The following is a 209,500-nucleotide window of genomic DNA, read 5'->3' on the forward strand; positions in this document are numbered from 1 at the left end:
GGGCTTTTCGTTACTACTAAAGACCTCACATTCTGTGAACAAACAAACCTGTTAACCCTTTACCTCGACGTTTATACATGGAAAAATAATAGAGCGATTCACTGCCGTTACTCCAGGACCCCGTTCTCACACAGTATTTTCAGGAGCAGTACTACCTGCGTGATGCCACGACCAACAGCTGCCTTTCAGGTTGCAGGAAGATGAGAATGCCCCCGTCTAGTTTACACTAACCCAAATGCACGTACCTTTATACATGCGAAAAAACGTGGCAAAGACTGCTAAAACCAGACTGATGTTGTAGGGTTTAATTTCTTCCATCTACAATTATAAAAATCTCAGCTTCAAACTTTACAGTACATTTACATCAGCAAAACCCCACAGCCTTTCTCACTCCTCAGCTTCTGTACAAGCCGTATACAGTCACAAGGTTCGGTTTAGTCGTACAACCATCATTTTACACTTTGTTACAGAGGAAAATATTGTTCTCCGGCACCTCGTTTCCTCCACAGTGCCCGTGTGTTACAGGACAGAGCGCTTCTGATTCGTGCTTCTGGAATCTTCAGCTCAAGTAACGCGGACTGATCAACAGGACACAGCTTCTGCCACTCCAAGGTTTTAAATAATGAGAAAATCTACCACTTGTTTGTATAACAATCAACAGTTTATTAATGGATATGGTGAAATTTTAGCTATCCACCAAAGATGTGTAAAAAATTGTCATGAAAGTAAAAATAAATAAAGCTGTTTTTAAAATCAGTCTCGTTTTACATCTTGGTTCAGAATGCAACATTTAACACAAAACTGTCATTAAAGTTTTAAAGAAGTCTACTGATCTTCAAATTACAGCTTTTATGACAAGTCTAATGAGAACTGAAACTGATTTGGTTTAGGTTTAAAGACTTTCACATTCAAATACAGTGTCTCGTTTAGCACAATACTTCCTTTGACAGTGATGGGCAACAGTGATGACATATTGCTGTATTTTGACATAAGGCACTATGATATGAATATGCCATACACTTGCCTTATGTCACATATATCCATTGCTGACCAGTGACTTCTGTCAAATACAAAATGAAAAAGTTTCAGAATACAGTGCATTTTAATGAAGGACATCATGTGAAGTCTTCCAGCAAATGTTCTGAAGACGTTTTGAAATACAAGCCTACATTTTAACATAAGCTTTTGTCATGCTGCTTTGTTTTTTTGCGACATCACTGGGGGGGAAGAGACTCATCATCCATCACTAAGTCCCAATACACATCCGCAACCATCCTGCTCTGTTCTATTGCAGTCACTGTTCTTGAGACAAACTTGACCCAGAAACTTTGTTCAAGTTCTCCTACAAACGTTTGTACATTCACAGCAGTCATTCACTTTCGTTCTCCTTTTGTTTGGCACCTGTTAACAGAAGAGGAAAGCATGTGTGACTCATTGTGGATGCTGCAAAATTTGTCTGACCACGTTATCGGAATCCTCGTGCTGGACACCATCTGTGAAGAACACACCTCAGGGCTGCCAACGTGATCAGAGCAAGGAAGGCCTTGAGCCCACTGCTGCTTCTAGCTTCATTGCAAAGATGGAAGTTACTAAAACTGCTTTCAAGTATCTTTACCTTTCCTCCCCCCCATTATTTAAAAGAAGCCCAACCAAAAAGTCACGCCACAAACCCGTCCACCTGTTAGAAGCCAAGCTTAAGCATCAACATGGCCTGAAAAAGTGAGGTCCTACTTGAGAAATAAAAACCCTGTCGGAATTCAGTTTAACTATGCTGTGTTGACAGATTTTTCCTGGCTCAGGGGCAGGTTTTGATGCCAGGATGGATCCCAAGGATCTGTTCAGCAGAACCACGTAGCATCTTGCCTCTTCTCCAGGCTCTCAGACTGGCCACATGCTGGGCAGTGGCTGAACCCTGCGTTCAGCTGGCTTCAGCATCCAGCTCTGGAGAGCAGGAATCTCTTGCCAGCAACCTGGAGTTCCTATTTGTAATATATAATCACCAACACTGAAAAATCCATTAAATACATCCAGCCTTCACATCACAGATGATTTTTTTCCCCCTCTGGTGTACACTGGTCTTAATTCCTGAGGATATATTTTCCTTTCCAGTCAGGGAAGAGAAATGGACACGTTTAGGACGTGATTTATCTGGTCATTCTTACACATCCACCTCAAGAGCTGAATCACACTGAATTCCACAGACTAGATATATGCTGCAGACATCCTCACTTCATCAGAGAAACCCCAGTGCCTCCTAAAAAAAATCCCTTTCTTCACCCCATATCTTCCAGCAGCACAATCCTGCCCTTTGTTGCTCTAGCAGTAGAAACTCTTCTGTGTGCTGGCTTGGGGTGAGAAAACTCCACGGCTCCTTTGCTGGCTCAGTTTCCTGTTAGATCACTGAGTTAAAGCTCACAGAGGCATCTGATGAGAGCGGGTGCTGTCACACGCTGAGCAACAGAAGCACCTGACCCAGAGTATGGGAGCGGGGGAAGTCCCCCTTTTAATTACAGAGCACCATTAAATCAGCTCGCAGAACTGTATCTTCAGTGTCTGTGCAACTCCCATACAAAAAGCTCTTGGTTGCTCAAAATCCAGATAAATCTCCTCTGTCTAAAGTTTATTTCATTAACAGGAACAAAGTTTGATCATCTTTGTAGATTAGGTGACCTTTCCCTCCAGTCATGAGGGAAATGACCTGGCACTTTCACCCCAACCTTCTCTACACGTCTACCCCAGGAGGGACAGCGACCCCTCTCACTCTCCCTCTCCACTCTCCTTCTAGGAGAGCCTCTTTGACCCATTAAGCTCATTTAGATTTCTTTTTTTTTTTTTTTTTTTTTTGAAGGACACATTCAGGTCTTTCTGCTTAGCTTGGTATTTTTGAAAGCAAAGTTGTAATCCTTAAAACCTTTTCTGTCTTTGTCACAAAGCTGAAAGCGGGCTTAGCTTTAGTTGTTGTGACACTGAAGCCATCTCATTTACATGATCAAAGTGAAGTTACAATTAAGAACATAAAGCAGATCTCGGGCAAAACTAAACAAATAAAAATAAAACCCAAAACAGCCAGCATAAAGTCACAGAATTAATTACATCTATTGCTGGATGCTCTTGTTAAAAGGGACCTGATCGTGTTAGTAACACACTAGGGATTTCTACTGGAATAATTCCGGTACTCCGGGGCAATGTCCCTGATATCTGTGCCAACAGAACCCACAGCAGAGCTACCAGCTGCAGTGCTCCGAGGGGGTGGTTTTGCAGAGCTCGTGGAAAGCACGCTAGGAACAGCTGCCAGGGCACAGAAATTCCGGGAGATGGGGAAGGTGCCCTGCTGCAGATTTCTACACATGCAACGTTCATCCTGCCTTTCCTGTTAGTAACTAAGACCTCTTTTCTAAAAAAGAAAAAAAAAAAGACTGAAAATTAAGTGTTTTGCCAGCTTTTTCCTCATGAGAAGTGAAATGTATTGAAAATTATGACCAAACAGTTACAAAACTTTAAAAGCAAAATGTGTTATTGTCATTAAACCAGTTAAGAGCTGCAAGCTGTGCACCACCGATTGATGACAAACGTTACAACACCCGTACTGTACCTGCTGGCGTGAGTACCAAAGCCTGTAGAATGTCAGAAAGGGAGATGATACCCACAATGCTATCTGCTTCATTCACTACCACCAAACGATGAACCTGCAAGGCAGGGAAAATATTTTAAGATTCTTCTGCTTTTAATTAATAATGAAAGCAAAGAAATGCAAAAAAAATCATAAACAAGTAGAAACTGAATTTTTGAATCTCACACAGTGCTATGAACACGCTGACCCTGCATAAATGAAAATTAGCACACATTTAAAAAGCACACAGCTGTCTGACACAACAACAAAATTGTATTTGAAATGACAGGCGAGCCAAGATCTAGGTCTTAAAAACACTGCTGCTCTCAGATAACACCAACGCTTTTCCCCAATTTACAGGTTCTGCTTAACTTAGCCTCCAATCTCAATGAAATTGAAATCGATTAAGGCTTCCTTCTGAGACACACTTTCTCAACAGAGAGAGTCACAGCACTGAAGCTTGTTATATCCTGACATGCCAGAGCTGTTTCTGGCCTAACCGTCCTCACAGGGCTACAAAACTGCAGCTGAGTGGCAGATTGCTTACAAAGTCTGGATTTTGCATGAGGACAGCAGAAAGGTTCCATTTCCCTACAGGAACTCACTATCAAGGACAACTTGGAACAAATTTAGATTTAAACTGCATTATTGAATATTGTGCTTCTCCTTACAGCTCCGTCCTATGGGCTACTTTATACTACATGACTTTTGTTCTAACTGCAGGGCAAGTAGCAGGGTGCTGCTATATCCTGAGGCTCAGCACCAGGTGCAGCCAACAGCAGAAAAACCACTGCAGAACTGGGAGAGTGCCCGAATCTCAGCCTTGACACCAGGGCCCAGCACAACTGGGCACAAGGCTGGGTAACTGAAGACATCACGGCTGAGCCAGCTCATAAAGAAGTGAACCTAGGAAGGGTGTTTGTGAAAAAGGTGAGAGCCTACTCCTGGTTTTCTCCTTGTGTAAGCAAATTCTCTCTCTTCTACTTAAAGTCATCAAAAATCATCAAAAATGTAATGGCAAAACGTAAGAAGAATTTCTCATCTTTTCGCAGAGCTAATAGCAAGAGAGATGCAGTAGTCTTGATTTAATGGATATGTTAATTTATGGCTGAGGTCAACCACTTCATTGCCAGGCTGATACAAAAAGAGAAGCTCTGATGCATTTGAACAGTCATACCCTCCTGACACAGAGGGGAAACAAAAGGAGTGGCAAAGTGAGAGAATATTTTGCATTTTCTTTTTGATGAAACCACGCTGGCGGTATTTTAGGTGGGTACATGCACATTCTTAGTTTTTCTTCTCAGTGTAACGAATTCAAGAAAAACGGACAATACAGTTGTTAATACAGTTCTTTCATTCCCAGTAAGATCAAGCATTTGTCTGACAGCTAAAAATAGCATCAATTACTGCCTTACTTGTAGCTTGGACTGACTCATTTTTACATATAATCTCACTATGTTCAGACTGAACCAAGGGGTAGGAGTTGTTCTGAAAACCCAAATGTCTAAAGTTTCTTAGAATATTAATAAGATTAGCCACGTCTGGAACCTGTACCTCAGCAATGCTAAAATTACTCATCTTCAGGATGAAACTAAGCTGATGCAGGAAGTTGGAAGTAAAAATTGTCTTATGTAGGTTCTAAGGGGTTACTCACAAAGTGGAAATTTTACTCATATTAAGTACATGCACAGTTACGGCCCTGAAGCTGAAAAAAGAAACTTGTAAAATTGAAGAAGTTAAATCTCCTAGATGGAGTTGATCACACCTCAGAGAGGACTGGTAATACGGATTTTCTTCTGCAGAGAGGCATAACAGGAACACCTGCATACTCCTGCACCTCCACGTATAAGAATGGAATGTGTAAGAATGTAAAGAATTGAAAAAAAAAAAACCAACACACAGAAATCATTTACAAGAGCAGTTGGTGAATTCTTTGTCACAAGAATTTATTTTCTGGCCTTGTTTCACAGTATTTGCATGAGAGCAGTGTGGGATTCCATATGCATCCATTACATTTCCTGAACAATGGGCCAAGCAACCCAGCTATGAGCTGGCATTCAAAGAATTATTTCCCTGCAAAACTTGCGGCAGGCTTGGAAAAAAATTGATCGTTCCCAAGAAAAACAAACAAACACACACACACAAAACCAACCAAACATTAACAACTAAAAAATAACCCTCCAAACAAACAAAAAACCCCACAAACCCCAAACTCCAAAGCTTTGAGCATTCACATTGAACTAATATAAGCCAGCAGTGCAAATAACTAGACATTATTACAGATTGTGTTTTACACGTTCCTTGAAGCATCTGTAAGTTTATATATCAAATTGATACCTACACATGTAGATACAGAAAAAATATTTCCTTGAAGTAACAAAAATAACCTCAAAAGGATAAATTTGCAGTATTTGGTCATACAACTTTTAACTTACCGTGAAAGAAAAAAAAAATTATAAGCCAACTCACCTCAGCCTTCACTATTCTATCAACAATGGTCTCCAGTGTTTCCAGCATACTACACTTTACAACACCTTCAAAATACTGAGAACGGTGCTGTAGGGCTTGCGTCACCGTGATATCTAGGTTATTATACGTTTTTTCAGCAGCAAGATTCTGAAAAACAAGGCAAAGACCTCACTACTTAGTAATAAAGTACTCAGTAAAGTAAATATTTTGGCATTGAGTAGACACATTTCTGGGGTAAATTGAGCCTCTTCCAAGTCCCATATTAAACAAACCAGATGCTCTTCAGTTTCAGTTTTTGGGAACAGTCAAGCATGCAATTATGTTAAACACCATATGACAAGCTGGATTAATTGAGAATACTGTTTTGTGATTATGCAGTAGGCTAATGAAAATCTCCTTACTTTGTTATCTGATATTTGGCTTGACGGCACTCATCCTGCTTTTGCCTCAAGCAGTAGGAAAAGGTAAAGATGGAGTTCTACAGATTTCAGAATACACAGAATACACTTTAAGAATATACCGGGTTTGGATTGTTTTTTTTCACAGGACAGGTGAGGACACCAACTACTCTGAGCCATACCGTAGATCCAACTAGAGAACAAATTTGGTTTCTTTGCCTTTCGTATTTGTGGGCTCAAACTCCCTCTCCTGGACTGTGCTGGCACTGCCATTTGACATAAATTGTTGTATATAATTTAATAAGTACTACGGAATAATAAAAAAAAGAAAGTCCATCACCAGTAAAAGCAACAAAGTTAAAAGATTAAATTAAACATTTCCAACTTGCATTCTAAGAATAGTAGCCTGCTTGCAGCAAAAGGACTTTGTCCAGACTAGCAAAAGTCTTCCTTGCAGGAAGGATGCAAAGGAAATACATTTTGTCTTACCTGAGTAGGAAATGAAATTTACTGATGAGACAACACTAATGGAATCATTGAAACAGATACACATCGAGTGTACATAGAGGTCTACAGTAAGTAGATGACCCTGACAACTGGAATAGCATTAACGGGGTGCACTTGAAGAATATTGAGGATATGCTCACACAACTAAGATCTTACAGAATGTTTTGCTATAGTGTAAGATGTCAGCCTGATCTAGATCAACAGAAAAATCTAGATGTCCTAGTCCTTCAATCAGAGGATAACTATTAACAGACATTTGCATCTAGTGAGAGGCAAAAATCATCCCCTATTACCAGAAGATAGACATGAAGCAACGAAAATGCCAGCACAAAAAAACAAGTAAACCTTCCATGAAAAACCATATACCAGTGTGGTCGCCTGTGTTCAAGAATTAGGCAAAGAACAGATGAAGAAATAGGAGTGTCCTGTTCAGGAGACTCCTTGTCAAAACGTCATGCAAGAAGTGCACACTGTGTAGGGTGAATTGAATCTGTCTTATTCAGTTGGCTAACTAGAGCCTAAGGAACAAAATAGCCACAATCGATATATATTAACAAATTCATTTCTAAATGCTTACTACATATAAAATATGTAATAGAATATAAAAGAAATACTTACTATTACATCAAATTTGGAATAAATATCTACAACTTTTCCTAGAAAGAAAAATATACGTTAACAAAGTGTTTCAAATATGAAGTTCATTTTCTTACATCCTGTTTGCATGTTATCTTATCATTACACAGAAAGCAAAGAGACGAGTCAAGAAGGAAAATGGAAAAAAAAACAAACAAGACAAAAAACCCCCAACTCATGATGAGCTCTTTTAGTCCCATCAACCTACATCTTGCATAAGTACTTTTTCAATATGTTATAATATTTATTTAATGTTATATATACTGTATATAAAATGCATATATGTTTGAGTTTTATATATGTATATATAATATATATATATATATATTTATATATATATATATATATGTGGGGAGGGCAGGGAATAAATCATTCATTTATCTTAACCACGCTCTCATTACAGAAGAACGAACACACACCTGACTCATCCACAACGGGTAATGCCGATATCCTTCTCTCTACAAATATATTCAAGGCTTTAATGATAGGAGTGTCTGGATGTATGAAGGCAATGTTGTGATAAGTTCCTATTCCAAGTTCATCCAGATTCTTCTTCATAAAGGCAGGCTTTGGCATCTCTGACATCTAGGAAAATCAGAATGAATGTATTTACAGTGCAGTTTTCTGCAAGATGTGCAACAAGTATCAGGTTTCCCTAGCGACTGGTACATACATCAGGAAATCTGTATTCACTCATCCATCTACAGGCTCCACATGATTGTTACAGATCATTACAGTAATCTGCTTTTAAATTTACATAAAGCCAAAACAAGCTTAGATCTAGAAGCGTTACTGCTGTTTAAAGCTCTACATTAAGACTATGTAACTAGGTGTTGGGGTTTCTTTTTTTTTTTTTTTTGCTTGTCAGTTTATTTTTGTATCACTAAAAGCTTTTGATCCTGAGCTATGTCATTGCCACTGAAACTGAAGATTCTGCATGCTTTGTGCTTATTTTGAACTCCTGGTGCTTTGTTTGGCCTCCTGTCTATTCCTGTGACCAACGTATGGTACAATGAATTACGACAGTCTTGTCTCTGGGAGATTATTCATTATTCTATCCACGTAATCAAGGAAGCTTATGAAGCTTCATAGACCATCCAGAAAAGGACACCAAAATACTCAAAAAGTCAAGACAAGACCCTTGTGTTTAGTTGGTTTTGTTTTTGTTTTAAATGACTAAAAATAAAGAAGTGTATGGGTACTCCATCAAGCCAACTTCTTATAAAAAAAGAAGACATGCAAAGACAAAATGCAGTGCTCAAATATCAAATATTATAAAGAAGTTTCTGAACTAATGCTTACGTTAATGTTTCAGATGTCTACCTGGGTGTGAGGAGGCAGTTAAAGCAAAACATAACTAAGTACTTACAAAAAGCTGGAGGAACTTCAGGATTCTTTTATGGGTAAGTATATAAAGTGCATTTCCACTGACAGGATCTATAACTGGCAATCTGTGGATTTTGTTTTTGATCAATGAATATACAGCATCAAAAAGGCTGAAGAGAAAAAAAAAAAAAAAAAAAAAAAAAAGAATTTTAGCCACCAACAAGTAACGTTAAGTGATATATATACAGATTTACAAGCTAAGGGATTTCAAACTATCTATAGTGATCTGCTTACAAACATCCTAAACCAGTAATAATGTAGTGACAAAAAAGTGATTTTCTGTGGTAAATAAGTATTTCTACTTTCCTTTCTACAAGTGTAGATTGTTTTTCAAATGTCTGCTGTCCTCACTGCTGTCTCTTCTGTTCAGAGACAAACAGTGAAAATAATTGTTCCTGCAATTAACACATCTCAATCCCAACCTTCTGTAACATTTTCTAGGAAGAACATTTTTATGGATAACTGTATGCATGCAATTAAGCCAAAACAATTATCTAATCATTTCACTGAATTACCACCAGGTATTAGCAAGTAGTTATTCTCAGGAGATCTGAAACACTGCTCCAGACTCCATTGCTCTGTATTACAGCCTATGATTTAGCAATATTCCAACCTATGCACGTCTATTCTCCTGTAAGTATCACTGATTTTGGTCCTAATAAGACTGCAATAAAAACAGTTTACTGCCAATTATAATAAATTAGCAAGGAATACATTCAGCAAGAACTTTGCATGTTCTGAGTCCCTTACAGGGATGAACTATCTCCATTACATACACACAAAGCCAAAATTCCCCATATTGCAGTTCAGATTCCACTCTTGAAGTCAGCATTTAACTAGTCCTAAGTGTTGCAGTCCAACTGTCACAAGACCCTTTCTGGATCGGGACTTAAGCTGACTTTCTGTAGCCTTTTAAACATATCCTACTGCATTATCTTCATTTTTATACATCTCTTTTTGCACCTTTGAAAGCAATCACTATTTTCTTCTCATAAGATATTTTTTGCAAGCAGTTATCATTCAAACACATTCGCCACGACTAAATTGAATAACTTATTCATGAATTAATTGTAGCTAAGGATCTAGCATACCATTACGTCGAGGTAATCACTAATTCCCTTCATTAGTTTCCTTTGATTGGGTATAAGCAATCCTATTCCAGCAACTGAAAGCAAGAATCAGAACTGCACTCTCCTATTGCAAGATTAAAAAGGATGGAAGTTTTACAGTGATCAGCTAAAGCTGTTGCTCAAATTACCTTTGGTAAATAAGGTACAATGGCAATTTAAAAACCATTCCTTTAAAATTCCATTGAGACAAAAAGATATCTACTGAACTAAGGTAATTTAGATTTTAATGAACACAACCTAGTAGGAAAGCAGAACAAAAAGTCAGTGTTGAGACGGAGTTCGTTTATTTCAAGTTAAGCAAAATGAAAGGAAAATCTTACCTTGCATCTGGGGAGATGTTCACTAAAGGTTTAAATGTCTCTTGTAAATAAAGCTCTGCGTATAGGAAAAGACACCATTATCATTTACATGAAAACATCAACATTTTAAAGAAAGCATTTTATGAATTCCTTAGTACAAAATTAAGTGGACAGAAGAGACAAAGTATATACAGTCTATTTAGATGTTCTACCTCTTACACATGTTTACCTGTACTGACATTAAAAAGAATCCAAAGTTTTAAAAGGAGTAACTGATTACCACCAGGGGTCACTGCAACAACAGCCAACAATTTTACTTTACCACTTTCCTCTTTTCTGAAGGGGTTTATCTCCTCCATAGAGGATTTCTGTATGTTATTATATGGCACAGAGTCATTTTTTTCCATTAAAGTTTCTCCCTGCATTCAGCACTTCTGGTCACACCCAACCATGTTCTATTAATTTCTAGTCACAGCATACAATTTGCTCAGGTGTGACGTGTTGCTCATCTCAGTTCAGTCAGCACCCATTCATCTGATACTCATTTTGCATCCTGGTTCAGATACATTCCCAAGCCAGATACTCCCATCACCTCTACAGCCATGTAAAGCCTCTTCCTCTACTTAATTTTCTTCTCTTAAGAAAGAGTGAGAAGGTACTAATCAGGAAGATCAGTGAAGCAGTACATACAAAGCACGATCACTCTGGTTCACATTATTTCAGGTAGAAAAAATAAGCAGCAGGAACATGCAGACAAGCTTTTGCTACTCCTGCTTTCATTAAAAGTATGCAGAGATAAACTAGTTATGTCTATGATTAACTAAGAATGCTGAATTCTATGCTGAACAATATTAGAACACGTAATTAGGAATCAAGCAGTAAACAATCTTACCCCTCCAGGTTTCTATCTTGTGCTCCTCCAATTCATAGATCTGAACCTGCAATAGGTACATGGAAAATTTCACTTGAAAGCAATAATTTTAAGCCCAAAATAATTGCCTATATATTAATAATCTTGTTAATTTCCTTGTATTTCATTGGAGGCAATTTAACATTTAGAGTAAGAATCCCAGCTAATTAACTGCCCAGTCCACAACAACATTTCTTGGCAACACAAGAGAAAAGGGTGCAATCCTGCTCGATGCGCAGGGCCATACTGCACCTACCAGCTCAGGGGACAGGAGAGATTTTTCCCCCTGCCCAGGTTGCGGTCTGGATCTCTGCTAGGCTCAAAGGCACCTCCTCAGTAATTTACCTCACCTTAAAACAATTACGCTGGGTAAACCCTCTGAGGATACCTCACCCACCTAACCAAGTAAAGAGCTTATCCCGATCACTACTTAATGCTAAAAAGAGATTAATTTCACTCTTGCTGGACTACAAACAAGCAGCAGCACTTGATTTAGTGCTCAGCTCAACCAGAAGAATCACCGTTATATTTATTTTTTTCTCCCCAAGTTTCATCTTTTACTGATGTCACATTCTTCAAACGTTTTTGGGAGCTGCATCTACGCCACGCTGGTGCAGCAGAAATGCTGAGAGCATGCAATGCTGATCACCTAACCTGTGCTCAGCTGGTACGGGGCACCAAACAGGCAAAAAATAAATAGTGAAAGTTACTTATTTTCTGCTGGTTTAGGTTCCTCTAGGTTCAGAAAAACCTATAAACCCTGCTGAAGCTGGAAAGTTTATAGGTGAAGTGTAGGAGCGTCTACAAAGCCTGCTACATTTGTCTTTGGACCAAAAGAGACTACTTCTGGACTGCTGTTCAACATTTTTATCAGTATCTGGATGCAGGGTGTTCTCAGTTTGCTGCTGACACTAAACCTGGGGGTGCTTTTGACTGCCTGGATGGCAGCCCTGGGTAATAAGGAGCAGCAGGAAGTTCAGCAAAAGGGAAATGCTGGGTGCTGCACCTGGGATGCAGCAATGATGAGTGGCTGGAGAGCAGCTGGGCAGAAAGGGAGCTGGAGGGGCTGGTGGCAGCAGGCTCAACGCTCTCTACAACTCTCTCATCGCTCTCTACAACTTCCCAAGCAGGAGAAGTGCAAGAGGAAGGTGCTGGTCACTGCTCCCAGCTGACTGGTGACAGGACGCAGGGTAACGGCACACAGCTGCACCAGGGGAGGCTCAGACTGGACATTAGAAAATATTTCTTTACCATGAGGGTGGTCCAACACTGGAAGAGGCTTCCAAGCAAGGTCGTTATGCCCCCTGCCTGGCAGTGCTCAAGAGATTTTGTGGCAATGCCCTCACTCGTGTGCTTGAACTTTTGGTTAGCCAGTTGGTCAGGCTTTATGGTCAGGCAGTTGGACCAGATGATCTTTGAAAGCTCCTTCCAAATGAACTATTCTACTCTTTTATCACCTTTCAAAAAGTGTAAGGGAACGTTAAATGGTCATACTGTAATTAGGCTGTTTTAGGTACAACCGATGGAATAGCGTGTTAGGTGACACGAATAAGTGGCAACAGTTAGACCTTAGGTAAAATTTTATGGAAAAAGTGGTATTATTGGAGGTTGAGGGCCATTAGAATATGGAAATTATCAGCGTGCAATCAATTTCCATTCACCTTTTTTCCACTCCACCTTGTAAATCCCCAGAAGACAAAAAAAAAAACAAACAAAAAACTCTGAAACTTTAAAAACAAACATGACCAACTAGCTTTGAGAAGCCGAATGTATCAGCTGTCTGCTTCATCCAACTGTTCTTGATATTTTAGCTGGTTGAACAGTAGGTATATTTTAATTAGAAAAGGGGGAATTGGGATTTGACAGGAACAAGAAAGGGATGTAAATGTCTGTATGAACATGTAAGCAAGAGGATCTCATCAACTGACTGCCAATGGGAATGGTAAATTACAGTTAATTGAAGTCAAGAGATCTCCAAGTGATTGTGCAACTCAGCCATGCAACTAAAGAATTTCCCTGTGTTTAACTAGTTTAACTCGTCTGTTCTCCAGCATCATTTCAAAACCTGAGTAACCTTTTAAAGCATCCAAGCCTGCACAAGCTAGCTTGCTGCTTAGCTCCACGTATCCCTTTCAGGATAACTCTATGATAGTTATTAGACAAAGATGATTTATTTATAAATAAATTCACAAATGTTTATAAATATTTATAAATTTGTATATAATTTATATATAATGTAAATCTATAAATATTTATAAATAAATTTATAAATAAATGTATAAATTAATAAAATGACAATGTATACATTACTAAAATGACACTGTGTAGCTACGTGTTTGATTTTTAAATACAACTAACTTTTTCATATAATTTTAAACACTCCCCCCAGCCCCAACCACGTTTTTGGTTGATGTTCCACACTCATACAGAGCCCTGATTACTGTGCTTTGAACCAACCTGGACACAAGCACGCAGTGTGATCAATAATCGAGTATTTCACCCTCACACATTTTATATTAGGTCTAATATTGAATTAGTAAGTTAGGATAGGTCCTTCACCCCAAATGCAGTAGACAACAGCTGCAATTCCAAGTGGAGCCTGGTATCCGAACCCCAGGCTGTCATTATGGTGAAGCAGCAGGCAACATGTAACAAACGGTAGTAGTTGTTAAGGAAATTCCTCGTGTTTATACATGTATAACTGAAGCAAACAAATTCTGTTACCTGCCCAAGCTCGTGGGACTTTCATGGGTAGAGCTGGGAATTGAACCCAGGTATCTTGATACCATCCTACTACCTTGACCACAAAACTATCCTCTCTTTCAAAAGAACTCAGCAAGTATCCTCCTGACATAGCTAAGCTTCCAGAAGCTTAAAAATAACAGCAATCCAGCCTTCAAGCAGTTTGCTCTTTCAGTTTGTGTACAGTCTAACAACCGATAGCAGCTCATCGTCATACTTACCATTGGAGATTTATAGTATCTATGCAGTATGTTAATGAAATCTGTAATTGTTAACATTCCTGCAAAAAGCGATGAGAAAAAAGTTCTTCAGATATATACTTAAGATACAGAAATACAGTTACATTCTCCATTTAAAGTCACACTAGATCATTTAACAAACATTACATCTGTGTAACATGCTATTTGTATTGGACTAATCAACTGCTTAATTCCAAAACTATGTATATAACATTTTCATATTGATACAATCATCCAGAATAAAAATACTGAAGCCTGAAGTCATATTCAAAACTATGATCCATGTGCTGCTCCTCTTTCAATCTTGCCCAAAGAAAACCTATTTCTCCCTGGATGGGACATAATACCTGCGGTATTCAGAGTTAGTTCTGGTATTTAGTCACTTCAGAGAGCACCTTATTGAGAACATGCTGAGAAAGAGATGATTGTATTCCATGCATATCAGAATACTGGAGCACTATGTTTTCTTTTTATAGTTCCAATTTATTTTATTTTTTGGTGACTGTTGCATTTATTTTTAAATGCACAGAGAAACAGACATATTAGACAACAAATTACAGAAGCTGATGACCTGGAAGAATCATCACAATTCTCAAAGAACTACAAAACTGTGCAAGCCAGCAAAAATTCTTTGCTCACAAGGAGCAAACAAAGAAGCCCAACATGTCTCGGGGTGTTAGACCATGACTAGCCCCAAACCACGTTCAGCAACAGTGCAGCACCCTGAAAATTCAAGTAATCCTTAACAGCAATCCTTAGAAGCACCTACCTACAAAACTCTGTTTTTTACTCTCCCACAGTGGAGCTGCTCTCACACCATTTGCCACCAAGGCAAAAAAGGCCTTCTTTACCTGCAAAAGGAATGAACAGCTAAATAAATCTTTGCTCTTCATTTAACATATCAGAGACTGACAGAAGGTTTCCTCAGCTGCTAGGAAAAACACAGTATAGAAAGATAGCTGGGATTCAAAACAGAACAAAAGCCACACACACACCACAAAAAACTTAAATTGTTTACTTCTGAGATGTTTAAAAAACTTAGCAAGACCTGGTTTTGTTCCATTATGGGAACATGCTGTGTGAAAACCCCTGATGAAGAAATAAGCTGACAGAGCTGAGAAGATATGCTCATTAGCTGCGAATTTATTCCTTTTGATATTAACTGTGATAATTATTAAAAAGGTCGTGCTTATGGAGGGAGGGAGGTGGGGAATAATCATCTATAATTAACATAATCGTCAGAACTATGCAGTTTATAAGCATAGCTTGAGATTTGAAAATTTTACTATGTTCTAGGTACCATTCACTATAGCAGCAGTTGCATGGAAAAAAAAAAAAAGAGAAATTTCATTTCATCTCCAGCTTCTAGACTCTGTGGGCTTCAAGAGGGCTAAGCAGTCAGCGGAATCCCGTGCCATACAACATTTGACATTAGACTGAGCGTTGTAATTTATCACTTTAAAATTCTACAAATTTCATAAGCCCTCTGGGCTGCCCCAGAGCCCATCACCTCTCCTGCACTTCAGAAATCTGCACGCAGCGTTTCACACGCCTGGTGTTAATCCTCTTGTAGGTGAGCCACCTTTAAGACGAGGCTTCCGAAAGCAATCTGTATTTCTCGCAGCCTCTCTGCAGCCAGCCTGCTTCCTCTGCGATCCCCAGGAGCCCCTCTGCTCTCCTGACCTCAGAGGACTGCTCCCCAAACCCCTTTCTGACTTTACCAGTGCTTCTGCTGCACCATCAATGACTAGAAATGATGATCCCTGTAACCACCATCCCTAAAATGCACTGAAACTAAATTAAATACATGGGAAAAAATACCCAGCACCACACATAAGACCACAATGCACACACCGGGGAGTATTTCTCTAGCAAATGGCTAAATAGAAAGGTCCCCGAGGTATTAAGGAACCTCACTGACACAGGGAGGAGTCAGGTGAAACAAACATTTCCAAATCCACCACAGGAGCCTACTGACTCCTAAGGAAGGCTGAAACCACAAAGAAAGCCTCCGGGCAGCCACACAAAGCGTTCCCACATACCAACATCACACTTGGTCTTAACGCAGCGAAAGTGAAGAGCAGCGAGCTATTTGGGGAGCAGATAAGAGGCAGAGGTGAGTTCACACAGCCTAACTCCACCTTGGGGCAAAGCAAGTGGGTTCTAATTATTCTTCATTAAAAAAAAATAAGTACACTCAGACTGTCTGAAACTGAGAGCCTTCAGCTTTGGTATCTTTTGGAAGAATGGCTGTTTCAGGATTTATTGGTCACTGTCAACTTACATCCTAGGTCTTCCATGAGAGTTACACATTCAAGCTCCATCGCAGCACTGAGGTAACAGCTAAACTGGTAAAACCAGAGAAGTAAAGGGTTTCTTTCCAAATAGGAATCATGCAGCAGAACTCCTCAAGAGAGCTCATAAACTCTGCTAACCTGAGAAGAAATGCCCACAGGAGACAAGATGTGAAATGCCAAGCGTGAGACTTCAGGCAGCCTCCAAATTCGTGCCACTCATCTAGCAAGATGGGAAAATTGAGGATTATTTTACAGTCAGAAACGATACTTGAAGAGAGAATACCAAAAATGCACTAGGCTATACACTGAGACAATCCAGGAAGGAAGGAAAGTTTCCTGAAAGGATCAGTTCTTCCTCTGACCCGTTGATATATTTGCAAGTATTTGTCTCAAAGCACCTCACAAGTCTTCTGTTAGATGCCCTCGTCTAGCTTTAGAAGACAGATTTTGGAAAAACTGTGGCCTGCTGGACAGATAGATATGCTAAGGTAGCTCAGAGTTCAAGCCTGCATAAAAGCCACAGAGTTCAGCTTGGGAACGAGGATAGTAAATGTCTGAAGTAAGAAAAAACAAACATTTAAGAAAAGAAAATTATATTCATTTTCCTAGGTTGTCCTTCCCAACCACAGCTTAAATGATAGTCCCACTGTTTCCCTCAGGGAAAGCGTTAGGCAGTCACCTTCTAAACCAAACAGCAGTGCCAACAGGCCTTTATGTAAATACTTATTTCAGCAAGGTCATTACAAACCAAAAAACAACCTCATGCCTACTTGCTAGTGCTGCTCGCAAGCACAAACACCCCTCATCCACTCACACTTCCCTTCAGGTCCTGTGGTTTCCCAGTTTCAGTTGCCCAAAGCATGGCTTGGTGGCCCGCCAAGGCGCTGGGGTGTGGAGCTGGGCTTCTGTTCAGCACATTTAGATGTCTCGGTGATGTTCGTGCAGAAAATCCCCACGAGGACCTTCCTTGCAGATGATGGGCAGTCTGGAGGCTTTGAAGGTCGCTGCTGTGTCCCATCCTCAGGCCTCCAGCAGCGCTGTTAATCCTCGATCCCAGCAGCAGCGCTCGTGGGAGGCCAGCTCTCTGATCTGAGTGTTGGCCTGACCTCCCCAAAGCCATTGTTCCTCAGCCAAATCCCAGAGATTGCTCAGCCCCACGTACAAACGCTCTCCAAACACAGCCCTTTTGTTCCTGTTAACCCTGTAGTGGCCCTAACAAAGGAAAGGCTTTGCAAAAACTACTTGCACTCAGATGAGGAATCTCACCCGCCGTGACCACGTACCTTCTCCAAAATCCTGCCCCTTAGGTGAGGGTCACATCACCGCAAAGAGCAGCGACTGGAGTCCTGCAGCGCGTTGTGTGTCACCTTTCACTGCTCTACAGTGAATTGAAGAAGCTTTTCGTACTACAGGAGCTCTTTCTACCAGTTTTGAGCATGCTGAGTAAAGGCACAGAATAATTTAGGTGAGATAGGACTTCCAGAGGTCGTTGCTTCTGTACACCGTCCAAATGTTTTCCCTTTAAGTCTTAGGGAGGGCACAGCCTCCCTCCCGTGTGAGGGTCACTACCAAGAAAGATGCAGTTGGACCTGTACACGAGAAGCCCTGTGTTCCCACAGAGTCAAATACTTGGAAAACCTCACCCCTTAAGGGTTACAAGCTCCAAAACAGCCCGACTGCCAGGCAGGGGCACCTGAAACACTCACAGCAGACTAAAGATCTCACCAAGCTACGCAAAAAGCTTCTTCCTCACTGATAGGAAGCACTGAAGGGTCTCTCATCGCTGTGATACTCCTCACCAGCTGTCTCACTACTTTAGGTAAGGGGTCATTTTTGCAAGGGCATGGAGAAAGCCTCTGAAAAGAAAACAGAAGATGAACTGGTGTGCAAAAATGCCACGTCCACGCACGTACTTCCACATTGTTTTACCTAAATGTGCTATGCACGTGGCTACAGCTTTCAGAAGCGACCAGTGGCTTTCAAACTTGTCTGCCAGGACTACCCCGTAAAGTAAAGAGGGTGGCTGCTAACACCACCACCACTTGTTCCCTTTGTTTAGCTAAAAGGTTCTTGTCCTGGGAAAAATGGTAGGGAAAAGCTATCACAGGATCCTGGGGGGAAAGGAGCAGTGCAGAGTGGGGTAGAGAGAACCCCACTGTGCTGACAGACATCTCCCCGCCACCACGGCCTCAGTGCCAGCATTAATTTGAAAAAAATGGCAAGTGAGAGAAGTGAGGAGCACAGAGGCTTCAGATGTGCCAGTATGAAGCATAGGAAGATCAGGAAAGACTGATAATGTGGAGGGTGTTAAAAAAATTCCCAAACTCCTGTGGTCCAGGTGCTATCCAAGGTGATAACGTGCACTTCTCTTGCCTTATCTTTCACTCCATAAACCAAACCAGGGCACCGGCCTTACAAACCTGAAAAGGCCCTAGTGCAGCCCCAAGAGATCTCTATTTATGAGGTCAAGAAAGAAAGTGGGGTCCTCGATACTTTCACCACATCCAATTCCTGATGGATGGATGATCAGAAGTGGGCTGGGACACTTATTGCTGCTTTCACTGGGTAAGTTGAAAACTTAAAACCTGAGGCCGTTCTCACGATGGTGTTTAAGAGCTACAACTGAGGAGCTTGGAAACACACACCCCATAAAATTCACACGTGGGTGAAAGCATCAAGCTCAGATCTTTCAGGAACTCGCTGAGAAACAATTAGCCTGGGAAAGTTTACAAGCAACAAAGCATTCTTGAACTTTTACTTCAGTTAAAAGCAGAAAGCAGCCAGTTTTCACCCACTGGATAAGAACAGCTGAAGTAGAAGATGACAGCCATATACCTATAAGAATGCCACATGAGAATGCCTTCTCACTGCGTCCCTGTATTGGGTTTCCATGGCAAGGGTTTGGTAGCAGGGGTGGTTGCTGTGAGCAGAGCCCAGCAACTGCCCCATGACAGATTAGAGTCAGCTCCAGACAGCTCCAGAAGGGATCCTCCACTAGCCAGAGCCAAGCCAAGAAGTGGCTTTTCCATCTCTGGGAAAGCAGATTTAAGAAAGGGGAGAAAAAAAATGATGCACAACAGCGGCTGGGAGAGAAAGGTAAGAGTTGTGAGAGAGCCAGCCCTGCAGCCCCAAGGTGAGTGCAGCAGGAGGGCAGGAGGTGCTCCAGGCACACAGCACAAGTTCCCCTGCAGCCTGTGAAAGGAGAGGCCCCTGGTGGAGCAGGCTGTCCCCCTGCAGCCCATGGGTCCCACATGGAGCAGATCTCCACGCTGCAGCCCCCCCATGGGTGGAAGAGCCCCCGGTGGAGCAGGTGGATTTGGCCTGGAGGAGGCTGCGGCCCATGGAGAGCCCCTGCAGGAGCAGGCCCCAGGCCGGAGCTGCAGCCCGTGGAGGAGCCCACACAGGAGCAGGGGTCTGGGGGGAGCTGCTGCCTGTGGGGGACCCGTGCTGGAGCAGTTTGGTCCTGGGGGATGGACCCTGTGGGATGGAGCCGTGTGGGAGCTGCCCACTGGTGTTACACCTCCACCACCCCTTGAAAAAGGGAAAAAAGTTTTCCCTTTTCAAGTGCTAGGAGCACCCAACTTCACAGTACCCGAGTACTCCTGCCTGACGGCCGTGTTTCCTCAGATTGTCCTCACTGGAGAACGAGAAGGTACAACAGCAGCTCACCCTGAGACTTCTTGCTCAGAGCCCAGGCACGCTGCAACAGCTCTCACTTGGTCAGACACCCGAGAACAGCACAAACCCTCTTTGCTCTAGCAGGGAAAGCAGCAGGGCTCTGCTCTGACCCTTGTACTGCAAAATAAAACCGACACCCCCGCAACCAGCCTTTCGTTCCTTTGCTCTGTGCATGTCTACGAGCTGCCTGGCTTGCAACTTCTTTTGATGTAAAAACCCAAAGAATGGGGCAAGGGCTTCCAGCCCTACCGCTGCCCTGCTCTTGGCAGAGCTGGGAAAGGGAAACAAACACCCCCCCCCCAAAAAAACACTTACAGCCAATTCAGGAGATGCAAGCCTAAATCTAACTGCAATGATGTCTCCTTGGCACGTTCTCCCCTGCTGCTCGCTCCCATCACCAGGAGTGCAGGTGACTCTTGGTTCTAGGAAGCCGTCATCTCTTATCTGAAAGCCATCATCTCTTATCTCTGCAGCAAGGTCTGGAAGGACTCACACTGGCTTTTTCCCCCTTACTTCATTCTCAACTTCATTCTCCAGAGGCTGGAGCAGCTCTGCTGTGGAGCCAGGCTGAGGGAGTTGGGGTTGTTCAGCCTGGAAAGGAGAAGGCTCTGGGGAGACCTCACAGCGGCCTGCCAGGGCCTAAAGGGGGCTGCAGGAGAGCTGGGGAGGGACTCTTGGGATACGACAAGGAGAAGTGGCTTTAAACTGAAAGATGGGAGATTTAGATTAGATATTGGGAGGAAATTCTTCACTGTGAGTGCGGTGAGGCCCTGTCCCAGGCTGCCCAGAGGAGCTGTGGCTGCCCCATCCCTGGCAGTGCCCAAGGCCAGGCTGGATGGGGCTGGGGGCAGCCTGGGCTGCTGGGAGGGGGCCCTGCCCATGGCAGGGGGTGGCACTGGGTGGGCTTTGAGGTCCCTTCTACCTCATACCACTCTGACTCTCCGAAAAAAAACAGGTCTGCCTTCTAAGAAAGCAGAAGTTCTGGCTTGAAGGGACTGCTGTTCGATGCCATGCTCATGTGGGCTAAGAGTAAGAAGAGAGGTCTCGGGGGCAGAGCCACTGGGCATTGGACAGGGGACAGAAATTCCTTCCCAGATTAAGATCTTGCCAAAAAAAGTGGCAGGGGTGGGGCAGGGAAGGCAAGAACAATGCATGACTTTCACTGAGCCAAGCACAAATACTTTATCTACACCCTGTGTCAATGAAGATACCACTTAATTGGTACAGGGGAACTCATTATCTTCCCCCCAGATTCAGGGCTGAGCGCTTCGTGTTGGTTTGGAGAGCTGCAGGAACGGAGCTCCAGTGCTTGTTATCTGCAAGAGACGGGAGCAGCTCTGAAGGAAAACAAAGCCTTCCAGTGCTGTCCTGCTGATTTTGGCCTGAGCTGAACGAAGGGAACTCTCCTGGGGTCTGTCTCAGCCCACAAGGCAGCTAGAAGCTGACTTACATTGTTCTTCTGCAGCTCTGTGGGACGGGGAAGCAAGGAGGGGTGTTGATGCTCCTCAGGAACGCAGACAGAGTTGGTTTAAATTTAGCAGCTTCGGAGAGGAAAAACCTCAAAGCCAGTTAAGGAACAGCCAGCCCCTTTGTACGGCTGCACAAACTGGTACCACAGCAGCCCCAGAGACTGCTGCGCAGTTCTGGGAGCCAAAGGTTTTAGAGGGTTCCTCCTGGAAGCCTGGTCTATCTCATCACCCAGGCAAGAATGACCTGGAGGGAACAAGAAGAAAGCCATTTACTTCGACTCAGCACGAGGAAGAGAAACACAAATCCTCTTCCACTCTTCTGATGTGGAATCCACTGCTTGCTCCACAGATGTGATCTACTTCCAGCTTGTTAGACCACAAATGAAGCTCCCAGGAGATTATCCCAAATATTTTTTCTCGTTATGCAGTAGAAAAATAAGCAGTTGAGCTTCTACTAGGGTGCGATAGTTACTGAAAGAAGTCTCTTAGTAGTAATATCTGGTTCATTACCAACTTAAACTTAATTGAACAGAAAGGTTAAGTAATGCAATCTTGAAATCACGCAATCATCCAGGATTTCTTCAGGATAGAAGACAAAGAGCTCTGAAAGCTTGTTCTGATGAGTGCTTCCATAGAAAAAAATTATTAGTTTATGAAATACTTGACCTCAAAAAGAACTTCGGTATCATACTGAGCAAAAAGCCATGTGTGCTTCTGTACTAAAACAAACTTAAGAGATAAGGATATCATGTAGCCAAAGGTTAGAGCTTTTTACCCCCCCTGAGAGCTTATACAGACTTCACAAGACACAGCCACTAAATAAGTGTGCTATTATCCTGCTCATGGGACTGCAGATTACTGCTGCTATGTAGCAGGGAAGTCCCTGTCCTATCCTTACCTTTTACTTTTCTTTTAGAGGGTAGATGGAGAAGCACTAGCTTGTTTTGTAGCCAGCGACAAAATATATTTAAGTAATAAATTTGTTTGAAGGCCAGACAAAGGTCTAGCCTTAAATAACCTTATAGAGATAAGCTTCAGGAAACTGCTATAAGCTATGTTGTTAAGAGCCACTTCCTTTAAATATTCAAATAAAATTCATGATGGGGTGGAAAAGAACAGTGTGATGTTTTGTGTGCAACAGACCTAAGTCAAACTGGGGCAGTAACACAAAAAAGTGAAATTTCCCCTGCATATTGCCATGTTAAATGCCTTAATACTTGTACTCAGCCACCTCACCAAACACACACGCAGGTAAAAAGTAAAGCTGCACCCTGCTCAGTGCTTTCCTGGAGTCTGATTTCCAAACTTTCCACTGAGTCAGATCTCCAAACTTCACAGGATAGTTCCTAACATCTACCTGGCTCTCAACTCTTCATGCTCAGATCAGACTTTAAAATTTCTTCAGTGTGTGTTGAAGAAAGATAAAAGCCTTCCTCAGCTGAAGCCCAGCACATTTCTCCCTTCCCGTTGGATCAGAGGCCACAAAGCCCCCAGAGCTGATGAAGAAACAAGCGGCCTGTCAGTCTGTTCAGTCCTATTCCTGGTCTTCATTAGCTGCTCCTCCTGCTGCTATTTCAGGTGCAAAGCTGAGGGGAAGCCTTATCTCCTCATTCAAAGATAAAAAAAGATTTTACAATTTTTTTTTAAACACTAAATCTCTCCGAGATACCGGGACTACACCTTTTTAATGAAAAGATGTCACTTTAGTGGTACGGCCTGTGTTGTGTGATATCAGTGACCACCTCCAGTTTTCCTACAGTTACCAGTTTTGATGTACTTCTCATATCCCATGGCCAATTTTCCAGGGCAGAAGCGATGCGTGCTGCGACTTCTGTCCAGCAGAGGGAGACCCGATACCACAGTCAAACACAAACCCAGCAGCAATCTTCCGAGGAAAGGATGAAATGGAGCTGCACTGCTTTCTTTTGCCTTCTTCCATTGATTCAACAAGCTTACACTAAGGCAAAAAAAGTGAGCCTTGTTTTAAGCTCTAGCACTATTCAAAACCTAAACTCGATTTTGAGACATTTGAGAACTTCAAGCTTTTTTCTTGTTCTTAAATTAGGAGAAACTCATTTGGGTAGAAGAGAAACAGATCCAGGGAAGACAAATATATACGAGAGCCTCTCACTCTGAGGACACTGGATGTTCCAGAAGCCTCTGTCATCAAAAGATGAATCAATTTTCTAGTACAGGACTTTGTATTAGTTATTTATATATAAGAACCAGAACAAATCTGGCTACCCTTACAAGGTACCTTCTCCTCCTTTTAATTTAGCCATTTAGGAGCTGTTCTAATGCATATTCCAGACACCTGTACGTGCACCAGCCACGCTGACAAGACACTGAAGATTGAAGATACTGGAGGTGGAACATCAACACAATGCACTAGGCAAAGAAGGGAGATACTGAAGGGAAGGTTTTTGAAAATCTTGCAGCCTAGCCCAACGTGAATGTTGGGAACAGGCCGCTTAATGTTTTCTTAAATAACCCTGCAATTTACTCTTTTTGCAAAATGTGGGAAGTTGGAAGACAGCACCAGTGTTGGAAGACAAGCATAGCTTAATATTATGTTATAAATGAGAGAGCAAAGCAATTGGGATTAAATTTAATGGCACGAAGTCTAAAATATCAAAGTTCAAGCATGATGCTAAAGATACTGCTCATGTTTGTCACATACCAGAGGCTGAATGAACAACTGCAGGCTCCCTTCTACCGCTCCTTCCTGCCACCACTGCTTCCGAACACCTGGAGAAGGCTCAGAACATGCCCCACGATCACAGACCGAGGTACACCCTTCGTTCTTCTCCAGCTTCACCCACAGCCATTATTAAGGATCAGAACTAAGACAGGGATTTGGTGGAAGTCAAGTGAAACGTTTTCTGTTACCATTAAGTTACCCATTTGTCTTTACAACAAATATTCACAAGGTTCTTTCACTAAAACCCTGCTTTTCTGATCATTACCTCACCAACTGGAGATGACAGCCCAAGCTCTTGATGTTAATAGCGTTATTTCAACACAGCTCCGGTGAGGAAGGCTGGTATCGGGGATCATTCTCTGTAATTCATCTACAGATTTGGGGAATCTGCCCTAACGGCTCCAAGATTCACTAGCTCATGTAATAAAGAGGAAGAATTCATCTTTCTGACTGCAGTAATGACCAAGCTCAAGATTTTGACCACTTTTTAACCACTGCCAGCTGAGAAGTCAGCAAGTTGTGAGCCGTGCCACAAGCAGCAGATAGCAACTCCCAGCAGATTACCTCAGTATGAGAACAAAACCTCTGGAACAAAAGAGCTACATCGTTTAGAAGAGCTGAAAGAGCACCAGTTAGCACCAAAATCACCATCGTATCAAATCACATTTGGCCTTTCAGGATCTGAAATCAATTCTTAGTTCAGAATTGACAGCCGTTCTCTTCCTGGCAAAAGGAAAGGAACCACAGAGATGTAGCACTGTTTTCTTCTGAGGTGGTGAAAACATCAGCACAATCTGACTCCCGTGGAAGCAAGCTTCTGTGGGACAAAGAAAACTGAACAAGAATGAGCCAGAAGAGCCTAGGGTGAAGTATTCATGATGTCTGAATGTCAAATCTTCACTAGAGCTTTCAGGACTTGCACAATCAGAGCCTACGTGACTGCTAACTGCAAGAGCAGATGCAGTTGAAAGACTCCGAACAGTCAAGACATGGCAGATAGAAGGGAAGTCAGCTACACGAACCTTTGAACTCTGTGGGATTGATGTCTGCGTGCTTGAAAGCTCTTCCTCTACAACCAGTGGTTACAACCATCTAATTGCAGGCCGGATGTCTTTTCACCACAAAATCCAGCATCCAGTCAAGGACATGGAAGCACCCTTGGGGAAGAAGCAACTGTTCCTTCATACCAAGGTGCTTAAACACAAGAAGCTCCTGGGAGAAGTCTGGCTGCCTGGGTGGAGGAGAAAACAATCACCTCTGCCTCCTGCCAGGTTAATCGTTGCGTTCAGCACTGCCTTCTCTGCCACCAGATCAGTTAAGCTGCAGGAAGTCCTACAGCACGTGGGCAGAAACGTCACCACAGCCCTGCTCAAGTTTTAATTGAATTCCAACAACGGTTGGATACTTACCTGGGAGAACTCAGCCAAGATAGCAGTATCAGAGACAATATATTGAATCCTCAGCGTGCTCTGTGTCTAAAGAGATTAATAAACTCCTTCATGAGTGAGATGCCTGGATAATCAACAAGCCCATTGTGGAAGCTACAAGCTGCTTTTTCTTGAGCAGTAACTAAAGCCGTGGTGCTTTTAGTCATGCTGCAGAACTGACCACCAGTGCTATGCCCTGGTCACAACGCTCTTTAGTGAAAAGGACCTCAGCCTGCACAAATCAGTCTCCACATTCCACGCATCAGGATCACAATCACACAAAGCACGAAGGGACAGAGTGCTCTAATTATCTCCCCAGCCTTCCTTACACCATCTGTTTCTGCCTGTGCGTCTGGCAATCAACTCAAGAAGGATGCTCTTGGTCCTTATACAGACTACTTTGTGTGCAGTACTCATGACCTGCCATAATACTTTGCCCTGTCGTGTAAGGAGGGTTTCTACCTTTTAGATCGTGGTACTAATTAATAATCCTCCACTATTCACTAGTATCCAACATGCAAGATAATTCTGTGAATATTTTGGGACCAAGTATCTGTTATGTGGTTCTCTCTGACTGTGGAAGGCTGGAGTCTAAGCACATTCCATGACAAAGTACTTAACATGCACAGTGAAGCCAGAGCAGAGCACCTTTGAAAGGAAACAGACCAAAAACAAAACAAAAAAGAAATCCACTCCCCAAAAAACATCAATTGCAAAATCCAGGAAACAAAAAGCCACAGAGCTCTACCACAGTGCAGAACAGATTACTCCATTTCTGTAGCAGGCAGCTATTGCCATCTTTTGGCAACTAAACGCTTCCCACAGAGCCAAGAGCCTAGCAGATGATGATTTACTGATTAAAAGCAAAATGAGAAACTGAAAACAAAAATTTTCTGGAGACTGTAGTAATTTGTGTCATTAAGCCATCCATTCCAGCCCTAAATCATCGTAGCAACATAGCAGGAACAGGCTCAGAACACCTAGATGCTCTAACTGCTGCACAGGGGTCTTTATATGTGAGATGGCTTTACATAAATTCTCACAGCCACAAAGAAGCCAATATAAATTTGGATTTTTCTGAACCTTTTCCCAGTGAGTGACTCCGGCTCCAACAAGTCGCCTTCTCATTCTGTTCAACCAGGAAGCCTCCCCACAGCTCCTCCTCTAGCAGAGCACGAAGGATACAGTTGAAACAATATGGGGGCTTGTATTCAAAGCACAGCATTACGGGAGAGCTGCTCAGATTTCATTGAACACTCAGGAAACACACGCCCATTTAAAAAAAAAAAAAAAAAGAGAGAACTGCAAGCAAAGGCAGACTGAAAGGAGAATACTCACTTGTAGCGTAGTGTCGAAAACAACAAGCTTAGAGCTTGTTGGAACAATGTCATAACACTTGTGTGACCTCATGAATCGCACATAAATGTCACTTTCCGATTCTTCAAGTGCTGTAAGTAAAAACATTATGTTGTTTTATTTAAATAACCTTAAAAAAAAAAAAGAGTAAAAAGCATGCCAAATCAACTGAACACCATTGCAGGACACCCCTAAAGCAAGACTCAAATCCGTGCTTTCAGATCTAGACGGACAGTTCGTCGTCCTGCACTTTGCATTTCACTTCTTTCCTTTCCAATTTAATAGCACACAGGCAAATGCATTGCTTCTCCTTGACAAGAAAGGACTTCAGTACTAAAGGGTTATGTTTCGGTTTTGTTTCCCTAACAGCAAGCTATTGACTGTGCACACTTGGTACCTGAACTCCAATTACGTACAAAGCAAGTTGGAAATTTAAGTAGCATCAGGCTTAACTAAGCCTTAAGTTAATATTGCTCCGATAACAAGTTCCCCAATCGGCACCGCTCCATTCAAACTATGTTACACAAAACCTCACAAATCCCACAGTTCATTTATGAAAACAGGATCCACTGGGGCTGGACTCTTTTTTTTGTAATTTTTTGTTGTTGTTGTTGTTAAACGTGATTTGTCTGTAACAAGGACACACGATCCAATCTATATTAAATTAATTTTGCATTTATCAAGCTTAGATGCACACACGTAGTCTTTAGATCTGCTTGGGTATGTTACTTTTTTTTAAAAGCCCTTTGGCCCTCCGTTCTTTACAGCAGGTACCTGCAGCTCAGTCAAGGTTAACCTCCCTATCAGACGTGCACCCTTGCAATCCTGTAACACCGTGCAGGAACTCAGTCATGCTGTGCTTTTGCAGAGCAAGGAAAAAAAACAAAAACCAAACCTGAACTACCTATGAACCATTGAAGAACTTGGTGTTAGAAAGCTATAAACCTCGAAATCCTCATTTGCTGCATGTGCTCAAAATTAATCCTCTAGTGCCAGAGAAAATGTCACTTCCACAGGGTGGCTCAGCACAGTTTTAGTCCAATCCTACAGAAGCCAAGATGGAACTCCCCTGTAGCAGCTCCTGTAGCATACAGGCAGTCTCTCTGCATGTCAAGTTAAGTCCTTCATTTCCAGCTCCCCCTACTTTAAAGAAGCCCTTTCCCCACCAAAACCCAAGCAGCAGTTCCAGAGGAATACAGAAGAAAGTTCAACTGGAAAGAAGCAGAAAAAAAAATTAAATCATTTGTTGGATTTATGTTCCTATAAAGGTCAGGACCAGGAGTGAAAACAGCAGGAGCTAGGAGAAATTGATAAGAGATTAGGAAACAATGCGAGCAAACCGATAGGGGAAGAATGAGGCAGGTTGACTCGGACAAGGCTGGTGCGAAGCAGCCTTTATAAGATGATACCAAAGGGGAACTGGTACTGACTCGGCAAGGGCAGGCATAAGGGAGGTCAAAAAAGGCAGTCGGGAACAGAGGACGCTTTATGTAACTCCGTAATATAGCAACAGCTTATCACCCCCCAGCTTCCTCAACAGCTTCCACGGCTACTGGCTGCACAAAGCGAATTCCCTGACCCTGCAGCAGGGCGAGCTATGGCTGGCTTTCTTTTTGAAGAGCAAACTAGAAGGAGGAGGTGGAGGAGACAATGTTACTTTGCATACAATCAGCTTTTTTTTTTTTTTTTTTTTAAATATATATCAAATAGCTGATGAACAGCAAAGCCAGCAACTGTTTTTAGTTGAAAAAACGTCATCCTTCGCAGAGCACAGCATCGCTGGGTACCGTTCTGTCGGCCTACCACCAGTTATGCAAATGCAGCGAGGGCAGTAATTGCTGAGTGAGCTTGTTGCCAGCTTTAATCAGGCAAGGTCGGGAACGGCAGGCACAGCTCTGACCTCTGCATGGACCAGCGTGGTAAAGATGCGCCTAGAAACCCTCCTCTTGCTCAGCACACGCTCTGAACACAAACTTTTAACCAGACCTGAACAATCTTCACCCATTCGGGATGCGTGGGGTTGGCTCGGTGCTGCTACCTCACCTGAGTTTGTCTCCCAGCTCAGAAATCAGCGTCGGGCACATCCCCCAGGCACCACAAAGCAGCCGGTTCCTTCCCCAAGGATGGAAAGTTCAGATTGGAAACGCTCAGAAGCGCAAGACGGTGATCTGTGAGCCCTGTGTTTAACAGCTACGAAAACAGCGAGGGAACTCCAGCAGGATCTAAACAAGGATGCAATTGTCCAGCTGGAACTGAGGTTTGTTTCTGCAGATCCTGACACAACAGGCCAGCATAATGCCCTGCTGTAGCAGCCACAAACTACACATGCAAAACATACGCCCCGCTGCGCTACCTCGTATGCTCGACGTGGTGTCGTCAAGTGGCAACTGGAAAGGATATTCAGGACCTTCCAAGCCCTTCAGCTACCCACAAGTACTGAGGAGCTGCCTCCAGCTCACTCTTTGTACAAGAACTGTGTGAGAGTTATCGGCTGCTGAAAGGAGAAGAGGTCTCCAGCAGGCTCAGGACTCCTCAATTTACCCCACGGGCAGGAGGTACGTACATATCCTGGCTATTCTTTCACCCCAAATCAGCAACGTGATCAGGTGTTGATAGCAGAAGGGTGCACGACACGGACAAGAAGTAACGCAGACCCTCTGCTCCTGCTGGAAGAAGGGATTGAGGTGTCCAGGAGTAGATTTGCATCTGGATCTCATTTGCAGAAGCTCAGTTACAGTAAGGGATGTCCCGAGCTGTAGCAGGGCCTCCTAGGGGAGCTCCTAGGGGAGCACAAGCTGCAGTGGCACGGCAGCAGTGCCAAGCACAGCCCATCCCTGCCACTCCTGGCAATTGTATTCCCTCTCCCCGAGGCAGAAGCCTGACGTACACCTTTCACAAACTGCTCCTGTAACTCCTGTAACGTGTGTGAGGCTGGAATGGCACCAGACAGCTCCAGGAGTCCTGACTCAGCAAGGGCAGCTGCAAAGAAGCCCTGGGGAATACATTTGCTGGACCTACACCACGATTTAGGATGCTGCCTCCAGCCAGACCTCAGCTTCCTACAGCTGATGAACCGAATGCTGCCTGGCTCACCGACAGAACAGATTCCCAGCAGGAGGCATCTTAATCTGCAGCAGGGATCAGGAGAGAAGAGTCCACTACGACTGAGTTTGTTTCTGTGGGGTGTTCCCTAGTGAGAGCCCGTTTCTTGAAGATGGATCAGAAAGTTGTGCTGCAGGAGGACGTTCTCCACGTGCACTCCCTCCCCACAAGTCAGAGGTGAAGGCAAAATGCTCCAACCCCCAGGGCTTCCTTCTGTAATTTTTTATAGACAGAGCACACGCAGAAGTTACCTGAAAGGTTACAAGGCTTTTGGACTATTTAAGCACCTGATTACAGCCTGTCTTAAGGCCTTTTATAGGGGAAAGTCATCACACCCTCACCTTATTCCTAACAGGCAGGGATCCTTTAAAGAGAAGATCAAGCTATTTCCCCTCCCAATCCACCCCACCACCTTTCGTACTTAACACCAAGCCATTTTTACTCCTTTCTCTCCCACCCTCCCCTATGACAGAGATGCTTTAACTTTATTTCAGACAGCAAATATTTTGAAAAACATTGTGGCTTTTCTCCCCAAATAAAAAAAGCCAAGGATGAACTACTCAGCAGTGCTGACTCAGATCACGGTGGGACCTGGCACTAGGTGTAATTATCTATTTAGAGAGCTCTTTGGTGGAGTTCGTGTCTGAATACTCCTCCTAAGTGAAAAGGAAACTTCCACAGTGAAACCATTTCTCAGAGATCCCCTGCAGAGACACCTTCAGTTCCACTCATCCCTTTGCTGCCACTCGGGGTGCTTTTCTACTGTGGCTTCCCCCTCAGAATTTCAAGGCCTTCAAGAAAAAAAGAGAAAGAAGAATTGCCTGCAGATGGACAACAGGAACCTGCAGTGACACACATGGGCAGCACACACTGAAAAGCCTTCGAACAGCCCTACATAAAAGCCGATAGGAAGTTTCCAGCTGTGTTTCCTGCAAGCCGCAGGCTGCCTTTCTGTGCTGTACCCCAGCAGGCAGGCCCAGCAAGAAGATCCTGAACCGTGCACGTTTCCCAGTTTCAACAACACAAAGCCACGAGCTTTTTTATCTTATTACCCTCCTTGTGTTTCTGCGCTGGTAGCCGATCACTCCTAAAGTTTGTTCCTGGAACCACAGGCACTGCGTTCCACAAAAGGTGTTTTCTTTCAGCTAAGAGTTAGTTCCACCACAGCCCACAATCGTGCCGCTGCAGCAGCCCTGCTCCTCACGATTAGATGGAGAGCTGCTGGCGTTACCAGCTCTCAGATGGCTGCAAACACAAAGATTCCTCGGGAACCGAAACAATTGTTTGGGTAACTGCCGCTTCCAAGTTCACTATGAAATTAACTGCTTCATTGCAAAGATCCTTTAAAAAGCAGGAAGACAGCTTGGAACGGTACACCAAAAATATGCTCAAACTGCCTGGGTAGACAAACAGAGGATGGCAAACCACATAAAGACACACGAGTCCTTCTCTAGAGCTTCCTCACAGCAGCAGGAGCTACCAAGTCCCACTGCCCAGCGCCAGACACTCCAGCCTGGACCACTGTTAGGAAAAGCAGCTCCTCCTGGCTGATGGCAAATAAAGGGAAATGGGGAAGAGTAGAAGCGTACTTATATCAGTCTCACGTATACTGAAGAACCCAGTTACTGGAAAGAAAACACACGTTCTTTCCCATTACTGGGCACAAACATATGCATCTGTAGTTTAAGTTGCTCCAAGCCACTCACAAAAGATAAAAATCAAAGCTTGCAAGATATTGAAGATCACATTTCAGATGCCAGCAAGTTACGATTTTTACTGTTGGAGACATTTTTCACCCCAAGTTTTAATCAGAGCTGATCCAAGAGCAATGCATTAGGTGAGGTTCACTGGTATAACCCTGCTGAGCAGCTTTCCTTTTCTTGGTGTAACACTAAAAGAAGTGATCTTATGTTCCTTACACAGGTAAAATAACTTGTTAAAAGTATTTAGTTAACAGTAATTTGTAGCAAACAAATACGCATGGCAGTGAAAACAGCAATTTGAGAATGGCTTAAGCAGCAATTTAAAAGATTTTTTTTTTTTATTTTTTTACATTCCTAGCCAACACTCCTTTGCCCCCAAACACAGAATAACTCCACCTTTCAGAGGCTAAGTCCAAAAACTGTGGCTCCACAGCAGCATAAGCAGCAGCAGCTGCTGTTCCCCTCGTGCTAGCTGTGTGGCTCCCCTCCCTCACTCGGTGCTTTTAGATTTCCACAGAACTGTTCCACAGATGGGCTGGAAACGCTGGATCACTCAGAAATTTGGCCTTCTGGTATGACCAGTTTTAGGTCTGTTTAGCTCCTGTATCTAGCAGATGAGTGCTGCCCTCCCCGTGCCCTAGGAGGGGTAGAACACCACCTCCTTGTCATGGCAGGCAGCCATCAGGTTGGCTCAGCTACACCCAACGGTGCCAGAAGACACCGGGGTGAGTAACCAGCTAAATAAGGCACTACGAGTTACAGGTAGCTCTTGGCACAGCACGCAGTAGGTGGAAGGCACGGCACTAACCCTGCTCGTTGTTCTCCTGTCTACATTTTAACCTGAGAACTGCCACCAAACCTTCTCAAGTTTCTGTCCGCCCTCGGTCTGAGGTTATTGGATGCGTTGGGGTGCATCAGGCACGGCAGTGCTGGGGGGTGGAGGGAGGGGATTGTGCTGCTCGGCTCTGCTGCGGCCTCACCTCAAATACCGGGTGTGGATTTGGGTGCTGCAATATAATATAAACTATTAGAGTGTGTCCAAAGGAGGGCTAAAAGATGGTGAAGGGTTTAGAGGGGGCGATGTGTAAGGAGCAGTTGAGGTCCCTTGGTCCCACCTCTTCCTCAGGTGTCTCTACAAGCCGACCAAGAGTCCCTGGAAAATTATTTTCGAGGGAAATGAAGGCATTTGAATGAGAAAGATGTTTTGAGGTCAATGCTCCAGGAATCAAGCGTTCGGGTGGGCTTTTATCAGCACCCCCCAGCCAGGAAGCAGCACTGAAAACAAACCCAGAGCTGTGCTGCGGGCAGTACATCGCTGCAGCGATGAGTAACAGCTGTCTTAACCTACCCCCCAGAACAGAAACATGACTAATTGGTCAGGATAACATTCTTTTTAAAGAGATTTGAAGGATACACTGACAAATTAAACATACAAGGTATCCGACGGAAAGCATGGGAACCCAGGGGCTGGAAGGAAAGAACAAGCAGCTCATTTTGTAACAGAACAATGCGGGAAGAAGGCAGGACTTCTCGGTCTGCTGAGCTGTCTGCTCCGGGGCCAGGAGCACTGCAGACAAGAAACAAGGCACCAGGAGAAGAATCAGCGTCGGACTCCGTAGAAGAATACTGACTTAGCTTAGGAAGAGCAAGCAGAGGGGAAAAAAAAAAAAAAGTGTTGTTGTACTGTACCATTTGATTTCTGCTCGTTCATGAGGAAACTTCTCAGGAAGAAAGCAACCAAGTGCCAAGAAACACCCACAGAATTAGAGGATAAGACCTAGTGGCAACAAAAGATGGAGAAGGTGGAAATAGACGGTTACAAAGACGCCTGCTGTAAACAGCAGGAGATAAATCATTTTATTTTCAGAACGTGCCTGGAACAGCTTTGTTGCTAATGCAGCAACCAAGGCTAGCAAAGGACTAGTTCTGATTTTAGGAAGAATGAATTTAGTCTTATGCATAGAAAGCAAGATGATGGCAGTGATGGGGTTGGCTATTCCGTGACGAGCTGGAAGGATTTCAAGTGCTAGGAAGCGTAAGATAGGATGCAAAGACAGAGACAAGAAATCATTTCTTTCCGAAAGCTGCAAATAAACTTAAAATACGCTGGCAGACCACACATTAAACTTACAAGGCAGCATTATTCACGCAGCCACAGGCTACGTGATGCAGGAGTCCCAGATGGATGTTTCCCAGCCCTGATCTAAAGGAATGCACGAGCTGGCAGCTAAAGCAAGATCAGATGGAGTTTACAGATCGGAGATACACTGATACAAAGGAGTGATAGGAAGTTTATCTATCAACAGCTTCTGCAGCGATCCAAGACGAATTCAATTCAGTATTACAATGAGAACACGGAACTTCGGGTAGGAAGGGGGCTTGACAAAGCACCAGCAGGGACACTGTTAGAAAGAATAAGCTAAGCCCTGTGAACTGTAACACATCCTACAAATAGGAAGCGGTGCCAGAGGTATAAGAAATGAGGAAGAATAGGTACACAAATAGGTTAGGGACAAATGTCTCATTTGGTGTTCAGAAGAAGGTTTATTTTTTCTTAACAATTTGAAGTTAAAAGAAGCCATAACACGTCTTAAAACATTTCAGCTCAGAATTTCCTTAAGATCAAAAGTTCCTTAGGTCGCTTTAGGTCACTAAGTGATTCAGATGCCATCTCCCCTTGTCACAAGGAGGTGCCTGATGCAGAGAGAGCAGGTTGTTACACATGTGGACAGGAGACACTAGCTACAAACAACTATCCCCAGATTTAATAAGTCCTTGAAGGGGAAGTTACAATTCTACTCTAAAGGAGAGCCAAACACACGTAGGAACAATCTAAACTTAAGCATGTACTGAAACATTTTAATAAATGTATGTATTTGTAAGCATCTAGAGAGGAAGCTTATTGAAAGCAAAGATAACCAGCATGATTGTCACGAACAGTTCAGTCTAACTGGATGAAAAAAGGAAGGGTAAAAAGAATAAACACAGCACACATGCTATATAGATATTAAAGCAAACTCTGATGCTACTACATCTGAAAAATGTGCATTAGAATCACCACAAGGTGATTCCACAGATACATGAAGCAGCCCCAGTTGCAGCAAAGCTACTAAGACTTCTTTTTCAGTGAATTTGCAGGCCTGAACAACGAGGGCTGTGCATTTTTTAAGAGATGAGCTCCAAAACAAGCTCTTTTTAAAGAGTTTTGGTCCAGCTTATATGTCATTCTTCTCTAGGCAACTTGTACAGCTCCTCTGTACAAGCGCTGTTTCAAGAGGGACACACTCTCCACTTCCATAAAGCTTCACAGAACTGGGGTTTTGAAGCCTTTGTTTCTGAGAAATTAAGCTGAAACTGATTATCATGTCCAAAAACTACTGAAGGAACACGGAAAAGAAAAATGGTTTCAGTGATAAAGTACATCGTGACCACATCACCTTAGTTTTCTACAAGCTAGTCTCAGAGAACTTTTCTCAGCACCTTAATATTTCACAGGTACAACACTGCAAAAAGTCTCAGAGAATTAGGGCTTCCTTTTATTCAAAACATTTAATTACTGATCTTCAACTGAAGATGTTTCCAAGAGTTTGCAGCAAGGTTGCAGGAATTTATGCTCATATTCACAAATGGTTTGGAGTTTCAGTCTTTCAAAGAACACCAGAACTGGAAAAAAGCACTCAGTCCAACGAGCACAAACTAGGGGAGTGCCTAAAAAGCACTGCTAAGAACTACCCGACTGTTATTCATTTAATTTAATAAAGCACAAGTGGGGAAGAGGCAGTTTGCTTAAACAAAACAAAAGCAAACAAACAAAAACCCACCCCAGCTGTTACAGGGCTATTAACTCACTCCAGAAGCTGGCTAAACAGAACAAAGCAACCTTGGGATGGATATTGTATGGTCTCCTCCCTCAAAGGTCCTAAACGTGGAATGAGACAAACATCAGACACTGCCTAGGCACATCTAGTGAAGAAAAAAAACAGACTATGAGTTCCTGAGATCAGAAGATCCACTTCTCTGGGTTTGAGGCTTAAATATCTCCGCTTCTCCCAAGCCAGTAATAGCCAAGAGTTGTAAGAGAAAATTAATGCAAACAGCTGCCCGAAACAATGCAAGACTCAGTTTGTTTTCAGCCCTCCTAGTGTGTCACAGCACACTTCAAAACCCTGCGCTGAATTTTGTCTCTCATTTTTGGAGTTAAGTCCTAGCAAACAGGCTGAGAAGTTAACGCTTTCTTTATCCTGTCACCCTCTGCTAGCAGGCTGCCTGAGCAAATAAATTATGTGAGATTTGAGGCAGACAAAAAAGCGACGAGCAGCTTAAGAAATCTCACATTCCAGAGCTAATCATAGGAACTCTGCAGTTTCTTGTCCAGGCAGGCACAGAAACTTATTTGTTTACGGGTGAGAGCCGTGGTGTTTGGGGACTACCTGGGGAACTGGTAAACAACAGCGCAAGGCCAAGTGAGCCCTTCTGCAGCAGCCCACTATCAGCGGGATCAGCTCCTGGTCAAAGTTAAAGATTTGTACTTTGCCAAAAGCTGCTTCACTGTGGTTTGGTGAGTAAGGCAGCAGCTTCACCCCTCAACCTAACAGCGCTTCTAAGGTTTTCACCACAATAAAGAAGAAATGGACCTGAAACGTTTTCTAACAACATGTTCAAGTTCTTCCCTCGACAATGAGCACTGCAATTTTTTTCCCCTAACCATCCCCAACAAAGATCTAATTTAAGATGTCGCCTGTCTGGAATGCAGACATGCTCTTCAAGATTGCGAGATGCAGGCCACAACCCAAGAAACCAAAAATGGTATTAAGGCTCTGGATATTACTATCGGGATCCATCCGCTGGGGAGCTGCATTCAGGGAAGGTTCGAGGTCTGTGAGGGATGCGAGAAGAAAGCAGGATGTACGCTGGGGAGTATTACCTATTAAGGAAGATTGGAAAAAAACTGGAGCAAGCATAAATCCTACTACATACTCACAACCTACATATTTTAGAAGAGAGATATCCCTTTTAAGTCTGTTAAGGGTTACTTTAAGATCACAGAGTAACAAGCAGCTTACCCAGAGCACTGTCCGCAAGACCAGCAGCTCCCAAGGGAGTGCACATCTTCACCAGGCACAGCTACATCCTTATTGAACAGGGTAAGGATCTAATCTTCATTAGGAGGTCTTTCACAGAAGAAGAATCTAATCTCAAGGCATAAAATGCTTTAAAGGAAGAAATAATTTTTTCGGCTGAAGCCTAAGGACTTTGGACTATGCTTGCTGGAGAAACAGTTTGGTCGGGTCTAATAAAACGTGCTGTAAGCGTGCATTGCAGGCATTTCTCCACTCAATTTTTAAACTGTTGGTCCCAAGTCCTGAATGACTGCCTACTGACAACATCTTCAAGCTTTTAATCACTCAGTACGCCACCGAAGAGACGTACCTAATGGCAGGTACTGCTTGGAGCTGCACAGAAATAGACCAGGCAGGTGCTAGCTGAAGCAGGTGAGGTTCAACGCCCCTCAGTACAGTACATGCAGCACTTAGCTGTGTTCTCTGGAACTTAGTTTGGAGGTTGTATTGATCCATTCTCTGCCTCCCATTAACTGCAACTTCACCCAAAGCTGATCGTTCTCCAAATTTATATGACATCCGTACAGTACAAAGATGTATTTTATTTTTAAAAGGGAAAAGGAGTGGAGGAGTTCAAGGAAGGCTATGGCAGGAGACAAACCTGCAACTACAAGTGTAAAGCAAAGCAGGACAAAGCATTCACCTTCTGTTATGGCATTCAGAGCCTTCAGTCAGGGGCTGAGTGGGCACCTTTTTCACTGAAAGATCGATTCCACTCTGCTTGAAGCAACTCAAATCACCTATAATGCATCCTACAAACCTCACTGCTATGCCAATATGCTGAAATCAGAATACTGCTCAAAGGTTTCTGCAGGAAGTGTTTGTATCTATTTGTTCTTGTGCCAGCGTTATTCTTCATTCAGCTAATTTTCCTCCTTGCTGTTTACCCCTTCCCACACTCCTCAGACGATATTTTCATACACACAGGGTTATCAAGTCCCCTCTTGGCTCTCCTTTCACGATAGTAAAGGAGCAAAAGCCTTTCCAGTTGCTTCCTGTAACACAAGTTCTATATTTTCTGGTGGCATAAACGGCCCTTTTCTATGCCTTCTCCTTCCTCTGTGGCAGTAAGGATTCAAACTAAGTAGCCAAAGAACACCATGGTACACTGAATGGTGAAAATCTGATTCTGCTTCTGGAAATACCCAGCATCTGAACTGAATAATCAGAGAAAAGCAAAAGAGGCTGGAAAAAAAAAAAAAAAAAAAAGACAACTTGAAAAAAAAGCTTTGAAACTTCCCTGTCAGAAGCAAAACTGTAAGTCTGCAGCATAATAATGCTGCTTTTAAACAAACTTTAGGAGTGCCATCTAATTTCTGCCACAGTTAAACGTGATAACGTTGACTCTCAATAGAATTCTTCATCAAGCTGGTTTATGTAAACCAGCAAAGTCCATACGATGTTCAGCACAGGAGGAAGGCATCTAAAGAACAAGCTAGATTTACTCAAGCAGTCTTCAAAGCTCCTGTGAAAATATCCACATGTTCAGAAGCATGTTAGACACTGGTGACTAAGAAGGATGAGGTTATTTCAGCTTTGCAAAGTTCTGTCTTGGTACCTAAACAACAAATTCAGCTCTGCATAGTTATGTTTGTATCTGTACTGAATATTGATACCTCAATACTAGACACTGTAACTAACACTCCATGGAAGGATTTGAAGGATTTTCCCCCAACTTCCTTGGCTTTGCCTCTGTCAGTCCCCTCTGCTCGCAGAGCCACAGTAAATCTCACTGCAGCACGCACCCAAAGGCGAACAGTCCCGGTACGGACAGGAGTGTTTTGTTTCAAGGGCAAGAAATGTTAAGAAAAAACAGTACCAAAAACTGTGCTTCCATGGGAAATGCTGCATTCCCTAAAATGTTTGGGACTTACCCACTCGCCTCCCCCTTGCAATGTTAGTCCAGTTTTAAATGCTGGAAGCCAAAACATTCAAATAAAGGCACCGTAGGCAGCTTAAGTGCTACCCACAGAGCAAGGTCCTCACAAAAGCAGTGCTGCTGTAGGTGACCTCACAGGAAGGCCCCACAGACAAAGCCTTCTGCTCATCCAGCCTGGAGTTATCCAGAAGACAACCTGCTTTACGAGGAGCCCTATCGGAAAGGACAGTCACAGCTGCTGCAAGCGATTCGAAGGGGAAGCATCTCTCCTGATTATCTAGCAGCAACCGGATCGAGGCAACTTGGGCAAGTAGTCTGCCATCCCCCTTATCACTGCCACCACCACCGCGTAATTTCACCTCTGCTTCATCCCTGGAGAGGTGTAACAGGGTGTACCAGGCAGAATCCTTCAGAACTGCATCACGGTGTGGCTCAGTGAAGAGGCCAGGCTGCTCAAACACGGGGCGTGCTCACCGGAGTGGCCTCAGGCATCGTGTGGCCAGCTGGGAGGCAGCACTGACACCGTCACACCGACCACACAGCTCCACAAGCATCTTCTGATCAACACGCGAAGGGGTTCTCGGGACATTTGGAAGTTGGGGTGATGTTACCCAGAGCCTCTGACCTTACATCAAGCAGTTGCTAACCTGTAATGGCTTTTGCTAGGATTATAAAGCCACAGAATTGTCTAAATAGGAAAAGACCTCCAAGATCATCAAGTCCAACCCTCACCTCGCTGTGCCAAGCCTACCGCTAACCCATGGCCCAGAGCACCACATCTGCGTGTTTTTTAAATACCTCCAGGGATGGTGACTCAACCACTTCCCCAGGCATCCCAGTGACTCACAGCCTTTCCAGTCAAGAATTTTTTTCCAAATATCCAACCTAAACCTCCCCAGCACAGCTTGAGGCTATTTCCTTTTGTCCTGTTGTTTGGGAGAAGCCAGCAACTCCCACCTCAGTACAACCTCCTTCCAGGTAGCTGCAGAGAGCAATGAGGTCTCCCCTGAGCCTCCTCTTCCCCAGACCAAACACCCCCACAGTGACCTCAGCTGCTCCTCCCAGGACTTGTGCTCCAGGCCCTTCCCCAGCTTTGTAGCCCTGCTCTGGACACGCTCCAGGGCCTCGATGTGCTTCTTGTAGTGAGGGGCCCAAAACTGAACACCGCACTTTCATTCATAAAGACCCTCATAAAGATGTTAAAGGAAAGCAGCCCCAGTGCTGAGCCCTGGAGAATACCCCTAGCGACTGAGCTCCAGCGGGATTTAACTCCATTCACAGCTCTCTGGCCCCAGCCAGTTTCAGTTTCTCCAGGAGAACGCTGTGGGAAAGTGCCAAGAGCTTTACTGAAGTCTGAGTAGACGCGATGTTTGCAGATCGTGCAGGTGCAACACCACCAGGACACAAATCAGTTCCAGCACTTCCTCGTTCTGCTTTCAGTCACTTGCTTCTGATAGTGATGGCCTGGACTCACCTCTGCCATGAGGGACATTTTTCCTATAGTTTTTTTTTTTTCCTAGGACATCTCAGCCAGAACAGTTCCTCTCTTTCCAAGAATGGGTTTGGGGAAGCATTTCGCCAATATTAAATTTTATGGAAGTTTTTCCATCTGGAAGCTCCTCCAACCCAAAGACCTAACGCAGCCATTTTTAGAGCACATCCCATGTAACAGGGCTGCAGCTTTTACTTTGGCAAATGATCTTCAGTCCAGTAATAACACTTGAAAAGTTTGTTTCCTGAAAGACTAGTTCCTCCGGGTGCCTCAGCTGCTGTCAACTGAGTATTTCCTAGTCAAGATCAAGTCGGGCTTTCCTCACTTAAGGAGTGAACACCACACTAAGAGCACGAGCTGCACCTTTTGTAGGAGCAGGAAGAGTTAGGACTGGTTGGAGACAGCACTGGGCTTCCAGAAAGAACCCAGTGCAGTACGACGTAAGAGACCAGCATGCAGACTGCACAAACAATCTTCATTTAAGACAAAACTACCAAAAGTATATTTTATGCTGTTCAGGGAAGGCTTTGTACTTGCACTGACCTGTAACTTCATACATAACGTCCATCCTTCTGCTTTGGAGAGAGAAATCTCCATGAGAACACTTGTATAGTGTTCCTAAATAGCAAAGTGGCAGGCAAGGGACACGAGGTTGCCCAGGACAGCAGGGCACTGGATCATAACTTTTTGCATGAAGAATATAATTCAAACAAATTTGAATACCCCAGAGCAGTTACTCTGTAACTCTTCTGGAAAGTTCATGGTGCCCCTGGTATTCTTAGCTGCAAAGTGACAGAAAAATAACAGTGGAGTAAATTCGGTGGGAGCAGTTGTTGACTGCAGTTTCGGCTGCAAGGATTCAGTCTGACTCTGAAATGGGATGTCCAGGGGGGAAAAAGGCACCATGTCACAGGATGTTTTTTTCCTAATGTCCTATTGTGCCTCAAATATTACACCACAAATGAACTGTAAGGCAGAGAGAGAAACGAATCCTAATCTATGACTATATAAAGTCCATTAATGCCAATTATCTCCATGTAACAGCTCTTGCTACCTACACTTCAGGTTCCAATTGGCTGAGGAAAGGCCACGCGAAGCACCCCGTCATTATCACCGCGTACCCTGATATGGCAGAGCACACCTCCTGGTCAAAATACCATTTTTCAGCTCAAGAACAGCTTGAACAACCACCTAATTAACATCAGAAACAACCTGCAGCTGTAAAAGAATGCCTTATCTTAGTATTGCTACAGAAATACTAAACACAATAGGGTTAGGAAATACTAAAGGATTCTTTCATAACCTGAACGCTCGATCCTTCAGCCTTATGCCCTGAAACAAAACCCGGCACGCACACAAATGGGCATTTTCTTACTTCTTGCAACTGCTTTTGGCCTCCAAGTGCCATTTGTTCTCGTGCCTTGATTCGGATATGCGTGTGGCAGCGGGAGGCTGGCAGAAGGGAGGAGCTCGGTAAGGAACCACTTTCCAGAGAAGCCACAGAGCAGGGAAGGAATGACTCCAGACACAACAGTTAGTCAGAAGGGGATGCAATTACTGCGCAAAGTCCATTTCAAGAGACAGCCAGAAACAAGAAGGAGAGAGCGAGATGCAGGCCAGAGCATTACCATGAGAGATTCCACTCCAATGCAAACTGTTTATCAAATAACTGCCTAAGTGCTACTTTGTGCAACAATCCATGGCAGGAGGGTGTTCAAGAGCGGGCGCATCAGTCCCGTGACACCAGCGCCTGCAGAACTTTCCCCAGCCCAGGCACTGAGCACAGATACACAAGAACCATGCAATTATCTTCTGTCCGCAGAAACAGCCTCGCGAAGACTCCCGGATGCCAGAACAGTTAGCAGATGCCAGAAAAGAAGTAGTTAAGCTTTGTCTCATCAGTAGCCAGCAGGAGAACATGGAAAAGGGCAAAGCCTGGGGAGCAGCTTGGCAGGAAAGGGGCTGGTGTCCTGCCGGGCACCAAGTGGGGAACAACCAGCAGATGCCTTTTCCCAGCAGGAAGGCTAACAGCGCCCTGGGCTGCACTGGGGAAGTGTAGCAGGTCAGGGGAGGTGATCTTCCCCTCTGCTCAGCCACAACGTGAATATTGTCCAGTTCTGGGCCCCCCAGTGCAAGAGAGACCTGACATGCTGGAGAGAGTTGAATGAAGGGCCACGAAGATGATAGAGGGACTGGAGCACCACTTCAGTTAGGTCGTCAGCCCAGAAGGCTCGGGGGAATCCTACTGATGTATACAAAGATCTAGAAGGAGTGGCCAGAAAGGAAAGAGCCAGGCTCTTTGCAGCAGTGCCCAGTGCCAGGACAGGAGGCTGCGGGCACGAACTGGCACACAGGAGGTTCCTTCTGAACACCAAGAAACTAATTTTAGTGACAGCCCTGCCCCAGGCAGCCCAGAGGCTGTGGGGTCTCCTCCTTGGAGAGCTCCAAAAGCCGCCTGGCCATGGGCCTGGGCACCCTGCTCTGGGTAGCCCTGCTGGGACCCCGAGGTGCTGCCAGCCTCACTGGGCTGTGGAACAACTTCATTGCCCAAGCTGAGTGAATAGAACGGGATGACGTGGATATGAGCCAACACTGTAACAAAGCTAGCTTCCAAAAATCACACTAAAACTACACCAATGGAATCAACACAACTGACAGGTACCTGTTCGCTTCTCTAATCCTGCTTCCACTCTCACAGCTTCTCTCTCTGCTGTAACACAAGTTTCTGAAATTTCAGCTTAACCATTTACATTTCACTTTCATTTGTTAACTAAAGCCCTTTTTCTTTTCCTATTAGACCCTCACAATAATCTCTCCTTGCTCTTTTCCACATTCATCTTATTCCCCGTAAAACACAACCCTTAAGTACTCCTGACATTGATCAGAAGTGAAAACAACCCTAATATAAAACGTGACTGCATAAACACTAGTACAGAACAAGCAAAACCACAATACATATAAAGAAAAAAAAATTGATAGTATATCTACAGACTGACGAGAGGTCTCAGCATTAATTTCAGGCTGCAATGAGGAATTCCACACCCACCAACAGATAACCTTCCTTCTTTTTGAAAAGACACAGGTAGGTCAGCCCCATCCAAGGGAGACTGAGCAAGATGAGTTTAGAGTCTTCTTGCAATAACGTTTTAACTGGAGGATTTTCTGTTTAAACAGAAAAGATACTCTGAACTTTTTACAATAGCATTTTTCCTTTTCTGCTCCAACTACTGTTGGGGAAAAAGTCCTTTAGGGAGTCCTAAATAAAACCAGTACCCATTGGCCTACCCAGTCTCTCCTATGTGCACACACTAGCAGCCCACAGCCTGTCCTACCTCAGCTGTAGAGCACCTGATGCTGTTAAACACCATCTCACTGCGATCTGCTCCTCTACATCACTTCAGAGCAGTATTACTCAGCCAATCCTAGAGAGAGCAAGTGATCAACCACTAAGAAGTTTCACTGACCCCAGAGAATCTGGCCAGATCTATTAAGTAGACAGGCTTTCAACCAAGAAGACCAGCATTCCTTTCTGGTACAGACCCATCATATGTAGCACTGCCCACATTCATTACGTGCAAAGTGTTCAGAGGGGAAAAAATCCCCCTTGAGTTGACAGTACCATTTTATCGAGAAGTAATCTCATCAGGCCAGACTCTGCATACTTCCTTACGTTACTACTTAGACTATAAATCTTTCTCGTACTGCCTTTTCCAATGTAACTCTCTTAATTAGAATCCAAATTAAATGAATGCCTTCTGTGCTTTCGCATTCTCATTTGTGTAACCTTTGAGGAGAATGACAAGCAGAAATCCATTTCAGCATGCTGGATGGCGTTCAGGGAACACGTTGAGCCTCATTTTCCAGCCTTTTTTATTAACCCGTTTCAAGAGAACTGCAGCATAATTTGACAAACAAGGAAATTATCAACTGTTGATGGATATAGGAACTCAAAAGCTAGCACGAAACACTCAAAATTGGAGGCAGTCAGAGAAGTAGTTCCAAAACAAGTTTCAAATTTCTTATTTACCTTCCAATTTTGGTATTGCTGGAGTGAGCTCACTTGGAGCTTGACAACAGATCATCAGTTGAATTATGGCTGCATCCACCGAATTAAATCTTACTAAAATGTTAAAGAAGCTTCTCAACTTCCACGTACTAACAACTTGCCATCCAACAACAATATCATCACCATCAGATGTCATTTTGCTCCCCCACCCCCAATATTAGCACAAACTCCAGCAACTAGTGCAAAAATTTAGGTCATAAAACACGTACCGCAACTAAGCTGCCGCATTTCCGTCTGCCTCTCAATTTTCTATCAATTTCCTTCTACAGGCATCCCCGACAGTAAGTTCTGCTCCGATAATCACACTCCATTTCACTTGTACATTACCCTCTGAATATAGCACCCCACACCCTTCCCACTTTGCTATAAAATTAGGCGTAAAACTGGGTATTCATTAAATGTGGAAAGCGAGCCAGACGACAGCTTCCTTTCAAAGTTTACACACCAATTTAAAGTGGTCACACGTTTGCTATTAGGCAATGTCTTTTGACAGATGCCTGAGCAGCTCTCACTCACCCAGCTCAAGCACCTACCCACAAAGCCTTAGCTTGGGAGTTAAACCAGCTGAGAAACAAAGCAAATCTGAAGTTTGAAAACCTGAGTTCTGTAAAAAGCTGCTGGTTATCTTAACGTGATGTTTTAAGAGCCATACAGGCATTCAGCCCACTCAGGTGTCTCTTACACCAACATAAAGTAGTAAGAGTGCTATAAAACTGAGTTTATTTATTTTTTAAACCTGATATCCTTTTCAGATATCTAAGCTTTAATGTTTATAGCAGCTCTTATAATCATTTAACTGTTAGTGAGTCAGCAGCTTTTAGGATCTATCTAGCAGTAGCTAGATTTCTGTAAGAAAAACAAACAGCAAAACAGAAACCAGTAAATTTAATTCTTAATAAGCATAAAATGATGGCCCGACTAAAACTAGCTAATCAGTGCGAGAAGAAATCTAGAAGTTCGTAACAAATCCCTTGCATCAAATATTTCTATTTCATTATGTTTACAACTCAAAGGCACAAGTGGTTCATGAGAAATCAGGCTCTGTACGGACTCCTACAAGAGCTCGAAGAATCCAATTGTCAAGAGCTTCCTTTTCTCACACACAGGAAGCTTAAAATAAAAGGTGTTACTTTTCCAGTCCAGCCCCACAGCTGCAAAAAAAGCACGCTGCTCACCAAGAAGGTGCCTTATTAGCATACCAGCTTCGATATTTATTTTCACGGAATGACTCAGCCTACTATTTCCGATTTTTCCTTAAATATTCGTCCTACATTTTACGAGAGCGGCCACCAAGTAGGGAGAAAAAAAAAAATAATAATAATAAAAAAAAAAATATCTCGTGAAGTTTGAGGCACTTCACAACGCCGAGCACACGGACCAGCGGAGAAGCCCAGGACATTCAACACGGATCTTTGGGGGTCAAGTTGAAAATATTTAGTGATTCTCCACGATAATTTAGTGCCTGCAAGACAGAGGAGCTCGTGGCGAGTTTCTCTGCCAGGCACAGCACTCTGTTAACCCACAGCTGCTGATAAAAACCAGGCGATGAGGCAGGGGAGCTGCCCCACGAGGCGAACCCCGTTCACAGGCGCAAGGCAGAGCCCTGAGGAGCAGCAGCAGCCTCCCAGCCCGGCTCGCACCTAGCTCTCCGCCTATATTTGGTTATCACAGGCGCTTCAGAGGAAGAAAAAGGGCTCGGAAAGGGGCCGGGGCCGCCTCCCCTCAGCCTTGCAGCCCCTCAGGGGCGGCCCTGAGGCTGCCAAGCGCGCCCGGGGCCTCTGAGGGAGCCCCTCAGGAGGCAGCGGCCGGGACAAAAGGCGCGGGGCTGCCCCTTTCCCTCCCCTTCCCCCATTTTTTAATTTTTTTTTTTTTATTATTATTATTTTATTTTTTTACCTTCATCTTCGAGCTCCAGTTTCTCCAGCATCCCTTCGGAGGCGGCCGGGAGCTGAGAGGGAGCCGGAGCCGCCTGCGGGAGGGAAGAGAGGAGAAGGAGATGAGCATCCAGCCGCCGCCTCACCGGCCCCGGGGCGGCATCGGAGAAGCCGGGAGACGAAAGGGGAGGACGAGGAGGAGGAGAACGAGGAGGAGGAGGAGGCGGCGGCGCTGAGGGGAGCACGGGCGGCTCCAGGGCAGCCCCCTCGGCTCCCTCCCCCGCCGCCTCTTACACACAGCGAGAGGGGAGGAACCGCGGCTCAGCCCTTCCTCCCCCCGCTTTCTCCTCGGCCCATTAACCCTACGCCCCCCGCCGCTCCCCGCACCCGCTCCTCACGGAGCCGCCGCCGCCGCCCGGCCCCGGAGCTCAGCGAGCGGCCGGGGGCGGCCCCGGCGGAGCCCTCAGAGCCCGGGCGCCCTCTCGCTGGGCGCCGCCGCCGCACCTCGCTCCCTCCTCTACTCCCCCCCCACCCCCCGGTGGAGGGATTGGTACGTTCCGGTTTGCTGCAGTTGGGCAGCGGCGGGAGGGGGAGGAAGGTACCACTTCCACGGAAAAAGGGGAGGAGGGGAGAGAGGGGGTTGTTGTTTGAGGGCGCTGCCACAAAAGCTCTCCTTGGCCGATCGGCTTCCTCTCTATATACCCCAAATCGGGTTCTCGCCTGGCTTCGTTGGGCGAGGGCGGTATAGAAGGGGGCAGAGGGGAGGAAAGCCCTGCGATTCCCCCCCGCCAGACGGAGCTGGTACAGTCCCGCGCGTCCACCTGCAAGGCAGCGGCAGGGAAGCCGCCGGTTCCACCGCTCGGCCTGGGGGGGGGGGGGGGAGATCCGGAGGGTTTCCCCGGGGCGCTCCCGCTGCGCGAGCGGAGGCGCTCGTTCTCACTGAAAAGTTCCATTTTTTAGAAGTTACAATTCCAGATTCGCCCGAATTTCAGCGTCCTCCACGTTAAAAGCGCGCTCGGGGAAAGCCGGTCGCTAACCCCCGGAGCCAGGCGCTGCGCGCTCCCCTCACAGCCCTCTGAGGGGGGCGGGCTGGGAGCCTGCTGCGGGTCAGCCCAGCGCGGTCGTACTTCAAAATCCCTCTTATAACCAAATATTTTAACTAGATTAATCAGATGTAATTTAAATTGATTTAGGCAGGTGTGGTGAGCTAAACCTGGGCTGTCCTGCCTGCACTGAAGGGATCCCCAGTGGCTGTTGGGAGGCTGGGGCACGGGTGCTGCTGAGGGAGGTGAGGAGATCCCTTGGAAAGAAAATCCTAAAATACTTCACACCTCGTTGCGTTTTTTAAAAAAGTTTTTTTTTTAAAGTTTTTTTAAAAGGCTTTCAATAAGTATTCCAACTGACCAGCCACAAGACGTCAAGACAATTCATATTAACTTAATGTATTTTTAGTCTACTAATTAAAATGCTTTAGAAGCTTCTAATTGTCTCTGGGAGCTATTTTTAAAAGCTCTGAACACTGTATCTTCTATGTCACGTGCCTTGGTATTGATCAGTTTTTGCCTACTTTGCTAAACAAAAGAGAAGAAGGCGACATGTCTGGTGATATCTGCCATGATTTTGTTTCTTTTTTTTTTAAAAGCAATAGGTATTTACTCCACATCAGAATCTCCTAAGCACCAGACATGAGGAAATACAACTCCAAGGTTGTTTGTAGGTGGAAGTAACACTGAATCTTCAAAGGTGTGCATTGCATTTCACCTGCTATGAAACACGGATATGTTTATAGTAAGCCAGGTAAGCCTATTTAATGCCGTGAGCTGCACTGCTTTGTGAACCTCAGAGCTTAATGCAAGATCTGAGTTTTACAGTGGCAGAAACTACGCCCAGATGACAAGTATTATGAGAACGTCAAGATAATACAGATTGTAATGTAATATAGAATGGAGAGTTGTATTGTAAACTTTATAGCTATGCTGTAACATCCATACTGTTCAAAAAAAAAAAAATAAAAACAACAAAGGAAATTGACAAGTAAAGGCTGAGCTCCATCCCCCATCCTGCCTGCAGTCTCACAATTTGTTTAAGCCAATCTTAGAACACGCTACTGATCGCAGCGTTCATTTTGCTCCTCACTTTGCATTCTAGCTGTTTTTGTGCTCATAGGCAGCCCGGTGAGTCAGAACAGGAAACAGATGCAGCTGAAAATCAAACGGACCAAAAGAAAAGATTGGTTTTTTTCATCCAGATCGGTTCCTGATCCAACTCACTGTGCGGTTGTACAGCCAGCACTGCATGAGAAATGCCAAGGGCAGGAGTGACAGCGGGACCGTACCTTCTGGAAATAGCCCACACTTAAGTTCACTTAAATTAAAGGTGAAAACATTCGTGTTCATTGTGAACTGCTATAGCGGTATACAGATTAGCAGATATTTTCAGCAGTCTTAGGTATTACCTCTCTCTACAAACTCTGCCTGCTGTTTTACAGAAAGATTACTGGTTAAAGATAGGAAAAATCTGTCCTTCAAAGGAGCTATAATTCATACCAAGGCAGTATTATATACTGTAACATTCCAATATCTGTTTATTGCGACTCTTTGTTCTACTGCCATGAGAGGTTTCTATTAACTATATCCTAGAGATTTGTCTAGCTTAGGATTTAAATGTTTGGGCAGACATCAGAATGTATCAGGTAATTCATTTCAACTGCTTGAGATGGGACAAGACAGCATATACTTCATATACTAAATATTAATGAGCAAAATAAATGTTATATATAAAAACTTAGGAGGAAAATATATATAAAATCAAACCTGCCTGAATACATTTTTTCTTTGCCAGGTTTCAGTTCAGTTTTACAGGGGCATTACTTAAGTCAAAAACCCAAGGACCTACGACATAGCGCTGATAGGGGAGCTTAATACAGCAGTGCCAGCAATCTTTGTAGAAGCAAAGTAAAACAAATAACTCAAGGTTGATACAACACCAAAAGTCATAAAAAGGTGGATGTAAACAAAAGAGGTTTAAGGACTCCTGGGAAGGCTAGGATGTAGATTTTCATAGATAACTGCTTACTTTGTCTTGGATTGTTTTCTTTAGTTTTCTAGGGTAAAGAGAGTTAATAATACTCTGTAGAAGTAAAATCAGTCATGTAAATTAAATATGCACTTATAATGAATGTAGTAAAACACATCTGATTATCTAGATGTCCTTTTAGTCCTGTGTCCTGATGAAGGAATTCCTTTATTTTCCTAAGACCATTCTAAATATTTAAATTACATCATTAGTATCAACAGAAAACTATTTTTGATGTAGTTCCCTGCCAGTTTGCCTCCCTGAGTTGGTAGGAATGCACCTCCTGGGATAGGAAGCTATCAGTGGCAGTCATCAGATCAGACCAGCTATATCAAAATGAAGGAGATTCACCTCACCTGAGCTTGGACACCTACCATGTAGCTTTTTGTAGTGAATGAGTTAACCTAGGCTGCTGCTTCTGCCACCAGTGGAGGAACAGACATTTCTAGAACGTCATTCACATGACCTCTTTTAGACGAGTACTTGTGATAAAATGATTTGGGTGCTGGACTCAAGTCGCTGTACTGCTTAGACCTCTAGATTGATTAGGCTCATTCTACTTAGAATATCTGTCTGCAAGGGAAGGTGGGCGGAGAAAAAATAAACTAGAGGAGAAACTCTAAACTAGGCAATGTAACTTTGATTCCAAGACGGGTAAGAGGTAAAAGTACCCCCATTTTAAGTAGCTAGAGGAAAGGAAGATCACCAGCAACAGCCAACACAACCAATCTCAGTCACTTTAATAACAGGTTAGAAGTCTTGTGGTAGGCAGATGCTGCATGACTTAACAGGACTTTTGACATTATCTTGCACTCCACTTTCCTAAGCAAGCCAGACAGTCTAGAAGAAAATACTGCTAAAGGTCAGAACCGTACTCACAAGGAAGGTAGTAACATCTTTATAACATCTTTTTAACTGGAAGGGTTTAAGAGAGGATTCCACAGAGGTCTATGTTCTGTCTAATATCATTCACTGTTTTCACTGGGGACCTGAGGAAGGACTAATGGATATATGCTTTCAGCAGTCATGCAAGGAAATGACCAGAGAATGAAACTAAATGTGAGACAGCACAAATTCTTGGAAGAAAACATCACGCCGTCTGCAAAAGTGTTACAGATAAGACATGGAAAGACTGTTCTACGTATTTGCTGGTTAGTTGCCAGCTGGGATATTAGATTTTGTTTGGAGCATTGGACTCAAGAATCCAAAGAACTCAAGAGTCTGAAGAAAAGCAACGACGATCATCTAGGAGTAGAGAAGACATGACCTGTAAAGAAACACTAAACCTCCTCAAAAAAAGAGGACTGAAGGAAAATAAAACCACAGGTTCCAAATGTAACAAGTTTTTGCAAGAAGGAAAGTGATAAACCATCTTCTGGGTCTCTGGGTAATGAAATAAGTTACATAGCCTTTAGCAAGAAAGTCTTTGGTTGGAATTTAGGAGAACTTCCCTGGCTGTATCAGGAATAGTGTGGCCAGCAGGAGCAGGGAGGTGATCGTCCCCCTGTACTCTGCTCTGGTGAGGCCACACCTCGAGTGCTGTGTTCAGCTTTGGGCCCCTCCATACCAGAAGGACATCGAGGCCCTGGAGCGTGTCCAGAGCAGGGCTACGAAGCTGGTGAAGGGCCTGGAGCACAAGTCCTGTGAGGAGCAGCTGAGGGAGCTGGGGTGTTTAGTCTGGAGAAGAGGAGGCTCAGGGGAGAGCTTACTGCTCTCTACAACTGCCTGAAAGGAGGTTGTATTGAGGTGGGAGTTGTTGTCTTCTCCCAAGCAACAGGACAAGAAGAAGTGGCATCAAGCTGTGTTGGGGAGGTTCAGGTTGGAAATGAGGAGACATTTCTGCTCAGCAAGAGCAGTCAGGCATTGGGACGGGTTGCCCAGGGAGGTGGTGGAATCACCGTCCATGGGGTTGTTCAAGGAAAGGGTGGATGTGGTGCTTGGGGACATGGCTTAGTGGTGACGTTGGTGGTAGGGGGGTGGTTGGACCAGATGATCTTGCAAGTCTTTTCTCTAATAATTCTATGATTCTATGACAATGACAGTGAAACACCAGCACACTTTGCCGAAATCAAAAGAAAACAAAAAACTGTAAAATGCCCATAACTGGAGTTTATTAGCAACAGGTTAGAAAGACATTTGTTGGGAATTGTTTACACACAGTTGATTGTGCTCTTGGGGAAAAGTAATTAATTTCATTTAATCAATTCTTTCTAGACTTACTTTCTTTTGTTTCTACGTCTTTGCAGTCTTTTGAAAGACATACTTAGTCTTTGTATGAGAATTCAGTGAGAAATCTTTATGTTTTGTATGAAAGCCAAAGTTTACTAAAAATCTAATAGAAATACAACTCTGCTTTGCTTCTCCCCCCAAAACAAGTGGCCTTAATGCTAAAGTAGAAAAAATACTAAAATACTGAGTAAAAACAAAGTCTTTGATGACTGGGTACTAATAGAAAAAAAAAAATAAAAAATGAAATGCTGCTGGAAATCACAAGCGTGTGTGGAACACTTATTCAAGCATTTCAACAAAGACGATACCTGTTCTTCAGTAAGAAATACACATTTTCAGATAAATTCAAGGCTGTCTCCAAGCTTTTCCTTTTTCCTTCTCTTTTCATTCCGATCCCTGGAGGTGGTAACGTTATCGATACAGGTATGCTGGGGGTGCCACCCGTGCAGCTCACAGTTCAGCAGTAAAGCTGAATGCCCTTCGAAGTACTTCAGAAAGGGAAAAAAAAAAACTCCTTACCTTATAAAACCTAATGGATTGAAGAGCAACAAGAAGGAATTCCCATCTAAATGCAAATCAAGGCAAACCCATTTTGAATGCAAGAGTAAGCTACAAATGGTAATTTTCCCACCATTTGTTACTGCTACTTACAATTACAGTTCTACACCAGTCAAGTAGTTAACAGCTCTTCTCTTGATGAGCTGTCAATGAGCAATTCAGATTTTTTCCAAATGTATGTCATAGATATGCTTATTCTGTAGCAATCTGTTTGTGCAAAGTTAATTTAAAAAACTGTTTATTTTTTGGTTTAATTTAGTCTGGTTTATGAAGTGGAGAGAGACAAAAAATATCAGATAAAAAGTTTTCATCTGCTGGTTAATCTGTGAATTAAACTCCTACTTGTTTTCTTCTAGAGTGTCATAACTGATACCAGTGGCTTGCAACAGCTGGGAAGGCTGAAATCAGCGAGTCTGGGATCAGGATCCCATCCTGAATCCCTTCCATATTTAAAAATGTTAACTGTGTGGTGAAAAGGATCGCTGTAGGATGACAGCCTGAGAGTCTGTTACGTGCATGGAGAACACGGTCAGTCCCAGTGCAGAGCTCTGGGCCTGATTCTGATGCAATGTCCTCCTTGCCTCAAAAAACTTGGAGTGAAAGGAGCAGCTGTGCAGGAATTGTAGTTTCTACCATTTATTCTAAGGAATCTCTGTTCCGGCACCCAACAAACAACTAGTAAGGAAGGGGATGTCTCATACAAAATACTGGATTCAAGTGTTTTCTTCCTGTACCTGGAAGGATTGCAATAAACTTTGCTCTAGTCTTAAAAAGGTTTTGAAATACTAGATGCTGTAATCATTTCAGCACGTAGTAAGTACAAATGAAGATTGTGACAACTCAGAGATTACAATTTGTTTAGAACACAGTAACCAAATCCCAATAACAACGTGTGGCATCGAAAATGAACTTAGTGTCAGCGTTGCATGTTCTCTTACCATGCTCTGTCCCTAATCTGCATGGCCCTTAACAAGTTAGAGGCACAACTAGCCTGCAGCAGGTGTGAAAGTGATGGAACAAGTTGTACCTACTCTGCATGTGTTTCTAATATTGTACGGTGAGATTAAAGATGGCTGCCGTTGCTTCTTTTTAAAACAGCTCGAACCATTTGCCATTGGATAAGAACTCTGCCCGGAAAGGACTTTTTTCTTCATCCTAATATCATCAGAATGTGAGTCCAACAGTTGTCCTAATGGGGAATCTGCTGACATGACACAGTAACTATGCATTGCTTTTACCTTTCAGAAGTAGTAACTAGCCTCCCACTGAATTATATTTGTATCCTCACACACACCAAGAGCTATAATATTAATTACTTCACAGAGTTAATTATTAGTGATCAGGAGTTACAGTTGGGGACCTTTAGTAGGTTTTAATGGATAACGTACTTGGAACAGCAATAACACGTAGCCTAAGAGTGGTTATAGGAGTGCACCAGGAAAGATATTGAAATGAATGATGTGCATTTATACTAAATCTGCACTGCAATTACAGCACACAGTGTTGAAATCTCTTTACCCTGAAGATACACGAACTGAATGTGGAGAGTGATTTCATGTTTTTAGTGGAGAGCCCTTCCTAAATATTTCTGTATGGAAATGAACTTGCAGTTTAATCCCAGGGAGTTCTGTCACTGGCTTAATTGAGAAAAAGGAAGGATTTACAAAACTTCTTTTGATCTAACATCAGAAACAAAGAACCTGTCTTAGACAAGAACAGTGGCCTATATCGCTTTCCTGCTTTGTCTGAGAAAAAATGTTGGTAGCAGTGCCAGAAGAGTTAAGCACTTCTAAAAAAATAAACCTCAAGGAAGTAAACAACCAAGGTATAGCCTAGATCCCCAGCTAAATTCTTACAGAGAAGTCAAAACAGAAGTGGTGAAGAGACAGGATTTGTTTACATAACCTCTAATCTCTAGCTGTATGTCTGATCCTGCTTCACTCTGCAACTCAGATAAGAGTTTTGAGTCAAGAATATCAAAGAGGCATTCTCTAAAGAAGCCTGTGTGGCCAATATTCATTCCCCACATTATGCATGTAGAATATAGGAGGAGACTGAATCGGTATTATCACAGAATCACAGAATTATCAGCATGGCATGTTATTAGTCAAGCCACGATTTAAATTCTGTCCTTTTGAACACAAAGTTCAAAAAAGTTTACTTGTGAGGAACTGTCTAGAGGTTGCTTGTTAAGAACAGTGATGTGATGATAGTGCTATCGCTGCAAACATAAGGATCTCACTCAGTACTGTAATGTGTTCCTGTTTTTTTAAGTGTTCTTGTCTTAAATGTTTATATCATATATGCTTGAAAAGATAGGCTTTAGCTTTTTTCACACGTGATTGAGTGCTCCCGAGTCTCTTTGAAATAGGACCTCTCTCTTATCACACTGAGATGGCAAGAGGGAAAGGAGAAATGATTGCTGGAGAAAGCTGTAGTAATCAGCTCACAAGCATTACAGTCGATATTTCTGAGTGTGACAAACATACCGTGGTTTCATCTGTTTGTTTTTAATAATCATAATAAAACAGATTAAGCTAAATCATTGATTAAAAAACAGGTAAGCATTAACTAATTTAAACAGGATGGACAAGAATAAGTGTGAGCCCACATTTACCTGGGGCTTCATCCACAGGCATTGAACACGGAAGGATTATTTGTGTTACTTAAGCATTTACTTAAGTACTTTTGCTGGATTGAGGCCACAGTACTGCAGAGTACTCTATGGAACAGAGGCCACTGAGAATAACAGATTAAAAAAATACCTGGAGCCAAATCTGATATGAATAAACATTTACTATGCACCATTTTGCTTTCTTCATCCTAGTGTTGTATTTCAAAGCCTCAACCATGGATAGTGACTTCAGTGTGCAAACACTTATTACACCAGCTTTCAGTGGTGGGGTTTTTAAAATCTAAAATGAAACACCTTTTCCCTTACAGAGCCTGAGGGTAATTGATATCACACTTCAGGTTTGAGTAAACTCTGCAGAATTCCAGTAACCTATTAGTAGCCTACTGTTAAAATGGAATTTTCATGACTATCAGCAGCTCTGAAAGCCTGGAAGCAGAGACCTAGAGCCTAAACATTAGCAGGACAATGCAGGTGAGCGTTGGAAGAGTGGTTTGCTGAAAAATAGGGACAGTCTTCAGCTCACAGCTGAATCACCCATGATCTCAACAAAGCTGTAAGAAGTTTATGTACATCTGGACTGAACAAATAATTGACTCGGTGGCACGAGCTTCACAAAGGAGCAGATAACTGCTGCCTGAACGTGTAGCAAGTGAGCTATGCAATAAGTAGCCGCCTTCTACAGAGCTTATCATGATGAGGATCTCCATAGTCAATAGGACAACAGAAGTATTCAAAAGCTATCTCAAAGAGGCAGGCCACCGTCCTTCAACACAGAGCCCATGGCTAACTTGTAATCTCCAAATAAATCAGCTTTTGACATAAAATTATTTTTCAGATGGCACCAAATCTGCATAGCTTGAGGAACCTGACCTTCCTCTGAATTACTTCCAGACCTACTGCTGATCACTGCGGGCATAATTGTGTGCTGCTTCTCCTTTATTCTGCATGAAAGAAGTCTGTGATGATAGCATCGTGCAACAGCTATCTTCCTTCTGTCATGCATACTTTCCCTATGACAACCTCTTAACCAAATTGTTCCATCACGCCAGTTGTTCCATCACTGCCACTGAAACCAGCTCCTCCAAGGTACTGGTTCTGTGGTTTGGCAGCACCCAGAAGGGACTGAAGCGAGGACTTTGCCAAGCAAGAAGCACATCAAGTGCTTCAGCTAAAAGTTTTATGACTCCGAACATGAAGAGATGTGGAAATACCGATAAGGCTTTTCCCTGTATTCCCTGAACCAGAATCGAAAAGAATTCAAATTAGTTCCACACTAAGGACCTGGGCTATACCTCCAGCAAGCCAGCCACTGTGCTTGCATTACTGCAGTTTGTGCATTAAAAAAAAAAAAAAAAAAAAGTATTTTTAAAGTATTTTTATAAAAGGATACAAAAGTATTCGTGGTCAGTGGATGTGCACAGTGTGCATCTGGTGAACACTGGGTTCGTAAGCACATGCTTAGATACAGTTGGTAGTTAGATGTCTGCTGGGAGCTGGAATTATTCCTTGACATGCTCCCCAAGTTTTTTATATTATTTGTTTTTACTTTATTTTTTTATTTTTTTTTGGTTTATCCCAGGCCCTCAAAATAGGGAAATAAAGGATTGTGTTCACAATTCATCGGTCTGTCTGAGGAGACCTCTGTATTAACGTGGCGTGGTATCTCCCAGTTACCAGCAATATGAAAGTGGGCTGCTTAAATTGTCCTTACAGGTAAAGTAACAGCTGAGCTGTGAATGAATGTAGCCCTTCTGAAGCCAACAGAAAAAAACGCACACATTTCAGTACAGTCAGGATTAAAATCTGTTTAGAGAATGTAACATATATCAATGATATGTATTGCCTACACACAGATTGCATTGTATATAAGCTCTTTGGAGATGTCTCTGAGTTTCTGAAGTGCATTTAAACAGCTGACTAGAAATTCAGTGTCTGTTTCACCTAAACAAAAACAAAAATGCAGTTGAACACTAAACTAAATAATGCTCTCATGGGTTTGAGATTAAAGCAATTGTTTCTGCCTAGATGGTTGTATTTGCAAGTTTTTTGAAACCAAGAGCATCCCCTTTTAAGGTGAGACGTTCTGCAAGCCTTGGACCTTCGTATCAGGACCACGACCTCTGTGCTGTGCTGTCTGCCACAGAGGGAGCCAGAGAAAGGGCTCACGGAGGAGCGATGGCAGCGCAGAAGGGAAACTGCTGCTGGCTGGGCAATCCCAAGAGCCTGCTCTAACCTTGGCTGTTGGAGTTAAGCTCAGGAGTTTTCAGCTGGGCTCTTCTCAGAGGATGCCCAAGTAAGGCCTTGCAAGCGAGAGACACGATGGGGCATTCTTGAAGGAAGGGGAGCTGGTTTGGCTTTGACATTTCAATGGTTGTTATATTCATTTTTAGTTTGTTTTGATGATATTTTAAGCTCTTGGGAAAGGCACACCACGTTCAGAACAGATGCCTGGCTATAGATCTCCAGAAAAAAATAAAATAAAATCTGTATTTATTTCAGGTTGTTAATTGACTTAGGTAGACATTATATCGATTCCCATTTTTAAAGTAATTTCATGGTTAGTAGTGGTAAAAACAAGTGAAAATGAAAGTTTGCCTTCCAGCACACAACATTAAATCCGGGGCATGTGTGTGTATTTACTAATCTGCATACAATCAGCAGGACAGAATGTCCTATGGTAATTCTTCGAAAATGATCAGTTCTCGAGAAGGTCTCAATTATTTTAAAGCAAGCTCTGAAATACATAGCTTAGAAAAGCAGCCTACTTTACAACGATCTGTTGTGTAAATCTGGATGAGCTCTGGAAATGAGAGGTTTCTATACGTGCTCATAGTCTGTAGTGTTAAAGCTTGTTGCTAAAGCTTTTCAATACACCATGCTATCTGTAGTCAACTTATCTTAAGCCACTCACATCTCCTGCTCTGCGAATATCTGACTTCTGTAGAACGTGTTCATTCTAGCTTCTTCTAGCTTCTGGCATTGTATTTTTTTTTCTTTTTTAAACTCCTTGTTTTCCTTTAAAACTCTGTAACTGAAAAGAGAGGAGGAAATCTTGAATTCAGAGAACTAGAACAGCAACAGCCATGTTTGGGGCCATGAGGAAGGACTGAGGAAATCATCCTTTCCTTTAAAATGCAACCCCTGTATCTGTAAAATCTTGGATGATGGAAGAAACTACCTGATGACCAGCTTGTATTATGTCCTTTTGTACCGGAGTGGTGCCCAGTGACCTCTTGCTGTCTCTTTCTGAAGACATATTCCAGGAAAGAAAGCTGTGTGCTCTTTGTAAAAGCAATTCCTCGCAGTGCTTCCTAAGGAATCGGCTTGGGCAGCATCCTGCCCTGTGTGCAGCGTGTCTGTGGGGATGTACTCTTGAGGGTTGTCATCAGTATGCTTAAGGGAAAGGGGCAGGAGAGGAATCTGATGTCTTTCATAAGCTATTTCTTCATCAGTAGCTGTTTTCCCCACCTCTTTTTCCATCCTCTGCCTGCCCATTAGCTTCCTTTCTCATCTCCAGTACTTGTGCTGGTCATTTGTAAGTGTTTTCACAGACAATAAAACTTGTACAATGACCCTGACAGAGCAAAGTGGCTTAGCATGCACACAGCCCTGAGTGTTGTGGTACTGCTGACTCCAACCGGACCACCGACACGCTGAAAATTAACCCCACGTTGAAGTGCTTTCCTGGATCGAGGCCATCACGGCATTGACACAAACCAAACCAAAACAGCACCTGAGATTCGGCAACACAAACACAGCAACCTCAGCGAGGCTCAGCGCTGTAACCTTCAGATTACCTTTCCTCAGTGCCCTGACATTGCTGGCTGTGTTATGGCTACACTTAAAATCTGGTCTGCGAGTGCGTACGGGAAGTAGTGCTTAGGAACAATCCTCTTCAAGCCAATGCTTACAGTTTCAGAATTTGCCTGGCCTGTTTTGCTAGATCGGGCTCCTGGACAGTAAGGTCCTCGGGCAAGAATCGTGTTTCTTTTCCTGCTGAAATCTTATGTGCTCACACACCACAAACTAACAATTTGTAACTTTTTGTTCCGAGGTGGGAGGAAGGCTTTCTACACGCTGCAGATGCCCTGGCTTGTGCAGGTGTAAGTGAAAAAATGTGAGAGTTAACATTTTCAAAAATCTAAGGCATTAACCTTATAATTGACAATTAACTGTACCCCTAAATATGCAAAAAGACTACATTGAAACCCCCTCTCTTGGATTCTGCCCCCTCCCCTTCCTTTGCTGACCCTTCTGCCTCTGCTACCTTTGCTCTTTTATCTGTTCAGGAGTCAGACTCGATGATCCTTGTGGGTCCCTCCAGCTCGGGATATTCTGTGATGCTGTGCTCTAGTGATTACTTCACCGTTCTACACTTCAGCTTACAAGCTGCATACAGTAGGAGCTTTGTTCTTTAATTAATCAGAAAATAAGCTTACGCATACCTTGGGCATTGTACAAATCATTATTGTCTTCCTAAAAACGTCTTCCACATGGCCTCGCCCTTAATTCCAGCTAAGAATGCTGTTGTGAACAAGCTCACAGAATAAATATTTTGCATTCATTTCACAAGCACAATGGAAACATTTTTCCAAGCTGCTGCCAAGATGGTATCTAGTCCTCTTCTGAGTCAGCAGCCCATGCAGCTGACTTTCAAATGGCCAAACTTGGTTGATTGTTATCTTAAAAGAAAAAGAACACAGACACAAGCTGTATTTCTAAAGAGCTGGATTGCTTTCCTCATGCATAAGCAGACAGTGACACTGAAATATGAACGCTGCAGGAAAGGAGCTGTACAGAAGGGAGAGCTGCTTGCAACGTCCCCCTTATTTCTCCCAACCTGAACGGTTTCCTCCAGTCACAGAGGAAGGGACGAGGCAACGCTGTGAGGAAGAGAGAGAGGAATATTGCTGCTTTATGTCGTCCGTGCCCTTTTGGTATCGACCAGCTGTTTACATTCTTTATAGCTCTGTTGGCTCTTGAAGACAGTGTATCTAAAAATACAATGCAGACAAAACCAGGCTAAAAAAGATGGGGATTGATGAGGAACTCGTAGAGTTCCCACCCAACGATCCCAGCCTGTAGCATATTTTTGCTTATTCTTAGCTGGATTTTCCATCCAGTGAAATACATAAGCGGGCATGGTGCAACAGAGAAGGTTGAAAACATAATTTTTGTCTTCCTACGTTGCCAGATGGAGTTGGTAAGAAACTGGCAGCGATCCTCTATTAAGCTGCACCTATATATTAAGTCACAAGGTGTGTATCAGGCTTGTGATCACGGACAGAGCTCGCTCCTGTAAGAAGTTCCAATCTCCTAGCAGAATAACAGGATGCTTATTAAATTAACGAGTCTAAAATGGAGAGGCAAACTGTGACTGAAATCAGTTCAATGGTAAAAGCAGGCTGTAAATCCTAAACCACCCTCTCACACCATATTACTTATCAAGAAGCTACCTGTTCATATATGCACACGAAGCCAGGTGCTTAATTTTAGCCTTTTTATACCATGCACAATGCAGGACACCAGTGATAAAAGTAACTTTGCTTTACTCCACTAACTTTCTCTTCAGGATGACGGGGTCATGAGTTTGGTACTGATGTAGATAGAAGAAACTCACAGATGCTCTGGTTTTAATTGCCTTAGCTACTTACAGCCTTACGAGAGCTGCCCAAGCAGCTGGGATTTGATTGAACTCAGCATTTTGGCTACTCATCCCTTCTACCTAGCCTCTCTCCTTTTGATCTAGCGCTAAGAGGAACAGGAATTATAGGACTTCATGCCGTTCAAATAAATTCTCCGCAGAGTAAACTCATAGCTGGTTGATTAAATTAGCTCTATAGAAAAAGCCACAAGCTGACACAGACACGCATTTCCTCGGGGCAGAAAAGTTTATGCAATATCATTTCTCTACATCCTAAGATTGATTGCCATGAATCCGAACGCTGCAACCTGAATACAAATACATGAGGAATCCAGGGTTACAGGAGGTCGTGACTGCACATTTTTTCTTCTAAACCAAATAAGTAGTTTTAAAAAATGCGAATTAACCAATAGAAAATTACCAGTAAGATGCTTTTTGCATCTTTTAAAAGGGGAGAAAATACCAGATATGGTACAAAAGGCAAGACTGATAGGGGTAAAGGGACAGAATAGAGTATTATTAAACTGGGAGTTGTAATTAAGTAGGAGTGTGGTAGAGCTGAAGCTCTCTGCTTTTGTGAAATTCAATTCTGAGTGAGTTCACTGGTTCGTCTATTCCTAGCATCCCGCTGAAGCTCACTATGAACACTGTGGGCCTCTCTTCAGCTCAGCGGAGCCACCCTGATGCTCTGTCAGAGCAGACTGAAACCAAATCCGGTAGGCTCAGGACATTTTTCCATTAATATCGCATGTAATTGTTAGGCAGTTAAATTACACGGTATCAAAAAGCTGTTCATTTCCTAGGTTTGCAACTAATTACTTGCATGCCAACTGTTGGACGAGTATATACCACTCCTAAATTAAATGCACTTTCACATGGACAGCAACAGTTGAGGAGGGAGAAATGTTGAAACACAGATGGCTCGTCACAGCCCAGAGGATCCATTAGAGAACAGAATCATCTCCCAGGAGGAGCGCTGGTATTAAAGCACTTAAAACTAGTCTGGACACAACACTGCCAGAGCCTTCTTACTGGTAAATGACAGCCTTGCTGGCTCTAATTTTTATGATCAGTTTACTGTGGTGTAAATCAAAGCTGAATCATAGCAATGCCTTGGCACTCGTATATATCCTTAAACCACATGAATGCTGAAATAGGGAGTTCTTGTATATTTGCAGACTGGATTCCATTTTTTTTTTCCCAGCCTATACTTTTTTTTTTTTTTTTTTTTTTTTAAACTCAGCATCAGAATCAAAGAACGTTTTCTGTTCTCTTCATCAGATTTAAATCTCTTTAATCAGCCAGCTTGATTACGGGAGCTCTGATAGGTGGCATGGCTTTTTTGGAGAGAGCCAAACTGGAGGACCTGCTGCACATCTCCTGGTTCCCAGGCTGCCTGCCAGCAGCAGGGTGTGATGTAATAGCCTTTCACGCCGAACAAGTTACGAGCCCTGTTTTTGACTTTACTACATTTTGGCTAAGAAACAGCATGAATAGCCTCACAGAGAAATGCTCCTGTTTAACAAACAGGCAGCTGCTGAAACAATCTTCCCTTTCCCTCTGTGTATCTGTGATTGGAAGGGACAGTCCCACTCACAGCTTATACCTCTCCTCTCCCATATACTGGAGCAGCAATGACTGTAAAATGGATTCTTCCAGTCTCTCCTGTGTCCTACATGTGCAGTTTTAAGAGGACTTACACAAGCTTAGCTTAAGTCTCAGACAGCCTTCTGGCTGAGATGCCTTCTTTTTAAGAAACTTCTGGGAAATTACCAGGCTTTCGAGAGCAGTAGTTAAGTCTGTGACCGTAAGGAAGGGACCATTTGTAAGTGTGTTCTGCCTCCGTTACTTCTTCAAAGCAAAGGAAGCCCCAGTCCTGTTTTTCACCAAAAGAGAGCTCAGTTTGGAGCTGGCATCTTCTCTCTGGCCTGGATGCTCCTCATGCAGGGAAAGAGGAAACTCATAAAGGCCAGGAAATGCTGGGCCACAAAAATGCTTGTGTTTGCAGGAGACAGGGAATACTGTTATTTTCACGGTGTCCTATGTGTCAGTGGAAGAAGGAAGGCCAAAATGAAAAGGATCCAAGCCCACTGAGCCCAACCTACTACATTCCACGTGGAAACAGGGGCAAAGCGGAAACAGGGAAAACACGTTTGCTATTGAATTTGCAACCTCTCTACATTCCTTTCATGGTTAGTAATGTCACATTAGAGAAGAGTTATCATTCACCACTTAACTGCCTGAAGGTTACACAGGCCAAACAACACAAGGCCAAAGTACAGAGTCATGAACTGCGTGGCGAAAAATCAAGTTGCTCCTTCCCCATTTAATGTGGTGCCCGCTAATCTTTTGGGATGGCTTTGATCTCTTATCAGCTGAATTTCTCATTCTAACCTTCCAACTCAACCACCAGGAACACCTACACGCCCAGGGGAAAGCCTGGAAGAGCTGCCACGATGGTCACAGGCTCATCACATCTAGCTTTGGGCACCTAACAGGAACGCTCCAGCTAGAAATGCATCACCTGGACACACCCCCTGTACACTCGGTGCAAAGGGCTGTTCAACCCACTTAAGATCTGATTTATCCTCTGCAAACGCCTCTCTGACATACAGAGACAGCCAGAGCTACTCTACTCCCCGCTTAAGCAGCTCACATAGGTTTCTAAAGTTAGGTGGGATAAATCCAGGCCTTAGTGATTATCACAGATATCCATTTAGCATGGGGTTAATTGCTTAGATTTGTATTCTGTGTTGAGGTGATACTCGTAGAAGCAGCATCTCCCTCTGCTCAGGCTTAAAAATCTTGGTGAAACGCAATCTAAGTGCTATTGAAACAAGAAAGTCCTGATTATGTCTGCCGGGAAATAAATATTTTGATTCTTTCTTTCACGTCTTCTCTATTATTCAACAGATTTAACTATTCACTGCCACAGTCTCAGACATAAAAAACGCATACACAATCAGCTTCAAATGCACGCTGTTATAAAAATGGGTTTAGTTCCAAGTCCTGATATGCAAATTCCTGTCCTCATCCACTGTTCTGTTTGGTTTGTTTCTGGTGTTTGATAATACTTCCACCTCTGGCCCCACGGATTCCTCTTTGCTATTGCAATATGTACGGCAATCATGAATAATTTATAATAGTTCTAGGATCTCACACATTATCATCACTAATTAAACAATGTAATGAGATTTAAGTTGACAGAGCCCTGCAGATAAGAGTTCCTTGTTTCAGCTGTCAACATGAAAGCTTCCCTGTCATTACACTGAACATCTAACAGCATGTCCACTCCGAAGCCATTTATCAGATAATTTATAGTGTTCTTAAGATATTTGGAATCGTTAGGCCAAGAAACAGTGATCTAAGTCAACAAGAACTTGAGCTTGCTGTTTTTACAGATCTGTTTATGGCATTTGCACTGTGAAAACAAGCACTTGTTAGCGCACAACTAAGAATAAATGAAATGTCTGAAATGCAGTATTCAAATCGGGGTTGTTGGCCTACTGCTGTCATATTTGTGAAGGAATGCCAGCGCAATAACTTACAGGGACTGAAAGACACGACAGTCCCGAGCGAACACCCATCAGCTTCAGCTTTGTGCCCTTCTGCAGAAACTTAGCTTTTCCCTCTGAGCAGTTTCTCCCATTAGGAGAGCGTGACAAATCTTTCTATGGCCCCTGTTGAAAATTAAACGTCAGCGGCTTTGTTTGGTTCCTCACTGATCTGTAGCTGCTGACATTTGTTCCCAAGTAAAACAAAAACCTAACGAGTCACTGGCAGCCCTGCACGCTCACTCTCCTCAGATATAAATGGGAGCAGAGGATACAAAACCAAGATAATCAGGTGTTGTACATCCTATGTATGTTATATGAATTTGTCTGTGTCTTTTGAAAAGGAGATAATTGAGTCCAATATATTGAGTTTTCATCCAGATTCTCTTGTGTACAGATACACAACCACAGCAGCTGATAAATACTTGCCAAGAAGTCTGTTTCTTCTTTCTGGTATCTTCATTTAACTTCATTTAACTTCACATTGTCCCAGTCAGCAAATAAAAACACAATAGACTTTTCAGTCTTTCAGCTGCTGCAATGTCCTAAGATTACGTTGTTTCCCCGTTTCTGTTCTGACAGGTACAAAGACTCCCCTGTAGCTGCCTAACAGAGAAAACCACATTCACATGCAAATAATATGACTGATAGACTGAAGCCTACCAGACATATATTTGTGTCCTGCAAGCCCTTAAGTTTCACAGTTTGTGTATCCCAAGGCTACTTCTTACATGAAAAGGCAGCGAGTAGTCTGGAGAAGGGTTACTGCTGGAGTTCCTGACTATAAGCATAGGATTTATTTTATTCAATACTTTTAATTATTTATTTTTTTGCATAGCAGCAGAACAGAAGGTCTGTGTTTTGCAAGGAGAGTTTGGCTTACTTAGTCAAGAAAAACAAAGGTTGGCTACAGGTACAACAGGACGTAACGAGCAGTGAATGAAAACATCTATTATTTATAGGAGCAAATGGTCATAAGCTGCCAATGAAAAAATGCAAGTCAAAAGCCAGAAACTTCCTAGCCAGCAGAGAAGGGCTCCCCAAATGAGGGATTGTGCTTTACTGGATGGCTGTGAACCACTTGCAAGTGGTATTTGAACCATTAAGAACCACACAGCTCAACAGCTGCAGCTGCTACTGGGGAGCTACTGACACAAAAGCAAAGAGGTTGGGGACTGCTGTGTTAGCATGTCTGCAGAATTCCTGCTTTAAAAGCAGTCAGTAGGAGCTGGAATGAAACAGAACTTGTAGCACTTCAAGCGGGAAACAGAGCTCAGGAACCTTTTTGTTCTCTACGGTTCTAGATTTCTAGATACAGAAAACATCAAAGATTTTACTTTCTGAGAAAGAAAAAGAAGAAAAGCCGGGGAAAGAGAAACACAGGGTAGTTAATTCTGGAGAGAGGGGAACTTTGAACAGATGTTAATGCAAAGAATGAACGGGAAAAAAGAAAGAGCAAAAAGGCAGAGGAGTGCAGAAGAAGAGAAGAACAGTGATGCCCCTGAGGCTCAGGCTCGCCAAAGGAGGGAGGGAGGAGGCACGACAAAGGCGTGCAGTGCTGCTGTTGCAACAGAGAACATCAGAGGGTGGAATTTACAGTTCCCAGGAACTGCTGCGTTCATGCATTCCCAGGAACCGAAGACACTGCTCCTGTGAAGACACCACCGCTACCTGGAATCTGCTTAAATACCCTGCTGGTTCTGCCCTTCTTCCTCGGCTCTCAGGTGGGACAGACGGCATGGTAGCAGTTAGTGCCATCAGACAGCAGCTGCCCCAGTCATCTCAGACTCCAGGGACAGCAAGAACTCAAAACCCTGTAGCTCCTACTGTGAATTTCTGTTTGATATGCTCTCCTTGGCTGCTAGACCTCTCATCAGCTCTTTTTAAGAGAGATGGAAGACCAACCTAAATAAAATTTTACCCTTCTCTGAAGTCAGATCTCAGCAATGTGTTTTGGGCAAAAATTAGTTGCTATTTGGTTAAATTACAAGAGGATCTACCACCTTAGGATTCCTCATGCCTTGTCAGCCAGACACTGAGATGCCAAGACAAGTCTGGAGTAAAAGGCGCATGAAATCGTTCTCGCCCTTCCACAGTATGGGCACACAAGCTTGAGCTTGTAGTACAAGAAACAATTACACACGACACTGTACATTTTCCAACGGAAAACTGGACACAAGTTTTACTCACAGTTTTTGAGGTAGCACAGGGAGATGGTGTCATTATAGGAGGCTTGGCTGCGCTTTGGGAGGGAGGCAAAGAAAATCTCTGCCCTGTGTCCGGAGGTGAAGAACAGTGAATCCGTGTTTCTAGTCTCTCGGGCTCATGCTTATAGGATTCGAGAGGAAACGTGGGCTGCTTGGTCACTTGTGTTGGGGTAGACGGAGAAGAAGAGAGGCCAGAGGCTGTAAAAAAGAATAATTACTAAATCATTTCCGAAGAAAAAGCAGATAGAAATCTCAGCTTTACAGTAAACCTGTATTTTTTCATCACTTTTCAGCAGACTAACAGCACGTATCTCACCCTCCCACTTATAAAAGGGAATGGCTCTGCCTTCCCATTAAAACTTTTTTAATTATTCAGCTGGGTGAACCGCATGACCCATTATACAGGGAGGCGTAGTGGCAAGATAAGAGAGCTCCAAGTTTGTGTTATATTAACCTCCCGTCTGGTCCCTTATTTCTAAAACGATCCTAAGCAGTGGTGTTACTTTCTTGTCACAATTTTAATTCTCCTGTGAATGCCAAGATTACCTCTATCTCATAGCAAGTCGCTCAAGAGCTTTAATGCTCGCTTCTTCATTTTGATTATGCTGTCACACCCAACAGTTAGAACAAAATTAGGTGCACAGGCAAAAAGAAGCAGGGTATATTTCCCATGAGCTTCAGCCTCCTTTCTATAAGGCTTGTGGCAGTGCCTTTATACAAACCAGAATTGTTTTCAGCAGCCTTTGAGGAGAAAGACTATTCTTATCTTTTTGCTGAAAATCATTATCAGCAGGAGATAATTTGTCTTGTGAGCATCCTGTTTTTATTTGACACATGTATCTACCCCAGCTGTATTTTAGGTTATGTTCTTAGGGCAGGTCTGAGCTGTGATCAGACAGGTAATTTAAGCTGTATTTATTACCCATTTAAGAACAAGCAGACATCTACATCCAATTAGAAAATTCATTACAACATCCGTGTTTCTTGTTATAACATACACATACATGTCTATGACATAGATCTGTTTGTGTGTCAGCAAACAAAAGATGACTCTCTTACGCCAGCATGAGCAGAGCTTCATATTTTTAAGTAGGCTATGGGCACCTGTATGATCTCTGAATTTGGTTCTCTTCCTGTGCTTCCAGAGATCTGTGTAGGTAATCAGTTAGTCCATAGTGGATTCAAGTCCACTGACAAGGAACAGACAGATAGCTTTTAATACGCAGAGAATCCCAAGCCATTCCAACAAATGCTTCGGAACAATGCATCTTCATGGCAAGTTTGGTTCAAGCTTTCAGGGTTTCACCAGAGACTTTTGCACACCTCCATTCAAACATTTTGCACTAGTTTACACTCAACCTCTGCTGGTTCTTGCTTTCAGCCTAGGGCAAGGTGTATTAGTACAGCTCACTTTATTCCCAAAGCACTTCTGTAATCAAATGTCTGATTCACACCAAGAACCCTGGTTGAATGAACCCTCAGGAATGTTTTTCTATCCTGACTTCCACTGATGACCTCAAAGGATGTTCGCTACCTCTCAGTGCCACTGTTCTACCCCAGAAGACAGCATTTTAAAGGAAACTTTGTATTTATGGGAGGTAAGCAATAAAACTCATTATTAACTAAGATGCTAGAGTCAGAAGACTAGCAATCCAGCTACTCAGGAAGGGATTTATTACTTGAAGAAATAATTACTCCTGACATATCTAGGAATTAATGAGGAATTCAGGTAACGGTTCTTTTAATATCATTGTTCATTAAAAACAACCTTTCTTGGTGGCTTTTAGATATGAAAAGACATAATAGAATCACTGATCAGGAAACTCAAAATGATTAAGCTCTAAGATGTTTTATTTGTAGTGGTATTAGTGTTGTAGTGTGATATATTTTTTCAAGAAAATCCTAACTCTCACTGAAAAATTTTAGCTTTATTGGAATCAAAAAGGACCCCATATTCACTCCTTCTCTTTGTTACAGAGACTTGCAGCTCTGCTGATCAAGCAGCAGTAATCACGTATCTAGTGGAGAGTGGGTGTTGTAGGCAGATAGAAATGTTGGCTAATGTGACATGCCACAAGGAGAGGCAAGAAGAAATGCCCTGGTTGTTTTGAATGTCCTTAGCTTCGACTGATTTCAGTGAGGTTGGGGAGTGTTCCATATGCTGAAGGATTAAAAGGACAGTTTTTGCTTGCACATCTAGATAAACAGTTCTGGGGAAGATGCTCTTATCTTCTGTGTTTTTATGGGTGTACAAATGTTTCCTAAGCACTTAGATTGAGGTTTGAGGTGGATGGTAGCTGTAATTGTTGCAAATGGAAAACCACTAAAAGGGAGAAAAACACCATTAGAGCTTAAAGTCTTACTACCGGGATGTGTTCATTATGTGCTAATGTATCAGCAAGTCTACAGAAACGATTTCCAGTATCAGCAAGCTCTGCCAAAAGAGTAATTACCAGACATAAGGGAACCACATATTCACAGCCCTAACAAGGCTGGCATACAAGCATAGAGGACAGCTATAGGACACAGGAAGATGTGGATCAAAGGAGACCAAGGAAGTAACATCTCTTACATCTCATGAAAACTATTGTCGCCTCATTATAAATGTGTAACAGCACAGCCAGGAAAAGTTCCTTACAGACAGCGTGGCTTCCATTTTATAACAGCGTTCACTGATGGTGAACTTCCTCGTGGTTGGCAGCTTGGGAAACTTGGCACGAGTTTTATAGATGACGAATGTCTGTGACTCCAGCAACTTCACTGAGAGCACTTTGATCCTCTGAACCGGCTGTTTCTCCTAGGCTCTTAAAACATAAGTGCTCAAAGCGAGGCACATTTGAGATTTAATTTTTCTATGACTCAATTTCCTCAAAGAGATGGAGGGAAAGTCATAATTATTTTGCAGGGAATTTGATTAAATTATGTAATTAGACATTTTCAACATTTGCTATTTAAAAGCCTCCCTCATGGCATTATTGTGGTATATATTTTGTTTACACTTCTAGAATACTGAGATGGAAGGAATAATCCTGTAGGAAATGTTAAATAGCTTTATGATTGTTAAAACAAAAGACTTAGCTGCTATGATACAGCTCAGTATCCTAAACCCTACAAAGAATTTTGTGAAAGCCTGTGACATGAAAGGATGAAAATTTCTAATATATCCCCAAACTACAATCAGTTCAGGAGTAACAGAACTTTGTGTTAACTTAATCCTATTGAACTGCCTTCTAAACAGATGGCATTGGTGTAAATATATAGGTACATGTATTTGCAGTAGCTGCACTTGTCTATGACAGAAGAAACTGTAGAGACAAGATACATCGTGTATCCCAGGGCTGAAAACAATTTGTTTTTAAGAAAGTACATGTTAAACAATTAGGCCAGCCACCATTTCTAGACTTTTCTATAATGTAGCTGAAAAAATGCAGTATGTATCTAGGATTTTGGAGAAGAAACAGTCTTTGAGGTTGCCTGCATACTCCTCCGGTCCTGATAAGGAGATGAACTGACATGCCAAGTAATTATCTCTAATGCTAATGCTTCTTTCATCAGACAATGAAATGACTAATCAAGTGTGGTATTTTCATGTTAGCAAACTAAATAACTCTTCCTTTTTTTCCATTAGATTAACAAAACAATTTTAGACAAAAAGGAGGAAATTCTAGTAGATTAGGTACTATATCACTGGTCAACAGAAGGTTTTATCCCATGTTCTTGATTGTCCCAGTCCATTTTTATAATATAATCACAGAATATCCCAAGCTGGGGGGACCCACAGGGACCATCGAGTCCAATTCTTGGCTCCACACAGGACCACCCCAAAACCAGACCCTGTGTCTGAGAGCGGTGTCCAAATGCTCCTTGAACTCCTGCAGCTCAGCACCATGCCCATGTCCCTGGGCAGGCTGTCCCAGTGCCCGACCACCTCTGGGTGCAGACTGTTTCCCTAACCCCCAGCCTGACCCTCCCCTGTCCCAGCTCCATGCCGTTCCCTCGGGTCCTGTCGCTGTCCCCAGAGAGCAGAGCTCAGCGCCTGCCCCTCCGCTCCCCTCGTGAGGGAGCTGCAGGCCGCCATGAGGCCTCCCCTCAGCCTGCTCTGCTCGGGGCTGAACAAACCAAGGACCTCAGCTGCTCCTCATACGTCTTTCCTTCCAGACCATTCACCATCTTTCTAGCCCTCCTTTGGACATTCTCTAATAGTTTTATGTCCCTCTTATATTGTGCTACACAAAACTGCACATGGTATTTGAGGTGAGGCCACACAGCACAGAGCAGAGCAGGACAATCCCTTCCCTCCAGCAGCAAGCCATGCCCGATGCACCCCAGGACACAGCCAGCCCTTTTGGCTGCCAGGGCACACTGTTAGCTCACATTCATCTTGCTGTCAACCAGAACCCCCACATCCCATGGGACTGGCTCCCCACATCCTGGCTTCTCCCCAGCCTCTTGTTCCCCAGTCTGCACATTATAACCAGGGTTGCCCTTCCTATGTGCAGAATCCATCACTTGCTTTTGTTAAACGTCCTATTGTTGGTGATTGCCCAGCCCTCTCTGACTTGTCAAGATCTCCCTGTAAGACCTCTCCACCCTCGAAGGAGTCAACAGCATCTCCTAATTTGTATCACCCACCAACTTATTTACTGTGCAGTTGAGTCCTACATCCAAGTCATTTATGAAAACATTAAAGAGAACTGGCCCTAAAATGGAGCCCTGTGGAACCCCACTAATGGCTGCCTGCCAGCCTGAGTAACCCCATTTGCTATAACCCTTTCAGCCTGACCCATCAGCCAATTGTTCCCCCATTATATTATGGGGGAACTTGTCTAGCTGTATGCTGGATATTCTGTCCAGAAGTATACTGTGAGAGGCACTACTGAAAGCTTTACTAAAATCCCCAAGAAATCACATCTAGTGGCTTCCTTTAACTGGATGGGTAACCTTGTCAGAGAAGGAAATAAACAGTCCGTGTTTTGCTTTTTTTTCTGGTTCATCTTGCCATTTAATTCCTGGTGGCAAAACAAGTCCAAAAAAAAAAGAGGATAACTTCGTGGTCTCCTTACTGATGAGTTGTAAGTCCTAATGTTTGTGTAATTGAATATGCATATGAATAAAAATAATCTCAAGAGTATACAAATGTAGTGCTTAATCGAATCTGTGTGAAGAAGCAACCTACATATTATAGGGTGTCTTTACTCTTAGAATATGCATGTTTGATTGTAACAGAGCTAAATAGCACTAGGGTTAATTTTGATCAAAACAAGGCAATTTCCAGTTGTCCTCCCCTATGACAGTATTGTCTCTGATGGGAGGCAGCAATGGCCCAGCATTCAATTCTTTGCTTTTATTTGCACAGCCTCAGCTTGGATCTCGCTGCACATCACAGGTTGGATGCAAGAGCTCCAAGAAGGTACTGCTGTAACAGCAGAGCCCACAGCTTTGGCCCAAGATAGCATGCAACGTTAACTGGCATTTACTTAGTCACACGCATACAAAAATAATGCTGCTACCTTCCCTTGCTTCTTGAGATATGTGCAACTATTTCTTTTAAATAAAGCCCTTATTTTGCACGGTATTAAATTCTACATCCACCTACTTGGGCATTCGGATTCACAGCAGCCTTCCACAGATACGTAACAGGAAAGGATAAAGCGCTCCATTGTCAGTCCCATACTCCCAGGAGAAGAAGGGTGGCTGCCCTCCTGCATTCCCCGGGTGACACCCACAATTAATTCTGTCACCTGCATTTCATGCCTGACCTGGCAGGATGCATCTGGTGGCTTCTGGGAGGAAGGATGCTCACAGCCCAGTGATTCCTGCCAAAGCCTCCCTTTTATTTATCAGCAGTGCTGTGTGGTTCTGCCCAGAGCTCCAACCAGCCCCTTTCCAGAAAGAAAAAAACATCCTCTGCCCCCATGGACCTTTGGAGCCTCCTGCCCACACGTTACGTTACTAGAGATTTCAGGGATGAACTAATGATCCTTCACAAAAGGGTGGGTCTGGACAGAGCTGAACTGCCCTGTTGAGGGTCCAAAGGATATAGCCAGCAGCCTGCTGTCAAACATTTCATTTGTATTTATGCGCTTAAGATGGAGTTGCTAAAACTGGTGAAAGTTACTGGCAATGACAAATAAATCACTTTCACAGTTTGCATCTTCCTAGGGATCACACGTCGGTATTCTCTCGTCCTGTACATGAGCAAGTAAATAATGCCATTGCTGACAATAAAAAATGGCTTTCCAGGTTTCTACATAGAGATGTACTCGTTTACCATTTAGGATGAAACATCTCAAAAAAAAAAAAAAAAAAAAAAAAAAGGAGGGAGGGGGGTGTTTCCATTTGCAGTGTCTCCAAGTGACACTTTTTGTCTGATTCCTTCCCAGGACAACATCGTCCTTTCATTTGCATTCTTCAGCTGGCAGTGAAACAGAGAAGTAGGCAGGCTGTGGCTGTTGAATTTTAAGCAGTCAGAAGCACAAGTGAATCCGAGCTGAGCCTGCTGTTCATTAAGCTGATTCACTCTTCAGACACAATACTGTGTTAATTTTGACACATAAGCAAATTGATGCAAATTATGTGAAATGAAGTTTAATGCCACTTAATGGCAGTAAAACTATGAGCCCGTAAGCAGGTAAATGGCTGTTTCTATTCAAGTCGTGTTGGTGACATTGACACTAAATGTTGTAAAACACATTAGTTAAAAACAAACCTGAAAAATAATCTTATTAGTTATTATATTCTGAAGTATGATGGAGCAGCATCTACCCTAGCTGCATTTGCTTCTGTCTTAATGAAGCAATGCCATGGCTCTTCATCTGGCTGGTGCAGTGTTCAGAGAGAGACTTGGTTGTTTTCAAAATGATATTAATAATAATAATAAAAAAGGAGTAAAATATATCCTTCAAATCACTGCATGAGCAGCCTGGATCAGTCTGATGGGCTCCCAGCCACCTGGGATCTCACCTGCAGAGCTTCCCTGTCCCACTGCAGGCGCACCCTTGCAGCTGGTTTCTGCCTCATGGTGCCTCAAGCTTTGCACTTTCTAATTTATTCAATTTCAAATTTCAAAGGGACCTCAAAGCCCACCCAGTGCCACCCCCTGCCATGGATAGGGACCCCTCCCACCAGCCCAGGCTGCCCCCAGCCCCATCCAGCCTGGCCTTGGGCACCACCAGGGATGGGACCGCAAGTCCCTCATACAGTCAGGTTGGTAACCAGGTAAGTATGAACCCTACACTTTTCCTCTTGATTTGTTGCCCAGGCACCCTCTATTGTCCCCCAACCAGGACAAAACACTGGGCCAGACAGACTTTTGGTCTGAGCTACCTTTGGTGCCTTCATGTGCCACGGACCGGTATCATGTCATCAGGCTGCACCAAATGCTCTGCAGCCCTGAGGATATTCACCGGTGGGGCAAACAGAGAGCACAGGGAGCACTTTCAGAGATCCAAACTCCCACATTGATCCTGTGCTTTCATGCTTAGTTCATAATAGTTATTCTCCCCACCTAGATAAGTTTTGTAACTTTTTTTTTTTTTTTTTTTGCATTGCCTGTTTCCAACAGACTTGCATTTTTCCTATATTCAGCAGCAAAAATTATATCAGAATATACACATACACCAGGGAGCCTTATTGTCAGGAGAGACATGGCTGTTAAGGACTGTGAACTGGGGCTTTTGGAGCAACAGGCAAGCATCAGAAAGTAGTGCATAGGATCCCGAGATCTATACACTTACGAATTTGCTGCTTTTCAAAGCACAAAACGTTCCTCACAGTGTGATTTTTCAGGTTCTCATGGGCAGGAAGTGCTGCAGCTGTGACTGAGGTCTCAGCCTGGTCTCTAACTCTCAGCTTTCTGTGACCCCTTCTCCTTTGTCTTGCAAATGCTGGAGAGAGCACCAGATGCAAGCAGAGAAACAGTGATGAGCTGAAAGCTGGATGGCAAAGGACGGCTTTCTATTTTTTGTTTTTCAAGACAAATGCAAATTCCACTGCTGTTTGACAGCCTCCCAGGTGATAAATGAAGAGGTCCTGGTCACGGTTGAGGTAGCCACTGGGTAAATGCCTGGCCAGGCACAAGCAGTGAGATCAGTGCAGTAATTATACTGAGAGATGCAGCACCAGGAATCTACCAGACACTGGCCAGCAAGTGTGGGCAGAGAAATTGAACCATGCACCTTGCCAGCGCAAGTGGCAATGATGGGAGTGAAGCATCAACAGTGATCCTCAGCAGGGAACAGCACCGTGGGGAAATGCCCTACAGAACCATGAGAAGCAGAAGCAGGAGACTCGGCTGTGCATCCCTCTGAGAAGAACACATGAGCAGCAAATGCCTTACCCTCCTGTGCATCCATCGCCCATGGAGCACGGGATCAAGAAGGCTGGGAATACCAGCCCTGCACTTTCTGAATCACCTGGCTGACTTTGCAGTCCTGCTGCTGACAGCAGGACAACGGGGGTTTAGGATTGCCACCTTCCAAAGCACTCTTGCTGTACGCAAACCCAGGACTGCTGCTGATGGGATGGGACATCCTGCGAGCGCTGCCTCGGGGCAGCCACCGAGTTATAACGAGGGCTCACTGGGCAGTCCTGTGAGACAAATCTGAAAAGTCACTGGAATGAAAATCAATCAGTCCTCTTCATTCAATCTGCTCCGTAAAGACGCATGACATCTGTGCAAACACCCGTTTTCTTTTCGTGATCCAAAGCAGATGACTCATGGGCGTGCGCCAATCCGTGCAAATAAGCCACGTGCAATAGCTGACCCTTATCAACACAATGATAACCGCTGAAAGAAAAGCCTCTGCTGACTTCCCAGCCTGGTATCAGCACGTCAGGCAGGCACAGCGCTACATCACATGGCAGAGATTCACATGGCCACTTGTACTATGCGCTGGTTATAGCCGGCTGCTGTGAGAAACAATGCCTACAGCAGGACGACTTTATTTACTTAATACACCACCTGGCTTTTTAAACTTTCACAGAGGACTTTGTGTTCAGCATCAGAGGCTTTAATGAAATAACTTTCTTCTTCTTTTTTTTTTTTTTTCATTTTAGCAAAACTGGGTCTGGCTGCTCAGGCTAACATTCAACAGCTCTTTCCACATGAACCTCAGCTGTCCAGTCTAGGTTTTCCATACTGCTTTGTTTCAAGTTGAGCTAAATCCTTCCCTGCTGCTGCAGAAAGCTGTAAACTGCCTTTCCGTGGTGATATTTCAGGAGCCAGCACTGTGTCTCTCCATCAAACTAGAGAAGAGGCTAATACAACTGCTCTCTGCCCCAGCACCCTCTCTCTGGGTTTGTTCAATGCCTCCTGCTTTGCACGGCACAAGCTGCAAACCGCAGCGTTATCGTCATCATTCGTGTTTTGTTTCTGGTAGCACCAGGCAAATATAGTGGATAACACAGGCCCTGACCTGAAGGATTTATATTTGGATGGGCAAAGGAGAATAAGAGGGAAATTAAGGGAGGAGAGAAGGGAGGGGCAATGCTGTGTGCGCAACATACAAACACAGGTTTGGAAGTAATTGCTTGCTTGCTCCGATGCCTAATTTCACACTACAGATTTCGTATTCAATCACTGCACTAAATGTCAGCTTCTTAAAAGCAGCAGCTTGGGGGAGTGCAGAACAGTGCAAGTTGTTGCTTTTGCAATGATTTATGATACGCTCTTCCAACACGAGTTTAAAAAAAAAAAAAAGGTGGAATTGAGGCACAGATTTTCCTGGCTCACTTGCTGTAAGTGACTTAACTGTGTACCTTATTTCTGTAATATGCTACAGCAGAAGAACACCCAGTGGAACATCCCCCTTTACCTCTCACCTTCTCCCTCCTCCCCATTTTTTTTTTTTTTTAACATATATATCACTTAGAGGTCCACATGGATGAAAAGACCAGTCTAAATTCTGTCCTGCAGAGCCCTGCTGAAATCGCTGTGGGTGATTTCATCTGCACACTCTGAGTAACTGAGAGACGGAATATTAATGCACGTAAAGACCACTAGGATATCCATTTACTGCATACGCATGAGAGCTCTAGGGCTGGCGCCAGGGGAATGCACACTGTAACACTGCACACAGCCACAGCCGCTCAGCAAGAAGGCAAGTGTTCAGAGTATGTGACTTTGGAGCTTCAGAGTAGCAGTTTACAAGACTGCCAGAGCAGAGTCTTTAGGAGTCAAGTCCTGGGACCTGCACTGTATTTAATTTACCAGTTCATATCATCCTTGATTTTCTGCTCTTGCAGTGAAGAAACCAGCTCAAGAGCTGCTAGTAAAGGCACCGGAGTTGCAGCTGGACTGCAAGTCTCACAGCACAGCTTACTCCTGTTTATTTTCTGCAATGCTTACAAGGGCACTGAGGTGAGAGTAATTAAATATTTGCAAAGTACTCCAAATCCTCAGGGTAGCTGTAGCTAGAGAATGAAGCCGTAATTCGCAATTTCTTTGCTTTTGTAATTCATGTGTTTCAAAACCTCTGCTCTTCTGTAATTAAAAGCATAAAATAAAAAAAGTCTCCCTCTCTCTAGCTCTTCTCAGAATTCAACAGGAGTCCAAGGATGGCTTCAGCCTGCAGCATTTGCCTCTCCCCGCTGCGTCTGACTCAGACTTCTGTCTCATCATAATTCTTATCTTGCTAACCTGGGAATTAATCTTTTCCTGCATACATGGCACAGCAGAGATAGTACAGTACTCTCTAGCACACCTAGCAAAGCCTTCTGAAAAAAAATAACTAATGACTTCATGGCTCTTGTCTGATGGAAAATAAATTGCTGTGGGCCTGCTCCTGATCCTTCTGCCACTTGGTCGTATAATTTCCATTGCCTTCACTGGCACCGGGTGATGCTTTTAGCTGAGCATTACTGCAGTACACAGCACAGCCTGGAGAGTTTCAAACCCGGAGAGTTTCATCATGGCTTTCTCCAGACACTCACAGACTAACCCTCTCCTTCCCATGGAGCGGTTCACACAACATTGGCTTTCTTCTGCCTTTCACAGTTAGATCGCAAAGTGACAAAGATTCAAAATAACTCCAGACCTCCACTGCCCTTCCACTGCAGGCCCGCTAGAGACTGATGCTATTAGAATAAGAGAAAGGAATCCCTCCCACATTGCCTTTTTTCTCGCTATTCTGACTTCTGTTTGCAGGCTGATTAAAACTTCCCTCACCCACCGGCTGTGCAACAGGTCACAGCTGATGCCTCCTCTCAACACCCAGCTCCGTGGTGCTGCAGGAAGGAGCCCATGTGCCCTTCAGCAGTGCACGCTTACATTTTCCGAAGGGCCAGCCAGGCAGTTTTCCTCTCCAGGAAATCCTTCCCCTCCCTTGTCATCCAACCCCAGCTTCACCCCACCTCCCGTCCCCGGTCACTACTACAGCGTGCCTCCGGCACATGACAGCGGTCACATTCCTGGTTTGTTTTACTGCTCAGGGCTGTCATCCCGCTGTAAGGCATCTGAAAACGCTGGTAGCCAAAAGGACTCAGCATGCTGAGCGAGTGAGTACCTAAGCAGCAGACTCGTTGGAGCAGGGCCACCTTCGTGTCAGAGGTTTCCCCCATGCCATGGGGAAATCTGATCTATTTAGGGAGCTCTACCTTTGCCCTTTCATTTTGCCTTTACCCCGCTCACACCCGTTCTCGTCCTCCTGCAGGTATCTGTTTCCCTCCCTTCTCTATATTCTTCCATATTTCAGTCCCTGGGGATGTCGGTCCCATTCCTGCCCGCCAGCATCACCTGTGGAAGGACAGCTTGTGTTGTCACCCCAACTTCATTTTTGGGTTAATGCTCCACAGCAGGGCAGGGATTTCACAGCCCACAGTCAGCACCTCAGGCCCCAGGCTCAGGAAGCCCGAGCCGTGGCTTGTCACGTACAAACAGATAAGAGGGAAACCCCAAGGACTACCACACATCAAACTGCAGAACCGAGGCAAATCCAGCAGCCATAAAACCCACACAAAGCGAACACTGTGTTTGATGCTTTCATTGCATCCGTCCATCTCCAAGCAGGTACATTTGCAGAGGCTCTGTCTTGAAGTTTCCACCTCTCTGACTAGGACAACAGTACCCGAAAGCTCAGAAATCAGAGTTGCAAACGAATCTTCAATGTGAGTGTCAATATACTTCAAGGGGAGAAAACAGGAACAACTCCGAGTGGCTACCATGCCAGGGAAGAAAAGCTGAGACAGGTCTTAAATGCCTGATTTCAGTACATTCTGCCCCAGATGGATCAGTGGAAAAGCAACATCAGTTCCTAGAATCTGACGTCTGCTCCATAGTTTTCTTTAATTCTACAATGGTCAAGGAAAGGGAGCGTGCAGAAGACACGCATGCCCTTTTATTCAAGGCATTAATCCCGTGTGAATCTGCACATGGGGCAGACATGAAGAAGGCTCCAGAGAAGGCTGTGAGGAGGGAACCTGAGGGCAGGCCTGGACCAGGAGAAGGGACATGTCCACCAGCCAGGCCCAGCCCAAGCAGCTGCTGAGGCTCTTCTACTGTGGCAACATTATGCACCTCAGCTCCTCACACAACCTCCACCCCACAGCTCCTCGTCTACCGACAGAGCTGGAAAGACAGAATTAAGGACTTCCTTTCAGGAAGAAATCGTGTTCAGCCCCAAATCCTCTGATGCTCATGAGACCCCCAAGCAGGCCCCTCACAGGTAGCGGGGCTGAGGCCGGCAGTGTACTTGTTATGCCAGCACCGACTCAGATGGCGCTGAGCAAAGCCAGCACCACAAAGGCCACGGCGAACAACTGTCAAGTGAGCAAGGATTTCAGTCACTGCTGACTGAAGCTGGATTTAACCTAGCCGGGGAGAGGCTTTGTATCTGATTACCAGCCCCGCTGCACCAGTCACTTCCCTCCTCGGCTGCACTGTTTTGATCTCATTTCTGAAAATAAATGATGAGCTGTTTTCTCCTCCTGACAAGTAACTGTTGCGCTGGAAAGCTGGATGGTTTTGGTTGTTGAAGCAAGGCAGTGCGGCAGCCTGTTCCTCGAAGCACAGACAGCTCAGGCCAAGGCCCTACCCTCAGCCCTGCATACCTTCTATGTACCCGGGAACCCTTTAGGCACCCTCTCAGAAAGTCACTTACACTCAATTTGCCTCCACAGAAAGCCTGTGACATGTTTACAAGCACTTCTGCAAGTGGTAAATTGCTATGTATCACCCCAACTTGCTGAGCTTTGGTGATATGGGATCTGATGCTGAGTGTCACCTGCTGCTGCCCAGCACGGAAGAACAGCCAGGTAGTACCAGAGCATCAGGCTTTGAAGAGCCAAACAGATGAGGGTTGGCTGCTGATGGTCTGGCCTTGCCAAAACCAGTCAGGAAAGAACAGTGGTGCTTCGCCCTTCCAGCCCAGATTCAGAGGACATAAGCTGAGGAAAGCCTGTACTTGCCAAGAAAACCCTGTCCTTTGCTTTCCTAAGCCTCTGCTTTTTCTGACAGCTGATTATGTTCCTGACACCTCCAGAAAAAATAGAAGATGACACTGCAGAGACAGCATGAACATATGATCCTTAACCCCTACCAGACCAAGAGTTTACGGATGGACTGACAAAACTTCAAGAAGTTCTGCAATGTTCTCCCTTCAGCATGTCAAGAGAGGACAGAACAGTGCTGAACAGTGCTCACAGCTCTCCAGATGTTTCCCTAAGATTTGTCCATGTGGGCTCTTGTCTTGGGAGCATCAGCAGTCCATTTGCACCACTTTCTCCATCACACTGTAAAGCTGTGTCTCCAAGAAACTTCATTTTTTATTAAAAAATAAAACAATATATGTATATATATATATATTGCATTGATTAAACAGATATAAGCTGCCACAGCTTCATTACTGTAACAGCAATTACAGCAATTTAATCGCTGCCTGGTGGATGATAGCTGGTATGTAAGCAGACATTCTTCTGGATGCAGAATAGAACATGAAGCATCATCCCTGAGTTCTGCTGAACTTGAACGGGATCCAGCTGAGAACAACTCAGCTGTATCGGTGTCGGACCGTGCTCGGTACAAGCTGAACACCAGCCCAAGCCAGCTGAGACCTCCGGACCATCACGTGGCTGGCTGCTAGCCTCCCAGGGCTTATGCCCAAGGTATTCACGCTGTGCGTGGAGCCAAGAGCAGGATATCTGACAGCGTGTGCCTTCGCCCTGGCCACCCTGATGATGCAAAAGGAGAGCTCGGCCTGACTCCACAGCACAGATCGTGCCAGGCTCTCTCACCCCATGAAACCCTGAAGTGTGGGTGAAAGCAACTTCCCAGCACAGGCTTCGAACTTCCCTGAATTAAGAGCAGCAAGGAATTTTTAGAGAAGGCTCTGCTGTGCATTTAACCGTGGTGGCAGCAGGAGTGGTAGTAGGCAAGGGGAGATGGGTGCTGGATGTGCCAGCACGAGTCTCTCGGACCAAATGGGCAGAGCAGGAGGGTTGAGGGGTCAGGAGCTGGGGGACAGTTTCACCAAAATGAGGGTTATTTGTCTTCCTCTATGCTCCGAGTGCATTCTTCATCTTGGTAAACAAAACTGCAATGAAATAAAAGGGCTCTGATGGTGAACCAAAGCTATTTAGTGTGAATGAAAATAATCAGAGCTGGGCAGAGGGCTGGGGCACAGCTGGCCGCAGGAGGAGGTGAGCGCTGCAGAAACAAAAAGGATCTGGACCAGAGCAGGGTCAGGCACTAAAGCGGCCAAGGCAAACAAGGCACAATCTGTGGCAGACCCTCAGCAGCATGCAATTAGAAAAAGGATCCCTGATGGACATCGTTAAATAATTAAGTCACTGCGCTGAGTGATGACCTTGCTTCCCCATGCCCCACGTCCCCCCTGTGCTAATGGAGCTCCCAGCCACTGCACAGCTCCGTCCTACAGCAGTGTGCAAGATGTGGCTGGAAGTAAGTCCAGGAAAGAACAACAGAGCACATTACAATCTGTATTTTAAACTATTCCTTCAATCTGACACCTGAAATTAACCAGTATCCAGAAGAAAATATCCTAATTCCTGCACTCAAACAAACAAAAATCACGTTGTTTTCATTCACATCCATATATTCTTCTCCACTTCTTTTCTGCTGACACCTAGAGCTGGAGCTTTAATGACATTTTGCTCTGGCTCTGTTTCCAACACCACCGAAGATAACTACGTGCCAGCAGCAGGCTGAAGCAACAGTTGCTGCGGATCCAGTGTCAGAGTGTGACAGACATGTGGACGGCTGCTCTAGGTGGGGGACACGCAGCTGGGGAACCTGTGATTCCCAATCACGTGCCATAATGTGATCCAGGAAAACTGCCTCAGGCTTTTCCCTCGATCTCCTTCCTCTCCAGCAAGGAGCTGTCAGCTTCCCTCCCCCATGCCTGTAGCCATTTGGTTTGACTGGTGATGGGGATTTTTTTTTAATTAAATAAAGCCAAGACAGTGGAAATGCGGGCTGAAAACAGGGAAACTATCTGACGACAGCATGTATGGAGCTGAGGGTGCTGGAACTGCCTCAGAATATTTACAGCCATCCACAGCACTTGGTCCCTCCTTTACTTAGCTCTGGGCTTTCCCAGAGACCTTCCAGGCAGACCTAAAAGCTTTTTAATATCTAAGATCCCTCTTGCTCATCTGTCAAGCCATCCAGCTGCAGGTTTCTTGTTCTGTGGAGTGAAAATTATTCATCAATATGGCTGCCTTAAAGCATGTAGTAATGCACGGCTTATCCTGCTCTGCCTCTTAGGAGGGCTCATACATGTGCTCAGACCAACAGGCGATTTTGAAGACTGCAGCAGTTCATGGAGGAGGATTTCCGAAGCAGCACTGAGTCATGGCTGAGCACTGAGTTCTTCCAGATAAATTTTCCGGCCACAGAAGTACTTAAATTGTCCCTTTAATGCAATAAGGTTATTTATACCTGCGATGCACTGCGTATCAGTTAATCAAACTGCAACTTCAAAAGGGTCTGAAGTGCTTGGAAGCAGCAGTGTGGTTAATTAATAATGCAAAACGAAGCCCAACAGAGGCAAGACATCAGCAGCAGCATGCATGGGGCTCTGCAGAAATGAGCTTCCATTAGACTTAACCAGCGCAGCACCGCTCCTTCCCCTGAGAACCCTGCTGCAATCTATCCCTGGAGCCACACATCATCTTTTGGAGTCAAACCTACTGCAGCATTTACATCAAATATGTAAAGCATAGCCTGTAATGAGATGGGGACAAAAATAACCTACACATCTTGGTTTAGCAAACCATGGTCGATATGCTCCTGATTAGCAGTTGGTCTTCAAACAGAGCTCAGGAGCACAAATTCCTCTTCCATTTTCAGAGAGGAAAAGCACGTGCTGATCATAATGCCAACATGAGGGATGTGTCTAATCTGTAAGGTGGCTAATGGTGGTTTGGTGTACCTTTTCTTAAAGGCAAATGAGTCCAGAGGAGGCCATGAGGATGCTCAGAGGCTGGAGCAGCTCTGCTGTGGAGCCAGGCTGAGGGAGTTGGGGTTGTTCAGCCTGGAGAGGAGAAGGCTCCGGGGAGACCTCACAGCAGCCTGCCAGGGCCTAAAGGGGGCTGCAGGGGAGGGACTCTTGGGCAGGGGGTGTAGGGATAGGACAAGGAGAAATGGCTTTAAACTGAAAGATGGGAGATTTAGATTAGGTAGTAGGAGGAAATTCTTCACTGTGAGGGTGGTGGGGCCCAGTCCCAGGCTGCCCAGAGGAGCTGTGGCTGCCCCACCCCTGGCAGTGCCCAAGGCCAGGCTGGATGGGGCTGGGGGCAGCCTGGGCTGGTGGCAGGGGACCCTGCCCATGGCAGGGGGTGGCACGGGGTGGTCCTCAATGTCCCTGCCAACCCAAACCACTCCATAATTAAACCACTCACCTGGATTCCCAGTACACCTTGGTGGCAGCCTGGCCCTCTGCTTCTCCCACAAGAGAACGGAGCCGCTGTGCTCAGGTCTGCAGCACGGGCAGAAGCAGACGGACTGAATCGCACTGAGATGCCATGAAACCCTTTTCCTGACATTAGCAGCTGTAAAGCCTGCCCGTTCCAGAAATAAAGCTTTTATTTTCTTTACTGAGACCTACGCTACTTCCATTTCCCCCTGCTCCAGGCATCCCCAGGGGATTTTTAGGCCTTGTCTGTAACGCAGCCCTCACCCCTTCTGCTTGGGGACGCTGGGCCCTGTCTCCAGCTCTGCGGGTGGGACATCCCAGAGCCATTCAGCACAACTTGATGGTGGGGTATTTCTGCGATTTCCAAACCGAGCTTCTGCCCTTGTTCAACACTTCTCTCAAAAATTCCCCCCTGGGGATGCACATGAGGTCATTTATACATTAGTAAGCCAATGCCACTGACCTGGCCTCGGTTTTCGGGCTGTGTGTGTCTGCCCAGGCAAAAGGGAAGAATAAACTCTGCAAACAGCCACCACCCCCCTGCTGCCAGGGTGGACAAGCTGAAATTGGGGTGCTCCAGAGCACCTCATTTTGCTGGGGGGCTGTTTCAGACCTGCTGGTACAGACACTGTATCCAGCACCCCCAGTACCGTACAGCAACACCCACAAACCTCTCCTTCTCCACACCTGGTGTTAATTATAAATTTAAATTATAGCCCAGCGTTCAATAGCCATGGTGTTACAAGTGGCCTTGATGTAGCCACAGCAGAGCTACCAAACTGCTGGGTTAGATGTGGCTATTTTACAAGCCCATCCAATTTTAACTCATTCATTATTGGCATTACAGGCGGCTCAGCTCCCTTCCCTGAATGTTGCACAACGAGGAACAAGAGGCAAGGTTTTCACAGCAGCATGCCTCAAGCCATGCACGTGAAGCCAATATAAAGGCCCTACAAAGCCAAGTTCTGTTTCAGATGCTTGATTTTTCATTGATGCAAGCCAGGTGAAAATTTAGGATCAAGCGAGCAACACTGTACTGTAATTATACAGCCATTTTAATGCATATGGTCCTACTGTAAAAAGCAGAACATTTGTATGTACATATTGTATTCATCAATGGCACTGGCTTCAAATGCCAACAACAACAAAAAAAAATTACCAGCTAAACCTTCCAAGAGTCACGGCATTTAAAATTGTAAATGTTGGGATTCTTCTCTGCATTTTCTTTTGGAGGCATTACGTTTTCACAATATTGCTCTGCGCCCACAAAGGGCTATAAAATAAAATAAAAAATAAATCAAAATGCAGGCTTTTGTACAGTATATTTTAAAAAGTCAGTGTATTCCTGATTTGTACCTATTCATGAAGCAAGAATCAGACTTGCATTGTGTATAACATGATCATAGAACCAGTAACTATTATGAGTTGTAATCACAAAATCACCGATCACAAATATCCATAAATGTTTGATTTTTATAGTGGTATTATTGATAAAAATAAAGAAATTAGAGATGTTATCAGCTCCTCAAACAATTCCTCTGGCCCTTATGTAAATGCTAGTGACATTTCCTACTACACAGTGGGCATTTATGACTTGCTATATGATGTTGTGAACGTATATGAAGCCTCTTGAATTTTATAAAAAATATTAGGGAATTGTAAAGTAGACTCCTACGTCATCCTAGCAGTGCTGAAATAACGTGCTCCACGCCTTCAAAACCGACAGAACAAGTGGCAGTAGGCGACCGCGTTTAATCATTGCTGTTCCTAAGTGAGGCTGCACTTCAGGAGAAGGGATGTGGCTTGTGCTGGATTCTTGGTCTCATCTCATGCACTAGCAAAGGCCTGGCTCTAATTTCCGGTAATAATCAATGAAAGACTTGCACTGAACCCAACCTAGGTGCCAAATAAGTTAGCAGCCTATTTAATGCACCTGCTGGTGCAGTCCCTGCCTCAAAGCAACTCCTAAAGAAAGTTGTTAACACCTCATTTGCACAGACTTTACCACTCTTTCCCCATTTTTTTAATATTCAAAAGGATTTAAGCTACTGTGTGCATGTTTTTTTTCCTCCTTCAGAATATGTTTTTTTCCATGCATGCATTGGGTTTCTATAGCGATGTGTGTTGTCACCTAGGGTATGGCCAGGGATGGTATTTTCCTTTGGCTGTGACATCTGATGAATTACCAGACTTACAGCCAACTTCACGCGGCCTGTATCTGTGTGTATTTGTACATGCGTACACACGTTCGTAAGCAAATTAGGGAAAAAAGCATAACACCTTAGCTTTTTAGAGCTCAGATTTGCAACCACTACATGTAAAAAACTTGGGCTGGACACCCTTCAAATATCCTGTGAGTAAAACACGACTGAGTCTTAGAAGAGCAAATCTGGGGAACTTTAGTTGAAAAAAACACATCCAAGAAAAAGGAAAACAAAACAAAACAAAACAAAACCAGAACCCAACAGTCTTTCCAATATCCAGTAAGGTATATTAAATTAAAGAACCCCAAGTAGACTCTCTGAGATGCCCTTCTAGGATTCCCTGACGTTTGATTTAACCTGCTCACACAACTCCCAGACTTGTCTCAATGCCACGTAATTAACTGAAAACACAGCAGCAGCCTGAGACTTAAGCTGGATGTTGTAATCCCTCTCTTTAAAACCAAGATGACATCAAACGTGATGACACGATGAAGGGGCAGCCCTCCAAATACACCAAAGAACAACCTGAGCGTGGGTCTGATGGCCAAGCCATGGGACTTGGCTGTAGTGGGATAAATCCTGTGGCATTTGGTAGCAAGCAGACACCGGACTTAGCACGAGCCCGCTGCAGCACCCTGAGGTTAAAGCCCTCATTTTACATCTATTGCTCCATGCTGAGAATTTAGCTCATGCTGTCATGCCACAGCCAAACCCTCCAGGCATGAAGGTGAAAGGTCTCCATAAAACTGGGCGAACACAATTTTGGGGAGGGTTGGCCCCAGCATGGCACTACAAAGGACATTGGTGCCCTCTGCGGCAGCAAGGACAGGGCAGAGGTGGGCTGCAGCAGTCAGAGCAAGGCTGAGGGCCCGAGGATGTGGTCAAACCTCCAAGCTTTGCCTCAGCACATCTGTTTTTTTTCCTTCCATCATCTTCACAGTTGCATTGGGTCCATCCTGGTGGGCTAAGTGACCTGAGCAGCCACTAATGCTCTCATGAAAGGACAACAACAACCACAGCTGCCGAAATGCCTGCTACAGCCCTCGATCATCTCTGCTGCTGCTACTCAGCCTGTAGAGGCTTTGGTCCCACCACATAGCCTATGGGCAAGCCTGGTTTACAAGTTACAAGGATCTGGACAGACACTGATAATGGCTTCTTAGATCTAAGTGGCTGCCAAAAAAACCCTCACGGGAATCAAGCAAAGCTGCTCGTGTGACCAGTTGAAGACGAGGCGGTGTTTGTCAGACATCGCAGATAACTGGCGTGCTCCTGCTGCCAAAGCATTCAGATGCTCCAGACAGCACCCAGAATTTAACATCAGCTGTACAAAATGCTGAAACCCAGCCTGCAAGACTGACAAATCCAAGGCTGGAAAAAATACATGACCACAGCCTAGCTCCCTCCAGCCTTAGTTCAATGTATGCTCCCCTGGGTGCACTTCCACCACCTCCAAGCCCCTTGATGAGGAAAAAATTACAGTATTTGAAAAGCCAAGCCCAGAAATTCAAATGGAATTTTTAATACAATTTTTAATACGATACATTTACCTACAGCTTTAATAACACGTGGATGCAGGGTAACTCACTAAAAAGCACAAGGGGACATATCATTAGGGACACGTGTACAGCCTCCTTGCTGTATGTCTATCACATGCGTATGGCCTCGTTGGTTTAGGCTCATTGAGACCACATCAATAACTCAGCAGCGCTGTGTTACCGCCTAAACCACAATTTCTTGAACACTTCTAAGACACCGTACCTAACCTGGCACAGTGTTTGGGTTTAAATCGTATGACAACGGGAAAGCCTGATTATATATCTTATGTAAAATAAAACCATTGGAGCTTGAAAACCTACATGTTTGTCATCCACAGCTCTCATAGCTCAGGTTCCCACCAACGCTCAAGCATCATACAAGCTTGGCTCTCATCATTGCTGGACCCATTTTGTTCCTCTTCTTTTGGGAGTCAGGCTCTGTGGGTGCTGATGGAGGGAGGAGAGGAAAGCAACCCAAAGGCCCCACCTGAAAACCTCTTGTATCTGGAGGTGAAAGGCTGACATGAAAGAAGTTCTATGTTACCTAATGAGTGCTGACAGGAACAGAAAAGATTTTATGGGTGGGTAAGATGGCAGGAACTCACCCAGGTATGCTCCACAGCCCATTAAATCATTAGAATGAAATACAGAGAAATGGACCAAAAAAAAAAAAAAAAAAAAAGAAAATTAAAAAAAAAAAAAAAAACACCTTTCAAGTCTCTGCTCCTTTCTTTCCAGTCCAGGAGGTATACATTTTCTCCTTCTTCTCAGAAAAGGGACAACAACCTGTTTTCTGGGGCAGAAAACCTCTTCCTGTGTTTTGGTTTGGTGACACACTGCATTGCTATTCATGCTACCATCACCTTCTTTCTGGAAATGTCAGAGCACCTTTGACTTTTGGACTCCAAGCTGTGTGTCCTGCCTCTCCCTTCTCAGTGACTGCATCGGTAAAATCACATCCGTGAGCTCCAGCACCGCTGCCTCCTGCTAAGGAAATAGGCAGGACAGAGGATGCTGTGTTTCCAGGATCATTCCCTGAAAGATTCAGATCTCACCAGGGATGAAGCAAAGACTGACATGGGAGAACAAATAGCAGCTGCTTTTCCTTGCAGTTCATCAACCAACATTCACATTCATCTCAGATGAATGAATCTTGAAGTCATCATCCTCTATCCGTGTGCATCAGATGGTAATAGCTAAGATAAATTAAATTTGGGAAGATTGGGGGTAATGGCAAACACAGCGAGGTTATTGCAAAATGAAAATCTCCACCTAGACTTAGTGCTCACCAAATGCAGCCTCGATGAATTCCTGTGCTGGAGGGAGCTCTGATGTCCTGGGGATTTGCCAGCTGGGTAAACAGAGAGGCTAAGGGAAGAACAGTAAACTTGGGCCTGACACCCAGCTCTATTAATTGAAATAAATGGCTCAGTGTCATAACTAAGGCACTGAGCAGCCCCTGGGTTCACAGGTTGCTGAGTATCCCCTGTTCCACTGAAACCTGTTCTGGCATCTCTGCAGGGCTTTAGGAAGCTGACTGCAAGCACCTGGATGTGAAAGTTTTTATCTGATCTATCCAAGATCACTCAGCAAAAGCTCTGATCAAAGAACAAAATCTGAAATCTTCATTTCCCCTCTCTCTTGTTCTAGGTGCTATATATACATTAACACCCAGATCTGATACAGAAAGCCTTGTCACCTGAAACCCAGCAGTGTGCTTTCTTGAGCATCTTTTTAACCCCCATTGTCAGAAAACCCTGGGCAAACAACATGCTGACTGCAACAAAGAGCAAGTCTGTACCGCAACCGAGAGACATGAAACTGCAACCATGCAGTCCCCAAGCCTGCCAGTACCTTGGGGTGTTTAGGCAGGTGTCTGAAGGCTCCCTGCCCGAGTGTTACCTGATTTAACTAAATTAAAACCTACTCTGTATAGCTGCTAGGCAGCTGTGTGTAATTAAAGCGTCAGAGCCAGGCACACCGACACAATCCATCAGATTTCCTCCACGTGGGCCACCTAAGTGAATTAAAATGTGCCAATCTCCTCTCTGTGTGTTTAGCAATGTCTGACCTCGCTGTGAAATTACAGATTATTCCACGCATGTGTTTGGTTTTCTCAAACACAGAACACAATCCTATATTCAAAGAGACACAGTTCCCTCCAAAATCCCATTCTGCCTGAGTTTCTCTGCTTGCTCTTGCTCGCCCCTCTCCCTGCAGACACAACCACAAACCAGGACAGAGAAACTGGCTTTATCAGCTTTCTTCTTCTGGCATCGAGTAGGACTTTTCTGCCTCTTTCCGAAATACAAACCTGCCGGGTTTCCCCTTTGCTTGTGTGGACTCAGAAAGAGCTTTAAAGTGGAGAACACCCCCACAGAAATAACCTGAGAGATTTTGAAACCACCACAGAACCAGAAGCAGCTTTTCTGTCCTGGTGTCTGAAGTCCAAGTTGCCCCTTTAATTGTGAAATACTCAAAAATTGGCGTTCCCATCTGTCAAAGATGGGCTGGAGAGGAAATCCCAAGGGGTAGGTGGGCTTTCTGCTGAGGCTTTCCTTCCTAGACAAACGGCAACAGTGGCTGGTCGAGAGGGGACGGTCTTTGTGACAGGACCCAAAAGAGGACAAAAGGGTGTGAGCTCATCATGGAGTTAGCGATTCGTTATCATTTCAAGGAAGGCCTCATTAGTTTTCTGCCTTATCGTTCTCGCCGCCCCTAATTGCGCCATTCTTCCACTCCGGTGCTCAAAGTCTCTTCCTGAAACAAAGGAGCGAAACCCAAATGCAATATTAATAGCTGCTCCTGATGAGCTTTTAAGAGCAAGAAGGAAAACTGGCTGAAATCCTGCCTGGCCTACGTGGGGACTGCCAGGTTCTCCTCACGGCCTCCTCCCTGGGGGCAGCTGGAGGAGGCTGCTGAGACACCACAACCACCACCAGCAGCGGCGTCACAGCCTCTCAGTGACCCCAGCAACATCTCAGAGGCTTCATATCCCTTCCAGAGGCTGCATGTGGGACTGTGGTTATTCAGGCAGTGAAGACTCCGGGCTCTCTGAGGCCTCCTGTAGACCTCAAGGTGTCAGGGCTTCGGATAGGGCACGGGCTGACCCCAGCTCTCTTCAGCAACAGCTTGAGCAGAGACATGCAGATCACAGCACAACACACAAAGTGTTTGTGTGAGTGCCTAGGACACCCAGATACTTCTGTCTTTTCCAAATGATGACATCTTTCTCCTCCTCTTTCCACAGCAGAGGTCTCAAGAAACGTTCAGAGAAAAAGAGCCCAACAATGAGGGACCCAAATGCAAATCCACTGGGTCCAAATCCATAACAGATTTGCATTTATGCAAAGGAAATCCTCCACATGCAAAATTTTTTACATGTGAGCTGTGAACACACAAGTCTGTCCCTCTGTTTATCTCGTGCCTCCAGAGGGTTTGTCTCTACCTTCTACCACCAGCATGGGCAGAAACGCTCTTCGTTCTCCCAGCTGCTGATCCATACTGAGAAGTACCCGTGTGAGCAGCTATTTCCCTGCACAAGATGCATACACACACACCCCAGGTGTGTCCAAGACAGATCAGTGCTTTATGAATATGCACAGGCAGATACCAACAGCCTTGGGCTTGCACAAATTCCTAACTCGTTCAATGTTTGCTGAAACCATTTGCACAGAAATGAAAAGCTTCGTCTAAATTCAACCCTGGATACCCCCAGCGAACTTGCTGGAGCCATAGGACAGCTGGATTTAACTCTTCCACGTATGTTCCTGTGCTCTTTCAAGGTGCTGAGCACCTGGGAGCAGAGCAGCCACGTGAACACAAGCTCACTGTGGTTAATAGGACCAAGTTGGTCACAGCGTGTGGTGCTCTGCAAAGCTCAGCCTGCAGAGTGTTGTTGGGAGATAAAACTAATCTGAGTGAAATAAATGAACCAATGAAGATATTCTCTGTTTAATGCAGTGGAAGTCATTATTTGAAACAGTGTCATTGCATTTCCACAAACAACAAAGCCATAACGATTGTTGTTAAAAGAAAATAATTATGAGGGAAGTAGTAAATTAGGAAAAAGGAAGGAAGGAAGGAAGGAAGGAAGGAAGGAAGGAAGGAAGGAAGGAAGGAAGGAAGGAAGGAAGGAAGGAAGGAAGGAAGGAAGGGAGGGAGGGAGGGGCAAAGAAAGAGTCTTATGGCCAAAATACCACCACTAATATCTAAACCCCATTCAACAGAAAGCCAGTATTTGTCCCTCTGTCTGTTGCAAAACTATTTAAACTGGAAAAATACGGAAAACCCTCTCCAAATGCAGGTGGCCACATGAAATGGGTGCTCTCTTCTCAAGCAACAAGTGGGGAAGGTGAGCCACAAGATGCAAGTACACACCCCAAAAGGTAGATCAGCAATGCCACTACGAGTAGGAGCATTTGTCCCACACAAATTACACTGTGCAGCACGAGCCAGCCAGCAAATACAGTCCCCTTCACTTGAGCAGAGAAGTGCAATTTGAAAGAGCAGGTCTTAGGGTGATCCTTCTGCAAGGAAATGCAGTTTCAGTTCTGGTTTTGATCCTACCTTGGCCTAATTCCTTCATTTCTCTGTGGCTCAGGCTCACCATCTTCTTTAAAAGGAGTTATTTTTTATAAAGACTCTTTCTAAAGAGCCTTTGTTTTCTTTGAAACAAATGTTGAACATGCTATCGCTTTCCCTCTTTAAGCAGATCACGGTAACTTACGGCAGATGTAGAAAACGGATCATAAAGATTCATTAGAACTGCTACCATAAAATCTCCATACTGAAATATTTAGGCAAAAATTGTTCTGGACAAGCAACATGAAGAATGATAGAGGCTCATCCAATTAGTTTTCTTCAACCAGTGCTTTTACAAACACCAGTCCTGCTACAGCCCCCCAGGACATCCCCTTGTCACCCTCCCACCCTATTGACAAATGTGGAAAAATGACTTTTTTGTGCTCCTTGCCCTTGCTGGCAGAGGCTGTCTTCATTGGCCAGAATTTATTATGTTTGATTTTTCCCTGTGAATGAGCAGAAAAAAAAGCTCCAAAGCTCTTGACCTCAGCAGCAGCACCCGTGGGGCTGAGCTGCATCCTCCTGCCACAGCCCCAGCATCAAGAGCTGCCAGAAGAGCAGCACAGCTTTAAAGCATCTCTAGAAACTCCCGTGTGTGAGTAGGAGTCAGCCGGGGTGAAATGCAAGCTAGCAGTGCACTGAAGACAACTCCGATTTTCATCTGCTACAGTAATTCCTCTTCCAGCAACAGCTAATTTTCCTGCACAGCCTCTCCTAGCGGCTTTTAAAATCGCCGCAGTCAGGTTTCTTTTGTCAAGTCTTCCCAGCAGGTTCAAACAAGGCCTGGAAAACCGAGGGCAAGGAGAGGAACAGCAAATCATCACATCACTGCCCTGCAAATTAATACACTTTAATACAATTCAGCTATTTCGTACTCGAATCCCTCACAATGCCAGAGCAAACACCCAGAGCTGGGACCTGTTACTGTCTCGGTGTGTTTGGCTTCTCATCTTTCTGTTTAACACGAAGGCATCTCCTCAGTGTCTGTGATAAAGAATATTATTGCAAAGAACAAAATCGGCTTCCACTGTGTCTTCTTGTCCTGAAATGTTCCTTTTACTGCTAAATAATGGAAGAAATCCAAGATTTACATGTGAGTTCCTGTTTCCAGCCTACCAGCGAACGCTCTGTCCTCGCCTCTTAACTGCGTGCTCTTCAGACTGTCTCTTACCCCACAGGCAGTTTTGCTCCCCTATTTCTGTTTCTTCCAGATGCCAGCTGAGCTCAGATGAACTCTGGCACCTGCCACGTGAGCACAGCGCTCAGGACGGTCCAAGTCAGGAGTAAGTTTGGTCTGGGGGAGCAGGTGAGCTGGCACTTCAGCTATCTCTTGGTTATGTGAACCATAAAACGAGCAAAACTTCCTCCAGCTCAGTGCAGCTGATTAGCAGCTGCTGGGAGGAGAACTCTCTTAACCTCTTGAGGAATATCATTTTAGAGATATGGATAATTATGCTCCAGGAACTGCTTATAATTATCTATGCTGAGGAATAGTATTGATAGGCTATGTCCCGCCTTGGCTGTGAGTCAGAACAGCTCTCATCACAAAAACCTTTACAGGCAGCAAGCTCCACATTTCCATTCTCTCCTGTTTTTGCCTCATTTTCTTACCAGCTCACAAAGGGGCCCAGGGTATGGGTTGGGGCTGAGCAGGACCAAAGCAGGAGCTCCAGCTCACCCACTACACCCTGGTTCATCTCCTCCTGGCAGCACGGGTGCCACGCAGGGCTGTGATTAAATTCCGGATCTGATCCTGTTGAGCTTCTCCTACTCATCACTTCTAACATCGCTTTTATCTGCTCAGCACTTCCCACCTCCCAGCTGCATCATCAGCCGTTTGCTTTCAGTCTCTCATACCTTGACGATGTGATGCTAATCAGAATATGGGGAGATAAGAGTTAAGGAGGGTTTAGACAGAAAACCCTGAGGCTGGCCAGAGGAAGAACCGGGTGACAGTTAGATTGCTTACTTAGGGAATCGATAACAATTTAGGACATTTGTGGCAGTGTGAGGGTCACAAAGTGAGGCTCCTCCTGTTACTGGTTGCTCTCACGACATCTTGATGGGACTGATCGATGTTATCAGAATTTGACAGATGGGAAAGCAGGTTTTCTAATCCCAGCCCTTTGCCCAGGGGTAGAACATCTTTGGAAGTTAAAGTAAAATAAAAGTAACACATTTTCATGTGCAAGGGTTTTGTCCTCAGCCGGAGGAATGCAAATTCCGTGCAGCCTTTACATTGTCTCCAACGGTTTGGCTGATTATCACACCTCTAATTCCAGTTCACACAAGCCTCACAGCACTTTCTTATTATGGATGTGCTGCTGACATGTGCAAAGGCTGATTAGATAGCTAGACACAAGCCAAGGAAATAATAAATACACAACACCACTTTTCAGAGATTTATTTTACTACAGGCACTTGTGTGCACAGTTGAACTCGCGTTCATAGTTTGATCTCTGCTCTTTCTGAGCAAAATTTTTTTTCCAGCTATTGAGTTAAATATTCCAGATAGATAAATCACATCATAGTATTTTTCAGGTTTATTATTCTGCCATCAGTTAGACAGTGAACTGTTATTGTTCACTATCCTTATTGCAGCTCATGCAAAGCTGCAATCCTAATGCTATCTGTGGGGCATGAAATGCCTCTGTGGCCATGTGCTTGTCCCACCTTGCAGGTGTACCTGTTCCTCATAGTCAGAACAGGAGAAAACTACACCATGGAGTCCAACCATGCCTTTTTTTTTAGGTAAACAGCCACTTGGGTAGCTGAGAGAAGTCTTCTGGTTACATGCCAGTGTGAGCAGTCTACATACATAAAAGTGTCCTGCTCCTGGAGCAAGCGCTACTGGGCAACCCTCAGGCTGGCATCAGTGGTGACCCTGTCCTGTTTAATTGTGTCACTAAAACACTAAAAAGTGTCCTGTCACTTACTGGCTGTGCCCACAGGCACCTTCACAATACAGAGGTGCAGACTGAGTCCAGGCTGTGCGCTGCAATAGGTGACCAGGGGTTTCTACTAGATCAGCCTCAAGGAGGACGCCATAAAACTAGAAAAGATGCAGAAAAGGCTGATAGGGTTGATCAAAGGTATGGAGTAACATTTCAGATCAGGAAAAATGAGTGAAGGGAAATGATAGGACAGAGGTCTGTACAATAAGGAGTGAGTTGAAGATGACAAACAGGGAAGGCAGCATCAGATGAAAGCAGCAAAGCTCAAACCAAATGCAAGGGAATATTTCTGACACACCACATTCTTAAATGGCAGAACACTGCAGATGCTAAAAGCTTGGTTTTGAAATGTGACTGGACAAGATCATGGAAGAAAAAAATCATTAAGGGCTCCAAAACACCAGTTTTAGCTCAGAAAGTAAGCCACAAAATCCTGGAGGCTGGGTGAGTATTAGGGGAAACCCTCTCATATTCTTGTCCTGCTCTCATACTCCTCCCTAGACCTGCGTTACAGAAAGAGACTGATCTGGGTGGATGTTTGGCCTGACCTGGAACATTCGTTCTTGTGTTTGAACAGAACATGAGTTTCAAAGCAATAAAAACAATGACATAGTCTCACGCCTAAGCAGAAGGCGCCTTTATTCCACTCACGTCCACACTACAAATATCATAAACCACTTTATTTTCTGTAGCCTAAACTCCACCACTTGTAAGATGATACAAATGGGATCTACCTTTCAAAGACACTCCTAGATCTACACCTGAGAGAATAACAGAGTGACAAAGTCACCCGTGTTATTAACCAGACCTGTCTGTGAGGCAGCTGTGGGTGAGCACGTGCTGGTGCTCAAGTCCAAATAGTCAAGGGTCTATGACAAAGCCTTAAAACAAGACATTAAAAGACATCAGGCATTGTATTTCATTTTCAGAAGCACCAGCTGGTGCTGAGTATTTAACAGCTTTTACGGTCAAATCCTCCTTTTTTGTGTTTATTTTGGAATCCGAGGCAGGGGGCCTTGGGCTGCTGTTTTCAGAAGCGTGAAGGGTCAAGTCCAAACCTACGTGGCCTGTTTATGGTTACAACGGGTTGCAACACCAGAGACAGGACCAAACCCGGTGGATGCCTGACTCCTATCAGGTAAGGTGGGGAGGAAAATACAGGCTGGAATTGCACTGCCTGTGGTGCAGCAAGGATGAATCCAAGTCACCTTTCAGCACAACACCCAGATGCATGCATTAGCTATGTCAGCACCGCTTCAAAATTCACCTGGGAAGCAAGGAAAATTAGGAGCTGGGAGGCTGATAGTTCCCTTTACATCAGCTACTAGCGGAGTTAGAGTCTGGTCCTGCAGCAGAGCCATGGTCACATCCATGTGGTCACCCAGGGCTGAGACAAGACCATGAAGCCACCCTCCAGCTCTTCAGCTGCAGGGAGACTTCTGGCTATTCCCCATCCCCACCATGGAAGAAAAAACCTGGACTTCTTCCATCCCTTTCTTTTCTAGTTCAGGTTGACCTCCCCCTCCATGTGTGCAGCCTCATGGGGCTCATTTTTCAGCCAGCAGCAAGCAGCATTCAGGGTCCTGACCCATCACCAGCTCCCTCCAATGCAGCAGAAGCACCTCGTGAGCTCCCAGACAGTTTTGCCATTAACTTTTAAGGAGTGCTGCTCACTCATGTATTTTGCAGCAGGCTTTAATTTCAGCTGGCGGCTCACTCCCGTAACACGGGCGTTTCTCCGTGAGCCTACTCAGTTAGGATTAGTTTCATCAGTCTTGGGCATGGCAGCTTTCCTGTATTAGTCTCCACGTCTCAAGCTTAGCTTGTGCTGCTGGGATTTCTTGCAGGGAGCTTGGTGCTTTGCTTTGTGCTCCGCGTTGGAGCTTCCAGTGTTTATTTTGGGGAAATTTTGTAACGATTTACACTAAGCCCTTGTTTTACAGCCCTTCAGTTTTTAAGTTTAAATAGACTTCATGTAGTCTCTAGGCTCCAGTTTTCCCATTGCCGCTGCCAGGAAGGATCTCCATAAAGTTTTAAAGAAGGACCTGGCTGATACGAAGGAAAACTCTGGTATCCTTTTAGGAAGGAAAGGAATAAAACCAAATCTGACAGCAACATCAACAAGTGTCTCCAGGAGTCTTGGCAAGCTATGGATGCACAAGACCTGAAGGGATCGTGTACAGTGAGCACGGTTCGTTTGCTTTCATCTCCTTCTCACCAGCAGCTGAGCATCAGCAGCCAGACGTGTGCTCTGAGACAGCTCCCTGTCCCCAGACAGCAGTGACAACTGGGCTAGGGCTACAGGCTCTGCATTGCTGGCCTTTTTCAAAGCAGGTTTTACTCTGTTCAGAAGATTTACATTTCTGTTTTCACACCTCCTGTTTGGGGATTTCTAATGACTTTGCAGCGCAGTTCCTTCCTAGCCCCCAAGCTGATTAAAAAGAGCACCCAGTGAAGTTGTGTAGAATATGGGTCAGATCTCCAGGTGGTGTAAAAGCAGCAAATCTCCAAAAAATATAAGAAGAACTAATCCTACTTTTTTTTCCTTGCAATAATATCCTTAAGCTTGAAAAGAATGGTGGGAACTGGGGGCTGGTGCTCTCTCTTGCTCCTCTGCCCAGGCTTTCTCCTGAGATGCTGCATGCTACCACAGGAGACTGCTTATCTTAGTTCTAGGAAGATGAACTGAAGATAAAAAATTACAATTTATAATATCAGATAAAAATAATGCTCACGATACAGAGGGCAGGGTGGTTAGGTACCTTCACATTTCGGTGTCAGCCATGCCTGCAAACTGTCAGCCCGAAAAGGTCATTAAAACAATCTGCCCTTTTATCAAGAGCAAACTCCGATTGTGCTGAATGCACAGTGCTAATTCCAGCCATCTCTGGCAGCTCAATTAACCCTGTCCTGAGTGTCATACACACCGTGTGTCATACATGAGCTGTCTTCACGCAGATTTAGTTCTTTTCCCATCAAAGGCACTTTCAGCGAGCTCTGCAGCCTTTCAGCTGCGGAATGAGCTTTTCATCTTGTTGCTCCTTTGCTTTCACAGCTACTGCCTTATCTTCACAAGGACTTATTCTGTTCCCTTCAGAGCTAAGCACTAGCTACATTTGCAGGAAAAGTAATATCAGGTATCATTCACATTTCTCGTAGTACAGAGGACTCTGTCCCAATCAGGTACCAAAACTTGCAGCTCCCATCAACTTTGATGTGAGGCAGCAGCAGCTTCACCAGCAGCATTCGGTGTTTTCCAGGCCTGGGTCCCTCATAGACTTCTGCAAGTACTGCTAACAAGTTCACGACTGAGCAGGGGCTTTGATAACCTCGTTATATTCAAGCACATGAGGCTAACAGGTGTGCCAGAGCTACAGATCTGCTTACTTGGAAGATGAGATCCTTCATACGTCTGGGCGACCTAAGCAGCATCCCACACAGTTTTTGGCAGCCCTGTGTGCTCGGTGGCAACTGCAAACCCTTCCCTCCGATAAAAAACAACGTGTGCCCTTTGCTAAAGCTTCAAACCCACTGAGTAGAGTGTCAGGACTGAAGAGATTCCCCTCGAACATTTGTTTTATGTGATAGATTATTTATAAGCGGTTTCAAATGCTCCATCCTTCAGTCAATAGTTGACTGCCTTGCTTCCACCCTCACTGCCCCTTTTGATTTCCTCGGGTTTTCTTTCCCCGAGATCAAGGTGATCTATTTTTAGGGTGGTTAAGCGAGGAGTTGCTATAGTGACAGATTGCTGATACAAACCAAGCCCCGCTGCGGATCCTTGGGCTGGCAAAGGATGGGTGCCACCCAGCGTGGGGCAGTGGCTCCGGGTGCTCAGGCACTGCTCAGCTCAGGGCTGAGTTAACAGCAGTCCTGGACTCTCAAGACCATGCTTAATTTATACGAACTGGTCAGAAAGCAGCTTTTAATGCTGGGTACCTTTTGTATGAAACACAGATCTCGCTGCCTTTGTTGGCCCAAGAAATTACTTGGTGTAGCTAAGTCTTGGGCTTCACACAGTGGTCTTCTTCTGCTGGTCTGCTGGTACAAATCAGCCGTACAAGTGTCCCAAGATGCCTCTACCCGAGGATTCGCTCTGTTCTTGAAAATTTATGAAAATGAGGGCAGTTGCATGCTGACACTGAGAACTGGGGGTGGGGAGGAGGAGGAGTGAGAGGGAGTACAGATGCACAGTCAGGATATTTACAACTTCAGAACCAAGCAGCTGAGCAACTCCACCAAATCACAGAAATCATAGAATCATTAAGGTTGGAAAAGGCCTCCAAAATCATCTGGTCCAACCATCCCCCTACCACCAATGTCACCACTAAGCCATGTCCCCAAGCACCACGTCCAACCTCTCCTTGAACACCCCCAGGGACGGTGACGCCACCACCTCCCTGGGCAACCCGTCCCAATGCCTGACTGCTCTTTCTGAGCAGAAATGTCTCCTCATTTCCAACCCGAATGTTAGTTGGGAAGGACCTCTGGAGGCCTCTACTCCAATCTCCACAGAACAGGACTGTTGTCAACCGAGCCCAGGTCAGCTGTGGCTTTGTCTAGCTGAGTCTTGAAAACCTCCAAGGATGGAGGAGAGCCCACAGTTATCTCTGCTGGTGCTGCACCACCCTCTTGAGGGAGTTCTTGCTAACATCCAGCCTGACTCTTTAACTCCTTCTTTAACCATCTGCCCTTACTAAGAAGAGCTTGGCTCTATCATCTTTTAAACTCCCCTTCCAGCAGTTGCAGGCCACTATTAGATTGCCCTGTAATCTTCTCTCTGCTGGATAAAAAATGCCCAGTGTCCTCAACCTGTCCTCGTAGGTTATCTGCCTAGGTCCCAGAACACCTTGGCAGTCCTATTGGTAAATCTTTTCTTGTTTCTCTGCATTTTTGTGACTGGGGGACCAGAAACTGGGCACACAATTCCAGCTGAGGCCCAACCAGAGCCAGGTAGTGTGTGGGGGGGGAGGAGGGACAACTTCCCTTGACTGGATTGCTCTGTTCCTCCTTCTGTAGCCCAGTGTGTGCTTCACACTACTTGTGACTAGGTGAACAACACATTCTGGCATCATTTTTCACACAAGATCCATCACAACTGAGTCCTTCTCTCTGGGAGTCGGTTGCCAACGCACAGCGTGCTCCTCTGCATGGGCTCATCTCACCCCGGGTACAGGACTCGGAGCTTCCTCTTATTCTTGGGCTTTTTCTTGGCCTGGTCCCCAAATTTTCTATAATCCTGGGACTGAAGCTCTCGCACATGGTATTGACTACCTGCAATGCCACATCTTCCACAGATTGGCAGACAGTACACCATGCCTCATCATCCAGGTTGTCTATGAACATCATCAGTCCCCATCCTGATCCCCAGGTGCTGGCCATGCCTAAATGCAGCTGTTTCCCTTGGGAAAGGTCAACACTTCAACACTTTTCCAGTTCCTCACCCTTTCATTTCAGTCCTCTTCCCAGGGAGCATGGCAAAATCCTCACCACTGAACACCTGAATTTTCATGCCAGTATTGCAGGAAAATCCTTTCCTCTGCAAAGGCTTCATCTGCCTCATTTCTCTGGTTGTTTCCACCTCATTTCTCCTTTATCTGTATTTCTTAAATTGCTTTCTTTCCCTATTCTTGTTTATTATCTCTAATAGGGTATGCAATAATTCTGAAAAGACTTTTAATTTTGCGTAGAGTAAACAAAATTATATGGAAGCACTGAAACGGAACTGAACTGTGCTATGTCACAGAAATCCTACAGGCTCTGCTCCTGTAGATTAGTTCTTCTTTTAGTTATTGTGGATGTCTCTTAGCTCCTCAGCAGCCTGTGCAGACATCTCCACTGATGTTCTCCGAAGGAAATACCACTCTGTACTCTCCACTCTGAAACGTGCCCCATTACACTGAGTGGATGTCAGAGGACAGATGTCTCTGCGGTCTGCAGATATGGAAAATAAAACAAAAGCTTTGCTCCCACCAGTGTCTATCCAACACACGGGAAGCTCGAAGGGTGCTGCATCCAGGACCCCAGGAGATGCGGGCATGCCCCGAGCAGGGGATGTGGGCATCTCCCAAGCACTCCCACAAAGCTGAAGCCTGCAGCATTTGCTACGCCTTCCTCCCACTGAGCCACGACTGTGTGACACCGGCATAAAGCAGCAGAGACGTCACACTTCATCTGCTCCTCCCCAACAGCACTGCCAGGAGAGGCAGGACTTGTCCTGGGAGTTCTCTACACGCTCGTGTAGTTCTTGTATGGACTAAAATAAAGCCGGGGGGCAGATGGGCAGGATCTGTTAAACAATCCGGTTACTGTGGCTCTGAGAGCTTCAAAAGGCCCCTTGTTACCCCGCTGAGAACACAGCCCGGGGAAGCAGCTGTTTTCTGATGCCTGGAAAAAACTCCAAAGAAACAACAGGATGTTCTTGATTAATATCAGCTAATCCTATCACCCCTCCTCGAGCTACTTTGCCCTAACTTTATCATAGGAGGAGCAGAAAAAAGACAGGCTAAGATGGGAGCTGCTCTGTGCAAGTGTGCTGGGCTGTGTCCTTAAACCAAGCGGGGCTGTGTGACCTTTCCAGCACAGCGAATTCAAGCCTCCACGCCAAGCCTGCCAGCTGCACAATGACAGCTCCCAGAGCAGCGCTTCACTCTCAGGACCTAAGCCTTCACCTTTCAGCACGAGTCCGTAATGACAAAAAAAATGCTCAAACAACTTTGAGGCATTGAATCACCCTCCTCAGAGCACTCCTGAGTCCTTGAACTGCTTTTAGGTTGGACAAGAATAAAGGTGAAAGTAGAAAACAGCTGAATCCTAGTAATTCCTGGGATCTGCTGATCCAATAAACCTGACAAACAAATTGCCTTAACATCATCTTTTAAATTGCACTCTTGGGCAATTCACTGAAACTTTGAGCAAGGAGTCTATAGTCCAAAACATTGATTTCTAATTAAACAGAAACACCCCCCAACTAAATGCTACTGTCAAGTGGAAATTCAGGCTGTGAAAACAGATCTGTGCTTGAAATTTGCTTTTAAAGCCTGGCAACAGCACTTGTAGCATAGATGCAAGGAAATATAAATAAATTGTGGTCTAGCTGAGCACAACACAATCAAATAGAAGTCAGCCTCACATAACAGTTTCTCACACAGTTATTCTTCAGAAAGTCAGAGCCCTTGAATAGCACAAGTAAAATACAGAGGAGACAAAAGAAGAGCACCGTAGTACTCCCAGATGGGGCAGTAAGGGTGAAAATCCAATTTTGGTCACATGTGAAAATCAGTAATTGCAGTGATTTTGGGGATGTAAATTGTGATCCTCCAGTGTTCAGTGTGAAATCACTGCAGGATGCATTCATTAAAGTGAGATGTCATATACGCAAGTCTTATCTGTGTTATTTTCTTTTCACATAAAAATAGATCAGATAAATTATTATATCACAAGGCAACTGAGATAGCTTTTCAGTCTTATATACATATAAATATTATTTGTTTTCAGAAACAGGCTGTGTCCGCACCTGCTTCCACTCACAGTCACTATCAGTTTTCTGTCTCAGTTTCTCCTTTTCCACCTCAGCAAATCACCTTTCCTCTCATGTTTGCATTTCACAGCTCTACCTAGATTTAATCTCAGCATTTGCTTTTCACATCTCTCCTTCAGGAAAAAACATTCATCCTGCTGTTTTGAATGATGCCATTTGAATAGCAGATTTAAAGTATAATTAAGACAGTAAAAAATGGAAGTATCTATGCTGCTGCTGCATCTGTGTTTGGGGGACAAACCCTTGCCCCAGAAAGCAGCATAGCCACATGGACTCCCAAAACAAGAGCTCTCTGTGATGCAAAGATGCATGTTTTCTAAACCAGCCTGCCCAAAGGGAGGCCAACCCTGCTGCTCTCACCTATGGCCACACCGCTGACAGCAGCATGTCAATGCTGAGCAAGTCTCGCATTTATAGGAACATAAGTATTTTGGACCAAACTAGCAGCCCAGAGCTGCCTGGAGCAGGACCCATCACTGTAGGATGGGGAAGGAGTATAGGTGGACAGACTTATTTGCAAGAACAATCTGTAAATTAGTGCCTCATGGGAGCTTGCTGTATTTTTAGGTCTATAACCTTCCCTTAAAAGAAAAATAACTTCATTTTTGAAAATGAATTACTTGGAGAATTTGCATTCTCAGACAACTCATTGTGAGGACAACAAGTCTGCATCTCCTTTAGGAGGAAGGATGCTGCCCAGCTCCATGCCAGCTGGGGCACCGCACCGCTCACTGCTCCTCCACTTCAGTTTCCACCAAAACAGAAGAGATTTTCTGGCTTTATTACTGTCCTAATTTACCAATACCTGACTGAAAATACCTCGCTGATTTTATTGCTTCACCAGAACAGTCCTTTTCCCCATATTAAGAATGTTTCAAGCAGAGTATTTATAGAAAGCAGCTGCACAGGTACTACATCAAGGCAGAAAATGGTGAAAGAAAGAAAGAAAGAAAGGAAGAAAGGAAGAAAGGAAGAAAGAAAGAAAGAAAGAAAAAGGTCTCAGGCATTTCACCGTGCTTCTTGTCACCATTTTTCTGCTTCCTGAAAACCAACCACTGCAATTTCACAGCTTCCAGGTCTCAGAGCTCCCTGCAGTACAAGATTAATCGGTACTGATCAGCCAGGGCTACACATTTTCTAAAATCACTGCCAGCTCAACAGAGCATGAAAACCAGTAGAGAAAACCATTAACAGACCAAAGTGGTCTCAGTTTTTCATGTCTGATCTCTGCTACCGACAGCTTTAGCTGCCTTTATGGAGCAACAGGAATACTTTTTTTTTTTTTTTTTTTTTTTTTTTTTTGGTGTTTGTTTGTTTGTTTTCAGTGCTTTTACAACAACTGCTGGAAGGGCAGTGACCCCTTCACACCCATTTATTCCTCCAGAATTTTCTTCGTGTTTTCTGTCCCTGCTCACAGCGCAATGATCTGCACCCTGGCTTGTGCCAATAAATGGTGCTGTGAGCCACACAGAAGCATCCCTTAGGTTTCATATTTGTACTTGGAAATGCTGTGAGCATGTGGACCCTTCCCCAAGCTGATCCCACCATTGGTCATATTAATTACAGGTGGCATGGCGTGGGCTTAAGTGGCACCAAACCTCAAGTCGCAACAGGCCTCAGGTCACATCAGGCCTCACGTCGCAACAGGCCTTATGTTGTAACAGGCTTCAAGTCACAACAGAGGAGGTTTAGATTCCATTTTAGGAAGAATTTCTTGATGGAAAGGGTGCTTATGCACTGGAACAAGCTGCCCAGGGAGGTGGTGGAGTCCCCATCCCTGGAGGTGTTAAGAGATGTGTGGATGTGGCACTAAGGGATGTGGTTTGGTGTTGGGACTCAATAGGTCAGGTTGATGGTTGGACTTGATGATCCTGAAGGTCTTTCCAATACAGGTGATTCTATGATTTCTGACCAAGAGGGGAGGGCATTTCCACACAGGCTCAGCTCCAGAGCTGCTAAAGCTGTCCTAAAACACAGCATTTCCTGGTGACTCAGGGATGTGTCCCTGCCCTTCACAATGGAACAGGTTCATGTAATGGGGGTGCTGAAGCATGTTTGTACTTGTATGTACAGGGTCTGAGTCTTATTTCAGCAGGGAAACTCCTAATTTAGCCCTATTTTGGACCTAAATGATACCAGGCCAACCAAGTTGTAGGGGAGGAGTCTTTGGGTGTTGATTCAACCCCACTGAGACACAACCAGAGAGAAACAAGGAGCAGGCAGAGCAGCTCCTGGACAGCTTAGTAAGGCCAAAAGTCTCCAAATGGAGCAGTTTGAGGCAAAACACCAGGGCAGGTGGCAGCTCCAGGGCTCACTGCTGCTGACTGTGCACCAGAGAGGTTTCTGCACAGGGTGCTTGCGGCTCCAGCAGGGAAGAAACACTTTTAACACCACACCTTTTGCATGTGTTATTCAATCCTTCACAGAATGGGTGGTGTCCTTTAAAGGGCAGAGCAATTAGCCTCATCGGGGCCAGAAAGTTGTCCCCATCAGAAATGCCATGTGCCTATCCATTACAACAAGCCACACTGAAGCAGGAGCCGTTGGCTCTCCTGCCTAGGCAACAGCGATCACAGTGGGGAGAAGGGAACTCTGCCAAGGGATCCAGAGGTCACATAAATTTAGGGTGATCCCCATGCTCAGCACTGCCAATATCGCATCATTTCCCTGCTGTTCAGAGGGGTGGGAATGGGATAACGATGTCTCACCACTGGCTGCTCCTCTCCAAGAGCAAAGCTCAGGGAGCTCTGCTTTCATCCCACTGCTCTCCTTGCTCTCCATCAGACCTGGTGTTCCCTCACACATTTTTCCTTTACCCCTCAATGTTCTCTCTGCCAAGTAAAATCAGAAATCCCAGATTCAGTTAGTCCAGGTGTCAGAGCATCCCTTTCTAAGGCACCAGGGGACTTTTTCCACTTTGTACCATTTCCACCCCTTTTCTAGAAAGGATGGGAGCCCATTCATTAGCAGACATGTGCTTGGCATCAACAACAGCATCCCAAAATGCTTCTTGAGGACACACCTGCACCATCAGGCTGGGAAAGCACATACTGGTTCGCCACCGTGCACTTCTCATCCATGTTGATAGCTGGCAGCTGAGAGGAAGGCACCCGTGCATGACAGCACCTGATGAGCCCCACACCTGCCTGTTGCAGATGCCCTGACACGCAGATAATGCTGATCATAAAACCTTCACAGTGCCTTTTGTCCCTCTGAGAGCTGCTCAGAAAGTGTTTAGCAAGGCGTAATAGCAACAAGGTACAGACTAAACCTAGTAAATAATGCAAAGTTTTTGTTGTGACATTTCCCTGCAAATATTTAAGGCTGTTTAAAGAAAAAAAAGCATTTGCAAGTGTTAACCCGTTTTCCAAAAGGAATCCAGGCTCTGTGGGGATGGCAGAGGCTACCCCAGCAGCAGAGGATCCACAGTAGGCAGGAACACAGACATGTCTGATTGTTTTTTCCCTCTCTTGTGGCTTGATGGTTCTTCATTCATGATGAGTATGGATGCAAGGAGATGACCTAGCCACACTTTACAAAAAAAGCAGATGAAAATAGTGTAGAGCAAATGCTGTGCAGTGAATTGTGCCTAAAGCTGCCAGCATACCACCAGGGTGGGCTACACTCTGGATTAATGGGGAAAACTACTTATGGGAGCTAGTCAGGATGCTAGTTAGCTGCTGGATTATAAACCATGCACTGAGGAACCCAAACACAATCTGGCATTTTTGGCATTACACTTTCAACCAGTTTGTTTATAACTGCCACAGACCTTAAAGGTTCACATAGCCAGAACTTTTGGGCAGGATGAATTATTTTCTCCATGGAGGATGATAAGCAGAAGGTTTAGATCTAGACCCTGAGGAAGCAGACTTGTACCACACCTGTTGCTACCTGCAGTGAATCCTTATGCAGATGCTGGCTATTCCCACCTGGTTGATGAAACCAAAAGAAGAGGGTCAGCTAGTGGTTCAAAGTGCCATTAATCACTCAATCTACAAATAGCACACATGCTACTGCCCAGGTTGGAATTTAGGAGTTTTCATCAGAAGTTTGGGAATATTTTTGTGGATCTGGGCAATCTGTAATCCAGATCTTTCCCTCTTCTTGTATAAAGGCTGTTACCTTGTTGTGCATCTCACCAACACTGTGACACTCCAAGGGTCATATCTCACTCACAGAAACCTGACCTTACTTGCTCTCCAGCAGAAACCCTCAGACAGTTTTAGTGCAATGCAAAACAAGCCTCAGTACCTTAGATTTAAAAACACTTAATTGTACAAAATGGGGGAAAAAAAAAAGAGAAGCATTTTTAGGAAGACATTTTAAAAACATCACAATTGGTCACGAAATAAATTAAAACACACTAAATAATAGAAAAACAAGCTCTCTGGATGGGCATTCACCCATCCATCAATAGCAACTCTTCATCAGCACATCTGTGTGCACCTCTCTGCACCCTCCATATGGTCCAACACAACTCATACCTTCCTCATCCCGCTGGATTTAATACAGTGACTCTTGACCAATAAACCACATAAAACAAAGCCTCGCAGACCCATTGTACGAGTCAGCCTCTCTAACCTCTGCGTGATCTGGCTGACTCAGTGTAACATCATTTTTAAACCCTGTGGTCACAGGACACAATCTCTCAGCAGAAATCACGGCCTTTGGGCAACCACACACACAACTCAGCCCCTGCACTGTAGTTTCACTCAGTGACCAGGAAAAGTTTTTGATTAACAAAGGAAGGTCCCTAAGTGCACCTCAGACACAACTATACTGCAGGAACAGAAAGATGGGTTTTTAAATGAATTACTTATCAGACCAATATGCAATTATTTTCTACTTAAAATTCGTCTTTCAATATACAATGTTAGCCCTAACTTAATATTTAGTTACTCTATTTCAATGAAAAACAGTCAACACTCCCTTTTGAATGGACTTCACAGAGTTTACTGTAAGACTTACTGTAATATCACTCCTTTCCTAAAGCTTATTTCCATGTGTTACAGGTGTCAGCTCAGATATTCACCCCCAGTGCAAAGTAACATATAACTAATCCCCATACAACAACTGCACAGTTCAGTCAGTGGAATTAGGAAGCACAAAATTGTTGCTCGATTACCCGATACCCCACGCTGCCCTCTCCCACAGATCGGCATCTCTGCCTTATGGTTGGGTCACACCGCTGGGCCCTACCTAAGAGGCCACGAGGATCGGAGCGGCGCCTCTCCAAGGTTTTGCACTGCTCCTTTCTCTTCTTGCTCCCTCTAAAGCTCCCAAAACGCTTCATGAGCTGCAGCATGCGCCCACGCAGCAGCAGCTGTCGGTCATGCCCAGTATCGAAGAAAAAACTCACAGCTCTGATCCAAAGGCAGCGCAAGGGGCAGGAAAAGGTGTCACCTGTACCCAATGCCCACGTGCAAGACAATAAAACTCCAGGAAGACCGTGTGGTTACAAAAAAAAGGCAGCTTGCTGGAAATTCAGCCTCAAGGTGCTTGGTTGTAGTCTTGGTGGAGAGAGGCTCCCCAGCAGGATGGCAAAACCTGCAGGCGAGGCGCTTCCAGCCTTAATCCCAGTGCTCAGGAGCTGCCTGCAAGTGGCAGCGGATACCGGGAGAGGCTCAAAGTCTGCCCAGCCTGCAGCTGGTGGCCGTCAGAAGCCTCAGAGAGTGAAACAACATTTCCCAGAGGATCAGCTCATGCGGAAAGGGTCGGTGAGCGCCTGCTAAGCTCCCCCGTTTAGAAAACACTAGCTGCGCAAAGGTGCCAGGAGCCCTCTTGAAGGGAATTGTCATGTGCAGCTCGGCATGATGACTCTTTAAAAAGGCTGTAAAAGGAAACCACCCCTATACAGACAATTCCTGGCACCGGGCAGCCCGGGCACACTCACACCGTGACATGACCTCACCCAACTATTTTGATTCTTGTGCGCGAGGTCTTCACAGGGACAGCCCGGCCCAGCTGCCTATCGATGAGCTCAGAAGTGCCCGGCCCCCTGCGACTAATGACTAATGGCTTAATGGGAACGAGCGGCTGCCAATTCATAAAAAGAAGGCTGATACTTTCTGGAAACCATAGCCGGAGCTATGGGCTGGACTTTCTCCAGTGACATGCCCTCCCTGTGCTGTGCATATCCATATGCTCTGCATAGATTGCCTCAGTCAAAGCTGCTGTTTGCAAACACAGGACACAACTGAAATGTGCTTTGTCGTCTTTTCCATCAGACAAACATTCACAAGGCTGTTGCTCACCCCTACGGACAGGGGTGTATTACAGTAGGCTCTGAGTCCGTACATTTGGAGCTGTTTATTTTAGGAAAGGGTTGAGCAGCGTGGGCTAGATCTCGAGCAGGTGGAAAGGGGAGCAAGCACAAACCAAGGCATGGTCAAACTACCACAGCCAACCTTCCTACGATTGCAGAAAATGTTCTGTTAAATAAAAAGCTTTACCTTGAAGTCACAGAGTGCCAGTCTTTCCTCTGTATATCACCAGAACTTGAGGCTCAGATCTTTCTAAAATCAACCACTCGTCTTGTAATCTAGAGTAATGAGAATCTTATCTGTTTCATTCCTAGGAAGAATTAAAGGTTAAATCACCTTTTAGTTCTCCAAGGAAGCATAGATTTTTCTTTGTGCCCATGATTGCTCATGGGACTTAATGTCATTAGAAAGGAAAAGAAAGAAATGGCCACGAATGTTGGAGAAAATACCTTTATCAGCACAGATTTCTTGTGAGCTCTGCTCTCCCAGAAAGATCAGTGTCACCAAGGCATCAACGTAAGGGTGTCCCAGGACTTCAGGGACCCAGAGTGAAGGTGCAGAGGTGACAGCAGAGCCCTCTGGCATCCTCAGCTACCAGGGACTTCCCTCAGTTTACCCTACGGAGAACACAGAAGACTTTACAGAGGGCACCTTTGTCCTTCCACCTATCAAACAAAAGAATAAATGAAATTATTAACAAGACATTATCTTGCAGGCACAGCTCTCCTAATAGCCATGTAAGGAACTAATTTTTTTTTTCCCCAGCATTTCCCCTCCTGACTTGTCTCCTGCTTCCTTTCACCCATACCTTTGTGGCCCTAGCCACATGTTTCAGGTCTGCTGTCTGGCCCTGTGTGACCATCACACTTACTGCTGCAAGCATGATTTTTGCTGTCCATTCCCTTCATTCTGCCCCACTTGTAGCACTAGGGTCAGCAGCCCTAGCAGGGCAAGCTTCAGCTGTCCCCACTGACATGTGTCACGGGCCAGCTCTCAACCCGCTTCCACAAGAGTTATGACCTTCATAAGTCTTTCCTCTGAGAAACAGTTCCCCAACGGCAAAACTGATTATTCCTTGCTGCAATTTAAGCCCACTGCTTCTTCTGTTATTCACTGTGCGTACGGAGAACAGATTGTTCCCTTCTGCTCTGGAGCAGCCCTCTACATATTTGAAGACAGTTATCAAGTTCCCTTTCCAGTCTTTACTTAGCCAAAAACACAAGCAATGCTGCCCACAACACCGAAGCAATCTGGACCTCAAATTTCCCCTCCTTTAAAAGCATTCCTCCTCCTTAGTGGCCAAAGGATTGCTGAGAAGAGCTTAAAGTCACCAGAAACCAAAAAATGTAAATCCCTTTTTAATGAGATAAAAATTGCTATTGCTTCAGCACAGAAACAGCCCCCTTTTTAGCAGAGGGCAATGATAAATAGTAACTGATGACCTCCTCATGCAGGGCCATTGCACCAGGAGGGCTCCTTCCCCCTAATTAAGGAAAACAGCAAGACCCTGATGTTTTTGCACAGAGCTACCAGAAAATGGAACAATAGCATTTAACAACCGATTTTCACAGTAATTTGTTAAAAAAGCACTAAGTGTTTTGAGTATGATCATTTTGTCTCCCACAGCTAATGGTCTAACAGATCCTACCATATTTACACCAGATACTACATCCTCTTAATGACTCTAGTGGAAGGATCTTATAAAACTAATAATAAAAAGCTGGGCTTCAAAGAGCTCCTTTGGGGCCATCTACGTTCTGGAGACTGAAAACACAAATCCCTTGCAAACAACCATGAAATTGACTCTTGTCAAACTACTTTAAAGGCTCCCAGATTAGTTATAGTACATTATGGTTCTTTAATGTAGAAGGATCACACTGTCCCTTTCCACTTACACTGTTCTGCTGTTCCTCTTAGCTCTACCTTGATGGCCCAGTGTCAGGTCTACAAGAGAGCCCCAAAAAAGGCTCTGCAGCTATAAAAGGCCCCACTTCTGCAAAACTCCCTTACACCAATGCTTGTCTTGGTCCCATCAACCACCTCTATTCCCAACCCATCCTGCAATACCCTCCCCAGTTCAACCCAGCCCTCCATCCCCTTAAACCAACTGTATTCTTTTTAAAAGAGGGGCTGCAGCACACAAACTAGAGAAGATAAACCTTCTGCTATTTTTCCCTTTGATGCATGAGGCCCCATAAGGAGAGGAGTCTCATGGCAATAGCTGCCTGCTATACAACCCAAGAAAGCTCCCATCTTCTTGATGCTCCTTGCTTTTCAGTTCCCCTTCTCTCAGGAGAAAAGCACCTTCTGTATCCCACCACCCCATCAGCGATTTAAAATGGCTATTCAGGCACAAACATAGCAAATTATTCCCACCCCTGAATGCTATGCAAAGATTTTTTCAATGAGGTAGAACTGGGGTTTGTTAAGATTTGGTCTCCTGCCTTGATAGGAAATATGGAAAATGGCACTGTAGGAACTGAGTGCAAGCAGCACGAGCTATCTGACCACCTCTCAGAGTTTGAGACATGACCTGATTCATCCATCTCACAGAAGTGTAAATTCTGTACTGTGGTGAAAATCCTCAGAGTGCTGACATTTGGAACCATTTCCCCCCCTGCCTTTTTAAGAGAGATTTAACCAGGTATACAAATGCAGCAGCAGAGTGCAGGACAGGTAGGGGGGGACAGTGAGTTTTATCAGGGGGTTTCCTTGCATGAAAATGAAAAGAAAGCAATGTTTTCCTCCTCCAGATTTATGTTCTTCTTTGGTTTAAAATGGGAAAGTTTAAAAGAATATGTATCCCTTCTGTGACAAGTAAAACTACAACTGGCTGCAAACTAAAATCATCTAGCCCAAGTATTTCCCTTTCCTTAATGCTGAAGCTTTCCTTGTTCAGAAATTCTTCTGGTTTTGTCACTGCTCATAGAAATCGAAGGAAGTTCAGACCCATCCTTAGAAGAGTAAAAAATGATTCACTTTTGCATTTTTACATGCATCACATTTCTCTACATTGTTCTCCTTAAAAATTTCCCCTAAACTGGAATTTTTCTAAATTTCTCTTCTCAATTGTACTGGCAGATGTTCTCAGAATTACAGTTTCCTATTATTGCCACCAGTACCGGGACATGTAACAAGTCTCTTAAGACCAGATTGGTTTTGACTTCAACTGGATTTCATATAAAGAGCAATCTTGGAAAGTATTTCAAAATAACATGCAGAGAAATGTGTAAAAGAGATCTCTGCTATTAAAAAAAAAAAAAAAAAAAAAAAAAAAAAAAAAGCTCAAAACTAGAAGTGATGCAATGCACAATAATAACGAGTATGTTTGCCGAACAACATTTGCACACCAGTTGGACAGACCATACAAGCCTGCATTTTCAAAGGGAAATACAAACTACCACTTTCTCCATCTGGTCCAAGTCCAGCTCACACCCCATAAAAGAATTGCAAGTTTATGACTCCAAGCTGGGCTCAATTACTTTCCATAATCATAACCGAGTGTTTCACTGTAATGAGTTTTTGTCTGTATCCCCTTTTTTAATAATACTTCATGCTGCTTTCACTGTACATTAAGAAAGATTTCAATCTCCGAAGCTGTCAGGCTGGCACTAAATTGGTTTTGAAAAATCTGAAAGTTAAATTTTACTTATTTTTAGAATTCCCCCAGGTGCTCTCTGGATTCCCCAGATCACTTGGTAAATTACTTATAAATTACATCCTGGCGTCTTTGTCGTGTTTTTTCTATCCTACCTCTCCAGAGCTTATAATACGAACCAGCAGGAGTAGGAGTAATGGTGATTGTAGTGTTGGCATCGATGTGATTTCTGGATTTCTAGTAAGGCTCAGAGAACCTACCCCAAAAGACCAATGATTTGGGACTGATGAATATGATAATTTTATCATTTCCCCCCATCCTAGTAATAAACCGCGGTGCATATGTTTGCAGCACTTCCTTTCTTGGCAATTTCAGTTTGCAATGTGAAAAATGGAGCTGTTCTTATACATGCTACAATCTGGCTGTGCTCAAAACAGCAAAACAGTGCTTGATCCAGTAATTACAGGATGTCTGGTGTGACAAATGCAGCTCCTAAAATTTAATAAGGTCTCAGCTAAAGGAAAATATCTCAGCAGTAACTTCCTTAAAAAAAAAAAAAAAAAAAAGTAGTGGAGACAATGAAGTTCTTCGGAAATATTTTTCCACTCGTGCTTTTCTCATCTCTTCTTGCTTCTCTTCCTCCTGTCTTTGATCAAGTCTTTCAACCATGTCCACCCACAAAGCCTCAAGAAGGAGGTAGGATTCACTGGAACTTCACGTATCCCCTTTTTGTCCTCCTCTTCTTTTCTCTTTCCCAGTTCCTTACTGCTCGTGCAGGATGGAGCAGACCGAGTGGTGTTAAAGTTGTACTGGGCATTGTGAGGCTGAACAAAACATCCCCTTCAGTTTAAATGCCAGAAAAGCTCTTTCAGCCAGCACTGAATAGGCTGCAAACTGAACGACAGCAAATGAATAGAGGCAGAAATGACTCCAAGAAAATCCTGCGTTAGGGATGGCCGGCACCTGAAGGGTGAAATCCCTTCCAATATCCCATAATGAACAACCCAAAACACAGGAGACTAAAAATCGCAGCACCACAACTCCACAGAAACATAGTCCTCTACTGATTTTACCTTAGGAGACATCCTCAGACGTCAGCCTTACTCTAACCCAGCCAGCATCCCTTCCCTGCAGAGGCACAGCTCCTACATTTGCAATTCATGAGCTAGTAAGAACATTACCAATAAAACAGCTTCACACACATTTACTGCAGTTTAAACATTTGTGCTGGCACAGATATCATAAAATACAGCTCTCGGTGACAAACATGCACATGTGAAGCAACGCCCTCGTCCTAAAATGTAGACAGGGAGTTGAGATTTCAAAGTCATTTCAAGTTCTCTATCCCTCTGCTCCCCACAAAGAGCAGCCGAATCTGACAGCAGAAGCCAGGAAATTTACTTACACATAAAATAAGATGACAAATAGACTCTTTTCCTGGCTTAGCATTATTATTATCTGCTATTTTAGGTTGAAAATAATCTTCAGTCTTCTCTAACAGTAAAAAATGCAGATGGTGCAACTTTGGGGTTGACAGTCATCCCACAAATGACCCCCTCCTCTGCCACAGTGGATACAAAAGACTATATCTATTATACAAATAAAATTAGAGACGGTGACAAGAATCCTATTAGACATGTGAAACAACACAGACAACGCTGACTAAAGAGAAAATTGGACCACACCTTGAAAAGCAAAATACTTAGCTAGAAGCTAGCACTGGAGAAACCTTACTCGTTCCTGGCTCCAGCAACATCACTGACGATGCTCCAGTTTTTCAGTGATGGAAGAGGGGTCTCGTTGTGTTCAGCTGCAAGAGAGCAGCCAATTCCAGAGGGACAAACCTTTCCCCTTGATCTCCCAACCTTCAGTCTCCAAAAGGTGAAGGAGTTTCCAGATGCTGCCTCTCCTTCCCTTGGCTACTGTGATGATGGGTGAGAACCTGAGGACCACGCTCAGATTACTACAGATGGCCTCAAATGTGGTGTTTATACAGGATGGACATTTTCCACGTGTTATTAACAACCCAATTTTGTTGACAGCAAAAGCAGAGTCTTGTAGCTGTAGGCCAGAGATGATCTGAATTACTCTCTGAACTCAAACTCTGCAAACCGGAGATGATCCAAATTATTCACTGAACTCAAACTCTATGCTCACAAAATCCCAATGACAAACCTAGGTACCTACAGGAGGAACTTTGCCTACTTATTGTATAGCTACCGACGGTATATTTACATGAACCACCGAGGACATCATGCTGGCCTAGATCCCAATCCCATGAATTAAACCCAGGCATGATGCCAAAAGGGGAAATTCCAAACGGATCATCAAAACCCTGCGCTGTCATTACAAAGGGGGACTGCTCCAGCCAGGGGATTACAGCAGAAAGGGAGGAATCCACCATGTGCAGGCATGGGCTGCACTGAAATCCAGCCCCTGCGTAGCATCTTTGCAGTGCAGCCAGCTCCCTCGGTCCGCTTGTTCAAGCCACCCCTAACAAATACAGCAGACCTTCACTTGCTGGTTAACAAAGGACACAAAGGATTTGGAAAAAAAAAAATCAGTCACAATTACACAAAATCCTCAGATCTGTCCTCATTTTTCTACCCCTACTTTTTATAACAATTTTTCTATGAATTAATGATTCTGAAGCATCGTGAGTTGCAAGCAAGGGAATGAAACAAGCATGTTGCATACTTTAATGCCAAGAATAATCAAACTGGCCCTGCTAACTGCTTGAGACGAACATCTCAGGAAACACCACCACCAGCTAGACCTCCCAGAGCACCTTTTGATCTCCAGCAGAAAGGAGGCGAGCATCAGGGTTTGCAGCTTCTTTGCCCAGGGGGAAGAGCCTTTCCAGAAGTCCTGCAGCAGGCTGGCACGAGGCTGGAGAGGAAGAGAAGACGACGGCAGTCTGTTGGACTCGGTGGCTCGGCTCCTTCCTTTGCAAGAACACGACACATTGTTCACGGGGCTTTAAAGCGCTGTGTGCGTGAGGTGGCTGTCTCACATGCCCGAGCTCCGAGGAGATTACTACAATTAGTCGCCCAGATTACTGCAGATCTGCCAGAGCAGATGGAAGCGTAGAGGAGGAAACGTTCATTATGACATACATGAGGTCTGGAGGAGAAATCATTCAACGTTGTTCTGGTTTCTCTTTCTGGCTTTTTTTTTTTTGCTTTTTTTTTTTTTTTTTTTTTTTCTCATGAGATTTTTGCACCCAGAACAAACATAGCAATTTTGTTGGCCACAGAAGCTTTACTGAATTTTTAAGAGAAATGAAAGCACAGTGAAAAAGGCAGATCCTGCTGCTTACCGACATGGCAATCGAGGGACCTTAGCAAACTGCCAGGGTACAGAAGGAACAAAGACTAAGATGGAGCACATGTAAAGGAAAGTTGGCACTCTTTCAATGTCCACAATGAGCTAGAAGCCATCCAAGCCCCAATTTCTTGATAATTCTACCAATTTGTGCAATTGGCAGACAAGTAACTTGGAATAAAGCATCCAACATATCCATGGCATCCAGCTGGTAAGCTGCTGTGACTGCAGGATGGGAGTGAATGACAGCGTGGGATGACTTGGGTTGTAACAAGTTCCACCTTTATTCACTTTGCACATGAAAATACCAAACAGCGTTCAGCTCAGAAATGCTATATTTAGGGCTGTGTGAAAAATCTCAGTGGGTTGGCTGGGACCAATGTAGACATGACCTAGAGAAGGCTTTTTGTGTGCTTCTTTATGCCTAGATGGCAGGAGGGATGGAAACTTGGGAGCAACAATGCAGTACGAGAATATTCCTGGAATATTCAACCCTGCCACTCTGCACAGACAGGAGAAAAAGAGTCTGAAACCTTTTCACAACTGCTCCAGTAAGGGAAGGGAATGTAAAAGCTATTGATTGTGTCCCTGGGAGAGTGCCCCAGAGATGGAGTGGGCAAGAGACAACAGTAACTCCTTGTGCAACCCTTCCTTGGCTATTTAATTTTTAAGATGCTCTCAAGAATCAGAGGACAGGTACCAGTTCTCAGGCTGACCCCAGCTCAACTCAGTTCCCAGGCCAATGCTTAGCTTCCAACTGGCATCTTTTCCCACTTCATCAAACTGCATTGAGCCTCAAATTGAGACTTGTGGAGCCATGAAATCTTGTTTAATGGTGATTCAGCTTAGCAACGATTTGGGCCAATCACACTACTATTTTCACCTCATAAAACTCATTTGAAAATGACCTAAACAAGCACCACAGATGACGAGAACTTGTACGGTGCCATCAGATTCCCAAATCTTCTCCAAGAACTGCCTTTGTGTAGAGGCTTGAGGCCTTAAAGTAGAAAGCACCACATAAAGTAGCTGCAACATAATTAATCAGTTTAAAATCCACATCAAGAATCAAAGCAGAAATATGGTGTTAGAGCAACGAAAGCTCTGGTTATCTCTAACAGCACAAAGCCCTGTTCTTGAATTTCTGTGTCCTCCCCAAAAGCATCCTGCATCCTTAGTCCTCCCCACAAGTGTCCCTGCCTTTGGGGACGTTTGTTTAACACTGTGCTGGGAGCTTCCCGTGATGCAAGATGGTGTGATCTTAGAGATGAGGTTGCCTAAAACAGCCTGGAAAACCCTATCAGATGGAATGCTTTTGTTGTTTTTATTACTTAACACACATTTGTGGAAAAAAAAATAGTCCCTGTCATCACCTTGGCAGCTAGCAATAGGGCCTGGCAAGTCTGCCAGTCATATTATTTGCGTGTGACTGGAGCAAAAAATATTAAGACCTCTGTGCTAACAGACAGGAACAGAAATGATGGCTCCAGGCAACATATTCCTGTAAACCAGGTAGGCAGTTTCCAGTCATAATAAAATACTGACAGGGAGGGCAGAGGAGGGGAGTGAGGGGCACTGAAACGGGGCTGAATGAGGAGTTTGGAAACTCCGGTTTTATTCTCAGCTCTGTTATCAGACTGCTGTGTGACTAGGGATAACTACGTCCATCACCAGCCTGTGTGCTCAAAAGGCAAACACCAAAATCAAGCAATGGCTTGATATGGGATGAGGCAAACACAGAACCCAGCGCAGCCTGAGAGACCCAGCTGGCAAGCTGGCTTTCAAGCACATCTTTGACTTCTCAGCCCAAAGGAAAGATGCCCAAGATTCCCAGCCCCAAGGAAAGGTGCTACAGCACCACCCAGCACAGAGGGCTTGTATTCTGGGGAAGCAGCAGCAACCCGGGGGCCCTTCCTTCCCTATCCTACAGCATGGTCCCTGCAGCCTCACGGCACTAGGCCTAGCAGGTCCAATGCCCTTGGTGCCCCCCTTAGCCCTGTAAGACTTCATCCCTTAACATCTTAGTGTTATTAACATGTTAACGAGGTTCCTAACCTCATTTAGCCACTAGGTTTTGCGCCACGCAAAGAAGAGAAGGAAAAAGGAGGTGGAAGCTTTCTTAGCGTGGCAAAGGGCTTCTCTAATCCTGCAGCCTCCAGGACAGAGGCAGAAGTTGCTGATAAACCTCTTAATCAAATGCGATCAAGTCCCTAATGCACAGCCAGTGCCTGCGTCCAAGGGAGAGGATAAGAAACTCTGGGGGAAACAAAATGCCTCGATTACAAAGAAACAAGGCACCCACACGGCCTCCCAGCCACACATTTGCCAAAGGTTTTTCTTCCCCTGCACGCTCTGCCTTTTTGCAAGACGTGCATGTGCTGCGTGTTGCTGAGCCTCGCATCTGCTGGACGGATGAGAAATTAATTCCTAAGAATGTCAGTGATGTCAGGCATTTTCTTCTTTAATGTGACCATAAAGTGGCGAGAGCCGTCAGCGGCACTGGCTGTAGTTTAACAAAAAAATGTTGACGTTGCCTGGATACTGAGCCCCGCTCCGTTCGAGGATTTACTTGCGTGTCTGCATTTGACAGCAATAACTCCTCAGGATTTGGGGTTTTCTTTAATATTCTGAGAGCCATGCAAATATCTCTCCTTATTCAGAGCTCGCCTCTTCTCTCCTCCCCCACTTTTTGGCTTTGTCAAATGCAAAGTAATTCTTCAACCGTAGTAAAACCATAAATAAGAAGTCATAAAAATATTTTTCTATCCTTCTTTTTCTCCAAGGTTAATCTTTTTGGTTATATAAGCACTTTATAAAACAGCATGGGGAAAGTATATGAGGATCTGTTCATGTGATTAAGACTCGGCTCCTTCTTTAGCATGTCCCAGTGACAGCATTTTATGCTTTGCATTTGCCACCGCCAAGGCTTACGCAGCTGTCTCGCTGTAACCTCCAAAGCAGACCTCAGAGAGATTTAACATTGCTTTTTAGGGGCTGCTTACAGTAAGTCATTACGCTGGGTATCTGTGGATCCTGGGGAAAAAAAAGAGCATTACTAAGTACCTGCTAATTGTTCATTACAGTGGGTGGATTCCAGGTTTCACAGATGGCAAAAATCCAGCTACTCCAAGGGGAAGGGATTTTGTCCCAGTCTTTCCCTTTATTGCTGTCCTGCTCCAAATAGGCCTTGTGCAGAAACAGATCTGGACGCCGTTTAGTGAAGTGCTGTAGTGTTTTATAATCTTTTATGGTAAAGAATTTGGAGGGACTTGAGAGAGGGCTTCAGGCAGAACAGAAACAGAACTGAAGCACATATACAAAATCTCAAAACTCCTCTTCCCGGCAGCTAGATGGCAGAGAATTAAAAAGTCCACTGCAGACCGTTTTTCCAGTCAGGCCTCTGACATGTCTCCTAAGTGAGGAACAGTGCAGTTATCCCTGCACTCTGCTGTGGCAGATCTCAGCACACTGCATGGTTATTTTCTAAAGGAAATGATGTGCAACTTGGGCACTTTTTTTAGTGCAACTTGTTTTATTTGTTTAATAACTTCACCACCTTTAAATACACAAGCAACCAACAGCACCCAGACTCCTCTCTTCCAGCAATTCCATCCCAAACCCCAGTGCCCCAGTCCCACAATATTGTAACTCCCTTCTAGTGATGCCCTCAAGCCCCTGTGAATGCCACCTCTCTTCTTTTCAAGCTTTAGCACTGGGATGGACAAAACCTCAGCAATACACAGTGGAAAGAATGACAGCACTGCCTGACCAGGCTCGTTTGGTGGCGATGCCTCTTGCTGTTGCCTTCCACAAGCCTCTTGTGGCTGGGAGATGCAAGAGCACTCGCTGGCTTTGAAGATGCAGAAGCCGGCACGTGGTGATTCCCATTTAACACCTACGAGTGCAGGGACAAACACTGCCCTCCCACCTGCCTGGCTCTTCATAAATATAAAATGCAATAGGGGAGTAAAGGAGTGAAAATGGTGGTGGGATTCCTGAAAGGTACAGGCCTTCTGATCGCTTCTTTAAACACTTCTTGCAGCGGGCAGTCACTGCTTTTCCACAGGTACTCGAAGACTCTCTGCTGCCTCAAAACTCATCCCTAAAAGCTGTCTCAACACCCCCCCCTCCATCTGACCAACACTCACCAGCAGCCTGTTTGACTTTAGTGCGATTTAATTGCACTGACTTGTCTTAATAATAAAACTCATGCCAAGACACTGCAGCTGGAGCAAGAGCTGACCCAGGGTGAGCTTCCGAAAGACTTGCACCCCCCTGTCCTCTATCTTGCTGCCCCCCAGTGCCACAGAAGCTTTCCTGGATCACCAAGGTGGCCATGACCACCCCGACCTACTCCAGCCCTGCTGTGGTTGTGCAAAATAAGGTGCCTTTCCCCAGATTGCTCCCTCTGTAATGCTCCTCCATCACCATCCTCCAAGGCTGGCACAATCCCAGAGCAGCTACCATCCTTGAGTACCCAACAGTATTTACTCCCTTAAAAAAATGCCCGAGATTTCCCTTCCTCACCCCTAAAGTCCATGGTTAGAGGACAAAGCGTCACCATGGGGCAGGGGAAAGAAAGCTCCATAACGAAATCTCCCTCGCACAGCAGCTCCACAGTGACCCCAAAAGTCCAGGGGATTCCCGCTCTCCCCAGAGAAATATCTTAGCTTTAAGGACCTGGAGTTCAGGGTTTATCTGACTGCATGCATATATGGCACTATCTTTTTTGCATTTTCATATTGTGATATTTTTTACACGTTCGTTGTCCCAGTGGTCTGGATGCTATGGGAGCATCGATTCACAGTGGTCAAAGAAACATGAAGGAATTATGGCCCATCACTAAGGAATACCAGAGGGGTGGCTATTAATTAAATACATTGCTATAAGTAAGAAGAATATTAAATCTCAGTTTCTTTCTCAGTCTTTGTTTCTACAGCAGAGGAAACCATGGGGAAAAAAAAAAAATGTTCCTAATCACTACAACAGAGCCCCTATCTGTTACCCCATAGCCCTGGCTTTGATTGTTTCTCTAAGTTCAGAGCACTGATCCCTACCGTAAGAATTTAAGCTCTTAAGTGCCCACATGGGAAACTATTCCTTGTTGAAGGAATCAACCCATCATATGGATGATCCATCACCAACCCATCACCCACCATCATTTGGGTGATGAGCAAATATCACTGAAATTACTAAAAATATTTCTTAAATAAAAGTTTTTTTTTTGTTTGTTTGCTTTTTCAGCTCAACCAGCTTCCTAACATAGATATCTCAGCAAGGATTTACACTATTAACCCCAAACAGCCAAGTCTGGAGATGGTTCCAATGTGTTGGAACAATTCATCAAATGCAATGGTCAAATCCTCTCCTGTGCCACACTCTCAGAAAGGCAGCTGTAGCAAATCACTTCCTTTAATTGAAAGTAAGACAGCAGAATTGGACTTTCACGGGGTAGAAGCCACACTTTAATTACCTTCACTGGCAGCAATAGTGCTTTCTTCTGAAAGATGAAAAAATTCAGCTAACCACTCATCTAAATGTTTACGTTGATTCAGTTTTGAAGCTTGCTTTCCCAAACAAGTTTAGGCCAGCACTGCACTGTGGTCACCTGCTGCTGCTGTACTAAGGACCCGCACACCCTGAGCCAAAGCACTATATTTATTACCTGGCTGCGTGTTCCAGCTGCTGTTTGCGACTTTAGTCTTGGAGAAACCCTTTGGCTCGAGGTGGCTGCTCTGTGCCTAACGCTGCCCAGTGTTTCTGCAGGAAACATGAAGGCAGCAGGTGCTTCGCGATGTTAAACACATCATAAATAACACGGGCACTATGTGCCACGTGCAGCTCCTCTCGGGTCAGTATTAAGTGTTAGCTCATGTGCAGTTCTTACCCTCCGAGTCCAAAAAATCTTGACCTTGTAGCATTTAGACGTGGCTTTTTTTTTTGGCATGGACTAAAGGTGGTTTTAGCCTCTGGTGAGAAGGCTGCCAGGTGGGGTGGAAGGCAGAAGGAGCCTCCACGGGTTGGGGGCTGCCCATTGGGCTCTAAGGGGGTGCAGTGGTGAACAAGAAAAACCCCATAACTGCAGCAGTGTCGTCCTGCTGAGGTGTCGGGTCGGGTTGCTACACGCAGCTCACTCACCATTAAACTGATCCGGGAAAAGACCGCGAACGTTAAGAGCTATGGAAATCTTATACTGAGGTTAAGCAAACAAATTTGACACCAAACCTTCCACCCTGTGCATGCAGGCAGTTGAGCACAAACATTCACAGCGCCCCTGAAATGCTCAGGATTCCCAGATAACGGCGTTCGCTGATGAACATAAGATGAATGGCTTCTGCACGACTTCCCCAGCAGAAATGAGTTGCGTTAGGGTACAGGTACTTGCCAACGCAATTAAAAGTCCATCTTCATATTGAGGGCTACATCCTGACCCCACTGGTGGCAATGACAGAGCCTCCTGGGACTACGAGAGGAGGACTTGGTTCCCTGAACAACCCCAGAAATCACTACAGTTACATACATTAGAGGGATGGGTGCTTTTAGCCCTCACTGTTTGAAAGGGTTTGGAAGGAAAGGAAAAAAAAATAAAGCATAATAAAGGGTTCTTAGCATCCTGCTCGAAACCTAAAGCAAAGGCACATAGTGCAATCCCAGCCTCTCCGTACAGCAAAGAGGAGCAGCAGGATGCCCACAGGAGGGCACCTATGTTTCGTGGTTGGCTATGAGCTCCCAGGGAGACGCATTTTGGGCTTTGCAGCGTGGCACTGCCTGGCACAGCCACCCACATGCGCTTGTCACCACAGTCCTGCACCACACACCTATGGGGGCTCTCAGAGCTGCACTTCCCCTTCAGTCACCGAGAGCCATAACCAGCAGGAGATGCTGCAGGAAGCAAGCTACAAAGAAAACCCTTTTGCAATCCGCAGCAGCTGCCTTATCAAATCATGCTTATATAGGAACCTGGAGTCAAGCTACAAAATAATTTAACAAACAAACAAAAAAGCCCACAATCCATTCTTTGTTTCAAAGCTAAAATAAGAAAGATCCTATCCGGATTTCATTAAACACTCAGTGCCCCATGCTAGAACCAACCGGCCCAGGTGATAAGGGAGGGCTGTGAGTCTGCTGATCCACCCTGGAGTTCCCAGGCATGGGGACCTTCGTAAGCTCCCTGCTGGCTCCGTGTTCCTGTGATTGTCATAAAACAGTTAGGTTTTGACATTTGGACCTTTCCAGCAATGCTCTACAGATGTGTTGGTTTAGCTGTTTAGCCAGATAACAAACTCCAGCATCCTGAAAGTGGATCAAAGCTAAAGCTACTGGCAATTACAGATTATTACTCATGGCACACAGGTGGCTACAGACTAAAATCTTCCCTTCAGAAAGGTCACTGTTCAGGAAATTACTCTCTAAATTACAATCACTTACAACATGTTTGCCTTTCACAGCTTTACACTATAACTACAATCCGTTCTCAACTTGCTGCCCCATCCTTTGCGTTTTGCAGCGCCAACCACTTCATGTCCTGGCTGGCAAACCACTGTTAGTGCTTCCGAGCATTGTGCAAACCCCACTGTGAAACCCCAGAATAGTGAGGACTTTGAGGAGCAGGGAGCTCCAGCTAATGTGCATGTGTGTTGCTGTGACTAACACAAGACTTTTCTGAATCTGTTTTGGGTTCTCTGCATAGAGCTATCCTTCACTGGGTATGTCTGCTCCACACCGTGCCAGGGAAATGTGTCAGAAGGTTTGCTGGATTATCAGAGCTCACACAATAACAGTTACTGGCTCCCTAAACATGCATTAGCCTGCTGAGAGGATACATGATTCAAACAAACTTTTTTAGAGGTCCTGATGCTTGCGAGCCATTCTTAGATCAAGGCACAAAAAATAGACTCAAGACTCATTTTCTGACATCAGTAGAAGACCTTGCCTGTCCTCTCCTTATTTTAAACTAAGAACAGGACTTCTAGACTCCTCCAGCTGATGTGTTGATTATTTTAAGCCCAATAAAATCCAAACCAATTAACTCACTAGGCTAGAAAATCCTAAACCAATTAATTTAAAAAAGTGGCATCCTTGTCCTCCTCTGCTTTGACAAAAGCAAACGTGAGCTTACTTTAGTCAAATAAAGAGCAGCATGGACAGACTTGCCTCCAGTACACAGATTCAGGAGCACAGAAATTAGTAGATCAGTGAGGTTGGCATAACTTTGGTATTACACAATTTCCACAGCCCTTTCACCTCTGTAAAACTCCAAGTACAAAAAGGCTTTACGCTAGATCTCCTAATCCAGTCTGATATTTGCCTTAGTATGGCAATGGGGAAAAAATCTGAAGCCTGGTGCTTTGCAGAGCTTTATACCAGAAGAGAACTTCTGTGCTTTTCCACATCCCCTCATCCCTGTATCCCATCTGCATTTAATTTGTCTGTACACACCAAATGGGCCAACGATGTCTTCATAGTTGGATGATGACTATACAAGTTGCTCTAGGTGCTCCAACCACTGAGCAAATTAACATGGGTGATACAGGCTCTCCTTGTCCGATTCATGACTCTCCTGGTGACTGCTGGAAGTGACTTTGCACTGAAGCAGCTGCTGGGAGCTCATGTGATGGTTTATACCAGCTCAGCTGCCAGCCTGTGGTGTCACTGCGTTCATATAGAAGCGTAGAATCACAGAATCATTTAGGTTGGAAAAGATCTCGAAAATCATCTTGTCCAACCTTTAACCTAGCACTGAGAGTAATCAACATCGCACCCTATTGAGTCTCACAATACCATTATTTATTATTATCATTATTATTATTAGTTATCTATTTGGAATTCAATGTTTTAATTCAGCCCCAGCTCAGTCAAAACCCACACTGATTCAGCAAGGGCTACGTGAGAACTACTGGCCACTGGACTGAGTCTAGAATTTAACTCTACTTTACTAAACAGACTGTATCTCCCAAACTATGCCTTTTTCTGCCCTGTAATCAAGTTGTTTCATTCCCTATTTTTCCAGATCAGAAAGCTGATTGATTCAACATTTATCATGTTCATTTATGCATTGTTTTGAGGCATTTTCCATGGGCTTTATCTATGGAGAAAAGCACTCAGAGAACTTATGATATATATAAAGTTTGACTTTGATACCTTAAGTGGCTGGTAAGACTCGAACTATGTATCATAAGATATTGGATGCACAATACAGTTTCACTGGGATCATGACTAGTGCTCACTAAGCTTCAGATAGAGCAATGCACTTAATACTAAGTATGTGAACAAAGCTACTAAAATAAACAGAACAGGATTTCTCCCGTACTTGCCCAGGGACTAAATTCTGAAATGATTAATCTCAGTGGAAATCAGACACTTAAGTATATTTGAAAATCTGCTCCTACATGTTTTCCTGGGTTTTAAAACTAGAGATAGTTTAAAAGAAATACTCAAATTATTTCCAAATGGTTTGCTGTCTAACACTTGGAGACTTCAAAACTCTCTTTTCAGCTTTACTTTTGCTTGCATTACCACTTGTGGGGAAACAAAGCTGCTTGTGAGTGAGCACTGCCCTGCAGACCTTCCTTACACAAGGACTTGAAGGAGATGAGCCACGAAAAGCCACCAGGGTTCAGCAACCTGTAGAGATGTTCAAACTGTACATTTTCTGTATGTATATTTCATACTAAAATAAATGTGGAAAGCATTATTTTACTGATTGGGAATTTGGGAATTTCAATTTCCTCTGCATGCCAGCAGCAGTCTCTAAAAGAACTAACATAAAACTAAGATCACTGATTTATTCTCTGTACATCACAAGAAATAAAATCTTGTTTAGTTACCACAAGTAACCATTTATAGCATGATCCATAGTCCAAATCCCAAGAAAGAGATAGAAAATGGGAACGACTAGTCCCAGGTCCATCATATCGGTAGGGTTACCAATGAAAGTTAGAGAATGAAAAATTTCCTTTTTTTTTTTTTCATTATTACATTTAAGCAATTAGCAATGAGCAGCGTAGAATACAAAATTATGCTGGGTGCGCTCCACCTACGCAGATTACAGGTAACACTGACCACGGGTAAACTAAGGTGAAATGGGAAAGACATTGAAAGATTTCTCCAAATAAATTAAGACCAATCACAATGGGCACATTCTAACCAGAAAAATCGTCTGCTGCTGACAGCAGATGTCAGTAGCTGGCAGAGGAACCGGGGATGAATGTGGCTGGTCTTTGGCCACGGGAAGCTGTCTGTGGCACCAATTCAGCTGCAGCCGTGCTGCTGACACATGTTGTCTGCAAAAAGTCATTTTTCTTGTGTAGGCAAGACTGAAATGAATTGCGTTAAGTCCCCTGCCTCTGTGGGCACAGCAAACTTGAAAAATTATGATTAGATGTATCTGTGCAGCAGTGCTGGGAGGGAGAGGAAGACAGAAATGGCTCTGCTCCTTTCCTAGTGCTTATGGGCCCATCCAGTCCTATGCAGGAAGCATGAGGGCAGTCACAGACAGAAACTGAAGCTGCCCCATGGCATTTCCCTCCAACATCCCACTTGCCTGCAGGTCCAGAAGGCAAGGGAGCCATGGACACAGGCTGAAAAGCTGAAGGTGAAAGTGGCCTCAGCTATCCAACATCCCAATGCAAGTTATATTGATGTGTCTCTACAGTTGTAGTCCAAAGAGCAGGAGGGTCCCAGACTATGGGTCGAATATAGTGATTTAGCAAAGGAAAATCCAAACATAGACTTCAGAAGCTTGTAGGAGGGATGTATCTCCTCACATCCTGTATGGCATGAGAAGGAGGCTCCTACAGAGTAAAGGTGGGCAGCCAGCTTGATGCAGTGGTATGTGGGATGCCCATGCCTGGCTTCTCATGCCTGTATTGGACCAAAACACCACTTCATTGCAAATTATTACTTAAATATCATGAATATGGAGTAAAATCTGGGAGCTGTGAATTGCATGAATTCACAAATGAGAAAAGCTGCAGTACTGATGTGCCAGGGTCAGGAGGCCTTCAAGGTTGCAGAGCTGAATGTGGCAACATGAAACCTCAGAGGCTTTTCCCCATTTCTTTCCCGGGCTATTGGAAATGAGAGCCACTGGCTCCATCTATGGGTAAAAAATAGTACAGTTGTATTTCCTTACAGATGGTATATTCTAACTACAAGATGTTCTCACACTAAAAAAAAAAAAAAAAAAAAAAAAAAAAAAAAAAAAAGAAATCTTTCTGGTCCTTTAGTACTGGAACACCAGGAACCCTCCTTATGGATTATGTTAGGCACCATGGCACTGAATTTCAGATGCCAAAAATATATATGTATTTACTAAGGGAAAGCAGAAAATCAAGATCTTGTATTGAAAAGCATTTCCTTCCTCAAATATCGTGCATGTTCACTGTTATTCAGCACTGAGCACCAGCTTCAAGGTGTTTGAAAGCTGTGTAATTTTAGATACAACAGTCTGCAAGCAGCCTTTAATCCTGAGCTAACTTACGTTTTGATCCCAACCACCACAGCCCAAAGCTTAGGTCAATGGAAACCTTTTAATTGATTTCCTTTGCTGTTAAAATTGGCAGCGCCATCAATGCGCTGTGATTATTGCTGCTACTTTAACTGGTATTTTTGGAACAGGAAGCAGGATTGGAAAATGTCCTGCTGCCCTTCAGAGAGGGCATTCAGCCCCTGGTAGAAAGCTGCATTTTTAATGAGTTAAATCTCACACAGCCAAGTACTTTTATTAAAAATGTTTCTGGTATTTGATTTAAACATATCTGCAGGGATAGCTCCCTAATTTCCACTCGGTAAAGTGATGCTCTCCTGATTTACTTGTACATGTATTACTTCTGAGGTGAGAGCTCACGCAAGACCATGGAAAAATGTAGGCTGAGTTGTGTTTTCTTCCAGTGCAGGTCATCCTCCTGAGTTTACTTTGGATCGCCTTAGTTTGCTTTACTTCTATACATGAGGTGCTGCCTTGGGCTTTGCTGTTCTGAAATTCCTGAACCAAAGGGGCTGCGCTGGGGGCCAAGAACAAATCCCAATGATAAGAATCCCACTGAGTTTCCATCAGGATGGGCCAAGGCATCTGGAGCATCTTCTGTCTTTTCAAAGGTGGGACACTGGGCATGAAGCCCCAGCCTGTAGTTTGCTGTTTCAAAGCTGTGCATACAGCTAAGGACTTTTTGCGGGAAGGTATCTTTCACTTCAAGGTAGTTATTTAGGTCAGAGTCATGGGGTTGTGGCCAGCTGTTGAACTGGGGTAACCAAAAGGAAAAGACACAAAGATGAGCTTTTGGTTATTGCCAGAGAGAGAGAAAAAAAAATATTAAAGATGAGCAAATGCTTTAAAATCCTAGCTTGACACTGGAAAATGTTTTAAACCTCATGTCTGCAGATCACTTTCTGCTTTAATATTGTCCTAACCATTAATATCCTTGCTGAACTGCATATATTTGAGGGACAAAATAACTTCACTGGGAAAAGAGCAGCTACATGGGAAAGAAAACACTGCAAATGTCACACATAGCCTTTGAAATGAAAACAAGCAAGGAAGAAGTTGCTTCCAAGACAAACAAGGGATACACAGAGTAACAGGTTAGTCTGTGTTTTGAACAAGGCGTGGGAGGAGGAAGCGGAGGAAAGACTGGGGATGTTATTTACAAGGAAGACGGCGTATACTTCCCTCACATACTGCTGCAAGATAATAGGAGAAGGAGTGTAGGGTGGGCTCAGTTCAAGTAAAGTGAGGAAAAAAAAAAAACACCTAAAAACCCTGTGGGCTTTTACCTGGTGCTTTTTTCAGTTGTGGATTGCCTGGGTAAGTGCAGATTTGCTATAAACCAGAAGGGAAGGCTCCAGTGACGAATTTCACAGAGCAGCTGAGGCTGGGAAGGACATCTGGTGGTCTCTGGTCCAGCCCCTGCTCAAAGTAGGGCTGCAACTTCTGGTTGGGGTGCTCAGAGCCTCATCCTATAGCATTATTAAAATCTGCAAGGAAGCAATTTCACAGCCCTCTGGTCCCCTGCTCCAATGCCATGTCACCCCCAACAGGAACATTTGGCTTACGTCTACCTGAAGCTTCCCTTGGGGCCTCCTGGCCTTCCTTTGTGCATCCCTGAGATGCTTTGGCTCTGCCTTCTCCATAACCCCCAATAGGTAACAAATGACAGCTAAAAGATCTTCTCCTCCTCCTTTTTCCCCATATACCATGTGCTCCAACCCTGACCAACCTCACTTCATTTCAATACCATTAACCCATTTCATTTCAGTAGTACTAACCCAGCGCCAGCAGCTGATCACCTGTAACAGCAGGCAAGCACAGCTAGTCCACGTGATTTCAGCTCGCTGTCCTTTTCGGAAGAAATAAAGCAACCTAAACCTCCTTCCTTTTTACCATGGGTGTCCCAAGCTGCTTGAGAAAATGGGATTTTAATCACTTAGGATGAGGCAATTCTGAGCAGTGAAGCATTCAGGTAGCTTCAGAAATGAAGCCATGTGCTGTTTTGGCTCTTCTCAGAGCTCTGCAGCTTGGCACCTGCACAAAGGTCTGAAATATCTGCTCTGAGGGGTCTCTGAGAAGTCTGGTCACTCAGAAAATGCTCCTCGGCCTACACAGACTTTGTTTTGAGTGGGACATAGTCATTTAACTTAGTGCTTCATGGTACATCGGGTTATTCTTTCTTTGCCACACAGCAGAATGTAAAAGTTTTGCCTGTGAAAAACTACATAACACAACAAAACTGTTGGTTTTTGTAAGTGTTCTGATGTCCTTGTTAAATACAATTCAGTTAAATATAGCACACCCTAAGAGCCTAATTCATTACCAACCCCTGTTTAGCACACTGAATAAAATCTACGTTAACGTGACAGAGTGAAGAGCGTGTATCTGCATAAGTGTCTCTTACAGAGAGCTTAACGATGTGAAAGCACCTGGTATGGATTGCTCTGCAGATTTAAAAAAAAAAAAAAAAAGCTGCAGAATGAGACAAGTTATCAATTTTACTACAAATTTTAGTCAACACACCCTTTGCAAGAGGCCCTAAAAACAAAAGACCACAGACACCGAAGCCCAGCACAATTCCTGCAATGCTCTCTGGAGTCACAGGATCATGGGGATCTTCTGTTAGCTCAGAAATAGCATGGCCCCGTTCCAAGCCCGCCCCTGCGACAGTGATGTGACCTTATCAAAAGGGTTTTGCTGACTACTGGAAGATTTCTTTATTTAAAATTCTGATGTACCTAGCTAGGATCAGACTTAAGTGGTGCTATTTGCTTGGATAACTTAGTCAAAACGTCACACGATGGCTTTGCTATGCAGTGTGTATTGATGCAGCAGCAAGCTCTTCTGGGTGCACTGAATCAGCTCCATACTCCCTGTGCAACATTGAAACCTATCTGGACCAGCAAAAAGAGCTCAGATGAACTGTAATTATTGTGAGGCTTGAGAAAAAGGGGAGCATAAATAGCATGTTTAAACTTTAAGTTGAGAAGAGCAAATGCCCTTGAATAGAGTGATGCTTGCTATTCAGTTGGTGTCCTTCAGAAACACTGACTCTCCTGCTTTTAGTCTCCTGAAGGTGTTTCAGAGACAGGCAAGGACTGGAAAAGGTGCTGTTTCAAATAAGCTGCAGCAGAATAAACAGAAACAAAAAGAAAAATCCAATACGGGTCTGTATAGCTGTGTTCACGTGCACAGAAGTCGCTATGAAATTATTTGTTCTGATTAAAGCCAGCATTTTGAAGAGAAATTATGATGATGAAGGTGCTTCTACACTATTTATAAGCCACAGAAAATTATCAATGTTTTGCAGTAAACATACAGCCACATTTGTGTATATGCATCACTAATTCTGCACCTAGATTGTCTCAGAAGATCTGACCAAAAACATATGTCATTATTTCTTCTGTCAGCAGAAAGGAAAGTCTGACAGTCCAGCACCTTCAGTGGCACGATGTTGTTCCTCTCTTTCCCCTGTAACTCAGTCCTCTTCCTGCAGCCAATATCCCCTAGACAGAGTGGCCACAACTGCTTGTAGATTGACCCTGGGAACCTTTGCTCAATGAGAAAGCCTTAAAATCAAAGCCTTTTCTCAACCCTGCTCATTTGAGTTGTAGAAATGGTATATTAGTCCACGGGCTGGTGAAGAAGCAAAATTTGTTCCTGATGCAAAGTAGGCAACTGCTCTGAACCATGGAGGTCTACCACATCCTTCACGCTGCAAAGGAGCTCAAACACCCCTTTGGTGGTCATTTGATCAGAAACACATACCATTTATCGCTATCTAGTCAAGGCTTCTCTTTTTCCCCAACAACAGGGCAAAGAGATACCAGTAGAAACCTGCTGAAATTCTCTATGGAGTCTACAGAAACAAGCCTCCCTCAGCTCCTGAGATGAGGTCCTTTCTGTGCCCACCTCCACCACAAACCCCATGACTGCTCGAGTTCTTGAGCCCTGGAGCTGACACCCAACCAGCCCTGGTGAAACTGCTTGCAAACTCCCCCTGATGCAGGAGCAGGATTCCTAGGGAAAGTTTTGAAGCGTGATTTCCCTCCTCAGCCCTGTGCAGGTGTCCTGCATAAGTCATTCCCTACTTGCCAGCCAAAACAACCCCAAACACATGGTCAGTGAAAGCAATAACGAACAATTAGCACATGCCTCATCTGCACTTACTTCACTACCGCAGGTAAAGAATGGGCCAAGCCCAGAGGTACTGTGTATCTTCCTGAAATAACATGAGCAATTTCTTACTTTTTCTTGATCTGGAGAAAAACTTGATGCCCCCAGGAGAGGTAGACGGGTTAGAATTGGGGGAGGACTCTTTGGAGGAGGACCTGAAGATCCCACTGAAGCTCATTCGGCGTGGGGAGCGTGGGGGAGACTCCTGGTAGGGGAAGGGGAAGACTGTTTTGGGTGAGCCGGGGCTATGTTTGGATCTCACAGGGGCAGAAACGGGACTGGAAGGTCGGTTCTGGAGCCCTTTGGAGAAAAGGCCTTTTGAAGGGCTGCCTGCAGAGTAGCTTTCTTCCACCTGAGGAGAAGAGAAAAAAGGAAGAAAAAGAAAAAGCACCATTAATTCACTTCAGCTTGTGCCACTGGGATCTCAGAACTTGTCTCAACACAGTCATTCCCGTTTATTTGGGCTATGGATTAGCCAGGCCTGCCTGCACTAACACGTATGATGCATATGTGCCACCTCTCTGGGCTCCATGCTGCCTGTTAAAGATGACCTGAATTTCACCAAAAAAGTAAAATTATGTGCATAGACTTTATTATCACACATACAATTCTGGATATTTTTAGTAAAAAAATGTGTTTTTTTATTTTATTAGCCACATATTCTTATTCCTTCCCTGGAAAACTTAAAGGTGACTGGCAATAAATATAGATAGGGCAAACACAGTACCCTAAAGTCTTCCTCTTGCATTTAAGCACCCATCTGTGGAGGAGACTTAAGTCTCCTCCACACGATACAGCACAGCAGAGAGCACAAGTTCCCAAGCACCTGGCAGGTCTCTACAATGCCAGGCACTGCTACTTTCAACTCCAGTCCCAAAATAGAGAGACCATTTTAGACCAGCAATGTTCTAGCTAATTAGCCTGGCCTCCAGTTTGGGCATGACCTTTCCAACAGCTCTGTCTCTTCTGGGACCTGTGCTGGCTTTCCAGCCAGCAGGAATATCTGTGCACAACATAGCACAGCACTGTGCGGGCTCGCCCAGCGAGGGAGTGGGGGGAAATCCAGAAAAACAACCTAAAAAAAGGAGCAAAGATGAAATTCTCCCCACATGCAATTAACAGAAGCCTACCCAAACCGCTGTGGGATTTGCCTGTGCCTGAGCTATATGCAGAGTTTATTTCCTTCTGGATGAACAAAACACTCCTGTGGGCACGAGGCTTCTTTTTTAGCTGGGGTCATTTCTCATGAATGAAGGGCCTTGTTTCTGGCAGACAGCAGCACCGAGTTTCAGGTCTGCAGGGAAGGTAAAAGCAAAGGCCACAACTTATGCACCCATGGGCACAGTGTGCTGCCTCCTGCACAAGGCATGCTGAGGTCCAAGCCATTTGCATGCCTCCTCGCTCCCCAGTTATGCAAAAAAAAAGGGAGGTATGGGGCAGACCACAACTCCTGCCTGCCAGGCACACCCGATATGCGTCAGTCAAGCTGGGCAGGGGTGTTGTTGCCATGGGAGGAATGGTGGGGAAAATAACAGCTTTGATTAGAAAGACTTAAATGAAAAAAAGGATGAAAGCTGGAATGGGTCCTGCTGTGTGGGAACTGCAGAAGGGCCTGCAGAGATCGTGGTCTCTCCTTTGGGAAGGTTCCCAACCTGAAAGGCCTGTGGTACTTCATCTGGGAGATGGGCACCAACAGCATGGGTCACCAGCAACAACACGGAGCCCCACTGGCATAGCAGAGCCCTGCTATGAACTCTGGCCTGTGCTCCTCTGAGCAGCATGGAAATGTCTGGCAAGATGCACAACTGCTTTTTATACCCGCACACTTATTTTTTATAGCACAGAAAAGAATGTCTTGGCAATACCTGTCCTTTTGCAGAAGCATTAGAGGAGCAGTTGCCCTCATGGGGAAATTTTTGGAATGGATAAATCAATTCTAACTAAAGCACTGGATACAAACACCAACAAGAGACTCTCGACTCTTGATTCATCAGAAAAGAAAATATAGTGTTTCATGCTTAATGCAGTGGCCTGAGCCCTCCAACTCCATCACAGTTTTGTGTGCAGTCTTGAAAACTCATTTCTATTCCACATCTATTCTTCTGTGAGGACAGTATCTCCTCAAGTACCACTCTAAGTCCTCTGGCACGCAGATTGTCTCGTGGTGAGTATTTATCATGAAGAATAGGTCACAATCGCTCAGCTGAGACTTGGAATAATTAACATGCTATAAATAAATTAATAAAAAAACCTGCATTTTTATTATGGGTAAACAGTCTCAAAGTGGTAACTTTTTCATAAAAGCTCATTAACTTCACTAAAATATCATCTGTAAATCATCCGAGACTCCTTACACGTGGTTCTCTTCTAACTACACAGCCCAGGAAACAACCAAGTAGCACAACAGCACCTCCATTCTACTGCTAAATCTACTGCCTGAAAGCTGGGAGTAAGAAGTACATTTTCAAGTTCATTTTACTCATAATACAAATCTGCCACCACTACTATAGTTTAGGACTGTTTCCAAGATTGTAATTTCATTATATTATTTTTCCTAAAGTGACAAGCGATGAAATTTGTAAAGCTAAGAGAAGAATGTCCTTCTGGTGCCACCTTTAATATTTCATGCATCTTTTTTTGCATGCTTATTTGATTATAACCAAACACGGACAGCAGACACTTCGAAAGACTATGCTGTCTTCACGGGATAAAGCAATTCTAGAAATGTAAAATGTCAAGGAACAATTTGTCAAATAAAATCAGTATTGCCTTGCACGCACAAGCCAGACATGGAAGCAAAATGTTCTCGAATTCTGAAGAGAAGCAGTGGGATGTTTTTATTTATTGCAATCACAACCAGTTGCTTTCCCTCCATCACGCCAGGCAGTTGAATTAGCTAATTGTTAGAGCACCAGGGGCACACTGCTAAATACACATGTGCATGCTACTAAATTAAAGGAAATTACTACAATGAATTCTTCCCCAGCTGCTCCACACATTAATTACACAAAGTTTACACCCCCCATCAAAGAGGATAAATACCTGTGATTTTGCTTGGGGAATTGCATCAGTATTTCTTTCTTAGAGTATTATTGGAGGCTAATGATTGCGAGTTTTTAAAGATGATTAGGTGCTTCTCTGAATAAAATCAGCAGTAACGACAGCTATGACAGCACACGGAAAAGTCACAAGGCGATATTAATTTCCAGGCATCAGCTGGGAATGCAGAAGGATCTCTGCTGTGGAAGAAACTGCAGCATCCGATGCAGACCCAGAGTGACGACTCCAGCAGTGGTGCTGGAGGAAGGCTGCACAGCTAGATGGGTCCTCAGCCTGTTCTGCATGCTTTTGGGGTTAATATCCTTGAAGCTGTGACAGGCAGGTGGGAACAAAACTCCCACACATGCTTCTGAAATATAACTGTTTCCCCTGCTGAGCTGTAGCAGCAAGACAGTATTGCACCTTGGATTCTCACTTTAATAACCCTTTTAGATCAATTTGTGATGGCCCAGGAAAGCCAGTGAAGTGAGAATGAGCAGAAATATGAATCACACCTAGCAAATACACACAGTGACGGGGCTCATTTGACCCTGGCTGGATAATTGGGCTTTTGGAGATAAGTAGTACAAACACCCGATGGAAGTACAATACAAATCAATGCACAAATAAGGCCTAATTAAACAAATTCAAAAACTGCCTGAAGTATGAAGATTGTTCACTTAAATAAAAATAAATAAATAAATCAAAACCAAACAACTACCAACAAAACATCCCCTGTGTTGGCTTTGTGCAGAACCTACACGGGGTCCTTGAGCCTTACAACTGGTGATGCTGGAGAAGCAGAAATCTCAGCTTCTGAGCTCAGGTCTGCAGAGAACAGAGCAGCTGGAATAGGGCTAAACTAGCAGATGGGTAATAGAAGAATAAACGAGTGCCGGTGCAGCCCTACCCTCAGTCTGCAGGGATGTGCTCCCCGCTGAGGTTAAGCAGCTGAGCAGAGCCCCATGCTTGATTACACGTGCTGTTTCTGGTGACTGGCTTTAGCTGTTTAAGGCTTACATAGCACTGAGTAAATGTATCCCCAAATGCCATAAGACTACCACCAGTGTTCATGCTTCAGAGCACAAAAGGATCCTCAGCTGGGGACTGGGGGGAAACCTTGCCACGTTTTATAAACTGAGTGATCTTAGGCAGGCTCCTAAAATGTATCCAGAGCCAGCTGCTGTTGAAAATAAAGCAACAGAATGAGAGGAGAGTTGCACTGCTTTACATGGAGCAGACGTGCTTTCAGTTTTCTGAATGGAACGTAAAGTGGTAGCTTGGCACCTGTCCCAAGCTGGGCAGCTCTGGAAGATTTCATCTCAGCAAACAGCATCCTCACGGTTCCCCTTGTCCTTTCACCTGGATGAGGGGCTCTCTACCTCCCTAATCTCTTCTTCCTTTCCCACAACAATTCACGTTGATGTCTCAGAGCTATTCTGTGATGGACCAGCAGGCCTGCATCTTCATTTCCCATGGTCATTTTCAACAAACTCCTTGATGACAAAAATCCCAGCATAAACCTCCACCAGTTCCAGACTACCCCATACCAGTGAGTGAGATACAGCTGGACACAGGCCCAAACCACCACACAGATGTTTTTTTTTTTTTTTTCCCTGCTTGCTTACCACCCGCTGAGGATTTAACCTGTGCTGTGAGCACTCCCCAGACACTACCTGGGTTTGGGGAGAGCTCAGGCAAGAGACAGACCCAGACTGCATGTGGCCACCCTGTGCTAGTGAGTTCAAGAGTCTGGCCCTACGGCAGGACTGGGCCCAAACCCAGCATTTCTGGAGCAAGCGAAATGTCCCTGACCTCTCTTACTACTACTATTGATGTATCCCAAGTATCTTGTGCTGGTAGGAATTATCCATCCTGAAGGTCTTCCAGATCTTCCTGTATAAGGCACTTCTCTACATCCAAAAACACCCCCCTGTCTTTGTATCACCAACAATTTTCATTGGAATTTCTATTTTTCTGTGCCTTACTACCAAAGTTCAGCCCAAGGACTGAGGTTGGGAAGTGCCACCAGTTCTGTCCCTCCACCCAACAGTCATCCTTTCGATACCAGCCTGCCATCTTTACATTAAAATATTTTCTTACCTAATTTGCAATCTTCTTATTTTACAAGAAAGATTAAACCACATTACATTGAATCACCGTATGATAACCCCCAATGCAATGCACTGAGACCAAACTATTCGTCCTTCACCACAAACCAGACTCTCATCATCCACACATGAGCCGTCTCAGTCCTGCCTCTTCTCACACACAGACACAAGTTTTCCCAACATTGTCATTTTCTTTCTCCTGCTTTGCATTGAAATTTGGATCCCTTTTCTCTTTTGCCAACTTATGTCCTCTCTAGGAAGCCATCTGTTTTCCCAGCCTAGAATTTAAGGACTGCTTAACTGCAGGGAAGAGAAGTGTCCTGTCGAAGAGTTGTGGCCAGAAGAATGAATGAGCTGTGCTGAGAAGACTCTGACCATGAGCAGGCAGAAGCTGCGTCAGACCCGGAGAAACCCTAGCTCTGTCCTTGTCCTTACCCCAGCATTTCTCTGCAGCCATCTCCAGTGCTCTCCTAGAGTCAGAGGGCCCTTTGATAGGCACACAGCCTCCCTCAGAGATGCCCTTATTGCCTACTTCAGGAATCACCTTGGATTTTCATATTCCTTCTCCATTTTGGACAAAGTCATCTCTCCTTGGATGTGCTACAGCTCCCCTCTGGGGTGACTGACTCCTGCCACAATCCCTTCCCATCTGGGATTTACAAAGCTCAGTATCTCTGAAAAATCTCTGGCTTTGAGTCAGTTACTGGTGAATTTAGATTCATTTTCAGAACAGTCTGAAAATAAATAAATAAATTAAAAGAAAGAAACCAACACCCTGTATGGAATACGAACGGGCTCAAACTAAACAGCCCCAAAGCTTCAAAATGTTTCTGAATTTAAGTGGAAGTTATTAAAAGTTCCTGAGCTCTGCTCATTTCTTCTCCAGCTCCAAAAAATTAGCACACTTATGGAGCATTTGAGTTTTGTTTGCTTTTACAACAGTGAGTTATTTGACCTTTATTTTGCCTCTTCTCTTAAAAAAAAAAATTGGAAGGCGAATAACAGGAAAGGAATCGCCTCCCACCATCCTTGTCAGGGACAGTAAGCACAATTAAAGACGACACACCAGATAGATGTCTGCACTTATTTCCTGCCCTTCTGCTGAATCTCAATAAAAAAGCCCTTTGATAAACTTAATTGGATGATTCCCTCATTCTGGTGGAATAAAAGAGCTCACAGAATCACAAGAACTGACTTCATTAGCCCGAAAGGTAATGAAGGACTTACTCTCCCAGGCACCATGAGGCTGCATTCACCACCATTAGTTCCCTTGGTTCTGCATGAGCAATAACAATCGGGATGACAACGTGTTTTACGGGATCAGAGATGTCACTTCCCAAAATTAAAGTACAATGACACTTCCCAAAATTAAAATACAATGGGATGAGGCTGGCTGATCTGGCAGGCCCTGAGAGCCCTGAATGGCCATCCGGATGGTCAGGGTTGGGTTTCCCACAGCAAGCAGGAGCATGCTGGAAGGAAGGTGAAAGCAGGGCTGGCTCCAGGTGAGATGAGGATGGCTCCTGGTTCTGTTTCCTAACCATAAATGTTTCTGTCGAAGCAGCAGAGGGGAAGGAGGCAGGCATAGGTCAGTGCAGACATTGTCACACGTGTCCTTGTGCCAAGGCTCACTGCATCCACTGCAGGTGCCCCGTGCCGAGGCTGCCGCAGTGCCTGGGACATGCTCCCCATCCTTCCTGCTGAGGCCAGCTTACTGTTCACAAAGAAACGGATAACTAAAGGCTGAGAAAAAATAAATCAAAAGGAGATTTGTTATCTGGGAGAGAGGGGGATAAAAAACAGACTTTTTTTCCTTCTCCTCCCTGTTCTACCATTTATGAGTCACCGCACAAAGCAAAAACAATGCTGGGACCAGAACCAGGGCAAAGCGCTCCCCTGAGTCTTTCAGTACTGGAGTCATTCCTCAGATCTTTTCTGATCCTAGTTCATCAACATTTTCCTGCATTACTGACAGCAGAACTGTAAGTCAGTGACAGATGCAGTCATAACAAAACCTACATTTTGCCCTGTTCATTGGTTTGCACGTCCAAAAAAACAAAGTAATCCTTTAGCCATCACATCACATCCAGAATCTATGTACAGATGATTACCTGCAGCTGCTCTCAAAACCTAATCAAAGTTTTATGAAAGATTTTCCAAAAATAAAGTCTTCATTATTTGCTCCTAGGTGTAACTGCTCAGTTTGGCCAACCTGAAATGGGCAGTCTGCTTGTAAAATGTGTTTTAAGTGACTCAGGTCGTTCTGCATTGGAGAGTTTCCTGCTCTCTTCCTCCTCATTTTTCTGTGAACTACAAACTGCAATTTGCAATTTGTACAGTAATGAGCCTGTATTTCTTTCAAGTCACTGATAAAGTAATATATAGTAAAGCAACAATATGTTTTGTCTGCCTAGAAACAAAATTCTCCACTGATGAGTCTCAACTTATTTTATCAGCCAGGTTTTATTCACTTAGTAGGCTCCACATTTGGTCAGTATCATTCCACTTTCTTAAATCTAAATGTCCTGTGCTACATTTTTATGTGTATGACACCAATACATTTTCCGACTAAATTTATAATCTCATTTAAAAAGCCAAATTCTCTCATAAAGAACTGTTTGCCATTAATTCCAATCAAAATGAGTCTATTGTAATAGCATTATTAACTATCCAATATTAGATATTTCATTGTTTTACCCAGGACTAATGCCATACTGACAAATCTGAAAATTATCCTAATTACAGGCATTGTAAATATTAACATAATAATTGCTTTTTTTTTTTTTTTTTTTTCCCAGTCTTTTGCAATCTCCTCTCTGCTCCAAGATTTATTCAAAATCATCACTAATCAGCCAGTTCATTCAGAGCTGTTTTATCAAGGTTGTTGGGTTTAATTTTAAAATGTCTAGCGGTGGTATCTTCCATTTTAAATGCCCTTGAGTCATTAATGGGACAGAGTCACCATTGTCATCTAAGATAAACATCTCACCTGCTTCTTCTCCATGTAGAGAAAAAAACATTCAGTGAACACTCATTTTTCAAACCTTCTCCTATATTTTATTAACAAATCTATTATTTCTCTAAAGTGACAGAGCAATATTATTTTTCGAACTTCTTTTCTTCCTATTCCTCTCCCCTCCATATATAATTTGCTCCCCACGGACAGTTTTCTCATGTCGTTTTCTTCTCACAGTCATTCACAATCCCAGGCTTTCATCTGAAAGCAATGGTTTCCTGTAATTCCCACACCTCTTCCTGTAACCTACATTTTAGATGAAAGATCTATAAATATTCCAAGTGTTAACAGCTCTAAAATTGCTAGTGCCACCTTGGTGCAGGGGGGCACTCATCACTGACTGCCACCCTGCCACATCATGCCATCATTATTTTCTGTTCTCCAGCTCAACATCATTCAGGATTCTCTAGTCCTCTAAACCTTACTCCCCCCCTCCCCCCACTTCTGCTGTCTTTTCCCAGACTGAGGCAATCTAGTATATTTAATTGCGTCTTAACTCCTAGTTATCCTCATCTATACTAATGTATTTAATGATCCTGTAAGGTCATTCTGTGAGAATTAAAGCCAATTCTGGTGAGTCTTTGAGTATGGGGCAATCAGTAGTACCAATAATTTTGGACAAAACCACCAGCACAAGTATTAAAGCACTTTGTCAGGCAACAAGAAAGGCCACAATATCTGCTACAGGCACAAGAGCCACCTTGCTGCATCAAATCACACCAAAAAAAATCTCTGCAAGAGTCTGCAGAGAATTATACTCTGCCTTCAAGAGAGGAAGGTGAAAACCACCCTGTCCCCTTCCTGCCATCAGGTTACAAAGCAAATAAGAACACATCAGCTATAATAATAACAATGTCAAAGAAAGTGATCAAGGCTAAACTTCATGAAATATATGCCACATTCCCACCACTGCCAAAAAATTCTGACGTGAGAAAGTAATTCTGCACTTGAGTTCCTAGCTGTGAAATGAGGATTATTGTCACAGAATGATGATTGAGAGGCACTCACATGGTGAAGTGCTGAGAATCCTTGTGAAAAATGTTAATACAATTTCTAAAAGCTTTTCACAAAAAAAAAAAAAAAAAAAAACAAAAAAAAAACACCGGTATTAAATTAATCACAGATCAGATAGACAGGCTGTGAACTACTTTTCTCTAACTTGATATATAGCCCAGGTGACAGAAGAGTTAAGTGCAGGAAGACATCTCTGATTAATTGCCAGTCTCCAACATGGCTGGTGAATGGAAAAGTCATGGTATTGATGAAATATTGGCTTAGAGAATGCAAAAGTTACAGATCACACTGTGATTTCAAACTTGAACAAATAAAAAACATTTCACTTGAAAGTGAACAGTAACTTGGGAACTTCCCTGCCCCCTCTGCAGAGGCCACTGGGATGAGGTTCAACATGGGTAAGTGCCGGGTCCTGCACTTGGGTCACAACAACCCCACGCAGTGCTACAGGCTTGGGGGAGAGTGGCTGGAAAGCTGTGGAGAGGAAAGGGATCTGGGGGTGCTGATTGATGCTCACATGTGCATGAGCCAGCAGTGTGCCCAGGTGGACAAGAAGGCCAACAGCATCCTGGCCTGTATCAGGAGTAGTGAAGCCCAGCAGGAGCAGGAAGGTGATCGTCGCCCTGTACTCTGCTCTGGTGAGGCTGCACCTCAAGTGCTGTGTTCAGCTTTGGGTCCCTCACTACAAGAAGGACATCGAGGCCCTGGAGCATGTCCAGAGCAGGGCTACGAAGCTGGTGAAGAGCCTGGAGCATAAGTCCTGTGAGGAGCAACTGAGGGCACTGGGGGTGTTTGGGCTGAGGAAGAGGAGGCTCAGGGGAGACCTCATTGCTCTCTGCAACTACCTGGAAGGAAGGTGTGGGGAGCTGGGGGTCGGCCTCTTCTCACAGGTAACTGGTGATGGGACCAGAGGGAATGACCTCAAGTTGTGCCAGTGGAGGTTCAGGTTGGAAATGAGGAGACATTTCTGCTCAGAAAGAGCAGTCAGGCATTGGCACAGGTTGCCCAGGGAGGTGGTGGCGTCACTGTCCCTGGGGGTGTTCAAGGAGAGGTTGGACGTGGTGCCCGGGGACATGACTTAGTGGGTGACACTGGTGGTAGGGGGATGGTTGGACCAGAGGATCTTGAAGGTCTTTTTCAACACTGATGATTCTATTCATTTCTTTATGTAGCACCAGCAGGACCTGGCAAACTTTTAGTTTAAATGAAATAAGATCCTGCAGTCTGATGCTAGTCATCAACAGCAAAGATCCCATCCTTCACATTAAGGAGAAAAATGATATTTAGAATGAGATGTGTGGCAATGGATTTCATTAGATGATCTGTTTTTTATCATAAGTTGGGCACTGGCAGCTGGTCTTTTATCACTTTGTTGCAGGTTTTGAGCAGAGCTCTTGGTTAGGAAAAAAAATATCTTGGTCTTACACACTCAATCAGAAAGGTCAGTTAAAAAAACAATTTCAAATGTCAAGCCCCAAATGATTATTCCAAAGTTAATCACACTTCCACATAAAGAATTTGACCCAGGTTTGGGAGGGAAATAAAACACATCCCCTGAAACTGCAAAAAGGGGTAACTACTGAAATTTCTTCCAGTTCTTCCCAAGTCAACCACTCATTTAAAAAAGTATCCCAAGACCAGTAAGAGAAAAAATGGGGACTTCATAAATGGTAAAGTGGAACTTGTTAAACAATATCACATAACACTACACACAAAGAACATTAGCTTTAGCATGTTTTTTTCTTTGGGACTGAGATTCATGCAGCTTCCCTACCTTCCTTTGGGAGAAATCAAGTTTCAATTAGGAACACCTGCACTCTCCCAGCATGACAACCCTTTCCAAAACCATCTTATTGTTCACTTTATTCAACCCACCAAAAAAATCCCTTTTGATAACACCGTTTATTTTAGCTTCCTTGGCATCTATGAGTTCCTCTGAGTTCATCAGTGATTCCTGTGTCACAGTCTTAAAAGGTCTGGTGCAGAAAAGAACAATGCTGATGTTATAAACATACTAATTTACTAATAGATTGCAGAAGATTTTAAACAACTATCCTTTGCTGCGAGGTGTAAAGGAATAGAAACTCATGCTGTCAACAGGGCTAAATTATTATCATTCTAGATGCAGATTAGCTTCACTAAGGAGATATTTATTGCTTCACCTGCCTTGAACTATAACTGCAGACTCTTTGACAAATGGCCTATAACAGGTTTAATCTTCAGAGAGGTCCATATCCTTGTAACTATTGTCATAAGTCTACTGCGTAGACTTATATATAGACTATAGATTATAGTCTATATAGATTATATAGATTATATTATATTATATTATATTATATTATATTATATTATATTATATTATATAGACTATATAATCTATATAGACTATAGATTAGCTTTTGGGGGTATCTATCATTTACAGAAGTCTCTCTCCTCACCAAGTCCTAACTTGGCTGGTAGGGAGCAGACCAACTTGTACATCAATGCTCTGTGAAAATTATGAGGTCAGGAACCTGAACATGATAGATGCTATGCACGATTTTTATTGCTTTGAAGAATGTGTAGGCACTGTCTAACTGGTCCTAAAGTTGTTCATTGAATATGCTCATCTGATCATCTGAAAGTAAGCAGACTCTGAATGTATTGGTTTAATGTAATAGCAAGTTGTTGGAAAAACAAATGCTGGCAATGCCTACAGAAGGATAACCTTGAGCTAATCTCACATCAAGAAGGAAATATTCCATCTTGTTTATGGGTAGATGCTACGACTATGACTCCAGCAATTGCAAGCAGTTTCTTTTGACAGCACCATGGATGGATAGATCAAGGATGCTGAACAGTTAAACCCTCTGTAGCCTGAAGTCAGCAATTAGGAGGCAACTCAAGGAAGACAGACAGACAGCCACAGATGCCTATTTGGGCACTGCGTTTCTGTAGAAACACCACAAATTCTGGAAGCTAACTGTTTTCCTGAGAATGCAGTTACCCAATACCACTTTATTGAATTACAACATTACACACAACATGTGCAGTTTCTAAAGGAATATCACCACAGAGGTTATCATTCTTTACAGGTGATAGCATTAAGCACTGTCATGATAAGGCCTGCAAAAATCACAACACTTGCCCTAGAGTATCTCTTTCAATGTGTTAATGGCATGGCAGGAAAGATTAAAATCCCGAGACTTTTTTAAGTCTAATAAATTGTGTTTATCTCCAAGGAACTCAGCCACTACAGTGAAGGTGAAGCTTTGGAAATATCCTACCTTGCGAGAAGCATTTTTGTCTGTGTTCTCCACATCACCGTCCAAGAATGGCATGGCAAAAGAGCTGAGATCCTGCCAGAAAAGAGAAGAAAAAATGATGTCTTATATTAACGTCTTCTTCCTTCCATCAGAGCTCCCATGATTGTAGCCCACTCTGTTATTTCCAAAGTGCCCACTGCTTTACCCATAGCAACTGCCAAAAAGTAATAATGTGGGCTCTGATAATTCTCCTGGCCTGTGAAAGGGAACAGATTTAAGTAACTAGTGAATAGAGAGCCCTTTGCAGCACTTCCAGTTCATCACCATCAAAAGGCATTCAGCATCTGGACAGCCAAAGCAGAAAGTCCTGTAAAAAGTTTCAAAAGGGGGGTACCCAAATCCCATGGAAAAAAATTGTAGGAAATTACAATCTAACTATAGCCACTTGCTCAGCAAATGACCGATCTGGCCTTTAGTGGGGACTACAATCTTTGTTTAAAAAGTATTTATGGTGATGAAACCTGAATGAGAATATGTCAATGTTCTCAAAATAAGTAACATACATAGCGAAGAGGGAGAAAACAGAAACGTGGTGTTGAGGATGAGATAAACAATTCATTTTCACAAGGTAGAGGAGCCCCTTCTGTGACTAAATTCTGTGCAACTGGAGAAAATAAAGCCATAAGAAAAGCACACATGCTCATCTTTAACTAACAAAAACAAACTGTAATTATATTCTACCTCCTGCCGTCTGTTCTGTTTATGCTACTTCGTGTTCCAGCCACGAGATTTTTAGGGCTCCTTTGTAAACGCATAATGAAATTTTCTGTGTTAGTGTCAAGTTTAGCATCTGTCTGATCAGAAAAGTAGATAATGAGTAACTCCATGAGCAAAAACATGGTTGTTAATGTTGCGTGCTGAAGAACTGAGGCTTGGATCCCAAGCCTCAATCTCAAAGTCAGGAAAACCTCCTCAACACAGAGCCTCTCTAATGCAAGGCATCACCCTTTAAATATAATGATTCAGAGCTTCTCTACCATCACATCTGCATCTCATTTAAAATTGCTCAAAACAAAAATAAATAGCAATTTCACTTAAACCTAATTTGAGATTAAATAGAGCTTAATTAAAAATTAGCACTGGCCGGGAAGTCTATGAGGCTTGCTTGCCAAAAGGCCTTCAGAATTCTGAACAGCCACAGGTCTAATCACATCACATTGTGTAATCATACTAAATCCAAAATATGCTCAAAAATGTGTGTAACTTGGGCATAATCCTTGCAAGTGTTCGAAAATATTCTGGTTACATAATGAACAACAAAAATAAGGAACAAAATATTGAATTACTGGAACTGAAGCACATGGGAGTAACTCGTGCCAAGCTGGAAGGGGAAAGAAAAGCAACCCCACTTGGCCAAACTGGCCCCGAGTCCCTAGGCCACAAACCAAAGTATTCATGACAAATAAGTGTGCTCCAAGCTATGTAAATTCAATGGGAATCATCTACCAAGGCCCAAACTACAAAGCACCAACCCAACTGTGTGTCACCCTCATCACCACGCTTTGACGTGTGTTTCACATCACGCTCGTTTGCAAATGCAAATGTAAGCAAATATTTCAAAACCAAAAGAAGAGTCAATTTGTTCGCTTGTATTTTCATTGTTATCAAGATTTGACAGGGGTTAAACCAGGCACCACAGAACCTTAAAGAGAAACTTCCGTATTAATTTGCTTATTCCTATCACTAATAAAGACCAAAATGACTCATGTACTCCATCTAAAAATTACCTAGCCATAAACAGTGTTTATAAACATTATCAATAAATGGATTATTATATTCCTACTTCATAGATTACCACAATAGTTAAATAATAAATCTCTGTGAAGAATTTTAAGAACCTAATGGAAAGTTACACAAAATCATATCCCCTCATGTTTACTTTAATTTAGCCAAAGGATTTACCGACACTTTCTTTGACCCATCGTTGGTAGTGAAGAAGCTGGAATCTGATGTGTGCTAAATCATTTTCCATTAAATAAATCAAGGAAATAATACCTTTTGAGCTCCACATGTTAGCATCCCTATATCCCTACTTTTTGTAATTCACAAGGAGAAGACCTGCAGTTTGGGAAGGCTGGAGCCTGGAGGAAGAAAGTTGGTTTTTAAGGGGACACATACCTAGCAATTAGGGTTGAAAAAGCTGTCCAGGAAACCTGGAGCAGCTGGGAATGAAACCATTACTTCTCTTTTGAGCAGAAATGTTCAAAAACAGGAAGAGGTAGGTAGGCAGAATTATTTTCCTACCAGCTAAATTTCAGTTGCCAGTTACAATTCCAAGCTTAAAAATGGATACATGCTATATTCTAAAGCCTAGAAGTATGAAACTCACCTGATGATTTTATTCTATTTTGTAACTCTCAGATTTGATGGAGGTAAGTTTCCTTCATTTGTTTTCAAATGCAGAAACAGTACATCTCTACTTACAGGTGGAAATAACTGGAGCCATAACAGAGCCTCCCTGGACAACATGAGACCTTTCTTTGTCTGCTAGCGAACATTTAAGCAGGATAATTTTATTTGTAGTCCCATGACAGAGTCTGTAAGCGGCTACCTAACAATATTTTCATCTTTCTCTTCTTCATGAGACTCCAGTTACAGAAGGAAAAAATGCATATATCAAAAGCCAGGTTGCAAATAGTGCTCTCTCAATTCCAGCCTGTTGGCTAAGCAAGGAAATCTTGGGTGTTTATTTGCTCTTTGTGTCTCTGCAGAATATAGAACAGATAATTTCTTTTTTCGTGTTGTTCTACATCCAGAAGCATATGCAGCTACAGGGTTGATGACACAGTACCTCTTAAAAAAAAAAAAAAAAGGAACTGCTCCAAAAGTGTTGCAAAACACCTGTAACACCTCTTGACAAGCCAGTGGTTCAGCCTTAGCTCTTATTCCGTACCTGACTGCTCTTATTTTATGCTAACTGATACACATTGAAGGCTTGCTCTGCCATCATCCTAGGACTTAAACTAGTCTTAGGCAGCTTTTTCACTTCTACAGAAAGCTGGCGATGCTGTTATCCACTAGCCCTCTCCAGCTCTGCTTCATTACACTTGGTATAAATGCTCTAGAAAATCCCATGTTTTGGGGAGACATTAGAAAAACTTCTGCAAAGGTGTACAGTGATGTGTTGGTAAGAGCAAGATCCTTCTCATTTGAGACTGCAGAGCCCTGGCTGAAGACTAAACGGCATCACTCCTTGTATCCATCATTTCTGCATCACATCCTTGGAGAGAAAACTTCTACAGAGACCAAAGTCTGTGCTCATCCCTGTAGTGGGAAAGGCTTCCAGAGGCTGCAGCTCCTAGTGGTGCTAACCTGGAATTAAGGTTATTCAAAGTCTATTTTGAAAGTTTTGTGAGCTTTCCTGTCATGCTTCTGTTCCTCAGGAGGTCCTTCCCATTGCTCAGTGCAGACCAGCAGCCAGACATCAGTCCTGTCATGCCCCATTAGAAAAAATGAGCTCTTGAACAGTTTAGATTTACTTTACAGCCACAAGGCTGGTTTAGATTTATATCCAGACACACACACAGAGCTACATCACTCCTTCCTGATTCCTCTCTTTTTCCTTGGACAACCCTTGTATCAGAATACTTGGAAATATGTGAAAAGAAGGAAGAATAAAGATTTTGTTATTGGATATCTTGGGAAGACAACAACAACAAAAAAGTCCCTTTCTCAGAATTGTTTTGGAGCATAGGAAGGAAAACCACATTTTAGGATACAGAAAGCAAATATATCAGCTGGCAACATGCAGCCAAATGGCAGCAGGAGCAAGGTTTGGTTCGCCAAGCAATTTTTCACCTTTTCCAACCAGTTTCAGTTTCTTTCCTTACCAGGGAGAATTCCTTCCAAAAAAAGCCTGCCCAGACACGCAGGTCTGGACGCGGCTGCAGTTGGGGACCTTGGTGTCAGAAAAGAGTTTCCAGCAATTCTGTTGCAGAGGCAGCAGGCTTAAATAACAAACCACTAAAGCCTTGAATCCAGTAAGCAACGTAGTTGGAATAAAAAGGATTTATTATTATTATTGTTATTTTTTTTTGTTTCAAGGCTGCTTTGGCAGCCATGCTAAAAGAGCTTCCCTGCAATAGCTGAAGCTGGTGAGCCAGTAAGGCATAACAGGATGGGCTGTGAATGACAGGTCAGAGACCTATTTCCAAAGTGTTTTGGGTGGGAGTAAGACTTGTTTTATGGTTCTGATCAACAGTGGTCTACCCATCTTTCTCCTCAAAGGAAAAGGGGGAGAAAATACGATGAAAAGGGCTCAAGGGTTGAGATAAGGACAGGGAGGTCACTCACCATTTATTGTCATGGGCAAAACAGACTCAGCATAGGGAGATTAAAATAATTTATTGCCTATCATTAGTGGAGTAGCACAATGAAAAAACAAAAGCAAACCACAAACACCCCACGGCCCATCTCTGATGTAAGGCTGAGTCCCTCTGCTATAAAAAACTTCGGGAGCCCAGCGGAGGTAGTAGCAGCATCATGCAGTCCTGACTACTGATGGTCCCACCTATGAGACATCACTTTTCTGCTTCACTAACTTCTATGTATGGGCTAGGACTGCACCAAATTTAAGGACGTGAGATGCCTGCCAGACAACGCAGTCTCTTTGCAAAATATAACTCAGGCAGGAGGTAACAATTTACTGAGATGGTTTCTCAATAAGGGGAGATGGCTCCTTTAATAAAATAAAGAAAACAAGAGACTGAGAAATTAAGACAAGAGTGCCAAAGAGTGCTGATCTCATAAAGCACTGCTAAAAATCGCACTCCTCAGCATCTCAGCTTTACAAGCCTCTCGGGGTCTCCTCTTCTGCTAACATTACTGAGCATGTCAACTGTCCTACCAAGGACAAAGAAATTCAGGATATTTATTCACATAGTTGTGAACCACTTCTTTCAGCTCAGTCTGTGCACCAGGAGATTTTTTTTATTTTGTTTTTTAGATCAGCCTTGGTTTGTACCTATTACAAGCCTATAGGAAATTCTGAATAGTAAATATACTACATATGCTAATAGCCTGTGAGCAGAATCCAAACTTTGAACTCTGTGGAATAGGGTGCATAACTAAACAGCTCTGATTGCATTCAAATTTTTCTTTTATGAGAAGAAGCCTTTTACGGTTTATATCAACTCTAATATTCCTATTGCACGTGGAATGATTCAAAACTGACCTACATGGGAATTTCTATCCTTCTGATTCTGTTGTTTTGATATAACAGGCATAGTATCGTAGGACTTGCTACACGGCTTTATTCCTTTAGGAGTAGGTTGCTCATTGCTTTGCTTTTCTCCCTCCCCCATGCCATCTAGACTGCAGCATGTGTTTTGGAGACAGATATATAAATTGCACTGTGAGACATAGGATGCTGGTGACTAAGTCTCGGGATGACTCAATGGGAGTGGGCAGTAACAGATGTACAAAGCTGGTTACATTTGTGCAAGCCAGCTTTGTACTTCACAGGGCTATGGCAATTTATTTGTGTACTGTTACTTTTAAGGCTGTTCACATTAAAAATGAACAATTGAGTGGGTCTGGACAGTTTGAGATGGTAGAAATGAGCTATAGAGGCTTTATTTTGTCCACAGCATGAAGATGCCAGAAGCACCGTGGTCCTTGGTGACTGTGCAGGACCAGTTGCACAAAATTCAGTGTCAAGGTGGACACAGCACCAGACTTGAACTAACAGAGGGTGTAACACCCTAATTTTTTAAAATAAGTTAAAATAAATAAATGACCTGCCTGGAAGAAATGGGAAATATTCAGTCCCAAAGAGGCACAATCTAAAAAGTTAGGGAGCTATGGCTGGCTGAAATCCAACACAGAACTCAGTATGTGAAGATCACCATCCATCTGGTGATTATTCAATGTCCTATAGCAAAAAAAAAAAAAACTTGGCAGTCTCAGCTGCAACAACAAACAAGCAAAGAACTAAAGAGTTTCTGAAGCTACTTCTCCCCTGTTCTCACTTGTGGGTTGCCTGGCTTGAGTTGCCACCACTTGATCTGAAAGAGCTGCTAAAACTGAGAATTTCTCGGAGAAGGGGATAGAGATAGAAATGAAACCTGTAATTCCTTGGTATTTCCCTCAAACAGCTGTCCAAGCTGCTCATCCTGAGTTATCCTGACCATGAGACACTGGCAGCCTCCAGCACACCCTTCCAAACCTCTCGACTGATCCTGACCTTAAACTACAGCCAGCAGCCCACAGCAAGCGTACCTCTTCTTCTGAGGCTGTAGGCAAGGTTCATAAAAAAAAACCTGCAAGAGATTGTGGATTGCTTTTTGTTTTTCTCTCAATCTCAGAACTAAATCACCAGAACACATTCCTACACTGCTCACGGAAAAGCTGAAATTTTCTTTCAAGTCTCTGCTCTCCTGCCAGGAAACACCTCGGTATCTTCTTGGTGATTCAGCCTTTGCAACCGAGCTGAACACAGCCTGGAGCACTCGGACCTGGGGTGGGATGTGATGTCCACAGAGCCCAGGGTGGTACAGAAACATTGTGATGAAGAGCACTGCTCTCGCCTAACCAGAACATCACACACCATCACTGGGGGATCTCCAACACAGCCTGAGCAAGATCCCCATGCACATGACAGTCTGGTTTGTCAGCTCCTCCACACCAAGAACCACACAGCACGGTGACTGACAGCATGCGTATTACAACAGCAGACGGACAACCTAGCGAAAGCGTAAATAACAAAATGTCATTAAAAAAAATAAAAGAAAGAAAAAGAACAGCAGAGCAAGCAAGTCAGGGAGGAAAACAAAATTCTCAATATTCCCTGTGACACCACGGTCCACACGCAGTGTCTGCAGTGGCTGGCTCCTGCACGTATCCAGCCTATGGAAAAAATCTGTTGCTTTTTAGATGTTGCAGCTTGCTTTACAAGTATGAAGCTGCCTACTAACAGGGGAGCAAGGCTGGATGTCCCCCAGTGCTCCACAGACTCTGGTGGTTACAAGCTCTTTATTAAGCCCAATTTTTAGGTGCTCAGCCTAAGACAACCTTTCTCTGGCTAGGCATTTTCTCCAAGAAACAACCAAAGTTAAAACAGGCAAGGTGAAAGCAGAAGAGAACATACCTCAGCCCTGGTGAATGTGATCAGATGAACAATGAGATGATCGGATGAACGATGAGGGAGTTAAGAAACAACCAGAAGAGATACCACTGCAGGGAGAGATGGCAAGAGACTGCCAATGTTCAGATGGCTCATCTCGGTGCCAACAGAATTGCTTTCCAATACTTACATAAACGAGACACAGAATCCCAAGGTATTTGCAGAGAAAAAGTACACATTTTCTATAAAACATAATGTCAGCCACAGTGGAAGAGCAGAACCACAGGAAATAAAAGATGATTTTGCCATTATGTAATGAAAACACTTGAGACGCTACAGCATGGGGGCAATCTGACGGGATTCAAAGCCGGGATCATCATGAGTCTTTCTAAATCATCTCCATACTTTATCTGCTTAAGAAATCACTGTAGTTGACATTTTGATGCTTTTCTTCACTCTCTGTAGGCCAAATCTCTTAGAAAAACATTTCCTCAAGGAAGAGCAAAAAGAAACAGAGTCAGAGCTGAAAACCTCCAGCTGACGGCATTATCTGAGAAATCCTTAAAGGGTTCCCCCTTGCATGCATCTCACTAAAAAAGGTGGATTTTCTGCCTGGTGTGAATGCCATAAGCACTTGAACTACAACTATTTTTTGCAGTTCACTGCATCTAGGAAGACAGCTGCCTACTGCCTCCTCTTTCCATTCTTTTCAGTTAATAACCATGAATAATCTCAACAATTAGAAAAAAAATAATAGCTGGAAAGCCAGGTAAGTGCTAAGAGCTGGAAAGCCAGGTAAATGAGGAACCTACTCTGATCAGGAAGTCCCTCAGCTAAAAAAAGAAAGTAAAAAAAAAAAAAAAGTTTAGAAGCAAAGAGAAAATGAGGTAAGGAAAGGAAGAGCAGGATGGCTCTGTGCTTGGTGTGCTGAAGACCTGAATAGGAACTCAACTGGGACAACTCATAGAGCCCACAATGAAGGAAGATTTCCAAGTTCATGCTTTCCTGATGTACACTCCTTTGTGACTGCAACTGCAGAAAAAAAAAAATCATATCTACAAAATTTACAGTCACTTTGCTATAGCTTTTCTTACAGTTTTAGCACCAACTGTAAAAAGAAACCATTTTATGCAGGATGCTTAATTTCATAGGATAGACTATTTGTTTTTCTTTTCCCCAAAGAATGGATTCTCCACCCTCTGAGCTCTTTACACATTTTGCTGGAGCTGGCAATGTAAAAAGCCCTCAAGGACAGAAGGAAGATCAAATTCTCAGAGATAATCCAGAAAACACTGTCACAGTCACAGTACAGTACTCTGCCTTAAATCCAGCTTGCATGTCCTTCAGTCTCACCCTAGGCTTTGAGCTGAGAGATGCTGAGAGCTGCAAAGATTTGGTACCTTTATTATTTTTTTCTAGTTAGTGGTGTCATGTAATACTAATAAATTACATTACATTTTTCATCCCGTGGGAATCCAAGCAGCTTTACAAACTGCACATCCAGTCCAGAATTGCTTCACAGATGGACTTAAGTGATGAGACTTTCATTGCCTGTGCTGACTTCCTGGCTTACCTGGGGGAAAACATCAAGGACAAGATATCTGTCATCGAAAACACTAGTCATCTACCCCACACTTTTTGTCTAGCCTCCCATTACAGAGCTCAGGGAAAAGCCAGCATCTCCACTGGGGTATTTGTTCCCATTCCCCTTGTGCAGGGCTCCAGGGAAAGGTTGGACAACTTGCTTATACTTCGGATGGTTCAGCACAGGATGAACGAACCCTGACTTTCACCTCTCCCTCTTTACCACCTATGAAGTAGGAATAAAATCACTTATTTTCCCATTTCCCTCTATCTAGAAAGTGAAGCATCCCGAGTAGCAACCGCGTCGTACTACAGGCACGTCTACACAGCAATCACGAGCGTGGCTTAACCCAGCTCGGCACCGCACCGACAGCAGTGTAGCCATGACAACACACGGCCTAGCGTAGGCTGCACAATCCCCGCGGGAGGCTGAGTAAATACTCTGGTAATTTAGCTCACTTTGAGCTCCTCGCTCCCGCTGTTGTACGGCTGTCGGGACTGAGCCGGGCTAATTTACGCCCAGCTTCAATCACGCCTTTGCCTGCGGTCTAGACACGCCATGGTCATCCATACAGTGGGTGGCACAGTGAGATCCCAAACTCTGGCATTTCTAAGTGTTATCAAAATGTACATTTTCTTCACCCAGCTTTGGCTGCTGTATAGAAGACACGGTTAACTCTTTGATGGAGTGAGCACCCATTGGAGTCAAATTGAGGGAGCCACCATGTCCAACTGAAAAAGAATTTAACTTTTAAGTTAAACAAAACAAAACAAAAAATAAGAAAATAGGCCTGCTGTATGACCACGGAGAGAACCCAGTTCATTAGAGAAGGGGCATGATCTAAGGGAAACATCCAAGGGTGAGATCCAAGCACCTCACACTGCCAGACCTCCTCACACCCTGGCCACTTGCTAAGGCTGCCTCTAGGGATGTGCTTCAAAAGCATCACAGCTGTGCTCGGAAAAAGGTGTTAGAAGACAAAAATGACCATCTCTGGAAGAAAGATGGAGAGAATATTTGCCCATCTGGAAAATCTTGTGAACAATGAGACTAATGGAACAAGACATAAAAAGGGATTACTCATTCTCACTTGAGATAGCCATCACTGAAAATATTTTTTTGCAGTGGGTCCAGTTTGGAAATAATCTTCATATGGAATGGGAAAGACAGAAATAACACAGAATAAGGTGTTTTTTTTCCTAGTTACTGTACATGCAATACTAAAATTTTAAAGTGGATATCCCCCCAAATAAATTGCAGCCTTTCAAGGGCTGTGGTTTTTATTGGTATGTACTACTTTTTTTCCAGAAATTGTTCCCCATTTAGATCCAGTACAGGGAAAATGCCTTAAAAATGAGCCATGTACACTTCTTTAATAAGTCTAATTTCAACTATCTAACTCCTCGTGCCCATTTGAGCACCACGATTACAATGGACCTGGGTGAACACACTGTGGAGAAAAGACAAGTAAGCACACCTATATTCAGGTAAGTCTTATTTAAAACTTAAACTTGATACATGTATATGCACACACATATGTTGCCAAAAGTTGTTTCTGCTGTATGTATTGTTTTTTAAACCCAGCAGACACTGGTGAGCTGTAACATGCAAACCTGCATTTGGTTTGTCTGGCAGTCTGTACATGAAAATGGTTCAAAAAGCATTTGATCCTGCCTGGAGCGCGTGGGACATGCTTCCAAGCCAGCAGGGTGCTCTGGACACGGTGACAGATGGACAGAGTATGAGCCTGGCATGGGAGAGGCCATTTGAGAAGTGTCGGCTGCTCCAAGACATGTGGCAGGCAGTCCCAACCCAGTTTTCACCAAGTATCAAACCTCCCTTTGGAATCACCAAGCCAGGCTCTGCCAGAGGCATCAGGAGAGACTCTGCTTGTGGCTCACCCCATCATGGACACCCATTGTGCCAAGGGGTTTCACCAAAAACCTCCCAAACAAGCACCAAAGCAGGACACAAAAAACTAAGCAAAGACAAAAAAGCCATTTTTTTCTCAAGGTGAATTAAAACAACAAGCAGGAAACTTTGATTCAAAATAACATTTTTTATTCTTGCTTGGCTTTCTATTTTTATACAGAGCAGAATACTACCGAAAGCTAAGTTCATGCAAGTAATATGGCCCTCAAAATATATTGGCTATTTTTCTCATTAAAATGAGAATTTCAATCTATGTGTATTAAATAGCTGTGCAGTTATTAATTAGTATGCCTTTAAGTTTTATTGACATTTACTTTGAGCTCCTTTACCTTTTGCATTAGGATGCAAATTTGCATTAGGATGCAAATTGGGCTGCCCACAAACAGGCATTATAAGCAGCAAAATACCTATTAAAAAAGTGTCTCTTCCATCAGAGGAAGAGGTTAAGTTCATCAAAACATATCAGTTCTAAAAGCAAAAGCATTAGTACCTACAGTGAGAAACAGAAGCAGACTGTCACTGCTGACTGTGCCCTCCAGGGTTCACAAGTGCTAGAGCTCATCTCACAGGGAGTTTTTTTTTCTTTTACTCACATATAACACATGCTCTCATGTAGGAAAACACACGTGGTAAGCATGTATTGAATCATAAAATAGAATCATGGGATGGCTTGGGTTGGAAGGACCCTTAAAGATCATCTAACTCCATATATTGGGTGTACATATACATGCTAGCAAGCTCTCGGGCTTTTAACTGACAGTTCTCTTAAATGTTGATGATTTCATATTTCTTGGCTCTGAATCAGCTCATCACTGGACCTACATGGGTGGTGAAACATGCCAAAATGGCACAGAGATCTTCTCTTCCTGATGGAAAACCCAGGTCTGTTTACTGCCTGAAGCAGATTGTGGTTACAGGTGATTTCCACCAGCTCTGTGATTTACCTTTAAAGGCTTACAGCAATATTGCTTTTTATTCTCCTAATTTCTTCTTGATGACTGTGATCCTAGTACAAATTCATGTGTTTTTGTTTGTTTGTTTTCAGTGTGCATTTCAAATTGAGGCATTTTTAAAAATAAATATAATTTTTATTCCACTCTCAGCAAACCCTGGACAAAAACAAAGTGCAACAGAGACGTCTCTTGCTGGGTTTCCCACTGCCTCCCTTTCCATCAAGTCGGTGTTTTGAAACACAGGGGGTTGCCCCCACAGCAGCAGGATCTGTTTCATCCTCCTGCCAGTCATTCTCTCTTCTTGCTGATGCTCCTGAACCCCAAACTCCCAATTTTGGCAACTTCAGATTTCTCTCATCTCTGAGATTCCCGACTCTTCCCCCCAAATGGGAATGTAGCTGAGAGTGAAATCTCCTCCTTGAAGCAGACACCCTAATCTCTCCCAGACCCCATGTGCCTGAAACAGCCCAGAACAGCAGCTAAAACACAGAGCCCAATGAACAGAACAGAGAGGAGCTGGCAAAAGACATTGCATCGTATACCGGAATAAATTCCAGCTGCCATTCACCAAACCCCTCCCATCACCCCACTAACAGGGCACCGCGTCTGATGCCAACACAGAGCCAGCCTCATCGTTATCGGACGCTCATTATCTCATGGGCCCATTAATTGCAAAGCAAACTGTGTGAGCTCAGCATTAAGTCTGGCAGCAGAAAGGGAAAAATGCACAAGGAGCACATGAAGCCTGCAGTACTCGTCTTTACCCTGCCATACAGTCAAATATTGCATTACACTGCATTAAAAGAAAGGCAAACAGCAGAATAGGAGTTCCAATCAACCAGCTTACCAAAGCGCTGTGATTTGGGGTTTGCAATGACTAGCCACAGCAATTAGTTGCACAGCAGTTCAGGCTGCTCTGAGATGATCAGTATGAGCAAACAGGCATTGCAGGATGCGGAGACCAGATGGTTTTAGGCTGAAATTAAATAAACACCCCAAAAAGATAATCTCTCTTTCCAAAACACTAAGGAAAAGTTATGCAAGGAAAAAAAAAAATAACCAGTTACATTCTTTAACTAGATAAAAGAACATTTTGTTCAGCCTTGGAATATCTATTGTAATTAAATGCTGTAAAAACAGGACAACAGCCCCGTGCCAGCCATGCATACAAAAGAGACAAAACAAGATGAAAAACAAAATACCCAAGAACCATGCATTTCTTACACAGCCTGAAGAATGCCTGCCTCTCAGCAGAGTCCTGCAGTGCACTCAGGCTTCTCCCCTTAAATGAATGTGAAACCTATTCCCTTTACAAGTCTGGTAGAATAAATGAATAATAATAATAATAAAAAAAAATCAAACCTGAAAAAAAAAAACAACACAACACCCAGAGAGCAGAGCCACGCGCTGACTTACAGCTCTGAAAAATCCTGCAGTCTGGCTGGAAACGTCCATTGAAGAACTGCACGCAAAGCTTTTCCCTAAAGGCAGGCGCATTTAAAACATTTCAGGCTCTGCTACTGAAGCCGATGCTGCAACAGATGGGGACCAGGGCTGGGTGTGTTCCTCCTTCCCATCGCAGTGCTACGAGGGGCTGGCAGGAGCCGTAGGTAACTCAGGATAACGCAGGCAACAGTTTCCTCCGCCGCTGCCGGCTCCGTGCCAAAAATGCTTTAAAGCATCGCACGATTCGATTACAGGAACCTGCCACATCAACGCTGGCGGGGGCTAGTGGCATGCCGGCCGCGCAGGCAGGTGATGAAGGGCTGCTCTGGGTGCATTAGCTAAATGCCGTGGGACCGCCAGGGAAGTTGGAGAGTTCAAATAACCGCAGACGTTTTTTAATATCAGAAGGAAAGGGATCCTATTTTCGGCAGCAGAAGTTTCACGTATCTGAGGCCGCATCCGCATCAGCCCCTGCGTACTTTGGGGAAGGCAGTGCGGAGCAGCAGGCACGGTATGAAAGGAGTGGCTGCTGTGCTGAACAGCCCTGCTCCCAGCCCCTGCTCCCCAGCCCCTTGATCCCAGCCCCTTGATCCCCCCTCAACCATGAGCCCACTTTGTATCAGTCCAAAAAATCACCTTATTTCTCTCTGCACCCAAGTTCTCCCATTTGCAACATGAGGAAGACTTAACGTGACTTTGCAATTTGCTATAAAGACCTCATCAGGAAAACATGTTGTCTGAGTGCAAAGTACAACATTACCATTAAAAATACAGATAACAGTAGAAATAGTTGAAAATTGAATAGAAAATAGAATAGTTGAATAGGATAGCACGTCACGTGGATGAAAGCACACTCTGCTAGCACAGCAATGCAAACCCTCCAAGCAGGAGGTGAGGGACTGTGGGGATTTGAGATTTCTTCTTCAGCAACAATTTTTTGAAAAAACCCTCTTAATAATACTTCTCAGCTTTGTTTAATCCAGCAAGTAACCTCATAAAGTGTCCTTTGCTGGCAAAGAAATCACCTCCAGACTATGGGGCCACATCCTTGGCCAAGATGCTCCTGAGGTCTGCCACAGATGAGGTCACCCTGGTAGGCCAACATGAACATCAAGGCAAAACGCAGAGAGATCCCATCCGCAGCTTCCAGTATTTGAACAAAAGACATCAAAATCCTCCTGCAGTGATCTGACACCTCTCTAGAGAAACAGGTGGCCGAATCCTGAGCCATGAAGCATTGCCAGCCCTTTCTTGGCCATTTCAGAACAACATTTGTGGGGACAGACTGAAATATTCTTTAATATATAGGGCTTGCTTTAATCAATCAGGATTTTGAATTCAGCAGCAGTGAGGTTGTGTTGCTGCCCCTTGTGCATGTCCTGCTGCCTCCCCTCGGCGTGCTGAGTGTGCTCCCACCTGCTAGCACAAGTCCCTTCTGAGCAAAAAGGCTGCAAAGGGTACACGCTGTTCACTCACACATGGCAGCTATTCCTTGAACCACTTTAAGACAAGCTCAGTTTCTGCCCTTTTTAATACAGAAGTGAACAAATATTTGGTGTTTAGAAGGTTTCTCCCCAGCTAAATGAATATTTTATGCCTGCAGAATATACAAATAGTTTGGGAAAATAAACAAGCTTCCTTTTACAATTCTGTTTTGGTGGTACCAGAGATATTAGTCAAGCAGCTGGGGCAAGCAAAACATGTTTGTGCCTCCCCACTGCAGCTGTAGGAGAAAGGACACATCTGAGGCTGCCCTAGAGAGGGCAAAAAAGAGGAATGGGTTTTGCCTTGGAGTAAAAGAGGTCCTCCTTCAAACCAGGCTGAAAAGCAAGGTTCAGCTCAGATGCTTCCATGCACAGGCAACTTAAAAGGATTATTCTGATTAAAGATGAGATGAAATAAAATGGGTATTACAGCCAGGAAAATGTCTCATATCCCTAAATCATTCCTTTCAAATCACTCGTAGGGCTCAGTTTGATGCAGCCAATTTAAAGAAACACCAAGACCTATTAAAGGTTTTTTATTAATTAATCTTCAAAACAAGTTCTGGACACAAAGTCTGAGTTGGCACAAATTCTACCTTGAAAATATGCCTCTTCCTCCCCCACCTTTGGATAAGGAATATGAAGCAAGAGAAACATATTGCACAACTACATCTGAGATAAGCAGAACAGTTAATGGTTTAGATACCATTTCATAAATATTTGCTGAAATAGTTTTTGGATTCTGTCCAGCTTCTGACATCCACGAAAAACATTTAGTGATTTGCCATTTTCTTTCACCCTTCTAGGATGGAAAATAGGCAGGGATTATTATTATGATTATTTCTTACTGTTATTTAATGTCTACTTGCATTTATGTGGCAGGCATCCTGCCAAAGAGCCCCAAGCTATTCTTGAATACACAGGCCTGAGGTGTCAAAATCACGTTTATGTAAATATTTTGTATTCTTTATTAATTAATTAACACTTCTCTTATGACTGCAATATTCCCAGATCAAATACCCATGCTTAGATGTGGCTGGTTAACCAATAACTGAAGATCCAAGAAAAAAAAAAAAAATAAACTGAGTTTTGAACAAACACCTTGTTTCAAATTGTGATTTCCAGTGCACATGCTCGGATCTGAGAAACCAAAGCTGTATACAGCATCTCGCACAAGATTGTGCAACATGAGAAAGCCACCCAAACAAAGCCATTAAAAGTATTTTAGCAAACATTTTATTGACAAATTCTAGGAGTCTGTAAGCATAGGGATCCAAAATTCCAGCTGTTTCCTTATGCACTAAGGACAATCTATAAACCTCCAGAAAATGTTTTATGTAATCAAGATTCCATTCAAATAGATTTTTCAGTGTTGTTTGATTATTTATTTATTTATTTTAATTCTCAAGTCTTTGCATTTCAAGCTTGTCAGTCATTATTGGTTTTGTAAGTACAAGAGTTGAAAAATGATTTCATTTTTGAGCACTCCTTAAACACTCACATATCTGGGCTGACCGTAAGATTTTCACATCTTTCTTGACAACAAGGTGGGGAAAAAATCACCTAAACCCACTTGTGCCTCCTACAGTGAATCACTCACTTGGGCTCCAAAGATCAAAATACGAGGAAAGCAGATTCATGACTACCCCGGTCTCACCAGCATAAAGCTACGGAGCTCTCTGGCTAACTGAAATGGGGCTGTACCAGCTGTATCTTGTTTTTCCATCTGAAGAGTTTAATGATTCTGGTTTGCAAAAATCCAGAGCCAGATCCTCAATCAGCTTCAGATTCTGTTGCACACAGTTCCTGCACAATTTGCTCACACTGTTCCAAAACACCAATCCTCTTTCTTCTTTTTGGTCCAAGTACAAGCCTAAGATAGCATAAATTTCCAACTGGCAGTACAGCAACCTTCCACAATTCCCTGGAGGAGACTGAAAATGCATTGCCATTGGTTGGTGTTATTTATATGCTGTAATTTTCACAAAGATCTAGTGGTTTTGTAAGTACTACATAAATTAGATGAGTTCATAGGGCCTGCTTCCATGACAATCTCCTTGTTCTAAGCAAGCAGTCCTTTAAAAATCCATCAGGCTACTGTCTGCAGAGATACCCATTGGATACATGGCAACATACAGAGACTGCTGAGGCACACGGTGAGCCAGAACTCTGTGTGGCAGAGCAGGGCATTTGTCCAGTGCATATTTAAGAAAGTCTATGTCATATTTTTGCACGGTATGCAGTCACCCTGCAAAATGTTACAAGGAGCAGCAACCAAAAGTGTCACGCAGCACAGATGTGCAGCAGAGCAGCCTGCAGCCAAGAATGCAACACGTTTGGGGGAAGCTTGGGGAAGAGATGCAACTCCTTCCAGGTCTTTAAAAGCCACAGTGGTAGTTGGAAGACCAGGAGAGCCCAAAGGGAAGGTGAAATGGGGAGAGAAAACTCCTGAATAGCACCATAAATTACATCAGTTCTTAGGGGGAAAGCCAATGTAGTCTCAAGAGAAGCTGATGTTTGGTAATGGGCAGCTGTAATCTGCCAGGGCTGGAAAAGGGATCACAAGGAAAAAAAGCATCACACCCCAACAATAAGAGGCAGGGATGAACTGTGGAGTTCATCGCTCAAAATCTGTCAAAACTGAAAATTCAGGGTGGTGGAAATGGAACAAAATGGATAGAAAGAGGAACAGAGACAAATGTCCAATGCAAAACAAGATCTACAGTTCATCCCTTTATCTGTCTCAAGCAATCATTGTTTTTTCTTTGCAGTTTTCATCATGATCTACCAAGCAATGAACCAAACATCTGGAATTTGTAACTCACTGTTGACAAGCCAGAAGCAGAGCATCCATGTAAGAACAACCAAAACCCAGTAAATGTCCATCTCTCCTCTACAAGGAGGTCAGATCGTGCCAGGCCAGGGATGCCCCAACCAGCTAGGTACCAAAAGTGGGGCAGCTGCCTGCAGGTGATGCCCTGCGTGAATTAATGCACCTAGTCCTTCAGTAGGATACAAGTAGTCATTTATGCTCTCTGTATTTACACATACACCAAATCCAAACAATTTTGAAATGATTACATGTTCATACAGAGACAGCTTTGGAGGCTATGGAATAACAGCAGCCTTTCCCACCTCTCTCCCACATCCAGATGGCAGATGGACAGACAGAGCCTTTTTTCTACATGATGGTGGGGAGGAGAAGGCTGGAGGCACTCCTGGCAAGGTGCTGGAGCAGTGCTGTGCTCTGCATGGGGTCAGCAGAGGCCTCTGAGCAACAGGGGAGAAGGATGAGGGTTGTGTTAGGACAGAGGCGAAGAGATATGCCTCAGCTCTGCTGCTGCCTCTGGGTCCCTCTGCCCTTGAGCTGCTTCAGGCTTCCTTTCCCAGCAGGGATGGGGAAATCAGTGCCCAAGAAGCCTGGGAATGGGTTGGGACAAGGGAGCAGCAAAGAGAAAAAGAGAATGGCAATTAGCTCTGCCTAAAACCAGCCACACCTGTACCGTCCACAGTGTTTTAAGCCTTTGGTGTAGAGCTTGTGCCTGAGCACATAAAATGTTACAGCACATTCACAACTCTCTAGAGAGCACTAATTATTTACCTAAAAGAAAACATCCCACTAGGATACCATCACAGCCCAACTACCCAGGCATTAAGATGCCCTTGCAGGGTGTAAAGCCTGTTTTATTTTCTTTCAACTTCATGACTATTTGTCACGCATTTTAAGGCTCAATTGTGCTGGACACTGAGTTATTTCATCTAAGTTGTCCCCACAGCTCCAGGGCACGGGTAAATCACCCACATATCCCACCCCAGCACAGCCTGGCTAGGGACGGTATGTTCTTCATATTGAGGATTCTGGGTTTTCTAAGGCACTACGTGTGCATGCTGCACGCAAATCTAAAGTATGCAATAAATAGTAACCATTAACTCTGAACTGAAGCAAGGGCCCACCTAGAAAAGGATGAAGCAGCTGCTTACATACCATAATGAGCAGTTAAAACGTCATCAAAGGTTTAGAAGGTGAAGTACAAAGATCTTCACTAGTATCAACTGGCTGCTGCTGCAAAAAAATGGAGGTAACACCACCCTGCAGCGTTTAAAGTAGGTCAGCACTGAGAGAAAATAAATACTTTTAAATACATCTATTGCAATGCAGACACCTGATAGTCAAAAATTCACCATGAGGAATGTGGGAAATGTATTCGTCATTGTAATGAAAATAAAGTTAACCTGTTTATCCTCTCCTTTTCATTTACGGAGACCTGGTTTGGTTGAGGGCTGAATATCATAGGTACGAGCAACATGGACGTGTCCCAACTGGTGTGACTACTTCAGGAATAGTTACATCTGCAATATTATGTATTGATATTAATACTAATATTGCCAGAGCTCAGGTGCCTCTTGCCAAAGTCACGTTCCCTCTCCAAGGGGCTGCAACAGGCTGGGAGGCAAAGCCCCACCGCTTTATTGCAACCTCCACTGGCATGGCAGAAACCCCATGGCAAGGAGCCCTGAAGCACATGCCAGTTATGATAAGAGTCCGGTCTTTATTTACTGGGCACAAGTTTGCAAATAGCAATTCTGGATATAGGAAACATTCGGTGAAAGTGCAGTTATTTTAAGGAGAAATGATGGATTTCCCCTGTAGGGAATTAGTTGAATAAAAAAAATAAATAATAATAATAACAGCACACATAGGGTCTAGGTTTTACTTCCCATTTTTACCATGTCAATAATAATTTAAAATAATCTACCCACACCGGAAAGAAAAGTATGTTCTCAAAGTCTCTGACCACAGGCAGCAGCATTTTTAATGCATCTTAGAAACTCAATTTGCCTAAATAAAGGTGAACGTAATTTGTTTTTAAATAACCCAACAAATAAATGACCAATAATATAATAATAATTAAAAATAAATACATACAAGTTCAAGTGATGATTGCAAAAGAAAAGCTTATGTCCATTTCTTTAGCATCATTTTATGTTTTTTTAAGAGGTGAGGTGGCACCGCACATACAAAAGCCGCTAAGGCATACAAAAGAGTCTTTTTCACTCAAGAGATTCATGAAATAATTGAAAAGGTTAAGCCTTTTAAAGGGTGTAACCTTTGCATGCAACAAAGAAAAGGGTGTAAACTGTCACTGGACTCATCTTACTCATACCCAGATCCTGAGTAATAGGATTAATAATGTGTGTGGACACATATACCTATCTGAAAATAGACACACACACAGATATAGATACATACATAAAAGCTAGTGTTGCTTATAAATATTTTTAGGCCTTCCCATCTTCCATGGTCCATACTCGCTTCTACATCTGTATTTTGAGGAGTGAAAGGTGGCTTTGTGTTCAGGGTGGCGGGGTACCCCAGCCCTACTCCCAGGCACATCCTAGATAAACTCTGGCAAACCCCAGAGGACAGAGCCTGCAGAACGCAGAAAGGTCTCTCTTCTCAATCAAATCCTGGCTGGTTTATTTAGGAAGAATTATTTTTATTTTATTTTATTTTTTTTTTTTGTACTTTGAACTTTTTCATAATACTGGATGGAAACAGGAATTCTGTTTCTCTTACCTCCCACCCCCTTTGTGCACTTGACACAATATTGGCCTAAACCCACAAAGAAAACAGTAACAACTACAACCCACAAATCCATCATTTGTCAGATTGCTCAGACCAAATTCCTCTTCCACAGACAAGCCCAAAACACTCCAGTCTCAACTGGGGGAGCAGCACAATCCCCAGACGTGCGGCATTCAGCAGTGTGGCCTAGTGCATCATCACTGCACTGACAGGGCTCAGGTCAATAAATATTATTGAACTTCTCAGCCAGTTCAAACCCCATCTTCCTACTGAGGGCAGGGACACACAGTGATATTAATAACCATGCTGTCAGTGTCTTCCTGGGGAGCTGAGTCTACGTGAGGAGAAGAAAAGGTGACAGTAAGACCTTTCAGATTCACAGGGCCAGAGGCTGGCAGAGTGGCAGCAGCATTGCCAGCCAACTGATTTCACAGCCTGGCTGCAAGTTGTCCCTTTGAAAGTCCCTTTTAGCATTCTTTTTCAATATTTATCAGTCATTCACAGTTTACTGCACCAAATTTGGGGCAACTTTATCAGTCTGTGTGAACCAGCAAATAAACCTAAAACTCCTACCATGCTGCCTGGCCCTGTCATTTTCTGCTTCTAAGGTCTTCTGTCTTTCAAGCTTCACCATTTCCAATTTACTATGCAACAGCTACTGCTCATTATCTACAGACAAAATCCAGCCAGCCTACTTGATTATTTTACAGGTATCTTCCTAGCATTTATTTTAATGCTCCCAAGATAGCATTTGTGATTACAAGGTCTGCCAATATTAAAATCAGATCAAGAACGTTTTCATTGAGTTTCTTAGGTTGTAGACATCTGAAATTCATTTCCAACCGCACCTCACCTTACTAAAATCAAGCAGCACAGCTGAAGAGACAGCCCTGGAGAAAACCAGAAGTCAGCAGGGATGCCCCACTTTCATATCCGTCATCACTTCTAACCAAAAACATAACCATGCTGCAAAAATACTCAAGGCTGCAATAGGAATGCTAAATTCTGTCTTATCAATTTGAAAGATGTTTTGATTAACCAGAATTTAACCCAAATTTGACCCAACATACCCCAAACACTTGTGGAAAGAACATTTTCATACCTCAAAACACCATGCTGTTACGTCGTGTCTGTTTTAATCACTAGACTACTGTGCTGTGCTGGATAATATACATCTGAAAACTTGCCGAGCTCACAGAAACCACCCTGCAAGCACCCGGCGGCTTCCCTGCAGCTGTCAGCACTAGATTAGCTTCTGAACAGGAACAAGTCCCATAAACAGCAGGATCATCTGTTTTGAAGGTTGGAGACCGAAATCTTGTTTCTTAGGCAACGTGCCATAATTTAAAGCATAGTCTTATGTGTTTGATAAAATGCCTTTTCTTTCCTTTTTTAGTGTTTATGAGTCCACATAGTTTCCCTGGAGGCTGTTGGTGGCCGCGGGTCGCAGTCCCACTCCCCAGGCTGACTCCCAGCATGGCCCCAGTAAAAACGTGCTTCAGCCTGGCTACACATTTATCAGCAAAAAAACACTTTTTGACACCAGGCTGTGCAGCCACTTTTGCAAAAGGCGGGAGTAAAAACAACGATTCCTTTTTGTTCTTATTGTGGAAAAAATGAAAATTCATTTACCGTTCTCACAGCTTTTCTGTGTATGGGATCTTTTTCCTCTCCCGTCTCATTTCTCCCCTCCCAGTTGTTCTTTATACTGTATGTTGTTCAGACATACTGCCTTTTTACAGAATATTATAAAGTAACAAGTATCATTCAGCGTGATTGTGATACGGTGATGATAACACAGCATTTAAATAGGCAGCATCAGATACCCTAAGGAGGTATTTGGCCAGGACACCCAAAGTAAGAAGACAAACAGCACCTTTGGATCTCAATCAACAAACAGCCAGTGGTTGAGGGCTATGCAAACCACTCCAGAAAGACTTTCAGCCTTGCCCTTTCTCTTGGATACCTCTGCAGTGCTCCTGCCAAAGACAATCCACCCCTACAGTTCATTAAAAGAGTCTGAAGAGAGACTTATTTATTTTAGAATATATTAATTATTGTATGTACATACTGTTAGCAGAACTTTTCTCAAGAATGCACAAGTTCTCAGTTATTTTGGAAGAAAAGAGGAGGAAACACAGCTACAAAATACTTCTGGATTGCTCTCTCCTAGCATTGAAGTGAAACCATTACCAGCGTAGCATAATATACCCATTATAATGTCCTGAAACAAAACAAACATTTCCAACCACGTACAGCTTAAGATATTTGTTTCTCCAGGACCACTGACTTTCGTCTCGATTGCAAAGAAGCCTTTGAAAACAGATTTCCCAATCCCTCAGCCTTCCACTCTAACACACCTGAAATACCAACATTTAACAAATTGCAGGGGGTCCCTGGGGACCTCCAGCTGAAACTCTGCCAGCACACTGGCATGTGTAATAAGCTGTCTTCCACTTCAGCTACAGCTTTTATGCAGGGTTTTTCTCTACAGGATTAACTCTTTAGTGTTAGAGCTTGGTCACCTCTCTTTAGACCAGAACAGATTTCTACTGAAATTTCATCAGCAGACACAGTTGCTAGGAGAGGAATATGAGAAATACCTTTAACTTGAACTTTGCAACATAATCCTTCATTGCTTTTGGAAGCTAGACTGTGAAGTCAGATTTGTAATTGTGTAGTGCAGTGATGGCATCTCAAGCAATGGTATATATTGAGTTATTTCCATTTTCTCTAGGGCAGGAGTTATGGAAGCAGAAAGGAACTGGGAGAAGAAAGCTGAACCCTTAGAACTGCCTGCAGTATGCCATTTCAAATCGAAGTCACGAATGGAAGTGACCACTGAGTAGGACTACATTTAAATTTAAAATGGAGCTTAATACTGTGCTTATTTTTAGGCAAGAATAAGAAGCATTCCCTTCATCTTCTGTATGAACTTAATCCTAACCAGCATCCAGTCCAAAGTGATCCAGGGCAACTTCTAACATTTACAGGAGCACAGGATGGTGCTATATGGCCATCTACAGGAATTCAGAAGTTTATTGGTTTTCCCCAATACCACGGAGTTATTTCCAGCATATTTCTTTCCCCAGGGCCATGTCAAACATATCTTCCAGTCCATTATAATTCAGGTATCATGTCAGACTCTAAATTACATCCCAGCTGAAAACCAGCCAAACCAATAATCCCCAAATCTCCAGTCTTTACTTATCTGTGATAACCTTAGCTGTGGTCTTCCAAGCCAAGGATTGCCCAGACAAGTGATACAAAGCCATCCAAGGAAAACTGGACACCAGCAACATCTGTTAAGTTATTATGGGTCTAACCTTCTTCCTGTATGCATTCCTCATTTCAATTTTACAAAAATAAAGATGCTTATCTAGCTTAGTGCTAGAATTTGAGGTTTGCCTACTGAAAGGACAAAAGTAATGGTTGTGCATGGGCTATATATTGGCTTACTGGGAGAAGGAGAGGCAATTCACATGCTCAAGGTTAAAACAAATGGAGAGCTTTGGGACAGGAAGAATTTCCTCTTCTTCCTTCCCTACTGCCCCAGTGTGAAAGTGCTTTGTTTGGTTGTTTGTTTTTCATCTTTTTATGTGTGGTCCCTTTTCAAAGGCCACCTGGGAAATTTATCTAGCAAATTCTTCCTGCCAGGAAAGCAAATTTCAAAATAAAAAGCTGGTAGTACACTTAGCTACTCCAGCCCCTTGCCTGTAGCATATTATCGTTGTGGTGCTTTTTTTTTTTTTGTGTGTGTGTGTGTGATGGGTCTAAGCTTTGTTATTGGAAGCTGTGAACTGGTGTGTGTGTCTCTGTGTGTAGGGTGTAATCAATGTACTATGAATCCTTGTAGTGTGAAGCCTTTGAGATGGCCAGTAACAATGCTGCCAGATGAGCGCCTCGAAAGAAAGAAAGAACTTGAGTCATTCATATCGAACAAAAAGCAAGCACAGCACTTTCGGGACATACCTTCAAGTTTCTCTCTCACATACATACATGCCACAAAATACTCATTGGCAACAAGTGGCATTGCACTCAGATCTTTTTAAGAAACTCGATTTATTGTTGCAAGCAACCACCAGCTCAGCTCGTTCCTCCAGATGTAACCGCAAACATTCAGCTGCTTAAACTAAGCTTTCGTGCCAAATTCATTTCTTTTTTCATAGAGGAAATGAGGTAGCAGGACAATACAGAACAGTCCATAGCGATCTTTCCCCAGCACTGAAGTTCTTCAGTTTATAAAATTCGCAGAGGCAGATCCTGCATCAGCTGCACAGAATGCTGCAGAGCAAGTCAGCAGCTCTAATACCTTACAAAACTAGATTTAAAGTCATAAACTTGATATATGGCTTCAGATACAGCCACATATTCAAAACTGCGATTGCATCTGAATCAACTATTTGGCAATTCCTATTTTAACAACCTGTTTTAAGTTGCCTTTAAGCCTTGCCAAACTGTAATGAGAAAGAACAGAAGTTTTTCAAAGCCGCATCTGCCTCAAACAGGAACTGGCTACGAAAGCTTCAGCCAAAATATTTCAGCCATTTCTCAAAAGTGTTGCAGAAAATGGCATTTTTTCAATAGCAAAGACTATTTAATGCTGACTTTTAGAGGGAAATTTCTGGCATCTTGGTTTGGATCAAAGAGTTCCAATTTAGCAGGGCAGACAGTGCATCAGTCAAACATTTCTGTTCTTACAAAAATGCACCTGAATGTGGCTACTTTATACAGGGACATTGACAGTTACTCTGGGTAAGCTCTCACAGTAATAGGACTGGCAGTGGGAACAGGACAACTGGCATCCTCTAAAGAAGAAAGGAGAAGGAGCTTGGGAGAGAATTCGGCCAGACAGCTAATAGGCAGCAACAGTGTTTGGAAATATCTCAAAAGGAGCAGAGGTAGAGGACAAAATCAAAGACTTGCTGGGCAAGGGGATTGAAATTGAGTTCAGACATCCACAAAATGGAAACCGGGATTAAGAAACAGTCATAAGGTAGAGTCAGTGCAGAGAGGGGGACAGGATGAAGTCCTGTCCTCCCACAGGATGGGAGGGAGACGGCTCTGCAGTCAATGGGCAGAAGAGACTGTTCAGTATTACCGCCTCCAAAATACTTAAAGAAAATTGATTCCTTTTGGGGAAATACAGATACAACTTTGGATTATTTGACATTATGGGCAGGAGTCACCTCAACTCAAACTTAGGTGTCTCAACAGAAGTGCATACATGTAACCTCGTGCTTAAACTCATAGGATAATAAATTAATATTAAGGGTGGCATTCAGCTGCCAAAGCAGAGATCCCCATTGTCCTCAAAGGCAAGAGACATCAAAGCACAGGGCTGGCAGATCTGCCACAGCATCTCCACATGACCTGTGCTCCACAGGAGAATACTTCACCAATTTGCCTGGCATCCTTTTTGCAGGAAATATGCTCTTCTTTGTGACTGGCATACCCTCTCCCAAGAGCAGACGAAAACTGGTAGCACTGCCTGGTGTCAGTAGAGGTGCCAGCAAAGAAGCTGAAGGCCTGGGAGGACACCTTAGCACAACTCAAATGCTATATTACAGACATACACATGGGCAGCTGAACCAACAGCTGTATCTTAATAGATCTGTAGAAAAGAAAGGAATTTAAGTTGGACAGGCTACTTATATCCAAACAATTCCTAACATTGAAGGCCTTGAATTTGTAACCTTACCAATATTCTTTCAACACTTCTTGGGTGGGTATGCTTATATAAAGTCTTTATACATTAATTTGGACTGAGATAGTCCAAAACACCTAATGAAATGAATACAAATCCTCTTTGATTCATAATAGTCAATAAAACAGCACCATGCATACATAACACTCAGCATGTTCTTTGCTGATAGGTACCTTTGCCAATTAAAGCAACCCCAGTGCTGGTTTTCTCAACCACCCAAGACAAATAAGGTTAAACAAATTATTTTGGAAAGCCAATAGCAAGGCAAGATCTCCCGCTGAGAGAAAGGCCAGTCTAGTTTGATTTCTCTGCCTCCTGCCTCTATGTGCTTGAGAAATTCAAACTCAAGGCAAACTCTGTATGTAACTTGTGAAGACCAAAGAGGAAGCTCAAAGCCCTGTGAAAAGGTTAGTGAAGAGAACAACTGGAAACACGGAACGACAACAACAAAAAAAAAGCAACCCAAACACATATATGTTTCATACTCTGTTAACCATGGGTATTTTTGTTTGAAATCTCAAACACAAGATCAAGCAATTCAGGCCCCAAGCCTGATATGGATATTTGGCAATCACCAATCTGTGTGCAAAAGAATAAAGAAAATGCTGCTCTTTGTACTTCTGTTATAGCTGTTTACTTTCTGGCAAGAGTTTGCAGTTCCTGAGATCTTATAATACTTTCTGTAACCACAGAGCTGCAAAGGTTTGAGAGCTCTACCAGACCTTGGGCCAACAGTTCAACAAACTACAAAAGAAAAGCTCAGATCTTCAAAGAGAAAGAGGAAGGAAATCAACTGTCAGCTAAAAAAAAAATAAATAAATAAAAAATAAAAAGAAAATAAAAAAAAATAAAAGAAAATAAAAGAAAAGATGATTTATCGCTCACCAGTTTACTTTGGAGAAGAAAAAAAAAAAAGGAAGAAAAATAAGATCCTGTGAGACTAATCATGAAAGGGAACAGAAGCTTTAATTTTCCCCTTGCAAGGAGAAACGGTATCTTTTTCAGCAGAGATGGGCTATGGGGACTTTCACTGAGCTACTGAAGGGCAGTCAGTCTCAGTCCCTCTCCTGCCCAGTGACCAACACATCGGCAGCCCCATCACACCATGCAGGACGTATGGATATGCTTCTTTGCATGATCAGACATATCACGATCACACAGCAAGCACCAAGATGACTTTCCCCACAGCCAGGTGACCTGACACACATCTGCACCAAAGAAGCCCTTAGAAGACACAGCAGGGGCAAGTGAAATGTTCCGGCAGACTGTATCCAGCTGTATTTTTGCCATCCCGGGCCTTAACCGTAGAAAATACTTGATATATTTAATATTGGTGTTCTACCCAAAGCTGGAATAAACCATGCAGTTCAGAAAAGAAGCAGCTAAATATCTTCAATAAGAAAGAGCTATGGCTCACGCATGCTCATTAGTCAACTTTAAGAGAAAAAATATCCTCAGATTTAGTTTATTCTACATATCCTGATGAGAATACAGTGGTCATGTCTGCCATTTCATGGACAGCAGGTACAGATTTCTGCTCTTACCAGCTCACTGGGTTTGCTCAGGTATTAAAGAACTGGAATTTGGCTACAAAAATCTGGGCTACTATGAAACAAATAACAAATTAATATTATTACACAGTATGGAATCTGTTTCTTCAGTTCCTTGTAACATTAGGAAAAAAAAAATACAAAAAACATTTGGGTTGCTACATACCAAAATGGTTAAATTAATTCTGGGATGTAAATAAAGCTTTTATCACACATACAAAAAGGTTAAATCAAAGCCATCTCACCAACTTCTGCATTTCAGGCTTGATTTTTTTTAATTGTTCAAGATTTCAATAAGAAGTTCATAGCTCCAAGCCAAATCACCTAAATGGGACTGTACAGATGCTCTTGGGAAACAAAACCAACCAACCAAACAAAAAAAGACAAAAAAAAAAAAAAAATATCCCTAATACAATGCCAGTGTGTGATCCCAAAGCTGTACTACCATCTAATATATTTCAACTGATTTTGATATTTTGCTATTTCTTCTGACCAAAACTGTGTAATTTTTTGCTTTCACTGAAGAAACACAAGATGGAGAAACAGCCAACAACAGAGAGAAACATGGGGCCCTGAACACACATCAGGAAATCAGCTTTAAACTTCCATCCCCCCCTACTGATTTCAATTGCCTTATAAATCTCTCATGGTTCTTACAAACTTTTAAAAGGTGTATTATAAGAACTCTATTTTTTCTCATATTTCGCAGTTATTTAAGAAATTCTATTGTCAGTTTGGGAACATGTCTGCTTTTCCATGTTAATTTATTAGCAAGCACATATTTTTTCCCCACAGTCAAAAAGCTGATGTGTCTGAGTAATATCAAACAGGATTATTTTTCAGACATGAAAATAAGTTATTATGTCAGTGATGCCATCCTTCCCTTCACCTGTAGCAAATGTGTAAACTGGCTTCAGCTGGTTATGAGGTACTGTGGTGGAATAAATCATGTAATCTTAGGGAGTTCTTCATTTTGTTTGGTTCAGGTATTGATACCTTAAGGTATTGCTAATTCTGGCAATAACACATTTATCTCCTTTTCTCATTATCATCTTTCTGCTCTCGTTTCTGTCCTTTCATAATTTTGTTATGCCAACTAAACCACATATAAAATGCAAGGTCTTTAACTTTCATCCTTATTAGACATCTGAAAATGCATCTATTCCAACACGATTACACCCTTTCTCCGTCTCACTGTAGTTATAGTGTAGAAGGTCAGGTCATAGAAGAAAAATTTGCATTAGGTCCTTGAGGGCCTGAAAGTTGGGATTATCCTACTTAATCTCAATTTTTCTCATTTTCTGCTTCTGATGCCTCTGCTAAAAATTCGGACTCACACATCTCTCCTCCTAGAGGACTGTGAGGTGAGAACATGATCACCCCAAATGTGCTGCTTCCCTGACACAGGCCAATCAAAAGAAAAGCTTGGAAGATAATTACAAACTGGCCCGGCATACAAGCAAGATCTCACAAAGAGAGGCATTCCCGAACAAGCACCATGGCCCAAGCTGTCTCCTAGACAGCTTGACTGACCTACGGAAAATCTGGAAGGACACTAGAATAACTCCTCAGGACTTCAGGGAGTGTCAGAGTGTTTCGAGGCTATTGCCCTGGGATGCATGGCCAATTCCACATTTTCTTCTGCATCCTGACAAAAAACAACACCATGAGTGGAATCGGCCCTGCACAAAGAGGTATTCCCATTCACCAGTCTGAAGGAAACCAGCAGAGCAAAACCTCTCAGAGATAACCAAATTTATCATTGGCTTCAAGATACACAGGTCTCCGAAATACCCGTCTCTTGGCTGCTGTTTAACCCAAACACCTCAGTTAAAATGCATATGACAAAAACAAGGCAAAATCCCTTATCTTATTAAAATTAAGATCCATAAAAACAATCTGAGCCAAGAGAGACACTTTGTACACCCACATAGTACTTTATGGGCATTGCTGTGGGCCAGAAGTTGAGCAGCTGAACTTTGTGCTAAGTATTGACTAAGGATATTTTTTGTTATAACTACAAGATGAAACAACGATCTACAACTGACTTTATTTTTCTAAGTAGGAATATTGCAAAAGTACAAGAAAATGAAATCGCAATTGACAGTCCACATAGAATTCAGTATGTTTCACTTAGATCTAAGAGCACTCTAATTACTGAAATATATACATATATATTATGTTTGCCAAGGAGCTATCATGAACTCAGCCCATAGTAACTACTGTTTCAGTTAAAAGATGCAGGCTTAGTTTAGAGAAAACAAATTAATGTTATACCACATGACAAAGGTCTTCAGCTTTGCCAATGAAAGAGTCAAATCAACCCAAAATGAACAGCAGACTTTCCAATGACTGATGACTCTCAAATACTGTTAACAAATATCATACATTAACACTAATAGCAGTTAAGAACTGAGATCTATGAGTATTTGTGATCACAGGTAGCAATATATTCCATAAAAATAAAGAAATATTTAGATCAATTATAGCAACTAACAGGGAACAAACATACTACCTTCCTGAAGTACTTCAACACCCTAAAATGATAATTTAATTCTTCTTGTTGCCTGTCCTACATGGTTGTAATCTTGTTTGAGCAGCAGCAAAATAATGCCCCTTTCAAGTCAAAAATGTCTAAACTCTGAAGGCAAGGCAGCCCAGTAGGCAACCCCCTGGTGCTGGGAGCAGAAAGAAATTCCAAAGCCAAAATGCTGCTCACAAGTTTGAAAATAAAGTTAGGAATTTCCCCCAGAAAAGCTCTGCAGCAAAGTGGCCTGGCTGAACTGCCGGCTGCCAGGGAAACTGGATGGCTCTTCAAGGGGCAAGGCATTCACCTGCTGCCATGGAGTGACAGGTCGGCTCCTATTCCTGCTCTGCCAGCAGGCTGAAGTAGCTTTTGCAACACACAGGGCACATTAGCATGAAAAAAGGAGTGCAACAAATCAAAAAATGTTATGAAGATGAAGGCAGAAAGTAGTCGCAAATAAGGATTTCCCGGGCTGCAACTGATTTGTGGGTTGTTTTTCAATGACTCTGGGCTTATAAGGTTGTTACTATAAATATATTCATTAAGGCACTGCAAATATTAGGTGAAGCTGTTCACCTGGTATTTGTTTTTGTGGAATCCCCTAAGATACTCACAGGCCAAACCTTAACATCAAAGTTCAGAGGAACACAGATCAGCTCAATACGGAGGGGAGTTCACAACAATAACGTGCAAATAAAACTTCTCATGCCTTAAGAGCTTTACAAACATGTTCTAATTCATCTCCACAAAAGCTCTATTAAGGAGATAAGGACAAATTATCCTCCTTTTTATAAATGAAGAAAAGAAAACAAAGTCAGCAATTTACCCAGAGTCACTGAGGGAGCAAGCGGGAGCTAATGGGGGTTTGATCCTCAGCCATGCACCAGCCCGCACATGTCCCTCGCATCCGTGCGGGCACCAGTCCTCACCACAGCTCCTCGATCTGTGGCAAGGATCCTAGACCTCGTTGCAAGGTTCCTGTGTCAATACCATCAGTTAACGTTTCAACAGAAAGACAAGGGAATGCTTTCTAATGAAGCAGTTCGGCAGTGAGATGAATTAAGCGCCGATCCTCCTCGCAGGTTTGGCACATAAGTCTCATTAAAGTTAACAACAGATACGAGGCTCATGTGCAAGTGAAAGAGATTAGGGCCTTAAATCCAGACAACATTGGGATTACTGAATTTTTCACTTCAGCAGCTTCTTTGCTGCCCACGCGGATGCTGCTTTCGGAAAGTTATTTCTACTTGCATTCCTCATCACTGCAATTACTCTTAGATGCAAATATTTTGTGCTTGGGGTTGCTGATGGAGCTGCCTCTGTGAGGAGGGTGGGTGACTTTTATAAAAAAATGGTAGCACCTGGATAATTGGGAAGGTGAGCATTAGGTACTGTTACAGAATTAAGGACTTCAAACAGAGATATACGCAAAGCTCATAGATCAGTGAAGAATGCCCAGAGGGATGAAGATGTACTTTAGGAAGATGTCTTTATTTCCTTGCTCAGTGTGGTAAAAGTCACCTAATCTGGGGTAAGGCATCTTTCTTCTAAAGCAGCAGGACTACATTTTCAGAGGAAGGATAACTCAGCAATTCTCATCTCACACACACAAACACATAAGATAAACTAGTGTTCAGACTAGCAGCCAGACATCGTGTTAGCTTTTTCACCAAAACTAGACAAAACCAGTCCAGTCCAGGGCTACCCAGTGCTCTCATCTCCACCACCCACCAGAGACACTGTGGATGATGCTCTCCAGTTTTATTTCCCTATCCTGGGACCCTTCAGGCCACAAATCAACAGGCAAGACCGTCTTTTCAAGATCCTTACTCTGTTTACCTGGACCCAGTAAAAGCTTATAAATGGCATGCACATACACCACAAGAAGAAAAAAATTAGTTAAGAAAACAGTTTACATGCAGGTGCTGCAAGATGTCACAGCGGACGTAATTTAGAGAACATTTCTAGAGGTGTATAAACATGATAAAACCATCTTAAATGTGCAATAATACAAAGCTTGGTCTTTTTACAGCACAGACAGAAAAAAGAATTTTTCTAAGATGCTTCTGAAAGACTCTTGTAGCCAAAGCAAGTAGCAGCCTGCTCTCTGAGCTGCCAGCTGAAGAAGTGCTTTCCACCCCTCAAATAACAGCCATGCTTCACTGTTGTGACCACCAGGATCTGCAGAGGAAATCTCTAACTCTGTTTTTCCCCCATTTGTGTGCAGGAAGTAAACAAATGAACCCAATGTAAATAATAAATATTACTGCATTGTAGTTTCTATCTCTGGCTGGTACTTTTCATCATTGAAATGTGGGAGTTACAGAGCAGGAGGCACAACCTTATTCTATAATCCCAATTTATTTTCAGGGGATCAGTGAATTACTGCAGCTACCCAGATGAGAATAAGACAAATATCTTACATGGGTTCATCAGGAATAAATCACAAACAGCAGATACAATACATCTTCAATTCTATAAAGCTTCTTACATCGTCCCACAGGACACTCTCATAACCAGGTTGGGGAAATAAGGTATGGATAAAATCTCAGTGATACTGTGAATTGAAAGGGAAACTGGTATCATTGATGGCTTGCCACTAAGCTAGGAAGACTTCCATATTACATTACTGTTGGCCTGTTTGTAGGGAGTGTTTTTATTTGTTACCCGCATAACAGATTAGAGACTATACTCCATAATTACAAAATAATTTCATTTACATTGCATGACATTTCTGGGCTTTCTTGGGGACTGCAAGAGTAACCAGTATGTTCTTGCAAATTAGTGAAATAATCCTCATCCATGAAACAAAACACTACAAAGTACCATAGAAAGGAGGAAGGAAATGCCTAAATATGAAGTAAGGAACAGCCAGCTATTGGCAGGGCTGCTAAAATGGGTGACTACTTGAGGATGAGTCAGTGACAAGAAACTGCTGGAAAAAAAAGAAAAAAGAAAAAGAAGGGAAAATGTCACAAAGGTGTGGTAGGAGAGCTGTCAGACAGCATTAGGGGCAATTTTTCTACTTTGTAAGACACTTGAAACCCCTGCCATGTATTGTTTGTCCAAAGCTTTTTCAAAACATAGTGCTCCTAAACAGAACAGTCAGAGAATATTAAGAAATTAATCAGCTATGGTCTATGTGTTGACTAGGAAAGAGACAACAAGAAAGAACAAGTCTGTAGTTGTCACAAGGATGTCAACTAGTCTCCATGGCCACTGAGCCAAGGACAAAAATAAATAAACTTAGGTTGCAGGAGAGATTTAGGTTGGGCACAAGAGATAACTTTCTGTCAAAATAATGGTGACAAAGTTTAAGAGACTACTGTGGGACGCTGCAGCACCTGCTGCTTTGGAAGGTGGCACTGAAGTAAGAAATGGTTTAGCTAGAGGTGGCCTGATTTCATCAGCTTTGGAGGCTGGGTCTGGGTTTTGTAAGGTCCCACATGCTCCACTTTAATGTGAGGGGTGGCTTTCAGCTCCTGGATGAGGGATGCAATAGGGTCAGCTCCTCTGTGCATCTGGACTCAGCAGAGGCAGATCTTCAGCCTGGATCAGGATGAGAGCTGGTTGTGGGAGCACCATGTGCTGCACAAGCAGCCATCCCTTCTTTTCCATCGGTCCTGCTGGCTCTGTGTGACCTCAGTCCAGCCCCGCTACAGCTACCCAGCTTTAGTGCAAGAGGCTGCACTGAATGATCCTCTGACATCTAAAATGGGCCAATGCTTCTAAGAAGTGTGTCACGTGGAGATGTGGCTTAAGAGCTTGGCTTTGATTTCATAAAGGCTGAATCCATTCATTCCAATTGTTTTCTCTCACAACAATATAATTATGAGCTGTCTGATGATCCACAACAGGAATTAAATACCATAAAAAACAAACAAACAAAAAAATCAGACCTTGCTTCTTTCATCACCCATCACAAATGGAAATAAAAATATAGATTAGAGTAGTCCTGGTCTTAAGTGCCTTTACTAGCTAGCTCACGTGCTATAGTCTTCAATATATTCTTGCAATCATAATATTTGTAATATTTTTTTCCCACTATCATTCACTTCTTACATAAGGGTCAAAAGCAAAACCTATGGTTTTCAACAAATTACATATGTACCCTACAAAATAACCCCTGAAGTACACGAATAAACACACAGATACTGATACCCATTCTTGGTTGTTCCTTCTATCTAAATTAATGGAGTCACCTCCATTAATTTTCCCTGTGCACCTTTAAACCAGATGGTGCACAGTGGGTTTCAGCCAGTCCTCCAGTCCTGGTGAATGAGCAAGTTTCTTTAGGTGCCAAACTGTCTCCCAAGTCCTCATTTGCACAGTACCCTCTGTCCTTCAGTCCCAGACACTTTTATTTTGGTAGAAACCGCACACCTCCCCTTCAACAAAAACAAGGGCTCACTTTGGTGAAAGTGAGCTCCAGAAAAAGTACAAAAGTTTAACTAACAAACAGGTCAAGTAGATTTCCTGATCAGGTCTTTTTCTTATTCTTTGTTTACATTGCAAAATGCTCCAGCCAGGCTAAAATCCCACCCAAGCTGTTCACCAAACACTTTAGCCACATTTCAGCATTCTTGCAAAATACCTGAGCACGTTCCATTTCGTTTATGGTAAGAACACAGCACAAGGACTACCCATAAAGTCAATCACAGATTCAGGAGGAAAAAAAAAAAGTGTCTCAATTCATAAAGGCTCCTCTCCCAACACACCCTTCTGCAACCAGCTCCATGACCCGTGAGAAGATGAAGGCTGGAGTTTGGGAGAGGTGAACTGGTTGTCACTGTACTGTCACAATATGTCACACCACTGCCCTCATTTGCTCTGCTGCCTCTGGATTTTTCCTCGTGGGACAGAGGCATGTGTAATGCTGGTGCTGGGTGGATAACACAGAGCAGAAACACTGAGGAAAGCCCTGCTCCACCACAGTTGGCTTCCTGGGATAACATTCACATTATATATAGGTGCTGGAAGTGCAAGGGTGAACTATGGCCCTGTCCCAGTAAAACAATTAATAATTAAGCAAGTTTTGGAGTTTCACTGCACAAAAACATTGGCCTGATTAGTGTCAAAACAATAAGCACAATTTATATATATAAATATATTTATATGTACTATGGGTGCAGAAATGAGGAAAGAGAATTCAAAGCATCCAAAGCTTTAAAATTTTAATTTCAACACAGTTCTTTGTTCCTATTGCTTTTATCTGGAGAAACACAGGCATGGTACAGTGCCTAACCAGCCACGCAGTGACACATCCAACCTACAGCAATGTTCGTACTGTTCAAGGTTTTCCTTTAGTTGCTGAGCTTTAAGGCAAACGAAAAGGCACATGACTAATCACAGTACATGCTCTCTATGGAAAAAAAAAAAAAAGAAAAAAAAAAAAGAAAAAAAAAGAAAAAAAAAGAAAAAAAAAGAAAAAAAAAAGAAAAAAAAAAAAGAGGACTAGGGGAAAAAATAAAAACAGAAAACAAAACCTTCCTATTTAGGTGGCATTTGGGTACTAAATAAAGAGACTACACTCTTACATATGTCCATCTTTCCATCCAGATTGGTGAAGACATTCCTTGGGATGATGAGAAGGAAGGCCCAGTGTTGTGACAGGTCAGGCAGGAGGAGGATGCCAGGTCAGCAGTCAGAAGAGCAGAACTTGCTTCCTTTAGCCCCAAATACCTCTCTCAGTTTTTGCCTGCCATCACCAATGAGAGAATCCAGAAAGTGATAGCAAGCAGCACGGTCATCTCATTGCTCAATTTAGAAATGGGGTCCTAATTCCACTGAACAACTAATTCACCAGCCCGCTAATTTCTAATTCTGGTCACCTCTTGTTTACCAATTATTTTCTTAAAGTTGTTCTTGGGGCATCATCAAGCCTAGCTTTTTATTTTGCTTTGGACAGCACTGACTTCTGTAGAAAAGCATATTACTTCGAAGAAAATAGAGAACAGGCCTCTGGCAAAGCTTTCTTTCCCATGTATTTTGGAGAAAAAAACAGATTGCTTGCAGCCAGAACATTTTCTCACCAAATCCTAAATTTTAAAATATGGCTCAAATTTGCAGCGTAAGGAGCTTATTTATTCTCTTAGAACACAGTCCACGTTTTCCCACACTTATCCTATAATGCACCACACAAGGAACCAGCCCCATTGCTCAAGGGAAGCTGAGAAAAGAGAACAAATTTTCACCACAGCATTAAAGACTGACAACTACTGGAGGCGGGTTACCAGTCTTAACTGACAAATTATTTCACCTGCTATTGCAAATCCTGCATTCCTAAGTACTTTCAACAAACCTCCTCATAAACCTCTTAATCTGCCACTTGAAACAATTCCCAGGCTGGAACAGTCACCTCACAGTGTTATGAAGTTAACCCTCACCAAAGAAAACTCACAGCCTTAAAAAGATGTGTTCTACAGCAAAATGTTACATCAAATACATGGATGTTCATTCAAACCTAACTGATTTGTAAAGGCAGATTTTTTTTTTTGCTTGTTTGTGTGTTTTGTTTTGGTTTTTAAGAGAGGAAAATTTGAAAGGAAATTAAATATTGAAAAATGGTTAAGATAAAAATGACACAAATGAAGAAACCACAAGGAAACAGGAACTGCCAGCTGAGTATTTTTAACAAAACCCCAAATACCAAGGTATAAGGTTGAAAAAGTGACCTCTTTAAAATGACAATATAGATGAATCAATATAACCAGAAATTTTATCTTAACTATTTGTGAATATGTAGATATAAACACATGGATATAAACCTATCCAGGTCAACAGCAATTGTACTACTGAATTAAGACGCTGTTGTTAGAGAATGCAAAATCTTCCCATATGTAGATTACAGGAGAATTCCTAAATCCTGAAAGATGACATAATCGAGTGAACAAGATGCTGAATTGTCATCTCCATCGCTGACACACTTTCTGACTTCTAGTAAATCATTTATCTGTTGTTTGTTTCTGCTGAAGCCCTTCCTCAGCTTTGACCAGAATGAATATGAAGTCCCCAGAGCAATTTTTTTCTTTCAGTGCATATCTACACAAGGCTTAGCACGAAAAAGGAAACAGGAATTTACTTCAATGCAAACAGCAACAAAGATCCATAATCCCTTGAAGGCAATTCTTCCCACACAGTCTGATTTCTGCAGAGGCCAAGGAATGCCCTACAATTTCTCCATTCCTCCCAAACACTTGGGTTTGAGCTTCTGTATCCCTTTCACCAGTGATTTCCAGACCTGAACATAACAGGCACCAAAGTCTCAAATACATTAATTACAGGTAGAAAATCTCATGAGGAATTTAATAGCAGACTGTTTTCATCTCACGTACTGTCATCACTTATCAGTTGTGTTTGACAAAGACCTACTAATGTTTATGAGGAGAGGTGTGTGTGATTCAAGATCATGGAATAATTCAGAGTGGAAAGTAGTTCAGGCTCTCTAGTCCCACATCCTGCTGAAAGAAGGGTAAGCGAAGAATGCAAACCAGATTACACAGGGTTTTGGACAGTCTTATCTCAGAAACCTCCCAAGAGCCATAATCATCTCATGATCTGAAAGAAACAATCCCTTCCAAAGCAACTTAGGGAGTCCTCCCCACAAAATAAAGTCTTTGTTGGGTGCTACCCCTCTAACTCACTGTGAAATGGAAGCAATAAACTGTTGCCTTGAAGGTGTTGCCCCGAAGGTGTTGCCCCTCACCTTCTTTTTTAGCCCAGCAGACTCAAACCACATCTGTAGTCTTCAGCATCCCAGATGTTACGTTGATGCTAGGGTGAAATTGTGGCTCCACAAAAGCTGGAGATGAAATTTGTTCAGGTTTCAGCAGACCCAATTTGAGGCTACAGGCTCCCAAATGTGCACTGATATAAACCTAAACCAAGAGCTTCCTACTGGGAACTGTGGTTGATGTTTATATCTACATTAAGGAGACAAACTGCATTTCCAGCAGCATATCAGTTCTTTATTCAGTAGATGAGTCTAAAAGGCATTTCTTTTCTAAAAGTCATTCTAAATCATAAGATCCAAATCATAAGATCAGAGCATAATGCAGGTTGGAAAGGATCTATGCAAAGTCTTTACTCCAACCTCTTTCTTAAAGCATGGTTAGCTATGAGGTAAGACCAGGGGGTTAAAAGAAAAATACACCCACACCATTAAAATGGCTCAAAAACCATCCACCATCCCCATATTTAAAAATAAAAATAAAAATAAAAAACAGAAGAAGAAAAACATTCAAACATCATTCAGCTTTTGGTGAGGACATTTGCAACATACAGTTTTGGTTATGCAGGAGAACAGACAATACTGTGTGGGTAATGAATTGTTTTGGTGTTATATAAGACAATGGTTAAAAATCCACACGACTTCAAAGGAAGATTACACAAGATTATAGACCTAGGGTGAAATCCTGGCTCTGATTAAAATCATTGGCAAAAAATCCCACTGACTTGGCCACTGTGAGGATTTCACCTCTAATGTGACGTGTCCGTGTTTTGCTAATGTGGCCACGTGAACCCACACGTGCCAGCCCTGTTGAATCTTACAAGCACATCTCTGCAGTGATAAAGCCCCAAAAGCTTTTTGTGATCTCCCTCACAGCTGTGGGGTTTGTATCGCATTTAAGATGTTAAGTCATGTTAAGTCTCTTCCACAGTAGAGTTTTTGCTATATACAAATTAGGAGGACTGTATGCAAGCTAACCCAATCTGTAGTTTTGACACCCACATTCTCCTTTTTCACATCCACTTGCCTTTCCTGCTAGGATGCTACCACAGGAACAACTCCACAACTGAATAAACCAGCCTAAAAGTAATCACTTAATTAATCCTTGTGCTACGAATCATGGAGACGGGCAGCTCAAAGGCGGTCACATAAAAGTAGGTTCTGATCCCAGCTCTTATGCTGCTTCCTCATTGCCCTGGGCAAACCCTGACTGACTGTTACAGCACACCGGGCACCAGCACGCTAAGGGGGATGAGGCCAATACCCCTACATGTGATAACACCACAGCAAAAAGCCAGCCAGCCAGCTGCCGTGCTGCACCAGCAGGAGATCACCACCACAGATACTACATGTGTAGTGCAGGATGCTGTCTGGGGATGCTCGCCCTTCCTGGCGAATCCAAGGGTTATGTGTTAGCGTGTATTCTCTCCTGTCAAACTCATAGCATCCTGCCTTATTCTGCCAAAAGGCATTGCTGGAGCCTGTCCCAATGCTACTGTTAATTTTACTTGTGCTTCCAATGCAGCTCTGCACTTCAGCACGAGGTTTCTCCAGCTAAAAAATGAGCGCAATGCTCATTTACAACAAAAGCGTTGACAGTCGACTATGCAATGCGTGTAAAGGCCTCTGAAAATATAGATCACCACAGCGTTGAATGATTAACCTTGATTAATATTGCTTACGCAGAGCTTTGGGTTGGGGTTTACAAAGGCAATAGCAGATTAATTATAACTTGTCCTAAATGCAAAATAGGAGGAAGTGAAACACCCTCGATTTCGCTCTCATGAAGGAAACCCACAGGCACTCAGAGCAGCCTGCAGATAACTTGGGCACGCGGTTTGGCTGAGTTTGCCATGCTCAGCAGCCATGGCACCAAGGTGCCCAACGGAGCCCACAAAAAGGCTGGTCCTGCCTCTCAAACATACAAAATGCTCTTTCTTGTACTGGTCCAGTGGCAAATTTCACCATGCACACAAGTTAAAAGTATCAGCTTGGAAAGATCCTCTTCCCAAAACCACAGCTGGGAATTTTGTTATAAAATTTGTTTTTTGTAGTATGCAATGTCAGGAATTTAACACCACAACAGTAATTTAATTTCCAGGAAAACATACAATATTAATACCAGAGCTCTTAATGCAAGTCTTAAAGTTTTCAGTGTTTTAAACGTAAGCCCTGTCCTGCTCTGTGCTCCATGCAAACATTACACCACTGTTATGCTGCTGGGCTGTGGGAAGGGCAGGAGAGGTAGCAGTGGTTGCAGCGGGACAGGTGAAGTGATCAGAAATGATGCAGAAAATCCAACTTCTACGTGAAATTACACCCTTAGTAATTCTGGAAATGGGTAAGATGCAGCAAGTGAAACCAAGACAACATTGATGTTACTTTTAGAGAAGTTAAGCATCTGTCTTGTTTCCTCAAAAGGCTTGTGGAATATACAGATCTTTTTTCCTTCTCAAAATAATAAAAGTAATAATAATGATAATCTGTCAGACATCTTGTGCTAGGGACTCGACCCTCCAGAAGTATCAACATCCTTGTATTTGTCCTTGCCCACACAGATGGAGGAGCTAAAGAATTATCCATGTCAGCAGGACAAGAAAAAATTAACCCGCTGCTAGCAATAGCTACAGAGTCAATACTTTTTCACCTTGATCGTGTCTCCCTAAAGAATGAAGCACTGCACTTCAGAGGACGTTACTGAAAGATCATCAGAGGTTAGCAGTTTAGGTACTTCTGCAAGTGAAACTGTGGTTTCTGTGCTGATACTGAAAGCTTTTCTGGCTGCAGTAGCAGAGCAAGCTAATTTCTTCAGAGGATGGGGGACTTCTTTAGCTGGACATGCTGTATGTGCTAATCAGAATTAATATGCTTGACTCAGCCACTATTTCTTTATTTGGATCTAAACCTTTAAAAAATCAGCAGGGATTTTTTTTTTTTTTTTTTTTTTTTTTTTTTTAAATCTTGCTGCAGATGGAAATTTCCATACTACAGTTCTGCAATGATTGTAAACAGGAGACTGGTTTCAACATCATCAGATCTTAACCCTTTATATAAAGAACAGTGGCTGAATAATCTGTCTGTAGGGAAGGGAGAGCAGAGCAATTCAACAAGGGCTCTGTGCAAAAAGGAGGAACTGAGACTGAGAGCTACTTATTTTCTCAGCTCCCCATTTTTAAACTTTACGAAGAAAAAGAAAAAAGAGAAAAGAATCAAAAAGTTACTAACTTAAGAGAACTTAACACTTTAAAGTTTTCATCTGCTCCTTAGCCAGTATTGTAGACTAGCTTGCACATGACAAAATAAACTAATTATAAGAAAAAAGATTATACAAATGCTACAGGATTCCTTCCAAATCCCTCACCTACTAGTTCAAGGGCAAAATATAGACACTTCAATATTGAATGACTTCATTTTTGAGCCATGGTATCCAAAATTTGATACCTTGAATTCTTTTCATTAACCTGAATAGCAAACAGGGACAGAGTATGCCTCCTAAAATGCAAACTTTTTCATTCACATTACCAGGCTGCTGTGTGGGAGGAGAAGCAGACGATGCTGTGGGCTTCCACCATGCATGCTCTGCAGCCCTTCAACTTGCTGTGCACGCTGGAGATGCAGTGGCTCTGCCTCTGTCATACCTTTAACAGAGCATGTTTTCCAGAAATACGTGCACAGAGGAAAAGGATATGGGCTTTCTGAGTTCCCAACTCTTGTCCTACGCACAACAATTGATTTTTAAGCTACTTCAGGATTTGCCTCAATCTTCAGACATGAATGGAAGGATTAAATGTTTCAAGGGTGTATTTATATAATCTGGGCCTAAGGTATCCCTGGGACAAAGTGTCCCTGCCACACCTCTCCACAGCAGCAGCCAGGCAGGTTTGCTTTGTTTTCCCTCCAGGGAAGACTAGAATGTAATAAAATAATAATAAAATAATTTTAAAAGCCCAACATCTAAAGATCTGACTAATTTCACAGTGATTTGGGGTTAAATCCCAAATTCTAGATCTTCCTTAAGGCTGAAATTATAAATCAAATGCAAAACTGTCAAAACCTTGCATCACATCTATCAAATGCAAACAAATATTTTCAGTGCAGAAAGAACATTTCAAACCCCTGACACACAACCAATCTGGTTAACAAACACACGTTCCCCAAGCAGAGATGTTCCAGTTCATGACTTCTGTACTTCGTACCCAGAAGTGATCCAGCCGAGGCAGCCTTGTGCAAAGTTTGTAATTGCCATTGAATAGATTTGCTCAGCTAGCACTCTCCTTTTCCCCCAAAGAGTCTCATTTGAACATTCCTACCTTTCATTACATTCACTAGCCTTGTTTACCGTCTGCTGTTTAACAAGATATCCTCACCAAATCCTCTTGCTATGCTGTTACAGCAGTCTGAACAAAAACAAAAGCAAATGGTTAAGGCTCCTTCCACTTCTCCTGTATTTTTGCCATCAAGGGATTATCGTTTGGTCCCTGCGGTGCTACATCCACTAATTAAGAAGTGCATTTCATCTGCATTGCAACACTAACCATGAAAAAACAATCAACTGTCTACCACAATCAAGAATTAATATCTGTGAAATATCATACCACGATAAAACCAGATGTTACCGTGTCCTTTCAAAGTAAGATGAATCTTCTCCCTCGCAGAGGGGTTCCTTTTTATTTTTCACATAAACCTAGTGAACTGGAGGGAGATGGAAAGCCTGGCCCCTTGTGAGTACCAGTCTCCTGAATTCCTTGTCTGAGTTTGCAGCCTATGTATAGTTTTTGGTTAATATTTATTTGACCATTTTGACATTCTTTTGAGTTCTGCATATCTTATTTGTGGGCCTGGTTTCACTAAACTGGCAGTGGTAAAATTGGGATTTTTATATGCATCAGCATGGATACTTTTTGAGACTAGGTTTTTATTTAAAAAAAAAAAAAAAGTGCTGCACACAAAAATGGCTACTTTCATACACATGTGAGCACGGCCTTGGTTTGCTGCTGAATTATTGCATAGATGTGAACACAGGGCTCCGAGAAAAGATCTGTAATTGTTTAGTGGTTGGGCTGCTGGCAGAATTCCTGGGGCTGTTTTTATAAATAGGCCTAAGGACAAACAAACAAGCTACTAATAACAAGTCGGCTGTTCTGTTTTAAAGCAGCTCTGCTTTGTGTTGTCCAGCACACGAGAAGCTCAGATGGCAAATATAGCAAAACCCGTGGCAAGAGCTAAGAATAGATCATGCCAATAATCAGTAGTGCTTCTATTTCTCTAAAACCTTAAAAATTCAGTTCAATTAAATAAGCTTAATTTGAGGGAAATACCAAGATACACCAGGCTGTGTTTGGCTGTTCTGTCTCAGATCTCCATTTCTACTGATACTGGATCTAGTTGAGAAGGGGTAAAATGGCTTATGAACAGACAAATCCAACTCCAGAAAGCCTGCTAAATTTCTAAAGTTGGTCTTGCTTCTTCCACACGTTCTTTTCACCGTGTCCAGCTCCCAACTACATCGAAGACCTGGACAATACTCAGAACACCCTCTCTGAACCTTGTGAAGTTCTCCTATTTATCAGGAACTTCACAGCTTTTAGTGGGAATGCCTCTTTCCAATAGTAATCCTTTGGGTATTTAGCCATCAGCAATGCTCAGACTTTCTGCCGCCTCCATTTCAGTCTATTCACTTAATTTTATGATATTGGTATTTATTTATTTGCTTTCAGTGTTCTGGGAAAGTGATTTACCCTTCCTAGCTTAATATTCAAACCCATTTATTAGCCCTTCAGTACTTTTCTTTGAGAAAGACACTTTCATGGATATCTTTCTCTGGTATTTCATATACATCTATCTATTTCATGAAATATGTCTATCAGAAGAAGACCTTTTCCACCTGTGGACTTGGAACCTTATTTGTTACTAATCAATGGAAGCCAGCTTATATGGGAAAAGCCCATCCTGAAACAGTTACTCTTGTAAGCAATGCAGCTATAATAAACTACTTTGGAAAAAGAGAGGGAAAATTAGGCCCCTTACCCTTTTAATACCTCTTCTCTTACTTGTAGATCTTATCTCTGTTACTTGGAGGATGATCTTCATCAGCCACTATTGGCCATGGGATCCCTGATGGGGATGTCACAATTTTGCTGCCTGCTGCCCATTTCCTCTGCTAATCCTCCTCTTGGAGGGGCTTGTTTTTAATTTCCATAACTGTGTTGGTTTTGCTTTGTTTTGTCTTTCGTATCCCCTTGGAGAGCATACTTTGTCCCCACAACCCTCCTCAGAGACTTAGCAGCTCTCTTTATCTCTTTCTTTATGTCATTCAGCATTAGCAGCTTAGTCTGTGAGAAAACAAATCCTCTTTCTTGCTGATAAGAAGAGTCACTTACGCTACTCCTTCCCTTTGTTTTCCCCCTCTCTTTAGAGGGAAGATCTAGCCAGCCTTCGTGCCACTTCCCGGGATGACGCAGGAAAGAACAAGATGCCCGGCGGACCTCACGCGATTGCTACTGAGGTGAGTGCTTTTCTGATAATGCCCAGAAATGGTGGAGTCAGCAAGGATTAAGGAAACAACAAAGCACTCAGCATTTACAGCAGTGCTGAACACACACTGACGCATGTCAGGGTACACGCTGCAGCCCCAGGGGAAGCAGCAGCACCATGGCTAGGTGAAAAGACTCCAGGTGACTTTATGAAAGCACCTTTGCTCAGGAGAAAATCCTCTCATAGAAGTATGTTGGCCATAGGGGCAGCACAGCAGGAAGAGGATCTGGAAAGAATAATGGTCAAGAGAGCAGCAACTGGTTTCTCTTGACAAGCAACAACCACAGAGACACAATTTCCTTGGCACAACAAATGCCACGCAGCCCTCCCAGAAAATGCCCTCGTAAATCACCTTCACAGCCATGAGGTGAATTTGTATTCAGTTGAAATTCAAAGGGCCCAAAGTCTGCAATAACAAAGCATCACAGTTTTCAAAGAAGCATAACTTCTCAAGCCCTCACAGGACGGTTGTGGGCTGAAGAGGCATTGAAATGGACACTCAGCATCCCCTCAAAGGGGTGGGTCTGAATTGGCAGCCGGGACAAAGACAATGCCAGGCCAGGCTCTAGGCGGTACTTGCTCTCTGGATAAACCCACCACTGCAGGGCTGGAAACCAGCAACTGTTTCAAAAGTGTTAAATCCACATGCACACACACACAAATCCTTACTAAAGCATAAGCATTACCAAAGAGATCACTTAAATATCTACACTACATTATCACCACATCACTACATTAGCTTACATGTGTGCAAACAGCTTTGTTCTTGAAATCTTGCTGCTTTCTCAGCAGGAATCTAAAATCTCAGGAAAACCTTCAGAACACCTGCTTACATGGGAAGGGGTGGGGGAGCAAACACCACTGTTTTTCAGCTTTAAGGAAAAGAGTTATTTCTGCAAGTTTCTGCTGTTCTGCAACACAACAGCTGCTCCAGCCTCGCTGTCAGCTTAAGCCAATTGTAAGTCATCAGTTTTCAGTGCACAATGCAGCTGAAAGTGAATTCAGCTGGTAGCACTGTTGGAAACAAATCATTATTTGCTCAGAATTTATATTAACCTTTTATTTTCCTTGAATACCCCCACAGAAAAAGCATGGTTCATACCCTTCAAACAGACCAGAGAAAACAAGTATCAAAAAGAAAAGAAAAAATTGAAATAAAAAGGGAAATAGGACACCAGAAAAGTTTATAAAATGTAGCAGAAAGAGAAGAAAAAGCTTTAGTAATTACCCCAAGCATTATCACTCTGTCAAGCAAGCTGATGAAGACCTTGAAGCAGAATCTGAGCAACTTCTACTCCAAATGAGCTCAGATTCTTTCAAGAACTACATAGCCCATCAGTATACCACGCTCGAAAATTGGGTTGTCCTAAATGTAAAGAGACCAAAGTATAAACAGGCTCAGCTCCAGGGATCGTGTTGTTTCAGCCACACCACCAAGCCCATCTGCTTGCATAAATGACTCTACTGTAAAGATCCAGACAGCCACTACTGCTGCAAGGATGACAAAAGTAGTCCTAACTAAATGTGCTTAACTCTGTCTTATCTTTAGCAATTTGGTAAAATAATGAAATCGGCTTCCTGCACTGAACAGATCTATTTTAACTTGTAGTTCTGCAACAAGAAGTCTGTATGTTATACAACCTATAGAGAATGCTATACAAACACTTTGCAAATGTAAGTCCAGTTCTAGTGATCTATTACTCAAGAAACTGGCAGATATTCCATTCAGACATATATTTTATCAAACTAAGTTTTAGGTAAAACCTGGACGAAAAAAGGAAAAGTAAAAACTGTGGAAGCAACTTCAATTTCTTAGTATGTCTTCCAAAATTTAGTTTGTAGATAGTGAACCCCTCTTTGTGAGCCCTCTCCTGTGCTCCTTCCTGCAGACACACCAGGCAGCATGGAGGAGAGCAAGGAATTTCAAGTCTCTAGTACAACGAAGCAGTGTATTAAAACCCAGATGAACAACATACTCTTTTTTTTTCTTTTCTTTTCTTTTCTCCATCACTGTTTCAGAAATAGCTTTGTTCATCTTAGCTCAAGAATCCCCTTGAAATATTTTAAGCTGAGGCAGACAGGCTGGTGATGATATGAAGCTAGCAGGCTCACTCACTACCAGAAGCACCAGAGTATTTCACTGGAAGGACTGGGTAACATCACTGAGCAAAGGAAAAGAATCAAGGCTAATTTTATTAATTTGATTTAATGAATTTAGGTTATTCCCTGAATTCGTGTTCTTATGGGCTATAATTTTGCCTAAAACCTGAGAATTTTGCAGCTGGGTAGAGATGATCTGAAGTGTAGCTGTGTCTAAAGGTTAACAAGGAGCTAGCATTGTAATGCTGCTGGTTGCAGAACGTGGCAGGAAGCCTTCAGAGCAGATAAAAAGCTTTAATAACATATATATATTAGCATTGTGAAAACTCATCTGGAATAATGTGTACAGCTCTGGTCATCTGTGCTCAGGAAAGGTTAATTCAGCTGGGAACAGGTGCACCGACAGACTATTTTGATGACGAGCAGAACGGAGGCTCTCTTACGGGACGTGACTAAAAGAGCTTGGCTTGCTGAGCTTTGCAGTCGACAGCTGAGAGCGTGTGCGATCGCGCTCCAAAGTTACACACGGTGGACAAACACCACCGAGGGAGAAGAGAGATAAAGGACACTTTGTGGGTGCAATCGTCAGATGGAAAGAGATTGTGAATAAACTTGGGTTGGAAATTAGGAATGGAAAGACTGAAATTCTGGGGCAACGTTCTAGCAAGAGCAACGGAGACAAAAAATGTAACTTCTCTTCAGACTGATGGAGTTACAGGGAAGATATGATGGGGCTCCCTACAGGATTTTCCTACAGGAACAGGAAATGAAAATAAATGGCAGGTTAAAAGAAGGCTCCTTATTGTTTTGTGCATATTCTACAACAAGAAGGGAAAGACATGGTAATTATTTCTAGTAGTGTTTGCAGGTTCAAGCAGTTATGGAGACCCCTTAGCTGACAGATCTGCAGAACAGAAGCAGCCTAGATATCTCATGAATGGAAGATCAGAAAAGACTACTGACATCTGGAAAAAAAAGTCATTCTATGTATAATGTGAAGGCCATCATAAAAATATAGGATGATTCAGAAGGTTAATTCTGGACCATTTTCCAGATTTGGAAAGAGACTGGTATGCAACATGTGACCACGTGTCTCAGAGAGACACCATTTCAGCGTTCAGAGTATGCCAACCACATTCTTTTGCTAGACCTACATCAAAACATGCGAAGCCTGTTGTAAGAAGCCCTTGCTCCATGTCCTTCTCGGAAACCTCACATCAGATGTGCCACATGGATTACATGCAGAAGTACGCATGGAAATATGGGTGTGTGCAGACACACCCCTATGCATATATACGTCACAAACGTGGGATACTACTCATAAAAACAGATCATTCACTTACACAAGGGTCTGAAATGCCCCAAGATTTGGTGAGGATTTGGATGATGACTCCAAAGTGGAATTAAGGTGATCTGACTTCTTTAAATCAGCCAACAAACATTAATGATCTTCATAACCTACTGAATAGCCTGAAAAAAAAAAAAAACAAGCAAACAAATGAAAGAATATATTTTTTTTTTCAAATCTGAAATATTATATTTTTAGCTAGACTTGAAAGAGAAGCTTAAAAAGAGGAAGGGAAAGCTTTAAAAGTGAAATTAAAACTGAAATAGGACAGAGAAATAAAAGGCTTCCTCAAAATGGTTTAGAAAGCAAATGTACTAACACTGCTCTTTTTCACTTTAAGCATTGACCAGCCACCACCATGGTCCCTGTCCCTACTTTCACCTGTCTCAGCCACCTGGAAGACTACTTTTATCTTATATATGAAAACCAGACCCTTGTTATGAGAACGCCGAGCTGATTTGTCACCATCTTTCCAGGTTCAAACCACAGTTCCCACGGTGAGGGCGTCCTTCGCAGCATACGCTCTTCCTCAGCTCTCCCCAGGGCTTAGGGAACAGGCGGCTCTCCAGAGGCATCAGCTGCTGTAACTTTGGGAGTCTGGTGACCTGGCTTTTAAAATAGTGGGAGTAACTTCCGCTGCTCCCTCAGCAGAGCTTTTATGGAGCCAAGAGCATGCCAAAACCCTGCTCGCCCTTGTGCGCAACTCGAGCAACAAAAGAGCAGCTGTGCTCAGTTTAAGGCAAGGCTCTACTTTCCCACCCCTGATTTAAAACTGGCTTATTTCCATCAGCAACAACATTATCCATCATTAACAACAATGAATGGCAGAGAATGGATGTTTTATGGGGAGCCATAGGCTCACAGTGCTATCTGATTCTGCTTCGACTGGGTCAAATTGACATCATCCCCAACCGAAGGCAGTAAATCTGTTTACATAGGAGTCTGGCAACTCCTTTGTACTTCATCATAGGTAAATTCCTGCAGCTAAAGGGAGGCTCATTACTGTTGATCCTACATATGAAAAGCTCCATACAGAGTCAGTGCAGGATCAGGACTAGTGTGGGCCAAGACATCTGCCAGTGCTGAATTACATAGATCAATCTGGCTTTAAGCACGATGTTTTAGCTAATGTACAAGACTAGGGACCCCATAAGCTCTACTTTCCATCTTGCTGTGGACTTGGGGAAGTTACCTTTTATACTCTTGCTTTCCAGGCTTTAAATCAGAAATAATGATACTTCCAGGTAATTTGGGTATTAACTCATACATTTCTGCCAAACATTTTGAAATGTGCAGAAGGAAGAATACAGAGGAGGGCAGTCCATTAGGGTTATTATGTTATGTTGGCTCTAACACCAGGCTTCCTTTTCAGGAGAGTTTTAAAACAAATATTTGGATCAAATACCCCATCAATAAAAACCTGGATACCCTCCAAGAGTCCACTTCTTTGTCAAGTTCAAATAAAACAGATCTCCCCATGTTTAACGTATAAGTGAAAACTGAAGCATACAGAAAGCTGGTATTAGAGGGTACAGTTGTCTGATAAGAACTATGATCTACAGACAATACACTGAATAGCATATGGATCATAAGATGAGACTGGTGAATATCACGATCTTGCAAATACCTGAGAGCTGACAGTCAGGTGATAGGTGAAATTTCAGGTTCAGCATAATTAGGGCATTGTTATTACTAATGGTTCACTAGGAATTACGCTGCCCTCCAAACCAGGAAGGCAGGACAGTGCTGGCAGGCAAAATGCTGCAGAGGCCTGGAATGAACAAGACCATGTTTTTCTCTATATACAGAGAAGTAAACCGCTTGTATCCATTCAAGATCTCATGACACCTTCCCTTTAGAGAAAAAAAAAAATAAAAAAATTACTCCAAGCTCTGTTCCACAATTTGCATTTTTAGGTGATTAAAGTTCTCCCTGTCAGATATACCTGATAAAGTAATTTTCCTGAATTCCTGAAAAAAAGTTTTCCCAGCACTGCTAAGTACCAGTGAAACACCTAGAGCTCCCTGTCCCAGAGCTAGCTATGTGTCAGGCATAAATGGCAAAATACAACTTTTAAAGCACTTTCGAGCTTTTCATATGAGAAAGCTTATGACAGTCCCCAAGTTTACTCCATGTACACCATACCCAGCCAAGGTCAGAGCAGCCTGGGCTATATGCTCCCCTCAAGATCAAGAACAAAATGTTGTCAGGGTGTTAGGGTCATGACTGCCATGTTTCATACTACAGGGATATCCTTTTCCTCTGCAGTCCTGACGGAAGGAGAAGCACAGCTGGATCCAAGATAAAGCGAGCTTGTGGTTAGGAGGTTGCCCTGCTGCTCGCAGTCTAGCTAGACTTGGATTCAAGCACCAAAGTGACTGTGTATTTTTGGGTTGTTGAGGAAATGAGACATTCATGGCCTGATTCAGAAACTAAAGCTTTGGACAAAGTTTCAGATGAATCTGTTAATGAATTACCAGCAATCGCTGAGTTTATGTTTGACTGAATTTCTGTGGGCAGCTTAATGAATACATCTACTTGGAAAAGACTTAAACCAAGATGCACATTCATACTTGCTCTACTTTGCCATTACACATAAAGCATACAAATATGTTGTGCAGTCACAGTTGCTTTACATATAATTTTGCAACAATAAAAAGTCAAGAGCAAGAAAATATTAAGGCTATTGCTAGAAAGTATATGCTTCCTTCCCAAAGTTATTACATCCCATGTAACCCAACCCATGTGCCAGACAAAGAACCCTCCCTCCAGCCCTTGGAGGTCAGTCCCATGTCTCCATTGCTATAATGGGTGGAATCCTCTTCTGAGCCGTTTGGTAACATGACACACAGCCAGGCTCATGGACAGCAGTGGTAAAAAGCCTGAATAACAGACTGTCCTCGTAAGGAAAATACAAACTTCTTAAGGCTTATTTTTAATTAATTGCCAGATGGAAATGAAGTATTTTTCTTTAGAACTTTTAGAAGCTTCTCAGAAAAGTCAAGCTTTCCTCAGAACCAGCCTTATGTTCAAGCTGGGACAGATAAAAGACCTTTTTTTTTTTTTTTTTTCTTCTTTGTTAAATAAATCATGATAAACTCTGACGTGATTTTCAGAAAAGAAAACAACAACTAAATCACCATGATGATTCCGACATAAAACATCTAGCCAAGTTTATGTACTGCACATAAAAAAGCATATATTATGCAAACATACATAAAACTGTTTCAATTTACAGATCGTCAGCCTATACACTGAGGCATACTTAATGTAAATGACTTATAACTCCATAGAAAGTACATGATTTAGCCTTATAAATGTCTCCATACTGTCACTAGGCGTCTACTTAAACAAAATATGGTCTGTCAGAATTCTGTATGGGCTTTTTGTACTTTGTCTCTATAATGTGGGGCTGAAAGAGAAAGGCTGAATGTATCTATTCTGGTCTGTGCACTTTGCCAATACTCACAGAGATATTTTAGGTTTCTGGCTCACAATTAGTTCAGCCTCTTACCTGCCTCCCCATTTAGACCACTGGAAGAAACCACAGCTTCAGAATTACAGCTGGAACATAATCAGAATAGTGGAGAGAGTGAATCATAGCATTAGCCACATATTGCCACTCTACTTGAGTTTCCCTCACCTATCTCCATCACAGATCTCTTAGACATCCATTTTGCCCAGTCCTTCTAAATGATACATTCAGACTTGCGGTAAACAGTGTTATGAAAGTTGTCTGCAAGGAGAGAAAGCTCTCAGTAGAATATCCAGAAGAAATTTAGATGTTTGTCAAATTGCATTCTTGTAACTGGAAAAAAAATATTATATTTTTGCATTTATTAACAAGGTATTTATCAATACACCATATGTTTCTCATTTATACCAGCTGTAAGAGCACTCACAAGCTGAGGTGGTTCCCTCTCCCATCCCTCTAACCTGTGAGAGAGCCATAACAAAACCTTAATAATTTCATTTTGAGCTGGAAATCTTCCTTCAGAATGTTCAGCCACTCCTTGCTCAGCACTGAACAGACCACTCAGGCCAAAAAAAAATCCTTTAAATCCCCTAAAATGCTAATTGTGGATATACTACATGAAATAGAAGGAGCATAATAGCTCCCATTAGCATTAGGTAGCCTACTCTTAGGTAGCCAAGGTCATCAGATGTTCTGAAAAACCTGACATTCATCCCTAAAGTCTACCTATGTCTCAGGGATGCAAAGAAAATGAAAAAATACTTTCAATAAAGACACAACATGTAACTGCAAGAGTGATTTTTGTGGTGCTTGTATTTTATGATTGTGGTGGGTTTTTTTAGAAACTGTATCTAGAAATAACAGTTACTGCTTTTGGCTGGGAGGATACTGCTAAGGAATTACTTTTTTTTTTTTTTTTTTTTTTTTCTTTTTCCAAAGGGTACAATAGTGTTTGGAAATAAATGGATTACAAAAATAGGGACACATATTAAAGGGAAATCTGATGTGAAAACTGGAAGACTGGCAAGAAGACTGAAAAACTACCTTTTGGCAACAGGCTCAAAATCAGTCTTAGTCAGCAAAAATGTTTAGGAGATCACTGAGAAATGAAGTTCCCAACGCAGTGCCAGGAAGTCAGATCTCCTCACTACAACGATAAATATCTTTAGTGGTAATTGTTTAAAGACCAATCCTGCCTGTCAAAACTAAAGTGCCACAATGAATTGTTGTGAGGAATTTTATATGATGGACTTGATTTGTGCTCTGAGCCATGCTCAGTCTTTAGGGCTGTCCTCATGCTAACTTTCACAGCACTTAATTTAAATAATTTTCACTAAAAAGGGATGAATCTATCTCTTTGGATAAACCATCTTATCTTTCCACATTCTCGCTTTTCTGCAATGCTATCAGCAATCATATTTCTACCGGTCAATAGTTTTCCATCTTCCTTAACTCTATTATAATTTTCCATTTAAAATGCACTATGGCATAATCAGACTGCTTTTCAAGATCATCAGCTCTGGTAGGAGCAATATCTGTCTTGAAGAAAAAGAAATGGCACTGGCATAATCAATTTACTAATGACAGGCCCATTATACAATCAACAAATTGGTGTTTCTGCTCGCTATTCCCTTTTCTCTTGCCTCCATAATAGCTCTTGGTTCAGATTTAGACTTTGCAATTCATGTTGTAAATGGATAAAGTAAGCATTTGGATTTTTACCAATTGCGTCGATTACTAATTGCAGCTGTTGCATTTTACTGAAAAAAATACCTACTTTTCTGCATAAGTATGATGATGGTTCAGGCACAGATGAACATGCAAGTGCCCTGTGTATCACTTGTGTTTTGTGTTTCCTTGATCTAAAGAGCCTTTTTGTCTCCAGGAGATGATGAAGCACACGCAGGGCTGTGTAGCTAAATTCCACTGCATAATAAAGTAGAAATTTACTCATTTTTCTGTATGAAAGTCAATGTCTTTACTAACTTCATTTTCTGTTGCTCATTATTTTCTACAGCAACTATCCTATAGGATAGATGTTTCATTTTGCAGCTCATCCTAGCAAATGATCATCCCTCCATCACTGTATTTACCTGATTTTTTTCAGTGTTTAAGGAAAATATAGTTTAGACATTTCATTGCAACAATTCAGGAGAGGAAATTCTGGTTTTTATGTTTTTTTTTTTTATTTATTATGAATAAAAATCTCATCTATATAATTTCATTCTATTTTATTTGTTGTGTATAATTCATCTGCAAAGCACTCCAGCCTGCCTTGAGTTAGAGAACACAGTAAAAATGAGATTCCCTGAGATATTTGACTGTGCTTTGACAGAATATATCCAAAATGCCACTAGCATGTTACATTAAAATTAATTAATTTAAAATTTGCATTTGCAATATTTAGCACCCTGATAACTAGAACCAAAAATTAAGATGATTCCAAGCTAGCTCAGCAGTAAATTGCTACTACCTGTTACCATCCACATCCCCAAATACCCAAAAAAAGCCTCCACAGGTAAATAACTAAAAATGAGACCTTCTAAAATAACTTGGCAAGGGCAGAGTAATGCAGAGGATTCCTGTTGTGGGAGTTCTCCTGTGCAACAAGTACATTCCCAACGAGCAAGCCCAGGCATATTTGTTTTTACACAGCCGTTTCCACACCAAGACACACTTCCATTCCCCCCTCCCTCCTTCTGCTTTTGTATTCCATCGTCCACATCAACAATTAGTGGAAGTGGCTGGCTGTGCCTGCTCACATTGTTCCCAGACTTTGCTCTCCCCCAGTGAGCTCTGAAGACCATGCATTATTTGACATGACACAACTTGGAGGCCTTCTACAGCAACAGCTGTATGCAGGGAGGCAGAGAAAAGAAAGAAGAAAGTTAGTCCAGGTTACAAACATCAGGACACAAATTACCACACCTTACTCTTTTACCATGCTGTCCTTGGTGGTTTGACTTTATTTAGTCTTATAAAGAAAAAATAAAATAAAATAAAATAAAATAAAATAAAATAAAATAAAATAAAATAAAATAAAATAAAATAAAATAAAATAATAAAATAAAAAATAAAAAATAAAAAATAAAAAATAAAAAATAAAAAATAAAAAATAAAAAATAAAGGGAGAGAAACAAGATTAAAAAAAAGAACATAAAGGTCAATATACAAAGTCAGATAGCTGTTCTATTTGTTTTCTGACATTAAAACACAGGATATGAAATTGAAAATTATCTCCATACAGCTAGAAACTAAATCCAGATGTTTTAACATCAGGCAGAAGCATATTCATAATGATTTATTTTTCTGAAATCATTCAATATCTACTGCATTTTCCATCACAGTTCATTTCTCTGGAACATGAGCAATTTGCCAGCCTGTACGTACACACTGAACATATTCAACTTGTAGTAAACAGCTGCACACAGGGCAGCTTCCTTTCATACACACACACACAGGCTCTGCACTTGTGTCCTTACATTTTTATTTTTTTTTTTCATTAACCTAGCCAAGTGCACAAAACTTGCAAGAGCATAAAACAAAATTAAAGGTAAACTATTCCTCTCTGGAAATGAACTCTTAGCAATTTCTTATCTGAAAACTGATGTTTCCTTAGGGTATATACTTAGTATTTCCTCTCATTTTGTTGCTGAAGTCCACAGGAACAAGATTTTACTGGGAGAAGGCGATCCCCATGTGCATGTCCCCAGATGCTCAGGCTGTGTGTTCCAACTCTCATGCATACACAGATCACTGCCAGTGATATTAACAGACTTTGGTAATTACACGTGTGCCCTTTACTCCATTACGTTAACTCAAAAACAGTCAAGGTGATGAGCTGTTTTGCAGCAGATATGTACACAAAAATTTCAAGTTGGTTACCTCATCACCTTCTGACAACTTGAGATGTTCTCTCATCTCTTTCCAGTGACCTTGACAAAGAGCAGCCTGTGAAGCAATATCGGCACCAACTTGTGCAAATCCAAATACTTTTAAACACAAATACCTCTGTTTTATAAACATTTGGACAAAAAGTAGACACAGATCGTGGCAGTGAAAGATAATTTTTCCTTTTAAAACTTGTCTATTTAAGAGTCGATTTGAAATAACTATCCACAGTAAGTCTGAACACATTAAATGCCTGCAGTAGTTCCCAACAAGTTTTAAAAGGTAACACAGCTAAAAATATGTAAATAAAAAATCCTCCCAGCTTTGAAATGAGTGCAGCTTTTTCTCAAGCTACATTTGAAAGTTAAAGGGGGGTAGAAAAGGAATTTAGTTTGCAAGTCTTTATCATATGCAATAATTGGTCACTGGCAAACCTAGGTTCGTACATCGACTTTATTGTATTGTATTATTGTATCACAGTGAATTGCACCACACCAAGCACTGGTATTGGTTTCAGTTTTTATCATCAAGAGGACAGCTGCTATTTATTTCTTCCCAAATTACTTCTTGGTATTACTTTCAATCTCGGTTCCATAAAAAAGCAAGCTTCTGACTTTTTTTTTTTCTAATCTTTTGTTGTTGTTGTTGTTGTTTAGCTATCAGGTGCAAGAGGATGTTTTCCCCATTCAAAGCTGAAAATAAATTGAGAGTGGAAAAAGTAGGAAAATGAGCTTTTGTTTTGTACTACATGTACAAAAAACAGAAGGGGAAGAATGACACTTTGAAAGCCTGAAAGATGTAAAATTAGATTTTCAAACGTGCTTAAGGACTTCCTGATCAGTTGAACCAGTAGGATCTTCAAATACTGCAAAGGGAACTACCATGCCCAAAATCTTTTTAAAACCCCCATCTCTCTGAACTCCTAGCTTTCTTAGCACCTAATATTTTTCTCGAGGATTAATCTTGTGAATGGCATTTCAAGTAATTTGAGTAATCCATTGTTCTAGGGTTTTTTTGATCTCAGATTATCATCAATTGGCCATCAAAAGTGAGTGAGTTACTGGGGCTCACCAAGTTACCACTCACCTGCTGAGTTGTTTCATCTGACAGCGCCCACTATGAAAATGAAACATGCTGGCTAATGAAGAAAGCATTTTAAGATAACATGTTTTACTCAGCATTGCAACGGGACAGGAGGATGCACGTAGACTGTTAATAGAGCCAAACTGGCAAAGAGCAGCTTGCTTTGCCCGGGTAACTGTTGGTTGGAGGCCACCGGGACAGCTGATGAATGCTGCATTACCCAAAGGTGAATAACATTTTTCTCTTACTAAGTAATAGAGACTAGTCCACTGCTGTACATGACTAAGGAAGGCATGCTTCCTCTTTTCATGTCTTCAGAGTTTTACAATCAAAAATCAGAAGAGTTCATTTAACAGCAGCTTTTGCATGCCAGCTGATGATGCCTCCACAGGCCTGCTCCAGTGAAAGGAGCCAACACTCTTTAAGTACACAATAAAGAAAAAGGAATTGAAGTAATTGCCGTTTTTTAATTACTGGTATTACTTTATAAAGAGAACTGTTGGCATGTACCCTCCTGCCTCTGCATAGCTTAGAGCTGCGTACAGTCATCCTCCAAAACATTAAAAAAAATAAGGAAAATGTATAATTAATCGTCATCCAACTAAAAGAAGTCTATTAAATTAGTATTTACCTTTAACGTCAACTAACTAAATAAGAGGACAAAGGGAACAGCTGAGTAACATTTCTTACCTCCCATTCATCTCAGACTATAAATCTTATGTTTAAGAATAATGTTGGCTCAACTTTTCAAATGGCAGAAGCTCTCCATTTTCCCACAAAAAATAGAGAGCTGGTATAGCATTAATGGAGGGAGTATCCAAGAAGAATAATTTGAGACAATGCTGGTATTCTCTCTCCTGCACTAGCTGGCAGCAGGATTGGGGAATGCCCAGCTGTGGCAACTGGAAGAACAAATTGAAGGCAGGGAGAGAGGATGCCTGCTAACTCTTTGGAGGGTGCTGTGTGTTGGTACAATGCTGTTTGGGATGCTCCAAACCCCATCTGCTTGAGTTTACAGATGACTATGCACTAAATGGCTGCAGATCCCTTGTTTCAAGAACTCTACATCTGACATGCCAACACCTATTCAGAAAAGAAAAAAAGAAAAAAAGAAAAAAAGAAAAAAAGAAAAAAAGAAAAAAAAAAAAAAGGGAAAAAAGAAGAAAGAGAGAGAGACAAAAAAAAAAAAAAAAAAAAAAAAAGACTAATCTTTCACAACTTTCAACATCCACATGAACCATATGGAGGGTGTGATAAGTAGGCACACATTGATGTGTCATTTTGGGTGCTAGGATTTAATGTAGTCTTCTCTCATTTATCTAATCTCCTGAATCATTGGTCTTCCTAATCAGACTATCAAAAGAGCACTAACTGTTATTTTATGACACAGAATGATGGTAGACAAAAACTGGAATCCTTTCACTTAACACAGATTTTCAAAAAACAAAAGGAAAAATACTTTCAGTCACTGCTGACTTAGGCTGAGCTTGTACACTGTCTTTTACATGAAAAATACCACAGGAAGAAGGATGGGGTTATTATTAAGGTACATGAACTAGGTCTCAAGAGCTCATGAGTGCAACTCCCACACTGGTCTACAACATGGGACAAGTTGCTTAAACTCAAACCATCTACCTGAATATCAGTACTGCAGGAACAGTACTGATTCCTTTCATATGCCTCCAGTCTATAACACCTTTCAAGTCTTTAAATTCTTCAGAGTTTCTCCCTACCAACATATGCATCTCATGTGTGCATGGATATCCAGCTAAAAAGCATTAGGTCATGCATGGAATGAGCATCCCATAAGGGTTTCAGTGTAGTATACTGATACATAAAAAAAATACACTGAAAGTGGATCATAGTTTATCAGCCTCCGTGTTAAAACAATGGAAATGTGACACACACAAAAAATCTATTCTTATTTTGCACTTATGCATGGAATATTCTTTGTGGCTCTCATGCTTCAACCACACATCAGTGCAAAGCTTACATCCAGGACTCTCTTCTGTCCAACCTCAGGCAATAAAGCAGATAGACATTCAGATAACTAGGTGATGATTTCATGCTCTTGAACTGTCTTTCCTCGTGCTTCTTGATTTAGATCATACTTCCAACACAGAAGCCCTGATTAATACTCTGTAACAGCAAATCCCCCTCTAATTAATTTATGCAAAAGGAATGACAAGGCATGATGAAAACCACATTCCAGAAGATGCAAGGCTCTACTGAGAAGCTGGCAAGCTCCCATACGTATTGTGATAACATTGACTAAGCATCTTTTTTAGTCTCTTCCTTACTCTCCCTTTCTTCCACATGACTTTTTGGGAACATTGTGCCTCCAGTTTCCACTCCCATCTTAGAGCATGTTTTTCTCAGAAGCCTCTACACTACACGATCAAATCCAATTTCACTTCCCAAATTAATATTACGCTTTTAGGACAGGATCCAAACAACTGTGGAGCTATTCAGTTTGCCTGGCTAGCAGCTAAACAATATTTAGTCTCAATGAGCTTTCACTTGCCCAAATGCACTCCTTCAGAGCAATGAAGCTGTGTGGTTTTCATCCTTGGAGATATTTTATCATGATAAAACAAGGAGCAACACACTGTGACTCTACTCTCAGCTGTAGAACTGGACTAAACAATATTCAGAGATGTCTCCTGACCTCAATTTTTCCATGATTCTGTACAAAATACTTGCTGGTAGTTACACCTTTGAAAGGCAACATCGCCAACTATAGCTTTTCAATGGAGAGCTTGTCTTCATTGCAGTATTTCTTCATGCTTGGTTTCAAATTTTACCCCTAATCCAGCTCAGCAGGTATCGATTTCTAACTCTACAGAAAACGTGGAGTTAGAAATCCAAACATTTCTAAAGGAATCAACAGGCACACAGCTTCTAAAAACCAGATTTGAATGTCAGTAATTCATCAAAGACCATTAGGAAGTCTACAACTAGGCAGGAAAATCCTGTGTTTTGTAGTGCTGTACGCCAGCACTCTAACTACTGTGATAGCTTTTCTTTCTGCAGCTCTTAGAAGCAGGGTGTTTTATTTTCATTGTTCCGATAGCATTACCAACATGGAAACTTGACTGCAAATTGCACAATGCCTGTTGTGAATAAATGATGATAAAGGTTTCATAACATGGCAGATAATGCTTATAATGCACACATTTCCTCCTAATGAAACTATGAAAGTGTTCTCCAGGAGCTTAAAACGGGTATGTAGCTCTATCATCCTGATTGCAAAAATAGATTAAGTCTTCAGCTGATGACATAGGTTCTGTTTTTGGAACAGAATATCATCAGCACCCCATGTAATAATGACCAAAAGGTCTGAACAATCATGGTGTGTAATATAAATGACAACCATGAAACACATACTGCAATGCATTCGCTACGCAGCCCACTAAGTCATGCTTACATAATGTAATTTACTGCTTTAAAGATTTCATATGTAGTTATTTGCAAGCAGTTTGCGAGGCAGTATTACAGAAGCAATCATTAAATTGATGCATTACATTCCGATTCCTGCAACCATACAAAGATCAGTCTGCAGCAGAACTTGCCATATACACCACTGTTTCAACTCACTGCTAGTATGAGAAGTAATTCACTAGGAGCATGGTGCTATAGCACCAAACCACCAAAAATATTGTAGCTTTATTGATGGTATCTTATATTTATGTGTATACATAAGATCTCCTTTCCAGTCACATGCAAAACATACTCCATTCAAGATACATTCAAGTTGTTCTCCCTTTTTGGCTTTGAAGACTTGCACTCTCCCTATTTACCAAGCTGTAGGACTTTCTCTGGTGTGTCTACAGTGCAAACAATAGTAAAAAAACCTAAACAGCAGTCCGCTGCAACTTGAGCTGGTACTGAAAGCAGGTTAATTGTTGAAGCCTGATGATCACCTTAGGGTTATGTAGACCAAAAAAGGGCTATTTTTATGCCAGCTTTATTCTTAATTTCTTTTGTAACTGACTCTGCTCTTTCTTTATTACCTATACATGGAACACCTTTTGATATAAATTCAGCTTTTCTTCAAAAGGATGGCAATTAAAAGTCTCCACTCACCATGTATGTCCATAACTCAGTCTACCAACAACCATGCTGATGTTTTTTTGACTTTCTACTATTTTCTACTTCTTTCCTGAGCCAGCCACAGGGTCATGCCAACCTACACTGCCCATACATCATCAACAAAATGATTGTTTAACCCTGTCTTCTGAGCCAAATTCTGCTTTTGGTCACCTCTGAGCAGGTCGCTTGAAAGCAATGTGGTGCCAGGTGAGATTGTACGTAAGTTGACCCTTGCATGTCTGTGAACAGGCACTGAAACCTCCCAAATACTAACATTAACTGCAGAATATAAATGGAAATGATTCAGGTGAAGGAAAGAATGCATCTGGTCCTCTCATATCCTTGGACTGGCACATCGAGAAAGAAAACAATCTCAGAAGCTGAGATTTTGAGAACAGTCACTGATGCCAACACAACATGGTGCAATGTCATCTGCTTTCTAAGTAATAATGTGACTAACTTTACATAATGGGAATTATTAAAGGTTGTTTAACACTTAACAACATGACTCCTCTTTGGCAAAGAACAACAAAATCATGAACTCGATTTTATTCCTCTTTGTCTCACTTTCACCATCAAATACCTTTACTTTCCTCATCACTCCCAGCCCCTCTGGGAGGATGACATTTTCTTCTGTTTCTGTAGTTCCCAATACAAGCATGGTGTGAATAACCTTCTAAGAAGGTGTGGATCTTACAATCCACATTTCTATAAGGTTTCTTCCAAATTCATGACTTCTTCCTCCAATGCAATTCACTTTCCTGCAAACCCACAGACCTCACGGGGCTCATGGGGCTCACAGGGATAAATAATAGAGGGTAGATGTGATAATCTGGGAGTAGAATCCCCTAACAACAAAAAAGTGATGTTTCAAAGAAGCAGTGCTTTTCAGTAAGATGAGGATCAGTTTCTGTCATGCTTTAAAACTAAAAAGACTAAGAGCTTCTTTAAGTACAGTGGCAGCTACTGTCACTGCAAATATGAATCCATTATTCTTTCCTTCAGATAGGTTCAAAGTGCAATCTCAAAGCTCCTAAGCAAATACCTGTTGCCCTCTTCAGATCCTTAACATATCAGCCCCTTAGGAAGAAATACAAATTTAAAATTCAAGGCCACAGAAGCTCTGGAAAACTCAGAGTCCACCCTGTGAGAGCAAGGGCAATTGCAAATTTAATTTTATGGAAACTTTTCCCTCTCATATTTGACTCCCTTCACCTCCTCTTCCCAAGAAAACAAACTTCTTTTTTTTTTTTTCATTCTTAGATCCCATTGGAAGCTGATTCCATTTTTGAAAGAACTGACCAACTAATTTCTCGTATGTAGCTTTCTAAAGTGTTCCTTAGATTCAAGCGCAGTTCTCATCATCCCACCCAGCAATTACCAGGAGACAAGCACCCTGCAAAATCTGTGCCAGAACAAAATCATTTCACAGTGACTTATTAGGCATGCAGTCATTAAGGACTTTGCAAGCGTGGTAAGCAAGATGGAGGGGCAGAGTCTGAGCCAACATGAGCTGTCAGAACTGTGTTGTAACCCATCGGGTTAGAAAAATTGGAGCCATCTGATGTTTCAGCCTGGCATCCCGACATAATAACAGGCCTGGAAGCAGCAATGAATTTGCACATTGAGGGATGTGTTCAGAAGCATGGCAGATGACAAAGAAATAGGCAAGGGTGCAGAGATGTTTGGGTGACATTGATGAGAAAGAATTGTGGTCTCCAAGAGCCTCCTCGCAGTGCATCAGCTTTGTTGTCAGGGCTGAAGTATCAGAAGCAATAGCCACTTCACCAGGCTGAAAGAAGATGTTTTCATATTCATTTGCAGATGTTATTTTTGTCCTTATTGTGAAAAATCTCTTTGTTCTCCTGCATAAGAAGTCACCTTGTGATACATTTGGGCACGATCCAAGGAAGTGCCAAGGCGCTGTAAGTCTCACCTGCTGGGAGCTGCAGGTGCTTGGCACTTGCCATGGTGAAGCTCTCGAGACAGGTTCTGCTCTCATTTGCACTGATGTAAACACAACACAACTTTTCGGGCACTGACTGAATTATCCCAGCTGAAATTTGAAGCAAGCAGGAGCAGAATCTTCCCTTTTTTTCTGCAGCAACACGGCATTACAATGGTAACGTTAGCATTAGAGCAGATCAATTTTGCAAGATGACAGAAGAACACGCTGATCTCACTACTGCGAGCTCCTACTCAGCAGACAATTGCAACCCATCTTAGAATAGGGTTTTTAAAATGTTCAAAGTAATGTGGCAGCATTATCGTCTAATGGCTTAAAAAGGGATTCTATAATGCTAATGTCTTCATATTACAGACATGATGCATCTAGAGAGCAAAGAGTTGTATCCAAATCTGTAGCAGATTTCAAGGGTATTAGACCAGAAATTTCCATTTAGGCAGCTCTAATTTCAAGCCCTCAGAACATGCTGCTGGGAAAGACAGAGGCTGATATGACCTCTACCTTACAAAGGCTTCTGCGACCGCATTACGGTTCGTCTAAATCACTAGTTAGTTGTGCATTTACAAAGAAAATGACAAATAAACCAAAAAGTTGTTCAATCAGCCCAGCAATTTGGCAAATTCTTCCCTGCCATGCTAAGAGAATCCAGTGGCCCCTGCTTCTCTCTGGGCTGCTGAATGACAAGTTGAGAGGAGCTAGGAAACCCAACTAGCAGGAACTTAGTGGTCAACCACTATTCCCAGAAGCAAAGGTTGGGCGCCACTGACTTGTCCCAGAGGAGATTCAGCACAGAAAGAAGGTAAAAATAGAGCATTTTGAGACTTTCTATATAATGTTTCGATGCTCTTCCTTGAGAAAGATGTACCTGAGAAATGCCCTGGAGTGTTGCAAGACACAAAACCAGCTTTCTTAAACTGGTATTTTTTCCCCACCGTCTGAGGCAAGTTCAAAAACAAAACAACAAAAAAGAGGGAACAAAAGCATACAAGCTTTATTTTCAGACATGTCTATTACTCCCCAATCCTCTAGCCATTAAGTATACAATTATGTAGTGTATTTTTTGTGCACCATTCACCTTTCCTCCCCTCCCCCCACAAATATTTATCATCACATTTTAATTCAAGATTTCTACATGATTAATAAATATGTTTTAGGGTAGCCTGCATCACAGCAGCACCTTTCTGGCCCACTGCTCTCTCTTTCAGAATTGACTCTGCTCTCTCTTCCTGTTCAGACCCTTTCAGTTCCTAATTTGAAGATCTCAATGAGCAAGAATTACATGTCTCAGCAATAAACATGATCTCACAGCAAAACAAAGAAGGGGATGAACAAAATAAAAATTACTGTCTGGTGAAAGCTCCCTTGACAACTACAGCTACACTGACAGGCGCCACTGAAATAATAGGAATGATGCTTCAAAACAACAGCCAAGAAAACGTTATGAAAGAGAAAAAACAACACTCTAAATGGGCCCTTTCAAATGCAGATTCCACTGTCAAATGAGGAGAATGACAAAAATGTTCTTTCTTATAGCACAGTCATATTTAAACTGCCAGATAACAGAAACCCACCAAAAATGAGAGTACAACCTGAAAGAACTTGGGTCTGATAGCCCATTTCAGGAAGACTGAAATGATGCAAAATGAATCAGAAGGATCCTATTTTGGGGGTAGAAAGGAGAGATGAAAGGTGTTAGTTCTGTACCGAGTCTTGAATTGCTCCCAGCTGGGGGAACAGTAAGACTCACATGAACTTCAGTGCAGTGTCAGGCATTTGTGGCTGAGTAACTACCACTACCTAGATGACAAACTGCAAAGCAAAGAAACTAAATGATTAATGAACATAAAGAATTACCGTCTGGTACTAGTGATGTTCCATCTAAGACAAAACTAAAGCAACACTCATGACAAAAGGCTGTCTGCAGGCTTAAGGAAGTGATTAGGAGAGAGCATCAGCCTTCATCTGTTCAGAGTGAGCAAGTTATTCAGCGTTGTTTTCCACCTAAGCTTTATAGCCATAAAGTGGGGCAAACTGCTCTAAGTACTGGTGTGGTCAGAGATGTCTGGTGCTTGGTTTGATTTCATAAGCACCTGTAAGATCCTGCAGCAACCACAGCATCTCCCAGGCTACCTGTGGCTCTTCAGCAGGCAGAAAAGGCATTTTCTCTGAGCAGAGGTGGAGATAGAGCTGCACAGCAGGTCCTGGTGAGACTGAATCAGAGGAAAGGGGCTGTGGAAAGAGCTGGTAACGCAGCAAGGCAGCAGGCAGGATGGAAAGGGAAAAGGTGCACAGTGTGAGTGGTGCTCAGACCTGGTAAATCTAATTTTCACGGTATTTTACACTCCTATTACAAAGTCCTGCCAGTAACGTGGCAAAGATCGCTGCCGAAAAATTCCAGCCCCAAACACATAGGCAACACCCATGTGAGCAGAAACAGACCCGGCTCTCCTAGGATCAAACACACTCACACAGCGCAGCAGAAGTTTGGCTTGGGCTCCTGGGCTTGCATTCCTCACCAGAGAAAAACGAAATGTGCAGAAGAGCCATGGATTTCTCCTCCATTTTATTCCACGCACTCAAGACACCTAATAAATTTGCTTTGACTTCTTATTCTTCTCTAAAAGAAAGGAAAAAGCTTAGAAATATCTTTTTTTCTTTGCTCCCTGGTGGCCTGGCAGAGACTTGTGTAGGACTCTTTCCCACTTTTATATAATGAGATAAAAGAAAAACAGATTGCGCAGGAAAAGATATTGGGACTCGGACATATTTTTTTACCAGAAATACTGGAACCAAAACCATGTTGGTACTGAGAGTAGAAAAACTAAATAGTTACAGGGATAACACATCCTAATAGTAAAGAAAAGCAGCAAACTTTTGAAAGAGATGTAAACGCTGAAGACCCAGATGAGTCCAGCCTCTGGGTCCTCACGGAGACCAGAGAGAAACTTTCGGTCTGGGGTTGTTTGGTAGCTGTGTGCTACGGCTTCTCGTGTGCTTTACAGGGAGACTGTACAAAACAAAACTGAGTCAGTGCACAGGCTGCATGGCTCCCTTGGCTGCTCCACCGTGCTAATGCCACTGTCGCTGCCTTTCCGGCAATGAACACACCGCTCGTGTCAAAACCCGAGCTCCCGAGCCCTGGGAAATTCAGCCCCGGGCTGCTTTTGAGCCACGGCAGCGTCAGGTTGAGCGCCCTGATTCAGCCACAAGGCACGGACAGTTCCCAGAGCCAAAGCTGGCGCTGCTGAGCCCCGCATTTGGGGGTGACCGGGCTCTTCCCCGAGCCACACCACAAGGAGCGATCCCACAGCTGAGTTATCCTCGCTGCTGCTCGCTGCAGGCAGGACCCTGAGCTCCCAGCCCACGGGACCCCCCCTTTGCTCCAGCCCAGCCCAAACGCGGACGACTCGCCTGTTGCACCCCAAAACCTCCAGAGCTCGGTGTGAGCGGCAGCAAACCCCTTTCCCCTGCCTCCCGGCGTGGTGAGGCTGAGGGAAAGCCGTGCCCCCCGGTGCCCAAGGCACAAGCCAGAGCCGCCGAAGGGGAGGAAGAGCAGGGAGGCACTTACGGGGATGTGCACTCGCAGCATGAGTTTCTTCTGGCTGGAGCTTTTCCTGCTGCTGCTGCTGCTGCTGGAGGCATCTTTCTTCTTGGTGTCCATGGCAGTGCTCCCCATCCCTGCACCCCGGCGTGCTGCTCCGCAGGGGAAGGCTGCTCGTCCCCTACCCCACCGGCAGCAGGGTTACTCCAGGCTCCTTAATTATTTTTATTTTTTTATTCTTTAATGGCCTTAGGAAATAGGAGGGGGGGGGGGGGGGGGGGGGGGGGGAAGAAGCGGAGGGAAGGGGAGGAGTTTCTCCAGCCCCAGCCTTTAATCCCAGCAGCGAGGTGTCAGGGGGACCTTCTCAGGAGCAGGAGATGCCCCCGGGCGCGCTGCTCGCTTTCTCACTCTTCCGCCCTTTCAAAAATATCCGGAGCATCCTGGGGGTGGGGGGGGGAGGGAGGTTAAGGGGTTAAGAAAGTTTCCT

At 43.1% G+C, this 209,500-nt stretch overlaps 1 protein-coding gene and 1 long non-coding RNA gene across 6 annotated transcripts; one reads left to right on the forward strand and one right to left on the reverse strand.

Annotated features, from left to right (window-relative positions):
* Positions 1 to 287: 287 nt before the first annotated feature.
* Positions 288 to 209,249, reverse strand: PRKAG2 (protein kinase AMP-activated non-catalytic subunit gamma 2). Of its 5 annotated transcripts, none has more exons than XM_082754155.1 (16): positions 209,041 to 209,249; positions 143,382 to 143,453; positions 131,008 to 131,287; positions 66,376 to 66,590; positions 46,513 to 46,585; positions 27,237 to 27,346; positions 15,096 to 15,177; positions 14,309 to 14,367; positions 11,328 to 11,373; positions 10,457 to 10,511; positions 8,990 to 9,116; positions 8,040 to 8,205; positions 7,603 to 7,640; positions 6,080 to 6,226; positions 3,593 to 3,686; positions 288 to 1,401 (listed from the first exon to the last, which is right to left on the reverse strand). In XM_082754155.1, the coding sequence occupies exons 1-16, from the start codon at positions 209,146 to 209,148 to the stop codon at positions 1,370 to 1,372; spliced, it is 1,704 nt and encodes a 567-aa protein (XP_082610281.1). In that variant the 5' UTR covers positions 209,149 to 209,249; the 3' UTR covers positions 288 to 1,369. The 5 variants fall into 5 exon arrangements, with proteins under 5 accessions (XP_082610281.1, XP_082610282.1, XP_082610283.1 ...); XM_082754156.1 differs by lacking the exon at positions 209,041 to 209,249 and adding an exon at positions 156,370 to 156,507; XM_082754157.1 differs by lacking the exon at positions 209,041 to 209,249 and adding an exon at positions 155,801 to 156,313.
* Positions 46,936 to 49,265, forward strand: LOC309875116. The gene is made up of 3 exons (XR_014316989.1): positions 46,936 to 47,040; positions 48,133 to 48,287; positions 48,739 to 49,265. It is a non-coding gene; the product is annotated as an uncharacterized lncRNA (long non-coding RNA).
* Positions 209,250 to 209,500: the final 251 nt, after the last annotated feature.

Source organism: Aythya marila (genome assembly GCF_965140915.1).
Source record: "Aythya marila genome assembly, chromosome: 2".
In the NCBI taxonomy this organism is placed as follows: domain Eukaryota; kingdom Metazoa; phylum Chordata; class Aves; order Anseriformes; family Anatidae; genus Aythya; species Aythya marila.

Coding starts and splice junctions, on each gene's coding strand:
- PRKAG2 (XM_082754155.1), bottom strand. CDS start 209,148: ATGGGGAGCACTGCCATGGACACCAAGAAGAAAGATGCCTCCAGCAGC. Junction 131,288..143,381: donor ACAAAAATGCTTCTCGCAAG/GTAGGATATTTC, acceptor TCTTCTCCTCAG/GTGGAAGAAAGCTACTCTGC. Junction 14,368..15,095: donor TAAAAAACAGAGTTTTGTAG/GTAGGTGCTTCT, acceptor CGCTTTTTGCAG/GAATGTTAACAATTACAGAT.